Consider the following 248110-nt stretch of genomic DNA (forward strand, 5'->3'; position numbering starts at 1 on the left):
TGGTTGAAGACAATCTGCACACTTCAATGAGCAATGTTGCGGGTGCACAGTCACATAAGGGAAACTGCAGTCAAATATTGGAAACTGGCACACCAAAAAGTCCAAAAATGCAAAAAGTTTTATTTTAAGTTCAAGCTAAAAAGTTTCAAAGTCCATGCAGTGGGAAAAACAAGCAATTCAATGCAATACTTAACAGGATCCCCTGCAGGTCTGCCATGCTCGAGCAGGTGCTGCTAATCAGCCAGTGATTCCCAATACATCCTAGGAAAACTCGGGTTGGATCTTACATTACCCTCATATGGAAGTATGCTGTCCCTGCCACTTCCAGACTGTGAGAAAGAACAGTTGGACTCAGGTATCTCAGGCTTGATCCTAACAAAATAAAGGGACTCCATTCCACTAGATTTTTTTATCAACACTTTTTAGGTAATGCAGGTGTTAGCACTGATAAAAAAATAGGGTTCTCCACTTTATCTTTAGTTATCAACATTTTGTATTAGGCTTTCCATCATTGTTGACATATGACCACAGTCAAAGCCGAGACAATAATCAAGAATTTGATAATATACGTATCTAAGGTCAAATATTGAAAGTTTATATATGAATTTCTACTGCTTTATTGCAGTCAAATTTAAATCATGAACAAGAAATACCCCTGATGAAGTCTGTTAAAGACAAAATGCGTTGGTTTTCATCTACTTGTATGAATTGCATCTGGACAAGTTTTCATAATAAATCATCTGGAATTTGAACTTTGCACCTTATTTCTTGGGGTGAGATTTAATAGAGTGCGCTTTTTAGATTTTTGCTCAAAAAAATTGCTAAATTCGCACATTTTCCTAAAATTTCATAGGATGCAAATTGCCCTTAAAATCGCACTTATTGCCACGAAAATCGTACATTTTGACCTTTTTCATTTTTTTTCTCACACTTCAATTCGCATCCAGATGTTTTCCCATTATAAAGTATACAATGCTCAAATTTAATAGGATGAGATTTTTGGAAAACGATACCAAAAATCGCAAAAAAGAAACCTGGCGAATTTGACAGAACCATGCACAGATCATTGAGTCTTAAACAATGTGTAAAAGTTAAAATGAAAAATAAAAAATGGCGTGGGGTCCCCCCTCCTGAGAATAACCAGCCACGGGCTCAAAGAGCCAGTCTTGGTTCAAAAAAATCATGGGGTAAACCAAATAGGGGTCCCCTGGATTTTTTAAAACCAGCACCAGGCTCAAAGGTCAGTCCTGGTTCCCAAAATATGGGCACAAAACGAGAAGGGGTCCCCCATATTTAAAAAACCAGCACCAGGCCCAACTAGCCAGGAGGGTAATGCCAGGGTAATGCCACAGCCGTGGGGAAACTTTTTATACGAGTCCTTGGCCAAAGCATTTACATCCTGACCGGTCAGCCTGGGCAGGGATCCTGAGGAAGTGGGGAACCCCCCAATGAAGGGGTCCCCGCTCCACAATTTACCTGCCCTGCCCCTGTGAGAAATCTCCAGTTTTTTTAAAGCGGCAATCATTTACACTGCAAAACCAGTTTGATTTTGCATGTAAATGATTGCTGCTTTAAAAAAACTGGAGATTTCTCCCAAAATCTCTCACTTTCTGAATCTCTCATCCTATTAAATCTCACCCGTAGTTTCACGCAGTGGTGTAGCTACGTGCCACGGTGCCCGGAGCAAGGGCATGTCCCCCCCCCCCCCGATTTGTAGTAGGCGGGCTCTTGCGCATATAACCCCCCTCCCCCTCTGGGGATATAAATCATCTTGAAAGGGGCCCCCCACCCTCTCCCTTTTGGCATGACAGGTTAAAAAAAATACATATTGGTCCCTACATGAAAAAAAAAAACATACCCAGAACTGTAGACTATCAGCACCACATTGTAGTGCAGTGATCCGTAGAGTTATGTAGATATATATAGGGGCGGATCCAGGAAAAAATGACGGGGGGGGGCACCATTAAAGGGGAGTGCCGTAAGTGAGCAGATTTCTAGAAAAGCATGTAAGGCCTAATAAAACATAGTTGTGGCCTCAAAAAAGAAAGCTGTACCCAGTGGTGCAAATCTAAATTATTTTTTAGTGGTACTAATAGCACGCGCCTTAGGCGCGCACCAATTTTGCCCGTGACCATGCATTGTAAGGGGGCGTGGTCATATTAAAGTAGAGGAGTGGCTACATGACAATAGGGACATGGCCACATTATGCCACACACCGTAATGAATCTTACACATTATGCCACAAACCGTCATGTCCACTACACATTATGCCATACACAGTAATGCCCATTACACCACATACCATTATGCCCATTATACATTATGCCACATGCCGTAATGCCCACTAAACATTATGGGGCACGTAATAATAAAGTGGTCCTGAAGAGGTGGTGGAACAGGGGTGTGGTCACACAATAGTCACCCCCATATAAAGTACACCACATGTATAGCCCCTATTTCATATTACTACACAAAGTAGTGACCCATATTCCCAATATATCACACAGTATTGCCCCTTACACAAAATGCCCACAGTTGCAATGCCAGTTATACATAAAAATGCCAACAGTAGCAGTGCTGCTTATACTAATAATGCCAATATTAGCAGCTGTGATGTTAGGTAATACACAAAATAAATGTATTTAAATAAAAAATATAAATATAATATAAATGAAACTTGCCAAATGAACAACAAACAAAAAAGAGCAAAATTATGTAAGTGAGAGCTTTTAGGTGCAGAATACGCACTGAAGCCAGATGATGAACTGAGGATTGGCTGGATATGAGGTGAGGGCAGTGGGAAAGGTCGGGCAATGGATGGGAGCAAGGAGGCATGGTGACCAAGTTGAAAGACTGGAAGGATGAAAGAAGATAGCATGGGTGAGAAAATTAGTAAGTAAAAAGTGAAGGGTTACTAGGAGGGGCATATGGGGGTGGGACAGAATGAGAGAGAGAACTGGAGTACTAGGAGGGGGATATGGGGGTGGGACAGAATGAGAGAGAGAACTGGAGTACTAGGAGTGGGACAGAATGAGAGAGGGCTGGGGTACTAGGAGGGGGATATGGGGGTGGGACAGAATGAGAGAGAACTGGAGTACTAGGAGGGGGATATGGGGGTGGGACAGAATGAGAGAGAGAACTGGAGTACTAGGAGTGGGACAGAATGAGAGAGGGCTGGGGTACTAGGAGGGGGATATGGGGGTGGGACAGAATGAGAGAGAACTGGAGTACTAGGAGGGGGATATGGGGGTGGGACAGAATGAGAGAGAGAACTGGAGTACTAGGAGTGGGACAGAATGAGAGAGGGCTGGGGTACTAGGAGGGGGATATGGGGGTGGGACAGAATGAGAGAGAACTGGAGTACTAGGAGGGGGATATGGGGGTGGGACAGAATGAGAGAGTGCTGGGGTACTAGGAGGGGGATATGGGGGTGGGACAGAATGAGAGAGAACTGGAGTACTAGGAGGGGGATATGGGGGTTGGACAGAATTAGAGAGGGCTGGGATACCAGGAGAGAGAAGTAGATTCAGAATATAAACAGATGCTGGCCTGGATGTATTCAGTGTGGAGGCCGTGCGGGATGCCAGACAAACTCTGAGGTTTATTTTTATAAATGCCAATCAAGAATGATTTTTCCTTGTAAATGAGTACTACTTTTAAAAAAAAACCTCCAAGTTCGTCCGACATGCCGCATGGCCACCTGATTGGCCACCGCATTACGGGGGTTATTCTGGTTCACTCTTTCTGACAAAATCCTTCTTAGATGGACAAAACCAATTGCACTGTGGGTGGGGCAGATATAACATGTGCAGAGATAATTAGATTTGGGTGAGTTATTTTGTTTATGTGCAGGGAAAATACCAACTGCTTTATTTTTACACTGCAATATAGATCTCACTTTGAAGAAAAACCCCACCAAAATCTAATTATCTCTACATACGTAACATCTGCCCCACCTGCAGTGCACATGGTTTTGTCCATCTAAAAAAGAATTTGTCAGAAAGAGTGAACTAGAATAAGGGCCTTCATCCGGCACACAGACTGGAGAAACTGAAGAGCACAGCAGTAGCAGTCAGACCTAAAACAAAATATAGCAGTAAGAAAATGGTATTGTATTGGTAAATTGTAATTAATAAGTATATGAGTATAATGTTAGCAGCAACAAATAAAAAAATAAAAAAAAATTATATAAAACAAGATAAAAAAAGAATACAGGTTGAGTATCCCGTATCCGAATTATTCCAAAAACCGTGGTTTTTGGAATCATTCAAATTTTTATTTTATTTTTTTAACCCCCCTAACCCTCTTTTCATACTTACCAAGTCCCAGGGCGTCCACAGCAGGCCTCCGGCATCTTCTCCGGGTCTCCAGCGGTCCCAGGAATGCATTGCGCGAGTGTGCGCGCGCGCCGGTGACGTCACCAGTGCGCGCGCACACTCGCGCAATGCATTCCTGGGACCTCTGGAGACCCGGAGAAGATGCCGGAGGCCTGCTGTGGACGCCCGGGGACTGCGTGGATGCCGAGGGACCACCGGACACCATCAGGGGACAGGTAAGTATGGCTAAAACAATTTATTCCAAAAACCGGAAAATTCCCCTATCCGGAATGCTCGTGGTCCCGAGCATTTCGGATAGGGGATACTCAACCTGTATAATATAAACGGATTAAAATGAATAAGAATGGATATACTGTATAAAGCACTTTTGTAACAGGTGCTTGTTAAAGCTGTGAAATCCCCCCTACTCTCACCTAGATGTTGCAGTCTCCTTCTTTGTTCTCCGCAGCCTGGATTTACTTGCAGTGCAGGAAGGGGGGAGGTGGTTGGCAGAGGTGTCAGACGCACATTTCAATTCAAATGCTGTCAGTGGTGTTAGTTTCCCACTGGCTAAGCCTCATCACTCTTACTCACTGTGGAGGCTGGAGGCGGAACTCTATTCAACTCCCGGGGAGCATAGGTGCCGATTTATGTTTTTGCTGGTTGGTGCTCAAGCCAAAAATATAGAGTGGCTTCGTGGGGAAGGGGTGTGGCCACAAAATAATACCAATTTATATCATGGAGCACAGCTGTCTCCAATATTCAAATTACGGCAACAGAGTTCCACATACATAAATGCCCCCACAGTGCACGTAGATGAATGCCCCCACAGTGCAGGTACATAAATTTCTCCCACAGTGCAGGTACTCCGCGGACAGAATACACTCTTCCCGGCATACTGTTTCCCAGGTGGCGGGTCCGGCAATGTGGGTGCTGCAGCCGCAAATTAGCAAGTTAATATGGCGGCCCAGCAGCGGGACTCGGGCCCGTGGGTGCTCATCAATTTCTGTGGGTGCTCGGGCCCTTGAGCATCCAGAGAATCGGCACCTATGCCGGGGAGTCCTTGGTCACGCACAGCGGGGAAGGTGGGCTGGCACAACTGACGGAACGCTACCTGCCTGTATCTCCACCCGGCGGCTCTTCCCCCCACTTCAGACGCGCGGGCAGCGATGGTGCTATGACATCACCCGCACGGCGTCAAAACTGTGCACCCAGCAGCAGCATATTGGTCCTCGGCAGTGGCAGGCTGACAGCCGGCAGCTAGAGGTGGTTGCGCAAGCCCCCCAGAAGAGAGGGTCAGCACCAGGCACAGCAGGGAGGCAGGGAGTCGGGGGGGGGGGGGGTAGTGTCTGGGCAGGGAAGCTGGCGAGTAGGGCGGGGAAGCCGGCGGCTGAGAGCACGGCTCCGGCGCCAGGTGACATCTCTGCGTCTGGAGCGTGTACTCCACCAGCTCCACCCTAGCTACGCCTCTGGTTTTACAACATCTGGAGGGCCACAGCTTGAAGACCCATGGTTTAATCTATTTTTTACCACTTATCAGCCCGATGCCCACTGCCCATGGGGCATCGGGGACAGTCTGTGGGCGGAGCCACAGATGTAAACACAAGTCCCTTTTTGAGCCCAGGGCTGGTTATGCTCAGGAGGGGGGCCCCATACCATTTTTCTTAAAAAAAATTTTTTTTAACAAAAACGCACATTTCTCCAAAATCCTTAAATTCGCAAATATTCATGACTAAAATTCACTAATTTTCATGATTAAAAATTGCACCATGTTGCACCATATAACACTTTTTTCACCAGCAAATTCGCATCCCATTAAATAGTCGTTTTTGTTTTTTTTAATTCCCGATGACCGAAAATAAGGTGTGATTTCGGAACCTTACTAAAAATCACATCCCATTAAATATCACCCTTGGACTATTACCATAGGCGAATCTAGAAATATGGTAATGGGTGGTCCCAGATCCAAATACTGCAGGAAATGGGGGTGTGGTCTCATGGAAAGGAGGTGTGTCATCACAAAAAGGGGGCGTCATATTACACATTAGACCACACACCGTAATGCTCATTACGCCACACGCCATAATACCAATTACACCACATGTTGTAATGCCTATTACACACTATACCAAAAACCTTAATGCCCATTTCACTCTATACCAAACATCATAATGCACAAAACACGCTATTCCAAACCCGTAATGCCCATTACACATTATACCAAACTCTATACCAAACATTAATGCCCATTACACACTATACCAAACACAGTAATGCCCATTACACACTATACCAAACACAGTAATGCCCATTATATATAACACATGCCGTACTGCCTATTAAATATTAGGTGCTCTTTACCTAGAAGGGCGCCCGTCGCGGGCATCGCGGGTACATTTATGTATGGCCGCGACGCGACCGACGCGATGCCCGCGATTTCCCATTGAAACCCATGTTAAACATGGAAATCGTGTCGGTCGCGTCGCGGCCGGCCATAAATGTACCCGCGATGCCCGCGACGCGATGCTCCCGATTTCCCATAGGAATCAATGTTAAAAGGCGCGATGGACCCGATTTTACTGTTAAATGGCTCAATCCTCCCGATTTGGCCATAGGAATCAATGTTAAATGGGCCACAGAGCCCATTAACCCTTAAATGTCCCCCCAGATTTTTAACGCCACCCCACGATCCACGCCAACCCGAAGCGTGGCGAGCGCAGCGAGCCCGCGAGGGGCGGCGGTACGCGTCCTCCGACCTTTTCATGCCCTACTATCCACTAGGGCGTGGTGTGAGAATATAATAGTGTGGCGAGCGCAGCGAGCCACCGAGCCCGAAGCGTGGCGTGCGCAGCGAGCCCCGCGAGGGGACGCCGATACCTTCACAGTTATGCGCGTCCCCTCGCGGGCTTCACAGGTGTCCGTGGCGACGCGGACACCTGTGAAGCCCGCGAAGGGACGCGTCTACCTGTGAAGGTATCCGCGTCCCCTCGCGGGGCTCGCTGCGCTCGCCACGCTTCGGGCTCGGTGGCTCGCTGCGCTCGCCACACTATTATATTCTCACACCACGCCCTAGTGGATAGTAGGGCATGAAAAGGTCGGAGGACGCGTACCGCCGCCCCTCGCGGGCTCGCTGCGCTCGCCACGCTTCGGGTTGGCGTGGATCGTGGGGTGGCGTTAAAAATTTGGGGGGACATTTAAGGGTTAATTTGGCCTATTTGGCCCCAAATCGGGTCCATTGAGGCATTTAACAGTAAAATCGCGGTCAATCTGCCGTTTTAACATTGTTCCCTATGGGAAAATCGCGGTGATCGCGGTCATCGCGGTCATCGCGGCCATCCCGATTTACCCGCGATGCCCGCGATGACCGCGATCACCGCGATTTTTACCCCCGATCACCGCGATTTCAATCGCTGGCGCCCTTCTAGGTAAAGAGTACCCAAATATTATGCCACATAAATGCCACTTACCTACATGCTCGTTGCTATGGGTTTCATGCTCGATGCCTGGGGTTTCATGCTTTGACTGGGGTCTCTGTGACAGCCAGCCAGTGACACCTATGCTGTGTCAGTGTCACAACAGGCCGAGTAGGAGGGCCCTGCTAGGACAGGGCAGCAGGGGCCAGGGGGGCAATTTAGGGCTTCTCAGAGACAGCCACACAGTGGTAGCCACAGGACTCAAGAGGATGGTCCCACAAGCACAGGGCTGGAGCCTGGCTGGGCTTTGCTAGGTCAGCGTGAGCCCTTGGCAGCAGCAGGGGCCAGGGAGGCAAGGGCTCCACACAACCTACCAGTGCCACACTGTGATAACAGCTGAGCCACAGGGTATGCTGGGCCCCACACACGGCACTGAACTGTCTAATTTTTTTGTAACAAATTACACTGGCACTTACAATACATATATTGATTATGTGGAGGCACCGGGCAGCGGAGGCACTGGGACTTGTCTGGACGGGTGGCGTTTAATAGTCAGAACATTGGGCAGTCACACAGACCGGCAGCCCGCAGCCCAATCACCGGATTCTCCCCCGGCGCCGCTGCCAGCCTGTGTTTTTACGCACAGGCTGATTTATGGCTCCAGGGTGTGCATGCGCACAACGAAATGTGAGCGCCGCCGCCGGAGGAGAATTGAGTGATGGGGCTGCGGGCTGCCGGTCTGTGTAACTGCCCGATGTTCTGACTATTAAACCCATACGTCCGGACCACTGCTGGCCGCTCTGCTGCAGGCGGGGGGGGGCTTTGGCGGGCAGACACTGGTGCGGTGCTGCTCTTGAGGGGCAGAGGAGGAGTCAGGGCAGCGGCTCCACTGCCTGTGCTGCCGCTGCCCTGGAAAGGGGACACAAGTGTCACACCTTCAATGCTCGCGCTGCTCGCAGGGCAGCCAATCAGGAGCAGCATTAGTAGTATTGGTGGCCACTCCTGATTGGCTGCCGCGGTCCAGCGGGGGCATTGAAGATAATAGCCATAGGCTGCTGCTTTGTTTTGCTTACTGCTCCGACAGTGAGTATAATACAGCCGGGCAGCGCACAGATCTTGCTGCCCGGTTGTCATTTCTTTAAATAGGCCGGCGGTCTAATGGGTGGTCCGGTGCACCCCCGGACCACCCCCTAGATTCGCCTATGACTATTACTACTAAACAAGTTGTTCTCCAAAGGAGACATTGGTGCCATTTTACTATTATATTGCTTGTTTACCCAGGTGGTTATCTACCATCCGCAAACAGAAACAGAAGTGATTGAACAGCCTTGTATACAATATTGACATATCTAACAGTTGTTTTAAGCTAGAAAAAAAAGTATTGTTTGAATATATATATATATATATATATATATATATGTATATGTATATCGAGGGTAGAGGCACTCAGCTCCAATCAAATAGTGGAAACAGATGAATAAACCGACGGTGCCTTCCAATAAGCGGGAGCAGGTCCTGAGTCACTTATATGGTCTCGACGGCGGCACTCAGTCAGAAAAAGTTCCCAGTCAGGTATAGTATACCAATGTTTCAATGATTTATTATCATTTTCGTTAGGGTGCTGTAATATATATATATATATATATATATATATATATATATATATATATAGTGGTCGAAGTGGAAATTTTGAAGTGGGAGATAGCAATGTTTTCCAGAAAGGGGGGGGCCACACAAAAGGGGGAGTGGCTTTTAAACATAGAGGGGGACATTTACCAAAATGGATTCGTAGAAAAAAGGTGTATTCGTAGGGAGAAATACACCTTTTTTTTACGAATTTGTATTTTCGGGATTTACAATCCCAAAAATACAACAATTCGTAGTCCTAAAGATGGAACATTCGTATTTGTAGTTACAAATACGAATGCCCTACACCATCGATAGGATACGACAGAAATCACCATTCAAAAGAATGGTGGTTTCTGATTTACTAAGCAGCCGTACTGACAATACGGCTGCTTAGTGGTGTGAAACACCCACGCAAATACGACAGGAAAATAGAACACCATTTTCCTGTTCTATTTGCGTTTTAGCCTGCACGGATCAGTCAGATCCGTGCAGGCTGCAGTGTAAAAAAATAGAAAAAATAAATAATTTAAAAAAAAAAACGGCGTGGGGTCCCCCCCACAGCCATAACCAGCACCAGGCTGAAGGAGCCGGGGCCGGTAATTAAAAACCAGGGAACCCGACAAATAGGGGTTCCCCGATTTTTAACAACCAGCCCCAGGCTCCAGGTCCGGGGCTGGTTCCCAAAATACGGGGGACAAAATGACTAGGGGTCCCCCGTATTTTAAGAACCAGCCCCAGGCACAACCAGCCGGCAGGGTAATGTCACAGCCGGGGGACACTTATAATATAAGGTCCCGCGGCCAAAACATTCTCCCTACCGACCAGTCAGCCTGGCCAGGGGCCCTGGGGGAGTGGGGACCCCCCCAATGAAGGGGTCCCCCCCCTCCAGGACTTACCTGACCAGGCTGAAGCCTGGTGCTGTCCTCGATGCCCCTGGGCGGTGGGCATCGAGCTGATAAATGTTGTAAAAAATAGATAAACCATTGTTTTTTACTGTGGCACTACAAGTGCCAGCAAGCCTCCCCAGCAAGCTGGGACTTGGAGAACCACAAGTCCCAGCCTGCTGGGCATTAAAGGGCCCGCTGGCACTTGTAGTTCTACAGTTAAAAAAATAGTGCACAAAACACACTGACACACTTTTAAAATAAAACTTTATTACACACAAAGCCCACACATACTAATACTTACCTATCTTCTCTCCGTAGGTAGCCCTGATGTCCTGTGTCGGCGTCTTCTGGTCCTGTGTCGTCTTCTTCCTCCATGTCGACGTCGCTGTCGGCGATGGTGTCCCCGTCCGGATCCGAAGAAATCCATTTGGGAAGCTGTGGAAGGAAACCATACTCACCTGTCCCAGCGCGACGTAGTCCAGGTAAGGGTCTTTGCAAAAAAATAAACCGAAAACCCCGAAACCAAACCGGACACGACGGAGACGCACGGTGTGTTTGTTTACATCGTGCGGCTCCGCCTCCCGAATGCCGCTATTGGCCGCTAGGCCGCAAGGCGGCCAATAGCGGCATTCGGGAGGCGGAGCCGCACGATGTAAACAAACACACCGTGCGTCTCCGTCGTGTCCGGTTTGGTTTCGGGGTTTTCGGTTTATTTTTTTGCAAAGACCCTTACCTGGACTACGTCGCGCTGGGACAGGTGAGTATGGTTTCCTTCCACAGCTTCCCAAATGGATTTCTTCGGATCCGGACGGGGACACCATCGCCGACAGCGACGTCGACATGGAGGAAGAAGACGACACAGGACCAGAAGACGCCGACACAGGACATCAGGGCTACCTACGGAGAGAAGATAGGTAAGTATTAGTATGTGTGGGCTTTGTGTGTAATAAAGTTTTATTTTAAAAGTGTGTCAGTGTGTTTTGTGCACTATTTTTTTAACTGTAGAACTACAAGTGCCAGCGGGCCCTTTAATGCCCAGCAGGCTGGGACTTGTGGTTCTCCAAGTCCCAGCTTGCTGGGGAGGCTTGCTGGCACTTGTAGTGCCACAGTAAAAAACAATGGTTTATCTATTTTTTACAACATTTATCAGCTCGATGCCCACCGCCCAGGGGCATCGAGGACAGCACCAGGCTTCAGCCTGGTCAGGTAAGTCCTGGAGGGGGGGGACCCCTTCATTGGGGGGGTCCCCACTCCCCCAGGGCCCCTGGCCAGGCTGACTGGTCGGTAGGGAGAATGTTTTGGCCGCGGGACCTTATATTATAAGTGTCCCCCGGCTGTGACATTACCCTGCCGGCTGGTTGTGCCTGGGGCTGGTTCTTAAAATACGGGGGACCCCTAGTCATTTTGTCCCCCGTATTTTGGGAACCAGCCCCGGACCTGGAGCCTGGGGCTGGTTGTTAAAAATCGGGGAACCCCTATTTGTCGGGTTCCCTGGTTTTTAATTACCGGCCCCGGCTCCTTCAGCCTGGTGCTGGTTTCGGCTGTGGGGGGGACCCCACGCCGTTTTTTTTTAAAATTTATTTATTTTTCTATTTTTTTTTACACCTTGCAGCCTGCACGGATCTGACTTGATCCGTGCAGACTGCTAGAAATAATTCGTATTAGCGGCCGTATATACGGCCGCTAATACGAATCATTACACCATCAGAGGGTTACAAAGCAGTCGTATCTGACTGCTTTGTAAATCCCCCTCCGGAACACGACTTTGCATACGACTTAAACAGTCGTATGCAGTCGTAGGGAAACAACCAATACGAAAAACTAGGTTTTTCATATTGGTAAATTTCCCCCATAATGCCACCTGTAGTGCTGATTATTCATAATGCCCCATTTAGAAAGAATAAAATTACAAAACATAATCCATGCCACCTTCCACTACACTACATCCCCCTACACAACAGTATATTCAGCTACTCTACAATATATTACACTACACCCTCTATTTACCCAGCACCACCACTACCATTGCAAGTCGGACGCCAGGCACAGAGAACTACGGATGAGGGCAGGCGGGGGCTACCGCTCTGGGACCAGTGAAGGAGTGCACAGATGCTGGCCACAGAGCTGAGCGGACAGATGCCGGGCATAAAGGATGGCGGGTTGGGGACGGTGGGGGACACAGACGCCAGCCAGGTCGGATGGGAGAGCAGGGGGGGGGGGGGGAGTAAAGATACAACAACATCTGCCTGATGGAACCTTCTGCGGGCCTTCCAATCGCTTCTGACGAAGTCTCTGCTGAAACGCGTTAGGGCGTGGCTTGTGACACCCGTCTTGCCTGTGCCCCGGCATCTCTCCTGCTTACCGCCTCTCCGTCGGCTTGTGCGGTTGGTTCCTGCGTCGCAATCCAGCGTCTGCACCTACTCCCTGTCCTGAAGACGTCTTTGACGTGAGAGGAGCTGCTTTTCCTTGGGTATTGTTCTATATCATGTGGTAAACAGTCCACAGAGATTTTTTATATGGTACGAGCAATTGTCTGTACATACCTGGATCAAAATATGTATTATTAAAAAAACTCTTTTACCTGCACTATGAAGCACACCTCTCTTTTCTGTATATATATATATATATATATATATATATATATATATATATATATATATATATATATATATATATATATACAGAGAGAGAGAGTTCTGTGGCGACCCGGCACTCCCTGGTGCCCCTTTGTGAAGATGAAGATTAAAACCTCCAGTTTTTGCTTTCAGTAAGTAGAACCAAAGAAAACAACTGGAGATTTTAATCACTGCTGCAGCTGTAAGGGATCCAAACAGAATCACACAACAACGAAAACAATAATAACTTTTAACTCAAATATTGCAGGCAAGGAATACAAAATAAAACAAAAACTCAGCTGACAGAGGGAGTAATCTATTTACTAGAGTGCCCCTGCCATTTACAATATGTTGGTCAAACAAAACAAAAAGCAAAAATTAGAATAGCCGAGCACATTTACAACATAAAAAGAGGATTGACAACACACAGGCCCTTATTCTGATTGACGCGGACTTTACCGCATTCTTACGGATCGCGTCTTTTCGGCGTCTGCGCATGCGTGGAGAACGCAACGCGCATGTGCCACGCCTTGACTCCGTACCAGTTCGGCCAAATCCCGTACAAAACTGTTCCCCGCAATCAGTCGGGAAATATGGGCGTATTATGGGCGTCATGCGGAATGTCACATGGGCGTAGTTTCAAAGTGGGCAAAACGGGGCGGAAACATGGGCGGACACGGGGGAGTACACTTATGTTGGGGGGCGTACATTCGGATAGCACTCCGAATGCACGCGATCAAAAGGGGAAGAAATGTGCGGTGTCCACAAGTGTACTATTGCTTTGCGGACACCACTCGTTCATGCGGTAGGCGAACGTACGCCTAATGACTACAAGCACATTAAACAGTATATGTGTAGATTGTTTATAATCTTTTACACAGGGTCTAATACAAACCATTGCACTTAAATTGCTGTAAGGGTTAATGTGTGCAATGCATGTGTTAGGCATGCTTGTAAGGATATATTGGCATCTAATTGATTCCAATTCCAAATAAGCAGTTTTTTATGAGGATAGGTAATTGAATAAGTGGGTCATGTGATGTTTTGCTGAAGATACTTAATAGTGGGTTGTTTGGCGTAAATACTCCGCTTACGTGCGGTAGCACCGCTTGGCTCCCGTTCGGATGCGGTATTCCCGAGCATACTCTGTAATACTCTGTAATACCGTGCCGAATCGGAGTGTTTCTCCCGCACACGCATGGTTTGTATGTCGTCCGTAAACACGCCCTGTTCTTAAAGAGTGAGTCCGTCCGAATGCGGAGGACACGTGGGCGTTTCTACGGACGATGGCCGCATGCGGCAAAACACCGTAGCGTGCGGACCGCTCCGTAAGAATGCGGGAATATCCGCACCGATCAGAATAAGGGCCACAGTGTGTCAAATCACTTCCTGGAGAAATACAATAAAGACCCTAATGGACTGACATTCATCATAATACAAAAAGTCTCAAGAAATTGGAGAGGAGGAGACATAGTAAAGGATCTACTGAAGAATGAAACAAGATGGATCTTCGTATTAAAAACACTATCTCCAAGAGGCTTAAAAGTAGATATTGATTTAAATGCTTTTTTATAAACAAAAAAACAAATTCTCTTTGACCCCCTTGTTATTTTTTTATTTTTATTTTTATTTATCAAATGAAAGTGTTACCTAGTTTTAATGAAAAAGATAGGGAACATGTGGTTCCCACCAATTTTAGCTAAAATGGCCACTGAACTTCCTGTGGTACAATAAAGTTTTTTCAAATAAAAAGCTGTTTTTAAAAATCACTGCATCCTTGAAAAAGTGCCTTATAGGCACGAAATGCGTTGGAGCAGATTGGAGAAGCCCCCCGTCACCAACATTGTCCACATAGATCAGGGGTGGCCAAACCGGTCCTCGAGATCTACCAACGGTCCACGTTTTCCAGATCACCTAGCTGGTGCACAGATGTAGTCAATACTAACGGTCACATTTTCAAACCTGCTGCATTCATTCCTACTATAGATCCACAGGTTGCCTGGAAAACATACACCGTTGGTAGATCTTGAGGACAGGTTTGGCCACCCCTGACCTAGATAGACTGTACGCTAGGGACGTCGGCTCAGCCACTCTGCAAAGCACCACACTGAATTCCACTGCTAATAGGAGCCACTGTGCAACAACATCGCTGCAAGAAACAACCTCCGGCAGAAGATTCAGGCAATCCCCGCTGTCAATCTCCCGGCTTGGATAACAGAAGATGCGGCATAAGGTAACTCAGCCACAGAGCTTATAAAAGATCTAGCCGCTTAGCGGGGTGAGATAGGTGAAAGGCACCTAAAAAAAAATTTCTAACCAAATTCTTTTTTACAGGTCACACTCATTTGTATCATTTATTCCTATTTATACCCAATTACATTTTTATTGTTATTTTTACCATTATCGCTCCTTGCACAAAAAAAAAATTCCCAATGTTTGATAATTTACTGGAGCTACTTTTTTCAGAGTGCGGTACAAACTAACTTTATGAATAGAATAAAGTTAGAACCATCAATCAGAAATTCTTTGAGTTCTAGGGGAAGATTTTATAACCCCCAAAATGATGGATGCCTTACAATCATGATATACTGTAGAGTGAACTTACAGCAACTGTTACCAGTAGAGTCCCTTGTATATTTCAAGTGAGACTTAGGGGCAGATTTATTAAGCTTGGAGAAGAGATAAACTGGAGATAAAGCGGAGAAAAGGTAAAAGGAGATAAAGCACCAGCCAATCAGCTCCCAACTGTCTTTTTCAAACACAGCTGATTGGCTGGTGCTTTATCTCCTTTTACCTTTTCTCCGCTTTATCTCCAGTTTATCTCTTCTCCAAGCTTAATAAATCTGCCCCTAAATCATACTCACTAGGGGTTGAAGATAAAAGTCGATAAACTGGAACAGATTTGCCAGTATGGACTCCACCTATGATATGATACCTGGGGGCTTTTGAAATCCTTGTGTAAACGGTATTTTACCAGGATAATGGGACTATCATTAATAAATAAGGAATTTAGCCCTCTTATCCATGATAACACCTTTCTTTACTACTTTGTCAACTATCTGATGTAACTTTAATAGTGTTTGTGCAGTGTTTTTTTTGTTGTAAGTTTTGGAATTAAAGAGCTGTCTCAGGAATTCTGCTTAAAAATCCTTTCAATCCCTGAGGACAATGCCCACCCCCTTAACAGTCGGTTTGATGGTCACCTCTTTACTCTTCTGTAGACTGTTCGGTGCTTTTTTTCTCCTTCCCGGTAAGGCTCAAGTTTTTCAATCTCAATTTTATTCAGATCTTCTAATGCAAAGTAACTACGTTTCCAAATTGGACCTTTCAAATGTTGGGGAAAAAAATACTGATTTACAGTAGGAAGAAATGGGGTAAGTGACCTTATCTCTGCCTCTTCCACATCTGTTTCCTTTTGGTATGCAAAAAAAGTCTTAATGGTTAATTTGCACAAAACAAAATTTGAATATCAATAAAAATATCAAGCGTCAATATGATTGGTAGGGACATAGTTTAAAACTTTTTAAAGTAATATAGTCTCATCATGAGTTTAAATATGAGAACTTCATTCGAAGAATTTTATGGTTGGGTGTCTTTTGTTTCTCTTTCTACAGTATATTAGTCGCGGTGATGTTTGATCAAATTTTAATATAATTTCTCCTGTTCTTTATTTATTTTTTTATACCATTTTTTTCTAGATTTTTCTTACCCCTCCCCTTTTCGTTTTTGGAAGTAAAGGGTTTATTATTGATATCTCCTCTTCTTTAAAAGAGTTGGATATCTCCTATCTCTAGGCATTGGTACTGATGGTCTTTCATCCATCCATGATGTTTATCAGTTCTGTCTATTATAGACTATCAATTGAACTGCTACGTCTAAATGTTTTTCTGGGTGGAGGAATCCTCCATTCAGGTGTTATTTACCTACTATCATCCCTGAAGGGCGGATACACTTGCGCTGTTTGAATATGAATGATGATCTGTCTGTTCCCAGATAGATGTGGGTGAGTATTTCTCCACCAATAAGATAACCAAAGACAGGGCAGAGAAAAAGGTCTATTGAGTAATATGTCACCAACGGGGGTATTACCCCCTGCAACTGACCTCTCTGCCGTGCCCTATGGGCATATAAAGGTATCTTTCATCCAATACTGTATATCCAGCCTTTTAATTTCAATTAGATCAGAGCTCACTTTATGCAGGTGCCCTATGGGCATGGAAAGGTTTCTTTCACGTCCATCAATTTGGAAGTGTCCCAATCACCGCCAGTCCAAGGTCGATGAAAAAAGCACATTATTCCAATCACAAATATTCCACAAAAGGCAATAACAATAAAAAAATGTTAAAAAGTTAAAAAAGGCACTGATGGGGTCCAAAGGGGACTGAGTCCGACCACCTCTACCTCACCCGGGTTAGAGAAGAAGGTGGGTGTCCAAAGGGTGGAAAAAATTACACTGGAGCCCCAAAAGTACCTTGCTCAAGTTTCTCCTACCTATGGTACCTCACCCGGGTTAGAGAAGAAGGTGGGTGTCCACAGGATGGAAAAAATGACACTGGAGCCCCAAAAGTACCTTGCTCAGGTTCCGCCTACCAAGGTACTTTTGGGGCTCCAGTGTCATTTTTTCCATCCTGTGGACACCCACCTTCTTCTCTAATCCGGGTGAGGTATAGGTGGTCGGACTCAGTCCCCTTTGGACCCCATCAGTGCCTTTTTTAACTTTTTAACATTTTTTTTTTTTGTTATTGCCTTTTGTGGAATATTTGTGATTGCAATAAAGTGCTTTTTTCATCGACCTTGGACTGGTGGTGATTGAGACACTTCCGAATTGAGGGACGTGAAAGAAACCTTTCCATGCCCATAGGGCACCTGCATAAGGTGAGCTCTGATCTAATTGAAATCAAAAGGCTGGATATATTGGATGAAAGATACCTTTATATTCCCAAAGGGGACTGAGTCCGACCACCTCTACCTCACCCGGGTTAGAGAAGAAGGTGGGTGTCCACAGGGTGGAAAAAATTACACTGGAGCCCCAAAAGTACCTTGCTCAGGTTCCTCCTACCTATGGTACCTCACCCGGGTTAGAGAAGAAGGTGGGTGTCCACAGGATGGAAAAAATGACACTGGAGCCCCAAAAGTACCTTGCTCAGGTTCCTCCTACCAAGGTACTTTTGGGGCTCCAGTGTAATTTTTTCCATCCTGTGGACACCCACCTTCTTCTCTAATCCGGGTGAGGTAGAGGTGGTCGGACTCAGTCCCCTTTGGACCCCATCAGTGCCTTTTTTAACTTTTTAACATTTTTTTTATTGTTATTGCCTTTTGTGGAATATTTGTGATTGCAATAAAGTGCTTTTTTCATCGACCTTGGACTGGTGGTGATTGGGACACTTCCGAATTGAGGGACGTGAAAGAAACCTTTCCATGCCCATAGGGCACCTGCATAAGGTGAGCTCTGATCTAATTGAAATCAAAAGGCTGGATATATTGGATAAAAGATACCTTTATATTCCCATAGGGCACGGCAGAGAGGTCAGTTGCAGGGGGTGATACCCCCGTTGGTGACATATTACTCAATAGACCTTTTTCTCTGCCCTGTCTTTGGTTATCTTATTGGTGGAGAAATACTCACCCACATCTATCTGGGAACAGACAGATCATCATTCATATTCAGACAGCGCAAGTGTATCCGCAATTCTATGTATTTGGATCGTGTGTTTTGGGACTGGTAATCCCTGGTGTTTACAGTGCTGCAGTCTGTGGGCGCGGATCACCCTAACTTCTTTTTAGTGTGATACTATCATCCCTATTGAACCTCTTTTGTTGCAGGTATCTATAAAGAGTTTTTAACCTATCATGTGTCTGTAGGTTTATTGAAGGATTAAGTCCCGGTGTACAGTGGAACTGAATGTAACAGGGAGCATCAATGGGGTATAGCAGCAATATGCAGAGAAATTTCCAGTTATGCAAGAACAATGGTGATGGTATTACAGGTTCTCTTTGTAGGAGCTAAGTGCTACACATCCGTGTAGTATTGCAATACCCAGACACAGTGACAAGATGGAGCCGCGCATGTGCAGGAGCATCCTTGGCTGCCATCTTGGTAAAGGATGCTCAATAGCCTCACAACGGGAAGACAGAGCTATAGAATACTCCTCGCCAACACCATTCCTAGATACAGGATATCTTCAGTAACATTTACTTTTCAGTATAAGTATTAAAACTCCAGTAACCAAAAGTGGGGTTAAACACAAGATAAAAAGGCAATAAAACATATCAGCATATCAGATGTATTTCAGTCCACAATTCCCAAGAAAAATAACTAGCAATTGTGACACAATCCCTTTGTGAGCTTATCAGCAGGATTACTCTCACTAGCTACAAAGGTTACACTAATAGATCCACTCTCCACTAACTCACAGATGAAGTAAAGTCTAATAACGATGTGTTTAGACTGCCCATGGTGCATGCTGATGTAGTAGCTGCTTTATTGCCATACTCCATATTTGTAGTGCATTTCTGGTTAAAAATACTGTACTTCATACAAAGTCTCTTTAAGATGTAATGCCTTGCATGTTTCTATTAGTGCCATGTATTCCGCTATTTAGTGTTCTGGGGGAAACAATGTATTTTTCTCTTACTCAATATTACCCCACCCTTTCATGCTCCTGTGTCATATCACTACATTAATTAAGCATCTACCACTATACCACTATATATTTGCCTGTTGTATGGGGCAGAAGGGAGCTTGCATTAGGAAAAGATGCTTGTCCTGATATGCCATATAGAGTATAATAGGGTAGCTCTTATTTTGGATATATTTGAGTAAGGAGCCATTATCATGTGGCTCTTTGCTAGTTAATTATAGACCCAGATTGGGGTAACATGGGTGTGGGGTGTGGTGCCCCTGGATTGGTGTGGCTGGATGGCTCGGAGGTGGCACACTCTTACCTTCTCTCTAGCACGTACTAATCTTTTCACTAACACTATTTATTTAATATTTTATTACATTTATTATAATTGCATCAACAATGATGTACAGAAGAGCTTTTCATAAAATACAGAGAGCATTAATGATATTCTTGAGTAAACAGGAAAGTGTTGTCCATTTTTGAAGGATTCTGGGGTGGGGGCCTCTCGGACTGTGTAAGTAAGCGAGTTGGAACTGCATGGCTAAAAGCCCAACCCCCAAATGAATTCTAGGAGATGTTAGGTAACTGCCAAAAGGCCTCAACTACAGATTGCATTAATGGAGTGGGCAGTAAGGAATCAATAGCTGCTTCAGGTACCTTGGGCCCTGTTTGGAAGTCAGAAAGACAATCTTAGTAAGCCAGATATGTAACCTGCAGCACCGCTAATAGAACCATGCTGTGTAACTACAATTCTGTATGGATGGAGCACCTGTCAGCCAGGCTGAGGAATCGCGAGATCCCCTGAGCTGGCCTAGGCTGGCGGACAGGAGCTCCATATGACTGAAGGACGCATGAGTGTCTCACACGCTCGCGCGCATCCATCAGCACAGCAGCGGGGAGCGGATTCCCTGCCCATCTCCGCTTCAGGGAGATGGGCAGGGTTAGTGGGGGCTGCGGGTTAAACACACAAATAAAAGCATAATATACAGCCAAGCAACAAAGAAAGCCCCAGTTACAATAATTGGTGTATTCGCAAATAGCCGTTTCCAAGTCATTCATTTTCTAGTCATCACCCGTTATTTGCACCTGCCCTTGATTAAATGCAAATAATATGGCTTTCCCAGTCTTTGTGCATGGGCACACTGTACTCAACGTATGATTCAATGCCATTCCCTGACCTTTCCTCTTTCAGGCTCTGGCTGGCATAAGTTCTACCGTAGATACATTCAATTCTGGCATAGTCCCATAGGCCCATTAGTCCTTTATCCATCAGGCCTATTACCTGCAGGTGGTGCATATTTTACCATGTATTTTCCTCATATGTACAGTCATTGATTGGCTAACTCAAGCCCAGTTGAGTCCATGCAGTCCTTTTCACACTAGCCCAGTACATGGGATGCCCTGGCTCAGTGGGAAATAGTATAAGTAGATAAATATATTTTGTGTTCTGCTTCTCCTGATGGCGAAGAAATAATAATACATAATGAAAGCATGTTTATTATTTTGTAGCAAACAATGGATCAAGGAAGAAAATCATGTACTCATTATTCTACCTTGTAGCATCTAAGAGGATGCCATACAGGGAAGATATATTAATCATTTTATACAATGGAACAGAAGAAAATGAGATATTCTGTAAGTGAGATGATAATTGCATGCAACTAATTTGAAAGGTCCAAAGTGTGAACGCTCAGTCAGTAGTAGATGTGGTAAGATGAGGTAATGTGTGCACTGGGAGGGACTGCACTGCTCCTTCACATCACACAGGAAAGGGTTCAGCAGTTGACTTAGCAGAGACTTCCCGCTGAAGTACAGCACTTGCACCAGACTGCACTACACGGAGAGTAGAGTCACGACTCAGACCCACATAATAGCCCCAAGGTATGAGGCACAATCACACATATGATAGAATTATTTTGTATATAATGCTGGTCATGGAATAGAGTGTTTAAGGAATTCAGATTTTATTCATTTTATACTTAAATTAGCCTGTTTTGGTTGTGTGTGTTTATGATCAAAAAAATATAAAATTCTTGTATACATAGTATAAATACATTTTTGAAGAAATGCATTTGCATAAATGTGTTCTCATTATCTCTGCACTTTGGTAAAATACAAAAAAAATCAGAATTAAGAATTAATTCATGTCTACTGGTTTACCCATTGTGAGATTTTTCAAAATGCGAAGGCTCAAGGGATCAATAAATCCTATCACTGTGGTATAAAAATGTCACTGTCTGCTCCCACTGAAATCCAGGATGAAGGGGAAATGGAACATGCTGCAATTTCCACATGTTTCCATTTGAGTTGTGGTATGGTGGATTCAGAATGTGGTTTTCATACAATGGTGGGGTAAATCCCTGTAACCACATCAAACATTGTGACAAAGCTGCAGTGGCAATTGTTCCAGCAATTGTGTAGGATGTGAATGCACTCTCCTTAGAAACATGTTGTACATCTGACTACAGAGATGCAGCAAGTATGTGACTTTGGATCTAATATCACTCTAAACATTTATAACCAGCTATTCTTAATGGGGAGTCTCGCATTATTTTTGACTAAAATGGGAGCAGACTTGCAATATGTGTAGCTGATCCAGTAAAAGTTAGTTGGTCACTATATCCACAGGGAGAGTAAAGGTGCCCATACACTGTAAAATATTTCTGTGCATTTTGAACTAGATTGCATGCAAATCGCATGCGATTTGCGTGCGGTGCAATTAGATACAATCCGAAGCTAGTTCAAAAAAGCACGAGTTGCACAGACTTTATGTGCTATGCGTTGAAATGCCTGCGGGACCGCACATTGCATTGCACAGCACCCTCGCACCGTGTATGGGCACCTTTAGATTTAGGTGAGTTATTTTGTTTCTATGCAGGGTAAACATTGGCTGCTTTATTTTACACTGCAATATAAATTTCAGTTTGATCACACCCCAACCAAATCTAACTCTCTCTGCACATGTTACATTTGCCCCAACTGCAGTACACATGGTTTTTGCCCATTTTAAGAACAAATTTGTCCTGCGATGAAGTCTGAATTAGGCCCATAATGTAATAGAGATTTTATTGCTTTGCATTAGATAAAAAATATTTTATAAACTATTTTAGTGCAAAATTCTTTTAGGAAACTAGCAACTTTTACTTACTTAAGGCTAGAGTGAAGGTTAATTGAACTCTTTGTCGTTTTTCAGAAAGAGGCCTCAGATTTGTTAGCAAAGCAATAAAGCACGCAAATGAGCAAAGTAGTGTTGCACTGTAGATTGGGCAGATACAACGTGTAGAGAGATTTAGATTTGGGTGGGGTGTGTTCACACTGAAATCTAAATTGCAGTATACTGTAGCAATAAAGCTAAAATCTGTGGGCTACATACAAAAGCAGACGGTATTTACCCTGCAGAAAACCAATATAAATGTATTTGCATACCTTGCATAGCAATTTGGTTTGTTCCAGACACAAAATGACTTGCTTTTTATGCTTTACTGAATCAGGCCAAGTGTTCACAATCATTTGGAACAACACTCTGTTCTCTGTCATTCACTGTCATATAATAAACTTTACAAAATTTTGAGCACAAATAAGTTCCGTTGCTAGCCCATATTAGGTATAAAGCATATATTTATACGGTTTGTGGTATTTTTTTTTTTTTGTTACATGGAACAATTTAAAGCCAACAGCATTAACTTCTTTGAGAAAGTCCCAGACAAAGGTGCGCCAGGTTAATAATTAATGTAACTCAAAGACTTTACAGACAGAAACTTCTCCTGGCTGCTATCCCATTGCAATATACTTTTATACTCTTGTGCAAGTTCATATTCTTACTTATTCTTAGACACTGCTATTTCATTAACCATATCATGCAGATTTTACATTCATTTAGGGACTGTCCATCCCCATACATTTAGATTTTACTTTTTTTTTCTTACATTTGCCCAGTCTTTAGTCATTCATCAATAGAGGCACACGGCACAACAGACATAAAACATACTGTATTTCTTTTTACAATTTGAAACTTGGAAGTAAAGGTAATATTTAGTTCATTTGAAATAGTTTTGCACTGTTTTAGAACACATAGGCAATGAAGAAAATAATATCACGTGTGCTTTGACCGGTATTAAAATGTCAATTGCTAAGTAAAGGGTTAATAGCCAGGGTGTTCCAGGTAAATGATTGGTGCGCATTGAATCAGACTTCCTGTCTCTTTCAGTCTGCACAGAGTCCTGTAGCCAATCAGGTTAAATGCAGGGATAGGTTTTAAGTGCAGGGCATGACTCAATACCTTTAATGGACAAGGTCTTCCTAAGGTCATGTGCAGGGTTTCATGTGATTTTGAATATGCCTAAGTAACTGAAAGATAGCGTTATCATTGTACTAAGGGTTGAACCCTATGAGTTCCTGACAAAAGACATATACCTCCTAATATTTCACATGAACAATGTAGAACATATATTTTTAGAAGCTAATGAATCCTGAGTCTAAATTATCTATCTATCTATCTATCTATCTATCTATCTATCTATCTATCTATCTATCTATCCGGAAACTTGTGGGTACAGGTGTATGGAACCAGCACACCACTTATGCAAAACTTAAAGTCAGTTTATTCCAAATGAATGCTACACATTAGGGCAGCTTCATCAGTAAGGCATCTGTGTTAATGGCATTAGGGACACACCATATTCACCCATCCATGTTGCGGTTTAAATGACATGATGGTCAGTCAATGATACCGTTTCATCATAGAGCCTACAGCTAAGTACAACAAGGGGAGGGAGCCGCAACCAAGGGGTAGTGGCTGCAACTAAGAGGTGGGGATATGGAAAAATGAAAATCGAACAGTTGGTAGATTAGAATCTATACTACTAAGTACTATTTTTCGGGAAAAATAGGTCCAGGAAGTCTGGGTCTGGGGGTGGATCGATTAAATAAAAATAGAGAGAGAGAGAGAGAGAGAGAGAGAGAGGTATATATTGTATTTAGAAACAAAGGCATTCACAGGTGACTTTTTTTTTTTTTAATATATATTTATTGGGTTTTTAACAATGTAATCTTTCAAATAACATTAGAATACCACATAGTTAACAGTGCGCATTTTGAACAAGATGTTACATATTATGCGTATGGGATAAAAACAAATTTTCCATGACAGCAAAACAGAGAGGATTGACTAGCATAATCTATTGGTTGTCCGACTTCTCGAATCGTGAAAGAATTTACCAATTTATATGCTCACACATCGTCACGGCACCTCAAAAAGGGGAGCCGTGATTAGTGGGATAAAATTGGGGTGTTGCCACCCTCCATTCATGAGAGTCGAACAGAAGAGCCGTTTTTAAGTAGTGGGCTTCTGCCCCGTTATGTGTCAGTTGTTACACTGCGGCTTCAAAAATGGATTATCTCCTCTCCAAATGCTGTAATACTTAGAAAGAGCATTTCCCACCTATAATTTAACATACAATTGTAACATTTTTGACAGATAGTTAAATGAAAGAGAAAGAGAAAAAGAAATAAATGAGAAAAGGGAAGAGGTGAAGAAAGAATGAAGAAAGAAGAAGAAAAGGGAGGGGGGGAGGTAGATCTGAGGGGAGAGGGGGGAATGGGGAAGTAACCTCATAAACTAGTTTACAGTATATAAGCAACTCTCATTTTTAGAGCTCTATCTCTTCGTAGGCTGACCTTATCCTATGGAATAGTTGATGTGTTTGTACATTTCTTCTGAGCATCTACCCCGCTCTGGGGTTTCCGCCTGTTTTGGGGTCTCTAGCTTAGGCATTACTTGCATCTTCCATAAGAGGGCCCCATCTTTCATTGAGTTTTGTGGAGGAGATTGACTGCAGCTGGGCATCGTATACTTCATATCTCATCAGACGTTGTAGGTAACGTATAAGAGAGTTTAGGGTAGGTGAGGACTTAACAATCCAATGTTTCATGATGAGTTTCTTTGCAGCAGTGACCACCATGGTCAGGAAAGGGATGAGATGTGCGGTCTATGATGGTATTTCCCACATATCAAAATTAGCAAAGAGTAATGGAAACGGGTGTGGTGTGACCATGATGCCCAACGTGGCGGCGATGTAGTTAGTCACCTTGTTCCAAAATCTTTTTATATGGCCACATGACCAAACATTATGGAAGAAGGAGGCTGAGGACATGGCGCATTTCTTACAGGAACCTGTTTCGTCTGGGACAAAGTGTTTCCTTTGTGACGGAGAAAGATATGCCCGTTGAATTATCCTGACGTGAGTCTCCTGCAATACAGAGGATCTCACTATCTTCAGTGTTTTGTCGTAATATTTAAAGAGTGTCTCACATGAAGTCAATAAAGGCAAATCTCCAAGCCATTTCGTTCTCGTTTGTTCTGTTAATTTACTGGTAGTGGGGATTGTTAATTCATTGTACAGATTTTTAATTTTAAAATTTGTTTTTTCAAAGCATTCTACTATTGTGTACAATTTCTGCATCTGGGGGGTTGGCACTAGGTCTTCTTTAATGGATGAGGCAAAGTGTGACAGTTGTATTAATGGGAATATACAGAAGTCATTTAAATTAAATTGCGCCTTCAATTTAGACGCAGATAGCAACTGTCCCCCAGGGTCAAAAGTTTGGGAGGCTAGTTTAAGGCCTCTCCGAAAGAGGTATTTAAAGTTTGAGTTCTCCATGCCCGGGGTGAATCTGGGATTTCCCCATATGGGTATCCATTTGGTGCTCTGGGGTGAGGTTTTTAATTGTTTGCATAGTGTCCCCCAAGCTGCATATGTGTCCCTGAACATCAGATTTTGTAATATATTTTTCGGGATAAGGGCCTTGGGAGTGTGCAGCAGTGCTCCAGGTGAGTATGGGTATAAAGTGGCACAATCTAGAGGATATATTGTAAATTTACTGGACTCTAGCAACCAATCCATGGCGTACCTTGACAGAAGTGCAGTGGAATATCGGGATAAATCTGTTAGTCCCATCCCTCCCATACTTTTTGGGAGCTGCAGTTTGGCTAGTGCAATACGTGGCTTGCCAGATTTCCATATAAATTTAGTACATAGCCCCATCAGAAGTTTAACGTCTGGTTTTGTTACCCTCAATGGTAACAGTTGCAGGAGGTATAGTAATCTGGGTATTACAATGGTTTTTATCACCTCAATTCTGCCTAGCATTGATAATGGTAAATCTTGCCATTTTTCCATGGTTTGTTTTGCTTTCGCCATGGCTGGGGTGAAATTTAATTTATACAGCTGTTGTGGGTTGTTGGGTATTTGGACTCCCAGATATTTAATATGAGATGGCTGTTGCTTAATTGTGCTAAGATCTGGGTCCCTATCAAAAACGGGTTTTGGGCCTCTGAGAAGGAGGAGCTCTGACTTACTGACATTGACCTTGTAGCCAGAAAAGGTACCAAAGTTTTTTATTATCCCCATGGCTATAGGTAGTGAATGAGAAGGATGTGCTAGAAATAGTAACATATCATCCGCGAATAGTGCAACCCTCATGTCCACTCCCCTTATGTTTATCCCCTGGTATAGCGGCGATTCGCGGAGCGACACCGCCAGGGGTTCAAGTGCCAATGCGAATAGGAGAGGGGACATGGGGCAGCCCTGCCTGGTTCCTCTGAGAATACAGAACGGGTCAGAGATGGACCCATTACATAGGATCCTGGATGCGGACCCCCTGTATAGTGTGTCTAGCCAATTTATGAAAAGGGCTGGGAAACCGAAACGTCTCAACGTGTAGAAAAGGTGATCCCAGTGCACCATGTCGAAGGCCTTTTCTGCGTCTAATGATAAGATAGCTGTTGATGTGTTCGACATGGTACACTGGGAGTCACACACCACCGCCAGGACCCTCCTGATGTTCATGACCGACTGTCTCCCCATCACAAACCCCGTTTGGTCTTCGTGAACTATTGTAGGAACTATTTTTTTAAGGCGTTCTGCCAGAATTTTAGTTAACATTTTATAGTCTATATTAAGCAATGATATAGGCCTATACGATGCTGGATCTGTCAGGTCCCTACCCGGTTTGGGCAACACCCTAATGTTAGCCATGTTAAATCCTTCAGGGACTGAGGGGGAATTTAAGATTTTCTTAAAGACTGCCACTAAGCATGGCGTGATTGTGGGCTGTAACAGTTTATAAAATTCAGATGTATAGCCATCTGGGCCTGGGGCCTTACCCGGCTTCAAAGATGCTATTGCATCACTCACCTCCTCCTGCGTTATCTCTGTTATAAGCCTGGCTCTCATGTCTGGGTGTATCTGGGGAAGGGGTAGGTTATCCCAGAAGGCCTCTCTCTGAGGTACATTGGGTGAAGGTTGGGCATATAGTGACTCATAAAATTTATGTAGTTCTGCCGCTATTTCTTTATTATCCTTGGTCATTGAGGCGTCTTGTTTTTTGAGGGGATGGATGATCGAGGGGGGTCTCTGTCCCTGTAACAGGTTAGAGAGCAATTTACTGGATTTATTCCCGTATTTATGGAATCGGGAGTCCTTTCTAAATGAATACCACTCTTCCATTTGAGCCAGTAATGCCTCATAGGTGGATCTTGCAGTATTATATTTACCTCTTGATTCAGAGGAAGGATGGGATTTAAATTCATTGAATGAGTCCGTAAGAGCCCTTTGGGAATCTATATAATTTTTGGTTAATTTACGTTTATGTGACGCAGTGAATGAAATTATTTCTCCCCTTACCGTGGCTTTAGCAGCCTGCCAATACAGGACCGGATTCGATTCCAGAGTGGCATAGTTGTTCGCATGGTAGGATTCCCATGCTACTTTTACTTTCTCTTTGAGTTTTGTTGATGTGGCCAGTGAGGCGGGGCATCGCCATGATATATATGATGACCTCTCCTGGGATAACTTCATTTGGAACCAGATCACAGCATGATCTGATAATGTGATAGCCTCTATTTTGGTTTCTTCAACCTTAGGGAGGAGGGACTGGGACAGTAGTATATAATCAATTCTAGATAATTGGCCTGTTGCTGCGGAGAGACAAGTGAAGTCTCTGTCAGTGGGGTTTAATGTCCTCCATAAGTCTATTAGTTGCATGTTTGCTGCCAGTTCCCCAATTCCGAATTTGGGTAGTTTTTGCCTCTTTTTGTTTGGTATTTGCCTATCTAATGTCGGTGACGTGATCAGATTAAGGTCTCCACCTAGAATTATTGGAAGATGCATATGCGGTGTAAGTAATGTGATTATTTTTAATAGGAATGGCTTGGAGTATGCGTTAGGTGCGTACACTGTCATACACACGAATGTCTGTGAATCTACACTCATATGACACAACAGGTATCTGCCCTCTGGATCTGCCACCACGTTAGACACCGTCATAGTTAGCTGTGACCTAGCTAAAACAGCCAGGCCCCTAGCCTTTGAATTGTATGGGGCTGCCGCTACCACTTTCCATCCCATGGTGCCCAATTTAGCAGTTTCTATGGCCGTTAGATGCGTCTCTTGTAGAAGAGCCACGTCCAATTTCAGCTTTTTTAGATAAATCAAAATATTCTTACGTTTCTTGGGGGAGTTGATGCCCCCAACGTTCCAACTACCCAGTTTTAAGGACATCTTCTCTTCTTAATCGTGTGAGCAAGGCGCCAGCTGCAGTCAGATCTCTGCAAGGAAAACTCTATATAGGAAAACAATGTTGAGAAGTTAATGGCTTAATTTCTATCAGATGTTCACATTCAGTTACAACATGGATGGGGTGTGGGAGGTCAGAGGGAATAAAAGGGAGGGAAAAGGGGGGAAACTAAATTATTACTAGTATACCAGACTTCCGAAGTAACTCCATGAATCCTAGGTTCATGGTAACTAAATCTATACACGGGAGGGTGGGCTCCTAAGGCTCACCGCCCTAACTTATTTCAAAGCTGTAATTCGACATTTCGCGGTAGCATTGCCCGCAATGCTATAATGGCAAACTTAGCCCTGAACTTGATATGTATTATGACCCCACATGGGACCATCTAATATCTGTCCACCATAAGAGAGCAGCATTAATGTTGAAAACAATAGTTCTGTAATACTTTCACCGAGGATAATGGCAGAGGAGGATGTGTGGGGGGGAATAAGCATATTAAATATGATAAAGCTTGATAGTTATATCTCTAGCGTGGGATGGGCAAATGTTCTCGAGAGTGCAGTAGAGAAACGTCTACTATTGTGCCAAAGTTCCCTGAAAAGGTGTCAACAACAGATATCACATTCCATTCACATCATCTTCAGGTGAGGCTTCTTCTTACAGGCATAGAGTGCCCTCTGGTGGTGAAACGGGAAACTTTTTCTGTCATTCAACATTACTTTAATCGCAGTCAGACATATTTCTGGGGTCTCGGGTTGCCAGCTGGGATTCTTTAAGGTAGTTTTCTGCGTCTTGTACTCTGAGAAAATCCTTGTAGCTTGATCCCTCAAATATTCTGAGCCTAGCAGGATATAGCAGGGCAAATTTTTGGCCGTCTCTTATAAGGGCCGAGCACACGGGGGAAAAGTCTTTCCTTGCTTTTGTTAATTCTGCTGAATAGTCCTGAAATATCAGAATTTTATTGTCTTCCCATACTAGGTCTCTTTTCTTGCGGGATGCAGACCACAACAGCTCCTTATGCAAATAGTTCAGTGATTTAAATATGACTGCACGCGGCCTCGCTCCCTCCTGCGTTCTCTGGGGGCCCAGTCTGTGGGCGCGCTCAATCACCAAATCATTACATCTGTCCTGTACATTCAGCAGCTTGGGTAAAATGATTTTTATAAAGTCATAGAGTTCTTGGCCTTTTACAGTTTCAGGTAACCCTATGATGCGGAGGTTGTTCCTCCTAGACCTGTTCTCCAGGTCTTGGACCTTGTTTTGTAGCTGGTGAATTTGTTTTGTGTGATCAGCGGTTACCTGCTTTAATTCGCACACCTCCCCAAATGTTTCCCCCACTCTTTGATCTGTTTCTATCATCTGGCGTTGTAGTAGTGCTATCTGATTATTAATATGTTCCGTTTGAGTAGCCAGCAGTGGGCTAATGGCCGCCCTCACCGCTGCCACCAAGCCTCCATATAGCACTGGCGTGAGTGGGTCAGGGACCTCTAGTGCGGTTTCAGTCTGGGAAGCAGGGGGGATGTGTGCAGGGTTTACCTTTCTGCCCCTTGGCAGCTCATCGTCTGATGCGTTGTGGCTGCGAGTGGGAGACGCCGGCAGGGACACGCTGCTTGCTTCTTGCGCCGCCATCTTGGGAGCGCGGTCTTGTTTGCTCTTGTCACGCTGGGAGCGGGAGCGAGAGCCGGGCATCGCCGTGTAGCGTCGAGCCTTGTAGCGGGGCACTTGCTGCCTATGTTGCGGTGTCTGGTGCCGCGAATTGGAGGCTGAAAAGCCTAGTAATTGCTGTGTAGGGCGGTGGCTGGAGCGGAGCTCTCTCCCTCAGCTGCCTCTCATACAGCCGCCGGAACCGGAAGTCTCTTCACAGGTGACTTTAAAATAAATCTTATTTTATGGAAAGTACATTTTAGCCCAGAACAGGTTCAAGAACCCAGTTGCTGATGATGTCATATTTAATTAGAGGTTCATGCACTGAGTTCCTGCTGGTTCATGTTGAAAAATAGCACTGATATTATACATTTGCCCCATTATGTTAGTTATACCTATACATTTTATATTTCATTATACAGTATTACACAGTGGTTTTAGAAAATAAGAAGTAAAGTTATTATGTGTAATTTACTTTATTTGTCAGAAGTCGTCAGTGCTGTAGCAGGGTGATTTTACACCAGGACCCGGAAGTACTCAGAGCTTTCTAAGGATGCTCAGAGTAAGTATTAAGCACATGAATCCAGTGCTTCGATTCTGAGAGTACCGGCAACTTTTGCTGGAGCTACTCTATAGAAACATATGGGCTTCTTTCCACATTGTGCCCTGAGAGGTATCCAATTGGATACCTCCCAGTACCCCTGTGCATGCTAAGTCACTCTGTGTATACTAAGGGGGATATTCAATCTCCCGCCGCCATTCCCGACATGGGAAATGGCGGCGGGCCCTTATTTAATGCTGTCTTTCCCGACAGCATTGAACAGGGATCTCGGCAGAATGTGTCCAACTTCACAAGCAGTCGGGCACGTTCTGCTGTGAAAGGCCGGGAATTGTCGAGCTACCAGCCACAGCTCGCCGATTTGCAGCCGCTTTTCGCGGCCACGCCCCCTTCTCAGCACTCGGCAGGCGGGACTTTGAATCCCGCCTGCAAAATCACAGTCGAGTCAGCCAAAGGTGGAGAGACACAGGGGGATGAAGCTGAAGACACTGGGATGCAGAAGAGACACAGACAAGGATGAAGCTGGAGCGATACTGGTGAAGAATGAGGCTCGAGAGAAAGGGGTGAGACTGGAGAAATAAAGGCATGATGAGCCAAAGACTGACCAGCCTGTTCCTACTGGAGAGGGATAGGGAGTCCCCAAAAACAATAGTGCAACAATCTCTGTGCCACCACTCACGCTCTATCAGTTAAAGCCCTAGAAGGCACCATTGATGGATAACTTGTAAATTTAATCAGCAAAGTAGCCCACTCCCACTCATATACTGAGTCATGTGCATCTCAAGATACATCAAGCTCCTACAACTGTAAACTCTCAGAAAATACTGTTGGTTTGCCCTGTCTAATGACCTAACAGAAAGCAGGAACTTGAAGCTTTTTGTTATGTTTTTAGAAATTAGATTTCCACACCACTCCCCGTCTCCTACACTGCTGGAATCCCCATCTTGCCGTTCCCCTCCGCTGTTGTACTTAGAGCCGCCTGGGAGGCCCGACATGCCCCATTTGCTGCCTTTATGGCTGGATGCTGTACCTGTAGCAGTGGTTCTGGCTGCAGCAGGATAGGTGCCAAAGGATTGGCTCCTCCTCCACTCATAGTCCTCTCTGCAAGGGGGACATCAATCATTACACTAGACCAGGGGTGTCCAAACTTTTAGCGACGAGGGCCAGATTCGGTGAAGTGTAAATGTGTGGGGGCCGACCATTCAGCCTGACATTCTTTGAATCATTAATCACATCAAAATAGTCCCCCAGCCTGCCCCCATTCACTGTATTTCCCACAGCCTGCCCCCATTCACTGTATTTCCCATAGCCTGCCCCCATTTACTGTATGTCCCCCAGCCTGCCCCTCCTTCACTGTATGTTCCCCACTCTGCACCCATTCACTCTGTCCCCCAGCCTGCCCCCTTTCTCTAAATGTCCATCAGTGCCTACATTCATTGTATGTCCCCAAGCCTGACCCTCCTTCACTGTATGACCCCCTTTCACTATGTACCCCACTCTGCCTCCATTCACTGTATGCCCCCCAGCCTGACCCTCCTTCACTGTATGTCCCCCACTCTGCCCCCTCCCTTCTTTGTATGTTTTCCAGCCCCTTGTGTGAGCCAGAGGAAGGAGAGGCAAAGCAGGCACTGCAAGGACAGGAGATGCTTGGGCCCCCATTGCTGCCCTCCTCTGCTCTGCATGTTACGGGAGCAAGCTTCCCCCTTGCTGCACCCCCTCCCCACACACTGCTGTCACTGTGATTGTGGAGTAGGGTGATATAAGATTGCAGCAGCAGCAGGGGTAGGACGCCAAACACATCTGACTGGTTATGGATGAGTGACAGTTTGTCAGTTTTCCAGCATTTCCAAGCAAATGGTCAACTGTCATTTGTTCTCACCCATAACCATGTTTTTGTTCCAACCAGACAGATCTGTAGATCAATCTGCGTGTGTATGGCCACCTTAAAGGCACGCTCGCCAGGGCCCCACCTTTAGTGTCCTGTGCTGTGCTTCTCACATCTGATGCTCTGCCCGCTTCCAGCTGGAGGCTGCGGGCCACTTGAAATGACTGCACGGGCCGCAATTGGCCCCCGGGCCTGACTTTGGACATACCTGCACTAGACCAATCTGAGTGGAACGCATCCCAGGGGACCCAACCATTCTTAAAAAGTGAGTCCCTGGTCTTTATTTTGGAGTAAAATACGCATTATTGCGTGTATTTCCAATCCCTGGGGAACAACAGCCAATCGGCAGAACATCAGAGGTTGAGTCAATTGAAGTCCGTTTGCAAAGCAGGGAATATCCCTGTTATTATGCCCTGGATTCACCCAGTTATGTTTTGCATATTAATATCCTGCAAAATAAAATCTTATTATTATACTTCTCAGTAACAGTACACACACTCATGCACTAACCTACACAATTGACAATAAATGGCCTAAAAACTGCTCCACTTGGAGATGTGTCTATCTTGCACCCCAAATTCAACTCAATCTTGTGGACTGGCATAAATTTTGGTGCATGACATTACAAAAGAGCATTTGTGATAGTGATTGCAATTGGCCCTTACTGGCTACAGTAGTGGTTGGCAGACCCCTATTGCCAGCTGCCAGTGCTGTGGTGAAAATAACAAGCTAAAATGTCAGTGGTTTAAGAGGAGTATATGGTTTAACTTGTTCGCTCTTATACTACGTGGGGGATACAGTCACTAGGTCTACAAGCATTAGGTCTACAAGCATTAGGTCAAGATCACTAGGTCAACATGACTGAAGGTCGACATGCAGGAAGGTTGACATGACTGAAGGTCGACATGACTGAATGTCAACATGGGTTATGTCAACAGGGTCATTATATTGACAAGCATTAGGTCGACGTTGGGAAGGTAGACAGTCAAAAGGTCTTTTTCACTTTTTTTTTTTGAGCCGACATGTGCCGACAGGCGGTATTTCATGTCCTACCATGCACTAAGGAGTGGTGGGAGAATTAAATAGTGTGCCGAGTGTACTGTGCCTGAAGCATGGTGAGTGCAGCGAGCCATGCGAGGAGATGCGGGGCAACGTCTCAGTGTCCATGTTGACTCTGTCGACACTCGGCACAAAAGAAGTGAAAATTCCATGTCGACCTTTTGAATATCAACATTCCCCATGTCGACCTAATGCTTGTCGACCTAGTGACCATGTCTCCCTAACCCATGTTGACCTTCCTGCATGTTACTGTAACTTTCAGTCATGTTGACCTTCATGCATGTCAACCTAGTGGTGTCAACCTAATACTTGCCGACCTAGTTGCTGTCTATCCAATGATCCATACCCTGACATGGTATATATTGTGCCCTAAATGCTTTTACATATGTAATTTTCTTTCCTTGAAGTTTGAGATCAGTAAGTGAACAGCTACAAGTAAATACAGTAATGGCCAATCCACAACAACCATCATAATCAAATCATCAAATTCATTAAGCAGAATTGATACAGTAAAATGAACCAAGCTTAATAACACACTTCAGCCCAATGGAATAATAAGAATCAGTCAATCAGTTTTAGTGATGCAGTAAGGAGCTAATATAATACTGTGTATATATAAAACAAAATCATCACAACGCTGTGGCAATGGCACCTCGCACCCTTCGCAATGAATAGGATCGACCCCAATGAGTGCACACTTCTTGAACAAATCAAAAGCCATCATAACATATTGAAATGAATTGGCCGCATGTAAATGTGAAGCAGGTATGACACTTGCTCATATATATGTACAGAAATGTCAAAAGTATGTTGGAACTGCATGCTGGATATCTGAAGTGTCCTCTTCTGTAGCTCAGTCCCATGGTATAGTTCTAGGTGCCGCTGTCCAGGGATGAGGTTCTGAAAGCTGAAATGTAAATGAACTTTTTGGCCTTAAATAATTATTTCACTTATCTTAATTATATCCTAGCCACATCTACTCTCTCTGAATTAGCTAATTCAGTTCATAGAGAGAATAACCAGGGACTGTATAATACCACAAATAAGAATTAATATGAACATATACATTTGATTTACAACCTCTGTTACTTATTAGATTTATCTAATAAACATTGTCTTAAGGTGCCCATACACGTTAAAATTATTGTATACAATATTGTATACAATATCACATCTCAGCGCATCTCGGTTTTGGGATGAGATAAGATGAGATCTAGTACAAAAAGTATGTGCAGCACATACTTTTTTCACTAGATCTCATCTCATTGCAAAACCAAGATGCGATGAGATGCGATATTGTATAAAATAATTGTAACATGAATGGGCACCTTAGAAAATAAACTTAAAACAATATCTGGGAGTGCTCATAGTGGTAGTGCAGTGGTATGTTCAATTAGTTACAGGTTACATACACATCACAAATATTCATTTTGTCAGACGTGTCCTCTTGGGAGTGGTACTCTGAACACGTGGCCATGTTTTTTTGTTTGATTTCATATAAAGTATCAACATGAAGGAGTCTAATAGGTTGTTCCCCAGGGGATGGAGAGATTTTACTAAGAGGCCTGTAGTGTAAGGAAGAAGGTGGTGCAATTTCTAGGCAAGTGGAACTTCCAGCAAAGATTACATTAAAGGCCACAGACAGAACTCTCTGTAAAAGGTGCCAGTATTATTATGATTTATACGGTGCCATAGTGTCCAACTCCTCCTATGTTAAGTTTAGAAGAAAAATAGTATAAAAAAAAGTATGTAAAGCTCTAAATGATTTTATGTAAGGCAGGAATGGGGAACCTTTGGCCCACCAGCATGCCCTGCAACAGTCTTAGCAAGACCAAATGGCATAACTGTAGCAGGGCATGCTGGGATGCGTAGTTCAACAACAGCTGGACTCATGCCAAAGCTTCCCCATTCCTGATATAAGGAGATTTATACGTGTTTATTCCATGCACTTATGGCTCCCACCTTTATTATGTGGTACATTAAAGTTTATATTTGCTTTGCCTTACTATTTATGATCTGTAAAACGTATTAAGAGAGAACATTCTTTATTTGCATATTTATGTGGATTAGTTATACTGTATTTAACTAACAAATGCTCAATGATTATTTGACCAACATATAATTGTGCATTGACTCTGGCAGATAACATAATATAAATCTATGCATTTTATTTTATATGGATGCACATTACACATATGACGTATTCCTGTCTATAGACAAGGAAAAGGCATTGACTAATAGATCTGGAAATATTAATTTCATTTTGTTTCTTAGCATCAGTCTGTAAGAAGGACAAAACATAACAGATTCTCAGAAACAGCGTATAATGTAGAATACTAATAATTACTGGGGGACCTCCAATTACAGAGATAATTTTGCTAAGTATACAGTAGCTGTACTGCAGGTCCCTTCCTGCACCATCTCACTAGACTGTTACCTGCAGCTTATGCCATGCTGCTTGATAAAATTGTAATGTCCCATCACAGCGTGGAGTCATTTCACTGTACTGATCCCTGTGAGGGCTGTGGTACTGACTGACAGGCTGGATTGTCAGCGGACTAGTGAGAGTCTGAGGCAGGTCTCACTGCGTCTTGCTATAATCTCTCCTGTTTTGTGGAGTAGTTTCTATTCATATCACGTCCTCCCCCACAGCCACTGCTCTCCTCTCCCGTGCACAGTCTCTCACACACACTCTCCCTCCCTTGTTCTTGTCTCCGCAGATCAACCGGGTCTCTCTTGTTCCATCACTCTCCTAGTGCACCAGGATCCCAAAAATGGCTGGTCCCTTCACTAGACTCCTCTCATCTGGGAAATCCACTGGACTTCTGGCTATGGCTGGTGCAGGGTCATTAATGGCTGGATACTATGTGAATAGAGAAATAATCAGTGCTACAACAGACAGTAAGAGGAGACTCTACCCACCAAGGTAACTACAGATTAACTGGACATGTGATATGATACGATATGATGATATGATACGATACGATATGATATGATATATGCTTATATATTAGAAAGAGTAATTACTAATTGCACATGCATGCATTTGGGGATATGTTGTATACAGTTCCGAAATTACCATTGAAATGTTCAGTATACAGGCTTTTATTCATGTACATTCAGTTTTATTAGCTATTACTGTGATGTAACACCCCCTTCCCCCTATTAAACACTGGGGAGCCAGGAAGTGGGGGATGGTGTTTTTAATGTTGCACTAGGGGGTCAGCATTAAAATTCTAGCTTCTAAGCATAGAGTCCCACCCGCCTCATTAAACAATTTATTAACAGTTATGCCAATATAAATCCATTATTAAATGCTTTAGTTGAGCAATGCAGTCAGACTGTGAACCTCAGATGATGTTCTGCGTTATAATATCAGAATACAAAGTCATCCCCAGCACCAGTTTTGTGGTGTAGCCTGAAGAAGTACAGTGCAGGTGTAATGATATACTGTCCATTTATAAATCCCCTGTTATAGTTTTCATTGTAAATGATGATTTCTTATTTGCAGGCCTTTGCATTCCTTTAGACACATGACAAATAATATTGAAGTGTAGCTGGTACTAGCTGCAGGCTCAGGGGAAATGTGCTGACTTCATTAGGTGGCAGCTTGCAGGATCTGGTACCTCTGCAGGCTGAAGCCATCTATTTATTGTATAATGCACAGTGCTGTATCGCTGTCTAACCTAGCAGTGTATCAGGCTCAAGGACACAGTCTATCATATGCTGTTCTCAGAATCCAGCAAGAAATGGGTTAAATAGCTCCTTGCAGAACACAATGACTTGTGTGTTTTTAAATCTTACAATATTAGCTAATACAAGTACTTGCTGCTCAGCATTGGCCTAATACCGGCCTACGATTGACATAGAATACTGGGTGTTTTGTTGCACAAGTTAATCCCAATCAATGTATTAATATTTGAAAATTAAATGGATTCAAAAACGGTTCTTTCTGTTACCCTGGGAATAAAAATAGGAATGTGTGGTATAAACATTAGCGGAAAAGTGTGCAATACACACTGGGTTTTGAGAATTTAATTTCTAAAGTATATCATTAGGAAAACACAGACATGCCCGCATTACCACTTCACCTTTGCAAACAGTCCTTGTGCCTAGCAGCAGCGATATTCAATAAAGAATCGTTAGATGTATATTTATGGATTTATGGATTAGCTACTATGGATTAGCTACTATAAACATAGGTTGAACTAAATGGATGCAAGTCTTTATTCAGCCTCACCTACTATGTAACTATGTAACTGTAATATTTGGTTATGTGTCATCCTTATTGGTTCACTCACAAAGGCAAATTCCTTGTTAAATAAACAAAACCATGTGCACTGCAGGGGGGGGGGGATGTAACACGTGCAGAGAGAATTAGATTTGGGTTAAAGTTTTACTTCAAAGTGAGATCTATATTGCAGTGTAATAATAAAGCAGCCAGTATTTACTCTGCACAGAAACAAAATAACTCACCCAAATCTAACTCTCTCTGCTCATGTTACATCTGCCCCCCTGCAGTGCACATGGTTTTGTCCATTTGAGAAGGAATTTGCCTTTGCGAGTGAACCAGAATAACCCCCTAAATCGCACACACAGAAGTAGTGGCCAATTCAGAGTTGTAAGCAAGTGAGCCGCAATCACACTGGTAATGCCTGCACCGAACAGATTGTGGATACTGTATGCCATGCATCTATATGACCCCACTGCCCTACCCGTACAGTTTGATAATTAGCCGGCATCACTATCAGTGCACACTTACACAAAACTCGTGCAATTGCACCTGCACGTCCTCATTAGCCTATGTATGACAAGCCCATTTCCATGCAGTTATGCCTATTCAACCATTGCTGGAGATGCAATAGATTTCTTAAAGACTTACAAGGCCAAAGACATATACGTACACCTGCAGAGCATGCGCAATGCTAAAAAAAAATGCTTCCTACCAAATAGACTTGCATGCAGTTCTGCCATAAAGTTGCCATTACCCCATGTAGATTATTAATACTGTAATATTTGCCCAATGATTTTAACACGACCGTTGATGTCTTAATAGGAGGGTTAGGGCCAGCAAGGTTTAATCGCGCCATGCCCGCAAGCTGTTTTATGGTTTCTATGATATACAGTAAGCTCTTTTCCTGCCACATGGCGATGTCCCACAGGCCATACAATGGAGCAGCTTAAGTGATATTAACTGGTTATCTTCAGAATACACGGTGTGGTATTAGTGTTCCAAATTGGTTACTGTAAACATTGATGGAAATGCAAACTGACGTGTGGTGAGGAGATCATCTTAACACCATGCCATAAATACAGAATGTGCTCTCTTTCCGGGAAGTTCTACATTTTACCTAAATACGTCAAAGTATACTTATTGTAATCTATTAACAACCTAGTTTAATGTATGGTGTATTTGAATTGCATTAAAGTAATTTCACTCAAGGCTATATCACTTGGGGTGACAGTGGATCGTAATGTCGAACCAACTTAGGTCGTCAGTCATTAGGTCGACACCGTTGGGTCGACAGGCAGCAATGTCGACGGGGTTCTAGGTCGACATGGGTGAAGGTTGACAGGTGTCTAGGTTGACATGGGACAAGGTCCACATGGGTTTAGGTCGACAAATGCGTTAGGTCGACAGGTCACAAGGTCGACATGGGTTTTTTACACTGTTTTTTGACCTGAATGTCGTCACAGTCGACATGGACACAGTTGGAAGTCAACCGCAGCCTCTCGCAAAGCTCGCTTCGCTCGCATTGCTTCGGGCACGGTGCCTCGCAGAGCTCGGCACACTATTTTATTCTCCCACCATGCCCTAGTGAATGGTAGGGCATGAAATACCGCCTTTCGCACACGTCGGCTCAAAAAACCCATGTTGACCTTGTGAACTGTCGACCTAACCCATGTCGACCTAACGCATTTGTCGACCTAAAATCATGGCAACCTTGTCCCATGTCGACCTAGACACCTGTCGACCTTCATCGATGTTGACCTAGAACCCTGTCGACCTTGTTGCCTGTCGACCCAACAGTGTCGACCTAAGTCAGTTGACAATAGGACTGTATCCCATCGCTTGTCCACTTTGCCAATTTAGACAAATCACATTATTTTGCTTTCTGCTTTCTGCAGTTGGCCTTTGACCCAGGTTTAGTTGGTTTGATGTAAGTTATTTTAAGCATAGGTCTATGCAACAGAAGTCAACTTTGTGACAAGGAGTAAAGCCGGTTACACAATGAGACAACCTGATATGTTGTTTCTTGACGAATCAGAATGACATATAGGGCACTTCATTCAGTGTGTATGCCGGATTTGCAGGTGCCTGCAGTCCAATGCTGTACGGCGTTCCAGATGATATCTCATGCATCCTGGTGTGCAGTATACTAATGAAGGATGAAACAGTGATCTTTCCGCCCTTCATTACATTGTTCTGATGTGTACCCAGAATCCAATATGTCAGCCCATTGGGTACACATTGCATAGTATGCACCCAGCTTTTTAACAGTACCCATTGTTCCCATATTGGCAGTTATTTGGTTGTGACTAATCCAGTTACTAGGCTGGTAGGTCACTGCTATAGATACAGTACGGATGACTGTGGATAAGAATATTAAAATGGTCATTTTAATGGAGGGAAATCCCAACAGGGGAGATGTAAGTATACTTACCCCCCCCCCCTAACCCAAACCCTCCCTTCTAGCAGCTTAACCCTAACCCCACCACTCCTTGGTGCCTAAACATAACCCCCCTCCCTGCAGCCTAACCTTAACCTTTCTGTACCTGCAACCTTACCCTAAATCCCCCCACTAGCACCTAGACCTAATCCCTCCTTCCTAAGCCGCACACTAGCTAGCGCCGCATACTTACCAATCGGCATCCACATATAAGCAGAGTCTCTGCACCAGTCATGTGAGGGCAGTCGAGATGCCATCATCTGTATATTGAATGCCAGCATCCTGACCAGGGATGTTAAACGTTTCCCCATTGCTGGACTACTCTATTTGAATTAGTGCTTCTACTGTCTTTGTCTGGCTTTGTTTTTTGACCTACTGTACTACTTAATACTGTATATTCCACCTACTTTACAGCACTCTTCTAAAAGACCTGGTCTCAGCAACCTGCACACTTTCCAACTAATACCCCGTTCACACCAGTATAATTTCCCGTTGCCGGGATTTCAACCCTGCTATGGAGCAGTGTTGTTCCCGGGTTTAACCCGGGGACCTGGCCAGTGTGAATGGGGTAGGGGATACTGACCCGGGTTGCCGGTCCTCGGTGTGCTGTCCGGGAAGGGATCCACACAGGCGGCGGGTGCAAATGACGGGACAGGCGGCAGATAAGGATGACGCAGCTCTCCGGCGGCAGTGAGGGCACTGGAGAGCTGCGTCCTCTTCATCCGACGGCTGTCCTGTCATTTGCGCCGCCGCCTGTGTGGATCCCTGGCCTGCACAGAGGACCAGCGACCGAGGTGAGTATTCTACATCGCTCCTGCCTGCCTACACCGCCATCCTGCCGACTGCCCGCCTCCTCCCCACCTCCTGCCGGCCTCCTCCCCGCCTCCTTCCAGCCCCCTTCACACACCAGAAAATGCAGGAACTTTTCTGGTGTGAAAGGGGCCAACCCGGGAATGGCCCAGCATGATTCCTGGGCCATATTCCCGGGTGGGTCCCTGCATTTTCAAGTGTGAAAGTGGTATTATTTTTACTACAAAGGGATATTTTGTTGAACACATGGGATAATCTTCTTGTAATCTGCTTTATATGATATTTACTCATATTATTATATGATATTATTAACTCATATATTATTCATCTTGATGTTTATTGGATGTGCCCTGCGCATTATTATTACAAACATTATGGGCCAGATGTATCAAGCTTCAAAAAATAATAATGTGGGGAGTGATAAACAACCAGCCTGGCAAGCAGGTCTGAATCAGGCCCTCAATCAGATTCTGTCTATCATTTCTCATCACAGAAAATGCTAGACAGAATCTGATTGGTTGTTATTGGCAACTTCACCTCTTTTCATTTTTAGAAGCTTGAGTAAATTTGCCACTAAGAGTCAAGTCATTTCTATGGCAGGAAAAAGCCTTTTGTGACATCCACTAATCAGCCAACACCCCGTAACTCTGCTTCCACTTTAACGTAAATCTATTTTAGTCCTCATTAGGTGCCGGATGTACTAAGCTGCAAAAGGGACACAATGGAGAGTGATAAACAGCCAGCCAATCAGCTCCTGTCTGACATTTTTCAGCCTGAAACATGACAGTTGGGAGCTGACTGACTGGATGTTTATCGCTCTCCATTTCATCACTTTTTGAAGCTTAGTGCATCTGGCCCTATGTTTTTATAGTCTTTAGTGATGTTGGAGGGGGCCTTTAAAACCATGATACCTATCTCTCTGCATCTAATTAACTGCTGCAATGTCAAGTACTATACTCAGAGACCAGACCATGAAACACACTTGCTACAATGCTGTGCTGGATCATTGCATGAGCTTGCAGTGATTATCTAATCCTAGTGCATATAAACAAATTCAAATGCTGCCACAAGTAAGTCAGTTTCATAAGTGGCTAACCTGGCAATTTGTCAAAATAATATCATAATAACAAAGCTGTAGAAAGATGAATGTTTTTTTCCGACTTCTGTGCATCAGGGACAAATTTATTTAGAAGAACTAAAAACTTACATCAGGACCCCCCTAGCATCAAAGATGTTAATCACCTGGCACTTCCTGCGGACTCTGTAGGCCTCTACATCCTTTGCCCTGTGATGTTAGATATATATTACCTATGGATCAATATTAACACTTAATATTTGCAGTGTCATTCCTTTTATGTGTGAATATTGATTTGTGGAATGGAATAGTGCACATAGAGATATCTCCTGAAAGCCACAAGGAGATGGACGTGTCTAATGCAGCCCACACAAGCATCGATTTTAGAACGCGTTTTGTACTTTTAAAGTACAAAACGCATCGTGCGTACAATTATCGGGGTGTATTCGTGCGGCGTGTGCGACGCGATGCTGTGCTATGCGCGTTCCCGGGGGCCGATTTTAGATGTCCAAAAAAGTATGTGCAGCAGGTACTTTTTTGGACATTATCGCATAGCATCGGGCTCAGCATTATACAGGCATACGAGCCGATGCTATACGATGTTTTTTTTTTTTTTTTTGGGAAATAATTACATACAAATTGGTATCAACAACTTTATTGCAGGTTTAAAACATGTGAACTCGAACAAAATAAAGGTCAGAAAAAGCCAGTGAAAAAATGTGCTTAAATCGCACAGCATCGCATCGCAGACAGCAAAATAACCATCACATCGGGTCATGCTTAATTCTGGCAGAAAAATTGTAAAGAACCATTGTACAGTCAAAAACGCATAGCACTGAAATCGGTGTGTGTGTGGGCACCATAAGTAGTGTGTAATGTGCAGGTGACTATCAACCACTGTAACTAATGTCAGACAGCCTAAAGAAAACAATCATTTGTGGCGAATCCTTATATAACATTGGTAACTGTTCATATCCTACATCCCCACTTCTGTCACAATGAGGTCACACATTGCTCTAGTAGTAAGTAGATTAGGAAGGTAGGATTCTGTTTCTCTATAATACAATCATCTGGCCTCCCATTGTCTAGCCCAGTCTCCACTACCTTTCAGGGCTATTCATGATTATCTTTATTCTGCAGAACAATGTCAGACTGCTACAATATTCTGTGTGCTGTATACTGTGCTTATGGAGGCATTAATGTATATGTCGTATATATATATATATATATATATATATATATATATATATATATATATAGCCTATCATAGAATAGTACCAGTGGCGTAAGTTTGTCCCAGTTGCCCGGAGGCAAGATGAATATTGGTGCCCCCCCCCCCCCCCCCACACACACACACACGCACAACGTTATTTAAAATGTATATAGTCTGTTATGAAATGTATATTATATGCTGTATGTATATACAGAAAGAGAGAGAGAACACATATATATTTCAGAACTCAGCCACAGAAGCAATTTTGATGGCTTTCAATTAATGGATTTAAACTGGCAGTGGAGGAGAGGTGCCCCCTTGAGAGCAGGAGCCCGGCGGCAGATGACTCCATTGCCTCCCAGAGTTCTGCCTCTGAATAGTACACTATGCTTTCTACTTATACATATTCATTTGCCAAGATGTAAAATGTGGACGCAAAAGCACATGCACTTATTTTCCTATGATTACGTCCATTTATTTTAGTAGCCCAATACCTGCGCATATGTTAAGAGCCGGACTCAGGGGTGCAGCAGTTGCATGTGCAACTGCGATTTTACATGTAGGGTACAAATATGACAATGGCTCAGCCGCCATCTTGTGCACAGAGAGGCCGCCCACTGCCGGCGTCTCACATCTGCCGCATACATACATAAGCAGGTACATCAATAACATCATACACATGTCAGTTTTACCATAGGACCTATGCAGTTCTAAGATGACACTAGAGACTACAATATATTAGTTGAAAAAAAGATTGTTAGTAAATAAGGTTGAATTCCAAAAGTACTGTAGACCAGAATTTTTATTGCGGTATTTTTAACTTTTTCCATTTATAAAACTCCTATTTTGGACTGCAGTCCCAAGAGGAAAATGGGTATATACAAAATTTTCTTTATTTTTTTATTTTATATTCTGACTAATTTTTTTCAGTCACACAAGTTTAAGATAAATCAAAAACATACCAAAACTATGTGCATATCTACATTCAATAATAACACAGTCTTCCTACAAGTCCTTCGTGTGAAACTCCTGCCTAATTAGTTCTCTATGGTACTATGTTAAATGTCCATTGGTCTTAAAGCCCCATACACACTACACCACACGATTTTGTTTAGCTATCACTTCTGAGCGATATCTTTTTATAAAAAGTGTAGTGTGTACGCTCAATATCGTTTCCGATGCGCGCTCCCGCACATCATTAACGACCCTCCCCTTGTCGTCACTTGCGTATGCACAATATCGTTCACCTGTGGCTGCTAACAATATCTATCGAGGTGCGAGTCTTCAAGTGTGTATGGGGCTTGAGAGACTTTTCCCCAACCTCCCAGATACGGATTAGGAAGATCCCTTTCCATCTCTCTGCAGCTTGTACATGACCTAACCAATGGCTGTGCATGTGCTTTAGGGCTCCCGAGTGACTTCTGTTCAGGGACAGCTATAAATTTATTATTTTATTTATTACTGATTATTTACATAGTGTGCACATATTCCGCAGCGCATTATTGGGCCATTCACATCAGCCCATGCACCAATGCATTCACACTGGGATTACTTTTGTTGGGAGTGAATGAACCTACCAGTATATTTTTAGATTGTGAGTAAAAATTAGAGTTTCTGGAGGAAACTCACAAAAGCACAGGGAGAATATACAATCTCCACACAGATAGGGCAATGGTGGGAATCAAACCCATGACCACAGTGATGTGAGGCGGTAATGCTAACCATCACACTATTAATGAATTACATCCTGTTAGAAAAATTTCAGATATACATTCGAGTAGCAGCAGTCACAAAGAATTATTGATGATTTGTAGATTACTATGCTGGATAATTGAGGGAAGCAGCTGTCCCTGTTTCTTGTTATAAAGCGGCATTCCAGTTTACCAGATTTAACTGCAGATTTTATGCAATTGGGTCTAATCCATTGCCCAGTTTAAATTATGTGACATTACATTTTCAATGAGAGGTATGTGTAGATGCTACAATAGTATGGGGGTCAATGTAATCTGGTATTATGTGAACTGGAGGGTTTATATTCTCTGTAATGTGGAAGCCACTGTAATGTAACACAATAATAGCGGTGGCACTGTAATATGGCACAATATTAAATTGAAGCACTTGTGTGGCATTATATGAACTGGGGCACTGTAACATTCCATAATTTGAACTGGAGACCACTGATGTGGCACAGTATGAACAGGGGGCACTTGGACTGAGACACTGTATGTCATAATGTGATACTTTGGGCCTTATTCAGACCTGTTCGCTAGACTGCGTATGTTCGCAGCTTAACGAACAGGTAAGTGCCATCAGCCACCCCGCTGAACGCCCTGCCCCCGCTATCCGAATTTGTTCCCAAGCATTCCAGCAGATTTGTTCGCATGCGGCCGAACGGGAGAGAAATAAATTGATGGTCGATCACCATCGAATGATTTTTCTCCCCTTCAGTAATAAAAATCTACACTGACTTCTATTCTGTCTGCAGATGGATGTAATTGGGGTGGGTGCTGATGTCATGTGATGTCAGCTACCCGCCCCAAGCCGGCATCGACACACCTGCGTTCGCAGGGGTACACCCAGCGGGCATGCCCCTGACACTTGGTGTACCCCTGTGTGAACCACCTGCCCGTCCTCTGCTTGTCCCTTTTGGAGCGAACGACCCGGCGAGTGTGAAACTCGCGGAAGCCATTCGCTCTGTGGGTTTGCACATGCGCATATTCATGCATGCGTAAACTCCCAAAATCACCCATCGGAGCAAATTCATCCCACTAGGAGCGGGTCTGAATGACCCCCTTTGTTGCTTAATCTGTACTTCTAGCCTTACAATGTGACATCATGTAAATTAGGGAACTACAATGGTTTATAAGATAGACTAGGGCATTACAATTAGGCATAACCCTATAAAGGCACTACTATGGCCCATAAAAGTTCTGGGTACACCCCTGGTGTGTACGTGATGCACTAAACACAAAACTTGGGTAAACACTGAATGAACAAATATGTATAAAGAACAGATGAGATATTATTTTATAACAATTGGTAAATTTGCAAGTATCAATAAGTTTTCAAATTATTTTCATTGATACTTGCAAAGTCAGCAATTGTTGGCCACCATCTAAAAGGATATAAACAAGAAATGCTTTCTCCACCTCTTAAATGTCATTTAAATAATCTTGTCCCACAAAACAAAATATAATTTCTACAAGTGGGTGAGTTGCTAAATTCCTCATACACCTACATGCATTCAGCAGGAAAGACCACTTCCAGTACTCTTTCCGTTCCTCTTTCTCTTTCCCTCTCCTCTCCTCTTTCCACTGGGAGAGCACATGTTGCATATTGGAAATTACTTTCTTTGCCTGCATTAACATTTTATCAATTTAAAATACATGTGTTTTTTTATGAATTCACCAAGATTACGTGAAATAGATTTCTGAATCAGGTGAAACTGGATAGATTTGTATTGTTTGAATAGATATTCCGTACTATTTGTTTGTAAGATAACCATGCATGTAATACATCTGTATAAATGTCTCCAATTTTTCAAACAGTGCAGAATTTCCTGACCTCCGGAAACATAACAACTGTATGGCCAGCAACCTAACACCAGCCATATATGCCAAGCTCTGCAACAAGACCACCCCTTCCGGATTTACTATTGACCAATGCATTCAGACTGGTGTAGATAACCCAGGACACCCCTTTATTAAAACTGTGGGCATGGTAGCAGGAGATGAAGAATGCTATGAGGTAAGAGGGACGGATCATATGAGAAGGCAGCCAAAGCCTATTGGACAGTGACACTGTGTGAATGGCCTGTTTTTATTGTCTTATTTGACTCTATGTACTACAGAGGAAGGGCAAAGGTCTGTAGTTCGATGTCTTAGATTTCAATCATTTGATCAGACAGTGATTCAGACATGTACACAAAGGGCCTGGATCTGAGATGCATGAATGTTGTTGTCACACAGTTAAGTGATTTTTTTTTTTTAAGATGCAGCTATGATTGAGACACACAGTCTAGAAATGTAATGTTAATCTACTGGGCATCCTTGGCGGTGGCTGAGAGAGGTAGCTAAGAGGATCTGTTTTATGGATGTATCTCTGGTTTTTGAATTCATACACAATCACTTAGTTTGGATGCCATGCTCTGATGGATAATATGTGCTTACAGTAGCATGGGGCTGCTGCAAATGTTGATGGTGTGACCGATGGTTGCATCTATAGACTCACCAATCAGTATTTCAGTGTATAAAGATGTTTATAGTTCGCCCCACAGTCCTTGGACATCAGGAAAGTGCTTGTAGTCAAGGGCATATTGGGCCAGATGTACTAAGCTTAAAAAGAGATAAAATGGAGGGTGATAAACCAACATCCAATCAGCTCTTACCTGCTATGTCACAGGCTGTGTTTGTAAAACGACAGCTAGGATCTGATTGGTTGTGCAGTCGCCATCTAATTCCCTCCGCTATAGCCAGCAGTGCAGTAGACTCTGAGCACTAGGGTGATTAGGAGACCTTAGCACTGTGCCAGAGCCTAGTGTGCAGGTCTCCTGAGAAATGGTGGAGAGGCCATTTTCCCAGTGATTTCTTACATCGCATGTGGAAAATGCTGGGAAAATGTCCATTTTCACAGTGATTTGTCTCGAGAGGGCTAAGTATTGAAGAAATGGGTGCCCTGGACCCAGGGCTGTGAGTGCACTGCGCACCTTGCATCCAATATAGATATGTCACTGCTTGTAGTGGTATTTGTTTAAGGTTACAGAAACAACTCTGGCGTACACACAGACGGTGCAGCTACTACAACAGAAGAGAATGTATGCACTGTTCCTGCACTCTCATCTCTACCTAATAGTGACAAACATGTTATGAAGTTATGTCAAGTGTTGGGTCGGTGATTAGGCAGGACAGCGTTATCTTTCCCTAAAACCTCACTAGACTCACTATGAATGTGTGATCCTTTTGTACTCCACCAACTCCAGCCACCACATACACATATCAAGATGACTGACAGAAGGCATATGGAAGATTCTCACAGTTGAATCCCTCCGACATAAGTGACAGTTTTGTGTCTGTAGAGTTGTGACAGCTATGGGGTACAGATCTTTGTGATGGTGGATATACATATGAGTCTGACATATCTTCACTTTGTAGCCCTCAGTAAGATATAACTAACACTGTATGTAAACATCTTCTCACCATCAGTTCCAAACACTTGAAGGAATCTGAAACACTCTCTTTGATATTTCAGGAGTTTGCAGATATTTTTGATCCAGTTATAAAGGAGAGACACAACGGCTATGACCCAAGGACCATGAAGCACCCCACAGACTTAGATGCCAGCAAGGTACAGTAGGTTATAAATAGCATTGTGGCCATATTATTAATAATAAAGTCATTGTGTGTGGACCTGGATATAGATTTTTAAAAACAAAGTCTCTGTTTTTTTTTTTTTTTACCCTGACAGGTTAAATCTGGCAATTTTGATGATCGCTATGTTTTGTCATCACGTGTTCGCACTGGGAGAAGCATTCGAGGTCTGAGCCTGCCCCCAGCTTGTACCCGGGCTGAGAGGAGAGAAGTGGAGAGAGTGACAGCGGACGCCCTTAATGGCCTCAGTGGGGATCTGACCGGACGCTACTATAGGCTGAGCGATATGACAGAGCAAGAACAACAACAGTTAATTGATGTAAGATAACATTACTGTGTGGGGGTGGGTACAAGAGGTTCCATACATATAGATCTGATTAATGAGATTATAAAGAAAGGCAAATATCACATACTGTACATTAAGTTGATCTATAAATGCAGATGGCTAATACACTGTGAAAAAAAGAGAAATTCTAGAACTTGTTGGTTCCATGTCTGTAAATCAAAATGTGACCTACAGTTACTTATGGAAGACATGTGACTTTTGTTGCTAGTGTAAATGCGTACTTTATATATCATTGGTATCCCTTATAGACTGTAATTCTGAATCAAATACCAGGTGCTGTATATCCTTAGGCAGCTTGTCCTGCATAGACAGATGGATGGATACATAATAGGGGAGAGGTCATACAGTCTATACTATAGTGCTCAAAGATGACACTGACAAGCCTATATAGTACAGCATTTCTTACAGCATCATTCATAGCTGCAAACCCCATGTTCTCCACCATAACTAATACCCCTTTTCCACTACAATCCTGGGTTCCCTCAATGGGGGTTATCCTGGTTGAATTGCTTGGATGCAAATTCACACCCTTGTGAGTCAACCAGAACACATCCTGCGAATCGTGGTACGCCCACCCCGGCTTTGCACGGCGGGTTTGTACGCCCGGCATGCGAATGAATGTTTTACATAAACATCCATTCACAGGCCTGGGGGAACCTCCGACATCTTTCGATGGTTGGCAACCATCGAAAGATGTGGTGCGTACACACATATTAAATATGACTCTCAGTTCACTCAGATATGTGTGCACATTCGGGAGGAAATGTCAGCTGCTGGACCCCGGCGCCCATGTCACTGGACGATTACCATGGGAACACCCAGTGCTTTCATGGGAACACCCATGAAATGCTGGGGGTCCCATGGGCGAGTACCCCAGCCCGCCGCCCACCACCCGCAATGTTGGATGTGTGCACCTGGCAAAGCACCCAGCGTATGCACAAAATGTGGCTGCTCATGCACATACGCCAAAGATCGGTCCCCGTGCAAACAAACGGCCGATGTGAATGGACCTGTATAAGGTCCTATGTTTTTAAACTCGGTTCCAACCCAGGTTAGATCCCGTTTACACTGTACCTTCGACTTGGGATGTTCCTGGGTTGGCCCATTTCGCCCTAACCGGTTTGCAGTGTGTTTCTGATCTGCTGACGCTTGGAGATGATGTCATTTCCAAGTACCAGTAATCCTGCTCCCCCTGTGCTTAAACGGGACCCTAGATGAATGCTCTCGGTCACTTTTTTACACAGCCCCATTACCCAGGTAAGAGTCCCAGGAAACTGAACCCTATTTTTTAGGGACCCTTTTCCACTGCCGTAATAACCTGGGTAAAAAAGAGGTGTACTGTAAGCCATGGCGCTCTTTATGTAGAGCAAAAGCAAGGATCAGAGCACTGGGGATGGGAGCACCATCATTATCATTGGCTAGCCTGCACTATGGCCCTCATTCTAATCGGTCTGCGCATGTGCATAAGCGAATATAAGCATGTGCAGGTCTTCTCTACGGGCGTAGTACTTGCATAGTCTCCAAGGCGCTTGCAGCGGGGTGGGCGTACAGGAGGCAGGCAGGGGGTGTTCACATGAAATGCCCCACATTTCCTGGGCTTATATCCACGAAAACACAGGGTGCACCCAGGAAACCGCTGGGCATCCCCATGCTACCTGCCTATTCACGGCGCAGGGTGCCGCTAATCTAAATCACCAGAGAGTGACTTAGATTAGTGAGCACTTCAGAAATCATTTGATGGTTGGCGACCATTGAATTATTTTGGGCACCCACGCAAGGCTGCGAATGCGATGTATATGCAAATCATCCATTTGCAGCACTGCGGTGAAAATATGCCAATAGTGGGGGGCGAGTGTGCGGGTGAACGGCGGGCAGCGCTACAAGGCTTGCAAGCCAACCAGAATGAGGGCCTATGTTTTATTTTTTTTCTCAGCAGGGTTCCACATGTTGTGTTGTCCTCAGGCTGGTTTAAACAAAAAGGGTTCCATGGGAAATGGGGGGGGGGGGGGGTAGTGACTAGGTGAAGTAGAGAAGTAGAGAACTATAAAAAGTATATTTTGGACTTCAGTGGGAGGGGCTGAGTCAAATCTGTAGTAGTGCATGCAGGGGGATTTTCTAAGTACCCAGAAACCCCCCCCCCCCCCAATAGATAACAAAGAGCATACACAATATTACAAAGCATAACCCTCTCCTTGCAAATTGCCAGGATTTGTGGATCTGTTGGGAGGGGGCAGAGACAATATGATGACATTCCATTACAGTTGTGTCATTTCAGCTGCACACCCTCCTGATAGACAAGCAAATATTGGCATTTTGCATTGAAGGGGTGGAGCTTAGTAATATCATCCTAGGTATGACCATGTGTGGGTTTTATATAGATATATATTGGAGATTGGAAACACTTTGGAATAATCGTGCATTTGTCCCAGCAATCAGTCAGTTTTTGTAAGGATTTCCACTGATTTCTTCATGCCTGGACAGAAACCTAGAGCTAGGATCTCATTGAAAAATGTAGGGAAGAAAGTTCTTAGCAACAAATATCAATTTATCAAGGAAATATAAAACAGTAATGGATGTGTCATGTGCCATAAAATTGTACTGCATGAGAGAAGGTTCTTGCCGGGCTTCTTAGTTCAGGAATAAAAGAAGTAGGAAAGAGTATCCTCTGTAACATTTTAAGTACAGGCCAAAAAGTTACATGAAGGTCAAACCAATAAAAGAAGTGTGACCATCTAACTTTTCAAAGGTTTTTTTTATTCCTCAATTTCTACAAAAGTAGGTGGAAATTTACATTTACTGTAGACCTACTTTGCAGAAATTACCACCATTAGAAAGGTACTGTACTACAGGAACAATCATAGGTATCTCCTTTTCACCTTTCAGTACTGATGGTGACTTAAATTTGTCAGTCTCAACAATTTCAGAGCTTTACACTGGGAACCTCAGCCATCTTCAGATGGCGCTGATTCCCAGATCCCCAAGTTCATACGTGGGCACTGCACTGCACTGCTTCTAAAATAGCAGTGATGGGGATTGTGGGGACAGCAGATCTTCAGATCATCTGTCTATGCACTGGAGCAATGTTGAATTGCTCAAGTAATTTTGTATGCTTGCAGCAAGCTGAATACGTAATGTTTTGAGGCCACAGAACCCCAGGATAGTTAATAGGCCTCCAAATTTCATTGCAGACTGAACATACTGGAGATTTATATGAAATGTGAAAAAGTCATTTGATGTAATGTGCGATATAGAAGTTTGTCTCAATTCCTCAAAGGCCAGATTAGCAGCCAAGTTATCTGTTAACAAAAAAGATCTACATAAATTAGATAGACAGTTAATAGGAGGACCACATATAGTCGATACGCATTCGGTAAACGGTGTCAGTAGGTCAACAGGGTCAAAAGGTTGACATAGAAAAAAGTACACAGTAAAAAAGGTTGACAGGGTCGACACCAGTTTTTTAAGATGTTAACCACAATTAGTTTACATGAATTCTCTCACCACGCTTTGGGCAAGGTGCCCCACTCTGCTATCACTGCCCTTGCCACAGGTTACTTTTCCCAATCTTAGTCCACGTAGATGGAAAACAGTCAGAAGTTAAAAAGTATATGAAATCCTCCAATAAACTTGTGTCGACTACAGGTGGATTAACCATTAGCAATGCCAACCTTTTGACCCTGCTGTCCTTGAGCACTGTCTACCTTAACTGTTGACCTAATCTAGATCTGATCTAGAAACTGACTGTCTATCATCTGGATACCACACAAAATGGTAGGGAAGATTGTAAAAGAACTGCACTTGCTAAAGGAATTGAAGGATTGGGTACCCCAAACCAAGCTAACCTTTCTAGCATTGAGGAGATATTTCCAGGCTAAAACTTGTAACAAGGTGGTGAGGGGAAATACAGGAACGGAATTGGCTCTTGAATCAAATTGAAAGTTCAATAATAATTGATTTGCAATATTGTTTAATGCAAAGGATGTTGTAAACCATAAACATTTTCAAGCTCTTAGAAGGAAGGATAGAGATGTTTGTAGAAGATAGCTAGAGGGGAAGAGGAAAGAAATTGCCTGCGTGTGTGCGTGCGTGAGAGAGAGAGAGCTTTTATTGATGAATACTCCATGTCTCCTACTGCAATGCAGCCGATTTCTACAAGAACTCCACACACTACTAGGTATTTGATCATGCGACAGCTCAATCCATAAAGCCATCTGATGTTTATAATGTCTTATAAATCATCTGCTGCTCATTCTGTTAATCTAGTTTCATCGGTAGGATATGGACATTATTTATCTACCCCAACATACTGTATTAGTCATGAACTTCGGATTAATACAGTCCTACCTTTTCAGCGCTATGTAATTATCTGTCCTTGGAGTTCAGGACTGTGACAGGAGTCAGGACAGTAGTTAGGTGAGCAGGACAGGGAACAACCATGCAGACATTGAAAAACGAATCATTGTATTACAGCAGAGGAATCTGGGCGTTCAGTGTGGGCATTGTTTAATGTCTTAAAATGAAAGAAGATATTAATCAGAGGAATTTAATTAATTTACAAACTACTGTAAGTTTTGGTAAAAAGACAAGAACACACCTGTCAATTCTCTTTCTAAATATCCTTATCCTTTTGATGACCTTGTGCTGAGGTTCTTCAATGTCAGTGTGTAAATGAGCATGGTGTAAATCTTTGTACTCAAACCCAGGGCTGGATTATAATGGGGTCAGTACCCCTGGGCCCCCCTCTATCTAGGGGCCCCCTGTGGTTGGCATGTCATTTTTTTTTTTTAGCTAATGGTTTTGTGCATGGGAGTGGGGTAGTGCTGCAGCTTCGCCTATCTGCCAATGTGACAATGATTAATGGTGCTGAGCATCAGGAGTCAAGGCACACTGACTGCACAAGTGTGCAATGCATTACTGGGAGTTGACTAAGTCCCATAAGACTTTGCACTAGAGGTCAGATGCTGAGAAGCTTGTGTTGAGCTCTGCTTGGTGGAGCTCATCATATGCTTCTCAGGCCCATGAAGGATAGCAGCAGCAGCTGCCTTGTCATGGGAGGGTTTTTAATCAGAGGCAAGATACAGAGGAACAAACACAGGCTTTTCATGTGGTATTTTATATATTATATATGCAATTACTCTGTGTTTTGACAGTGTAATATTCTCCCGTGCAGTTTGTGGCCAGTAATGACAAGTAGGAGGGGCCCCCTTTCTAAAGTGCCCAGGGCCCCCTGAAGTCTTAATCCGGCTCTGCTCACACCATAAGTAGCTTTCAAATTATTTTCACAAACTTAAGATGTAATCATTGCTAAGCAGTGCAACTATAAGGTAAAAAGTCATGAGGAAAAGAAAAGTCACCATGAACATTATTTTCTATGCTGCACTGCTGCTGTTAAGGGGCATAGCGGTGCGGTGGCAGCAGGTATGTAGATGGGGGTAGTATTATTTTTGTCAGGCCCACATCTTAGTTTCCCCAGGGCCCCACAATCCTTAATCAGGCCCTGGCATTGTCCTTTTTCCTGATAGTTGGAGATTTACAACCATGAAAGCAATGAAATTGTAAATGAGTAAACTGTCATCCCCAGATAGACACAGCTATTAGGTTATCACCTATACAATACATGCAGAGTGACATACATATGTATCAGAAACTAGGGACCTTATTCTGGTCTGTCCGCAAGGCCCTGTGCATTCGCACAGGGCCGATGTTTTCACTTTGCGCATTTCTGCGCATGTGCATGCACTGGGTGTGTCCGTCCACAGCGATCAAACTGGTCACCCATGCGAATGGATCATCCTTGCGAACAAACTGGTCCATCTTTGCGAGCAGAGGGCCTGGGGGGGGAGGGCATCGGGTCGGACCATCACCAATTGCCCAGTGTTTTATGGGTGTTCCCATGAAAGCTTTCTCATGGTAATGGGCTGATGGTGCGGGGGGGGGGGGGGGGGGGGCGGTACAGCTGCCCGCCCACTTCCCTCCGAATATGCATGCAGACCTAAGGTTGCTCAGAGCAACCTTACATATGCATACACGTTCCACATCATTCGATGGTCGGCGACCATCGAATTATGTGGTGTTACCCTGCAGGCTGCGAATGGATGTTTATGTAAAACATACATTCACAACCAGTGCGAATGTATGCACATTGCGAATGGTGGGCCGGCGAACCACCATTCACAAGGCGGGATCTGGTTCACTCGGATGCGAATTCGCATCCGAGTGAATGAACCAGAAAAAGGTACTAGTACTATATATTGCTAGGCTAAATGCTGAGTACACACTGCACAATGTGTGTCCCAGCCGATGGTACAATGTGATATACTGATGCATCATGTCCAGGGCCGCCACCAGGAATTTTGGGGCACGGGACTGATTTTCAGTCCAGGCCCTCGGGCCCCCCCGCCGCCGCCCCCTCCCCCCTGCCTTCCCCTTCCTCAATTACTAACCCAGTGATGGTGGCAGCGATGCGGCGTCACCCTCCTTTATCCCCTCTGCATCTCCTCGGTCATGCATGCATAGTGAAGCCTGAAGAGCGGCGAGCCTGGGACATAGAGGGGTGCGCCCTGATGATAATGATGTGCGCTCCTCCTGTGTTCTGGGCTCAGTGCCTTGCGGGCTTCCCTGTGTGGTGTGAGTGCTTGCCTGCCTGGCTGGCGAGAGGCGGGGGGGGGGGGGGGGGGTGGCACCGAGGGCAAATTTAGCTGCTCGGGCTCTTCCAGAGGCCAGGGCCTGGGACAGTTGTACCCACATGTTGGCAGCCCTGATCATGTCACTGCACACACTGCATGATATATTGTACAGCATCACAATGTATTGTTACACCCAGTATATTACTGCATGTTAGCATCCGCAGGATTGTCCTTCCTGACTAGCAGCTCATTACTCAGGGAACGAGGCACATGTCATTGCGGGCACACACTATCTGATGTGTACCGTATAGTGTTCTGATCCATGTTGGTTTGATATATAATACTCAGTTTAATTTCATATTTGCCATCAATCCTTATGTGTGTGTTTGACATCAACCTTTATATAATATATGTGCATACGTTTAAAAAAAAATGATGTATTAATACCCATTTAATAAATAATGTATATTTTATTTATTTAGTTGTGTCTGCATTGTCATACTGCAAATGGTATATACTCAGTGTTCTATAGATTACTATACATTCATTGGACCTTAAACCCAGTGTTTTGCTATTCTAGGACCATTTCCTCTTTGACAAGCCTGTGTCACCATTACTGACATCAGCGGGCATGGCACGCGACTGGCCTGACGCACGTGGAATCTGGTAGGTGCAGACACTAGCATTGCACTCTGGCACATGTCCTCTTCTTTTTACTACTTGCTATTAGACTATAAGGGGGAAATTTACTAAGATGGAAGTTTTATTTCAGATGGGATGTTGTTATGGGCAACCAATCAGATACTATCTATTATCTTCTAAAAGGTGCTAAATAAATAAGTAGATTCTGATTGGTTGCCCATAGCAACATCCAATCTGAAATAGAACTCCCGTCTTAGTAAATTTCCCCTTAGACTATACCAGAAGTGAAAATCTTGCTACCTCCCACTAAAGCTGGCCATACTGTACATTAGAACGATATCAGGCCTGAACGCACGATTTCAATGGGTCGTGCGATTGATTACATGCACATCATGAGGTACAGTATATCGGTACGATGCACGGCCTCACGGGTTGAGAGGTCGATATGTGCTGCACATATGATCTGTCGGCTTTGCTTGTGGTCGTAAGCAGATCATACAGTATGTGCTTTTAAAGCAAATATGATCACTTGTTCGATCGCTCTTACGACCTGCATACAATCCGGTCATATACAGGTCGTTCTAGTGTATGGCCAGATTAACTCCTGTGTATGGCCAGATTAAGTCTACCAGGTATACCAAGTACATACCTAACAGAAGACCTCACACCAGCCCTCCTAAATGGAAAAACAGAATACAAGAACTGACTATGTTCCAGGACCTTTCCTTTATGATATTCTATTGTTCATAAAACTCCAGTAGACATAAATTATAGCCTGTCCTGTATGAAGTAAATACTAATGGTTATAACAAACAATCTCTCATGCTAAGCTGTACACATAGGTAAATGGTGTCAAGTGCTGTCACAGTACAGGAAATTTTATGCATATATTTGTGAATATAATTAGAGTCTTGATCTGCGTGCGCTGGAGAAATCATGTGATGGTCGACGCCCATCAAATAATTTCTCCCCATGGATGATTTTGCAGGTGTGATAGTGGGTGACCGGCACTGCAGGCGGCGGGCGGCATTTGGTCCACATGCAATGCTGCGAAATTTGTTGCATGTGGACCAGAATAAGGTCCAAAATGTCTTGCTTTCTGTTTTTAGGCACAACAATGAGAAGACCTTCCTTATCTGGGTGAATGAAGAGGATCACACCAGAGTCATCTCTATGGAGAAAGGAGGGAACATGAAGAGAGTGTTTGAGCGGTTTTGCAAAGGCCTTAAGGAGGTAAGGAAGAACATTAGACTTAATTAGAGATTAACATAATACGGCTCATTCCTAACACTGCTAAATTGCACAAATGAACTCTTGTGATGTAAGGCTGGATATATTTGGGAACATCCTTTAAGAGAAGCCTATGGAACAGCACATGGGGATGGAGAAAAAGTATGTGCAGCACATACTTTTTGTACTGTGTGATGAGGTGCCACGGGAGTGCGCACCTCAAAGCACACATCGCACCGCCGGGAATCGCAGCATGTATGGGCGGCTTACGAATAGACATACATGTTGCATTTCACCTACATACAATATACTAGTTCATTTTAGATTGAGATATAGGGTTACTTCATAGACCTCAGTTTTAGCTACGATCCCAGGAAAACCTGGAGGTTTAGCAGCTCGAGGGCCAGATGCACTAAGCTTCAAAAGTGATAAAACGGAGAGTGATAAACAGACAGCCAATCAGCTTCTACCTGCCATGTCATAAGGGCGGGATGTATTAATATACATTGCCGCCCTTCGCCGCCCGGCCACACCGATGCCAGAGCATATGTACTAACATATTCGGCTGGCATCGCGGTGCGGTGACAGAGGACCCCCGCGATACCTGTTATGTGGTGTGCGTGGGGTGATGTCACCTCCTGGTTGCCTCCTTCTCCCCTCACGTCGGGTACAGCTAAGCAGGCTGTCCCCGGCACCTCCTCCTCCCCCCTGCAGCCGGAAGGACGTCCGGCTGCTTTACTAGGGGGGGATGGGTTTACCTTCCAGGTCCAGGAGGACCTGCAGCAAGGTACGCCAGAGGGAGGGGGAGAGGGGGGTAGGCGGAGGCAGTGGGTTGGCGTTGGGTGGCGATAGAAGCCGGTTGGCTTCTATAGGGTATCGCCACCCAAAGGCGGCGATACCCTGCCCTGCGGTAACGTGGTGGCGGGGTTTTAGTAGATATGCAAATGCAGTAAAATGGGGGTTTTACCGCATTTTCCCCTTAGTACATACCACACAGACTGTGTTTGAAAAATGTCAGGCAGGAGCTGATTGGTTGATTGTTTATCACTCACCATTTTATCACTTTTGAAGCTTAGTGCATCTGGCCCATTGAATATAAGGAATAAATTAGACTGGATACACATGGTAGCATGTTAGAAGTATACAATAAATGAAGGAGCGGTCCTAGAATAATGTGTATTTCCAGCCAGACCACCAATCCCACAGCATATATGGGTTTATATAGACTGACCGCAGGGCTTTGAATTTGCAGGCCGGACGATAATTGAATGACTGCGCATGGGTTGTAGTACACATGCACAAGGCCATCCTGCGATAAAATCCTGCTACCTTTTTTAAATCGCTGGACCTATAGGAGTTGATTGACAGAAAACCGCCACTTGTGGGTGGTAACCGGCTATTTTCTGGGAGTGTCACAGAAAATGCAAGCGTGCCCGGGCATTTGAAGGGAAGTAGTGTGACGTCATCTCTGTCCCCGAACAGCCTGTTTTTATCACAGCCACCAAGTGAGTCCTGGGCTAAGCACAAACTGTACAAACTGAAAAAATCATTTGATGTCTTCTTGCATATGGATTTGCTGCTATTTGCCAATTGGAGTAATTTTCGCAAACAATTCACATGCTCAGCACATCGATATGCAGGCCTGTTCAGGTCACCCAACTGAGAATAGGAGGGGAAATGTTCAGTAGACTCAGCAGTGATGGCAATAGCCTTTGTTCTGATAGGAAAATGATCAATGCTTTCTTGAATCAGGTTGTTCTAATGTAAATATTATTTTCATATGGGATCCGACACCCTCTAGGTTGAACGATTAATCCAAGAGAAGGGCTGGGAGTTCATGTGGAATGATAGGCTTGGCTATATCCTCACTTGCCCTTCTAACCTGGGGACTGGCCTTAGAGCTGGAGTACACATTAAACTACCTCTACTGAGCAAGGTAAGCTGGATTCACATGGCTTCATTTATTCATTTACTCACTTCATATCATCTTAAGTGGAGGCGCAAGATGTAATGCTGTACTCACACTATAATGTTTGGCATTCATACTACAGAAGAATCTTACTTATAGACCTCACACTATAGCACTGGGCTGATGGTAGACCTCACACTATAGCACTGGGCTGATTGTAGACCTCACACTATAGCACTGGGCTGATGGTAGACCTCACACTATAGCACTGGGCTGATGGTAGACCTCACACTATAGCACTGGGCTGATTGTAGACCTCACACTATAGCACTGGGCTGATAGTAGACCTCACACTATAGTACTGGGATGATGGTAGACCTCACACTATAGTACTGGACTGATAGTAGACCTCACACCATAGTACTGGGCTGATGGTAGACCTCACACTATAGCACTGGGCTGATGGTAGACCTCACACTATAGCACTGGGCTGATTGTAGACCTCACACTATAGCACTGGGCTGATAGTAGACCTCACACTATAGTACTGGGATGATGGTAGACCTCACACTATAGTACTGGACTGATAGTAGACCTCACACCATAGTACTGGGATGATGGTAGACCTCACACTATAGTACTGGGATGATGGTAGACCTCACACTATAGTACTGGACTGATAGTAGACCTCACACCATAGTACTGGACTGATAGTAGACCTCACACCATAGTACTGGGATGATGGTAGACCTCACACTATAGTACTGGGATGATGGTCGACCTCACACTATAGTACTGGGATGATGGTAGACCTCACACTATAGTACTGGACTGATAGTAGACCTCACACCATAGTACTGGACTGATAGTAGACCTCACACCATAGTACTGGGATGATGGTAGACCTCACACTATAGTACTGGGATGATGGTCGACCTCACACTATAGTACTGGACTGATAGTAGACATCACACCATAGCACTGGGATGATGGTAGACCTCACACTATAGTACTGGGATGATGGTAGACCTCACACTTTAGCACTGGGCTGATAGTAGACCTCACACCATAGTACTGGGATGATGGTAGACCTCACACTATAGCACTGGGATGATGGTAGACCTCACACCATAGTACTGGGATGATGGTAGACCTCACACTATAGCACTGGGCTGATAGTAGATCTCACTATAGTACTGGGATGATGGTAGACCTCACACTATAGTACTGGGATGATGGTAGACCTCACACTATAGTACTGGGATGATGGTAGACCTCACACTATAGTACTGGGATGATGGTAGACCTCACACTATAGCACTGGGCTGATAGTAGAACTCACTATAGTACTGGGATGATGGTAGACCTCACACTATAGTACTGGGATGATGGTAGACCTCACACTATAGCACTGGGCTGATAGTAGAACTCACTATAGTACTGGGATGATGGTAGACCTCACACTATAGTACTGGGATGATGGTAGACTTCACCCTATAGTACTGGGATGATGGTAGACCTCACACTATACTTCTGGTCTATGGTAGACATCACATTATACTACTGGGAAGATGGTAGACCTCACACTGTAGCACTGATTTTTAGTTTACTTTAAATTCTAACATATAGCTTTTATTTGCATATGGGATAGGCAAATATGCATCAATTTATTGTAATCAACCCGTCGATAGTTTCTAAATGTAATTTTAGTGTTTAATGGATTCTGTAAAAAAACACCTGCACCCTTGATAGAATTGCTTAGAAAACTGTATACGTATGTAGCTGGTGGGGCATCTTCCCTTATATACACTGTGCTATTCTCAAAGCTGCCTTTTCATGTATTTAGGATCCACGCTTCCCCAAGATTCTTGAAAACCTCCGTCTACAGAGAAGAGGAACAGGAGGAGTAGACACTAAGGCTGTTGGCAGCACATTCGATATCTCAAATTTGGACCGTTTGGGAAAATCCGAGGTATAGTGTTGGTGACAAATTGCTTTACACAAACACACACAGACACACACATGCATAAGTATGGTAGACCTCACACTATAGTACTGGACTGATAGTAGACCTCACACCATAGTACTGGGATGGAGGATGGATGCAGTCAGCTGAACTTGCTCGTATTTGTGTAACGTACTGCGTGTTAGATGCCCACTTATGTAACTATCTAACCTAACTTTGCACAGCACCTGCTGAGAAAAAGGATTCTATGGCATCTGCAATTGAACAGGGTTGCCGACCCTCCCAGAATTTCCGGGAGTCTCCCGAAAATCGGGTCCCCCTCCCGGCCCCCCGAAAGGGTGGGCAACCCTCAACCCTCCCGGATTGAGGGGGGACTCCCGCTGTCCCCCGGATCGCGGCATTAAAATGCCGCAATCCTCGGGTCTCAGAGGAGGGGGCGGAGCTAATATGGCTTAATCGGAGAGGAGAATAATAAAGTCGGCAACCCTGAATTGAAGGCATAATTACATCCGCATTTTGAGGGGTGGAAGATCAATAAAGTTCTGCTAAGTGCTCCGAAAGTTCACACAAATGCAAGCCATGCAGACCAGCATGTAAGAGTATAGATACACAGTTACATTGTACATGTGTTTGCAACAATACTTTACTTTCATGGCATGTTTTGTTTAATATATTGTGTACAGGGAATTATACATCCACTTTGTATTTCTCAGAAGTTGATTACAAAAATAATAATACAAAAAAAATAACGTCCCCCCATACCCTTGTATACTTGTGTCAGAATATAGAAATTAAGGGGGAAATTTACTAAAGGAAATTTGTAAAAAATAGGTGTATTTGTATCCAGAAATGCACTTATTTTTTACATTTACTATCCCGAAAATACGGCAATTCGTATTCGTATTGATAGCACATCAATACGAATACGAATTGCCGTATTTTCGGGATAGTAAATGTCAAAAATAAGTGCATTTCTGGATACAAATACACCTATTTTTTTACAAATTTCCTTTAGTAAATTTCCCCCTAAGTAGCAGTCCCAACTATAATTTGGTATTCTAACTCATCTCTTTTCTTAAATTGTCAATAGGGTAATACTGTTTGCCCAGTTACCACAATGACATGTTTGAGGTCAACAATCAGGGCAAGATCCTGCATGTGGCCAAATCGGACAGCATGTGTAGCAATTCAGACGAATTTCAATACTGAACATTAAGATTACGGAACGTGTAACACTCTCACACCAGTAGCTTAATATTTGCTTTCAACAGCTGCAGGATACAAGCTCACAAGCTTTAGGATATAAAGATTGTTGCTTGGTAGACGCCTCTAACACTAGCTCTCAGCACACGTGTATATGTATTTAAATCATAACTTGTATTGAAATCATATCCCTCATCTCCTATTTCATAATTAAGAAGAGACTCTCGTTAGCAGTCATTGTTCAGTGTAAACCTGGTTTATAGTGCTCTGTGGCCTCACACCACACTAATCATGTGCGTACTTACAGTGTCACCTTCAGGTCACAATAAGCTTTGTTCAGAAAGCTGATTTGTGAGCCAAATGTATCTCACCAGTCCTCTTACTGCATTGGGGCCCTATCCTAATCCCCTTGTAATCCCTGCAGGTGGAGCTGGTACAGCTGGTCATTGATGGAGTGAACTATCTTATTGACTGTGAGAAGAGACTGGAGAGGGGGCAAGATATCCGTATTCCTTCACCCGTGGCTCAGTTCAAGCACTAATCCAAAGCCATACGTCATGTACAACAAACAGCGTGGTGTACAGTATGTGTATGCACTGTTCATTAATAATGCATTGGTTTATGAGCGAATGCATCATTAATACATTGTGATCTTACTCTACTGTATAGGGCGGTCTGGTGCAACATTCAGCCTCTATATTGTATAGCAGTTCCATCATGTTGTGTCCATGCTTATAAGCAGCATATTGTTACCATCTAAATAAAGCTCACTGCTCTCCTATTATGCCAGTCTTTTCTACGATACTTAAAGCATAGGTTACATATGAAAATAATGTGATCAGCCCAAGTTGTATAACATGTGTGCAGGTATAAGTACCATTGATCTGGGCTGATGATTGGATGATTGGAACGTGACAAACACTGAGCAGGCATTGTGCAGATTCGCGTTGTGTACGCTCTGACGACTGATTGGCCGACATTTCTGCGGGCATGAAGGCTACAGAGCTGTGCAAAGTTTACAGGGGCCTGATATTCCATCAGACCGTTAGGACAGATAATTGTGAGGATCTGATGGGACAATTATTTATTGTTCTTATATATACACCAAACCAGATCATCTCTGAAAGGTACCGTGCAAGGAAAATATATAGGAGTCTATAGCATCTAAAGTGAAATCCGAAAGTGTGTAGTTTGCAGAGATTTTACTTTGTGAAAGAAATGTACAGAGGTATACCATGGCCATGGCTGGTGAAGTATGTTTGATTTATCCTAAGTGCCAAGTGATTAAACAGTGGTAAACACGGGAGCAGACATACACGCACCTCATGGCTGAAAGGGTTGGGTACCAAATACCGGAAGTCGGGTCAGACTGCCGACGGTGGCATCCTGATGGTCAGAATCCCGACAGATAACGATAAGTACAATAATTTAACCCTTTCCTCAGTCCCCCACCACTGCAGCCTATCCCTTACCCTCCTCCTATTGCCTAACTCAAACCCCAACCCCAGTACTTTCCTCCAGGATCTGTCAGGATTCTGACTATTGGGATTCTGCTGTTGATATTTTGACTATCATGTATGTAATATGTGTTGGATCGATCCACCCCTGCAATACATGGTCTGCGCTGCACCCGCCACTGATTTCAACTACCAGGATACTGAGCACAACCTGGTTGAATTGGAGCAAGGTTGTTGCCTGTTTCAAAGTACATTATCAGGATCTGTGCTAGACTTGCCCACACAATGGATGGTTTGAACATCTAGATCTTTTCCTGCTCCTGCACTGGAAGTATGGAAGTCTCTAACCACCAATGTGATTCAACAAAGAAGAGTCCGGTACAGTATGTTGATTATTTTAATAAATACTTTTATGTGAGAAACACAGATTTAAAATCAAATGAGTACTTCAGTGATTCTTAACAAGGCTTGGACTAGTCAGAAGGCAGATAGTCAGAAACCATATGTACCTTCACCATATGGGCATTGTTTCTACAAAGTACATTTAATACATCACAGGCACTACCCAGATGTACTAAGAATCTGATATACTGTCTGAAATCTGCATTAATCTCTCTGGACAGGTCACTATACACTTGGCAAATGCATCATTGTGTGAATAAGATCAATTCTGACCTAAATAGTTGTGCAATCTGTGCCAGAGCTGTATTAATAAGGACCCGCAGATGTTTTCTAAAGAGTTCAATCGCCTTGGCTTGCCATTGTTCTGTGTAGGGCCGAGTTATACTGAAGAAGCCTCGGTCTGATGAATAGATGGAGCAGCGTTATTAAGGGTTACATGGTCAGAGAGGCTCCACATTAGTAAATCTCCATGTGAATAAGAAAATAAATACAACTTTTCCCACTAGAGGTAAATGGGTAAATGGCAGCTACTGTAATGTATGGACACATAATAAACAACTAATAGGCAGATGTATGAAGCAGTTATAAGGGAGAAGAACAGAGCCAGAGAAGAAGTAGCCAATGGCAATCAATCAGCTGCTCTGTATATTTTTATATTGTGCAAATTATAGATGTTACTTCAGTGCTGATTGGTCGCCATGGGCCACTCCTCCTCTGGCTCACTCCTCCTCCCTTATCGCTGCTTCATACATCTGCCCCTTGCTGGGGAAGCCTACTCAGCCATACTGGCACAAATACTCTGCCATTAATAAACATAAGGCCTGTTATTACAAAATGTATAAAGCAAATCCACATCTACTGGTTTGAAAAATGGTCTTTTGAGTTGAAAACAATATGCAAATAGAAGCATTGGTCCCAGGTAGAGTATAACAATATCTAAAAAAAAGTCTCCACAATCTCTATGCCGTCATTACTAAGCGTATACTGTAGGCAGCCATGGCAGTCAACATGTATGGACTCAAACAAATCAGTAACCCAGGGCTTACACAGCCTGGCTGCATATGTATTTATTCAGATAAGACACTGTGCTGGGCAGTTATGGAGGACAACAGTAAGACACATATAGGGGTACATGTACTAAAGCTTCTAGGAGTGAAGAGTGGGGATGTAGCTCATAGCAATCATTTTTCTATTGCATTCCAGAAACGAATAGACAGAATCTGATTGGTTGCTATGGGCAACATAACCACTTTTCCCTTTTAGAAGTCTTTGTAAATTTACCCCATACGGTCCTACAGACAAATGTGTCCGATTGGTAAAGGTGGTAATAATGGGTTGCACTTTTGTGTATTATTTAGGGGCCCATTTACCATACTGTATTCTCCATCACTTTCTCAGTGACCTACATTCAAACAGATAGAAGGGTCTAAAGATTGTGATAATAAGAACCAACCACACTACAGGAGTATGGGCAGTTCCCTAGGAATGAGCATATGTCTGCGGGTCACACACACACACAGAGCAATCCTGCTGCCCAAGCAACGGGATCAGTGTCCAATATCAGCTGTAGCTTGTCATATATCTGAACAGCTTGGCTTGGCTCTATTAGCTTTCTAAATACAGTCATATTGTAGATTATTGTGTACTCTAGTAATGTGTTAGTAACGAGTATCCTTACTCTGCATCATTAATACAGAGCATGAGTATCCTTATTCTGCATCATTAATACAGAGCATGAGTATCCTTATTCTGCATCATTAATACAGAGCATGAGTATCCTTATTCTGCATCATTGTAGGACATGAGTATCCTTTTTCTGCATCTTTGTAGGACATGAGTATCCTTATTCAGCATCATTGTAGGACATGAGTATCCTTATTCTGCATCATTAATACAGAGCATGAGTATCCTTATTCTGCATCATTGTAGGACATGAGTATCCTTTTTCTGCATCATTGTAGGACATGAGTATCCTTATTCTGCACCATTATTACAGAAAATGAGTATACTTCTTCTGTGTCATTATTTCATAGCATGCATATCCTTATTCTTTGCCAGACATCTTTCTTTTTCCTCCACATGGCTGCCCATCTTCCATCATCTGTTCCACTGACGTGCTGTAAGGGAGCATATGCATAACCCTTTCTTTTTCCAAACAATATACTTTGAGAATGACAAACTTTGAGAATGTTTATATTACATTACCAACAGAATTCAATAAAATAATCCATGTAGGATTTATAAGCTACAGTATGTTTTACAAAAACATTTCTTAAAGTGCCGACCAGCTAAGCTGGGGTACTGGCTGTCAGATTAGGAATAAAAGCAGTAGTAGTGCATACAGGGCAGGAATCCCGGCAGCCTGCGACCTTGCATTGTTATTTTCTCCTGCAAACAAAGGAAAACAAATCTGTCAAGACACCACTCAAGCACTCAAAGTGATTTATAGAAACACACTGTATACCTGGGATGCAGTTACAATCCCAGCGGTCGGGATCCCGGCGTTCAGAATCCCGACGCCGGAATCCCGACCGCCGAAATGCTGACACATTCTCCCTCCGTGGGTGTCCACGACACGCCTGGAGGGAGAATAAATTAGTGTGCCGAGCGCAGCGTAGCACCGGGCCCGCTGCGTAGCGAGCGCAGCGAGCCCGCAAGGGGGGGGGGCGATCCACGTCCCCCCCTTGTCGGCATTTCGGCTGTCGGGATTCCGGCGTCGGGATTCTGAACGCCGGGATTCAATACTGAATCCGTATACCTGAGCACACTAATGGTAATACATATGATGCTGATCTCTTTATAGAAATATAGAATGTTGATAGTAGTTAAAGAATAGGGTACTCTTTACCTAGATGGGCGCCCGCGATTGAAATCGCGGGCGTTGGGGGTAAAAATCGCGGGCAAATCGCGGGTACATAAAAATCTGCTACCCGCGATGACCGCGATTTTCCCATAGGGAACAATGTTAAAAAGGCTGATTGAGCGCGATTTTCATGTAAAATGCCTCAATGCCCGCGATTTGGCCATAGGAATCAATGTTAAATGGGCTACAGAGCCCAAATAGGCACAATTAACCCTTAAATGTCCCCCCAAATTTTTAACGCCACCCCACGATCCACGCCAACCCGAAGCGTGGCGAGCGCAGCGAGCCCGCGAGGGGCGGCGGTACGCGTCCTCCGACCTTTTCATGCCCTACTATCCACTAGGGCGTGGAGTGAGAATAGAATAGTGTGGCGAGCGCAGCGAGCCACCGAGCACGAAGCGTGGCGAGCGCAGCGAGCCCCGCGAGGGGACGCGGATACCTTCACAGGTAGACGCGTCCCCTCGCGGGCTTCACAGGTGTCCGCGTCGCCACGGACACCTGTGAAGCCCGCGAGGGGACGCGTATAACTGTGAAGGTATCCGCGGCCCCTCGCGGGGCTCGCTGCGCTCGCCACGCTTCGGGCTCAGTGGCTCGCTGCGCTCGCCACACTATTCTATTCTCACTCCACGCCCTAGTGGATAGTAGGGCATGAAAAGGTCGGAGGACGCGTACCGCCGCCCCTCGCGGGCTCGCTGCGTTCGCCACGCTTCGGGTTGGCGTGGATCGTGGGGTGGCGTTAAAAATTTGGGGGGACATTTAAGGGTTAATTGTGCTTATTTGGGCTCTGTGGCCCATTTAACATTGATTCCTATGGCCAAATCGGGTCCATTGAGGCATTTAACAGTAAAATCGTGTCCATCGGGCCTTTTAACATTGATTCCTATGGCAAATCGGGAGCATCGCGTCGCGGGCATCGCGGGTACATTTATGGCCGGCCGCGACGCGACCGACAAGATTTCCATGTTTAACATGGGTTTCAATGGGAAATCGCGGGCATCGCGTCGGTCGCGTCGCGGCCACACATAAATGTACCCGCGATCACCACGACGGGCGCCCATCTAGGTAAAGAGTACCAAGAATAGTTGCACCATGGGATCTGTCTGGTTTGCTCAATAATGTCTATTGCCAGGATAAATCAGTTTATGGCAACACTGTTCTTCCCAATCAAAATGACAGTATTTGGTGGAACAGTCCCATACTTCACATGTGAAGCTTTCAATATTTTGTATTTGAGACAGGACCCCCTCCCAATAAAGGACATCCAAATGGAGCGCCTCTCAGCCAGTGCTGGGAATCATCAGATACCCTTAGCTGGCGCAGGCTGGCGGAGAGGCGCTTCATCTGGCGGGGACACGTGAGCGTCTCACATGCACACGCGTCCCTGTCAGCACGGAGCAGTTTGTCGCAGGGAGTGGGCGAGCCGGCGGGGCTGCGGGTAGAAGCTGGGTACCGTCGGCTGCCGGAGGAGGGCTCCGACAAAGCGGGGCACTCGAGCGTCTCTTGCATGCATGCCCCTTCTGTCGGCTTGCGGGGGGTGGTGGTGGATGGCGGATGGTGATCCTATCACCAGGAGCAGTTCTGGCGGCAGCTGCTTCATCTGTAACGCCAGAAAATTGTGGGCATGGCTGCATCACATCATGTTCCCCAGGGGCATGATAATCAGTACTCAAGGCAATCATAACATGGACCATCCAATCGAACTTAGGACAGTATTTGATTCCTGATTTTGGGACTTCAAATGATATGTGATTGGATGATGTAAAATTTGGGGAAGTGGCCCAACCCATAGTCCTAATCCATTCTCCCAGTTAACAATAACTACAGCATGGGCAATCTTTCCACTTCCTAGCCTATAAGCCTATAGTATGTGGCATGCTAATATGGGCAGTAGGGGAGTTCAACCAAGAACTTAACTAGTACTTGAACATGTAAATATTGTCTTTAAGAAATTTTGGGAAATAAATTCATTTTTGAGAAAAATTTCTTGCATTAAAATGATATCTATATGCTTATATATATAAGATTTGTCCTTAAACAGCATTACATGACAAGCCGTAATATTTCACCAGTTACAATGACTTTGGACTTGCTACATACTGTATATACTGTAATAGGCACAACAATAAGACAAGGACTTTACCACGGGGATCCTGATGAACATCGCCTTCATACTGAGCACTGGAGATGGCCTGACGTTGCTGGTAGCTGAGATGCTCATACTGTTCCGGAGTGACTGCTGTAGCTTGGTCGCTGGTGAAGCAGGAAAGCTGAGCCGGGCTAAACACGACCTGACATGAAAAATATCCTGTCACTCTGTTACTGTGTGTGTGATATCATTTTTGGGTACTTGTGTAGTTTCACGGCGCCAGCATGGCGCTGTGCGTCTAAGTCCCCTTGCGGGGCCCACTTCGCTCACCCACGCTGCGGGCTTGGTGGCTCGCTACGCTCGCCACACTATCTAAAATCAACTCCATGCCAACATGGATAGTGTGGGTATGAACTATACATGTTGGCATGGAGTTAAGTTACTTTATTTTAGATAGTTGTGGCGAGCGGAGAAGCCGGGGGGGGGGGGGTTAAAATTTACTAACGGGAGTTCTATTTCAGATAGGATATTGCTATGGGCAACCAATCAGATACTTTATATTATCTTTTAGAAGGTGCTAAATAAATAATAAGTAAATTCTGATTGGTTACCTATAGCAACATCCCTTGTGAAAAAGAACTCCCACCTTAGTAAATTCCCCCCTGCCACTCAGTGGTATAATGCAAATTTAAAGACAGAAGTCTGGACTATCAAATTTTCTGATGGACGCCCAGTGGCATGTAGACAGCAGTCGCCCCCCCCCCTCCCTCCCTTTCTCTGCCTAGAGAATGGGAGCACCAATAGAAACCAGAGAAACGATAAATTCCCAATCCCATCACCTGTAATGGACTCCCATCTCATCCTGCAATACAGATTTTGCTGTAAGAGGAGTGTTTCTACAGCTAATAAGTATTACTGAGTTAAATCTTTATCAGAAATAGCTAATGTTTAAAGTTGCAGACCCTGAGGCACTAAGCCAGTGGTTACAAAGAAGTATTTGACAAATGGATGCGCAATAAAATCAAGTGCAGCTATACCCAAATTCACAGCGGTAGAAACACCAGAAACTACCAGAAAGATATAGACAATTTTGGAAAGGTTTGTGAATAAGATGGATAGCGCTCAGGATAGCTATATTCAGAGATCAATCAAACCTCAGGTAGTAATACCAAACCACATACACCTTGTTTACTCGATGATCATATGGCTGGTGCACACAGGTCCCTTTTTCCTCCCCTATTAAACAAGCAGGGGAGACACAATAGAACAGGACATAGTGCAGATCAATAATGTAAAAAGGGGTTTAATACAACAATTGCACTTACAATCAAGTGACTCATATAATAGCATGAGACAGGCAATCCTCGGGGCAAAACAGCATACAGATATTAAAGATAAAAGTCCTCTCAATCTGGGTTCACCGCTCCGGAATCGAATAGCCACAGTTCAAGGTCCAACTTCTGCCGTGATACGAAGACCTACCACAAACCGACTGACTTAAATACGTTTATACCTATAGACAGTCAGCATCACCGCCCATGGCTTAAGGGAGTTCCCAAAAGTCAGTTTCTGCGACTAAAGAGAAATTGCAGTGACCCAGAGACCCTATTACATCAAAACTCTAAACTCAAATCAGAGTTTTTAGCGAAAGGATATGAAGAAATGGAAGTTCTAAAATCTATGGAAGAAATTGGTAGGAAAGATAGAGAAATGATACCGAAGGGAAGCCATAAGGAGAATCCCCGTGGAAAAGAATATTCGAACTCCTTTCAGTTTGCTTTCTTTACTCAGTTCGATAGAAACCATAAGCAGGTTGAGAAAATTATTAACCGACATTGGCACCTGTTACAAGAAGATCCCGTACTAAAGAATTTAATCCCCGAAAAAACAAAATTTGTCTACCGCAAATCAAACAATTTGAAGAATCATTTAGTACGAAGTGTACTCCCAGAAGAGAGGAGAAATCTGGTACGCACAAAAGGGTTCCATCGGTGTGGGTCATGCATCGGATGCAAACAAGTTTCATCCAAAACATCAAAAATAACAGAAGTTTCTGTCAATAATATTATTTTAAAAATTAGAGACTTCATCACCTGCGAGACATCGAATGTGATTTATCTAATTGAGTGTCACTGTGGTTTGGCATATGTAGGAAGGACCACCCGACCTCTGAAGATCAGAATCTCTGAGCACTTTCGAAATATTAAAAAGGGACTTGTGACACACCATCTTTCAAAACATTTCTTGGAGACCCACCATTGTTCAGTAAATTCTATTAAAAGGATTGTGGGTTTACAAAAGATAATAGGGAGCTGGAGAAGTAGGAATGTTGAAGAAAATCTAGCGAGAGCAGAGATGAAACTTATTTATAAACTTAAAACGTTAGCTCCGCTTGGTCTTAATAATGATTTCGAACTGAAATGGTTTCTATAATTTGCATAAAATCTATATATTCCAAATACTTTTATTATTCAAGAGAATGTTTTTACTTGATGAATTTATATATATATTTAATGAATTTTATATATTTGAAAGGAATTTTTTATTTTATTTTTGAGATTCAGTATTTTATGTATATTTATGAAAAATGTATTTATGAAAATATTTTATCCCCTTGGAAAACTAATTTATATATCTTCCCCAGAGTCACCATTATTGACACTGGCCCTTTAATAAATTATATATGTAAAAAGGACAATTACAAATGGAAGAGTCCAGGATTAAAGAATAGAAGAACAGATAATGCCAATAGAGAGCCGAATATGTAAATTTGAATACATCTAAATAACCCTGAGAGTTAAGTATAAAAAAAGCGCGAACTTAGGGGACGCCGGGGGAAGCCGCTCATTAATGGACGTCAACTTCCGGCAAAAGAGCGCGAATTCAGGAGACGCCGGGGAAAGCCGCTCACAGACGGACGCCAAACTTCCGGTTAGCTACATGGATCGGAAGCAAGCCGCGGGTACCAGAAGTGACGGTATCGCGGCTACAGGAGGAATATAATGCTATACGCCACAGCTTTTCATTCTTTCTACCTATCCATTCGCCTTGTTATTTGCACATGAACAGAGTGGAAGTCCTTACTATCATTTTAGACGCTATTGAGGCATTTTTAACACCTTATGAGAATCGGGGAAGTTTTAAAGTATATGGAAAAGGCACTTCCGGTCACGGAAACCGGGAACCGGAAACCCTGAGGAGATGGGGTATATAAACAGAAGAGGAGCAATGCACTAGCCAGGAGCCTGAGGAAGAGACCCATGTCTCGAAACATGTTGTTCCTGGACTAGTGCTATAATTCCCAGAGAAGTAGGTAAGTATAAGATTGGAGGCCCACACAGGTTCCAGGTCCGGACCCTTGGATACCTGGGTGTTGACTCCGGTATTGACACTGCCCGCATCCTGGTTTTTATTATTACCACTTTATATTATCTTGTATTATGGAATAAAAATTGTCTGATCTGAAATCCTTGGAAAAGATACCTTTCTATGTGTTGCACAGCTGACCCCATCGTGAGTACAGGTATGCTACCCAAAATCTAAAGATACCTTGATAAGTGTATAAAGCTGTTTTTTCAAGTGAGTTGGGTACACATTTAAGGAAACCCACTACTGAGAAAACATAATTAATTTGCCCTAAATATTGTTGTAAACGGATCTATACATTGGGTCTTGTATATGCTTTTGTCTCCCCATTTTATATCAACTGAGGAGTTACACAAACGACCTCCCCTGAGGAAATAAAAGAAAGAAACCGAAATCGACTGAAAGGGGAGTATACTTATAAATTTAGTTTGATAATAAAAATCTATCAAACAGAACAATTCATCCATATATATATATATATATATATATATATATATATATATATATATATATATATATATATATATATACTATAAAAAAACTTCAGCAGAAGTCACCAAAGTCTGTGAGGAAAGCGCCTATACCCCGAGTACACTTTAAAAAAAATCTTACAAGTCTAGGATTCGGTTCTACTCCACTTCGGAACCCCAAAGCGATTCTGACCTGGGACTCGATTCAACTCAGAATTCCTAATTCAGGCATGTCCAAAATGTTGTAAAACTACACATCCCAGCATGCCTTGCCATAGTTTTAGCATTCCCTAATAGCAAAACTGTGGCAAGGCATGATGGGACTTGTAGTTTCACAACAGCTGGAGGGCCATAGTTTGGACATGTTAAGGCGTGTTCGTATTGCAGGAAAACCAAACAGCACACCTCTAATAGTAATGCAGACACACATTTACTTACAGCAAACTTTGGTGCAGAAATAAGGCTTATTGCATCAGGCGTCAATGCTTGAATCTGATCTCTTATCAAAGAAGACAGCACAATGTCCGGAAGGCCAGCTAATTCCAAAAGAAAAGGATAAAAGCTCAGAGCCACTTACAGAAAGGTCTATTATCTATTTCTGATGTGGAAGCCTGCCATGAATCATTGCTTAACCACATCTGATAAAATACATTTAATAGCCTTGGAAAGCTCCCATCTCACAGTGCTGTACTGATAAGTAGATTCTTTAAAAGTGAAATATAATTTTTATCTGCATTTATGGTATTGTTTAAAATGCAGAAAATCACTGATAAATCTGTAAAGGAAATAACTGTCATCTGTTAGAAGAAGGATGCATGCACATTAAGCCTAACTATGATAATAACTGACAACCGAAATGCTGCAATATATCACTTCTCTAATACCCCTTTCACATCGCTGCAAAAACATGGGCCCCAGCTCAGTATGAAAAGATTAACCTGGGTCCGGTGACCCAGGAATCCAACCCATTTTGACACTTGGGTTTCTCTGGGAAGGACCTAAGTTACAGGGCAGTGTGAATGGGTAACCAGGGTCATCCAACATGGGTTACTGTATGTTCACTGTATAGGAAGAACCGCAATGTCAGTGCTGAGCGATGATGTCATCTCTAAGCGCCGGCAGATGTCCAGTCTGCAGTTTGAATGGGTTTTAAGGCATACTGCAGTTGTGTTGCTCCCAACCACATCATCTTATAACTGATAGTCCTCACACTTTATAGAACATGGGCTGGAGAAGTCATCCTGTTACTGCTGGCTGTAATAAGCAATAGAAGTATGACCACATTATAAGGTTGTTTGCTATAATGTTCGTGAGAAGATTTATTGTCATAAAAGCTTATTCAGAACTTTTATATGGTCAGTTTCTCCTTAGTAAATGATCCTGGTTGAAGCCTAGGAGTAGCTGAAATTAAATGGAACATGAGACTCCATCAATATAACTCACCTGCAAGTGTACCAACCTCTGTGAAGATCTCTGGACCCCACCTGCTGACCACACCAAATGCTGAGTTGGATGTTAAGAAATTGGTCAAGACTTCCATCTGAGATTCGGTGCATTTCAGTTTTAGCGTACCCACAAACACAGCTGCCTGGCTGCAGGGGACAGATATGTTGTTCCAATAAGTAATATGGAAATGCTTACGTCATCTAATTAACTTGTGAAACTCTAAACAAACATAATGGAAGTCTTGGTGTAGTTCTTTATTTTTAGGTAACTAGGTAACTAGGTAACTACCAACTACATGTGTATGCAAAAAACATATAATCAGAGATCAATTACAGTTTTGTAAGGGAATTAAAGATGAGACAAGGGGCAAAAGGAGGGGGACTGAGGACAGTGAGCGGGTAGGTTAGGTGTGTTGGGTTATGGGTATCAGAGCTTTATATGACGGAGTAGTCTTATAGTCTATCCAAGTAAACCAGGTGGCAACATATGGTGTAGACCTTTTCATTGGGGTTTAACCAAGTACATAGAAACTACTTTTGAGATTTGAGGCAATGCCATAGTTAAGCCGCTAGGGTCCTGATCACACAAAAAACCTCAGATATGTTATCCAAACTCTCACCCCTCCTTGCAGCCTCAACTACAATAACAGAACACACATTACAAGATCATGTCTATCACTGTATTTATCACATGCCTGCAGTGTCTTGCCACTTCATCTCATGTCTATGGTATCTATCCAGATTGATTATTGTCAGACAACAATGACTCCTTTGTGAATTAACTGTATGCTCCCCTTGTCTTCTGCTCCTTATCCCATGACAGCCACCATATTTATTGATTGTTTAATCAATCACTTTTTCAATCTTGTCTTCATCACTCATGGTCTACCTCATCTCTTGTCTGCTTGCTCATTGCTCTCTTACATATCTTGTCTCCTTCATTATCTGTCCAGTCTAAGGACTGCAGGAATGGTATCCTTTATGTGGTACCAGCAGGGCCGGTGCAAGGTGCCGGAGCATCCCAGGCGGGGCTCGCAGTGGGCGGGGGTGCCGGGACTGTTGCGGAGCGGCTCGCAGGAGGGTGCCGGGACTGTTGCGTTGCGGCTCGCGGGGGTGGGCAATGCGATGCTCACCTCCATGCCACAGGACCCAGGCTGCTGCTGCCACTCCACAGGGGACTGGGGGGGGGGGGGGCTGGGCAAAGTGGAGGTGGCCATACCATCCATGGGGGGGGACGGGACCTGCTCCATCTTCCACCCTCCAGTGGCCCTGGGTACTAGGGATGTCTTTCCAACAATTATGGGTGGCTTTGTGATTCCCATAGAAGAATTATGTGATCAATAATCATGTCCTTAAATATTCTGATTATAGTTCCTGGGTGCAGGGGAAATTCCATCTAGAGAAGGGCCCCCACCACAATCCAGGTGTGTGTGACACTTGTACCTTCCAAGTATGACACACTACACCCCTGAATGTGTGAGAAACCCTGTAACCCCATACCCATCTCGCCATGTGACAAAGTGTAAACACCCTACCCATGTGTGTAAGTAACACCCTGTTCACCCTATCACTCCCATGTATGACACACTGTACACCCCCTACCTCAGTACCCACTATCCTTCATGTGACACCCTTTACCCACTACATCTCTGTGTGTGTGACACCCTGTACCTCCTACCCATGTGTGTTATTGTGACACTGTGTACCCCCACTCAACTACTGTCAGTCACCATGTACCTCCACTCTCGGTAAAAGGGGGGCCCTTTCTAAATTCTGCTCACTATAATCCGATTCTGCTCACTATCATTTGGGCAAGTGTAAGCTCACTTGTATATCTGCACTGTACTAGATTGTCTATAAATTGGGCAGCACTAAAGCCTCAGTGCCTAAGTGCTAGAATTCCTGGCCAAATATGTGGAGGGGTGCCTATGACCAAACTGTGAATGTTGGGTAGTCTGTACAAATTAAACTCTGGCCACTGATGACACGGACACATTATTCTGGGGGGGTATTTCCATGACTCTCAGCCCCACTCCCTTGGTGTCATTGCACCTGGTCTTAGCATATGAAGGCACCCGGAACATAATGTCACTTGGACAGAGTTTTACTGTAAGTACAAAAAAAAAAAGACATACAGTACACCATCCTTGCATAATTCAATATTCTCACTATTTCTAACCACCAAAGCCAAGTTATAACAAGAACATTCTTATTAACCAACCTGAATTCCTGAATGTTTATTTTCTTCAGTTCCTCTACTCCCAGACCACAGAGCAAGTGACCAAGTGCTGTAAGCTCCATCAGATCCAGACCTGATGCCCCTTTCCTGCTCTGACGAAGAATGTTGGACACTAACGTCCTCATCTGCAGAAAAAAAAATACATCCATAAGGATGGTCATCAAGGAAAGGGAAATTCTAATGACTGAGATAGAACTTTTTGAATTACGGTCCATTAGGTCTATTGTCAAAAAGCATCTGTTTATTGCTTAGGGCGGAAGTGCAGGCCCAGTAGCTTATTTGTGTGGCACCCATACTGTACTGACTGGGTTTATGAGAATAGAATTGAAATACAAGAATTTGACTTTATCTGTCCCCAATTATAGACGGAGAGCAACGTTTTCTGCCCCAATCTCTGGTCGGAGAGCAATGTTCTCTGCTCCCAATCTCAGGTGGAGAGCAACGTTCTCTGAACCCAATCTCAGAAGAAAGCAGTGTTCTCTGCCCCATCTCAAGCGGAGAGCAACGTTCCCTGCCCCCAATCTCAGATGGAGAGCAGCCCTCTCTGCCAATAATCTCAGACAGAGAGCAGCCTTCTCTGCCCCCAATCTCAGACAGAGAGCAGCCTTCTCTGCCACAATCTCAGACAGAGAGCAGCCTTCTCTGCCCCCATTCTCAGAAGGAGAGCAGCGATCTCTGCCCCCAATCTCAATAGGAGAGCAGCGATCTCTGCCCCCAATGTCAGACAGAAAGCAGCCTTCTCTGCCCCCAATCTCATTCAGAAAGCAGCCTTCTCTGCCCCTAATCTCAGAAGGAGAACAACGTTCTCTGCCCCCAATCTTAGGAGGAGAGCAGCGTTCTCTGCTCCCAATCTCAGGAGTAGAGCAGCGTTCTCTGCCCCCAATCTCAGGAGGAGAGCAGCGTTCTCTGCTCCCAATCTCAGGAGGAGAGCAGCGTTCTCTGCTCCCAATCTCAGGAGTAGAGCAGTGTTCTCTGCCCCCAATCTCAGGAGGAGAGCAGCGTTCTCTGCTCCCAATCTCAGGAGGAGAGCAGCGTTCTCTGCCCTGATCTTAGAGAATAGCATTCTCTGCCCCCAATCTCAGATGGGGAGAGCAATGTTATCTACATTTAATCTCAGATGGAAAGCAATGTTAAGCAGAACCTTATACTACAAAAAAACTAGGGAAAATACACAATAATCTTAACATTGAGGGTAATTTAGAGCAAATAAATAAATGAGGAAATGTAAACCTTGGCAAAACCATAAACATATTAGCTGCGTGTAAAATGTGTAGTAAACAGATCTATAGCTTGGAGGGAGGTATCCTAACTCAGTGTTTACTTTCAGTGAAGGCAGAATTTTTTCATCAAGCAAATGAAATAAATAGTTACATGTATTACCAACCCTTGCAGTGCAACATGGTTTGTCCATGAGCAGCTTTGCACTCTTTGAATATGTTCATAAATCTAAATGATACCTTTTGTTTCTATTTAGTGACAGATAATAAAACATAAAATCTTCAATATCTAAGCGTCGTCTTTAGATGCCAGACCTGTTTAGTAGTCCAGCCGTCCATCCTGCCCAGAAAAGACACAACACCCCAGTCCGATATATCCATCTCATGCAGGTCTTTGTCAGTCATGTGAGTTACAAGGTTTCCCAGCTGAAGAATCTGCACCATGTTCATACTCTTAACTGGACCAAACAACTGTTGAATAAACAGCAATATGTGACATGAACATTACTCTGGAAGTCACCTTAATAACTTTTCCCCCCACAGTACATCGGGATGGGTGATAGCTAACACGCATGGAATAAATAAGCCATTCATTTTATATCTCAGCTGTCACCTGCAGGACACCCCCAACCAGTCCTGGTGCCCTCAGCTGCAGCCTAATCATGTGTAAATAGATCAGGGTGGGGGTTCTTTAAGCAGGGCTGTGTAGCCAAGTAGCAGTTGGAAAAATTGGGGCGTTACTCAAACAACACAAGAAAAAACTGCGCTAAAAAGGTGCTATATCTCTAATATCTATAATTGTATAAGATTAAATTATATATATATATATACATATATATATATATATATATATATATATATATATATATATATATATATATATATATATATATATATATATATATATATACAGGTTGAGTATCCCATATCCGAGTATCCGTTATCCGAATTATTCCGAAAACCATACATTCCAGAAAGTGAAAAAAAAATATTTTTGCTAAAAACTAACTGGGGACATCTGTAACAGCACTACTGGTGACATGATATGTAACTGGCACTATATATGTGCAAGAAAATGATTGCTTGGCATTCAAATTCAATATCTGAGATAGTACACAAATTTTGTTTCATGTGTTGAAACCTTGTTTTTTGAACAAATAAAATATATTTGTGTGTATTTTATGTGGTAATAAAATATATTTGTGTGTATTTTATGTGTTTATGCAGCATACATGCAAGATACTTCAAAATACATAATTGAAATAATAAAATATTCCGAAATACGGAATAATCCGTTATCCAAAATTCTCCTGGTCCCAAGCATTTTGGATACGGGATACTCAACCTGTATATATATATATATATATATATATATATATATATATATATATATATATATATATATATATATATATATATATATATATATATATATATATATATATATATGCAATACATAAATATAAAAAATGAAAGAATATATATGAATAATAAAGTAATGGGCCCCATAAATCAGCAATCACAATTTATGGATTTTCAGATATAGGGATATTTTGGCCAGATAAATGGATTTTACAATCTATCTGACTTTGCCCACACATTACAGATTTATTACAGTGATTGGCAGATTTTTCCATCTAAAGATTGCATCTTCATATCTGGAAATTGCCCAATCGATTGTCATTTCAGCTGTTCATAATGTAAATAGATGAAGAAGATGAATTGGGAATGCCCACACATATAAAAAAGATCTGCAGATAATACCAGATTATTAAACATGTTTAAAAACCTGATTAAGCAATCGATTGGCGATTTTGATTGGGATTGCCAAAAGGGGGAGCCCACACATCTAAAATTAATTGTGGCAATCATCTCCATATCTGAAAATTGTCACAATTAATTGCTGATGTATAGGGCCCTTAAGTCATAAACAATACTGTAGGTACAGACAAAATAAGTAAAACGGTTGGTGACAAGAACAGCTGCAGTCCATACGATACTGTATATATATATATATAAATGTCCGTAAAGAGGTGCCTCGTTTAATACAAATGTCAGGGTGGGGTCTGGTTCTGATTCACAGGACCCTGAGTATAGGCTTAATGGCGGATGCTTAGCTTCTGCTTCTTGTAGCCTTTGTATGCAGGAAGGGTCCACTTATTGAAAAATAACAGTCTCCAAGTTGTGGTAGTTGTGGAGGCTGGTCCTGTCACTGGACAATTGGATGATGCTTTCAAAGAGGTTAAGCCCTAGTTGTCACATTACAGGAGCCAATAACGCGTCTTGCTGAATTTCCATCTTTATCAAGCCTAATAGGTAATCAGGCCCTGCTGCCTTGTACAATGATAAGATGCCTCACTGACATTTGCAAATAGAATTCTACGGCATTGCTCTCAGAGTACTGGACATGGCAGCCTTCTTGGACATAGCTTCACAAGACTCAACAGAGTGAATTTCCCAATCCTCTTGAGTAACCAGAAGACAAATGGTAACTGAGGATACAATGCTGCAACCTCGGACACAGCAGCTGATCCGAGAAGGTGACAGGAGGCGTCTACTTACACAGAACACCTACTGCAACATTAGCATATTATTGCACAGGTGCTGCTCTATAAAACATCTTTGAATAAAGCCCAATGCTACCATACTGAGGGTCCCAGGCTGACCAAAATTGTATCCCCAAATAACTTATCAATTTGGAAATGAAAGTGTTAACCCCTTCCTGACAGAGCCAGTTTTTGCGTTCCTGACAGAGCCCTTTTTTTCAAATCTGACATGTATCACTTAAGTGGGGATAACTTTTTTTTGCTTTTACTTATCCCAGTGATTTTGAGACTGTTTTTTCGTGACACATTGTACTTCAAATTAGTGGTAAATTTGGGTCGATACAGTCTGTGTTTTTTTGTGAAAAATACCAAAATGTCGTAAAAAAATGGAAAATTTAGCAATTTGCAAAATGTTAAATTTTCTGCTTGTGAGACAAATAATCATACCACTCAAAATAGTTAATAACTAACATAGACCATATGTCTACTTTATGTTTCCATCATTATTTCAACTTCCTTTTAATTTTTTTGGACACTAGGAGGCTTACAATATGAATAGCAAATTCTCAAATTTTCAAGAAAATTTCAAACACTGATTTTTTTAGGGACCAGTTCAGTTCTGATGTGACTTTGAGGGACTTGTATGTGAGACACCCCCATAAATGATGCCATTTCAAAAACTGCACCCCTCACAGTATTCAAAACAGCATTTTGGAAGTTTGTTAACCCTTTAGGTGTTTCACAGGAATTAAAACAAAGTGTAGGTGAAATTTCAAAATTTCATTTTTTTTGCAGATTTGCAATTTTAATACATTTTTCTAAGGAACACAGTACATTTTACTAGAGAAATGTGACTAAAAATTGATTCCCCCAATTCTTTTGTTTTCATAAATATCCTATATGTGGCCCTAGTGTGCACGTTGACCAAACCACAGGCTTCATAATAGAAGGAGCACCTACTTGATTTTGGAGCCTCCTTTTTATGAGATTATTTTTTAGGCACCATGTAGGTTTCTAGGCACCATAAGATGCTAAAATTTAGGAACCCCCCCACAAGTGACCCCATTTTGCAAACTACACCCCTCAGGGAATTCATCTAGGGGTATAGTGTACATTTCAAACCCCCAGGGGTTTCACCAATTGTGGTACAACTGGGCAGTGAAAAGGAAAAATTAAATTTTTTACACAAAAATGCAGTTCTGGCTCAAAATTTTTCATTTTCAGAAGGTATGAAGGAGAAAAAGCACCCCAAAATCTGTGCCCCAATTTCTCCCGAGTACGGCAATGCCTCACATGTGACCAAAAAATACCATTTGGGTGCATGGCAGGACTCAGAAAGGAAGGAGTGATTTTTGGATTTTGCAGCTCAGATTCTGGTGGAATGTTGGTGGGTGCTATGTTGCATTAAAAGGAAGAAAAGGGGGATTTGAGACCGCGCTCACTAAAAGATATGTGCAACAGGTATACTTAAAACATTTATTATGAAAATTGGGTACATATAAATATAAAAATGCAATAAAAAGATTGGGGGGTATCACAAGTAAAATGATAAGAGCAGGGATATTCACCCACAGTCCAGTCGTGGTAATGTCCTGTATCCGTTCCTATAGTACCTCCAGATGAATGTTTTAAAGAATGTCAATTGCAATAAGATAACTGTTGGTCTCCAAACCAGGGAGCTCCCGATGTTGGGGGGTGCTCTACCTGGTGGGCTTGGTGTTGTTGCCACTTGGTTTCCTTGATGGGAGTGATGTTAATCTCCTAACCAGGGAGCTCCTGATGGTGGGTGGTGCTCTACCTGGTGGGCCTGCTGGTATTGCCGCTTGATTCAAGGATGGAGACGATTCTGGAGGTTGGTCCGGTTTCAGGATAAGGATGAAGAGAATATCTGTAAGTAAGGGTGTCCCTGCTCCCCTTCACCAACGCGTTTCGCTATGAGCTTTATCAAGGTGATACCTGTGATGTGCACTAGTGGGGTTTATATACCCTCAATGGGAGGGAAAATCAGTTTACACCTGTTGCACAGTGATTAGAACATTCATGTGTTAAACCATTATACATTTCCTATTAGAAGAGACAGAATAGGAGACAAAACCATACCCCTTTGGGTATCCCAATTCAAAAAACGAGCAGTATAAAGCATAAAAATTAAGCAGAACACTTAACTTACTAGAGAGATCCGTTTCCGGATATCCGGTGCCATCATTTCCGGATTGGTGAACCGCATATGCGCTCCACTAGTGATAGAAATAGACTGTGGCTATACGGGCGGTTTATGCCCTTATTAAAGATGGCCGCGTCTGTACTTCCGGGATCGCGGCACCGCGAAAAGGCTGTTTCCCCGGGTGTTACTCACAATGCAGTACTTTTGTGACCAAGAGATTAGTGCCTATGGGGTCAGCGTTCCTATAGTAAATTGCGCTGTGCTATTCAGTAATTCTTCTTCATGGAGCGCATATGCAGTTTTACAATGGCACAAAATATGAACACATCAATTATGTCAGATATGTTGAGTAGATAGAAGCTATTTGGTGAGGACATTTTCATGTAAGTGAGAACAGAGATACAGAAAAAGATCATTCAGACCAGATAGCAATTTATCTGGATTAAAGGTAGACAATAGAAATCGTACATTCTTGGATAGTAACAGTAAACAGTATATAATGCATCATGAAGTATATTATTTAGAAGATACTGTTTGGTCCCTACTGTATATATATATAGAGATAGATTTCGGTTTCCATTATCTAGCAGAGAGGTACACGGATTTTTATTTAGAATGTTTATACACACATTGCTGTACCCACATTATTATTCAAATTTTGTGTAGTGACAGCTATGTTAGGATGTTTATGGAACTATGTACTCTGTCGTTTTATTTACATATGGACATTTTTCTCGGAGTGAGGAGTAAGATTACACCAAGATTCCTATGTTCTGAAATTTGTCAGAACAGAGGGAAGCAGAGGGGGGGGGGGGGGGGGAGTGATAGGGAAAGGGGGGGGGGAAAAGCCAGAGGTTTGATGCACAACAAGAGATCTATAGTTAATTGCATGGTATTTTTTTTTTTTTTTTTTTTTTTTTTATATATTGGAACATTATATATACACACTATTCTTCGCTGGTGCTTAGGGGGAACATTCATATGGGGGAGGAGGTACATCCACATGAGGGAGGGTCAATCTACACATAAGTTCTTCATAGCTTGTTTATATTTCCTAAATTACAGTGTTTAGTTCCACGGCTTCGTTAAGCCCCCCCGGGTGTATAGAATCCATTCTGTACATCCAGTACACCTCTTGTCGGCACAGAGTTTTGTACCTGTCTCCTCCACGTGCAGTTCGTGCAACGTGTTCTAGGCCTACCAGTCTGAGGCTCCTGGGGTCTCCTCCATGGACCTCATGGAAGTGACGGGAGACACTATGTGTTTGTACGTGCTTCATTATGTTCCTTCTATGTTCAAGGAAACGGATCTTGGTTTTCCTTGTAGTGCGTCCTATATATGTAAATTGACATTCGCAGGTTAGCATGTAAATAGTGTAGCTGGTGTTACAATTAATAAAGCTGTTGATCTTTATTTCCATGCCTGCTTTATCTTCTACGGAGTGACGAGTCCTGGATTCTATATGTTGACATGTTATACATCTTGTTGCACCACACCTGAAGAAACCTTTTGGTTGGCCTCCAAGCCAGGTGCTTGGGCCTGTTTCTTCAGGTGGGGTGGTTATCGATTTCAAAAAACTGGGGGCTAAGGAGTTTTTAATTGTTTTATTTTTCTTAAAGACAAACAGTGGTTTAGGAGGAATTACATCTACTAAAAGGTGGTCTTGTTTTAATATTTTATAGTTTTTACCTACTATTCGCTTAATTTCATTTGAGTGGCTGTTGTAGGTGGATATAAATGTAATGTGTTGATTCTTTTCTTGAGGCTGTTTAGGTTTGGTTTGGAGTAATGTTTCCCTATCTAGGGACAGTACTTCTTCATAGGCTTTTGTTGTTATTTCTTTCGGGTATCCTCTTTGGGAAAATGAATGGAGCATGTCCCCTGCTTGTTTTTCAAACGTTTCTCTATTTGTACAATTGCGATATAATCGCATTATTTGACCTTTCGGAATCCCTTTTTTCCAAGGTGGATAGTGGGCACTGTCATAGTGCAAGTAGGCATTAGTGCCCACTTCCTTAATGTAATTAGATGTAATTATTCTGGAGCCGTCTGCCTCAATGGTCAGATCCAGGAAGGTAGTCCGTTTCCTGTCTAGGTGATGAGTGAACTGTAAATTATAATTGTTGGAATTAAGGTGCTCAACAAATAAAAGTGCAGAGGTGTGATCCCCATCCCAAATAATAAATAGATCGTCAATGTAACGGCCATAGAGGACCAGGTTCGCCCCGAACTCGCCCCCCCAAATGTAATGCTCTTCTACCTCCCCCATATATAGGTTCGCGTAGCTGGGGGCGAACCTGGTCCCCATGGCCGTTCCCATTGTCTGTAAATAAAAAGTGTCCTGAAAAAGAAAATAATTGTGACGTAATATGTAAGAAATAGAATCCGTGATAAACCTCTGGTGTCTCTCCCCCAGGACACTTTTTATTTACAGACAATGGGAACGGCCATGGGGACCAGGTTCGCCCCCAGCTACGCGAACCTATATATGGGGGAGGTAGAAGAGCATTACATTTGGGGGGGCGAGTTCGGGGCGAACCTGGTCCTCTATGGCCGTTACATTGACGATCTATTTATTATTTGGGATGGGGATCACACCTCTGCACTTTTATTTGTTGAGCACCTTAATTCCAACAATTATAATTTACAGTTCACTCATCACCTAGACAGGAAACGGACTACCTTCCTGGATCTGACCATTGAGGCAGACGGCTCCAGAATAATTACATCTAATTACATTAAGGAAGTGGGCACTAATGCCTACTTGCACTATGACAGTGCCCACTATCCACCTTGGAAAAAAGGGATTCCGAAAGGTCAAATAATGCGATTATATCGCAATTGTACAAATAGAGAAACGTTTGAAAAACAAGCAGGGGACATGCTCCATTCATTTTCCCAAAGAGGATACCCGAAAGAAATAACAACAAAAGCCTATGAAGAAGTACTGTCCCTAGATAGGGAAACATTACTCCAAACCAAACCTAAACAGCCTCAAGAAAAGAATCAACACATTACATTTATATCCACCTACAACAGCCACTCAAATGAAATTAAGCGAATAGTAGGTAAAAACTATAAAATATTAAAACAAGACCACCTTTTAGTAGATGTAATTCCTCCTAAACCACTGTTTGTCTTTAAGAAAAATAAAACAATTAAAAACTCCTTAGCCCCCAGTTTTTTGAAATCGATAACCACCCCACCTGAAGAAACAGGCCCAAGCACCTGGCTTGGAGGCCAACCAAAAGGTTTCTTCAGGTGTGGTGCAACAAGATGTATAACATGTCAACATATAGAATCCAGGACTCGTCACTCCGTAGAAGATAAAGCAGGCATGGAAATAAAGATCAACAGCTTTATTAATTGTAACACCAGCTACACTATTTACATGCTAACCTGCGAATGTCAATTTACATATATAGGACGCACTACAAGGAAAACCAAGATCCGTTTCCTTGAACATAGAAGGAACATAATGAAGCACGTACAAACACATAGTGTCTCCCGTCACTTCCATGAGGTCCATGGAGGAGACCCCAGGAGCCTCAGACTGGTAGGCCTAGAACACGTTGCACGAACTGCACGTGGAGGAGACAGGTACAAAACTCTGTGCCGACAAGAGGTGTACTGGATGTACAGAATGGATTCTATACACCCGGGGGGGCTTAACGAAGCCGTGGAACTAAACACTGTAATTTAGGAAATATAAACAAGCTATGAAGAACTTATGTGTAGATTGACCCTCCCTCATGTGGATGTACCTCCTCCCCCATATGAATGTTCCCCCTAAGCACCAGCGAAGAATAGTGTGTATATATAATGTTCCAATATATAAAAAAAAAAAAAAAAAAAAAAATACCATGCAATTAACTATAGATCTCTTGTTGTGCATCAAACCTCTGGCTTTCCCCCCCCCCCTTTCCCTATCACTCCCCCCCCCCCCCCCCCCCCTCTGCTTCCCTCTGTTCTGACAAATTTCAGAACATAGGAATCTTGGTGTAATCTTACTCCTCACTCCGAGAAAAATGTCCATATGTAAATAAAACGACAGAGTACATAGTTCCATAAACATCCTAACATAGCTGTCACTACACAAAATTTGAATAATAATGTGGGTACAGCAATGTGTGTATAAACATTCTAAATAAAAATCCGTGTACCTCTCTGCTAGATAATGGAAACCGAAATCTATCTCTATATATATATACAGTAGGGACCAAACAGTATCTTCTAAATAATATACTTCATGATGCATTATATACTGTTTACTGTTACTATCCAAGAATGTACGATTTCTATTGTCTACCTTTAATCCAGATAAATTGCTATCTGGTCTGAATGATCTTTTTCTGTATCTCTGTTCTCACTTACATGAAAATGTCCTCACCAAATAGCTTCTATCTACTCAACATATCTGACATAATTGATGTGTTCATATTTTGTGCCATTGTAAAACTGCATATGCGCTCCATGAAGAAGAATTACTGAATAGCACAGCGCAATTTACTATAGGAACGCTGACCCCATAGGCACTAATCTCTTGGTCACAAAAGTACTGCATTGTGAGTAACACCCGGGGAAACAGCCTTTTCGCGGTGCCGCGATCCCGGAAGTACAGACGCGGCCATCTTTAATAAGGGCATAAACCGCCCGTATAGCCACAGTCTATTTCTATCACTAGTGGAGCGCATATGCGGTTCACCAATCCGGAAATGATGGCACCGGATATCCGGAAACGGATCTCTCTAGTAAGTTAAGTGTTCTGCTTAATTTTTATGCTTTATACTGCTCGTTTTTTGAATTGGGATACCCAAAGGGGTATGGTTTTGTCTCCTATTCTGTCTCTTCTAATAGGAAATGTATAATGGTTTAACACATGAATGTTCTAATCACTGTGCAACAGGTGTAAACTGATTTTCCCTCCCATTGAGGGTATATAAACCCCACTAGTGCACATCACAGGTATCACCTTGATAAAGCTCATAGCGAAACGCGTTGGTGAAGGGGAGCAGGGACACCCTTACTTACAGATATTCTCTTCATCCTTATCCTGAAACCGGACCAACCTCCAGAATCGTCTCCATCCTTGAATCAAGCGGCAATACCAGCAGGCCCACCAGGTAGAGCACCACCCACCATCAGGAGCTCCCTGGTTAGGAGATTAACATCACTCCCATCAAGGAAACCAAGTGGCAACAACACCAAGCCCACCAGGTAGAGCACCCCCCAACATCGGGAGCTCCCTGGTTTGGAGACCAACAGTTATCTTATTGCAATTGACATTCTTTAAAACATTCATCTGGAGGTACTATAGGAACGGATACAGGACATTACCACGACTGGACTGTGGGTGAATATCCCTGCTTTTATCATTTTACTTGTGATACCCCCCAATCTTTTTATTGCATTTTTATATTTATATGTACCCAATTTTCATAATAAATGTTTTAAGTATACCTGTTGCACATATCTTTTAGTGAGCGCGGTCTCAAATCCCCCTTTTCTTCCATGTATCTTTTTTGGGCCTGACTTCCCATATCCAGAGACCGCAGCTCCAGCAAAACAACTCCACTCAGGCGCCCCTGGGCCACTTTTGTGACCAACAACCTTTTTTTGCTATGTTGCATTAGCAAGACCCCCCAAGCACCAATACAGTGGAACCCCCCCACAAGTGACCCCATTTTGCAAACTACACCCCTCAGGGAATTCATCTAGGGGTATAGTGTACATTTCAAACCCCCAGGGGTTTCACCAATTTTGATACAACTGGGCAGTGAAAATGAAAAATTACATTTTTTTTACACAAAAATGCAGTTCTGGCTCAAAATTTTTCATTTTCATAAGGTATGAAGGATAAAAAGCATCCCAAAATCTGTGCCCCAATTTCTCCCGAGTATGGCAATGCCTCATATGTGACCAAAAAATACCAGTTGGGTGCATGGCAGGACTCAGAAGGGAAGGAGTGATTTTTGGTGGTGGAATGTTGGTGGGTGCTATGTCGCATTAGCAAGACCCCCGAAGCACCAATACAGTGGAACCCCCCCACAAGTGACCCCATTTTGCAAACTACACCCCTCAGGGAATTCATCTAGGGGTATAGTGTACATTTCAAACCCCCAGGGGTTTCACCAATTTTGATACAACTGGGCAGTGAAAATGAAAAATTACATTTTTTTACACAAAAATGCAGTTCTGGCTCAAAATTTTTCATTTTCAGAAGGTATGAAGGAGAAAAAGCACCCCAAAATCTGTGCCCCAATTTCTCCTGAGTACGGCAATGCCTCACATGTGACCAAAAATACCATTTGGGTGCATGGCAGGACTCAGAAGGGAAGGAGTGATTTTTGGATTTTGCAGCTCAGATTCTGGTGGAATTTTGGTGGGTGCTATGTCGCATTAGCAAGACCCCCCAAGCACCAATACAGTGGAACCCCCCCACAAGTGACCCCATTTTGCAAACTACACCCCTCAGGGAATTCATCAAGGGGTATAGTGTACATTTCAAACCCCCAGGGGTTTCACCAATTTTGATACAACTGGGCTGTGCAAATGCAAAATTACATTTTTTACACAAAAATGCAGTTCTGGCTCAAAATTTTTCATTTTCACAAGGAATGAAGGAGACAAAGCACCCCAAAATCTGTGCCCCAATTTCTCCCGAGTACGGCAATGCCTCACATGTGACCAAAAAGTACCATTTGGGTGCATGGCAGGACTCAGAAAGGAAGGAGTGATTTTTGGATTTTGCAGCTCAGATTCTGGTGGAATGTTGGTGGGTGCTATGTTGCATTAGCAAGACCCCCCAAGCACCAATACAGTGGAACCCCCCCACAAGTGACCCCATTTTGCAAACTACACCCCTCAGGGAATTCATCTAGGGGTATAGTGTACATTTCAAACCCCCAGGGGTTTCACCAATTTTGATACAACTGGGCAGTGAAAATGAAAAATTACATTTTTTTACACAAAAATGCAGTTCTGGCTCAAAAATTTTCATTTTCATAAGGTATGAAGGAGAAAAAGCACCCCAAAATCTGTGCCCCAATTTCTCCCGAGTATGGCAATGCCTCATATGTGACCAAAAAATACCAGTTGGGTGCATGGCAGGACTCAGAAGGGAAGGAGTGATTTTTGGTGGTGGAATGTTGGTGGGTGCTATGTCGCATTAGCAAGACCCCCAAAGCACCAATACAGTGGAACCCCCCCACAAGTGACCCCATTTTGCAAACTACACCCCTCAGGGAATTCATCTAGGGGTATAGTGTACATTTCAAACCCCCAGGGGTTTCACCAATTTTGATACAACTGGGCAGTGAAAATGAAAAATTACATTTTTTTACACAAAAATGCAGTTCTGGCTCAAAATTTTTCATTTTCAGAAGGTATGAAGGAGACAAAGCACCCCAAAATCTGTGCCCCAATTTCTCCCGAGTACGGCAATGCCTCACATGTGACCAAAAAATACCATTTGGGTGCATGGCAGGACTCAGAAAGGAAGGAGTGATTTTTGGATTTTGCAGCTCAGATTCTGGTGGAATGTTGGTGGGTGCTATGTTGCATTAGCAAGACCCCCCAAGCACCAATACAGTGGAACCCCCCCACAAGTGACCCCATTTTGCAAACTACACCCCTCAGGGAATTCATCTAGGGGTATAGTGTACATTTCAAACCCCCAGGGGTTTCACCAATTTTGATACAACTGGGCAGTGAAAATGAAAAATTACATTTTTTTACACAAAAATGCAGTTCTGGCTCAAAATTTTTCATTTTCATAAGGTATGAAGGAGAAAAAGCACCCCAAAATCTGTGCCCCAATTTCTCCCGAGTATGGCAATGCCTCATATGTGACCAAAAAATACCAGTTGGGTGCATGGCAGGACTCAGAAGGGAAGGAGTGATTTTTGGTGGTGGAATGTTGGTGGGTGCTATGTCGCATTAGCAAGACCCCCAAAGCACCAATACAGTGGAACCCCCCCACAAGTGACCCCATTTTGCAAACTACACCCCTCAGGGAATTTATCTAGGGGTATAGTGTACATTTCAAACCCCCAGGGGTTTCACCAATTTTGATACAACTGGGCAGTGAAAATGAAAAATTACATTTTTTTACACAAAAATGCAGTTCTGGCTCAAAATTTTTCATTTTCAGAAGGTATGAAGGAGAAAAAGCACCCCAAAATCTGTGCCCCAATTTCTCCCGAGTACGGCAATGCCTCATGTGTGACCAAAAAGTGGCAGGACTCAGAAGGGAAGGAGTGATATTTGGATTTTGCAGCACAAATTCTGGTGGAATGTTGGTGGGTGCTATGTCGCATTAGCAAGACCCCCAAAGCACCAATACAGTGGAACCACCCCACAAGTGACCCCATTTTGCAAACTACACTCCTCAGGGAATTCATCTAGGGGTATAGTGTACATTTCAAACCCCCAGGGGTTTCACCAATTTTGATACAACTGGGCAGTGAAAATGAAAAATTACATTTTTTTACACAAAAATGCAGTTCTGGCTCAAAATTTTTCATTTTCAGAAGGTATGAAGGAGAAAAAGCACCCCAAAATCTGTGCCCCAATTTCTCCCGAGTACGGCAATGCCTCATGTGTGACCAAAAAGTGGCAGGACTCAGAAGGGAAGGAGTGATATTTGGATTTTGCAGCACAAATTCTGGTGGAATGTTGGTGGGTGCTATGTCGCATTAGCAAGACCCCCAAAGCACCAACACAGTGGAACCCCCCCACAAGTGACCCCATTTTGCAAACTACACCCCTCAGGGAATTCATCTAGGGGTATAGTGTACATTTCAAACCCCCAGGGGTTTCACCAATTGTGGTACAACTGGGCAGTGAAAATGAAAAATTACATTTTTTTACACAAAAATGCAGTTCTGGCTCAAAATTTTTCATTTTCATAAGGTATGAAGGAGAAAAAGCACCCCAAAATCTGTGCCCCAATTTCTCCCGAGTATGGCAATGCCTCATATGTGACCAAAAAATACCAGTTGGGTGCATGGCAGGACTCAGAAGGGAAGGAGTGATTTTTGGATTTTGCAGCTCAGATTCTGGTGGAATGAATGGTGGGTGCTATGTGGCATTAGCAAGACCCCCGAAGCACGGTTAAATGATGAACCTAATAATCCATAGATGTGTGGTATATTTTAAAACACTCCTTTATACATAGGCCGGGTTTGTCGGGGCAAGTTTCACAGTGGAAAATAGTTTCCTTTCTTATTCCCTTTTTATAGCAAACTTTGCACCTTTTTTGTGTCCTGCCCTTTCTTGCAGTGGAGGGGATTTTGTTCGGAAAATGCTGCCCTGGTACAATACGGGGGCCAGTACTAGAAGTACTGGGGCCCTCTGCCTGCTGGTTCCCAAATACTAGGCCCTTTATGACTTCCTCTTGAAAGTGCATAAATGTCCCCCTCTGGCCGGTAGAACGGAATAGCACGTAAGCGTTATACAGTGCCATCTGGATGATATACACGGCCAGCTTCTTGTACCAGATTTTGTTTTCCGCAGGGCACTGTACGGCTTCAGTACCTGATCTGAAAGATCCACTCCGCCCATGTACCTATTGTAATCCAGGATACAATTAGGTTTTGAGGTGTGGGTACTGGTACCTCGTACAGGGACGGAGGTGGTACTGTCTCCGTGAATTGTTGTCAGTATAAGGACATCCCTCTTGTCCTTATATTTGACCAACAACATATTTTCGGTGCATATTCCCCTGCTTTCACCCCTTCTCATTACTTGGGCAATGTGCGTTTTTGGGAGGCCTCTTTGGTTCTTGCGCACAGTACCGCAAGCTGCTGTACCTCTTGAACCAAGGGCCTTAAACAGGGGGATGCTAGTGTAAAAGTTATCCACATAGAGGTGATAACCTTTATCCAGGAAGGGGTGCACTAAATCCCAGACAATTTTTCACCTACGAGGGAGGGGGGGCATTCTGGCGGTTCAATTCTTGAATCCTTCCCTTTATATACCCTAAACCTGTGAGTGTACCCTGAGGTGCTTTTACACAGCTTATACATTTTTATGCCATACCTTGCCCTCTTACTGGGAAGGTACTGGCGGAATTTAACCCTTCCTTTAAAATGTATAAGGGACTCGTCTATGCAAATGAATTTATCTGGGATGTACATCTCTTCAAATTTGGCACTGAAATGATCAATGACCGGCCTGACTTTGAATAGCCGGTCAAAGGTGGGATCATCTCTGGGTGGGCACTGTGCATTATCGTTGTAATGCAAAAATTTAAGGATCGTCTCAAATCGAGCCCGGGGCATGGCCATACGGTAAAATGGGGTGCTGTACAGAACATCTGTACTCCAATATTGCCTAATTTCTGGCTTTTTTACTATGCCCATATGAAACACCAGACCCCAAAACGTCATCATCTCTACTGCATCTACAGGGGTCCACCTAGCAAATGATGACGTGGGGTTTTGAGCAATAAACTGCTGGGCATATAAATTAATTTGGTCCACCATTAAATTTATAAAATCATCAGAGAAAAATAATTTAAAAAAGTCAATTTCTCTGAGACCTGTGGAATCAAATTGGATTCCTGGCATGGCCAAAAACTCAGGAACCTGGGGCTCAAAATTGTCTGGTGGTGGGGTCCATACGAGATCAATTATTGGGGGGTGGGTCTCAGCTGCTCTACGGGGGCGTCTTTGAGGGGGTCCCTCATCACCAGAGGAGGAAGAGGAGCTTAAGACGAATCCTTCAAATTCCCCGCTTGCATCACTGGCTGTGTCAGAGTCAGAGGCAAGCATGGCATATGCCTCCTCCGCTGAATACATTCTTCTGGATGACTGGGATGACATTTGGGATGACATTTGGGATGACATTTGGGATGCCATTTTTATTTTTGTGTTACTGGTAGTGAAATGTTTCAACACGTGTATAGTGTAGGGGGGGGTACAAACTTTATTTCAACCCGGGGGGTATGTAGTGTGTATGTAGTGCAGAAAAAAAAAAATACTTTATACAAAAAAAAAAATTGAAGGGGTTAAAAAAAAAAATAAATTGAAGGGGTTAAAAAAAAAAAATTGATGGGGTTAAAAAAAAAAAAAAAAAGGTCCTGCGCCAAAAATTGAGCACAGATGTTGGTCAGTAACGTCCGTCACTGAACAGCGCTCAAAGGCAACAGGAATTTGATCAAAAAAAAAAAAAATAGATCAACCCTGTGCCGAAAAAGATGATCAGTGATCAGGGGCAGCAGGTGCACAACCTTTGGTGCAACTGACAGTGCAACTGGCAGGTATATATATATATAAAAAAAAAAAAAACCTCTGCACCCCCAAAAAGTTGCTGATCACCTCAGATATAGTGATCAGCACAAAAGGCGGGGGCAGCAGACACAAAATTTAGCACTCTCTATCACTCTCTGTCACTATCTCTCTCTATCTCTCACTATCTATCACTATCTATCACTCTATGACACTGCAGCAGCAGCACTGACAGTTATATATATGAAAAATAACCCCTGCACGCCCAAAAAGTTGCTGGGGGTGCACAAAAGGGGGGCAGCAGACACAAAATATAGCAGTCTCTATCACTCTCTGTCACTATCTCTCTCTATCTCTCTATCTCTCACTATCTATCACTCTATGACACTGCAGCAGCAGCACTGACAGGTATATATATATATATATATATATATAAAAAAAACCTGCGCCCCCAAAAAGTTGCTGATCAGTTAATTTATACTGATCAGCACAAAAGGGGGGGCAGCAGTCAGTTATATAAAAAATATATAGCACAATCTGTCACTATCTCTCTATCTCTCTCTATCTCTCTCTCTCTATCTCTCTCTATCTCTCTCTATCTCTCTATCTATAACTCTTTTACACTGCAGCAGCACAAAATATAGCACTCTCTGTCACTAGGCCTCTCTATCTCTCTCTATCTCTCTCTCTCTATCTCTCTATCTAATAACTCGCAGCAGCACAACACAGCACAACACAGCACAGGATGTCACAAGAGGAAGCAAGATCCAGGCAGTGATCAGGTAAGTATTTAGCAAGGTTCTGGTCAGTAAATGGCGACAGCTGGGCACGGTGACCGCACTGCACGCTATTCCAGACCGGAATGGCGTCTGCAGTGCAGTCACCGTTAGTTTAAACCCCCCTCCATGGCTGTGATTGGTCCGTCGGTCCGACGAACCAATCACGGCCTTTGGGGGCGGGCGGGGTGAGGTGGGGTGACACCAGTGTCACCCTTACACCCCGCGGTGATTGGTGCTGTACTTTACAGCACCAATCACCTCCGATCCCGTGTCACCGGCGAACGTTATTCGCCGGTGACACAGAAAACGCTGTGAATGGCTGTTCACACTGAACAGCCAATCACAGCGATCGCCGACGGGGGGGCGGCATCGCAGCCCCCCCTGGGCATGCAGGGACATGTCTGCTGTCAGGGACAGCAGACATTGTCCCTCTGTCACTGCGTCTCTAGACGCAGTGACAGTTTGAAGTCATGACGTATATATATGTCATGTGTCGGGAAGTACTTCCCGGCCATGACGTATATATACGTCAAATGTCGGGAAGGGGTTAAAAGTTTGGTATATGAAATAACATAATATCAAATCAGAGATGTTTAAACTTGATGGCATTGTAGAACATGTTACCTGTTTAGTTTTTGCTAGCGCAGCTTTGGCCTGGTCAGCCAATAGATCCAGATCATCAGTGATTATGCTCAGGCAGCCTTCAAACTCCCACAGCAGCATCCCACCAATCTGAGCCGCGCTCCATGCAGAAGGGAAGGTTATTCTAAGGTCTGCACAACGAGGGATTGGCTCTGCGAAGACAAGAACACCACATCCATGTAGCCATTTCACCTGGTATCTGCTCTTCTCTATTTCTCAATCTAAGCTGTGCTGAAGTCATTGTGCGCCTGATTCAGCGATGGATGCAGCAGCAATGCTTAAATATTATAATGCGAATGGATGTTTTACATAAATATCCATTTGCAGCATGCAGGGGAACACCCACATCATTCGATGGTTGGCGACCATCGAATGATGCGGAATGTGCACACATATGTAAGGGTGTTCTGAGGCACCCTTACATATGCGTGCACATTCAGAAGGAAGTGGGCGGGCAGCTCATGTCAGCTGGCCACCCCCGGTGCCCACGTCGCAGCCTGATTAGCATGAGAAACCCCGCGTTATACTCATAGGAATGCCCATAAAATGCTGGGCATTAACTTATGCTAATGGAGCCGCCCGCCACCCCTCTGCACACACCCCACCCCCGGCCTGCTGTCCTGGGTGCATGCGCATGCGCAGCAGCAAAACATCAGTCCCCATGCCAACAAACGCCCTTTGCGAACGGACCTGAATAAGGTCCCAAGACCAGTAGGTGAGCAGTTCATGCTTTGAAGTCAAATTAAGGGAGCGGCCTGTTGAGATGTCCTACGCATATACGTTGTTCATAGACTTCAATAACTTCAACACAGGTTAGTATTATTGGAAAGCAGATTAGAACATAAAAGTGGGATGCATTTAAATAATGATATTGGTAACATGGCAGTGTTCCCATTTAATACATTACAAACGGACATACCATCATACTTATAGTTTTCTGGCATTATTTGGTTTCAAACTAAAGTTCTGCAAGAGCTATATTTGTCAGAAGCGTTAAAATAACTGTCATCCTCACAAAATCTCACCTCGATTGCCTCTAAAACCACTTGTGGTTATAGCAGATGCCAAGACTATCTTGTTCCTCCGTGTCCTGCTCTTCAGATGTAAGCTTTGTCTGGTGCAGATCTTCCCAATGTCACTGGCTTCCCATTCTCTCTGGCTCTCTAGCAGCCACTCCAAAATGTCTGGTGACAGCACATCCTTGCAACAAGCCAACAGATACAGGGATAAATGTAGGCCATCCAATTCCTTCCATAAGTTGTATGAAGAGCATATCACACAAGTATATAAAGGGGGTATGTGTGTTCCTGCAGGTTACTACTGTTGTGTGTATAGTGTGAACACATACAGTACATGCTGACCTCAGGGCAGAGGGAAGACATCTTCTACTAAGATCTACCAACAGTTCATGTGTTTCAGGCAACCTGTGGGTCTATAGTAGGAATGAATGCAGCAGGTTTGAAAAAGTGACAGTTAGTAATGACTACAGCTGTGCACCAGCTAGGTTTTTTGGAAAATGTGGACCGTTGGTAGATCTCGCGGACCGGTTTGACCACCCCAGGTATAGACAAATGATAGCTAGTTCGATTGCAATGGGCAACTTCTCCACTTTGGGCCTGATTAACAGGTGGATTCAGTACCAATGTTAGTGCAGGTGAATGATTATATTAAACAGCATTCAGTATGGGTGAAAAGTCTTGAAATCCCCTATATCATATGTGTTACCCTGTGTGCACAACTCCATATTCTATTGAATATGGGATCACTGGCATTAAAAGCAGTGAGGCAAAACCATGTGTGTTCTCTCTGCACATATTATATTTGCCCCACCTGCAGTGCAGCATGATTTTGCCCATTCTGACAACAAATTTGTCCTGCAATCAGGTCTGAATTAGGCCCTCTGTGTCTCCCATAGGCTGGTGCAAATGACAATTGTGAGCTTGTGCACGGTTGATGGTTTGGAACCACCAGTGGACTTACACCATCCATGGCTATTGGAACTTAGCATCTTAGATCTTGTACAGTATATTCCGGTGCTCGCAAGTACAAGTGGAAGGCTAAAACTAACAAAGTACAAGTGGAAGGCTGAAACTAACAAAGTACAAGTGGAAGGCTGAACCGAACAAAGTACAAGTGGAAGGCTGAAACTAACAAAGTACAAGTGGAAGGCTGAACCTAACAAAGTACAAGTGGAAGGCTGAAACTAACAAAGTACAAGTGGAGTGACTGAAACTAACATTTGCATATTACTGCAGCCACAAATCTACCTCTGAATCCAGCCTCTTATCTCTCTCAAAAGTTTGATACACCTCCATTTAGATAGCTCATCTCTCTAGAACAGGCTTTCCCAACCACGGTCCTCAAGGCACACCAACAGTGCAGGTTTTAGTGATATCCAGGCTTTAGCACAGGTGACTTAATCAGTACCTGAGTGATTCTGATAAATAGAGACAGGATTATATGCATATGCATTTGCATATTTTTCCCATTCTCACTGGTTATTGTACATTTGGCCTAAAATCTAGTGATGGTGCATATTTTAGGCCCTGCCTCCTTTCCACCAGCGAGTCACAGCACTGCTTTGCCCTGCTGCTGCTGGCCAGGTAGTGGTGGAGTGTGCAGGCTGGGGCAATATGTGCGCAGTGTGGGGAACCTTGGCTGTACGATATGTCTAACACTGCTCTAGGCTGCCAATCCATGTTGATAAAAGTCAGTCGGGCGGATGCCATTATGAAGCTCCTGAACCTTTGCCTGTCCCTGGCCTGGGACTTTACACCAAGAGACAGACTTCTGCAGCAGAGGAGGTGGGCAGAAGGGTTGTGACATCACGGGGCGTGGAGGAAATGCCGTGTCACAGTGAGTATGCGACACAGGGAGGAAGCCTTCCACTGCGCCGCCCTCACACGCTATGCTGACATTTGATCCATCGGCGCTGGAGATGAGGGTCCGTGTAGTTGATGCAACAAGAGCTTTGGACGCTGCAGTCTACTGTAGTAGCCAGGAAGAAAAAAAATCATGTGTACAGCACTAGACATCTGCAAATGCCGTGGGCCTATTTTTGAGCTTTATTTGCAACTAATTGTATGCTGATTTTTAAATTAATAAGTTAAAAATAAGTTTTTTTTTATTATTTAATGTAGCATATTTTAACACTTTTTATGCATATTTTAAGTATTTTTCATGCATATTTGCATGCATATTTCAAGCTTTTTATGTTGCATATAATCTTGTCTCTACTGATAAACCATCTGTTCTGAAGCCTGGATATCACTAAAACCTGCACTGTTGGTGTGCCTTGAGGACCGTGGTTGGGAAAGCCTGCTCTAGAAGGTAGCAAACCAATTAACATCTAGCACAGTCTATAAAATAACAGAAGTTGATCAGTTGCTATGGGCAACAATCGGTTCTGTATCTTCTCCCCTAACTGACCTATCAGAGAAGAATGTTTATAATATTATAATTAAATCTACAGTTGCTTATGATAAAAGACTTAAAGAAGAAAGAGAACCAAATAGCATGACAATGACAATGAATGTAGATAACTTCAGACTCTTACCCTGGGTACAACATTAATGTTTTCTGGTGTCAGAGAAAAGATCAGCCTTCCAATTTGTTCTATATGTCTTTGTGTCCATTGAGTGGGATGTCTGTAGAACATTGAGAGGTAATTTATTAATATTATGTTTTTAACAATGTAACCATTGGACAGAACATAGGAAATGACACAGACGAAAAATGCTGCCCCCTGTGGAGCGTGCTGGGCTGCGGCAATTATTAGTTTATTTAAATTATATTAATCTTAGAGGGAGTGGTCTTACCTTTGCCTGGCGTGGCTCTCTTCGCCCCTGGTGGTGTACAGTTGTGCTACTGATTGTCCACATGTTTTATGTTGGTAGCAACCAGCCTTGGTTTTGCCTATCACTTTGATCATAAATAATTTTATTTGGACTTGGACCACCAACCTAAGGCACACCTTGTGGCACCCCAGGGTGCATACAGTAGGCACACATTTGGAGAACCACTGGCATTGGGATTCATGCATGGGAACAATTCATTTGACAGGGCATGAGCAATTTCAGTTGACTTTAATGTGTCATGATGGAATAATTGTAATAGGGGGATTCAATTGAGGGTGGCAAATGTAAAAAGTGCCAAGGCGCAAAAATATTCATTACTTATTTGAGCAGGCACAATTTTATTATTAGCGTGGTACCCACAGCTAAGGGATAATAGGTAGGGTACCATTGGACTGGATATTACTGGCAGGCTAGTTAGCAGCGATTGCAACTATTTTGCATTTGACATCAAAACTACAACATTTGTCCAGCGATTTCTTTATGCCTTTATTCAGTTTTTAGACATTTTTGTAGCACAGGTATTATATATGGTACTTACAGTAGTATACATAAATTAAAAAGATAATATGGGACAATGATATGGTAATTCAGGTTTGCAAACTTGATTTTTTTTAGGTGACTCTTTTGCATAAGGCAATGCAACACTGACAGTGGCGGGCTGGGCCGGGGGGCAGGGTGCCACATGCCCCCCGGGCCGGTATACATTGCTGTGTCCGGGCCGGGCTTTGTGCGCCTGTCGGCTGGGTCATGCAGAAGATGGACAGTAGAGCTCGGCTTGCGGTGCCAGCCCTGAGAACCTCCGCAGCAGCAGCTAGTCAGGAGGCTGTCAGATACTGCTGCTGCTGGTAAAGACTGCGCGCCTCCTGACAGCCGAGCTCTGCTGTCCTTCTCCTGCATGACCTGACCGCCAGGCACGCAGCTCCTCCTTATAGCCGACGGGCTCTCCCGCACGATCAGCCAGGACCGAGAACAGGGGGGTTTAAAGGTGGACAGTATGACGCTCACCTCCCCCGCTCAGCCCTGCTCTTAGGTCCCCGGCCACATTGCTCATAGCTGGCTGCGGGAGGGAGACAGGCACAGAGGACGCTTGCTGCCCAGCCACTCTGCGCTGTACATGATGACGCTGAGAAGCTGGGAGGCTGAGCATGCTGTCCTCAGGGAGCATGCCACACTACAACAGGGAAAAGGTAAATTTGTGTGCGCTGGGGGGGTGAATTGGGGGGTGGGGGAATGTTTTATTGTGGAAATTGAATGGGGTGGGAAAACACTGTGTAGTGTGGACAGTGAGTGGATGGAGTAGCGATTTGCATACTTTTAGTCCCTTCCCCTCCCCGCGGACCCACAAAATTCAGGATTTCATACAGCGGAGAAGGGGGGGAGCAGGGACTGTAGCAGTGATTCGGGAGACCTTCCCACCATGGGGGGGGGGGGGGGTCGCGGGGCCATTTACTAGTGTTGGCCCCCTGGGCTGAAAGTTGCCAGCCAGCCCCTGAACACCGACAATGTACAAATCAATGCTTCACAAAATGATAGCAAGATCTTGTTCAGTGGAAGAACTGTAACTACCAAGAGGGATGTGACCGCTGTTTTGTCCCTTGCCAGCAATGTCAGGCCAGATATATGTGATTGGAGATATCTTGCCTGCCACAACACTGAACTCCGATTGTTGTGCACACCATCAGATAGAAAGACAGATTTGAATATGTGTACCCAAGCATGTCGTCTTCTATCAAGATCTGACTGAGATGTCTACTGAATTCCTCAGACAAACAATATGTTTTCAGCTCATCCAGGTGGAGCAGCAAATGCTTCCTGTTGATTCGGGAAATGCTTTCTTCTCCAATAAATCCAACCAAAGGTCCCAAGAGATCCAGGTGTTGTGTGGTTATTTCTCCGTATATTGGGAAATCCTGACAAAACAGAGACAGCCTTCATTTCACACAACTGAGGTGCAGGCTGATGAAGTGATAAAGTGGTCATAAAGCGGAAAGTACGAATGCACCAACCAATCAGCTCATAACTGTCATTTTTCAAACACAGATTGTGACGTGACAGTTAGGGGGTAATTGGCTGTTGCGTTATTACTGGCCACTTTATCACTTCACCAGCCTTAATACATCTTCCCCTATGTCCCCATTAGCCTTCTGAAATGTATAACTTACTTTAATATTACTATTACTTATGAAATGAAACTATCCTATATTTTATTTAATATAATATACATAATACACATGTGCAACATACAGGGAGTCAGTGTTATTTGTACATTCTTTATATAAGTGTAAGGAAACACTATGCTGCCAGCCTCAGCCTCACCTTATGACTTTTATGCCTCTACGTATGATAATAAATGCAGGGCAGCCAGAGGAATTGCCCAGTGATCCCCACACATGGAGGAGGGGACACACACACACATCGCTAGCATCGGGGAGGAACTGAGGCGTATGTAAACTGGGGTTTCTGCAAGGCATAATTTGTGGTGCTCGGAGAATTAAAACATAATACTTTTTTATAATATTGCCAGAAATTCATATTAACAATGTAAGGGTCCAAACAAGATAGTTATCCTAACGTCCCCCTAAAACATAATCCAGCACTGATGACAATAGCACCTAATAAACAAAGCAGTATTTCTGTCTGTGCATACCAACCAGTACATTCCATCATCTACATACATAGTACAGTATATACTGTATGTCTCGTGTCCATTTGTGTTTCTCTGAAACACTGCCATCTGTTGGCAATGAGCAAAACTACATCTCTTTATCTCTCACACATGCACAAACACAGAGGCAATCACAAGGTGGCAGACTAGCTTTTGAAGCATTTGCTCCGAGCGGGCTTACTAGATTGTATGATATGAAGGCTTAATGTTAGTGCAGATGAGCGATAAAATGAGGTTCCTCAGAGGACCAACAGAAATGTTTCTTACCAAGATGTGAAGAGCTCTTTCAGCCAAGATCGATTTTTTATAAGGTTGGAGCTCCATGAAACTCTTTGGATGTTTATGTGCATGTTCCAGGAACAGCTTTACTGAGTCGTTGGAAAGTCTGTCAATCAGCTTCACACTGGAGAAAGCAGAGAATCAGAGTGTTATCACACTACCACCAATACCCACTTTCAAGCCCCTTATGTGAATGTGAGGAGGTGGCGTCTTACAAATTCCACAGCCACCACCTGCATTAAGTACATGGATGTCTTCCTTCCTTAACTTTGTAATTGTCAGAATGTGATCCCCCCTTCCCCCCAGATCCCAGCGGCCTAGTTAGCTGCCTAATGGTAGAGCCGGCACTGGTTATCATATTGTCCTGGCTGTAAAGTGTTTACAATTGACCTAATATACCTTAACACTCAGAGTGGTCTATTTATTAAGCATGTGCTGAGATGTTCCATGTTATGGGTGTGTTGGTGAAGTGGTTGTGTACACAGATGCTGGATCACTCACACACAAGGCCATACACAGAAGGAGAAACTGCTCCTGCCACAGGCTGGTACACATTGTGATCGTGCGAGCCATGGTGGCATCTATTACTACATGTAAAGATGCTCAGAGTTGGTGTCTCAGGGCGGGATGTATCAACATACACCTCCGCCCTTCGCTCGGCAGCCGCCGCGATGCTACCGCATATGTACTAACATATGCGGCCAGCATCGGGCTGCGGTAACGGAGACCCCCGCGATACCTGTGATGTTGGCTGTGGGGGTCTCCGTCACCTCCCGGCGGCTGCCAGCGTCCCCCTGTGTCTCCTCCTCCCCCCTGAAGCCAGATGTCCTGCCGGCTGTGACACCAGGGGGAGGAGATGATCACAGGAGGACGGGAGGGGGTGGGCGCGCGGACGTCGGGCGGCGAAAGAAGCCCATAGGCTTCTATAGGGTATCGCCACCCAGAGGGTGGCGATACCCTGCCTAGCGAAAACGCTGCGGACGGGTATTGATACATAGGAAAATGCGGTAAAACGGGTGTTTTACCGCATTTTCCCGTTAGTACATCCCGCCCTTTGTCCTTGCACAGTGGAACATCAGGATTATTTTTATTACTTGCTTCTTCTTTCAGTCACAAATCATTTTTCCAAGATGGCTGAATGTCGGATGTTAATAATGTACTGATGGGATATTTTTTCCCCACATTTGGATGATGACAGGTCCTAATAGAAGAAGCACGTAGCCATGTAGTCACCGTTATTTCTCCTTTTTTTTTTTTTAGCCACGTGTAGGTTTGCCACCTTTTTTCTGGCAAAATATAGGAGAGGGTGTGACCAAATCCGGGAGGAGTGGCTACATCCCCCTTCCAAAAAATGTTTTAAAGAAAAAAAAAATACTACGCCTTGAACCGGCAGATAGCATTCTTAGCCACGTGTGATCCCATAACAATGCATTTGTAAATGATGTTAAAAAATGCATGGGATACCATTACGCAGTTTCTCGCCAGGAAGCTTAAATTAAATCTGATCACAAAAACTTACTTGTAGATTCTGTGGGGTAAAGTGGAGAAGTAGCCCATGGAAATCATTCAGCTGCTACCATGGGCAACTTCTGCACCGCTACAGTGTCGGACTGCAATATGAAGGGCCAACCGGGTGGATGCAGTGTCAGGGCCCATGGTTAGTGGTGTGAATGGTCACTGTATTGGTACCCTTAACAATTAGAGGGGGCATGGACTAGGACCCTTATTAAATACATTTTGGAAATATTGCTAGTGCATGCATGATAATGTATCAGATTTATATCAGCAATGCACTGTAGAGAATACACCAAAGTCCTGTGCAGTATAATGTAACATATGTATAATGTATAATTTAAGTGCACAGCCTGGAATCAGATACCTAAAGGAGGCAATGTAGCCCACCTGGGGTTTCACCCTATAACCCTGTCTGACCCTGTCCCTCTCTTGTTACATGTCTGTTGCTTACATTTCTATAGCATTAACATATACAAGTCATGCACATTGAAAAAAAAAGCACTTGCGGGAGATCTGTGATAAACTCAGGTCCCATCCAGCCTGTGTCTTCCCAAGAGAGTTCAAGACGCCTCTGAATTTCCTCCAAGATGCACTTCCTCTATAAAAAAAATAAACAAAGCGATCTTAACACATGAAACCTTACATGCTAAACGTACTTGTTTTTTATCCAACACTAGTTCTTACAAGACTTTTGCGAAGACCACTAGGGATCCCTTGAAGATACTTAACCACATCTCTAATTTCCGAAAGGGTGTTGAGTTGCTGCAGGTTGTCACATTCGATCCCATTAGCCAGAGTCCCTAGGGTGCTATTCATATGAAAAGTAAATGAAACAAAGTTACTGTCTTCCTACATCTATAGTTTGTAAATTACACAACAGAAATACAATGAACTTTCCGATCTCATGCCAAGAAAATGGAATGCTCAGTGCTCCACCTGGAGGTTGTCCTGTCACATTACACATGGACTTACAGGATTGTGTTCTTGGTCAGATTCGCTCCAGCCTGAATCTTCCTCCAGAGGAATTGGGTCTGTTAAAAATAAATATATAAAAATACAATGACATTGCACTTATCCCTTTTTGTATTTGTTTCAATGTACCCCTAAATGTAACCAAGATAGTATACACAGGTAAAATATAAGTAACAATGAATATGACTGCCTAAAGTGTCCATAAAATATAGGCAAAAAATATAATCATCATACATCTGAAATTATTATATACTGCAGTAAATTGGAAACTTTAATGACAAGAACCCCTCTATATTTTCCACATAATTATGCAATATGTGTGATAATTATGCAATGTACGGGCTGTTAGTATGTATATAAATATAAAATATTCATATTTATATGCATACTAACAGCGGGCCATACATTACATAATTATTTGGTGAATACAGGAGTGAGGGGGCTCCTGTAACTAACCTATTGGGACAGCATGACATCCATGGAGCTGTCGCAATTACGCCCTTGACTTGAAGTGTTACAAAATAAGTATTTTTTTGGCCATAATAATACTGTGCTTTGACACTTGCACCAAAATAACTGTGTACCTGCTGAGGCATCCAGGCCAGTTCTCCATACAGACTCATGTTCTTGAGCAGTATCTGTGTGTCCAGGTGCAACAGCTTCAATGGCGCAAAGGGCAGAAGACATGAGAACTGCTCAGGCCATAGTTCAACATCATGGATATAGTTCTACATGAACAGGGAAAAAAACAAAGCGGATGATGATATTTGCCAGTTTCTATTACAGCAAGAGAGGATATTAGATCCCGTTTGTTAAAATATGGATATGCTATCTGTATGTTATTAATGCTCCATATGTGTCTGTTTAATAAATCAAGCCTATTTTTGATAACACACTGCACCAAGGGTTTATCTGCTGTCCTCCCTTACTACATTTACCTCTGCGTGCAGGGAACACCCCAGCATATTGACCCCAGGCAGCAGCGAATTGGAGCACAACAATAAACCTCACATACCCCTTTTACATATACAGTCTCTATTACAGTCTCTACCACAGGTTGCCCCTTTGTGTGCGTGACACCTTTATTATTTTTCTCACAATGTTATTGGAAATACAGTCTTCTGCCACAATGCAGCTAAGATACCCAAAGTGGGTCCCATAGGTTGAGGCCTAAAGAACACCAGCTCTGAGCTGGAGCAGAACTCAAGTCCTAATGCAGAAAGCAAATGGCCATGTGTCTCTCTCTGCACAACTCTCCCCCCCATTAATTTTATTACAATAATATTGTACTGTAAAACATACTCTGGACTGCTCTGTGACACTAGGTCTACTGTAGTTCTCCTACTCCATGCTTTACAAGGAATGCTCCCCCTCTACCCAGCCAATCCCTACCACCCTCGCAAACTTCAGCTACTCTGAAACCACCTTCTTTCCCCATGAACCAATGCTCCGCCATGGAAATCTTGTTTTACATGCATTTATAGAGACACATAGAGAGGTATTCAATTGTTATGTCAAGCACAATCTCCTGTCTTAAGTGACGGGAGATTGTGAGGCGATATTCAATTGATCTATTTTTTTTTTCTACACACATCACGCTCATTAAGGTCACGTTTAGCCACACATTTGAGCATTTCAGCTCACCACGCCAGGGATAGTGACCTGAAATGCTGATGAAAAACAATTGAATACCCCCCATAGAGTGAGACTACACATGTTCTTGCACTGAAAAACAAATGTTTTGCACTTTGAACATGACCTTGAGCGTCTCACAACTCACATTATACACAATACAGAACCGGAAATAATAGTGACCAATAAGCCCCAATAGTAATGCTGCATTCACTACGTACTGATGAAGTATGGCCCTAGAATGTATTTATGAGGCTGGGATAATCAGCATACCCGTAATGCCTGCATTAGACCCGCCTTCTGAGCAGATGTCATCAGAGACAGAGAAGGCCTCAGACATTGGCAAACTCTGGTTAGTAGAGAGGTGGGGAGAGAACGCAGGTGCTCTGGGCTGAGTGCAGGAATTAGCGAGTGTAGTCCACAAATCACCCGCTCTGCAACCTATAACATAAATACATAGATAACATAACTGCATTACGTAAAAAGACAAAGGTTGTGAATTAGGGGGGGTACCAGATGGCATCCACTAACTCACCTACCTGGCGCTCCAATGAAAAATATATATATATAAAATATGGTGCTATATTTTATACACCTATTAAACAGTTACCCAGCTGCTGCACGTGTTGAATGAGCTCGCCAAGCTCATATAGATAGACAGAACATTTGGGGGGGGTTTCAACACAATTGCGCTGCTAGGTACATATAAAAAATATATGAACTCCAAGTCAAATGTGGGTATGACCAGAAAGGAATGACACTGGACACGCTTGTAAGGATTATTATTTTATGAATATTTTTATATTTTTATATTCATAAAATAATAATCCTTACAAGCGTGTCCAGTGTCATTCCTTTCTGGTCATACCCACATTTGACTTGGAGTTCATATATTTTTTATATGTACCTAGCAGCGCAATTGTGTTGAAACCCCCCCCCAAATAACTGCATTACGTCACCAATCATCACACCCTCTCATGTTGCCTTTAATTACTGTTTTACCCATCAGAACTATAAGAGCGCACACCCAGATTATGTATTAGTAGATCATCTATGAAACATACAGGGTGATTCAAAAACTTTGCATATGGACAAAGATTGATTGGCAGCCTGCACTCTATAAAACCGCAGCCTAGGATCCACACAGGGGTACCAAGCCCTATATTCCAAACACTCCACAAATAGTGAGACCCAAGAGGCACTGTCTTAGATAGATAGTTGCAATGTCAGGTGCTCTCTCTGGAACTTTCCTATGGGACCACAATGACCTTGATATAGGTCCCTATGTGCGTATCAAGGTTTCTTTTATATCCAAAAATGTATTTCCTCCACTCTCAACCACACTTTATGGTATGAACGGACCTGGGTGGAAGTGGAAGAAAGGAGTAAGCAACTATCAACCAGTGAGCCTTACATCAGTAGTGGGGAAATTGATGGAAACACTCTTAAAACAAAGAGTTGTAGAATATCTCAAAACCAGCAATTTACAGGATCCGAAACAGCATGGGTTTACAGGGGGAAGATCATGTCAAACAAATCTTATTGACTTTTTTGATTGGGTGACTAAAGTAATAGATCAAGGTGGGGCTGTAGATGTAGCTTATCTAGACTTTAGTAAGGCTTTTGACACTGTCCCACATCGCAGACTGTTAAATAAACTTGAAAGCTTGGGATTGGATTTTAAGATAGTTGAATGGATAAGAGGGTGGTTGCAGGACAGAAAACAGAGAGTTGTAGTAAATGGAGTACAGTCAAAGGAGGGAAAGGTTACAAGTGGGGTACCCAGGGATCTGTGCTTGGACCAGTGCTTTTTAATATCTTTATTGGTGATATTGCAAATGGAATTTAGGTTAAATGTGCCTTTTTGCAGATGACACAAAGGTATGCAACAGGGTAGACACACCAGGAGGGGTAAAACAAATGATTGATGATCTAGGTAGATTAGAGGAATGGTCAAGAGCATGGCAACTACAGTTTAATACCAAAAAATGCAAAATCATGCACTTGGGTCTCAGAAATCCAAAGACTAAATATAGTATAAATGGTACTATAATGGAAACTACTGAGGAAGAGAGGAATCTAGGTGTCACTATTTCAGGGGACTTAAATGCAGGTAGGCAATGTAACAAAGCAATGAGGAAGGCTAGTCAGATGCTTGGTTGCACAGGGAGAGGTATCAGCAGTAGAAAGAAAGAAGTAATAATGCCACTGTATAGGTCATTGGTACAACCTCATCTAGAGTACTGTGTTCAGTTCTGGAGGCCATATCTCCAGAAGGATATAAATACATTAGAGACTGTACAAAGAAGGGCAACTAAAATGGTGCATGGCCTACACCACAAAACGTACCAGGAAAGACTAAAAGATCTTAAAATGTATACTTTGGAACATAGAAAGGAAAGGGGGGACATGATAGAAACTTTCAAATATATCAAGGGCTTTAACAAGGTATAGGTGGGAGACATTCTTCACAGGAAGAGAAGCAACAGAGCACGAGGACATGCACTGAAACTAGAGGGAGGAAGATTCAGGGGAAATTTGAGGAAGAATTTTTCACAGAAAGAGTAGTAGAGGCAAATACAGTAGTACAATATAAACATGCTTGGCATAGGCATATTGATGTACTTACAAAAAAATAAGGATCAAATATGGTTTGAGGTCACATGTTTAAAAAAGGGGCAGACTAGATGGGCCAAGTGGTTCTTATCTGCCGTCAAATTCTATGTTTCTATGGGAATAAATCCCTACGTTCGCGTAAAGGTATCTTTATGCTTGAATCCTTATTCATATGTAGTAGTCGACACCTCCAATTCTCCGTAAAAAAATGGGGTATTTTATTCTTAACAGATATCCATAAAACAAAACACAGATACAATTCTTGAAACAGATAAACGGCTTCCACAAGTGGGACCAGTACACTGCTCAACAACATATATGTCAGAAAACCCTGATGGTAGGGGGTGAAATGTACTGGATATACTGGATCCTCCTGTGGTGTACCCATCCAAGCATCAAACAGCAAGCACCAACTTGTTTTAGTAAGGGTGAGAGAAAAACATGTTATTGAGCAGTGTACTGATCCCACTTGTGGAAGCCGTCCATCTGTTTTAAGAATTTTTTCTGTGTTTTGTTTTATGGAGATCTGTTAAGAATAAAATATCCCCTTTTTTAATTGGCGTGTCGACTACTTCATATAGATAAGGATTCAAGCTTAAAGATACCTTTACGAGAGTGGAGTAAATACATTTTTGGATATAAAAGAAACCTTGATATGTACATAGGGACCTATATCAAGGACAGTGTGGTCCCATAGGAAAGTTCCATAGAGAACACCTAACACTGACAACTATCTACAACTATCTACATATCTAAGACAGCGCTTCTTGTGTCTCACTGATTGTGGAGCACTTTGCATATATAGTCTCACTGCATCTGCTTCACTAATCAATCGCCACACATGTGCACTGTAGTACTGGTGCATCCTCAAAACAAAAAAGCTTAACTGCTCTATATCATCATTGTGTCCACCATAGAATAAGGCCCATGGACTCCAAACCTGTCATATGGGGCTCAGCTGAGGAGGTACTAAGGACATAGCAACTCTCCTTATGTATGGTGGTTATTACGGTGTGTTGGTTTATTGTATAGTGCAGTGTTTTTCAACAACTGTGCCGTGGCACACTTGTGTGCCTTGAGCACTTCTCAAGTTTGCCCCAAGATCTAGAGATGCCCAAACCAGTTTACAGCCACCACCAGTTCAATTTACTGGTCTCTTCTTTTCATGTAAAGGGCCAATGTATTTTATTTGTGTTACCTGTGTGGACCAGTGTGATTGTTTTTTTTATATAGGGGCCAATAGTTTTTTTTTCTGTGGGAGCCAATGTGTTTTGCCCCGTGGGGATCTCATGGTGTGCCTTGGCAATTCTAAAATCTTATTTAGTATGCTGCAAGGTGAAAAAGGTTGAAAATCACTGGTATAGTGTCTTTGGAGTTCCATTCCTTTTTAGTATCATTATTTTTCTTTATACTCCGGTAAAGCTAATAAATTTTGGGGTCTTTTATTGCAATTATCTCTTATAGATTGAATCAATCATTTTATATTAGATGGATTAGTGGATCCTCAATGACCATTATCTAGTATTTCTGGCATGGTTTTGTCTTGTAAGTGATTGCCCCTTTTAAAAAGGTCCAAGTTCGGCCAGCATATCATACTGCTTCCATATTTGGGTGGGATTACATCCTGCCCATAAAGTTTGAACATTGTATACTTACATTTGATGTTGTGGTGGTATAAGAGAGCAGTAACAAGGCCTGGAAAGAATAAGAATGAAAACAGATATTTCATTTTTGTGACATAGCAGATAACAACCAGCAAATAACAACCATGGTACCTCCAGTTTTTAACCTCTAAGAAGTAACCCCAGTGTAAATGTTTTGCTAGTTTACCTCTGGAAGTTTTGTACTTAGATCAGGGGCAGGGGTGAAACCAGAACTTTGTGGGACCCATAGCATATTAAAGTGGCCACTGTCTCAATGCTTCTAGAGACACATCGTGGCAGTATATATTAATTATATGTCCCATAATAGTGCCTTAGTTAATTTTCTGACCCAAACTAGTGCCTTGGTTAAAGTTATGCCCATAGTTGTGCCCAACATTATTTTATAAACCATCATAGTTCCCTAGTTTATATGATGTCACATTGCAGCCACACACTACATATATCTGCTCAGTTGCAATGCTGATCATTTTTTCATGAAGTACATGGTGAGCATCAAAGACCTATTGTGAAGTTCACGAATGTTGCATGGGTATAAGCAAAGAAAGGGGTAGAGGAAGGAGACAGGAGCATTTAGGAGATTCCAGGCTTCAAAAAGGAGGGAAGTTACAAGTGAAAGTAATTAAAACAAATAGTGCCTTAACAGCACCCCCTACCGTACAGCACTGTGTGCAACACCCAAGTTATGGCCATTTTACATTTGTATTGCCCCAGTTCATTATAGTGCTCTCCTGGTTACAATGAGCAGATCAGATTATGACACATTACAGTGCCCACCAGTTCATATTACACAACATTACAGTGGCCTCTAGTCCACTTGATACAACATGGCAGTGCCTCTTTACCATTCATTTCCGCAAGTAGTTGTGTGGATGGCACATGCAAATTTATGGGGATTAATAATGGTCTCTTTGTAAGGATCTGTCAAAGCAGCTTAAGTGGAGTTGTATTGTGGACTGAGTCCCAGAGTGCATTCATTGTAAGGGTAATGACTATTTAATAAGGATATGTGCAATTGTGCATAGTTTGACATTGCCTGTTTCCATACTGAAAATATGTTTTTTTGATGACAAAATAAGATAAAAGTTTTCTGAACATTTTACATTTTTTTAAATCTATAGAGCAGAACAATAACAGTGCTCACAAAATGGTGTAAATACAGCAGTCAGTAATACCAGTGGTGGGATTCAAATTAACAACAGGTTCTGGGCGGGATGTTCTAACATCCGCAGCCTAGCTCCGCTGCCCCTTTGCCGCCCATCGCCTACATAATTATCGCATATGCTCTAACATATGTGATAATTATGGCAAAGGACAGCTCTTGCGTTAAGATCTGTCCTTTGCGGTGAGTCAGCGGGTCCCGGCGCCTCCCCCCTCCCTCCCTTACCCGGCGCTGGTGCTGCTGAATGGGGGCTGGCTCTCCTCCTCCTCCCTGTACCCAGTGCTGTTCTGCCCGGATACAGGTGAGGGGGGGGGTCGGTGGGGGGCAACGGGGGTCGGTGCGGGGCGGCGGTGGGTCGCGGTAGAAGGCCATATGCTTCTAGGGGGATACCCCCTGTCACGGTAACCTGGCGGGGGATGTTTAGAGCATCCCAAAATTCGGTAAAAACCCAGATAACAGAGTTTTTACCGCATTTTTAGTTTAGAGAATCTCCCCCTCTATGTCATAATGACCATTTTAAGTATATACCCAAAGGTAGTTTAATAATTCATGCATTAAATACTCAATACCTCTATACCACCACTACATCACTAACCCCCTCCATGTTAAAACACTTCACCCCCCAAATGAACACGCTGACAAACACATATTAACATTATTCTAACAACCCTAATGCACATACCCATTGCCCACCTTTCAACTGAAACCTCTCACTCACACATCTATTCTCCCCCAACACACTGATCGCACATATCCCCCTCCCTCCCCGACACTTCTTACACATAACACTAGCAGCACCACTCCCAACTCTCACACACACATTTCTCAACACACATACACAAACACATTAATTTCCACTCATTTCCAGTCTATCCTGAACACCTCACAATGTTGTTTTTAGGCCAAAAAGGTTGCAGCGACGTAGCTGGATGACTATCCTAAGCAACACAAGTGGGTGGCACAAACAGGTGGCCCATCTAGGCATGGCAATGCAGCTGCAGACAGGATAGCTGTTTGAAAAACTAGGCCCCAAAGAGCACAGAATACCAAAAATAAGGAGGTATAAGTTGGAATTGTCCTTGGGCCCTCCCACCCACCTTGATGTTGCGTAAATAGGACATGCATACACATTTTAGCGACAGGGTCTGACACACGACTGTGACCGAAATGATTGGTTTGTTTGGGCCCTTACAAAAAAGAGGAAGCATTCAATCTCTCTTCCTTAACAAACTGGCTCTATAGAGGCAAGATGTCATCCTCATCCTCCGATTCCTCACCCCTTCAGTGTGTACTTCCTCATCCTCACAGATTATCATTTTGTTTCTGCAGGACTCCACAATCACAGGTCCCTCTGTAGACTCTGGTGGCAATTGCTGGTCTTTATTGAAGAACTGATAATTCATCTCCACATTTTGCGTAAGCAACCTCCTACGTCGCTTGCTGACCAGGTTCCCGGCTGCACTAAAAAAATCTTTCAGAGTACACACTGGAGGGAGGACAACTCAGGTAAAATAGAGGCTTCCAAATTGCCTCTTTTTCCTGCCAGTACAGGTATGGACTGTCTGACATGCCTACTTGGATGCTGTCACCAATGTAATCCTCCACCATTTTTTCAATGTGTACATATGCAGTGACAGTAGACATGTCAGCAATCGTTGGCAGGGCCTTCAGTCCAGACCAGATGTCCAAACTCGCTCCTGCCTGCCCTGCATCACTGCCAGTGGGTCGTATAGGAAATTTGAGCTGTTTCCTCGCAGCCACAAGTGTAGGAGAAAATTAAGGAGGAGATGTTGCCATGTCACAGTCTGCTTCAGATGACAATCTCCTGACCAGCAGGTCTTTGCACCACTATAGACTTGTGTCTGCCAGAGACAGAGACACAACATATGCTTTAAACAGAGGATCAAGCGCAGTGGCCCGAGATTATTCTTCTGACTTTAATAGACTGACCACCCTTCATGTCCTGGCAAAAGCGTATGTAGGGCTTCATCCACAAGAGCTACATGCTTTGTAGAATCACAATGCTTTAGCTCCTCCTTCACTTTCTCCAGCTGCTTCTGCAACAGCCTGATCAGGGGAATAACCTGACTAAAGCTGGCAGTGTCAGAACTGACTTTACTTGTGGCAAGTTCAAACTCCTGGAGAACCTTGCACAACATGGAAATCAGTCTCCACTGCGCTGGAGGCAGGTGCATCTCTGCTCCTTTGCCTATGTTGTAGGTGGCTGCCTCCATCCTGTGCAGCATATAGAGGGTGGAGTTCCAGCGCATCACAACCTTGTACCACTTGTTCACATGTCCGTGGTTAAGTGGACAGTGAGTACCACTGCATTTTTCAGGACACTGAGGATACTTTTTCAGATGTCTCTGTACATCCTGGGTACTGCCTGCCTAATGAAGTGGACTCTAGACGGGATTTGGTACCAGGAACACAATACCTCCATCAATCATCTAAATCCCACTCCACCAATGGTGGATACTGGACGCATGTCTAAACCAACATAGCTGTCAAGGCCTGAGTTATCCGCTTTGCCATAGGATGACTGCTGTCCTACTTTGTCCTCATCGCAAAAGACTGTTAGAAAGTCAAATGCTTAGTTAAAGAAGTAGTGGTGTTCCAACTTCCCCTCTGGGAAGATGAACAACTCCCATCAGCAACAGCAGCAGCGGCAGCAGTAGGCGTAGCACTGTAGGGTCCTCCGGAGGAATCCCGGATAGAAGAGGAGTCAGTCATGCATGTGACATGGCCTGCAGGACTACCTCCGATCTGGATCGAGGAGGAAATTGATGAGGAGTGACTTGCTTGTGTGATTTTCAGGTGCTTGGATATAACAGGACCAAGGGATTTAGGTGTCCCTGGCCTGTTTACGGTCATATCCACAGTTCCTGAACTAAACAGTGACTTATGAAGAAGCTTCAGGTGACACATAAGGGAAGATGTCCCTAGGTGGCCAACGTCCTTTCCCCTGCTTATTGCAGCTTTACATAAGCTACATATGGCTAGATAAGATAATTCCAGATCAAAAAGGGGGATTTTTTGGGTCTTTTGCCAAGGCATAGCGATGGCCTTTTGCATCTCATGGACAACAACTGTCTCACCCGATGCCTCATTTAAGCAAACCACATCACCGTCATCAGCATCCTCTTCTTCAACTTCCTCCTCAGCGCCAGCTACATCAAAATCCTCATCCGGGTGTACTTCAACAGTGACACCTTCAATATCAATATCAGGAATTGCACTGTGGGTACTCCTTCCAGCATATGCAGAGGGCGTGCAAATGGTGGAAGGAGCCCCATATTCCCATACAGTTATGGGAAGGTCAGGCATTGCAACCACCAATACCTTGGGGATTTGTGATACCATGTTTTTAAAATTCACAGTTGTTTGCTGTGTTTTTGATGACAGCTTAACTCTCTTAAAGTTTCTAGCGGGGGGAGGAGGAGGGCTTAGATCGCTGAAGCTGAACCACTAATCATGAACATAGGCCAGGATCTAAGCCGTTCCTTGTCATGCCATTTCGTAAATGGCATACAGGCAAGCTTACGTTTCTCCTCATCCGATTTACATTTATTTGTTTTCTTTGTGTTACAGAACTTTTTGGATTTTACATTCCTTCTACGATGACATTGGTCATTGGCCTTGGCAGACGACGTTGATGGCATTTCATCCTCTATGTCATGACTATTGGCATCAGTTTCAGCATTAGGAGGAAGTGGTTCTGGTTACTCTTTCTCTATTTTATCCTCCAAATTTTGGTTCTCCATTATCCTTCTGGAGTGGAATTATGCACCAGTATCACTGAACTGGAATTACGCAGCTGTATGACTGGACTGGAAATATGAACCAGTAATATAACTGGACTGGAATTATGCACCAGTAGTATTTCTGGAGTGGAATTATGCACCAGTAGAATAACTGGAGTGGAATTATGCACCAGCAGTATCACTGGACTGGACTTTAACTGCATTACCATTGGATTGAATTTATGCAACAGTAATAGGGTGGCCAATCCCGGGATCAGGATCTGCGGGATCCCAGGATTTGGCCCTAAAAAGTCCAGGATTTCAATCCCTGGATTGGAGTATCCAATCCCGGGATTTCGGTATTAGACTGCGCATGCGCAGTCTAATAACGGGCAGCGTCTGAGCACTTGCTCAAATGCTGCCCAGCTGTTCCTGACCCCTGCGTGCGGCCTGCACAGCGTGATGGTCACGCTGCGCAGGCCACACACGCTGCCCACACTGCTGTCAGTGTCACTCCTCCTGGCTGCCCGCCCCCCCACCTTTTCTCCTGCGCCGGCCCCCCCCTTCACCGACGCTGGTCTGCCCGCGTCTTCACTTGCGCCTTCCGCCCAGCTTCTTATCTAGCTGCAGTGCTGATGAGGAGGTGCACGAGCCCAAGGGCACAGTGCACCTCGGAACCCATTCCACTCCCGGCCGCCCACCTGCCAATGTAAGTAAATCTGTGGGTCGGCCGGTGTGGGGGTGGATATCGGGCACACGCCTGCAAACTAAGGATGCCAATTCCGGGATCCCGGGATTGAGCATTTTTCGATCCTGGGATTGAAAAAATGCCCTGGGATTGGCATCCCTAAACAGTATCACTGGACTGGACTTTTACTGCAGTACCACTGGACTGAACTTATGCAGCAGTATCACTGGACTGGACTTTAACGGCATTACCACTGGATTGAATTTATGCAGCAGTATCACTGGGCTAGACTTTTAATGCAGTTCCATTGGACTGAACTTATGCAGCAGTATCACTGGACTGGACTTTAACGGCATTACCACTGGATTGAATTTATGCAGCAGTATCACTGGGCTAGACTTTTAATGCAGTTCCATTGGACTGAACTTATGCAGCAGTATCACTGGACTGGACTTTAACGGTAGTACCACTGGACTTTAATGGCAGTACCACTGGACTGGACCTCTGCAGCAGTATCAATGGACTGGACCTCTGCAGCAGTATCACTGGACTGGACTTCTACAGCAGTTATTACTGGATTGGACTTTAATGGCAGTACCACTGGACTGGACCTCTGCAGCAGTATCACTGGACTGGACTTCTACAGCAGTTATTACTGGATTGGACTTTAATGGCAGTACCACTGGACTGGACCTCTGCAGCAGTATCACTGGACTGGACTTCTACAGCAGTTATTACTGGATTGGACTTTAATGGCAGTACCACTGGACTGGACCTCTGCAGCAGTATCACTGGACTGGATTTTAACTGCAGCAGTATCATTCAGAATCAGCACCAATGGAGAACCACAGGCCACCAGCAGCATTAGAAAGCACAGGACACCATCGGCGGCACTAGCACCAGGCAGCACAGGACATCAGCAGCACAGGACTGGACTCATATAGCAGGTCGCCACCCCCACAGACCACCACAGATCCCCACAGACCACCACAGCCCCAGAGCATGTCCACTCACTATCCTCTCCAATGTCAGAGTGAAGATGGCAGCACCAGCATGGGATTTATATCTCGCAAGATCTGATGGCGGGATGATGACATTTTGGTGCGAACTGATCACCAAGTCTGTGGGGAATCTTTGGACATTGTTTGAATCTGTGCTTGGATCGGGGTGCCCGGCAGTGTTCGGATTTTCAAAATCCGAACCCGCTCATCCCTACTACAAAACTGTTCTAACAGCCCTGAGGTAAGCAACATTAAATAAAAGCAATCTACAGGAGACTGTTGATGATGCTTGGAAAGATAAAACGCTACTTATTGTGTAAGATACAAATATTCTAATTAAAAATAAACATCACCAATTAAACAACCTGATTGCTCTAGAACTGGTTCTGGATTGACAACAAAAATGTAATGTAAGGCATATTCATTAATTCATATTGCACATTCTCAAAAAGAAATTTTAAAATCATGGTCTTGTTACTTTAACAAAAAGTTTTATATATTAAGAATTGTAGGTATATAAAACTTTAGGAAAGTATGTGTAATTTGTATGTCTTTGACGGTTGGTTCTACCATATTGCAGCTTAAATTATATGCACCTTGTTATGCTATCATTTTAGTTGTCGATTCTTTCATGAAGATACTTTTGTACAGTATATTCTTTCCAAAGTTCACCACTGCTGATGTCTACCCGATTTCTGCAAAACCTGTAAAGTACACCCCGTCCCTTTAGAATGGGCCCATACCCAAATACTGGATCACTGACTTACCTGGGCAGGTGAGAGATCAGAGGCTTGTAGCTGAGGAAGTAGATTAGTAACATAACTGTCTGGAAGTGACTGGAAGAACATGATTCCCATTTCAGAAAACAGGCTTCTCCAATTGACAAGCTCAGTAAAGCCCAGTGTATGTAAATTAGCACTTTTCAATAGATCCACTAATGAGTAAGCCAGCTGAAATACAAACACATGAATATACTAATCACACACAAAGTCGTTCTTGTATTAAACATAATGCACTTAAAAAAATTCAAAATAAGTTGTTTATCCAAATTTGATGACTTGAACATCTATAACAGAACATGAAACAGGTTTTCTGAGTAACAGATAATAAAGTTTTTGTCATCCAAATGTAGAACCTAGACTCAGCAAGTAACCAGAAATGTGTCTTCAGTTTCTCCTATAACATTCACAGTATCCTTAATACCAGGAGGGTGTTGTAATCATGTTATTTTAATGCCGTATAACCTTAGAAAGTATACAAGGTTGTGTTTATCATCGAGCACTGTCTGTAAAATCTGAGAACTTATCAGGTTATCAGAAGTTATATGCCAACAGCGCCAGCCCATTGTTCAAAATCCCAATGGATCCACTGAGTGTTTTAATGCTACCCCGAACACACCCCTTCTGCATGGAAAGAGAAAAAAAATCGGTACTTGTTTCCTAGCACGGCGCCTACGATATTCGGTCGTATGGCATTGTATACATTGTATAACATCACATGCCATATGCCCGCATGCGATGCGATTTTAAAATTGTATAAGCACCCCAATGGGTTTTTTCAATGTTAAATGGTCCCCCTATACGATTTTTTATTGTATAAGCACCCTAATGGGTTCTTACAATGTTAAATGCACCCCCACGACACCCCCACTATCAACGCCAACCCGAAGCGTGGCGAGTGCAGCGAGCCTGCGAGGGGCGGCGGTACGCATCCTCTGACCTTTTCATACCCCCACTATCCACGTCGGCGTGGAGTTGAATTTATATAGTGTGGCGAGCGCAGCGAGCCCCAGAGGGGACGCGTATTACTTTACATGTATTCCGCGGCCGCTCGCCACTTACAGTATTCATTTAACTTCACATACTGTAAGTGGGATTGATAGGGGGAATCTCCCCACCATACATTAAAATTTTGTTATAAGTGCCTTGTTAACAATATATAAGACCAAAATATTGTGTCAATATTACACGCTGTGTTTTTTCTTCTCTTTTCATATACACTCCATGAGAGATTTCAACGAAGACATAGCGAAGATCACACAAAATAGGAGAGTATTTCCTAGTGCTTCTAACATAGGTGGAGGGATATTTTCTCTTTCCACTTTCAAATGTAGAGAGGGTTGGTGTTACCATCTCTTTTCCTTCTACACCTTAAATTGAAGCGGCTTCCAGCGCAATCCTTTTTCTCACCTATTTTCTCTGTTTCACACCCCTTCTGCAGCCTAACCCACCAACTGACACAGCCTAACCCTAACCACCAACTGATGCAACCTATACCTACCCACCCCCCTCTCTGCAGCCTAACCCTAACACTCCGACCCCAGTAATTACCAAAATGTGCCTGTGTTTTGGTAATTACTGACTGTCTGGATACCTCTGTTATCATTCTGACTGTCAAGATCTCAGCCACCGGGATCTTGACCGGATCCCTGTTCCAAAGCTAACAATGAACACATAACATAATAAACACTTACTCGTCCACGATAGGATATAGTTTTCTGTGAAATACATTCAAGAAGCTTCTTCTCCAACTGTCCTAGTGGATAGCGGAAGGGCTGAAGGTGTTGCAGGTCCTCATATGTCAGGTAACAAATAAGACTGCCAAGCCTGCAATAATGAAACATAATAATATAAAGTAAGGTAAAAAGGTCAAATAAGGTTACAGGTTTAGTCCTAATGCATACTTCCAGCAGTATTTGTTATGGCTTGTCTGTATGAAGCAGGTGTAAATAATAGCGGAGCCTATTTTAGAACACAGGAAGAAGGACACAGATCAACGGAGGTGGGAAGCGGCAAGAAACTAAAATCCAGACCTGGACCCTCCATGTTCATCAGTATTCTAACTAAGGAGCTTATTTATCAGCGAGTAATGAAATTCGTGATCCAATGAACATGGTGATCCAATGTCACCGAGATGTTCTAGCCCTATCAGAATATATGAAAGACTGAACTAAATGGAGTATCTTGGATTATAACTATAGGTGAGTCAAGGATACCAGATTTTTAGGTTCCCAAACTGTGTACCTAGGCACTCTGGGATGCCTCAAGACACTTGCAGGGGTGCTTTGAGTTGGTTGTCCAGAACCAAAACAAATTATTTATGGTAAAAATGACCAAAACCAGTGCTAGTGCCTTCCAATCATAAAATATGTAGACAATTAAAACCACAACAATGTCTACTAACACATAACTATACCTAAGGCAGACTTAATTTCATATATATATTTTTAAAATTCATGAATAAGAAAATTTTGGACTTGGGGTGCCTTGAAAAAATACTGATACTCTAGGCATCATGATTCAAGAAGGCTTGGGAACCACTGATCTAGCAGAATACTTTGGATACTGTAAATATAAATAAGGACATGTTTCACATGTGCCATTCCGTTAAACTCAAAACCAGAACTTACAGTGTATAGTTAAGAGCTATTGGGTGTGTTTGTGCTATTTGCACTACTGGCCCAAAACTGTTGTTGATGGTCAAATAGGTAGCTAATATTAGGCACCATAATGCTTGAATTTTCTAATATAGTAAATTAATTTGTGGTCATATAAAATGCTACACAAGGGTGACTTTAATGAGGAGGCAGCCCACGTGCAATCTCCTTGAGAACCTCCATCTCTCAACGATGCAACTGCAGTGTAGATCTTAGCAGTGTGCCAGATTCAACTGTGCATGCTCTGGGAACATTGCAGCTAACGTAGATCAAGTTTTTGGTGATTTCTCTAGTATGCATTGGCAGCACCATTTTCCCTGTGACTTCTGTGACAGGTGCCGATACTGGAGAAGTATGTATGATATATGCTTTCAGAATGTGCAACCGACACCCTGCACCTTTTATAGACATGCCTATGATCCAGCAGCAGAATAAGATGGATGAAACATATTCTGACAAATATGAGCACCTCATAATATTTGTTATTTTCGTGTTCACGTGCATTTATACCTCAGCGCTCTGTCTCCATCTCGACTTCTGTTCATAAGGCTACGTGCCACATAGCGGCCCTGTATCATTCCCAGGTTCACATCTTTCCAGCCATCTGCCAGCAATTTAATCTAGTAGGGACAAGCAAGTTATTAGAATGACTGTCAGTACCTTAACAGAGTCTCTTATTCTGCATATTGACATACATAACCTCCCCTCGCCACCCGGCCGCCTCGATGCCAGTACATATGTACTAACATATGCGGCTGTCATCGCGGTGTGGTGACGGAGACCCCCCGCGATACCTGTATTATGGTTTGCGGATTGTCTCCGTCACCTCCTGGGCTCTGCGGAGTCCCCGGCATCTCCTCCTCCCCCCTGCAGCCGGAAGGACATCTCCGGCTGCAACATGCTGCTGGGGGAGGAGGAGCAGCACGGAGGACGGGGAGGGGTGTGCGGACGCCGGGCAGCAGGAGGCGATAGAAGCCCATAGGCTTCTATAGGGTATCGCCACCCAAAGGTGGCGATACCCTGCCCGCCGAAGACAGTGCGACCGGGTTTTAGTAAATTTGAAAATGCAGTAAAACCGTGGTTTTACCGCTTTTTCGTCATAGTACATCCCGTCATATCACAATAATTATCAGATGTATAATATTACTCAAATGTACAGTACTGGTCAGCTGAAATTGACAAATAATTTGCTCTAACCAAGGGTGTTTTAAGAGAGGTCCCCCCTCCTCTCTGCCGAGATTTACTTTGGTTCAGGCCCTACTACACATGTAATGAAACAATGCCAAGGGAGGAGGAGAAAAAAGAAAAACTCTGGGTGGAAAATAGTCAGTTCTCACAGATCTAAACCATCATCTCTTATTAATTCTTTCTCCATAAATACCAGTGCGGTCATACTCCCTATCCTTCCCCTCCCCCAAGCCCCTTTTCCTCTCCCCTTTTCTACTTACCTACTACACATGTGCAGATCTCCAGAAAAATGGTGCGGCAGCCATTTTACTGGCGTTTTCGACAGAAGTATGAGCAATAGAGCGCTCAGACTCCACTGCATATGCGAATATCTCCTTAAAAATAGAGCGGCTGCCATTTTTACAGCAATTTCCACAGTTCTGCTGCCACCGGGGCTTGACTCTGGAGTGTATTTAAAATGGGTGTGGTGTGGGCCCCCCGGGACCTCAGGGGCCTGTGTTCACCACACACAATACACCCATCATAAATATGCCACTGGCCCTATCCCCTTTGTGCTTATTTATATAATAACAATGTAAAGTCTCTGTAATCCTAAACCAACATTTAGGTTATGCTTAAATTGCATGTTTTATATATATAGTGGGTGACTACTTTAATAGAAACAATATTTATATTAGTTTAACAATGAGATTCATGACATGTTAGTAATACTGTATATATTTATATATAAATATATATATATATATATATAAATATATGCAGAAAGAGGTTCAGAGGGTGCTCTCCAATAAATCAACAGTTTTTTAAACATTAATTTAATAAAATATAATAAAATTCAGTGGATCAATGCAATGGAGTACTTTGTTCACAGTTGTCAGATGTCAAGGTCAACATAAGAACGTATGCGGCTCAACACGTTTCGTCACAAACGTGACTTCATCAGGGGCAATATAAACAGCAGACACTGCAAATTTGCGACGAAACGCATTGGGCCGCATGCGTTCTTATGTTGACCTTGACATCTGACAACTGTGAACAAAGTACTCCATTGCATTGATCCACAGAATAATATTTTCTGATCAATATTTTATTAATATTAAATTCATGTTTAAAAACTGTTTATTTATTGGAGAGTGCCCTCTGAACCTCTTTCTGCATCTCTAACCCTTTGGTCCCATCGAACAGGGGACCCCACAGAGGTGCTGCTCTATTTTAGTAGAGTGCGCAGTTTGGGGTACCCATTCTCTACATATATATTTTTTATATATATTTACATATATATATATATATATATATTTATATATATTGTCCTTTGGTGGCACTCCAAATTGAAAGGTAAATGGTTCCTAGTATAATGAGCTGGTTGGTGTGTGTGTGCTGTCTCAATGTAGAGTCCTGGGGATACGGCGGCACTGAGTGCCGCCGTATCCCCAGGACTCTATATATATATATATATATATATATATATATATATATATTATACACAAAGGTACACACAGACCTGATCAGAACTGAGCTATATATTATACACAAAGGTACACACAGACCTGATCAGAACTGAGCTATATACTATACACAAAGGTACACACAGACCTGATCAGAACTGAGCTGTACAAAGTGACAAATTGGCAGGTGAGGCAGCAGCGGCAGGATGGAGCGGAGGAAGTATGGAGGCCATGTTGCGATGTCACCGAAAATGTTATCATGCAGAAGACGTTTGGCAAATGCGCGCTTCTGAGCGATCTTCATGTCCGGGCTGTGGATTCTGATTGCATCTAATCTACAACAAATGATTCATTTTCAGAATAATAGCCAAGTATTTAGAACCGATGAGCACATGTAAGGTCATATTTTGTTGCAAAAAACATAGTGAATTTTCTGTTACTTCTTTTAATATTCAATAGAAACTGATTATACAAAAAAACCCATACCTGTGTGCATGATGAATTGCACATATCTCATGCAACATATAATACAAAAACAAGCATACATTAGGCCTTATAAATACTGCTTCACATTGTTAGTAGTAAATGAGAAAGTTGCATTTTCCACATAAAACAACCTTAAAAACCCTCCACATATACAGTATATATATATATATATATATATATATATATATATAAGTAACTCAAACAGAAGTTACACAAGTTATTCAAATAGATGGCCATCTGCTAATGAACAAGGCCCTATCAGACAATGAAGTCAATAAGCAAAGATACAATCAGAAATGACTACATAGAGCTGCTGGTTAAAATTTAGCAGTACACATGGGGCGAAATGTAATGAGGTGCGATTATTTAGAATGTGCAATTTTTTTTGTAAGCCGGTCAAAATCGTATGTTTAGCAAACATCGCACATTTAGTAGTGTGCATTCTGTGGTAAACATCGCACGTTTTGCAGTGACCAAAAAATTTCACATTCAGATGTTTTCTAATTGAAAACACCAAAATCGCACATGGTCTCAATTTATGCTTGCCCAACTCTTCATACGTACAGGGCTGCATTTATAGAAGATGCTTAAATCTATATACAAACACAGTTTGGTACACATGCACAGTACACAAAATCTATCTACATCTGCCCAGTAATAAGTAAATTTTACCTGATATACATACAGTGCTATTTTTTAGCAGGAACCAGAAGGAACTCAGTTCTGGGACTGGGTTCCTAAACCTGTTCTGGGCCAAAATGTACTTTCCAAAAGGTAAGTTTTATTTCAAACTCCCTGTGAGTGCCTATGCAAACACTCATTAGTCTTCCCTGGGTTAATAGACAGCTGCTACAAAACAAGCAGCAAAATACCCTCCCTGGTGCTAACGATTGACCAAAATATCGCCATTCACCCAACCTAATCTACAAATACAGATTTGATTAAGTATAAAAATAATGGATGAAATTTAATAGGATGAGTGATTCAGAAAGTGAGAGATTTGGTAAGAAATCTCCAATTTTTTAAAGTGGCAATCATTTACACTGCAAAATCACACTGGTTTAAAAACACTGGAGATTTCTTACCAAATCTCTCACTTTGGCCCTTATTGTGATTGAGTCGGACGGCTGCGTGTTTGGGTTGGACGGCCGATGTATTGTGTTTGCGCATGTGTAGAGGCGTTTCTGTGCATGTGCGAATGCTGCGCACGTCCGAATACAGTGTGAATTCCATACAGAAAACGATCGGTTGGAACAATCCGAGCAGGGGGTGGAGAGGGGTGTGAAGGGCTGTTTGGGCATACCATATGCGTATGCCCCGCGTTTCATGGGCGTTCCCACGAAAACGCTGGGCATACGTATGGTAACCCGGTTTTTCACATGCATCTTACCGCATTCGGACGGTGTGAGCGATCCGTACGGTAGGCTGGGCTAAGAACACTCAGTGGCCGTCTGAAAATACGCATCGTCCGAGTCAACTAGAATAAGGGCCCATCTGAATCTCTCATCCTATTAAGTTTCACCCAAAGACTTAAACCAAACATTTAAATATGCAAATAAGTGCCTGATACAACCTACTTTTTTTGTCCCACTTACACGCTCTGATTGGCCAATAAAGAGATTGGGAAGCTGACAATGTCAGATATGGACATAAATTGAATGAACTGGGAAAGATCCACAAATATTTGAGGTGTTAAGAGCGGAAATTTCTGCATGACCATGGAGGTCAGAGTCTCTAATCCTTTGTCATCTGGCCGAGACACCTGCAGAAAGGACATATACATTTTGTTAGGTAAATAAAACATTTTAGACATTCGTATAGATAATGATATTTTATTAATGTAGTCATTGGTGTAGCTATAATGGGTGCAGAATGGACCCACACCACACACCTGCACCCATAATCAGAACTTGCTGTATCTCTGCGGAGACCAGCATTAGTCGGCACTGCAGAACAGTAGAAATCACCTGAAAAATGGTGTGGTAGGCATTTTCCCAGTTTTGTGCATGTGCAATAGAGAAATCTCTAGGAACATGGCATAGGCTCCATGTTCCTGGAGACCTGCATGTACAGTAGCTGCACAAACCAGCACTTGGCTCAGACGGAGCCTGCATATGGGCCTCTGACTGTAAAGTACAGTATGCACAGTCAATATACCCATAGGCCCTTATTCAGATCTGATCGCACTACAAATGTGTTCTCAAAATGGGCAAAATCATGTGCACTGCAGGTGGGGCAGATGTAACAAGTGCAGGGAGAGTTACATTTGGGTGGGGTGTGTTGAAACTGAAATCTAAATTGCAGTGTAAAAATAATGCAGCCAGTGTTTACCCTGCACAGAAACAAAATAACTCACCTGAATGTAACTCTCTCTGCACATGTTACATCAGCCCCAACTGCAGTGCACATGGTTTTGCCCATTTTGAGAACAAATTTGTACTGCAATCAGATCTGAATAAGGGCCATATTGTATGCTTCATTACCATATATTATCTGTGTAGCTGTATTTCCTATTTACCTGAATTTTCGGCCAGGACCGATGCATCAGTGAGAGAAAACGTTCCACTGCATCATTTTCTGCAGACATCAGGACTTTCTGAAAACCTTCTCTAGGCATCTGTAGGTATTCCTGTCATTAAAAAAATGTGTCACTCATTCAGTTCCACCAAGATGAAACCAGAAACACCATAGACAGAGGTTAATTATGAAGTGTGAACATCACAAAACTGGACGTAATGAAAGTAGAAGATGACATGTGGCCAGTATACCATATACATTGATTCATTGTTTTTTTATTATGTTTTTATTCCTCAGTAATGTATAAAACCATTTGCTCAGACAATATGATGTTTCAAGCCGTGGATATAAATAAAGTACCAACCATTTTGGTTCTGCCATATTACAGACTGAATTTAGAAAATAACAGACTCTGATTGGTTGGTACTTTATTTCTCTTCAAGGTAAGATACTGTACATCCCACTCTAGATCTGACACAAATACATTATAGAAGCAAGTAACAAAAGAGCACAAATAAAAGAGAGAGCTAAATTAGGCAAAACTAATTTCAAAATGAGAAATAATAAATCGGAACGTGTCCTAGCATAATTCTAGATTTCAGTGGAAAAGACAAAGCTGTTAAAATAGAAAAATAAAACTTCTAGTCTGTAAATCAGTGTATATCCCTGTATTTCTTGTATTGACAGGCATGCTGCTTTACATCGATTAATGGAGTATCAGAACAAACAAAGAACATGACGTCTTTAAGTAGTGCACCCAACGATAACGTCCTGTTCTTTTTTTTGTTCTAAAAACAACAATTTATCAGATTTTGTTGGCTGCATCCACATGTAGTCAGTACTTTCCATACACATAAAAAAGTTAATGCACTTGCACCCCTTGCATAGCAACAGGGGGTCTAATTCAGATCGCAGGGCACATTTTGTTTGCAAATGGTCGAAACGGGGCAGATGTAACATGAGAGGCTACATATTTCACAGGAACACAGCTCACTATACTAAAGTAGGATTGTCTGAGCTCTGTAATACCCCTTTCACACCGCAAATGCCCGTTTGCACCCGGGATTAGGACAAGGGTTCAATTCGGGAGTGACCCAGCATTTGCAATGGATTAGACACCATAGTGACCTGGCAATAAGCTGGGTCACTGACGTCAGAAAGGGGGCGGGGTGGAACAGCGGCACATAATCGGGGGCAGGGGAGGAGGCAGTGATTGGAGTCTCCAAGCGCCGCCTCCTTTATATTGTGACCGAGACCCCAGTCCCTTGACCAGCGTTACTGGTTCACACTGCACAGCAACCTGTGTCAGAGCCAAGTTCAATCCTGGTTGTGACCAGGGTTGAAATGCTGGGTTGCTCGACCCGGGAATTTGGTCAATGGTGCTTTCACGCTACAGATCAACCTGGATTGACATGGCAGTCTGGTGGTCCTAAAAGGATAATATTCAGGCCAGCATAACTATACTTGGGAAGATAGGGGCAGTCCAGATATGAATAGGACCAGTGGATACGCGGTGAATAACTGATGTCAGTATATAACGTGCTAGCATCCGTTGTCAAGTGCCTATTGCCAATACTGTGAAGTCTGGTGTAATTTTGAACAAATGCAAATTTTCCCAATACTTGGACAACTATATTGTGCATGGCATTATGGGTATGCCGTTAGTATGTCTGTTAAACTCAAAATAGGATTTTTTTTCTTTATAATTAAAGAATAAAATACCTCTAACAATTAAGAATGATCACCTTCAAGAATATGTTTACAGTCATTAGCATGTAATCATTAAAGACTGGCAGCAGCAGGGGGACAATTTAAGAAACCCTGGCTCAATTCAAGACAGGCTTGTTCCATGAGCTACACACTACATGACACAATACCTGCAGAAGAATTTCAGAGGCAGATGCATTTTCCTCCTTCTGGATGAGCTCCCACAGTACAGGCTGTCAGACACAGGTGAACATAATCAGTCACATGTGCAAAGTTATTCAGCTTTTTTCTACATTTGATGACAGGGTGCTGAGATAGCATTAATATGTAGATGCAGTAATATAAACAGGGCAGCCAAGAGGGGGGGGGGGGGGTACTAATTACCCGGGAACTAATTAACCCCCCCACCTTCCCCCTCAGTCCCTCCCAGGCAGCAGCCCACACCTCTACAGCAGGCTCAGCATGAGCGTCTTACTGACAGCATGAGAGCTCATGCTGAGCCTGCTGTCAACACAGCACATGCTGTAGGTGTGTGCTGCTGAGCTTAGAGTTTTTTTCACCCCCCTCTAAACAATTTGGGAGCGTGGCCTAAGCGCGGGAGGTGACCACAACTCCCGCACTTAGGCCACTCCCCCAACATTTTTACCAGGGCCCGGCATACCTCTCGGCTGCCCTGAATATAAAATTTACATTAATATGTAGTTGTATTAATATAATATTTGCATTCACAAATAGATACATTGATATAATATTTGCATTAATCTATAATATATATATGTATTGGTATATATAAAAGGCGGGAACTCACACTAAAACAGCTGAGGAGATCTTCCTTGTCAGATTCACTACTCTCTTTCTCTAGGTAATCTTCCACAGTCTCCAGGATGCTCAATGACGAATTCATCTTGAAAGAAGCCCAGAAAGAGCTATTATCCAGCAGGCTAGAGAGGAGAATGGCTTCTCCCAGTCTATCCCTTGTTTCCTTACCTATCTGATCTGAATCGGAGAGAGAGAAGAGAAAACCAAGCATCTTAAGGAGATATTGTACATTTTGAGCCCAGCCATATGACTCGCTGTCACACTGGGAAAGATGGGAGACCAGGCCTAAGATGTAGGAGATAGGATTTCTGCACAGCTGAGAAGAATCAAAGCTTGAAGAGAGTGGTAGAACATCTGCCAGTCTCTGAAGAAAACATTTGCCATCTAAAGAAACGTTTTTCCAGCAGTGGTCCACAATCCAGGGATGGGCAGATTTCAGAGAGAAATATAGAGACGCATTTGTGCACACAAGGGCCTTAAAATCCTGAATATTTATCCCTTTGCAGTCTTCCACCAATGTTACGTTACTGAAGGCGTTTCGGTCCCAAGCCTTATAATTGCAAGAGGAACCAGTTCTATTGAGCATGTTAGCTTTTATCATTTGCTTGTGGCATAATGAGGACACCCAAGCTCGACTGTCTTCTGGCATGTCAGATAAGGAGACATTACTGCACAGTTTGTCCATCAAAAACGTTTTATTTTCAAAGAAACATGTTTTCAAAGCTTTGGGGTTCATAGACAACCCCTGCCAGGTGTCAGAGCACCGTATGTTGTTCCTTAGCTCCCTGACCATCTCTGAGTTGTTGTAAACATTAGTACATAGGTCACTCATTAATGCTGGGTCTAGGCTGTTCCTTGGAAATGATGTGTTTTTGCAGACAGTGACATTAAATTCCAGTGGGAAATATTCCCTACATACCCACACCCAAAAGGAGTCTTCTTCCATGGAAGAGAGGTACCAAGCTGCATCAGTACAGGCGCCCCGGAGGTCGTAAGTGGACCGAATGGAGTACCCGGTGGCATTGTACACATTGCAATACAGGAACACTGTGAAGTTAGAGACACCTGGCAGCCCAGGGATGGTGTCATTGCATACAGCTTCCAGTACTTCTGTATACGGCTGGGGATCCTCCCAAATATCAGTCTGCGATCTCTTGCTGATATTATGTGCTGTATCTTCCATTCTCCCAGCAGGCTTGCCACATGTCAGGATTGGAGGAGCTGATGGGAATTTTGTTGATGTAAAACCGAGAGTTTGTATATTCCAAGTTATATTATGCTTTATTCCCCTGTGTGAAAAGCAGAAATAAAACCTTTTTTTTTTCCCAATACATTTTCAAATTACAAGCCAGGGAACATAAATATTGTCTGCTCTAAAACATTTTGCACTGAATATTAATTACTTAATGAGCAGTATTGGAAAAAGGGGGTGAAAAGGTCGCACAGGGATATATAAAGTTTAAGTTTTGTTATTGGACCCTCATATATTATTTTCTGAAATATTTCTTTAGATGAGAGAGGGTGTGCTATCACTGGAAACCAAAAGACACAAATTTACAAAAAAGAGAGAAAGGTGTGTCGCTGGGTGATGCACCTGAAGAATGATTCATTTAAAATGTAACCTTTATTAGTTATATTGATAAAAAATGTAGAGAAGTATTAGACACGCAAATCACACAACACAAAGTGAATTAAAAGAGATAATTTACCCCAACTCTGTATTCTCCCCTTTCTGATCTCCCACTAATATCAGTATGGTGTTTTATTGTGTCATGCACCCACTGATATATAGGAAAAAACATTTTGTATCCCAATTGCACACTGAATGAGAAAATAATTACATATTAATCAGATAATACAGAGATCTTGGTTGCATATATCTGCAGATATAGGGCTAAGCCCCCAGGCCGGACGTCAAGGCCTCTCTGTCACTGGGGGTCCCTAATACTGGGTATGGGTCTGGGGTGTGGGCCCCCAACATGCCGACACAGGCTGAGTACTCCAGGGCAGCACACAAATGAAAATTAGTAAGGGTTAATAAGAAGCACATAAGTGCTATGTAGGGAAGTGAAGGTGGAATTAAAATACAAAATATATACAATGTGATAGGAAAAATAAGAGTTAATAAAGTGTTAGGGTGTGCTAACCTGGAGCAGACCAGCCCTACCAACACAGGGGGCACCACATTCCCAAACCCATCCCATAATCAATAACATATATGTCTGGGCTTAATAGCCCAGTGTAAGGCCACATGATAATGGCGTATAACGTCTGAGAGCCAGCTTACCTGGAGATACCCCTGGCTTCTCCAATGGCACTCAGGTGTCAGCAATCCCTCCTAATGCTGACCCATCTATGCCTCTCACCTGCACAACACTTTTGTTGGTAAGCTGCTCAATCAGAGGTGTGTCATTCAGGTGCCAAAAGGGAGGGGTAATTCTGTCTAGGAAAAAACATTTTGTATCCCAATTGCACACTGAATGAGAAAATAACTACATATTAATCAGATAATACAGAGATCTTGGTTGCATATATCTGCAGATATAGGGCTAAGCCCCCAGGCCGGACGTCAAGGCCTCTCTGTCACTGGGGGTCCCTAATACTGGGTATGGGTCTGGGGTGTGGGCCCCCAACATGCCGACACAGGCTGAGTACTCCAGGGCAGCACACAAATGAAAATTAGTAAGGGTTAATAAGAAGCACATAAGTGCTATGTAGGGAAGTGAAGGTGGAATTAAAATACAAAATATATACAATGTGATAGGAAAAATAAGAGTTAATAAAGTGTTAGGGTGTGCTAACCTGGAGCAGACCAGCCCTACCAACATGTGTGCCCCCTGTGTTGGTAGGGCTGGTCTGCTCCAGGTTAGCACACCCTAACACTTTATTAACTCTTATTTTTCCTATCACATTGTATATATTTTGTATTTTAATTCCACCTTCACTTCCCTACATAGCACTTATGTGCTTCTTATTAACCCTTACTAATTTTCATTTGTGTGCTGCCCTGGAGTACTCAGCCTGTGTCGGCATGTTGGGGGCCCACACCCCAGACCCATACCCAGTATTAGGGACCCCCAGTGACAGAGAGGCCTTGACGTCCGGCCTGGGGGCTTAGCCCTATATCTGCAGATATATGCAACCAAGATCTCTGTATTATCTGATTAATAATTAGTTATTTTCTCATTCAGTGTGCAATTGGGATACAAAATGTTTTTTCCTAGACAGAATTACCCCTCCCTTTTGGCACCTGAATGACACACCTCTGATTGAGCAGCTTACCAACAAAAGTGTTGTGCAGGTGAGAGGCATAGATGGGTCAGCATTAGGAGGGATTGCTGACACCTGAGTGCCATTGGAGAAGCCAGAGGTATCTCCAGGTAAGCTGGCTCTCAGACGTTTTACGCCATTATCATGTGGCCTTACACTGGGCTATTAAGCCCAGACATATATGTTATTGATTATGGGATGGGTTTGGGAATGTGGTGCCCCCTGTGTTGGTAGGGCTGGTCTGCTCCAGGTAAGCACACCCTAACACTTTATTAACTCTTATTTTTCCTATCACATTGTATATATTTTGTATTTTAATTCCACCTTCACTTCCCTACATAGCACTTATGTGCTTCTTATTAACCCTTACTAATTTTCATTTGTGTGCTGCCCTGGAGTACTCAGCCTGTGTCGGCATGTTGGGGGCCCACACCCCAGACCCATACCCAGTATTAGGGACCCCCAGTGACAGAGAGGCCTTGACGTCCGGCCTGGGGGCTTAGCCCTATATCTGCAGATATATGCAACCAAGATCTCTGTATTATCTGATTAATATGTAGTTATTTTCTCATTCAGTGTGCAATTGGGATACAAAATGTTTTTTCCTAGACAGAATTACCCCTCCCTTTTGGCACCTGAATGACACACCTCTGATTGAACAGCTTACCAACAAAAGTGTTGACCCACTGATATATGTAATAATAATTGTTAGTGACATGTGTGGGAGCAGACTCAGCTGTCAGCCTGGCCGTATATATCCAATGTAGGGATTATACCCTTATCGGTGAGGTATTGGATATTTTAATAATCCGCAAATATAACAATTGCGGGTAGCGGGTGGGTGCGCAGTTTGTATGACAGACTGGGGTGAGGCGCATGAGATGAGCGCCAGCAGTCTCAAATCTGTCACGAGGACCTGGTCCTGATGAAGCTCTCTAAGCGAAACGTACGCTGACCCTGTCAGCATCTGTTGTGACTCCCCACATACCAATGTGTAAATATAAGTAAAACTGTAATTCAGCCTGAGCCGCAGTACAACACGTGCGCCAGTCTCCACTGGGCACGCGTCAGAGGTCACGGTGTGTGGCATCCACACCGAGATACACTGATCCTCGTGACAGATTTGAGACTGCTGGCGCTCTTCTCATGCGCCTCACCCCAGTCTGTCATACAGACTGCGCACTCACCCGCTTCCCGCCATTGTTATATTTGTGGATTATAAAAATATCCAATACCCCACTGATAAGGGTATAATCCCTACATTGGATATATACGGCCAGGCTGACAGCTGAGTCTGCTCCCACACCTGTCACTAACAATTATTATTACATATACCAGCGGGTGCATGACACAATAAAACACCATACTGATATTAGTGGGAGATCAGAAAGGGGAGAATACAGAGTTTGGGTATATTATCCCTTTTAAATTCACTTTGTGTTGTGTGATTTGTGTGTCTAATACTTCGCTACATTTTTTAACAATATAACTAGTAAAGGTTACATTTTAAATGAATCATTCTTCAGGTGCATCACCCAGCGACACACCTTTCTCTCTTTTTTTGTAAATTGACTTAATGAGCAGGTTGGTGAGGCTAATGTAAGGCTTTGTTTGAGGTGCTAATTAAGTCACCTGTGGCCAAGCATGGATAAACTTAAATCCTGAACCATTGGTATGCCTTGAGGACCTCCTTTGAGAAACTCTGACCATTGACCAAACGGTTTGTTAATATTATCCCTAACTAGTATTAGCCAGAACATTTATTTGGCTTTTTATTTAATAAACAGACTATAGCAAACAATACTAGCTAATATCTTACATATTCATTTTGGTACAAACTATTTTAAAAGGAAATAATAGTTATAATCCCCACAGACATGATTTATTGTGTTCTTTCAGAACTTACCACAGGAGCAGCTGTTGTAGGTTACCTGAAAGAAATAAAACTTGTGCTGTGAGCTTACATCTAATAGTGGAACATAGAAATTCCCAGCTGTTTTTCTGTTGTAAATTACTTACCTACTGAGCATTTTCCATTTTGATCAGAGTAAGGTTCCCCAAGTACTGAGGTCACCCTATTCATCAGTGTCCCTGCCATGCGGGAGACTTTCCTGTTTAAGTTATCATACGCAGACCTCTCCATTTTTTTAATAAGACTTTGGCGCAGTTCTTCTAGTACTTCCCAAACAACTTCGTCTCCAGCCCCATCTGAATCAACAGCTTTGGTCTTCTTCTCCCTGGAGCGGTAAAAAATTTCAAGGACATTTTGTACTTCCTCCTGTGTTGGCCCAGAACCAAGTCTGCTGGAGTTGTCATGTTTGTCTTTTAAGGGTTCAGAAAGTATGCCAAGTGGCCTATATCTGCCATGTGACGCAACAGAACTTCCTGTCTGCATATTGATGACTGGCCTCCAGTTAATTGCCTCAAAGGGTAACATAAGCTTTAGAAAATGATCAGGACGGAAGTTACAGTTATTTTGGCCCATCAGGGAGCAAAATACCCCTTGGAGTGTTACACCAGTCTGTGTTAACGTTCCACTAAGGAAAGCTTGAAACAAAGTATCCAGTATTCCAATGAGCATCTCCCAGTTCTGCCCTAAAAGCTGGACGGCATTCTGGCTTTTGCTGATTGAGTTAAAGATGACCTGTATATAGCTTAAGAGAGTGCTCCAGTTCTGACTCCCTCTGAGAGCGACAAGGAAGTCCTGCATCTTCAGCAGTGGGATTGTCGGAGACCTCTCTTTTGGCACCTGGAGAAACTGATGAAGTAGCTTGTCCCAGTTCTCAGGTTCCGGCTCATGGGATTCTTGGTTTTGCAGGTACGTGGAAATATTGTGCAGGAATTCAGACAGACGATTTTGATTTGCTTTGTTTCTTTGACTATCGAAGAGCGATGGATTCTTTTTTGGTGTAATCCAAAGTGAATCAAAATTGATTGCTATTTGATCCAGCAGAGTGTGTATGTCAGTCGTATTTAGTTTTGCCTTGAAATTTGGCATTGCGGGAAGAGGATGATTAAGTTTTGATTTCAAGATTGAAAGAATTTTTTCAAAATGACTTGGCTTCCCTTCCTGGTTGCCTATATTAATCAAGATAATAACAAATATATTACTCAATGCATGCTAACATGATATATATGTTATGCTGGGTACACACTAGACATCATGCAAATGACACAATGTGCCTAATTCATATCTGACTGCAGGGCACATTTTATTTGCAAATGGACAAAACCATGTACACTGCAAGTGGGGCACATGTAACATTCGCAGAAAGAGTTAGATTTGGGTGGGATGTGTTCAAACTAATCTTGATTGCAGTGTAAAAGTAAAGCAGACAGTATTTACACTGCACAGAAACAAAATAACTCACCTAAATCTAACTTTCTCTATACATGTTACATCTGCCACGCCTGCAGTGCACATGGTTTTGTCCATTTGCAAACAAAATGTGCGATCAGGTCTGAATTATACATACTGAGCAACTTTACAAATGACCAAATGATATACCGGAGTCGTTTAACACTGGCAAATTGTTAGACTTCCGCATAATTTGAATAAGTGAAGACATACCATTTGTCATTGGTAATATACACACTGCACAATTTGTTCCTAGTAGTTAGTGACATTTATCAAAATTGAGTGTACAGACGACAGCGGACATTGCTAGCACATATATTGCATAACCACTGAATGATTTTGTCATAATGAATGCCATATACAGTACCTGTAGAGGTTGAATAGTGTGGCCAGTGCTGTAGACACGGGAGGTCTCACCAGACACACCCAGGGTTCAACAAGGGGGGGTGTCCTTGCCTATTTCATCAGTCCTAGGCCCCACAATTTTTGATGGCAGCCCTGGGGGCAGTGCCAGATCAGAGGGAGAGATTGAGGATGTGGGCAAGTTGGGAACAGGCAGAAGGAGAGAGGCTGCGGAGGAGGTGGGATGGTATAGGGTCGAGTGGTGAGGTGGAGGGGGGGGGGATTAAAATATTTTTTTTGCTAGAGCCTGTATTACTCCCAACTTTACTACTACTTTACATCCTCACTAAGGGCCTTATTTTGGTTCATTCTTTCTGACAAAATCCTTCTTAGATGGACAAAACCATGTGCACTGCAGGGGGGGCAGATGTAACATGTGCAGAGAGAATTAGATTTGGGTGAGTAATTTTGTTTCTGTGCAGGGAAAATACTGACTGCTTTATTTTTACACTGCAATATAGATCTCACTTTGAAGTAAAACCCCACCCAAATCTAATTCTCTCTGCACATGTAACATCTGCCCCACCTGCAGTGCACATGGTTTTACCCATCTAAGAAGGATTTTGTCAGAAAGAATGAACCAAAATAAGGCCCTAAACTCCCATTCTGAGATGCTACTATCGGCGCAACACTGGTCTTTCCCTACTACACTGTAAGCTCTCTCAAGCCCTTTGTTTTCACATCTGTCTATTTGCATGTACCTGTTTTACAGTATGTATGCCTTTTCCTTCTAGTGCCTTACAAAGCAAAAAAAATAATTGGTGAATATATGTTCTGAGATGGTTTTATTTGTTATATAGAGCTGGGACAGATGCAGTATATGTATATCTCAGTCAATTGATGGTCAATTGATTACATGGTTCAAAAAGCAATCATATAATCCCTTCTGCGGGGATGAGAGGAGAGGAGACCAGCCCTGGTCTTTCTGTATGCCCAAACTGGCTCATCAGCCCTTTTGGTATTTGCCAGGGATTGCAGATGGGCCCTGCACTGTACCTTCATACTAAGATAAATGATTGATATGATGGTATAACACAACAGGTAAAAGAGTGAACTGTGCTGACCTAATTCAAATGCTCTTTTTACTCAGATAATCATTTAGCAGTTGCTCTCTGCTAGCTTCCATATATTTGAGACATTCACTTCTTTAGTTACTGACCATTAATCAATTTTAAATATATAGTATAGTTAGTATATTTTTTTATACCTTGGCTTGCATGTGTTAAGAACACCAACAGCATCCACAGGAACAATTTTTGTATAGCCATATCCTGGTTGTGATACCAGACAGCCAATAAGGGATGAAGATTCCTATGTAACTTGGAGGATCATATCTCCGGGTATCCGTGGCTCTCCATTGCGATCCGTACGTTTGGAAACAGGAGCTGTAACATGACATGAAGGATCCGTCACCTGAGCATCAGAACAGTTTTCCTCACCTGAGCAGTTTCTGGAGGTACAACCATTATTTACACTCAGTCCTCACGTTACACTTTCCACTAACTAGATACATGAAACAGAAGCCAGAGAAAGCATGAACTTCTTACAATTAATAGAGCACAGCAGTGTCATTTCTTTTAATTAGAATTCAATTTGCAGAAGCTACAAAATTGAGTAATCTCTTGCGAAGGAATAAACCTATACTTTGTTCAAAGACGGATGAGAGAGGTTGTTATAGAGAATATTAGGTCCAGGGCAGTCATTAAAATGGTTAACTGTGGACACAAGTTAAATAAAGCTTTCAATAAAATAAAAATCTAATTTCTGCATAAAACATTTTTTTTTTCTGATTTAACAGGCGATAAGAAAAAAAAAGATAAAAAATAATATGTAGATTGTTATAAATAAAATACAATTAGTGGTATGCAAAATAATATTTAATCATCATGTATTAACAAAACTGGAATTATCACAATTAAATACATTTTTTTGCTAACCTATGAACGTGAAATATTAATTCTGGGGATCCCACTTGCTGATTTAATGGTCTGCGATTCGGGGAGTTTCATATGCAAGAGTTAAAAAACAGGCATTTTCATTAACAGTGCACCAGCTCTCAGTTTTGGAGTCTGGGCTTATAGCAAGCAACTCATTTTGTAAAACGAATAAAGTTGAACTTTTTTTAAATCCTATCCATAAAACATAGGGCGGAAGTATACGTAGGACTTTGACAAAAGACCAACAGTCTTCAATTATAGATTACTTAGTAATGACTTAAATCTGACCTTGATACGGTAAAAGTCCCTGTACAGACTGAAATGTAAGTTTTTACTTTTTACAATAGCGCTATATCCTGTATAAGATAATGATAGTGAGAATTGTCACAAAGACAAAATAAACAGTGTTAGATTAATCAGAGGTGAAATAGTCTGTTTACTGTACCAATAATATTTTACATAATATATGATTTTTCGATTTCAGGCAATTCAATGTAATAATCTAGTCACTCACCTTTTCTAGATGTACTGTTGCACAATCCAAGGCTTCTTTATGTAAATTTCTAATAGTGTATTAATTTAGAAGAAACCCAGTGTGAAATGACTGTCGTCTCTCCGCACCTCTCGTCCAGAAAGCACCCTCTCAGTCTGATCAGGTTACTAATGATCAGTAATATGTGAGGATATTAGCTCTATTCATACTGACCATCTCCCAGGGGACAGTCAAGCAATATGCTCTGCAGGAGGAGTTGGCTACAGACCTTACCTGTCACTCACACACTTTACTCACCTGCCCTGTGGGTCACATGTCCTCTCACTACCTGCTCTCTCACTGTGACAGTACTGGATAACATCTCCATCAGCTTTCCCACCTTTCACTTTCTTCCCATCTGCTTTCTATGCAAATGAAATCATCGCTTGCATTTAAGTAGCAGTACAGTGACCGGCAATATTAATCAACAGTAATTATATTTGTAGCAAATTCATTCTGATAATTAGTGGTTTTTTCTTTGAAGAAAGGTGCAAGTAACAAGTTAATGCAAGCTTTATACATAATTCACACTGAATTATGTATAAAGCCACGAATGCCGATATTTGACCAGCGGAGGGGGTGGGCTGCGTGGGTGAATGTGGGGTCCAGGGGCATGCAGAAAGCTTGCTAACCCTTCCAGGGGGCCAGGAGGGGGACCTGGTTTTTAGGAGTCTCCACACCAATCCAGGAGGGTAGGCAAGTATGAAGTACAGACTTATTGACCAACTGTGTAGGCTCTTTCTGTGAAAGAATGGGGCTCTCTGGAGGAGAAGTACTTTAAATAACCGTAATATGGGCCCCAACCACTGCATTCCGCCAGTGGCCCTTAATGCCCCATTCTCACACTGTACATATAAACATTGATGCATCAACAGCCATAATACCCAAATAAACTATAGGACAGAAAACTCCAATAGTATGTGCCATTGTAGGCAGTGGAAGGGGCAGATTATGGTATAAGTGAGAGAAGGAAAAGTAAGTTGAGGGAAGAGGGTCCTGCTTGTAAGCGCTGCAGCCTTCAGTACTGCCTGCTTTCACCAATCCCCATGAAATGCTTTATCCAAAGCAGGCCAGTATGCTTGTGACACAATATTCATTTGAGCATACTTGCACCATTCAGTGTTAATTACCCTCTCTTTGCAAACTCGATGTGCCCTACCAACTACTACCCTAGTTACAAACAATACTTTAATATTAATATTTTTGTATTCATTTTGTTGCACCATTAATACAGTACAAAACTAATTGAACACATTTTGTGCATTCTTTTAGGTTTTCCATATGCACTTTAGGAACCATAGTGGGGATGTAGTAAATATCATGGTGCTAAAGATCCCGATGGATCCCGTTGATTAGTAGTGGGGTGAGGGTTAGATACTTGGGGGAGTGTTAGGGTTTGGTTGTGGGGAAGGGGGCAGTTAGGGATAGGCTTTGGAAGCAGTCAATTAGGGTCAATTACGGTTAGGGTTAGAATACTTCCCAAAAACACGGCAAATTTGAATGGAAATTTGAATGTCCGCATGCGGATGTCGGGATGCTGAGCGCCAGGATATCAATGAAACCCCCCACCGTGATGTATGATTCCTTGTAAATTGGCAGGCTGTGGCGAATAATGTTTAAGCTTCCAAAAATGGCTGCCTACACTGTATATTCAGGGCAGTGATGCTTTAAGATGTTGTAAACAAAGTAAAACAAATGAATTAAAGAAAAAACTGAACCACTGGATATAAATGGTATTGCAGACTGCATAGAATTTGGATCGAATGTAAAATGTTAAAACCCTAAGTCTATTCATTATTCATCCGCAAAGCTACAGAGAAAGTGCACAGGCCAAACACAAACATTAACATAAATAACATACCCTGGGACTGATTCAGATCCGCTCGCTAAGCAGCGGTAATTCTCTGCTTAGCGAGCGGATAAAGGCCCATCAGAAGCATGCGAATGGATGTATACAGTGACACATCCATTGGCATGTGAGCGAGGAAAAAATCATTCAATGGTCGCCGACCATTGAGTTATTTTTGTCCCCGTTCGCAAATGAAAGTTAGTCTAGGCTGATTTTTATTTACGAAGACCTGTCTGAAGACGGGGCGGGCGCCAAGATCAAGCATCAGCCCCAGGGGAACTCCCAGTGTTTTCATGGGGATGCCCACAAAACGCTTCGGGTTCCTCTGTTGATACCCTATGCATGCCCCCTACCCCATACTTGCCTACTTTTGAAAACTAGTTTTAGGGAGATTATAGTTGGTAGTAGAATTTTGCAAAGCTCCCCATTGAGGGGGTGTGTCATGCTCCACCCAAAGGGCGTGTCTAGTTCCATATATGGAGAGATTGTGAACGTGGCACCTAGAAGCGTGGGTGTGTACTGCTACATCTGAGAGGAATCTTTTTAAATGACTTACAGTATATCCAAATGTAGACAAATCCCAAAGCAGTTAGTAAGAGCTACTATACTACAAAGTGCTGGGAAATGGTGCTGATGATTCAATGTAAATGTATCTGTCTCTCATTACTTTTTCTCCTAAAAATGTAACAGTGTAATGTGGGCTGAGTGAAATGAGGGAGATTGCTGGACTAATGAGGGAGAGAGGGAGATTGCTGCTATTTCAAGGAGTCTCCTGCAGAACGCAGGAGGGTAGGCAGCTATGCCCTACCCACGCGGACGCATAAGTGAGTGTGATACTAGCCGATGGCTTTCGTACAGGGGGGCTGCACATGCACATACGCAGTCCCCAAAACATCAGAATGGGGCCGAATTCGCAGAAATGAACATGAATCAGGCCCTTTGTGGAAATAAATGATGCCCATATTTGAATCATGTACAGTTTAGCAGAAACTTGCCTCTTGCCTTTCTGTGACAGCGTGTTGTTACTGTTTTGCTGTCAACATGCAATTTGTATAACTGCTATAAGATATACACTATGACAATTAATACAAATTTATCAGATATACTGCATATTTGGCAGAAGTATTACGCTACAACTCAGTAAGAAGGGTTCTATGTATTGTCTCTGTGACACTGATAGCTGTCATTTTTCCAGTGTCTATCTGTAACAAGTGATCTGTGTGCAGTGTCATTCCTCATGTTTGGAAGAAACTGAAGCCCTATGAAATCTCTTATCTTGTGGCCTCTCGCTGCCTGGAGAAGCTGTAGCCAACATTCATATTACACGCTTGATAGAGACAGCTTTGATGAGTGGATGATGGATGGCTTTGTGCTCTACATGGTAATTGGCTTCCTACTTCTGATATCACTGAACATAAGCAGACAGATAGATGCAGATAAAAGCAGACAATTGTGTATTCTAATTGGCAGATATTCAAGGCTTTTAACGATCTGCTGTAATTATGAAGCAATAGACAATGCTTCAACGCTTTGTGCTATCTATAACAAGGGACACTATTGTACGTGTAATACACCTGCGCTACGGTGGAGCGCGGCGCCGCCGGGGTATAACTAGTCCTACAAATAACAAGGGGGTCCCATTTTTCAAGATTTGCTAAATGTAACAAAAATAGTAGATACAATCTACAGTATTCTATTTAACACATCCATGAGTAGTCTCAGTGGTGGGAAAAGGAGTAAGAAAAGCCTTCAAAGGAAACAAAAAACAAAACAGTTCGAAACACTAACAACTATAAAGTACAGGAAATATCAAGTAGGCCAAGATAGACAATTGTACAAATATGGCATTAGTGGATGGAACACTGATGTAACAAGAGATCACAGATACCTTGAATATTTCTAGATATGTAGATATTACTTGCTTAGTATAGACTGAACATCATTGTTATCTTTCCCAGAAATACAGTACGTGTTCCCTCTGCCCATTGTCTGGCTGAGGAAATATTTGCACTGGAAATGAGTTATGCGTACTATAACTACAAAAGTGATGATGTTTTTATAACTTTCTCCAAAGTCTTCTTACTAATGGAACAACGCACTATACCATTTCATATAGAATAACAGAAGTAGCTGCGGTCATCGCTGTTGCGATATGGCTGCTTGTGCGTGTTTGGCGGGCCAAAGTCACAATTGCGGTGCAGAAATGCCACACTGCTACATCGCAACAGCGATGACCGCAGCTACTTCTGTTATTCTATATGAAATGGTATAGCGCGTTGGGTTGCGGTGACGGAGACCCCCGCGATACCTGTAATGAGGTTTCCGTCACCGCAACCCGATGCTAGCCGCATATGCGGTAGCATCGCAGCGGTTGTGCGGCAATGTATATTAATACATCCCGCCCTGTGTTTGAAAAATGTCAGGCAGGAGCTGATTGGGTGGCTGTTTATCACTCTCCATTTTATCACTTTTGAAGCTTAGAGAATCTGGCCCCCTGCCTGCCATGTCACAGACTGAGTTTGAAATATGTCAGGCAAGAGCTGATTGGCTGGTTGTTTATCTCTCTCTCCATTTTATAACTTTTCAAGCTTAGTGCATCTGGCCCTAAATGCTTTACACCAACATCCTGGTTTCTAACTAGCTAATGACCCGCCAATCTAGTTGACATACTGTTGGGGCTTTGAGAGACGTGTCCTTCATAAGGATGAAAAACAAAGACTAATTATACTTTTTGCTTAGTTACCATTGATATATGTAATTTTGCTATCTCATGTAGGGGGAGATTCTCTAAGCTAAAAATGCAGTAAAAACCCATTATCAGGGTTTTTATCGCATTTTGGGATGCACTAAGCATCCCCCTAGTCTATGGGCTTCTAACGCGACGCCCCGCACCGACTCACCGCCGCCCTGCACGGACCCCGCCGCCCCGCATCGCCCCCCCCCCCCCCCTTACCTGTGTCCGGACCTGTGACCTCCTCCTCCCTGCACTGATCCTCTTCCGGGTGCAGGGAGGAGGAGAGCAAGCCCCCCCCCCCCCCCCCCCCCGCAGCAGCAGCAACACCTGCGCCGGGTAAGGGAGGGAGGGGAGAGCCGTCGGGACCCGCTGACTCACTGCAAAGGACAGCTCTTAACGCAAGAGCTGTCCTTTGCCATAATTATCGCATATGTTAGTGCATATGCGATATTTATGAATGCGGCGGGCAGCGATAGGGGGCGGTAAGGGGGCGCGAATGTTAGAACATCCCCCCCGTAATCTGATACAAGTAATTTTGGTTTGTTTATTGATTGAACATTGTACTTTGTACTGATACTTCAGAGTTTGTGAATAACAACTTTTTAGTGAAAAAAAAAAAGCCCCATCATTGTTGGTATTTCCACCATTAAATGGTTTCAATTGTGTTTGTTCCTCTGGTTAGCCAGACCTGGAGCTGGGTGTTTTTAGATTGTTGATGTCATAAAATCTCCCACAATGCCCTTATTAATTATTATTAATTTTATTATTCTTTATTTATATGGCGCCACAAGGGTTCCACGGCGCCTAATTACAGAGCACACGTAATCAAAACAGGAGAACAGTGACTTACAGTTGAAGACAATACAGGACAAGTACAGGGTAAATGATTATAGGAACATCAGACGATTGCTGCAACATAAGTATCCAGGTGGCAGCATCCAGCATGCTTTGGTGCAGTCGAAGACTACTGAAGTATGAAAGGATAAGCACATGAGGTAGAGAGGTCCCTGCTGGTGAGAGCTTACATTCTAAAGAGGATGGGAAGACATACAGGGGTGACACAGGAGGGGTATGTATGTATGTATGTATGTATGTATGTTGTTACCTGTCCTATCCATAGTAAATCTATAAAATAAACTTTTTCTACAAACAATTCAAAAAAACAAAACACAGATAACTGCAAAATCAAAGCATTTCAGTCATAGTGCTAAACATAAAGTCATAAACAGTTATTGTGCATTAGAGGAGGCTGAGTATGTAAGCGCATTACAAGTTTCAGCTCACCACAAATAATGTCTCTATTTAATGGTAAATTGGATCATTTCAGTCTTTCACCTGACACCACAGCCCTGTCACAGCCCTGTCCCAGCATGTAACTGGAGACTTTGCACTCTCGGCCTTCTGCCATGACCAGCAGCGTCCAGGCTCATTCACACAATACAAAAGGACCGTCTGCATTATTGATAGACCAGGATGCAGGCTCTGCTCAGTGGCCAGGCTCCATTTGCTTTTCTGAATAACAGAGCCCCATGTGAAACCTATTGGCCTTATTTTTAATTTGTTTACTTTCAAGTTGTGCTGGCTGGTCTATGAGATGTGTCACCATGGAGATTGAGTGATGATTTTACCCACATCACTATTATACTGTAGCTCTACTCAAAAATATATGATTTTTTTTTGTAAATTGTACTTTATAAAATACATTGGTGAAATTGTTTCAATTATATATTAAAAAATATTCTAATAAAAAGTTTGCTCCCTGAGGTTTGATAGAGCAGAAACCATAAAAGGGAACAAGTGGTTTCTGTAAACTTATTGTAACAATGCCCTCTTGTGGCAGAAAGTGGAAACTGCAAATACTGTACTTTACTGTACATTGCAACATTTAGAAAATCATGGTTGGGTATCCAGACGGCTGACAGAACATGGATCTGATTCAGTCCTGAAGGCACAGCTGCTAATTTTCGGAGTCCAACGATCAGGTATAGGCTTCCCCCTGCCAGAGTGAAAGCCACTCACCATCTAATGATATTTCCAGTGTGTGCGGTCTGTACATAGCCCAGGACTTACTCGGTGTGTGCGATAGAAACAGGCTGATCAGGGCGGGAGCTGACATAACACGACTTCTCCGGAAACGCCTGGGAACACATTTGTTTTCCCTGACACTCCCAGAAAAGGGTGGTTATCACACACAAATGCCGGCTTTATGTCAATCACCTTGCAAACAGCCAATAATCAAAAGAAGTAGCAGGATTTTATCACAGGATGGTCTCATGCATGTGTACTACGGACCATACACATGCGCAGTCAATGGATAATCACCCGCCTGTGAATTTCTTAGCCATTCGATCAGGTCTGAGTCCCACCCAATGTCTCGGTCGACAGCCAATAGGTCAACACCATATGTTCGATGTACTTATGGTTCACATGGTCAAACGGTCAACACAAACAAAAGGTCGACATGGCTAGATTGACACACAAAAAAGTCGACATAATTTTTGGGGGATTTGTTTCTATACTTTACCATTCACGTGGATTCCGGTGTACCGAGCACAATGGTAACTGATTGAGGCACCAGGCCTGGAGATAATTTGCCATGCAATGGGATGTGGTTCACTAATTGGGGATCCAGATGTCAATATCGACACAAACATTTTTTGGAAAAACTAATGCCCACATTTTAATTTTTTGCCTTTGTCGACCTTTTTCGACATAATGCCCCTTAAACATTATGCCACATGCCGTAATGCCCCTTACAGATAATACCACACAACGTTATGCCCCTTACATCTTCTGAACCACACCGTAATGCCCTTTAGACCTTATGCACCACAACTTTATGCCCCTTACATTATCTGTCATTTTGTCCTCCTTACAGTAATGCCCCGTACCATAAATTCACAAAAACAGAACTAGTATTCCCATATGGAGGCACTCACAGACTATCTGTTCTTTTTAATGACATGAGGTCACTAATAACTGTAAAGATGACGATTGATTATAAAACTTAACATTTATTAGTTACTAAAAGCTTGCAAAATATCTATATGTAACATTATGAAAAAAATATATAATTAAAATACTAGCCACACTGTGTTGCGTGTGTATTAATCTGATTATAATAATCTTAAATAAGTAACTCCGAAAAAAAATAGCACAGTACATGTTTTATGCAAAAAAGTCAGGGTTTGGTAGAATATTCCTCCAGTAATCTGCCAGTAATGTATTTATTTGTAGCTTTGTATTTTATTTGAGCTTGTGCTTGTAGACCACTCAATCACATATATAATTTTCCTTACCCATGATCCATGCTACCTGTTTAGCATATCTCTACATCAGTGGTAGCCAACTCCAGTCCTCAAGAGCTACCAACAGTTCACGTTTTTTATGTCACCTGGCAGGGGCACAGGTGCACTAATTACTGACTGACACATTTTAAAAGATCCACAGGTGGAGCTAATTACTTCACTTGCAATTCTGTGAGGAGACCTGGAAAACGTTATGGGTGACATTCTATGGAATGCGATTTTTTTTTTGTGCGAATTTTTCTCCAAAAAACGGCTAAATCGCATTTTTCCTTGAATTCGCATATTTAATATGATGCGAAAATGTCCCTAAATCGCATATTTTTTGCGAGACGTCATGCGTACTGAAAGTGTGGGAAAAATTCGCACTTTTATCACATCCAGATGTTTTCCAATAGAAAACTATACAAATCGCTTATTTAATGGAATGGGATTTCGCAATTCGCACTTTTAAGGTGTCTAATAATGGACATTTTTTCAGACCAGGTTCTGTTGGGCGATTTGGCCCAAATCTCACTTTGGACAAGTGCACAAATAGTTCATTTCAACACAGGTGGCCTCCATTTCTCTCTGGGCCACCCCTATATATACCCAAACTGCATTAAGGACACCTTAATGTAAACATGAGTGCCAGAGCTTGCTGGAATATGTTGTTCCACAACTTTTGTGGGCCCAGATTTGCATGAAAACTATTTAACACCAATACCATGGCCATCGACCGTTATGCTATAGGTTAGTTTACACAACAAATATTACAATAACTAGGTGATTCATCGCGCCCTACGGGCGCTCTTCACACCGTCGTAAGGGGCTGCGCCCCCTTAATTTGTGAACGTTTGTATATGAGAAATATGGTTAGAATTGTATGAAAGATGCCCTGTATTGCAACTTAGGTGTCCGCGAATCGCGGGAGGGGGGGTCGCGGAGGGTGCCGCGAATTGCAGGAGGGGGGGTCGCGGGGGGTGCCGCGAATTGCAGGAGGGGGGGTTGTGGGGGGGTGGATGCTGCGAATCGCGGGAGGGGAGGGATTGCAGAGAATCGCGGGAGGGGGGTCGCGGGGTGGGTTGCCGCAAATCGCGGGAGATGGGTTACGGGGGCGGGGGTTGCGGCGAATCATGGTAGGGGGGGTCGCGGGGGATGTGCCGTGAATCACGGGAGGGGGGGTCACGGGGTGGGGTGCCGTGAATAGCGGGAGTGGGGGTTGCGGGGGGGGTGGGGGGGTGTGACGCGAATCGCCACAAGAAAAAATCAACACAGAAAGGTCAACACATGTAAATGTTGACATAAGTGTGGCACTTCATTGGTGTCCATGTTGACACATGAGAATGAATATGAAAACATTCAAAAAATGAAAAAAAAAACTTCAAAAACTCATGTCAACCTTTTTCATTGTCGACCATAGCCATGTCAGTGTTTTCCATGTGCAATTTAATTCTGGAGCTGCCGCGAATCACGGGGGGTGCCGCGAATTGCGGGGGGGGGGGGTCGCGGGGTTGGGTGCCGCGAATCGCGGGAGGGCGGGGTTCACAGGGGTTCCGGTGGGGGGTTGCCGCAAATTGCGGGAGGTGGGGGGTCACGGGGGGTGCCGCGAATCGCGGGAGGGGGGTTTGCGGGGGGTGTGACGCGAATCGCCACAAGAAAAAAATCAACACAGAAAGGTCAATACATGTAAATGTTGACATAACTGTGCCACTTCATTGGTGTCCATGTTGACACATGACAATGAATATGAAAACATTCAAAAAATGAAATAAATCTTCAAAAACTCATGTCAACCTTTTTCATTGTCGACCATAGCCGTGCCAGTGTTTTGCATGTGCCATTTAATCCTGGGGCTGCCGCGAATCGCGGGAGAGCGGGGTTCATGGGGGTTCCGGTGGGGGGTTGCCGCGAATTGCGGGAGGGGGGGGGGTCGCGGGGGGATGCCGGGGTGCCGCGAATCGCCGGAGGGGGGGTTGCGGGGGGTGTGACGCGAATCGCCACAAGAAAAAAATCAACACAGAAAGGTCAACACATGTAAATGTTGACATAAGTGTGGCACTTCATTGGTGTCCATGTCGACACATGAGAATGAATATGAAAATATTCAAAAAATGACAAAAAAAATTCAAAAACTCATGTCAACCTTTTTCATTGTCGACCATAGCCATGTCAGTGTTTTCCATGTGCAATTTAATTCTGGAGCTGCCGCGAATCACGGGGGGGTGCCGCGAATTGCGGGAGGGGGGGTCGCGGGGGTGGGTGCCGCGAATCGCGGGAGGGCGGGGTTCACAGGGGTTCCGGTGGGGGGTTGCCGCGATTTGCGGGAGGTGGGGGGTCACGGGGGTGCCGCGAATTGCGGGAGGGGGGGGTTGCGGGGGTGTGACGCGAATCGCCACAAAAAAAAATCAACACAGAAAGGTCAACACATGTAAATGTTGACATAAGTGTGCCACTTCATTGGAGTCCATGTCGACACATTACAATGAATATGAAAAAATTAAAAAAATTAAAAATAAATCTTCAAAAACTCATGTCAACCTTTTTCATTGTTGACCATAGCCATGTCAGTGTCTTGCATGTGCCATTTAATCCTGGGGCTGCTGCGAATTGCGGGGGGGTGTGCCGCGAATCGCGGGAGGGGGGTCGCAGGGGGGGTGCCGCCAATCGTGCAAGGGGGGGTCGCGGGGGGTCCTTTTTGCCGCGAATCGCGGGAGGGAGGTCGCGGGGGGGGGTGTTTTTTCTGCGAATCGGGGGGGGGGGGTCAGGGGGGAGGGTTTACAGCGATTCGCGGGAGGGGGGGGTCGCGGGGTGGTGGTTATGCCGCGAATTGCGGGAGGGGTCGTGGGGGGGTTCTTTTTGCAGCGAATCGCGGGAGGGGGGTCGCGGGGGTGTTTTTGCTGCGAATCGCGGTAGGGGGGGTCGCGGGGGAGCGGGTATTTTTGCCGCAAATCGCGGGAGGGGCGCGCGGGGGGGAGGTTTTGCCGCAAATCGCGGGAGGGGGGCGCTCACCTGGTGGCTGTGGAGTAGCAGTGCTGGGCAACATGGGAAGGCAGTGGGTGTCTGGCACTGTCTGTGGGCTCACTGGGCTGGTTCTCTGTCACATACCTCCCAACATGACCCTCTCCAGGAGGGACACAATGGTCTGTTTCTAGACTTCCCCTTAATGTATGATTGCCATCACCTGTTTTAAACAGGTTAATTTCTCAGAAAGGTGTTCAGCACAGATGAAGGCAATCACACATTAAGAGGAAAGTCCAGGAACAGAGCGTTATAGACACAGACACCCACTTTGAGTGACAGATGTAGCCAATGTAGCCAAATATATAGGAGATTATACACAGACAAAATGTTATGTAGTAAATATATTTTTACTACATTATATAATGTCCACACATAAACAATGGGAATGTGGTGAAATGTAACAACATTACTAGCATAGTAAATCCTAACAACAATGAAGTACTGTAAATATACTATTTTCGCCCAGCATCAGTATGCCCACTGCCACCTTTTGACCCTGCCCCCAGGCCACCCCGGGTCCTAACACTCAGACGGGGTTGGGAAGTGGGCGAGCCACTTACTGGTGTGCTAGACACACTACTCAGTGTAGAAGTAGGAGCACCTAGGACACGTGAGGTCTCCATTTGTTGTATTTGGGCCTGCATGGCCATCAACCAGGGCACCTGGAGGGCGGCAGTTCGCCCCTCACCCCCAGCATGGAGGGTTAGCGAACTGTGGTACCTGTGTAAAAAACTTGCGTCAAGGACAATCAACTGGAATTTATGGCCTCCCAAAGCCTGGAAATATCGAACATCTAGGGGTACATGCGTGACACCTTTCTGCAATTACGCAAAATGGCTAGACATGTGCGGGTTGGTGTAGGCACTTAGGTGCGCATAGCAAATAACATAGACACCCGTCTTTCAGAAATTGCTGCGGCTTTAAGGGAGCAGAACAGCCATATTGACACTCTTGCACAAAGTTTAGTAGCCCTAACCCATGCCAGTACTGTGCAGAGCAATGCGTTGATGGCAGGGCCGGTGCAAGGCACCGGAGCGCCCCAGGCGAGTCGGTGTGGGGGCGCCCCGGTGCGGGGGGGGGGGGGTGGGGGGTGGTACCTGTGTAAAAAACTTGCGTCCCCGGCGTCCCTGCAGTGCTGGTGCGTGCAGAAAATAACTAGCGCTATGCACGCGGCGGCGCCAGAAGTGCTAGTTATTTTCCATTCACTGTAGGGACTCCGCCGGCCGCGGCCAGCTTATACACAATAACAGCGCCGCAGGTTCCCCCGGCGGCACGGACACCCCTGCACGCACCAGTACTCAGCAGGGACGCCGGGGACGCAAGTTTTTTACACAGGTACCACCCCCCCCCGCACGGGGGCGCCCCCACCCCGACTCGCCTGGGGCGCTCCGGTGCCTTGCACCGGCCCTGCCATCAACGCATTGCTCTGCATAGTACTGGCATGGGTAAGGGCTACTAAACTTTGTGCTAGAGTGCCAATATGGCTGTTCTGCTCCCTTAAAGCCGCAGCAATTTCTGAAAGACGGGTGTCTATGTTATTTGCTATGCCACCTAAGTGCCTACACCAACCCGCACATGTCTAGCCATTTTGCGTAATTGCAGAAAGGTGTCACGCATGTACCCCTAGATGTTCGATATTTCCAGGCTTTGGGAGGCCATAAATTCCAGTTGCTTGTCCTTGAAATGTGCCAAGGAGGGGGTGTATTTGTGGGTGGGGGTGGGTTGGGAGCCACGCCACTTGGTGGTGCATCTCTCGGTGATGAGGACTGTGTTTCCTCCTCAGCCGCAAACGTGTCCAAGGGTTCCAGAATGATGTGGATGTCCTCCGGCATAATATCCACGGATTCTGTGGCTTGTGGTCCACCTTCAACATTACCTGTGGATACAGATGAAGATGTAAGTCCTGATGCATATATAGGCCAGTCTCTCAGCAGTACTATATTTGAAAGTGATTGAGATGCTGGTTGCACATCACTAGGGGTACTATTTACTAACATATGTACCCTGAAAATACATGTAGCCTTCACATGAGGATTTATTGTCATGTGTAGGTCACATTACAATCATGTACAATGTAATGTTGCATCAGCAGATGAATGTAATGTGAGAGATTGTGGATGTGACATGGGTGTGTGTACTTTATGTGTAATGGGAATTTGTTTTTTAGTTACCTGCTTCAACAGTTTCGGGTCCAACTGGCCTTCTTGTATGTGATGCTGTTGCACCTCGGGAAGGACATTCTGTTAAAGAAAACATGGCAAGGCATTATCTACCTTGCAATGATGAAAGTTATGCAAAAATTATGGCTACAATTTTCCAGAATGGAGAAAACTACCTTTGGTGAAGGACAACATCATTTACTTGACACATTTTTGGTTATATGTTTTGCACCTGTAGTTTGATGCAATAAATAAAACACTGTTTTGCACATGGCAACTAGAGTAAAATCTGTGGTATGTAGGCATGTCAGCACTAGCACCAGTACACCAGTTTGGGCACATACATGATAAGCAGCTTTACAGAATGTTACAGTGTGGAATAGTATGTGCAGTTGTGGAACTACAAGGCCCAGCATTCTGACCTATTTGAAAGTATGAGTAGACAATTTCAATTTCCAATACTGGCTGGCCTATGTAGTTCCACTGCAGCACTTTACTTAGTATAACAATACAACATATTACAGAAATTAAACTTACCAGCTCTGGGTGGCGTAGGAGGCACATCCGTATCTGCAATGTGGCTGCCTGGTAGGACCTCAGGGGGTATAATTCTTTGCAATTTGATCTCATAGGAAGTGTATGAAATAGGGGTTGCCACTCCTCCACCAGTCTGGGTGGCCTCCTCCAACTCAAGTGCCATTTTTCTTTTCAGCTGGCGCTTTATGTCGTTGAAACGTTTTTTTTACGTTTCTCACCAGCCGCTTGCGGTGACTTATCGCGTTGACCGCCTGGGTTATCTCCATCCATATAGACCTTTTACGGTGGGGAGTGGTCCGGTGGTGGGTTTTCCCCAGCAAGCGGTCATAGACTGGTATGATGGCCCTGGCAAGGGCTACATTTTCTTCATAACTGAAGCGGATCTTTCTTCCACTTTGCGTACGGTCAACTTCAGCCTCCTCCTCTGCAAAATCTTCACCTCCCATTTCATACTCCTCACCCATGCCAGTGTCCTCCTCCTCCTCCTCAACATATTCCTCCACCTCCGACATGTGGGCCTCCTGCAGCTGCTGTGGGGTATGGGAAAGGTCCTGGGTATCAGATGTGGATAGCTGCGGATCATCCACCTCCTCCTGCTGGTGCTGGTCTGCCAGGGCCTGTTGTGGGGCAGGCCTTGCTGTGGCCATGCTGTCTGGCACACTGCTGCCACTCCCTGTAATGGAGGACGCCCTCACCAGTCCTCTGCTGCCTCTCCCACTGGCTCCTCTTGGCTGCCTGCTGACACTGCTCCCTCTTCCTCTGCTCCCTCTTCCACTGCTCCCTCTGCCACTCATGACTCTGCCACCAACACCTCTTCCTCTGCTCACACTGACACTGCTCCTCTCCATGCTCCTTACTTCCTATCAAAGAGTCAAATTGCGCCAGTGCCCCTTTATATAGGGGGTGTGATGCATAATGGAGGGGACCTAGGTGGGCCAATAGGTTAGGGTGTTATTTGTCATGTGGAGACAGTCTTGAAAATCGCACTCCGTTTGGTCTAAAATGCGCACATGACCGGCGGAAGAAATCGCACTTTTTAGTGACATAATTTCGCTTCAATTCACCACAATTCGCACTACATCGCACATTTTACCCTCTAATGCGCATCCCATTAAATATGCGAATTATGACCAAAAAATGCGAATTCAGAAAGTGCGAAGTGCGGCGATGTGGAGTGCGATAAATATATGCGCTTTTCTCGCATTCCATAGAATGTCACCTTAACTGTTGGTAGCTCTCAAGGACTGGAGTTGGCTACCCCTACTCTACCTTGAAGAGGCAACTTGGAGGAGGCAAGAAAAGGAATTGCTATAAGTCTGAGTCACTTTATGCATGTTAAGGTTTTCCATAAGGATATTACTCACGCTAAATTTACTGAGTCCTATCACAGTTTTATATATATATATATATATATATATATATATAAAGTAGTTTGGCGGCCTGGCACTCACCCAACGGGGTACAACTGCCTGGGTGCCTTCCGGGTTCAGTGAATAGTCAAAATAACTCACAACAGCGGCACTCAGCAGGAACTTTTCAACAAGTGTATTCAAAACCAAAAACCAACGTTTCGGGGCCCGTGGTGCCCCTTTGTCAAGGTGTGGGTAACAATAACAATCATAACAGGTCTTACCTATATAGCAGGTAAAACATAGAGAAACGAGGATCAGCTGCACGATGGCCACTGCATCACCCAGATAACCCCGGCAGCTTGCGTATCAAGCAACCCGGATGGTTGCGTTCCACCCCGGCTTCCTGCCTTCTACACTTCCGTCCATGACCATTTCCGCCGGCGTAGGACGCGGCGCCATCGTGCAGCTGATCCTCGTTTCTCTATGTTTCACCTGCTATATAGGTAAGACCTGTTATGATTGTTATTGTTACCCACACCTTGACAAAGGGGCACCACGGGCCCCGAAACGTTGGTTTTTGGTTTTGAATACACTTGTTGAAAAGTTCCTGCTGAGTGCCGCTGTTGTGAGTTATTTTGACTATATATATATATATATATATATATATATATATATATATATATATATATTTACACACAAACACAAGACAATAGTGGTATGGTGCTAATATGTAGGTAATGCCCCTTTCCCACTGCAGCGCAATTTACCGTTTTAAGGCTGCAGTGGGAAAGTGCCAGAGTTGAAATACCGTTTAAAGTTAAATAACGTTTAAGAGGCAGTGGGAATGCCTCTAAATGTTATTTAGCCTCCAGGCAGTCCCAGTGCCTGATGAGACTTAGTAGTTCTCACTTTGTGCATGTGTAATGAGTGCACGTGCATAATAAAGAGCCGCTCATTACATATGCACATATGTAATGAGCAGCTCATTAGTATGCACGTGCACTCATTACATATGCGCAAAGTGAGAACTACTAGTTCTCATCAGGCACTGGGACTGCCTGTACCCCGCATGGACCCTGCATGGACCCCCGCTGCCTCCCCACTGCCCTGCATCCCCATGCAGGTAAGTACAAGGGGAGGTGGGGGCACAGGGCAGGTACGGGGGGTTAGGCGCTGTTTACCAGGGCCGGTGCAAGGCATCTCTAGGCAAACCTACAGGATACCGCCCCCCCCCCCCCCGCCACCCTACCAACTTCTCACATACACAATTGACTTTTAACATTTTTATTAGCTATATTTTTAGATTAACAACATAAATTATAGCAACAATAAATACCATGTAACAGTAACATCAATAACTGGCACATTTTACAGGAAATGTACTGGAAGAAGTGCAATAATAAATAATACTATAATAGTAGCAGCAATAACATTAACAATGTACAGGAAATGTACTGGAAGAAGTGCAACAATAAATAATACTATAATAGTAGCAGCAATAACATTAACAATGTACAGGAAATGTACTGGAAGAAGTGCAACAATAAACAATACTATAATAGTAGCAGCAATAACATTAACAATGTACTGGAAGAAGTGCAACAAATAAAAAAACAGTATAACAGCAGCAATAACATTAACACTTTGTACTGGAAGTGTACTGAAAAAAAAAACGCAGCCATAAATTAGATTTTTACTTTCCGTGCATTCAATTTAGCAAATTTAGAGACAAGCTCTTCGAGATCCGCTTTTAGACCAATCTCATGTTCTATTGACAAAAGAGAGAGACCAACAAGTCTTTCTTGCATCATGGAAGATCGAATATATGTTTTAATCAACTTCAGCTTTGAAAAGCTTCTCTCACCACTGGCCACAGACACAGGGAGGGTCAGAAGGATGCGAAGAGCGATAAATGTGTTTGGGACAATATCTGTCAGCTCACTTTTACACAAAAAGTTTAATACACCTTGTGGAGGTGTAAACTCTGGAACTCGTCTTGCAATACTTTGCAATTCACTACATAAATCAGATGCATCAATGTCTTTGGAGTCCCCATGTTGTAAAGCTTGCTCTAACTTGCAACAATCTTCCATAATTTCCATCGTTGTTCTATTCTGTAAACTATGAACATTATAAAGGAAGCCAAACACAGAACTGATTTGATTTATCTGTGTGAATCTTTCTTCAACTGATTGTATAGCTGTATCAAGCACAGCAAAATAAAACTCTACTTTGAATTTTTCCTTTGGGCTTCGGATAGGTGCATCCTCTGCATCCTCCTCTGCTTCATAGATGAACTGTTTCCTCTTTGTACTAATGCGAACAGGTTCTGCATCAAACTGCGCTGGTACCTCGAATGCTTCAGCAAGTTCGCCAGCCTCGTCCAGTGCTTTTCCAAACCCTTCATCACTCCTGCAGTCTACAAGAAATTTCTTTGTTTCATTCAATTGTTTAATGGCATTGTGTAGGTCATATTCCTTTGTCTGAAGCTGTTTGCTAGTCATATTGACCTCAAACAGTATACAATGCCAAACCACTAGAGAAACCATAAACGGAAAAACCGAAATGGCTTTTGAAAGACCTTCTGCCTGTATTCTCGTGGTGTTGCCATTTCAATTAGGGCATCATAAATCTCACCAAGCTGAAAGCGTAGAGGTTTCAAAGCATCAATTCGACTTTCCCATCTTGTGTCACTCAATGGCTTAACTGTTAGACTAGGCACATAGCGCATTAGAACTTCCCATCGACGTGGGGATGCGGAGAAGTACACATACACATATTGTACTAAATCAGAAGGCTGTGGCTGCCAAACAACACTTAGCAGCATCATTCACAACTAAATTTAAAGAATGTGAACTGCAAGGAACAAATAAGCTCTTGGGTTAACATCCATAATTCTTCGTTGCACACCATTTTCCTTCCCTTTCATATTGCTTCCATTATCGTAGCCTTGGCCACGTAAATTTCCAACAGGTAATGACATCTCTTCTAACTGGTGAAGGATCATTTCTGTCATACCAGCACCACTAGTTTCCTTTAGTGGCAGAAATCCTACGAAATGTTCTTTTATGCACACAGGTTCATGATCATCAGGTAATGAAGCTATGTTCACAAAGCGAAGGATCATGGTCATTTGTTCAACGTGGCTTACATCAGGTGTACAATCAACAATTATTGAAAAGTACTTGGCAACTTGGGCAGATTGAATAATTTCTTCTTTGATGGTCTTGGCTAAAAGCTGAATTAATTCATTCTGTATATCTTTCCCAAGGTAGTGTACATGGGTCTCTATCTTTTATTTTGCGAACATGTTCCCTCATTAAGGGGTCGAACAAAGCAAGGTATTCAATAAATTTCAGGAAGTTCTCATTTCCCGCTGTGTGCAATGTTTCATTTGTTCCACGAAAGGCCAGATTTTGCATACCGAGAACTCGCACTAAAGCAATCAGTCGTATAAGAATTTGCTGCCAGTAGTTTTCTTTTTCTTTGATAATGCGCATATTTTCTCCATCAATGGTTTTGTTGTTTCTCAGTCGTATTTCAAGCTCCTTCCAGTTTTGAGAATTTTCCAAATGTGCATTACTTCTCTCATGTTGAGACAGAATTGCAGTGATATTCTTCCAATCTTTTGAACCTTTGTCAGCGAGAGATGATAGTGGGTTGTTTGTGTAATTACCAAATAACTTGCAACAAAAGCAAAATACAGAGTTATTTGATATAGAATATTGTAGCCACTGAGTGTGCATTATGTCTCCATTAGGAAGTCTTCTTTTGTAATAATTTGTTAAAAATCTTCTCTGATTGGCATCTTTAGGAAATTCAAACTGCTGAACTTGTTCTGGTCCATGTTCTACCAAAATTTGACGCATATTATCATCACAGTTTATCCAAGTAGCAGGGTCACTATAGTTGAAGCTGCAGCTACTTTCATATTCTGACACCTCTTGAGTCAGCTGGACTTCATATGGTTCCACGTCAACATCTACAGTATGTTCATATACTATGTCAGTCTCTGAGACTGTAGACATGACAGTTGGCTCAGTTTGAGTCTCAGGTTGAACTTCTGAAGTAGGGCTACCGTCATCATCCTGGTGTTTTGGTCGAAGATACTTAACCCCTTCATGACAGAGCCAGTTTTTGCCTTCCTGACAGAGCCCTTTTTTTCAAATCTGGCATGTATCACTTAAGTGGGGATAACTTTTTTTTGCTTTTACTTATCCCAGTGATTTTGAGATTGTTTTCTCGTGACACATTGTACTTCAAGTTAGTGGTAAATTTTCGTCGATACAGTCTGTGTTTTTTTGTGAAAAATACCAAAATGTCGTAAAAAAATGGAAAATTTTGCGATTTGCAAAATGTTAAATTTTCTGCTTGTGAGACAAATAATCTTACCACTCAAAATAGTGAATAACTAACATAGACCATATGTCTACTTTATGTTGCCATCATTATTTCAACCTCATTTTCATTTTTTTGGACACTAGGAGGCTTAAAATATGAATAGCAAATTCTCAAATTTTCAAGAAAATTTCAAACTCTGATTTTTTTAGGGACCAGGTCAGTTATGATGTGACTTTGAGTGACTTGTATGTGAGACACCCCCATAAATGATGCCATTTCAAAAACTGCACCCCTCACAGTATTCAAAACAGCATTTTGGAAGTTTGTTAACCCTTTAGGTGTTTCACAGGAATTAAAAGAAAGTGTAGGTGAAATTTCAAAATTTCATTTTTTTTGCAGATTTGCAATTTTAATACATTTTTCTAAGGAACACAGTAGATTTTACTAGAGAAATGTGACTAAAAATTGATTCCCCCAATTCTTTGGTTTTCATAAATATCCTATATGTGGCCCTAGTGTGCACGGTGACCAAACCACAGGCTTCATAATAGAAGGAGCACCTACTTGATTTTGGAGCCTCCTTTTTATGAGATTATTTTTTAGGCACAATGTAGGTTTCTAGGCAGCATAAGATGCTAAAAGTTAGGAACCCCCCCCCACAAGTGACCCCATTTTGCAAACTACACCCCTCAGGGAATTCATCTAGGGGTATAGTGTACATTTCAAACCCCCAGGGGTTTCACCAATTGTGGTACAACTGGGCAGTGAAAATGAAAAAAAATTAATTTTTCATTTTCACAGCTCAGTTGTATCAAAATTGGTGAAACCCCGGGGGGTTTGAAATGTACACTATACCCCTTGATGAATTCCCTGAAGGGTGTAGTTTGCAAAATGGGGTCACTTGTGGGGGGGTTCCACTGTATGGGTGTTTCGGGGGTCATTCAACCAGAATCTGTGCTGCAAAATCCAAAAATCACTCCTTCCCTTCTGAGTCCTGCCATGCACCCAACTGGTATTTTTTGGTCACACATGAGGCATTGCCGTACTCGGGAGAAATTGGGGCACAGATTTTGGGGTGCTTTGTCTCCTTCATTCCTTGTGAAAATGAAAAATTTTGAGCCAGATCTGCATTTTTGTGTAAAAAAATGTAATTTTTTACAGAAAAATGCAGTTCTGGCTCAAAATTTTTTATTTTCACAAGGAATGAAGGAGACAAAGCACCCCAAAATCTGTGCCCCAATTTCTCCCGAGTACGGCAATGCCTCACGTGTGACCAAAAATACCAGTTGGGTGCATGGCAGGACTCAGAAGGGAAGGAGTGATTTTTGGTGGTGGAATGAATGGTGGGTGCTATGTCGCATTAGCAAGACCCCCGAAGCACCAATACAGTGGAACCCCCCCACAAGTGACCCCATTTTAGTCACCAGCTTTGGGAGGGGGGCTGGCGCTGCGGCTGGCGGGGGGGTGGGAGGGGTGCTGGTGCTGCGGCAGCCGGGTGGGTGGGAGGGAGGGGGGCTGCCGGGTGGGAGGGGGGGGGGGCTGGCGATCGGTGCGGTATATACACACACACACACACACACACACACACACATATATATATATATGTGTGTGTATATATATATATATATATATATATATACACACACATATATATATATATATATATATATATATGTGTGTGTATATATATATATCTATATATATATATATATATATATATATATATAGTTTTTCAGTGCATATATTTATTTTTTTTACTTTTTCTGCAGCTTGATGCTGCTGCTGCTGCTGCGGGGGGGAGGGGGGAGGAGGTCAGCGCTGCGTGCGCTTCAGACGCTCCGGGGGAGCCGGGGGAGCTGCTGCTGCTGCCGGGTGAGTGCCTGGCGGGTTGGAGGGGGGGCTGCACATCGGAGGTGATCGGTGCTGTACTTGACAGCACCGATCACCACCGATCCCTGTGTTACCGAGCGGCTTAGCCGCCGGTAACACAGGAAACGCTGTGAATGGCTGTTCAGATTTGAACAGCCAATCACAGCGATCGCCGACCGGGGGGGGGCACCCCTGCCCCCCCTGGGCGGCGAGGGGGGATGTCTGCTGTCAGGGACAGCAGACATCACCTAACTGTCACTGCGTCTCTAGACGCAGTGACAGTTAGAAGTCATGACGTATATATACGTCATGTGTCGGGAAGTACTTCCCGACCATGACGTATATATACGTCAAATGTCGTGAAGGGGTTAAGAAAAGATCCTTCTTGCTTGGCTTGTTCCTTTTCCTTTTCAGCCCTCCTTTTTCGAAACTGTGCTCCAGATAATTTTTTTTTATCTGCCATGGTAGAAATTCCACTGAAAAAGAAAATCCTTTTTGCTGTAATGTTTTCATAAAGATATACCTAAAAAACTAAATTTTATAGTATACCTAACCAGTTTAAAAAATACAGCATACAAATGGGAAAGTGACTATTAAAGTGATATATTTTCGGTCATAAAGAAATCATCAAAACATGAGCTCTTTCTTTGTTCTCATCTTACCTATTAAATCGCTATTTCAGTGTTTGTGTCTCTGATTCCACCTCCTGTTCCCATCCCTACCTCCATCAGTTGGAATACTGCAAGGCTCATTCTTACTTCCTCTGCTTTTCTCAATCTATACCACATCAGTAATCAGCCACAATTAAATCCTTATTATATCATCTAAGGAATATAGCCAGAATCAAGCACTTAATTCCCTCAGAAGATCTGCCTAAAGTCATACATGCATTTGTATCATCGCGCCGTGACCAATGCAATGCCCTCTACCTCGGTCTCCCAGCAAAAGAATAGCACCGCTTGCAGTTGGTACAAAATACAGCTGCCAGGCTATTAACCAATCAGCCACATAACACCCATTCTGCACTCCCTTCACTGGCTGCCTATAACATGGCGAATAATTTCCAAGATTAAATTACTGACTTGCAAAGCTCAACATGACCAGGGCCCAAGGTACCTGCAGCAGCTTCTGATCCATTATTGTCCCACTCAATTACTGTGATCGGTTGATGAAGAATTACTAACAGTACCCAGAACTTCCCTGAATTCATCTGGGGGGGGGGGGGGTCAAGCTTTCAGCGCTGTGGCTACAACTCTATGGAACTCACTTCCTCGCACAGTGCGAGATGCTTCCCCTCTGGAAACATTCAAAAATAGACTCAAGACTTTCCTGTTCAGCCAAACATTTCACTAATGTCCCTTGTTAAGTTGTTAATTTTTTTTTAAAATATTTTGTGCTGTAAAAGGCTGAGGGCTGTTTCACACAGTACGGTTCCTGCCGCACGGTGAAATCCCGTACGGTCAGGGAGCCGCGCCGCACTCAGAATTTTATAATGGCAGGGATGGCCACAGCCCGGCAGCCGTCCCTTCCAGTGGGGGGATCCGGCTGCAGCCGTGCGGCCGGGCCGTGGCCGTCCCGTGTGAATGGACACAATAGTGTCCATTCACAACTGCTGAGTGCGGCACGGCTCCCTGGCCGTACGGGATTTCACCGTGCGGCAGGAACCGTACTGTGTGAAACAGCCCTTATGCAAGCACTTTTTATAGTAGGAGAAAATATATTATATATAGTGTTTGTAGGCTGTCTGGTTAACACTCACATTTTGTAGTCCCTCACTGCGGTCTGACGTCCGGTCTGGAGCTCGCCTTCGTGTGCTGACCACTCTTTGCAGCGTCTCTCACTTGCCGGGTACTGTAGAGCGGGTCTACGCTGATTTTGCCGGTCACTCTGCTTCCAGCTGTAACGTCTGACCAAGACTCTTTTTTCTCCAGCGGGGTCTTGCTTCTTGTGCTGTTAGTAGGAAGCCGGGTTAAAGTGTGTGTGTTATTTGGTGTTTAAACCAATGCGTTTTGGCAGTTTCAGCCTTTTTCAAGGTTACTCTATGCTTCTTAATACATTATTATACATACACGAATTAGCCAAATTAGTTACAGGCGCCCCAGCCCCCATAATGCCTCTTACACATTACGCCACACTATACGTTGCATATTGTAATGCCCCTTACACTACATGTCACACTGCAGGTAAATAGACTTGTCGCAGCAGCAACTTCAGCATGGAGTTGAGCAGCATGTGAGGAGGAAAGCAGCTGCATCACTCATCCATGCCACCCGAAAGCAGCATTGGCTGAGTGACTGCGTGCCACTGCATTATATAGCCAGTCCCTGAATGCGCAGTGCTGGTGCTGCATATGCACATGTTACCGAACAGGCTGTCTGTGTCCGGAGAGTAGGAGCTAAAAATCACATTAAGTCCCACAGGAGACAAAAATCACATTACGACGCAAAGTAGGGGCTAAATATCACATTAAGCCACACAGTATGAACCAAACATCACATTAAGCCGCACAGTAGGGGCCAAACATCACATTACATCACACAGTAGGGACCAAAAATCACATTACATCACACAGTAGGGGCCAAAAATCACATTACATCACACAGTAGGGGCCAAAAATCACAATACATCACACAGTAGGGGCCAAAAATCACATTACATCACACAGTAGGGGCCAAAAATCACATTATGGCACACAGTAGGAGCCAAAAATCACATTATGGCACACAGTAGGAGCCAAAAATCACATTATGCCGCACAGTAGAAGCAAAAAATCTGTGGCAGGAGAAGTTAACATTAGGCTGCGGTGGGGAAGGTGACGGCTAGGCTGAGGAAATGTATGGACAGTCAGTAATTGGCTGAGAGCTCTCTCAGTCAGAGAGCTCTCAGCCAATCACTGGCTGTCCATTAATTTCTATGTGCAGGGTGGGTGCATTATTATACTGTACTGTGCAGTGCAGTGGGCACACACCTGCCTACTACAGACAGTGATTATTTATTAAGTATAGGCAGCAGGACAGTCCCACAGGCGGCACACTCAGACTCAGAGAAATGCTTCCTTGTAAATCTCCAGCGGGTGGCGGGATGCATAAATATTTCCTTATTAAACAAGTTACAAAAATACTGGTACTATTACTCTGTTTTCCCATAAGGTTGCATTATTTGGCAAGAACAGACTCTCCAATGAAAACGTAGGAACAGAATAGGTAACATTTCTGTTCATAGACTTGCAAACTGCATTTGAGGTGGTGGAATGAGCAGCACATTAGAAGCTGGGGGAAAAAAACCAACAGGTCTCAAGACAGGCCTGCTGAAACTGGTACAAATAGATTAAACACACTGCAACAGTAAATTCATGCCAGAAAAAAAACATGCATTAAGGATGAAGATCCTTGTACTACAGAATCAGAACATGGCTGGGCCACATTGCGTTTGAACAGTTTCAGAAGTCACATGGGCCCTTATTCTGGTTGGTGCGGTAATATCCGCGTGCGTTCGTGCCGCCGATGTTTTGTGTCTGCGCATGTGCAGAGGCGTCTCTGCGCATGTGCAAGCGGGGCGTACGGTCAAATCCCGCATGAAATGTGAACACTCCGAACATTGGGTGGAGAGGGGCGTGAAGGGCTATTTGGGCTCATTACCATATGCATACGTCCCGCGTTTCATGGGCGTTCCCATGCAAATGCTGGGCGTACGTATGGTAATGCGGCCATGACGCACGTGTAGGGGGCGGACATATGACATCGCCGGATGTCAGCTGCCTGCCCAGATCCCTGCTTTTGCACGGAAAAATGTCCGTGTGGTCTGAAGTTGCGGGAGCTGGTGGACCACTCGGTCCTGCATTCGATGGTTTGCGACCATCAAATGATGGGGGAGGTTCCCTGAGATGGAGGAGGCGTATTCCATGAAAAATACACGTGCGGTCCGTTCGGCCAGCTTCTTAACGCGTACGGACGGAGTTGGCGATCCGTATGGAAGGCGGGGTTTCGCACGCACGGTCCTGGCCGCATATTCGGATCCAGCCGCACCGATCAGAATAAGGGCCATGATTATGTTGCTTCATTTAAGGCCCCCATACGCTATGCGATTTTGGACCAATTCCACGCAATTTCGGCAATTGGTCCGATAAATCGCGTGAAATCGGACCAAAATCGCATATGTTTGACATTTGATCCAATCCCATGCGCGGTCCCGTGCACATCGGACCGGATCAGGAGGTCGGACGTACAGCATGTACGATCACGTCCGACCTCCTGCAGCGGGCGGGCAGCTGCTCTTTAATGAGTGAAGGGGGCACCCTAAGTACCTGTGAAGCAGTGCAGCCGCAGCAGGGATCATCAGCGTGCTGTCACTGTGTGCAGCGGGCAGGCAGCGGTGATCAGTGTCCGCAGCACCGCAGCGGGTGGGCAGCAGCGGCAATTACAACTTTAAAATAAAGTGTCAAATGATTGCCTGGCTATTGATTGGCTGAGATAGAGCAGCCAAAAACCAAACACAAACCTAAAGGTTTGCTGCAGCAGCAGCTGGGTAGGCAAATGCAGCATGATGGATTGCTGGTGCCAGCTCTGTAGTGTACAGTGGATAGGGAGACCAGGCTTCTGGTGAGGCTGGGATTAGTGCAGCACCGGTTAAGTGATATGGATCACATGTGCTCCAAGTGCAGGGTGGAGGTTTGTGGGGTTAAGGTGTAGCCATTAATTTGTTCTTTCTTTGCCATCTTTTTTTACACCACCTTGTAAAAAAAAATTACTGAGTGCCACCATCCTATAGGACTCCTATAGGATGGTGACAGTAACAGTGCGCTTAGACACCGACACAGCAGGCCTGCAAATCTCCGGCAGCCCGGGTGGAGGAGCCGCAGCCGCCGCCCGCCCCCTCCTATCCACCCAGCTTTTTTTTTTACAAGGTGTCACTTCCTCCCTTTATGGGGGGGGGGTCCATCTCCTATAATAGGAGATGGACCCCCCCCCCCCCCCCCCCTATAGAGGGAGGAAGCGACACCTTGTAAAAAAAAAAGCTGGGTGGGTAGGAGGGGGGAGGGGGCGGGCGGCGGGGGGGGGGGGGGCAGTGGATTCACGCTGTCTTGCCAGCGGGGGCAGGGGCTGCTGCCGCCCGCCGCCGAAGTTTCCCGCTGGCTGCTGTACTTAGTAGGCCTGATGACCGTCCGGGCGACTGACTGACTACTGTCTGTCAACGCTGGCGGCAGGCCGGCAGCCATGTACACGGGCGGGCTCCGCCGGGGGACGGGGACGGGGGGGACAGGGGTCCGATTCGAATTATACTCACAAGCAAGCTGCAGTTGTTGTTGCTGTGTGGGTGTGGAGTCTCTGCAGCCGCTGCCTTCGCCTTCTTGTTCCTCCTCTCTTCTCTGCGGTAGCGACGTGCGTTGCGTAGCAGCTTCCTCCTGCTGCTGCCTACCGCCCTCCAGTGGCCGGCGCCCTAGGCAAATGCCTAACCTTGCCTAGTGGTGGCGCCGGCCCTGCTCTTTACACTAGGGGGGGGGGGATTAGGCACTCTTTACACTGGGGGGGTTAGGCACTCTACATTTTACACGGTTCACTGCAATGGGAATGGTACTTAAATGGTATTTAAAACAGTAATCTGCTGCAGTGGGAATGCTAATACCGTTTTAAATACCATTTAAGATTACCAGTACTTTAAACTGGTCTGCAGTGGGAAAGCAGCATAAGTAATGTCTCAACCAGAGTAATATAATATAGTAAAGTCTAGTGTTCTGTGAAGCAGAAAGAAATGATGACGACATGTATTTATTGAAAAGGTTCTTCCACAGGCTATGGATTATTGGATAGACAGCAACTAGGTCAACAAGCATTAAGTCGACACCACTAGGTCAACATGACTGAAGGTCGACATGTAGGAAGGTCAACACCACTGAAGATCGACATGTGTTAGGTCGAAAGGTCATTAGGTCAACACAAGCATTAGGTTGACATGAGAAGGTCGCCAGCCAAAAGGTCAACATGGGGTTGTTCACTTTATATAGAGGGGGAAATTTACTAAAGGAAATTTGTAAAAAATAGGTGTATAGCACATCAATACGACTACGAATTGACGTATTTTCGGGATAGTAAATGTCAAAAATAAGTGTATTTCTGGATACAAACACACCTATTTTTTTACAAATTTTCTTTAGTAAATTTCCCCCAGAGTGTCAACCTAATGCTTGTAGACATAGTGACCGTGTCCCTTCCACAGACTGGCATAAAAAATACGTACCGTGTTTCCTAGCACGGCGTCGCCGATTTTAATTGTATGCAATCGGGTCAATCGCATGCGATGCGATGGACCCGACCGACCCGATTTTTTACATTGGAACGTTAAATGGTCCCTGAGACCCGATTTTACATTGGTCCCAATGTTAAATGCCTCTCAGACCCCATTTTTCATTGTATGCCCCCCCCCCCATTGTTAATGCCACGCCACGATCAACGTGAACCCGAAGTGTGGCGAGCGCAGCGGTACGCGTCCTCCGACCTTTTCATACCCCCACTATCCACATCGGCGTGGAGTTGATTTTGTATAGTGTGGCGAGCGTAGCGAGCCCGAAGTGTGGCGAGCCCAACGGGCGCCCTGCTAGGAAACAAGTACCAAAAATACAGCAGAAATTCTTCAATCAAGAATGCACCGCAGAGATAACACTATTATAATCTAACTCAATGACCAGTTGGATGGTAAAGTATGAACCAAGTCGGTCTAATACAAAAAAATAATTAAAAACTAATGCATGCATCTAACTTTCGTTACTGTCAACCTGGACATTGTTGACCGGATACGGTCTGAGATATAAACTTCAATTACTAGTTCTGAAATGTAATGCTTTATTAAGTACCGTACAATGAGTCTTTAATAAAAAAAAAAAACGTCAATAGCTTCAGCTTCTCATGATGACCATGTGATAAGTCCTTCGCTGACACATATGGTTATATAGAATGAAATGCTCATATTGTTTGCTTTGGCTCCCCCTCCCCCTGCTCTCAGCCAGAGAGACTGCTTGTAATGCCTTGATGTTTTTTGGCACAACTAAAACTACACGTCACATATAAAATTGCACATAAACAGTATATATTACTGCATGATGCTTTTATTACATGTAATATGTTGCTCATATGCTGTTGCAGTGCACTTGGTGTGTTTCATATTATCAAGGATACAAGGGACTTATTTATCATTACACAATTACTACTACTACTAATAATAATTTAATTTATATAGCACTTTTTCTACTAACAGGACTCAAGGCACTTTACAGACATCAAAAACATCCCCATAATACAGAAGATTTGAGTATTACAGTAATAGACAAGCCACATCAGTAGCAAACGCAGGATTTTTAGAGGGGGGTTTCCAAATGTAATCCACAATCTCCCACTCTGCAGCACATTGGAGTAAGTATGGGAGTCTGGGGGAGCGGCAACAGCCCTAAAAATTCCATTTAATAAAAATACACCATCTTCTAGAACCTCTATTTTTAGCACTTAAGTCAGAAGTCCACCAGTCACTTTACTCACCAGGCTCCTCGTTTACATACTGTATAGCTGTGACCTCTGCTAAAGATCTTCAGTACTGCTCAGGTCAGCTCAGTCGCCGGGGGTCAGGATGCGAGACCTCCCGCCTGGTGTCTTTATGGGGGCGGGCAGATGGATTGGGGCTGAGAATGAGAGACCGCCACATGGGGGGGGGGGGGATGGACAAAGTCACTGGGTGCCTGAGCAGGACAACAGAGACGGACAACGCCGCCGGGTGCCTGAGCAGGAGTGTGTGTGTGTGTGTATGTGGGGTCAGACAGCAGCACGCCTGTGTAATTAGCATATGCGGAGGTGAGGAGACTCGGGTGCGGGACAGCCACTTGGAGGGGGCGGATATGCTGACACACTTCAAGGACAGGAGCGCCTGCATTAGCCACTCTCCCCGCACTCAATTGGATTGGCTCACTCAATCCAATCCAGCCCAGGCATACTCTTCTAACCCTGGCTCCCACATGTCAGTTACTCCTTGGCTGTCATACTCCGGCTCCTATCCTGCCATGCACTGCCTCTGCTTGCTGTCAGCAGAATAGGCCCTAGTCCAGGCTTGGAAGACATCGCCCCTGACCATTCCAAATGCCCTAGGCATTTGCCTAGCTTGCCTATGCCTAGGGCCGGCTCTGATCATATATTATACCAGTACTATTGTTGTCCTAATTCAGCTTCTGTTTCCTGCTTTTTGGTTCCAAGCTCTTACCTGAAGTCTTCCAGTGCTGCACAGTATAATCAGTGTCCTGTGTCTCAGGTACTCACACCATTCCAGCATTATTCCTGTGTGTATCCAGCCTTCTGATTTACTGTTACCGACATGGTATCCCTGCGACCTGCAACTGCTTAATCCTTGTCTGCACTACGCTTCCTGATATCTGGTACTGACCTGGCTATTCCTGTGACAAAGAACCTGCTCAATCCTTGTGTACTTCCAGCTATCTGTTATTTGCTACCGACCTGGGTATATTTGTGACCTGCACCTGCTATAACCTTATCTGACTACTGCTCCTTCCAATGTAACCAGCACCTGTACGAGAAGCCTGGGAAGAGGGCAGCGACCGGCGTGCCGGGTGCCGCAAAAGCCCAAATCCTGCTTGGAGGGCTCACTGGCAGAAAACCCCCGGCTAAATTAGACTCCGCGCCTCTGCTCAGGTATAGTCAAAGTCTCACACATGTTGTTTCCTAGATCCATGACAAGATCCTGCTGCTGCAGAAAATTGCAGCCTTTGAAGATTATCAGGGGCTTGCCCCATTGCAGGATGCTGTATGGTAACACCACCACACCACAATAAAAATGCCTTTTTCGGAATATGAGCTTGGAGTGGTTCCTTTAGCATCATAAATTAAAAAAAGGGGGTCATTTACAGCACATCTTGTGGGCGCTGAATCTTGTAGCGCCTTTCAATTTTTCAATTGCACTAGATCTAACAAAGCAAACTACTGATTGGCAATTGAACCCATTAACTTAGTGCCGTGCAGTAGTAATGCTAACCATTACACCATCTGTGCTTGTAGAATTTATCTGTATTTAATTTTAACAGATGAAGACCAAGAGTGTGTATGTATCAGCGGCAAGGAGAGTCGCTGTTACTTTAAGAGGTGCAGCCTTGCTCATTAAATTATTCACTCATTATGATATTAGTATACACATTTATTAAAAATAATAGATAAAAGACATATAATAATCATATTTTAATAGAAGTGCACTTCATATATCAACAACTATAAGACAAACAAGACTAACAACATAAAACACATATAACTGGCATTAAATTTCAGTTATATAATTATTGAGATTTAGTATGGTGGCTCAAGGTTCTAGAGGCATCAAACTGGTTAACAGTTCCTTTAGAGGCAATATATGTAATATATCACAGTATAGTTACCAGTCCCGCATACTATTTGTAAACTCCAGTGGCTGCGGAAATATGACACTTTTCCTGAAACTTTATATCAGATGATGTCAGAATGTCAGTCTCTCCATGCATTACCAGAATTGCACTCCGGATGTAGAATAGAGCTGCTGGCACAATATGGGAGGACCGCACAGTGATATTGCAGTCAGCGGTATAACTTCTCGCCAGCGGGGTCCGGGTGTTAGTGCTCAAAAAAATAACGGATTATACTCACGATAATTCCTTTTCTTCGGAATACTTCATGGCAGCCTTACAGCCTTATCTCCCAGTACGTAGACCTCATATTCCATGCCTACTTTCATCTTCTGAAGTGTGAGTACCCTGGTGAGGGGTTTTCACCCTGTCAGAAAATTGATTTACAACTATTGTTCCAGCTATACCAGTAATCTGGGGATATGCAAATTTAACATTTCTACTGTGTGAGTGTTTTGTAGAGGGGGATACCCCCGCAGAAAACTCTATATATATGTTATAATATATATACATATATAACATTGTGGGATTATTCTGTTATCCGTACAAAGTCAAAACTGTATTACACGAGGGGATTTGCCCTTCTGTCTCCCCTTCTTGTCATTTCATACCTGAACGTCGAGCAGAAAGGGACAGGAGGACCCCGTGAAAATCAAAAACAGGGGAGTAAGAATTATTCCATTTATCAAGCGCCCATATTCATACTCTGAGGTTTCTTTTGTATAGGTAGTTTTTTCACACGTGATGCTAGGATCCTCCCCTTGCTCCTCCTCCATATGGTATTTCGCTCCCCCTGTTCCCCCTCAGTCTTTGAATGTCTCCGCTGGATCCTAGCCATGAAAAAACATATAGAGGGAGGGTAAATACGGGCTGCCATGAAGTATTCCGAAGAAAAGGAATTATCGTGAGTATAATCCATTATTTTCTCCTTCATACTTCATGGCAGCCTTACAATGGGACATACCAAAGCATAAAATGAGGGAGGGCAATACAATACCTTAAGACATGACTTTACTGAGAACCTGTCTCCTGAACTGTTCTCTAGTCACATCCAGTTCATAGTGTTTGGAAACGTATGAATAGAAGACCACGTCGCTGCTTCACAAATATCCTTCATGGATACTTTTGCTTCCTTAGCCCAAGATACAGACATTGCTCTTGCCGAGTGTGCCTTTACAATTGCTGGTAATTGTCTTCCAACCTTTGTATAACAGAATGTAATAGTTTCCTTGACCCATCTGGATAGGGTTTGCTTCGATGGCATGAATCCTTTTCTTATGCCTAACGGGATGACGAATAATGTCTCTGAATGCCTAAATGTTTTGACTCTGTTCAAATAAATTGATACTGCTCTCACAACATCCAAATGTATGAAGATCTTGTTCCTTTGTACTTGCTGGTTTTGGATAGAAGGAAGGAAGTATGATTTCTCTATTTATATTGAATGTTGACACTACCTTCGGTAAAAAGGATGGATTTGTTCTGAGTACTATACGGTCTTCAAACATCTTCAGGTAAGGTTCCTGCGCCCAAAGTGCCTGTATTTCTCCAATGCTTCGAGCTGAAGTGATTGAAATCAAAAATATAGTCTACCATGTTAAAATTTTAAATTTTGCTCTATCTAACGGCTCAAAGGGAGGCCGCATAAGTGCATTAAGGACCAAATTTAGATCCCACTGGGAAACAATTGATTTTATTCTTGGTCTTATCCTTCTCATAGCTTAAAAAATCTATTAATTAATTTTTCTTCTGCCAGTTTCTTATCCAACAAGATACTTAAGGCTGAAATCTGTACCTTTAGAGTTGAACTGGTCAAACCTTTTTTGTAGCCGTCACCTAAAAATTGTAGGACATCTGAAATTTTCAAATTGGTTGCATTGCATTTATTCTTGCACCATTCAAGGAAAGTTCTCCAAATTCTATAATAAATTTCTAAAGTTACCTTCTTTCTTGCTTGAAGGAGAAGTTCTATAACATATTCTGACAGACCTTTGCTTTTCAATAATTGCCTCTCAATTTCCATGCCGTCAAAGCCAGTTCTAGAGGTTCCTGGTAGTAGATAGGAACCTGACTCAACATGTAGGGGGATGTCAGTAAGGTCCAAGGTTCCTCCAGTGCCATGTCTAGAACCATCGGGAACCAAGACCTCCTGGGCCAATAAGGGAGAATCACTATAGCTTGTACTTTCTCCTCCCGTATTTTCTTTAATACCTTGGATATTAGAGGGAAATGTGGGAACACGTAAACCAGTCTGAATTCCCATTTCTGAGATAATGCATCTATCCCGGATGACCCCTGCATCCGGTTCCCTGGAGAAGTACAGACAGGGGCGGATCCAGGATAAAATGACAGGGGGGGCACCATGATAAAATAGGGTTTGGGTGGGGGGAGGGGCAGTGTTAGTGGTGCCAGTGTACATGCAAAGAGAGCGGCAGAGAGAGGGTGGGAATGGGGTTAAAAATAGGCCCTGGCATTTAAAGTACGCAGGCCCATCATGGCGATAAAAGTGAAGGATGCAGTTGTGCGCGCGCCGAAGGCGCGCTCTGGAAAAGGGGGTGTGGCCACTCAACAGGGGGCGTGTCCTTGAGTGTAGTGTACAACACCATATACAACTTCTACACATTATGCAGCAAAATACTAGACCCCATTATACTTTCCCCTTACACATGATGCCAAATTGAATGAGCCAAAATTCACATAATGCCACACGGATTGAGCCAAAATTCAAATAATGCCACATGGATTGAGCCAGAATTCACATAATGCCACATGGATTGAGCCAAAATTCACATAATGCCACAAGGATTGAGCCAAAATTTACATAATGCCAAATGGATTGAGCCAAAATTCACATAATGCCACACGGATTGAGCCAAAATTCACATAATGCCACACGGATTGTGTCAAAATTCACAATACGCTTCATAAACAGGGACATTGTCCACCAAAGGTGCGCATTAAACATTTACACCATAATGTCCATTACACGTTAAGTTACACGCCATTATGTCCATTATGTATTATGCCAAACACCATAATGCCTATTAAAAATTATGCTACATAAGTGCTGCTTATCTACATGCTCATTGCCAAGGGTTCCATGCTCATTGCTAGAGGTTCCATGCTCGTTGCCATGTGGGATTACATGCTCATTGCCAAGGGAGAATACATGCTCGCGGTAAATGGGGGACAGCCGCCGCCAGGCAGAAGTGACAGCCACTGACAGCGATATGGACCAGACTGGTATCATATTGAAGGCCCAGCGATTTGGAATTGAATGAGATCAACCACAAGCTTCTGTGATGCCAGGGGGGGAACTGGCAGCCGTCGGAACTAGGTGGGGGTCGGAATTGCCGGGTCCCATATTATCCTATGGGGAAAAAACGTTACAGCTTTGCCAGGCGATATCTTTGGTTCCCGAGGGGCTAGAGACACGGGGCTGGGCTCGTTGGAAAGCCCTGGTCCTCAGCACGTGCTCAGGTGCCCCCCCTGAATCCGCCACTGAGTACAGATTTACCTTCTTGTTCTTGTTGGTTGCCATAAGGTCGATTTCTGGTTCTCCATACCTCTGAACTATTAACTGGAACAAGGAATGCTGCAGTTCGCATTCTCCTGGACATATTACCGTTCTGCTCAGGAAATCCGCTTTCTGATTTTCCTTGCCTGGAATGTAGAAGGCCGATATTGATTGCAGATTTGTTTCTGCCCAATTCATAATTTTTGTCAACTCTTTCAACATATTTACACTTTTTGTGCCTCCTTGTTTGTTTATATATGTCACTGTGGTGATATTGTCTGACATAATTCTTACATGAGAACCTTGAATTTGATCCTTGAAAACACAAATTCCTCCCCATACCGCTCTTAATTCTCTTTGATTTGAGGAAAGTTCGCTTTCTTGAGGGGACCAAGTTCCTTGACAAGTCTCTTTCTGAGTATGAGCACCCCAACCTACTGCACTTGCATCTGTGGTGATGATGATAAATTGAGGATTTTCTAGAGATGAGAATCCTTCCTTTAGAAGATTTTGGTCCCACCAATTTAGAGAGTCTTTTGCCTCTATCGGAATGGTTATGAAATAACTTTGCGCTGTTTGATGCCTTGCATACTTCAAAAGACTCCACTGAAACACTCTCATCCTCCATCTGCCCCAGGGAATAATTTTGATAGCCGATGACATCATGCCCAGAAGGCTTACTGCTATCTTTAGCTGAATCTGTTTTCTTGTTTGAATGATATCTATTAGTTGTTGAATTTTTGAGCAACGTTCTTCCGACAGGGATACTGTGAACTCTGTTGTGTTTATTATTACTCCTAAAAATTGGATAATTTTTGATGGTTGAATTTGGCTTTTTTCCCCAATTTATCAACCACCCATGATTTTGGAGAATTACTAACACCATCACTGTGTCTGCCACTACCGATTCTCTTGAGGACCCTGCGATGAGGAGATCGTCGAGATATGCCCAAATTCTTATTCCTCTTCTTCTGAGATGAGCAATTAATGGTACTAATACTTTTGTGAATATTCTTGGTGAAGAAGTAAGACCGAACAGCAGACAAGTAAACTGATAATGTGTTCCTCTCACACAAAATCTTAGATACTTTCTGTCTGCTTTTTTTACTGGAACATGGAAATATGCATCCTTTAAATCTACTGAGATTAGATAGTCTTCTTTCCTTATCCCTGAAATAATGGAATCTAGAGTTTCCATATAGAATTTTTTCTTGATCATTCTTTCATTTAATTTTCTTAAGTCTATTATTGTCCGGAATCCTCTGGATGCTTTTTCTACTGTGAATATTCTTGAATAGAATCATGTTCTCATTTCTGAGGCCGGAACATCTTCCATTGCACCTGAAAGAACCAGTTCTTATATACTTTGACATAACACTGATCTTTCTATTTTTTGATATGGAAGACTGGATTCTATAAAGATGTCCCTTCTTGGCTTTGTGGCAAACTCCAATTGATATCCCCTGGTTACAATTTGTAAGACCCACTTGTCAGTTATTGTTTGTTCCAAAATTTCTGAGAACTGAGCGAGTCTTCCTGCCACTGACACTGTAACCACGGGATCTAAATAGTCACTGTTTGTGACCGCCTCTTCTTTTGGATTGACGAAAAATCTCATCGTGCCTGAAGCATATCTGTCCCTATAGGACCGACCAGGACGAAAAGATCTTGTCTGCTTGAATGTCTGTCTAGACGAAGAATCACCATATCTGCCACGTTTTATCCTGGGGTAATCTAACCGATTTTCCCCCTGACATCCGTTGAATCATAGCATCTAACTTAGGCCCTTATTCTGGTTGGTGCGGCCGGAGCCGCACACGGTGCTCCGGCCGCACAAACCAATCCCCGCCCACGAGACGGATCGCCACGGCCGTCCGTACACGGACGGCTGGCGATCCGCATAAAAATGGTGGGGCGTACGCCTCCACCATGGTGGGAGCTGCCCCCTGCATTCGATGGTCGTCGACCATCGAAGGCAGGGCCGCACGCCACAGCAGCTCCCGCAAGCTGAGACCACACGGACAATCGTCCGTGTGATAGCTTGTATGGGGGCTGAGAGCTGACATCCGGCGACGTCAGCTTTCCGCCCCCATCAGTGGCGTCATACCCTGATTAGCATGCATACGCCCCGCGTTTGCATGGGAACGCCCATGAAACGCGGGGCGTATACATAGGGAAATGAGGGTATGAAGCCCCTCACGCCCCCTTTGCGGCGGACGAAATACGTCTGCGGCGAATGGGGCTGCACATGCGCAGATTGACCTCTGCGCATGTGCAGACTAAAAACATCGGCGGTACGGCCGCACGCGGGCCGTACCGTCCGATTCAGAATAAGGGCCTTAGTGCCAAACAAACATGCGCCCTCAAAAGGTAAATTCGCAAACTTATTTTTAGAGTGCGAATCCGCGGCCCATGATCTGAGCCATAATGCTCTTCTGGCCACTACACCTGATGTAATGGATTTTGCTGAGAAATCTAGCGTGTCCAGTAACGCCTCGCAGTTATAATCTACTGCTGCTTGAATGGAAGACAATTTTTTTGCGATTTGTTCCCTAGGCACTCTATCATGTATTTGTTCTTGCAAAGAAGCACACCACAACCGTAATGCTCTAGATACTGAGGCCACCGCCACACCAGATTTTATAGACACCGCATTTGAAATGTGCAACCTTTTTAAAGCACTTTCCATTTTGCGATCCATTGCATCTCTCAAAGATGCCCCATCCTCTAGAGGAATAGTGTTTTTTGTGGTTAATTCTGCTACTGCAGCATCTACCTTTGGTACAGAACACCATTTTAAAAATTCTTCATCCTTAATAGGATACATTTTATCAACTCTCTTCATATTTCCAATACGTTTCTCAGCATTCTGCCATTCTTTAGTCAATATATCTTTGACTACTTTATGTATCGGAAAATGTCTGCCTTTTTTATCTCTGTCTTCAAAAAGCACATCACTTTCTTCTTTAGCAGTTTCTTTATAATTCAAGGTTTTGTACAGATTTTTTAGTACTAAATCCACAATATCCAAATTAAATGTACGGTCATCATCCACCACTTCTCCTGACTCTATAGAAGTGTCTAAGGAATCAGCATTATCTGACAAATAAGGGTTAGGATTTTCTGAATCCAGATCCAAACTTGTCTGTGATCTACTTCTTTTAGAAGTGGACAAATAATCCTCTTTGGACATAAAATTCTGTTTCATCCATTCCATAAGCTCAGAGTATTGAGCAGGGACATTATGTGTTTCTTGTGCAGGAGTTTTTGACTTAATGCACTGCTCACAAACTGTAGCTCCTATGCATCCCACAAATGTTAAATCACATGATAGACATTGCTTAGATGTGTATTTCTTCTTAGCAGTCTTCTTGTTCGGTGCCGGAAGCACACACGCTGTAAGCATACCTCTAACGCCGAGATGCTGTCACCGCTCCAGAGATGGGGAGAAACCTTTACTTGCGCACATGTCACTGCCGCCGGCCCGGACCAAGCGCTGGGATATCGGCACCGCCATCCCATTCTACTGCCCAGGAATCAGTTGCATAACCAGCACACCGATCAGGTAAAAATAACAAACCTATCTACCTGTACCTACTCCTAAGGAGACAGGAAAAAGACTGAGGGGGAACAGGGGGTGCGAACAGATATACCATAAGGAGGAGGAGCAAGGGGAGGATCCTAGCATCACGTGTGAAAAAACTACCTGTCTACATACTGGGAGATAAGGGATTAACCCATTGTAAGGCTTTGATTTAAATCGCAACTCTAACCATATGCACGCAGCCAACCCATTCTGAGCACTATAGTTAATTACATGATTTGGCTCATTTCATTGTGTTTATTGTAATTTACTAAATTACTGGCCAGTAATAATTAGCAAGGAAGCTTTTTTTACATGGATGATTAATGTGTTTTTTTATTTATTACTTTCGAAACTTCATCTAAATATATGTCTACTACAAAAGTGCTGTATATGAATGTGAAAAACTCATGAGTGCGTTTATTATATGAAATGTGTGTATATTTAAAAATAAGTGTGCTTTCTGATGTATACTGGCATGTTTTAATTGTTATGTATTGTGAATTGTTGCTCAAATAAATTTAAACCCCTGATGCATGAATGGCCTTGATCTTGTATTTGTTTAGTATGTCACGTTATCCGTTCACTGAGATGTATTCTGTTAAACATACTTGCACAGGGTTTGTGTTAATTGTGTGTCCCTGTACATGTGTGTACTTTTAAACATACCTAGTACAGGATTGAATATGACATTGCGATGTTTTATATAACATTTGTGGTCATGTGTCATTGTGTTGTGTTAACCTGTGTATGTCTGTATTAATTACAAGAAATCAATTACCACTATGCCCTTATTTGGGCACATCACACACTAAGCTACTAATATCTTGTAAGTAATTCTACACAATCACACTAAAAAAACATTCATGCATATACACTAATATGCATTTATGTGGCCCAAAAAAATAAAAGCCACAAACACACACATACCCTACACCAGTGGTAGACAACTCCAGTCCTCGAGAGCTAACAACAGTTCACGTTTTCTAGATCACCCGGCTGGGGCAAAGGTGCACTTATTACTGATACACATTATAAAAGATCCACAGGTGGAGCTAATTACTTCACTTGTGATTCTGTGAGGAGATCTGGAAAACATTAACTGTTTATAGCTCTTGAGGACTGGAGTTTGCTACCCCAGCCCTACACCAACATGTACTCATTAACAAGCACTTTCATGCACATACATAAATACTAACACACATGCATACACATAAACATTTATAACTAACCTACCACATTATGGCCCTTATTCAGATCTGATTGCAGTCCAAATTTGTTTTCAAAATGCGCAAAACCAAGTGTACTGCAGCATTCAGGAGGTGCTGCTGTAGATCCTCCAACACCATGGATGTTCTACTGCAGAACATCGCAGCTGTTTGCACTGATTTAAACGGGGTAAACCTATTTCAGATTTCTACTGCAGAACATCGCAGCTGTTTGCACTGATTTAAACGGGGTAAACCTATTTCAGATTTCTACTGCAGAACATCGCTTTAAATCTGTAAAAGCTGCTATTGTGGTTTTATCTGTGCTATGTGAAGAACTTAGAAATATTGGGATAGTGCTACTGCTCTTACATTGGTCTGCTCTTACATTGGTTTGGTCTGATTAGCACCTTTTGCTGGTGGGGGAGGTGTATTGGGAGGGGCAGCTAATTCAGGATGGACATATGTTTGTTTTAGGCTTATATATTGAGTATAGTTTGGGACGTCAGGGGTCTAGTATCTGAAGGGTCTAGTTATAAAGGGTCATCTTAAAATTAATAGCAGCGTTATACCCGCGTTAACCCGAAGGAAACCAGAAGGCAAAGAACAAACCATCATTACTGCTGAAGGACTGCATTATACCCAAAAAACTCAGGAATATCATGTGGCCTCAACTCACCTTTGCCATGAGTGGACCAGGCCCACCACCCCTACGGCTGAGAATACCTGGACTACCCCTCATGGTGAGCATGGAGCTGTGAGGGGAAGCAGCAGGGTCAGCCTATGCACCAACACTTCACCCATCAATCCCTTGTAAAAGTGTCAGTCCCCTGCAAATGTGTGTTCATGTCTTTTCTCTCCCCCCCCCTCCTCTCCTGCAGCACACATCAACCCCACCATGTGCTATTCCTGTATTGTGTACCTCCGCAGATTGCACACCCTGCCAGCGCTGACCTATGCAGTGCACCAAGCTGGTTGCCTCAGATGGTATCTCCGCGGACAGGATGTGGATCACGTGGATGTTTCTGTGCAGGGTTTATCATACTACTACAGAAGTATTTGCTTTCCAATATATGCATTGGGTCCTTGTATGGCTCGCCCCTTACAGTGTAACCTTCGTAGTGCGCCCTCCATGGCTGCCTCATCTGGGGCACTTGTGAATGGGATGAAAAATACATGGACCTGAGTATACATTGAAATCATCCATTTTGGGTAGTTTCTTTTAGGGGTAATCTATCTCACCCTGGGTAATCCTACGCAGAGCGCCTAAAATGGCTGCCGCACTTGGTACCTTGTCAGGGTGGAGTACACAACCCATGGAAGTTATTATCCAAAATGCTGCATCACTCCTGCATTATGCTTACTGTGTGCTCAGGGGCTTTTGTCTGTGACATGTCTGTTACTGTACCTCCAACATCCTCTGTATTATGTGCATTGTTTTTTTTAATGTCTGTAAGCGCCTTGAGTCCTGCTGGAGAAAGTGCGCTATATAAATTTTACTTACTTACTTACTTACATGGATGGCCTCCTCATGGGTATACAGAACTGGGAATGCTGTAGGGATAGCAATTGTTTGTTTTAATGTTTTTAAAACTACTGTGAAGAGCTGGAATGCTTGGGGCAGCGTGGAAGGGCTTGGAGGAGGGGGCCAGGATAGGGATGGGGATTGGGATGGTTGCTGGGTAAAAGGACTTGAAGGAGAGGGGCAGAATAGAGATGGTTGCTGGGTAAGGGGGCTTGAAGGGGGCCAGGATAAGGATGGGGATGGTTGCTGGGTAAGGGGGCTTGGAGGAGAGAATGGGGATTGGGAATGGTCCTATTGTAGGGAGGGGTGTTTGACAGGGGAGGGGAACTTCCTCCTCTTCAACACCGTGCTGCTGGCGGCTTTGACAGTGATGTTTGATTTGATTGTAGAAGGTAATTCAGAAATATAAACATAAATCTAACATTTACATTTATGAATTGTTAAATACATTGTCATGCAATAACAACATTGTTAACCTCTGAGGTCTACTCACATTTAAAGTCACCAATGTTACTAACAAACATTAACACCTTTGCAGGTATAAATTAGTCATATTCCCTTTATGTACACCATACATTATTAGATCACACATACATACACACACGTAAGCATGTCTGCTAATATTGAGATGCTATATGTTTTGCAACATCTGTGATGTTTTCATTTGCTACTTACCGCAACTGATATACCTTCTCAATCGTTGAAGGTGGTCTGGCGATCACCGACTGCGGAGGTCCCACCACCTCCTCTCTAATTGTAGGATGGTCCTCCTTATGCCAGTTATCTAGCGTATTTTGCATCTGGCCTCCGCATAAGCTGCACGTTGCGCGCTATTAGGAATATAGGGCACAACCCGCCTCAACTGTTGTGAGTGTGTATAGGTTTAAGATGTTTTCCACAATGATTGTCAGTCAGTAGAGTGATTTAGTAGTCATGTTTCAAAATAAACGTGTTCACCTGCACACAGCAGCAGTTTTTAAAGCAATCTATATTAAGGTGTGATGCTGTCATACTGATCCTATTAAGGTGTTACATATATGCAATATATATATTGGATATGAATCATGAAAGGGATAAATGTTTAAGCTACTAAACTGCTTACCGTGGCCCTGCATTAAGTAGACGTGGTTAGGTAATTGGTTAATGAGAAAAACTTGTATGGTACATGGGTATTGTGTGCAGGTGAATGTATTTTAGCTATTACGATTGCTTTTGCGAATGTTAGTCCGCTAAGCTGCAGCCCTGTGAGTCACTTAGATTTGCACATGTTTTATTCATTATTCTAAATGAATAAAACATGAAAAACTCATGTTGACAATGTCTATGTCAACTTTTTGCTTGTGTCAACCTTCTGTCAATGTCGACCATTTAAAAGTGGCTACCTACCCCCAATCAACTGTTAGTGGTCGATCTAATGACTGTTGCTGCTCGTGCCTCAGCTGTGCCCTCCTCCTATGATGGTGGAGGGTGACTAAATTCTTGTCTACCTTGTTTGCACCTGTTTTACATGTTTTTTTTTCTTCCCTACTGTCTGGCGCTACAATTCAATTAATTAATTCAGACCTGATCGCTGGGCTGCTAATGTTTGGAGCCATGTGATCAGTTATATGCCACCCCTCCAGATCCCGTCCCGGTACTTGTATAGTTTCACGGCGCCACCGCGCGCACAGTCTGTGTTTGAAACTTGGCAGCTTGCCAGACTCTGTGTTTACTGTGTGCGTGCCGCTCTAGCTGTTCTCAGCACAGCGCGTGGCTACTTTACATATGTAATCTACGTTATCAGCGTAGCGCTGGCAGCAGCAGTGTGCGCTGCCAAGCGCTGACAGGTCACTGTGGTACTTGTAGTTCCACAGTGAAATAGACAGTCCTGCACACCGCTGACAACGGGGGCATGTAAACTGGACACCCCGGCACACCGCTAACGTACGGGGCTTCTAAACTAGACACCCCAGCACACGCTGCACCCCTGCAAATCCAGACTCCCTGCACCCCGGCACACGCTAAAATTTAGATGCTAAAGCGTCTAAATCCAGACTCCCTGCACCCCAGCACACGCTAAAATTTAGACGCTAAAGCGTCTAAATCCAGACTCCCTGGAAACCGCTAAGAAGGTGGCATCTACATAGGGGTGCACTGTGCAAAACACTCTTAAACCTGTTCACAATGACACTAGTCGACGTAACAGCTGTCGACCTTGTTAATTCCACTATTCACACCACCCAGAAGCATGGCGAGCGCAGCGAGCCCCGCGTGGGGACGTGGTATGCGTCTGACCGACCTTTTCATACCCCCACTATCCATGTCAGCGTGGAGTTGATTTTATAAAGTGTGGCGGGCGCAGAGAGCCACCGAGCCCGAAGTGTGGCGAGCCCAGCGAGGGGACGCGGATTACTTCACAGGTATATGCGTCCGCTCGCCACACTTTATAAAATCAACTCCACGCCAACGTGGTTAGTGGGGGTATGAAAAGGTCAGTCGAACGCGTACCGCGTCCGCTCGCCACGCTTCGGGGTGGCGTGGATAGTGGAATTAACAAGGTCAACAGCTGTTACGTCGACTAGTGTCATTGTGAACAGGTTTAAGAGTGTTTTGCACAGTGCACCCCTATGTAGATGCCCCCTTCTTAGCGGTTTCCAGGGAGTCTGGATTTAGACGCTTTAGCGTCTAAATTCTTGCGTGTGCCGGGGTGTCTAGTTTAGAAGCCCCGTAAGTTAGCTGTGTGCCGGAGTGTCCAGTTTACATGCCCCCGTTGTCAGCGGTGTGCGGGACTGTCTATTTCACTGTGGAACTACAAGTACCAGTGACCTGTCAGTGCTGGGCAGCGCGCGCTGCTGCTGCCAGCGCTACGCTGATAACGTACATTACAAATGGAAAGCAGGCACGCGCTTCGCTGAGAACAGCTAGAGCGGCACACGCACAGTAAACACAGAGTCTGGCAAGCTGCCAAGTTTCAAACACAGACTGTGTGCGCGGTGGCGCTGTGAAACTACACAAGTACCCCCGTCCCTTTCAAGCTTGCAATTTGCTTAGCAGGGCTTGCAAAAATTAGCTGGATCGGCGATTAGCTGTAAATCCCTTCGCAAACCACTCAAAACTTAATGATTTTAGCCTGGGACTTAGGGGTAGATTTATTAAGCTCTGTGAAGTGATAAAGTGTCTGGTTTTTATCACCGGCCAATCAGCTCCTAACTGTCATTTTTCAAACCAAGCCTGTAACTTCACAGTTAAAAGCTGATCGGCCAGACACTTTATCACTTCGCCGAGTTTAATAAAACTGCCCCTTACTCGGCAGTCGGATCGGGGCTGGAGCTGATGTCACACACCCTCCCCTCAAAGACCTGGGCAAACCCATCTGAAGTGATTCCCTGACTTGATCACAACACATCTGTGAGACTATGGGGGTTATTCTGGTTGATTTGCAAGTCCACCAAACCCCACCTTGTGGTGTGGAAGGCACATGCACATCTAAGATTGAGCAACCTTAGATGTGTGTGTGTGCACTCTGAGGGAAGTGGGTGGGCAGTGGTCATCCGGTGATGTCAGCTGGGTGACATCTTATAGACAGATGATACAAAGATCAACTTGGATCAGAGTGATGGGAAGAGAAGAGTATGGAAAAGGAAAGGAACTACTCCTGATCCAAAACATACCACCTCAGTGAAGCATATTGGTGGTAGTGCCATGGCGTGGGCATGTATGGCTGCCAATGGAACTGGTTCCCTTTATTGATAATGTGACTGCTGACAAAAGCAGCAGGATGAATTATGAAGTGTTTTGGGCAATGTTATCTGCTCATATTCAGTCAAATGCTTCAGAGCTCATTGGATGGCGCTTCAATGCAAGCAACCAGTTTTTTAAGGCAAATAAGTGGAATGTTATGCAATGGCCGAGTCAATCACCTGACCTGAAACCGATTGAGCATGCATTTCACTTGATGAAGACAAAACTGAAGGGAAAATGCCCCAACAACAAGCAGGAACCGAAGACATTTGCAGTAGAGGCCTGGCAGAGCATCACCAGGGATGAAACCCAGCGTCTGGTGGTGTCTATGCGTTCCAGACTGTATTTCAAACAAGCAATATATATGGAAATAGCACTGGATCTGATTATCACAATTCTCAAAACAAATATATATAAATATATATTTAAAGTTGCTTGTTATTAGCAGTACAATAGCACACGTGGGGTAATCACAGTTTCTTTATGTATAGCACTTAATAGTCCCTCTATTGATGGCAATATATTTCAAAGAAATTAAATGAAAGATGGAGCACTTGATAATATATAGATCTCACCGGTGGAGGAGTTCTTGTATGGTCCTCACGATGGTGCGGATACTTTAGTTGATATTAGGTGATCTGCCGAAGTAGACCTCTTATAACACTCCGGGTAACCTCACAATGGTGCAGCTTAGAGCATGAGGGAGATGGATGCTGCTGGAAGATTAAGCATATGCCTGGATGTTGCCCGTGGGGAAGTCCTGCACCTAGGGTGCAGTGTTTTGATGAATTAGGGATCCGGTGCCGTCGATGCTGAACACCATAGTAGGTAGAAACTCAGGTGAACTGATGGGAAAATGATGGGAGGCAAAGGCAACACTAGGGTGTGTGAACTAGAATGGCTTGTGCCCTAGGTGATTGATGCTTGGGGTTGGGGGCTCCAAGGTACAAAGTACCGGCTGATTGACAGGAGTCTTTAAGCAGTATGGATGGACATTAAAAGCATTACAAAAAATTACTTCCAGGCATCCAACATCAAGTTCAGCGCTGGTTTTACTGTCACATGTATAGAAGGCAGCTTCACCGCACAGAAGCTGTTAGCAATCAGATGGGTATTGGAAAGCTGTATATATGATTGCTGGCAACTATTGAATACAGAGGAGGGCACTATGCGCAGGGAGCCGGTACCTTTTTATTCGGGCCCTGGTCTGAGGAAGGGGGCCTGCTACCCCCCTCCTTTACTGCAAAGACCCGGGAGTAGACAGGACAGGCTGCAGCACAGCTTCTCTTGAGCTGTGGAGAGAGGCAGCTGCAGTGGCAGCCTGTACATCATTAGTGCAGGTATATAGTTATCGCAAAACTTCAAACGGACCCCCCAAATATATCAGAGCTGGCATTTGTTTACAACTGGAGATTTTCCTACACTCTAGAGCAGGGCTGGGCAACACCGGCCATCCAGATGTTAATGAACTACACATCCCAGGATGCTTTGCATTAGTTTTGCTATGTGGCCATGCTGAAACTGATGCAAGGCATGCTGGGATGTGTAGTTCATCAACATCTGGAGGGCCGGTGTTGCCCAGCCCTGCTCTAGAGACCAAGGATGGACAATAAGGATCTGTACAGATGCTGTGGGACATCCCAGCATACCCAGTCATAGTTTTGTAATAAGGGCAAGCTAAAACTGTGGGAAGACATGTTGAAATGTGTAGTTCATCAGTAACTGGGCATAGACTTCAACTTGCTCATCTTCATTCAATGTCTAAAGGCCCCCATACATTAGTCCAACTTGTCCTAGGGACAAGTCGGACCTGATTTCACCCTGCAGCTCCCCGGGAGGGGGACACACGATTAGGCACTTGATGTGCCATGGTTTGCATATGATAAATCGCATGGATTTATCATAAGCAGTCCCCGGGGAGCTGCAGGAGGAGGGAGTCATGCAGGGGACATCAGCGGGCGGGGGATGCCGGCTAATAGAGAGCCGAGCAGGGGGAGGTTGCATAGGGAGCCGGGCAGGAGGAGGCTGTCGTGGTGGGGTGAAAGCGGGAGCAGGGCGCCGGGCAGGGAGGATGACGCACGCTGGCTGCCGGGCAGCGGCGGGAGCCGGGAGGAACAGATAACTTGGGGGAAAAAAAAGCCCATACAGATGACTAGCAAGCCATTGATTGGCTGAGAGAGGTCTCAGCCAATCAATGGCTTGCTAGTCATCTGTATGGGCTTTTTTTCCCCCCAAGTTATCTGTTCCTCCCGGCTCCCGCCGCTGCCCGGCAGCTAGCGTGCGTCATCCTCCCTGCCCGGCGCCCTGCTCCCGCTGTCACCCCACCACTACAGCCTCCTCCTGCCCGGTTCCCTATGCAACCTTCCCCTGCTCGGCTCTCTATTAGCCGTCATCCCCCGCCCGCTGTCATCCCCCGCACAGCTCCGGTGCTGGGCTGCACAGAAGATTTAGCAAATCTTCTGTGCAGCCCGTCCGAACTCCCGACCGGAGGGGGTGTCTGCAAGTGCGATTTGGGCCGATTTCATGGCCCGATTCATCCGAATCGGGTGAAATCGTGCCCAAATCGTATAGTGTATGGGGGCCTTTACAGTATTAACTGATCACTTAACACAAATAAAGCACAATCAGCTTATTTTATTGCAGAATAACACAGGGTCCAATCAGGAAACCAGTATTTACTAGCTCTGAGATAAAGGGATTTGCAAAGCCACTAGCAAATAAAGTTAACTGCTGATACAAAATGTTTTACTATTGCTTAAAAATGCAGACCAAGCCAGCAATAAAACATTTGTATTTGGGAACTCTATAAACATTGCCCAGTTAGAGGAACATTCCTGCAATGGCACTAACAACATAAAAATAACACAGGGTAAATCATAGATTTTTTTTTATTTTGTTTGCCTCCTTTTCCCGTTTTTAATTCTATATTTTTTTATACATATAATTTACTTTTCTAGTAAAACTAACACTAATAATTATGGCTTATGGCGCCCATGCATCTATAGGCCAATTCCCCATTCTGCTGATGCTAATCCAACAATCAAAAACGCAGATTGACATAAATTATTGGGTACTTGTGTATTAGCCGGGTGCCCAATTAGCATACGTACGCAGGCGTAGGCTAGCTACGCTGTCAGCATAGTCCAACGGCTGCCTAGCGTAGTCACTCCACAGCAGCCCGGCTCTGTCCCCGGCAAGTCTAGTGAGCGCCTCGCACACAGTGCCGGTAACCGCCAGATCCCCTGTGCTGGTGGAGAGGGGATCATGCGGGCGCCGGCGGAGAGGCACTCCAACTGTATGAGATGCAGGTGCACCTCAGACACTCCTGCGTCTGAGATGCTCCTACGTCTCAGTAATTATCAGCACGTGCGCCTCATGCATAAAGGGGCTATGCGGGCGCAAGTGCGTCCTATGCACAATAAAGGAGGCATTTTCAAACCCCCACTATCCACGGCAGCCCGAAGTATGGCGAGTGCAGCAAGCCCCGCAAGTGGACCCATCACGCGTCCTCCCGACCTGTTTATACCCGTTATATCCACGTCAGCGTGGAGTTGATTTTATAAAGTGTGGCGAATGCAGCGAGCCACCGAGCCCGAAGCGTGGCGAGGGTACGCGGAACACATGTGAAGTAATCCACGTCCGCTTACCACGCTTTGGGCTCGGTGGCTCTCCACACTTTTTAAAATCGACTCCACGCCGACGTGGATAGTGGGGGTATGAACAGGTCAGGAGGACGCGTGACGAGTACGCTCGCCACGCTTCGGGCAGGCGAGGATAGTGGGGGTGTTTCAGAAACATATTCACAACTGCCTTATGTGTTAACTGTTAACTGGATTTTAGTTAATAATAAAGGAGAAAATATCACATTAACAAATAACAATAAAATCAATTAATCATGAGAAAAGAAAATAATAAATTATTCTTCTGAATCTGCATTGGCAGAAACAGCATCAGAAGTGGATGCACTTGTCTCTGCATCTGCGCTGTCGCCTTTCTCAGCCTGGGGGAGCAGGGTTGGCGCATGGAGGAAAGTGTTTTCGGCGCCCACAGTTTTTCGTCATATGAACTTCTGCAAGTAGGAGTCAAGCTGATGGCGAGTAGTGCCCCTTTGGCGTTTGCAGGATCCCCAAAGGCACTCGATGTTCTGGGTGTGAACCCCGGTCTCCGGATCCACAAAGTTGTACCGGTGGTTCACCTGAGCATGGTGGTACCCTGCCAGCTCCAGCTGCTCTGTGTTGTAGGCACGCCATCAATCGGATTAGATGTGTGTCCCTGGTTCAATGTGCCTCTCGATGGCGGCCATCAGTGTACTGGCATCACGTCTTTGTACTGGTGTCACAAAGCACTCACCAGTCTCCCTTCATATGCCTCAGAATATCCACTGCTGAGGCAACATACGCCCAACATGGTTCTTCCTCTGCACGAACAGGCTCTCGTCGACTTCGACAATTTTCCCCGGACCGCCAATTTTGAGTTGGGGCTGCGTCATCAGGTCCACAGAGCAGGCCTCATGCATAAGGCGATTATACTGGACCACTGTTTTCTTGGACATGTTCAATTGACGCTCACAAAAATTTATAGTTGTGACCTCCTCCACCCAGGAATAAATAAAGCGTACCAGTGTCAAAAACGTTAAATGACAACCCGGGAACCAATGTACCGCACACAGGCTCACCTTCTTACGGCACAATTTGATATGGCAGCGCCACGTTGACTCCTTCACACTGAGGCGCATTGTGTGTCCATTTGTGCAAATTTTAGTCTGTGGCAGCAAATGGTGGTGCTGGAAGAATAACACTGCCTCCTCCTTTGTCTTTGGCATGCTGAACATTGTCACAGGCTCTGCAGCCATTACACTGTCACTTCACCTTCCACACTACGCTACTTCTGACTGACTACACTATGCGGGAACACTACGCTGATTCTGACAGAGACGCTGGCTATGTGGCCACGGGAACACTATGCTGATTCTGATAGGGACGCTCGCGGGAACACTACGCTACTTCTGACTGACTACGCTAACTACGCTGGCTCTGACTGACTACGCTAACTACGCTGGCCGCGGGAACACTACGCTGATTCTGACAGCGCAGCTACGCTAACTACATACGGGCCGCCCAGCTAATACACAAGTACCAATTATTGCCAATCCGTCTTGGAATTGGCAAAAAAAACAGCTAAAGATCTCTGACTTTGCCGAACCTGATTATTTTTGTTCAGAATTGGTGAATTGAGGCAGTGCGTAACTAGACATTGCCCTGTGCAAGAAAAGGAATCTGTGCCCCCTGCCTTTACTAAAAATAGGGACAGTGCATGATAAAAGTATGCATCAAATATGTAGGGGGTGTGGCTTCATGGGGGAATGGCGTGGTCACATAACAGTACCAATCCACATTACATCACACAGTAGTGTATGTTATTCACATTACACCACACAGTAGTGCCACTTGTACACATTGCACCAGGTAGAGGACATCTACACATTGTGCCAGGTAGAGTACTTCTACACAATGCGCCATGTACAGCTCCTTAGACACCCTTCCTCAGGTAGAGCCCCTTAGATACACTGTCCCAGGTAGAGCCCTATAGAAACACTGCACCCGGTAAAGATCCTTATATATATTATGCTAGGTAGAGTCTGAGTTACACACATTGGCCCTTATTCTGGTTGGTGCGGTCGAGCCGCATATGCGGCTCCGACCGCACCAGACGAATCCCCGCCCACCATACGGTTCGCCACGGCCGTCCGTACACGGACGGCTGGCGAACCGCACGAAAATGGTGGAGGCGTACGCCTCCACCATGCTGGGAGCTGCCCCCTGCATTCGATGGTCGACGACCATCGAAGGCAGGACCGCACGCCGCGGCAGCTCCCGCAAGCTGAGACCACACGGACAATCGTCCGTGTGGTAGCTTGTATGGGGGCTGAAAGCTGACATCCGGCGACGTCAGCTTTCCGCCCCCATGAGTGGCGTCATGCCCTCATTACCATGCGTACGCCCCGCGTTTGCATGGGAACGCCCATGAAACGCGGGGCGTACACATAGGGAAATGAGGGGATGAAGCCCCTCACGCCCCTATACGCCCCCTTTGCGGCGTCTAAATTTTTAACACGGAGAATTCCCCTGCACATGCGCAGAGTGACCTCTGCGCATGTGCAGAGAGAAAACATCGGCGGTACGGCCGCACGCGGGCCGTACCGAGCCGATTAGAATAAGGGCCATTATGACAGGCATAGCCCTGTTGGATGTTACACCAGGCAAAGCCACCGTTAGACGTTATGACAGACAGAGCCTTGTTACAGGTTACTCCAGGCAGCTGCACATTACCACAGGCAGAGCTCCCTTTACATATTATGCCAGAAAGAACTCTGTTATGCCAGGTAAGAGCCCTCTATACATATTAGGCCAGGCAAAGCCCCCGTTACACACATTAGGACAGATTGCGCATCCGTTCTGCTAGGCAGAGCAATTGTTACATGCTATGTCAAGCTGAACCCCCGTTACATGCTAGACAATCAGTGCTGTAGCCGTCGCTGGTCAAAATGTTAAGCACCTTAGCAAGGGATGTAAAATTGAAGGTACCTTTATGTCAAAGATATATCTAAGCAGAAATGCTGACATGATAGAATAGGATAATCCAAACTGATAATTGTGGGGAGAACAGGCTGTAACTAACTGAAAATTAAGATAATTGTTTTCTAGCTGTGTCCTTCAACACTTCAGGCCATTTCGCTTTTGGCGGCTTGACATTATGCTAACACTGGGTACATGTAATCAACTATATAAACTAACATTAAATGGCCTCCTCAGCAATTTTGTATCCAGGTGTTGGATTGTGGAGCATGCATAACTAATGTTTCCAGATAAGCCGATTAATACTGTATATTAAATACAAGTTGTAAATTGGTATATATCTCAGTCTACTATGGAATCATTATCTGCTCCTCGCATGGACTGTGTGGAAAAAATGTTTGTTGCTTCTTGCAGACAACACTTTTAAGACATTTAATTAAGCCTCATTTATTGCGACTAGTGTGCTTTAATTAGTGCCTCCCTTATTTTGATTTACCTATCGGTGTTGATGTTGAAGCCTTGTTATCACAAAACGTGCAGTTATTAGTGTGCCTTAAGGACCGAAGTAGCCTACTGCAGTGCTCCCTAAGTTAAAATGTAACACATTTCTGCAGCGTTCCAGTACAAAGTTGGAAAAGTCCTCTGGCTGAATCCCTGCAGTTATTATATGTGTATGTATCTTTATATCATAATGGCCTACTTCCCAGCAGCAGCAGACTGCACATTTCCCTTTCCACTCAGCCACATGATCTGGATCAAGTCAGTCACGTGATCCTTCAGGATTCAGGAACCATGGGTCACAGCCACTATAACGTGCTCGGTCGGAATGGATTTATAACGCCCCTGCAGCTAATCTTCTCCGACTGCTAGCTCCTCCCCTCAGCTAGGGCCGCGTTCTATCCCCGCCCCATAGCCTCCCGGTATGCAATCACAATGTCCTCCTCCAAAGCTGGGGGCGTGGATATGTTGGTTACTTTCTGGTCACGGTAGTGATCACTCACTCATATGATGATGATGCCCAGCAGTCACATAGGAACTCACTGTGTAGTAGTGCAAAGTAGTCCAGACCACTTACCGATCAGCAGTGTATTGTGTGGGATGGGGCGGTGTCAACCCTTGTAGTATATACCACAACATGTGCCTGATACAGGCTGAGAGCAGCTAACCTCTGACACCCGCCCTAGCTGCCCGGCGTGGTGGCGGTAAGATAAGCAGTCCCCCCAGTGTGCCCTGCTATTGCACAGCAGCATGGAGTACTTGCTTCAGGTAAAGCTGGGCTGTCTGTTTGGGCTGCTTCTTCTCACCCTCTTTTTTGGCTTGGTGCCATCCAGAGTAAAATGTTTCCAAGCCACAGCTGGAAGAGGTAAGTTATTCTCTTATTCTCCCCCCAAACCTATGTTGTGCTTTCTACATTAGTGATGTCCGTTCATTTCAGCCGGTAATATTGCTGGTAGCTTCCCTCTTCATTGGCTTCATGTGACTCCTATACATTAGCTTCTTGTGAATAGAATAGTATTTCGGAATAGTCCTCTGCTATGTTCCGTGTAACATTGCTTCATTACTCTTTTGCACAAACAAGCCTCGTTTTTGGCAACTACTGATTTTAAGTGGGTCATATATGTATAATATATAGAATCTCAGCATTTGTTGTACTCAAACCTAAGTAAAGGCCCATACACACTAGGCGATTTTAAGCTGAAAGCAGGTCAGTTTTTTTCCCACCAACCTGCGATTTCTGTAATTTGTTTCAGCGGGTACTGGGGAGGTGTGTATGTACTGAGCGATTTTCAGCGATGCGTTTTTTTTTTTGTGTGTATGCTGTGTATACACGCTGGGTAAAAACAGTCAGTGGGTAAGTACCTTTTATAGCCGTATACGCATGGAACTCAGCCCTGGCATTTCGGCTGAGCCCCGTGTGTATCAACATGTAGGCTAAGTACATCCTGCCAGCCCCAGGAGCTGCGGCCAAGAGGGGTATTCAATGCTCCTGACGGCGAGCAGTGCTGATAGCTCACCATCAGAGTATTGAAATCCCTCCCCTTCACTCACCGTTTCCACCTCGCTGGTTCCCTTCGTCGAGGTGGAAATGGCGAGTGTGGCCAGTAAACCTGTAGGGCTTGCCACAAAATGCAGCAAACCTCACCGTTTAAGGGGATACACGTGCTCCTCTCATGGGCCCTTATTCTGGTTGGTGCGGCCGGAGCCGCATATGCGGCTCCGACCGTGCAGGCGAATCCCCGCCTTCCATACGAATCGCCACGGCCGTCCGTACGCGGACATGTGGCGGTCCGCATGAAAATGGCGGGGGATACGCCTCCACCATCTTGGAGCAGCCCCCTGCATTCGATGGTCGCCGACCATCGAAGGCAGGGCCGCACGCTCCACCAGATCCCGCACCCATAGACCTCACGGACACTTGTCCGTGTGAAAGCATGTATGGGGGCGGGCAGCTGACATCCGGCGATGTCAGATGCCCGCCCCCAACACATGCGTCACAGCCTCATTACCATGTGTACGCCCCGCGTTTGCATGGGAACGCCCATGAAACGCGGGGCGTATGCATAGGGAAATGAGGCTAAGTAGCCCCTCACGCCCCTATCCACCCCCTTTGCGGCGGTAAAAAAAAATGTGCGGCGATTTCGCCTGCACATGCGCAGAGTGCCCTCTGCACATGCGCAGAGCGAAAACATCGGCGGAACGGCCGCAAGCGGCCGTTACCGCTTAGATCAGAATAAGGGCCATGGCGAGGATTTCTCTGTAACATTGACTACGGCGAGGGGGTTTGATGGCAAGGATAGCTTTTTCTCACCAAAAACAAGCCGTTCAAGCCTTACAAACCCCCCTCGCCGCAGTATTGAATACAGCCCCAAATGTACAGTGTAGCAAGCATATTCTTGCCTGCACTGACTATTTGGCATGGTGATAGGGACACTGCGGAGCCGCGCATCGCTATCGCCCGCTGTGTACACATGGAGCTATTTAGGCAAACTTACTAATCGATTTTGAAGATGTAGTCAAAATCTTAGAAGGATCGCCCCATGTGTACACCCCTTAAACCCATAATATATTCTAAGTACATGATAAATGTTTGCAGTATGGGTGTGGATCATTTGGTCGACAAGCATTGGGTCGACATGACATTAGGCCGACACAAGCATTAGGTTGACATGGACTAGGTCGACATGGGTTTTTTCACTGGTATTTGACCCGACTGTCTACACAGTCGACATGGACACAGTTTGAAGTGCACCGCATCGCTCGCAAAGCTTCAGGCACACTATTTTATTCTCCCACCACGCCCTAGTGGATGGTAGGGTATGAAATACCGCCTGTCGGCTAAAAAAACAGTGAAAAGCCCCATGTCGACCTAGCCCATGTCAACCTAATGCTTGTGTCGACCTAGATCCATGTCGATCTGGAGGTTATGGCATATGAGTCTAGTGGCAGCTAACAAGGAATGGTTAGTGCAGGCATGCAATACTTCTATCTCAAAAGCTGCCCATACGCTTATACGATTTGAGCAATCTTCACCCAATTCCGACGCATCCCATGTGGATCGGAGCCGGAGATGGCAAGGGCTGCACTAAGGATTTGTCAGATCCCGCGTTGGTATTGCATATGATAGATTGTATGCTATAGGACTGCATACATACTCTCCGGCAGGAAGTTGGCAGGATATTGCATGCGAGGGAGACATGCAATACCTTGTAGTAATATATGGGGGACAATTGGCTGTTGTACTGGACTTAATAATCTAATGTCCATACAGATCTAGGGGCAAACTTACAAATAGTCTGTCTCTATTAAATCAAGCTTGGATCGCCTGCTTTTTCTTTTCTACGTTTCGTGTTTGACTGTCTAAAATCAAGTATTTACTAAAAGTTTTTATTTTACTTTTTGGGCATTTTAAAAACTAATGGCTAGGTGTGTTAGATCTATAAATCTGAGTTCAATTGATTTTTATTAAACATTGGATAGGAGAGTCAACTCAAAATTGACTTGGTACCCAATTCGGTACTTCCTCATCTTTGCGGCCACAGCTCACGTCAGTTACATTAGCCGCTTTCAGAATATCACCATTGTCCCCTCATGGGCTTGCCACGCTCTGGGCTCCGTGTCTCACCTCGTTCACTACGACGTTACTAAAGGTAATAGATGGTGGCGTGGACACAGTAGTGCAGTAAGTTCCGTAGCATTAGCTGTGGCCGCAAAGATGAGGACGTACCCCAAATTCTGTTTCCTACAGCCTTCCTATTTGCCAAAATATGTCACACTAAGCAATTTTTGTTTAAAATAGATCACTCAGAAGGGACAAAATTAGCAAAATCTTTTCAAATATTGTCTAGAGTGTGTATATGGGGCTTAATTCTGTATGGTCCCACAGTGTCCAATAACACATAAATGACCAAAAACTAGGTACAGTATATCAGAGCTTCACAAATATCTAGGAGCCAGGATGAAAGTGTAGGAGCCAGACATAACATTTTTATTGGTAAGCTGCTCAATCAGAGGTCTGTCATTCAGGTGCCAACAGGGAGGGGTAAATCTGGTTAGGAAAGAAAAACAGTTTGTATCCCTATTGCACACTGAATGAGAAATATACATATAATAATCAGACAATACAGAGATCTTGGTTGCATATATCTGCAGATATAGGGTTAAGCCCCCAGGCCGTACGTCAAGGCGTCTCTGTCACTGGGGGTCCCTAACACTGGGTATGGGTCTGGGGTGTGGGCCCCCAACATGCCGACACAGGCTGACTACTCCAGGGCAGCACACAAATGAAAATTAGTAAGTGTTAAATAAGAAGCACATAAGTGCTATGTAGGGAGGTGAAGGTGTGATTAAAATAATACATACAATAGGGAAAAAACATAAATGTTTTTTCCCTATTGTATGTATTATTTTAATCACACCTTCACCTCCCTACATAGCACTTATGTGCTTCTTATTTAACACTTACTAATTTTCATTTGTGTGCTGCCCTGGAGTAGTCAGCCTGTGTCGGCATGTTGGGGGCCCACACCCCAGACCCATACCCAGTGTTAGGGACCCCCAGTGACAGAGACGCCTTGACGTACGGCCTGGGGGCTTAACCCTATATCTGCAGATATATGCAACCAAGATCTCTGTATTGTCTGATTATTATATGTATATTTCTCATTCAGTGTGCAATAGGGATACAAACTGTTTTTCTTTCCTAGGAGCCAGACATAGTTAAAGTGCCTCTACACATATTAACCTATTAATCTAGTAATACAATTCTAGTTAGCCAAGGGATTGTTCTGCATATGAATCCTAATTGCATAATGTATGTCTCCCACTGCCCACATTATCTCCTTGGCTGAATATAATTGTATTAATACTTGCCAACATTACTGATTACTTAAAATTATTTTAAACAGTCACTCAAACAGTGACATACTCCGACTGTGCCAGTGTCACTCACTGACAGTGTAGCAGTGTGTCCTTGATGCCCGCCTTCTGTCAGTCACTCTCAGGTCAGTGGTTCTGTGATTCCACAGTAGATGGAAGAGGCAATGGCCTGGACGAATGCCGAGCCTGTTGTCTTTTAACGCCGGTGTTGGCAGATACTGGGCTGGAGTCAGACCGGTGGGCCACCTTGCAATTCTGGCAGGCAGGCATCCGGGCTGCTCCTGTGGCCTGGGCACAGTGCGTGTGCTGGGCGGGCTGCCTGCAGTGCTGTTGGGACCTCTCCTCGGTGCCGTAGTGGTAAACTGCGGCACGCCGTCACGCGGTTCAGGAGGAGGGCACATCACGATGACGAATTTCCTCCCAGCGCGTGCCATGGCGGAGTGTCAGCCCTCTGGAAATGGGCTGTACCACGGGAGGGCAGAAGTCATGTAGGTCAGATGAGGATGATCTGAAGCTGCCAGTGCAGTATTCACAGAACAGGTCACAAATTTTGGTCAAAGATATCTGGGTGTTGGGTGCCTTTTAAATGGAGTAAGAAATAAATATCTTTTAATGCCCTGCCATACACTGGTGCGCCCTATCTCAACTGCTGAATGATACATCATATGCTGTCCTTCTGCATAGGATGAGTCATATGCGATCTCATTCAGCCCCGCGCTGAGAAGATCGCGATGGACAAGCTGCATCCCGGTCACAACCTGTTCAACATCCTACCACCCGGAAGACTGTTCAGGTCTGTCCCCGCCAAAACGCCCAGATCCGCAAGAAGCTTCTTTCCGCTAGCCGTCCATCACCTGAACAATCCTATTAAAGCGAATGCAATTCCAATATCAACAGCCAAACAACCTACTTGGTGACCTATCCACCATAGTCGTAGCTAGAAATGGAATTCCAGTAATATCTTAGTATAATGTATGTAATCCCCCCCCTTACCCCTGTTTGATGCTGCACTGTAATCCACAAAAATGGTCTAGTGTGCGCAAGCATACATGGCCAATAAAGTTGATTCTATTCTATTCATGGCTACCGGCTGCAATGAATATGCAATCCAATTAATGGCAGCATGTAAGATCGTAGTAGTGGAAAATGTATGCAATATGGTCACTTCTCATCCGATACCTCATTCTGGGCGGGATGTTGTAACATCCGCGCCCATTATCGCCGGCTACCGCATTATTAGTAACGGCATATGCTATAACATATGCCGTTATTCATGCAAGGGACAGCTCTTGCGGTAAGAGCTGTCCCTTGCGATGCGGTGCCGGCGCTGGACTTCCGGGTCTGTGACCCGGGAGTCCATCTGCGCATGCGCAGACCCCGGCGCCGGCCGCAGGGCACGCTGGGAGGGATCCGTGACGGATCCCTCAAACAGCGCTGCGGTAAGAAGCCCATAGGCTTCTGCAGGGATTCGCCAGCTTTAGCTGGCGATTCCCTCCGCAGCGCTGACACTGCGGAGGCGCCATATAGCATATAGAGATGCGGTAGAAACCCCGAAAACGGGGTTTTTACCGCATTTCTGCTATATAGCATCCCGCCCTCTATGAGCTCGGAATCAGATGAAGTGTTCAAATCACACTAGTGGATGGAGGCCTTAAGGGAAGAAAAAGCACATGAGGAGAGAGGGCCCTGCTCGTGAGAGAGACAGGATTGAAGTCTTTCTTTCAGTCCAGAAGTGGCAGTGTCTGCATTATGCAGCACGATGGCATAGTGCAGTGGTTCAAAACTGTGTGCCGTGGCACACTGGGGTGCCTTGGGGGACTTGCATGGGTGCCCTGGGTTGATGGTCCAGGACCAATTCAAGTTATTTATGTCCAATATAATAGTCTAAATTATGGACAAACAGAAGTAATTTTTGTCCATTATCACATAACTGATCCTAAGGATGAGATATAAACACAATTTATTTAACTTAATATTTGTTGCCGCAAAACAATTTCTGATGCTTTGGGGTGCCATGATTCAAAATGTTTGGGAACCCCTGGCATAGTGGTTAGCATTACTACCTCATGGCACTGTGGTCATTCGTTCAGTTCCTTACAAAGGTTGTATGGAGTCTCTATGTTTTTCTCATGTTTGTATAGGTTTCCCACAGTCTAGAAACGTGCTGGTAGGTTAAATGACTACTCACAAAATAACCCTAGCGGTGTATGTGTTTCTATAAGGAAGGGAATACTAAGTGTAGTCTCGACTGGTGTGAATAACAAATATTCTCTGTAAAGCAATGCAGAATATCTGTGCATTATATAAGTCAGGGCTCGACAAAACCCAGGGGCCAGGTCACCATGGTGACCAGATTCTGCTTCCTGGCGACCAGATTTGCCAGGAAGCAGAACCCCCGGCCAGAGTGGTGGCTTGATAGCAGCGGGCAGTGCTGTTCACCACTCTCCCGGGTCCCGGCTGCCGGGAGATGGACAGGGAGCTGGCAGCAGCGTCTCTGTAAGCAGCAGGTCCCCATGGCTTGCTATCCTATCAGCACTTACAGCAGCCTTGGGTGCCCGTTTCAGACACGTAAAAAGATGGCGGCAGAGCAGTGCAGAACTCTCCCGGCTGCCGCTGTATCAGAGCAGGTCCGCGGCGCGCCTATTACACAAGCTAATCGGGAGCTGTGCTTGAGCTTTGAAATATGCGCGCTGCTGACCTGCTCTGATACAGCGGCAGCCGGGAGAGTTCTGCACCACTCTGCTGTGCTGCCGCCGTGCTGGCTGTTATACTGAACATAAACCTACTGTGGCGCCATCTTTTTACGTGTCTGAAACGGGCACCCAAGGCTGCTGTAAGTGCTGATAGGATAGCCAGCCACGGGGACCCGCTGCTTACAGAGACGCTGCTGCCAGCTCCCTGCCTCTCCCTGTCCATCTCCCGTGTTTTACCGGGCTGCCACTCTGCTGACTGTTGTACTGAACATTATAACCCACCACGGGGACCCGCTGCTTATGCAGGGACTCCAGAGAACAGAGCTTTTTTTTCTCAGTCTGCCCCTGCCTGGCATCAAGCCACAAACCCATAGCAATGAGCATGTAGGTAAGCAGCACTGTGGCATAATATGCCATGGGCATTATATAGTTACATAGTTACATAGTAGGTAAGGCTGAAAAAAGACTTGCGTCCATCTAGTTTAACCTGGTATAGATATCCATTGCTGATTTGGTAGGTTCTGGTATTTTACAGACAAATTATATTTCTTATTTGTACCCATGGATGTTTTTCTCCAGTAAATGTTTGTCCAACTTTGCCTTGAACGCATTTAATGAGCCAGCCGTTACCACCTCTCTGGGAAGAGAGTTCCAGAGTTTGACTGTTCTGACCGTAAAGAAATTCTTTCTACTAGCTGAATGAAATCTTTTTTCTTCTAATCTATACTCATGCCCTCGCGTCCTAGATTCCTTTCTAGTAGAAAAGAGGGTACGTGACAGTTCCTTATATTGGCCCTTGATATACTTGTACATGTTGAGCATGTCCCCCCTTAAACGTCTCTTTTCTAATGTAAATAGTCCCAAATTGCTTAATCTCTCCCCGTAGCTTAAATTCTCCATTCCCCTAATAAGCTTTGTTGCTCGCCTTTGGACTTTTTCTAATTCTATGATGTCCTTTTTATAGTGTGGGGCCCAGAACTGTACTCCGTACTCCAGGTGAGGTCTCACCAATGCTTTATATAGTGGCATAATTACCCTTGAGTCCCTAGTTTCCATTCCCCTCTTAATACATGCCAGAATTTTGTTGGCCTTTTTTGTAGCTACATTACAATGGGCACTACATCCTAGTTTGCTGTCTATTTGGACTCCAAGATCCTTTTCAAGTATGGAATTACCCAGTTCCTCTCCGCTAAGGTTGTAACTTGCACACTGGTTGTGTCTCCCAAGGTGCATAACCTTACATTTATCTACATTGAACCTCATCTTCCATTTTTTTGCCCACTCATCTAGAATTGCAAGATCATTTTGAAGCATGGTGACATCTTCTGATGATTTGATGACTTTGCTAAGTTTTGTATCGTCCGCAAAGATGGATACATTGCTGAGTAACCCTATCCCAATATCGTTAATAAAAATGTTAAACAAAATGGGCCCCAAAACCGAACCCTGGGGCACTCCACTTAGTACCGGTATCATATCTGATACGGCACCATTCACAACCACTCTTTGTTCTCTATTACATAGCCAATTCCCTACCCATCTGCAGATATTTTCCCCCAATCCTAGGTTCTCCATTTTATTAATCAATCTCTTGTGTGGGACAGTATCAAATGCTTTAGCGAAATCTAGGAAAATCACATCTACAGCATTTCCATTATCGAGGTTTTTACTAACCTCTTCATAGAACCCTAGTAGATTAGTTTGGCATGAACGATTTTTCACGAACCCATGTTGGTTAGCACTGAGTAGACTGTGATGATCTAAATATTTCTGGATACCATCCCTTAAAAATCCTTCAAATAGTTTACCCACAATTGATGTTAAACTAACGGGTCTGTAATTAGCGGGATCTTCCTTTTTTCCTTTTTTGAATATTGGCACTACCTCTGCTATTCTCCAATCTTTTGGTACTACACCTGACGATAGTGACTTGCTAAAGATATAATGTAGGGGGGTAGCTAATTCATCCCTTAATTCCATTAATACCCTTGGATGAATCCCATCTGGCCCTGGTGATTTATTTGTTTTGAGTTTGCTTAGCCTCAGTATTATTTCCTTCGGCGTGAAATCCACAATGAGATCTGGCTTATTTGTCCCGTTTGTGGTAAATGCTTGTTCCACAGTCTGCTCTCCCTTAGTAAATACTGATGAGAAGAACTCATTTAACAGTTTTGCTTTTCCCTTGTCCTCAGTAACACTTTTTCCACTAGTATCAATTAGTGGGCCTATGTTTTCCTTAATTAAACGTTTACTATTTATGTATTTAAAAAACTTCTTTGGGTTGGTTTTGCTTTCAGTGGCTATGCACTCTTCATATAATATTTTAGCTGCTTTGATTACCCCTTTACAAGTTTTGTTTGATTCTTTGTATTTTGCGAACGCCTCCTTATTCAAGTTATTTTTATAGAATTTAAAGGCTCTGGTTTTATTGTTGATAGCTGACCTTACTTCTTTGTTCAACCATGGTGGCTTTTTTTTGTTGAATTTACCTTTAGTTACTTTAGGAATGTATTCAATAGTTAGTGAATCAAGCACCTTTTTTAGAGTATCCCACATTTCCTCTGCATTTTTTCCCTCCATAACCGTTTTCCACCCAATTCCTGTTAGGGCTTCCCTGAATAATTCAAAGTTCGCTTTTCTGAAGTTTAGTATTTTTGCAGATCCTTTTTGATGTAATTTACTGAAGTTGATTTCCAGTGAAACCATATTGTGGCGTGTGGTAATATATGCAATGGGCATTACGGTGTGTGGGGTATATGTAATGGGCATTATTGTGTGTGGTACAGTATGCACAAGGTTTTTCAGTGTGTGGCGTAATGGGCATTGTGGCATGTGGGTGTGTGACATGTGTAATGGGCATAATGGTGTTACTTTTTGGCGCACACTGTCACTATTTTTTTTCTGGCTCCTACATTTTCATCCTGGCTCCTAGATTTTAAAAAAATGTGTCAAGCCCTGATATAAGTAACTGTTCAGTAACCTCTTCTGTTCCTTTTCAGAGAGCCATCAAATGTGGCTGAGTTTTACCAGCTGCATAGCAGGGGGAGTGTTCCTGGCTGCCTGTCTGTTGGATATTCTTCCTGACTTCTTAAGTGACATGAATGAAACAATGCAGAAACTACAAATAACAGTATGTTACCTTGAGTACATTGTATGTATGGACATGGAGCAGTACTATGCAGTTGTGTCTAGGTTTTTTTTTAACCTGATGTTGGTTACATTTTTGCAATAAAAAAATGCAACATTATTGTTAATGTTCTCATGTAGATTTCTAAGCACTTTGGTGCCAATTGCAAAGTTGTGTGCAAATGAAAGAACCTGCAGACATCACACTAAAGGTGCAAACACACTAGAAAGATGCTAAGATTTCCCTTGAACTCCCCGTCAGTCCTGGGAAAAAGATTTTGTGCAAAGACTACACTTTGACAAAGATTTATCTTAAGATTTCAGAAAAATTCAAACCCTTTCGGTGGTGGTCACCGTTGCCGCTCCCCCCCCCCCGCACACACACACACGTCATCGTGTGTGTGCCCCCTCCGAAGTCTGAACACCCGAGTGTGTCCAAACTCAACCTGAGCACGTGAAGGCAGCCGAACGCGTCCGAACTCCCAAATACCCGACTGCTCAAATGTGACCGCACTCTACCGAGCATGCAAAGGCACCCAAACACTCGAGCACATGCACACACCTAAATCCCTGAGCACACCAACTTCCATATACCCGAACGTGTCCGAATATCTGTGCATTCCAACAAACCCAAATCCATAAACACGCCTCACCTTCCCCCGAGAGCGTGAACACAACTGAATCCTTGAGCACCCCGAAACACCTGATCATGGCCATCTGCACCCGAATGCCAGAGTGCACAAACACAAATGCTCAACTATGCCCAAGTACCCGAATATGCAAGCATCTGAACGCAGCCGGATGTGACTGAGTGCCCCAAATACCCGAACACACCTTTTTTAAGAATGTTTAGGACCGACTTCTGCATGAGAATGGGTGGGGGTTTAAGCTTTACGTTTCTGCATGGGAATGGAAAGAGGAGAATTTTTATTAAAGAAATAAAACCTTTCCCATTTTTGTGAATCCATCAGTGCATACTTCTCTGTGCAGGGTTAACTGTTTCATCCTTCAAAATGTCGCCATGTCTGCTTAATGATGATGTAAAGTGATTGAAATGTTAGTTTAAGAAATTCATATCATTGTATCTTTTATTTGTTTTAGACAGATTTTCCTCTACCAGAATTCGTCCTGGGGATTGGGGTCCTCCTTGTCCTCATTGTAGAGCGTATTGTCCTGGAATGCAGTCAAGGGATGTCTGAAGAGACCACTCCACTGTTGCCTGGCAGTGCCAATTCTCCAGCTGTTCAGGGGCATTCACCCGGGCACTCGCACAATAGCCTAGGTCATGATGTAGAACGCTCAAGGCGCCATTTTCACGTGGACTTCAATGCTCACTCTTCATTTCGCTGCTTCATCCTCATGATGTCACTCTCCCTGCATTCAGTGTTTGAAGGGATTGCCATTGGACTACAGAATGAGCAATCCAAGGTGCTACAGTTAGCTGTTGCTATTCTCATCCATAAGAGCATCATTGCTGTGAGCCTGTCCTTGCTGTTAATGCAGAGCAATGTGCGGGCACGATGGTTTGTGCTTTCTATAGTCACGTTTGCACTTATGTCGCCCCTTGGAATTGGCATAGGAATTGGGGTGATTCAGACAGAAACCAGTGGGAGCAGCTTGGTACAGTGTATACTGGAAGGATTGGCTGCTGGGACATTTATTTACATAACTTTTCTAGAGATCTTGCCACACGAGCTGAACTCTAACAAATGGCGTCTGCCTAAAGTCATTTTCATCTTGCTCGGCTTTTCTGCAATGGCAGGATTGAGATTTTTAGGTTGATTTTTTTTTTTTTTTTTTTTCATACCTGTGTTAAACTGAGACTCTGAGGAAGGTAACATCAATATTTTATTTTATAATTTTAAAATGGTATAATTGCTGTAGCTCCTGTGCTGTGTAATGTATTTCAAACTTCCACGTAAATCAATCTGAGGAACATGATCCACACGGGATCTATTATGTAAATATTTTCATATGTTGCAATCAGTAACACTAATTCTGGATTATTTTTATACCTGCTCATTTTTAAGTCCCGTCAAGGGAAAATAGTATCCCGATTGTATATTTTCTGCCTCACGGAATCAATCTTGCACTTCCAGAGATAACTGCTATAATAGTAACTAATAAAATGGAATTTAATTCTCTTCTATTGTTGCTAGTAAGCTCAACAGCTGGAGGGCCAAAGGCCCCATATGATGGTCTACATTGAAGTTAAAGGTTATGCATCCAATTTTGAAGTCTAGCCCTGCTAAAAAAAACTGCTCTTTTACAAGTTGGCTCCATTCCCAAATGTGGGTCCTAGCCTCTATGTAGTTTTTTACATACAATGAAATTGATACACTTCGAATATGTGTGCTAATCTGGTTGCTTAAAGAGAAAGGAGAAATGGATTCGTGTTACGTTCTGCAAAAATTTATATTAAGTAGCCTTACGCTATCCTCAATGTGTAACATTGGTGAGAACAGAACCTCATCTTATGAAAAATGGTCAGATTCCCAAGCATAATTGCTTAAAGGAGATTACACCAAAAATCAGTTTTAGGATTGACAGAAGAACCTTGTTTGTTTCAAACTTTGCACCTCTTATAATAGCAACAGAGTCTAGCGGCCGTGGGGGTTTCTGGCCAAACTCAGATTGTTTTTTAAAGGGGCAATCATTTTCAAGGCATGGTTTTGCCTTCTAAATAAACGCCCCTTCAAGAATATTTGAGTTTGGACAGCAATGGCCGTTGAACTTTGTTTCTATTACATCCGGTCTGTTGTGTCTTTTTATTTCTCATTGTTAACCCACACTGAAATATGTAAACTACATTACCTGATGTTTATTTACAGATTAAGGTGGGAAAAATATTCAATATTCTTTCTGATATCCCTTTCACACGATCAAGTCCTGCACCTACATCTGCTGGTCATACACAAGCTGATTGACATGTAGTGTGAGTGGGAACTGCCCGTTTCATGGGAGTGCAAAGAAAAATGCTGGATGTGCGGAAAGTGACAGGGAAAATATAGGCATGGCAAAGCCTGTCAGGGGGGGGTTTGTGATGTCGGCAGCAGCCTGGATGTGCCTGTTTTTCATTGCAGTGCTGAATAAGTCCTGGGCTACTCGGCCCCTGCTATGACTTGTGGTCCGGAACCTGTTTGAAGGATTTCATACATATTCGCACATGTGGGTACTTGTGTATTATCACAGCTCCCACGATTTCCATCTTATGGGATCTTATACAATTTAAAATTGTATACCATTGTATATGGCATACGATGAGATTTTAAATTGTATAAGCACCCTAATGGGTGCTTACAATGTTAAATGCACCCCCACTATCAACGCCAACCCGAAGCGTGGCGAGCGGCGCTACGCGTCCTCCGACCTTTTCATACCCCCACTATCCATGTCGGCGTGGAGTTGATTTTATATAGTGTGGCGAGAGCAGCGAGACACCGAGCCCGAAGCGTGGCGAGTGCACGCGTAATACTTTACATGTATTACGCGTCCCCTCGCGGGGCTCGCCACGCTTCGGGCTCGCTGCGCTCGCCACACTATATAAAATCAACTCCACGCCGACATGGATAGTGGGGGTATGAAAAGGTCGGAGGACGCGTACCGCCGCCCCTCGCGGGCTCGATGCGCTCTCCACGCTTCGGGTTGGCGTTGATAGTGGGGGTGCATTTAACATTGTAAGCACCCATTAGGCTGCTTATACAATTAAAAATCTTATAGGGGGGCCAATTGACCTTGAAAGCACCCATTAGTGTGCTTATACAATTTTAAATTGTATAAGATCGGGTCCCATCGCAGCACATCTCATCTCATTGCATACCATCTTAAAGGTGCCCACAGACGCTACAATTGTACTGTGCTATGCGTTTTTGACTGTACAATGGTTCTATACAATTTTTCTTCCAGCTTGCTATGAGATGTGCACTTGGATGCATGCGATGCGATGTGATGAGCCCATGTTTGTAATGTTAAATTTCAGATGTAGTCTAAAAAGTACGTGCAGCACGTACTTTTTAGACATACAATATCGGGCTCCAGGGAACATAAACACCATCCAATAATTGTACATAAGATGCAATTTGTGCTTAAAAAGTACAAAACGCATTCGATAATTGATGTGTCTGTGGGCACCTTATGGTATGCAATGAGATGGGAGCAGTGATCGTACACAAGTACCCAGATGTGCACCCATACACATCCATTTGCACAGTGAGCACATTCATTCACATGGTAGGATTTCAATGGGGGCTGCGGCTTAATGGATTGTGGCTGCTGCGAATTCATGGCCACGTGATCCGGTCTAAATTCGGCTGCTCATCCCGGGCCCATGACACTACTTCCAACTAGGGTCATGCAGCTGAGACTGTGGAATTTTTTGGCTTGCTATAATGGGCAAATTCCTGAGTCTGTAAGCGGCATTACTCGACGCCAAATTCTAGGGTCATCCCTCCATGAACCTGGTTAGGGGTCGATTCTAGATCACATGCAGTGATCTGAATTTGGCCCCTGCCCCGATGTTCAGGATTTGCGCATGTACAAACCCTGATTGCGAACAGCCTGCCGTGAATTTCTAACTTGCTGGGCAGTTCGCGGAGGGGAGGTGCCGTGGCAGGGCTGGGCCATGGGGACACAAGCCGGTACTTGTGTATTATAGCGGCGCCCATCGCATCGCATACCAAAAGGCATGCGATATCGCGCAATGTCATACAATTTTAAAATTGTATGACATTGTATATGGCATACAATGCGATGCAATTAAAAATTGTATAAGCACCCTAATGGGTGCTTACAATGTTAAATGCAGCCCCACGCCACCCCCCACTATAAACGTGAACCCGAAGCGTGGCCAGCGCAGCGGTATGCGTCCTACGACCTTTTCATGCCCCCACTATCCACGTCGGCGTGGAGTTGATTTTATAAAGTGTGGCGAGCGCAGCGGATACCTGTGAAGCCCGCGAGGGGACGCTGCGCTTGCCACGCTTCGGGCTCGGTGGCTCGCTGCGCTCGCCACACTCTATAAAATCAACTCCACGCCAACGTGGATAGTGGGGGTATGAAAAGGTCGTAGGACGCGTACCGCCGGCCCTCGCGGGTTCGCTGCGCTCGCCACGCTTCGGGTTCACGTTTATAGTGTGGGGGGGGGGGGGGGGTGGCGTGGGGGTGCATTTAACATTGTAAGCACCCATTTGGGTGCTTATACAATTTTTCATCGTATAGTGGGCAAAAATCGCGTTGCATCGCATGCCATCGGGTGTATGGCATGCGATAAAAACATCGCACAACCAACATCGGGGGTGCTGCTATAATACACCAGTACCCACAAACCTTTTATGGGTGTTCGCATGGGTACGGGGGTGGGCCGATGCCTGCCGGTGGCATGGAGCTGACGTCACATGACCTCAGCTGCCCGCCTTCTCTTCGTCCCGGCAGCCGCAAATATGTCAGTTGAGACTGACTGATTGCTCCTGCATTGGCAAACATTTAGATGTTTTTTATGTGCTGAGGGAGAAGGAATGCCCACACCTTTTAACTATTTCTTTTTGTCAAACAATAATAAAAAAAAAAATAATATATAGTGCCTGCACTTTGTGTTCCCTGCCCCCTAAATTAAGTCTCCCACATAAATATGAAACAAGGGGCCAGATGCAATACACAGAGTTTGGTGGCTGTATATGATGCTGGCAGAACTTGGGTTTTTTTTACTAAAAGGGCAATTATTTACAAGGCAGTCTGCATGCAAATTGTCAGGCTGATAATCTTCTCGCAGCCAGTGAGAGGTAAGGTGAACGTTGTGCCGCACCCCAGTGCAGACAAAAATAAAATGCAGCCAGTACAAGCAGAGTACTGTGGGGAGTGTATGGGACTAGACTTACCCTAGTCACCACTGCCTCCGCCTGTCACCCACTGCTTCCCCAGTCTCCTGTTATACACTGCCTTTGCCTTGCCACCCTGTTCCTGTTCGCCTGTCATATTTCCCCATTCACCCGCTGACCACACAAATGTATGGTGAAGATTCTGCGCTAAATTGCTTGGTTCCCGTATTTATTTTTATTGTGAAACTCCAGTTCCAGAGCAAGATAATTTGAGAACCCCTGCTCTATTTTGTCCTGGAAAATGTTAGAATCTGGACGGTTGTTATGGCAACACCACTTCTTGTCTGTTTTAGAAGCTGTAGTAAACGTACCACCCAGATGCTAGGTGATTATTCTTCTTTACAGATGCCATGGTCCCTAAAGGGGCCTACACACGGAGAGATTTGTGCCAGAGATTCAGCATGAGAAATTTCAAATCTCTCACAAAAAGTGTTTAGGCAACTTCAGGGAAATACATTTTTTTTTTTTAATAATGATTTGGAATTAGGAAGTGTCAACTTAATTTGTCTATAATAGAAAAATAAATAAATAATGTGTAAAAACGTCCTGGTTTCTCGAACACCCAGGTTCCCAAAATACGGGGGACAAAATGAGTAGGGGTCTCCTGTAATTTGGGTACCAACACCAGGCTCCACTAGCAGGGGGTGTAATGCCATAGCCAGGGGACACGCTTGATGGGGTCCCGTGGCCAAAGGATTACCCACTCTAACTTGTCAACCCAGGCCAGGAGTTATGGGGGAGGTGGGGACCCCCCTCCTCAAATAAAGGGGTCCCCCCTCTCTGAAGCCCGGGTAGGCTACACACACACACACAAGTCATTTTCTGAGTGATTTAGTAAAATTGCCCAGAAAATGCCTGAATGTTGCCCCCCTGTGTGGGGCCCATTACTCTGCTGTATATTAACTGCTTTATCTGCACCAGCCCTGTAATGATTACTCTGAAGCTGTCTAACAAGGTAGCAGCTTACATGTCATCTAGTTGCTCACTGTTATTGTTATATAATTCAAATAAAAAGTCTAAAATATGATTCTTCGTTTCTACATGACAACATGTAGGGAAACGCAACAATAGTACAGTAATTCCTGCCTGAATAATATGGCATATATCAAGAAATAATGTAATCTAAACAACCTTCTATTGGGGAAGCTACTTAACCCTTTCACTACATGAGTTATGGAAGGTATAACAATTTCAGGTTGAGCAGCCCTTATCCAAATATCCGTTATCCAAATTTTTCCGAAAACCATAGTTTCCAGAATTATTTTTTATTTTTTTGCTAAAAGCACTACTGGGGACATGGTATGTACCTGGCACTACTGGGGACATGGTATGTACCTTACTGGGGACATGGTATGTACCTTACTGGGGACATGGTATGTACCTGGCACTACTGGGGACATGGTATGTACCTGGCACTACTGGGGACATGGTATGTACCTTACTGGGGACATGGTATGTACCTTACTGGGGACATGGTATGTACCTGGCACTACTGGGGACATGGTATGTACCTGGCACTACTGGGGACATGGTATGTACCTGGCACTACTGGGGACATGGTATGTACCTGGCACTACTGGGGATATGGTATTTAACTAGCACTAAATATACTATGCAACAGAATGATTGCTTGGTATTCAAGTTCAGTGTCTGAGATAGTACACAAACTTTGTCTAATGTTTTAAAACCTTACATATTGTACAAATACAATGGGTCATTTTTTAAAGTGGCAATCATTTCCATTGCAAAACCTGGTTGATTTAGCCATGTAATTGATTGCTGCTTTAAAAAAATGGGAAACTCTCCCAAGATCTCTCGTTCTGAAACTCTCACCCTATTACATTTGGCCCAATATATCTGTGTATTTCATGTGTTTGATGTGTTTCACGGTTATGGTATACGACATAGACCATGTTTAGGTTGACAATACCATGATTGACCACTAGAGGCTGACCGCGTCTAGTTCAGGGCTGGGCAACGCCGGCCCTCCAGATGTTGATCCGTTTCATCATGGCCACATAGCAAAACTAATGCAAAGCATCCTGGGATGTGTAGTTCATCAACATCTGGAGGGCCGGTGTTGCCCAGTCCTGGTCTAGTTAGACTGTACTTGGTTGTCTGCATTTAGATAGACAATGACGGGAGATCGACAGAAGGTAAGCTATAACAGTAGCAAGGTCGACACAGGTTTTTTTCAGTGAGGTGCCCATGGACGCTGTGTATGTGCACAGTGTCCACCGTGCTTCAGGCACGGTTCCTCGCTTTGCTCGTCACACTGTTATATTCCTACTCTATGTCCAATTGGATAGTAGAGCTGGAACCAAACGGACCGGCACCAAAAAAAAGACAAAAAGCCTGTGTCAACCTTGCTATTGTAGACCAGGATCCCATCGGTGTCTATCTAAACGCAGACGACCAAGTATAGCAGGAGTGGCCAACCCGTGGCTCAAATTGCCCCAGTGCAGCAGGGACATGGCAGTGGGAGCACAAAAAGTTGCCCGTGGCTGGCGCATGCGCTGTTGCGCTAGGAAGAAGTCTTTCATTAGCCTCTAAATGGTGCTGAAAGACGCTGATGCCAGCATCCTCCTAGCGCGACAGCTCATGTGCCGGCCACCGGGTCACTCATTGTGCTCCGCCTCCCACTGCCGTGTCCTGGCGGCATTGGGACAATTTGAACACCTGCATCTCATATAATATAGATAGGAATAATAAACTAAATATTACATTCCAAATACACAAAAGCATCCAAATACCGACTGTGACAGCAAGCATGTATATGTCACTATATCATTGCCTATATGGAACTGCTTGGCAGTACAAAGATTTCCACTTACTGTATAAGGTGCACCCCTGATGTCTCTGTGTAGGCCACAATTGTGTTTCTTTTCTGATAGATTCTTGTCATCAATGTGTACAAACACCTTTGCATAGAGGGGCAATTGCAGAGGTGCCACGGGCTGGTGGTCTAGAACCAAATCAATGAAAGTGATTGGCAGCTACTAGCACTGTTAGTTATACAAACCAGAGCTACTAGCACTGGCTTTGCCTGTGATATTCTGCATATGGGATACAACTGCTGAATGCCTGGTGGGGTGCATCTACCTCCAGGGGTGATCAAGTGTATCCCCGCTAGATTCTAAATTGGAGCCCTGCAGGGGGCATTATATGATTCATCTGGACATGCACCCCACCAGGCATTCAGCAGTTGTATCCCATATGCAGAATATCACTGGACCAGATTTTGAGGAGGGCAGGGCCAATATTTTAAACGTTTATTATTTTTCTCACATGCGGACACTATCACTGTTTGCACAGTCTCACTTAGAATAGAATAGAATAGAATCAACTTTATTGGCCATGTGTGCTTGCGCACACTAGGAATTTTTTGTGGATTACAGCGCAGCATCAAGCAGGGATGAAAAGGGGGGGGGAGGGAGACATTACATATATTACATAAAGACATTACAAGCATTTAATTTCTAGCTACGACTATGGTGGTCAGGTCGCCAAGTAGGGACAAGTTGTTTGGCTGTTGATATTGGGATTGCATTCACTTTGATTGGATTGTTCAGGTGATGGACGGCTAATGGAAAGAAGCTTCTTGCGGATCTGGACGTTTTGACGGGGATGGACCTGAACCGTCTTTTGGATGGTAGGATGTCGAACAGGTTGTGACCAGGATGCAGCTTGTCGTTTGCGATCTTCTCAGCTCGTTACCATTCCGGCTAGACCGGTCTTTCAGATTACTAGAACATTTTTTGTATATTTTGCTTCACAACTATGTACTTTGTTTCACCATTTATGTGTAAATTGACATGTCCCCACTTTATTTATTTTTCAGCGTCACGAGCGCGCCGCGTCTCCACTGCCATCCCCTCACTATGGCAACCCCGGCAGCTTGCGTACCAAGCAACCCGGATGTTTGCGTTCCACACTGTCTTCCTCCCATAGCACTTCCGGCTATGACCACTTCCGCCAGGGCTGGACGCGGCGCCACCGTGCAGCTGATTTCTGTTTGTCACTCATTTCACCTGCTATATAGGTAAGACCTGTTTTGTATTTAATTGTTACCCACACCTTGACAAAGGGGCACCACGGGCCCCGAAACGTTGGATTTTGGTTTTTGAAAATACACGCTGAAAAGTTCCTGTTGAGTGCCGCTGTTGTGAGTTCTTTCTGTTATATATGTATATATATATATATATATATATATATATATATATATTTCTAGTGTCTGTGAGACTCTTAAACATTGCCATCAGCTGGAAGAAAGTGAAACTACATATGCTTCTCACACATGCAAAAACACAGAAGGTAGGCTTACTAGTTTTCTATATTTTCCCAAGTTTATCAATAAAAATATTTTATTCTAGGGTGGCTATGAAAAAATTTCTGATGCTCTAAGACAGTGGTTGTGGACCAGTCGGGGATACTTGAAAATAATATTGATAATGGTGGAACAAATTTCCCATTGCCGTTCACCTGCCCCACGCTGACACGAGTGGAGGAAGCACCAGCATTAATCCTTCAGGCATTACTGATGTTAACTCAAGAGACCGTACAGTCAGTGGCCAGACAGAAGGACCCTGATTACTGACCACACAATACCCCTAATAGGTTTAATATAAGGACAGGCATACTGCTCACTGGAAGGATGGATGGGGGGTGTTAATGATAGGAGGGGGTATTTATAAATTAAAAGCCTAATAAAGGGGTACAGGAGAGAAAAAAAGTTGGAAACCGCTGCTCTTGGGTGCTGTAAGTCAATAAAGTTTGGGAACCACTGTCCTAGTCTGTTGCTTATCTATTGAGCCTCTAGATGGCACTGTTCCTTTTAGAGTTACAACTGTGGCTCATTATTTTACTCATGAATACTAAAAAAGTTCTGTGTGGAAAAATATGTTTCTCAAACCGAGTTGTTCTTACTTCGCCATCCATGTCGTAAAGGGAGAATATAATAGTGCCAGGCGTAAAGAGGGCACGTGGTACACTAATTGGGGGTCAATGACGATACAGACGCAAAAATGTGAAAAACTCATGTCGACCTTTTGCTTGTGTCAACCTACAGCGCATTGACCTTTCCATCTGTCGATCAATAGTAGGATGGCACTTTTATGGGATGGTCAATCTCCTTATCTCAAGTGTACACCAACTTCTCCAATCTACAATAGTAAATTATAGAAGAACCTCCTAGAGCAATGAATTATAAACACCACCTGTGTGTACAAAAACAAATAAGAGGACCCATACCAAACAGTACATTTTCGATAGCTTATCTCAAATCTTTGAATGATACACATGAAGTCTACAACCATATGGAATTTTTAAAAAATTCGGAATATGTATCCATTAATATATTAAAGCAAACAATGTAATACGTTTAAAACATAAAAACAGGGACATAAATGTTTGCCCCTACATTTTTTCAGACGGTTGAGGGTTAAGACGTGGTACCCCCCCCCCAGGCAAAACCCGTTGCAAAGTCAGATGGCTAAGACGTGGAACTCCTGATAATCAGATTAGCTTTCGTCTTTTTAAAAAAATGTTCATGCCATCACTTCTGTCCCTGTGTTTTAACTGTAATACACTATGGGGGTCATTCTGGTAAGCTCGCTATGCAGCAGTAGTTTGCTGCTTAGCGAGCCTTCTAACACCGCCCACCAGGCAAGCGAATGTCCGCCTCTGCCGAACAATGAATATCCCTGCTGCACTGCAAATGGATGTTTTGCATAAACATCCATTTGCAGTCCCCCCCCCCCCCCCCCCTCGTGCGAGTGCCAGAGAGAATATACAAGTCTCTGAAGATGCCCGGCACATGCGCATAATCGAATGTGTGCATGAGCAGTGCTTCAACATCAGTCTCCGGTGTGAATATGCCAGGGGCCGAAGGGACTTGAATCATTCCCTATGTTTGCTTTTTTCCTTCTATATATTAATGGTTACATATTAAAACCTTTGAAAAATTCCATATGGTTGGAGCCTTGGGGGGGTTATTCTGGTCCATTCGCATGGACCAGGGACCGATGGTGGGCATATGCGCAGGGTCATTTCTGCGCATGTACATACTGTATGCCAGATGTGTGCAGCCACCCAAGGCTGCAGGCTTGGGTCGGCGTGGAGATGGGAATGCCCACCGTTTCATGGCTGTTCCCATGTAAACGTTGGGTGTTCCCATGATAATCGGGCCATGACATCGGTGCCCGGGAACGTCCCCAAAAACCGGGATGTTCCTGTGGTAAACTGGACAGTTGGGAGGCATGAATAATCAGCAGAATCCTCCGCAGAAACCTCCACAGAATGCTTTGAGAAACATTCCAGAGTGACTGCCCCAAACACCCACAAGGACTGAATCTCTCCTCTCATGGTGGGCACAAAGCCTATTGACATGTTAGAAAAATGTACCATCTTCTTAAATAAATGTATTTGGTCAGTATTTCTATTGAAATTACAACAGTATTAATAGGACAAAATTTCACAAGAGTATAAAAAGCTATACATTTCAAATAAAGAGTAGACCTCTCAATCCAACCACAGAAAGACGCTCATAATACAGTATGTGTAATGAGGTCAAATGAGTGTATACATGGCTACTGTACAGTATATACAGTATATTGGACAGGAATCAGTTACCTGCACATTTAGGAGGTGACGTGAATTATGCCATTGTGGACATTTATTACACTGTCTATATAGAAAAGCAAGCTCTTATTTGAAATCAGAGAATCACTGATACATATTATAACAGAGCACTTCCAGTACTTACACAAATGTCCTATATGTCGAGAGAGGTAACACTGGACAGGGAAACGAAAACCTCCAAGAGGGATACGAGTACCATCAGTAACAATATATGACCAGTAGAGTAAAGCAGTAACGTTGTGATGTTGTGTATACTTTGGTACCGCAACAGGGTAAATGGGTTATAGGTGCTGTACGCCCAAGGCCCTAATGGTTGATCAGGTGCTGACTGAATGGCCCTTAACAAAAGGGCCCAGGACATGTTTTCCCTGTGCCGCTATGCTCATCCTCTTAAGACTGTTCTGCACTCTGTAGGGGTTACTCTGGTTCACTCGTAAAGGCAGGGCCGCCAACAGGGGGGTGCTGGAAGGGCCCGGGCAGCTAATTTTCGCCACCGCAACCCCTTCGCTGTGCTGCTGCTGTGAGGAGACCCAGTTGATTGACAGCGCAGAAGTGCAAAGGAGTGTGTCGGCCCGGAAGAGGACGGGCAGCGTGGTGAGGTGAATAGGGAGCCTGTGTGCAGCTATAGGGGAGGTCCGGCACCTGTGAGCAGTGGAAGAGGGAAGATGACCCCGGGAGAAGAGAAGCGCTGCAGGAGAGCCGCGTGTACCAGTGTGAGCTGCGGGGAATCTGCAGCCACCAACACAGGCGGGACGACACCAGGGAGCAGTTGAGACTAGGCTGATCCCACTAGGTCCCTGCATGCGGTTGGCACCTGACTTCCTGCACGTGCGGCACTAGAGACACCAGGTCAGACACTGAATGGCTGAAGTCAGACACAGCACATAATGTGACCGGCAGATGTGGCGGCATCGCGAGTGGTGAGTACAAGGGGTGGGGGCTTGCAGTGCAGGGGGGGGGGGGGGGGGCGGGCGGCTCCCCGCACTGGAAATCAGTCCTGGGCCCCAAATTTTCTAGTGGCAGCCCTTCGTAAAGGCACAATCACTCTCTTATAGACAAAACCATGGCATGTGCACTGCAGCTGGCGTTGATGTAACATGTGCAGAGAGAGTTAGATTTGGGTGGGGTGTACTTCAAACTATATTGCAGTGTAAAAATAAAGCAGCCAGTATTTACCCTGCACAGAAACAATAAAACACCCAAATCTAACTCTCTCTGCACATGTTACATCTGCCCCACCTGCAGTGCATATGGTTTTGTCCATTAGAGAGTTATTGTGCCTTTGCGAGTGATCCAGAATAACCCCCTGTTTCCACTGGTTCTTTGGGATGGATATCCTGGGTGAAATGTAATAGGATGAGAGATTCAGAAAGAGAGAGATTTGGTAATAAATCTCCCGATCTTTAATTGTATAGTCACCCATGGGTGATTTCATACCCCCACTATCCAACTACGCATAGAGTTGATTTTATATAGTGTGGTGAGCGCAGCGAGCCACCGAGTCCGAAGCGTGGCAAGCCCCGCAGAATACTCGCTGCGCTCGCCACGCTTCGGGCTCGGTGGCTCGCTTCGCTCGCCACACTATATAAGATCAACTCCATGCGTAGTTGGATAGTGGGGCATGCAATGAAAAAATCGGGCGCCCAGATAATACACAAGTACCCATAAATACAAATTCAGCCTAGTCAATTAACTGAAGTTTCGCTAAATATTGCAACCAAAAAGTCGCTGTGAGCGGCGCTGGCATTTTTAGCGGATATTTTAAGGATCTCTCACAGCAACATTGGCACTGAAAGGCCACACATATTTAAACATATACAGTATATATATAATATTGAAAGATCTGCACTCTCGGCCAGCCCCTAAGGTAACATCAAACGTGTTCCATAATAATATGGGTGTAGAACTTAAACAAGTCCACAAGGAGCACTCACCAACTTGAGATCAAGATGTGTTTTTTTTTAATGGTACTTCAGAAGATCAATATACATCTTACTTTAATTCAGCAGTTGCAGTCAATGTTTCAGCCACTAGAGGGCCTTTGTCAAGACAGATAATATCCCACGTCCTCACAGCACAGAAGATCCCAGTACACTGATCTTGTGTCCAGTGCTCCCTTATATAGCACATAACTTAACTAAATAACTACAGCTGTGTGGTAATTGTACTGGTGCCTGCAAGGTTCATACTATGCAGGTCACCTGACACAAGAGCCGCTTTTTCATTGGCTCAGAATGTCAGTACTCGGCTTTCCAATATGGCCGTGCGTTCCACGGCGGCCGAGATGCATTCCAGCGTCAAAAACAAGTTATATTATCATAATATGGCAACAAAAAAGTATGGAAAGGTGCTCCAATGCATGTTATAGTATCACTGGGTCTCTACTAATGACTCTCTTGATGGGGTTTGTAGCCCCTTAAGGATGAGACAGTGAAAGGCTCAGTTTAGTATCCATTACCAAGAAGCGGAGAAAAGCTGGGACTGAGTAGATTGCTCTCTGTTCCAGGGGAGGACCACCCTGTACGGAGAGACAGCAAAAAGCCCAGCTTAGTACCTTAACCTTGGGATGCGAGAAACACTGAGACTGAGTAGATTGCTCTACCGAGGGGACTTCATCCCCTAACGGAGTCATTCGAAAAGCCCAGTGGAGTATCCATTCCCGTGCCAAGGGCTGGAAAGTGCCCTAGATGGGAGCAGAGAAACACTTGGTCGGACGCTGACTGGCTAGCTGCCTGGAGTCGGAGGCTGCACTGTGCCCCCGGGGAAACTCGGGGGTGCCGAACCTGCACGGGTGATCCAAAAATCACCATGCACTAGTATGGCACTAGCACTGCGCACTTTCCCTCTAGGTTAGGCTTCACGTCCTTACCCCGGCCTTTTGGATGGGGTAGGACAATTTTCACACCCCCAAACCCGCCTTCTGGCTGGGGTCTCTCTATTTATTTATTTATATTCCTTCTCACGTTCGTCACTTTTCACGTTTTCTGTTTTTTTTGTAGTTTGTCATGTTTTTTTGGGCCGTGTGTTTGACCCTTATGGGCCATCCACTCCCCAATGTACTGGAGAGATTCGGTCCCTTGAGGGCGACCCCGAGCTGCAAGGCGGAGGGAATCCTATTGCGGGTCGCTCCAAACTTTCGGGTGCGGATGACCCACCGTCCTAACCCTTCCGGGGTTGAGGAAAGAGGGTCTCTCTAAGCTTCGGCGAAGAGGACCCACCGATCCCTTTTTCCCCCCTCTTCAGCCTTATGGCTGAAAGGAGTTAGGGGAGCAACAGGGCCCTTCTTCTTTGCAAGAGGGTCCATCGAATGCACGGCCCCCTATGCACAACTTAGTCACTGCACTAGTGGTGGGAGCACACCTCGGGCTCCCTGAGTTTCTTCAAACTCATCTGTCTTGACAAAGGCCCTCTAGTGTCCGAAACGTCGACTGCAACTGCTGAATTAAACTAAGATTTGTATTGATCTTCTGAAGTACCATTAAAAACACATCTTGATCTCAAGTTGGTGAGTGCTCCCTGTGGACTTGTTTAAGTTCTACACCCATATTATATATAGATAAATATCTATATCTATATATATATATATATATATATATATATATACAGTATATATATCTATATATATATATATATATATATATATATATATATAGATGGATATCTTTATATATATGTATCTATATATATATATAGATAGATAGATAGATAGATAGATAGAGATCTATATATATATATATGTATATATGTATTTGTGGAAATAGAAAGGTTCAGAGTGCTCTCAAGGGAGGACACTACGTCATTTCCGCCCCCATAACCTCCGGCACTGAGTTCTGGACCCCACTACGTATGTTATCGGTGGCAGGCGGACATCGTCCCGCTTAGGAATAGTTTAGGACATTGGCAGGCCATCTCTGGAGCCGTCTCTATTAACACTAAAGGCCTCCGTTTCGTCCTTAAAAGGTGGAACGCAGAATGCAGATGCGTTCCACCGCAGTAAAAATATGGCCCCCATTTGGAACGCACGGAGGGATCGCCCTGTGTTCCAAAGCTCAATTAAGAGATTTAAGAATAACCATTTACTGTTAGGGTGCCAGTTCCTCTGCGTTATATAGCCTATACTCAGAGCATCCACACATCTAAGTGGTGTTTCATAGTTTAAATATATAAGTAAATATATAAAGTTTTCAAACTTTATAAAGTCCTTAGTGAATTAGCGTGACAGGAAGTGACATCATTTCTGATCCCTATATATAGCCTTCAGAGCCTCCTGGCACTCATTCAGCTTTTTGATTCTTGTGAGCACACATCCGGTGGTCCTGATATGTGTAAATTCTTGTCTATCTTCATTCTGCTTTTTAATCATTGTCACATATCAGATTATAAAGGTGTACTCTGTGTATATATTGAATGCGTACCTCTTTGGTTTGTTTTGTAGATGAGCTGTCATTTTAATTGTGATAATATACTAGTTTTGGGATATTTTTCAAACACAGCCTGTGACATGGCAGGTAGGAGCTGATTGGCTGGCTGTTTATCACTCAGCCAGCCAATCCACTTTCAAAGCTTAGTGCATCTGACCCCAGGTCTGTGTACAACAGCTAATACATTGCACCTGTTATTTATCTTATCTATGGGCATATTCATAAAAGAGGCAAACAAGTGAGCCACATTGGCACACTCCAATTTATAATGCGGCCATGCCAGGCAAATAAAATAACACATTCTTTATAAACCTTTTAGGATTCAATTTAATATTTGAAAAAAGTCATAGTTATATTACACTTCTCACCAATATACAGCAATGGCAGCGGTTTGTGGGTTGGATCAATACTGGTTTGGGTCACAAAATGGCTGCATTATGTAAGAAGTAAGTACCTTAATAATGTTAATAATAGTTCATGAGGCTTCCAGGTGGAGGTACATAACTCGAAAATGCTGCTTCTGGGAGCTAAAACACCAAGTTCTGGGTGTTACAGATGGAACCAGCAAACTAAATCTCCATCTCAGCTGTTTTTATCCATTGGCGCCACTTCCAGCAAGAGCTGCAGATGGAGCGTGACGGATTGGAACCATCTTGGAGACCATTTGTAGCGGACCACAGGAATGTAAACAATAATTCCACTGAGGGTGAAGAGGGTGACATAGAGATATTCCAGCTGCGGGCTGCCGATGATCGGGGCCAGTACCAGGAACACAGAAGCAATAAGCACAATGATCGGGACAATTATTGGAACCTGCAAGGATAAAAACTACAATTAGTGGTTGCGGGCCCCATAGCAAATGTTTGTAAGGGACCCTACGTACCACCCAATGGTGAAAAATGTATATATACTGTAACTCATGTAACTGTGACAGGGAAGGTTGTCCGATAGCAGGTGCACTTTCTGCACCTATGGTAGTTACACCCTTGTGTATAACATATGCAACTGTGACAGGGAAGGTGGTCCCTCTCAGCACTGGGCCTCATAGCATCTGCACTTCCTGCACCTATGGTAGCTATATCCTTGTATATAATACATGTAACTGTGACAGGGAAAGTGGCCCCACCCAGCTCTGGGCCCCATAGCAGCTGCACCCTCTGCACCTATGGGAGCTACACCCTTGTATATAACACATGTATCTGTGATAAGTGCCATTGAGAGGGTGGGGGGAATGGGTACTTTTACCTAGGCCCAGGTCTACCGGAGGGGCCCAGGTCCTGCTCCCCCCCTGCCTCGTTTCAAGGAGCCAGGCAGTGGGGAGTAGGGAGGACAGACTGCTGCTGCCTCTCTCCCCAGCTCAGTACACGTGGCTCAGTGCTTTTTTTGGTACTTGTGTATTATCACAGCGCCCATCGCATCGCAGACCATAATGCATGCGATGATATGCGATGCGATGTTCCACGATGTCCACCGATGTCATACAATGTTAAAATTGTATGGCATTGTATATGGCATACAATGCCATACAATGCGATGCAATGCGATTATACATTGTATAAGCACCCTAATGGGGGCTTACAATGTTAAATGGACCCCCACGCCACCCCCACTATGAACATTAACCCGAAGCGTGGCGAGCGCAGCGAGCCCGCGAGGGGCGGCGGTACGTGTCCTGCGACCTTTTCATACCCCCACTATCCACGTCAGCATGGAGTTGATTTTATATAGTGTGGCGAGCCCGATGCGTGGCGAGCGGACGTGGAATACAAGTAAAGTAATACGCGTCCGCTCGCCACGCTTCGGGCGCGGTGGCTCGCTGCGCTCGCCACACTATATAAAATCAACTCCACGCCGACGTGGATAGTGGGGGTATGAAAAGATTTGGAGGACGCGTCCTGCCACCCCTCGCGGGCTCGCTGCGCTCGCCACGCTTCGGGTTCACGTTCATACTGGGGGTGGCGTGGGGGTGCATTTAACATTGTAAGCACCCATTAGGGTGCTTAAAAACACTCATTAGGGTGCTTATACAATTTAACATCGTATAGGGGGCTTAAATCGCATCGCATTGCTGTGCATCGGGTGCAGTGGCGTAACTCTGGGAGGCAATGGAGTCATCTGCCGCCGGGCTCCTGCTCCTAAGGGGGCACCTTTCCTCCCCTGCGAGTTTAAATCAGCTAATAGAATGCCATCAATATTGCTTCTGTGGCTGACTCCCCCTCCTAACATCATGTTTGCAAGTGTCACACATTGTTATAGAACCCATGACCTTTTTTTACTGGAGACAGACACCTTACTGATTGAGCTATTTGGACTCGGAGGGCACCAATATTTAACTTGCCTCCAGGCAACTGGGACGAACTTACGCCACTGATCGGGTGTATGGCATGCGATGGCATGCGATGCGATGCTATGAAAAATCTGGCTCTGCTATGCGATGGGCGCCGTGATAATACACAAGTACCCTTTTTTTTTTTTTTTTAAACAAGGGTGTGGCCGCACCCTTCCCCATTGACCATGCCCCTTTTGTCACCGGGGCCCGGTCGTGCTGCACGTCCTGCACCTATGGTAGTTACGCCATTGTGTATAACACATGTAACTGTGACAGGAAAGGTGGCCCCTCTCAGCTCTGGGTCCCATAGCAGCTGCACTCCCTGCATCTATGGCAGGGTTGCCGACTCTCCCGGAATTTCCGGGAGTCTCCCGAAAATCGGGGCTCCCTCCCGGCCCCCCGGAAGGGTGGGCAACCCTCCCGGATTCAGGGGGGACCCCCGCTGTCCCCCGGATCGCGGCATTAAAATGCCGCAATCCTCGGGTCTCAGAGGAGGGGGCGGAGCTAAAACGACACAATCGCGTCATTTTAGCCCCGCCCCCCCACAGAGATCACTGAGTTAGCTGGTTTAACAGCATGGGGGCGGGGCTTAGTGATGTCACGCTTAAGCCCCGCCCCCTGAGCGGCTACTGTGCCGAAATCGGATGAAATCGTCCCAAAATCGGATAGTGTATGGGGGCCTTTACTTTAGCATATCCTGTGATCTGCATTGCTTCAGCTCAGCATGCAACCTGCAATCTGTGTTGCTTGGTTCTGATTAGCATATTTGCGCATGCGCAGATATCCACCATCGAAAATGGAGCCGAATACAGCCCTATCCAATGGGGTCTGAATTAGGCCCACTGTATTTTACAGCAGCATAAATCACAATGATCATTGGAATATAAAGTAACCACTATTAAATAAGGTCACAAGACCCTCATACATAGGAGGTACAAACTTGAAAAAAAAAAACAATATTTTAAAATAAGATTTTGGTTTAGATCATCTTTTGCTTGCTTTTGTTACTATGGGACAGATCTATTAATTAATTGTTTTTTATCACCGGCCAAACAGCTCCTAACTGTGAAGTTACAGGCTTGGTTTAAAAAATGACAGGTAGGAGTTGATTGGCCGATGATAAAAACCAAACACTTTCTTACTTCCCCACGCTTAATAAATCTACCCCTATGTTGTGTACAAGGGTGTAACTACCATAGGTGCATGGGGTGCAGCTGTTATGGGGCCCAGAACTGAAGGGGGGCCATCTTTACTGTCTAAGTCTGGGGTAGCCAACTCCAGTCCTTGAGAGCTACCAACAGTTAATGTTTTCCAGATCTTCATACAGAATCACAAGTGAAGTAATTAGCTCCACCTGTGGCTCTTTTAAAATGTGTCAGAGAGCAATGAGTGCACCTGTGTACCTTCTAGGTTGTTGGTAACTGATGGTAGCTCTCGAGGACTGGAGTTGGCTAGCACTGCTCTAAAGGTGCCCATACACGTTACAATTATTGTATACAATATTGTATACAATATTGTATACAATATCGCATTTCATCTCGGTTTTGAGATGTTTTGAGATGAGATCTAGTACAAAAAGTATGTGAGCCTACAAATACATACCTCTCCAGGAGGGATACATTGCTCTGGACTTTCCTCTTAATGTATGATTGCTATTACCTGTGTGGAAACACCTTTCTTAACCATTTACCTGTTTAAAACATTGTTTAAAACAAGGTGGACATTACCAGGGAAGTCCAGAAACAGAGCATTGTGTCGCTCCTGGAGAGGGTCATGTTGGGAGGTATGCAAATATATCTAGTTACGCCCCGTGTGTATGTCAATGTTAGTAGTATCTATTTATTTGAAAACCCGTATCACCGTGCAGACTATGGCATATTGATGTTTGATACATAAATTAGGAGATATCTAGTTCTGTAGAAAAAAACTCGGCACTTGTTTCCTAGCACGGCGCCCGTCGGGTCCCATCGCATACCTTAACTTAAGGTATGCAATGGGACCCGACCGACCCGATTTTTGGGCTTTAAAGACGTTTTTAACACACTTTAAAAATCGGTCGCATCGCATGCCATTATAATGGCATGAGATGCGACGCGACCGACCCGATTTTTACATTGGACCCAATGTAAAAATGGTCCCTGAGACCCGATTTTACATTGGACCCAATGTTAAATGCCCCCAAACCTGATTTTTAATTGTAAACCCACCCTGATGGTTAATTTTGTCAAATGCCCCCCCATTGTTAACGCAACGCCACGATCAACGTCAACCCGAAGCGCGGCGAGCGGCAGCGGTACGCGTCCTCCGACCTTTTCATACCCTCATTATCCACGTCGGCGTGGAGTTGATTTTATATAGTGTGGCGAGCGCAGCGAGCCACCGAGCCCGAAGCATGGCGAGCGGCCGTGTAATACGTCTGAAGTAATGCGCGTCCCCTCGGGGGCTCGCTGCGCTCGCCACACTATCTAAAATCAACTCCATGCCGACGTGGATAGTGGGGGTATGAAAAGGTCGGAGGACGCATACCTCCACGTTGATTGTGGCGAGGCGTTAATAATGGGGGGGCATTTCACATAGTAATTACCCATCTGGGTGGGTATACAATGAAAAATGGGGTCTGGGGGGCATTTAACATTGGCGCCAATGTAAAATCGGGTCTCAGGGACCATTTAACATTGGTTCCAATGTAAAAATCGGGTCGGTGGCGTCGCATCGCATGCGATTTGGTCGCATACGATGCGACCAATTTTTCAGACCCGATGGCATACAATTAGAATCGGTGGCGCCGTTCTAGGAAACAAGTACCAAAAACTCTGATCTCATGTTTCTGTTGAAAGCCACAAAATAATTTGAAAACCAATTTAAAACAGTCGCACTGTGTATATAGCTTGAAAATAGTTTAGTTTAGCAGGAAATAAGGATGTAATGTAATAGTTACAATTTACCTGTTTCCTGTTAGTGGATACAAACAATGAGAACGCTTTGTTACTTACCTTATATGGTCTGGGAATATCTGGCTTTTTAATCTTTATGTACAAGAGGCCAGAAATGGTTATACCATAGAAAAACCAGGCTATGAAGCTGAATGAGATAAGAAAAAACACTATAATTAGTAATTACAGGTTACAAAAGGGTTGCCTACCTGACCCTCTCCTTCAGGGAGAAAATGCTCTGTTTCTGGTCTTCCCTGGTAATGTATGATTGCCATCACCTGTGGTGAAACACCTTTCTTATCAATTACCTAGCTCCACACAGGTGATGGCAATCATACATTCCCAGGGAAGTCCAGGAACAGAGCATTTTCTCCCTGAAGGAGAGGGTCAGGTAGGCAACCACGGGGTTACAAATAATTAATAAATATTCAGCAGGTAGAGCCAAAATACACCCCACTGGCAGAGTGGGTGACCTGGTGCTGAGGTACTGCCTTGCCTCAGCCATGATACAAACCTCCCAACTGTCCTGATTACATACCTCCCAACATGACCCTTGTATCATGGCTGAGGCAAGGCAGTACCTCAGCACCAGGTCACCCACTCTGCCAGTGGGGTGTATTTTGGCTCTACCTGCTGAATATTTATTAATTATTTGTAACCCCGTGGTTGCCTACCTGACCCTCTCCTTCAGGGAGAAAATGCTCTGTTCCTGGACTTCCCTGGGAATGTATGATTGCCATCACCTGTGGTGAAACACCTTTCTTATCAATTACCTAGCTCCACACAGGTGATGGCAATCATACATTCCCAGGGAAGTCCAGGAACAGAGCATTTTCTCCCTGAAGGAGAGGGTCAGGTAGGCAACCACGGGGTTACAAATAATTAATAAATATTCAGCAGGTAGAGCCAAAATACACCCCACTGGCAGAGTGGGTGACCTGGTGCTGAGGTACTGCCTTGCCTCAGCCATGATACAAACCTCCCAACTGTCCTGATTACATACCTCCCAACATGACCCTCTCCAGGAGGGACAACATGCTCTGCTTCTGGATTTTCTTCTGAATGCATGATTACCTTGATCTGTGTTGAACAGGATAATTAATAAGAAAGGTGTTTCAACACAGGTGATGTCAATCATAAATTAAGACAGAAGGGCAGAAGCAGAGCAATGTGTCCCTCCTGGAGAGGGTCATGTTGGGAGATATGTGATTACAGCGGGAGTCCTGCTATTTGGACACTGAGCCCGATTCAGACCTGATCACATGGCTGAGAATTAGCAGCACGGGCGTGCTAAATAGCAGAGTTTACTATAATTGGCCTGATTGCAAGTGTTCTTAGTGCTTAGAGTGTGTACCTGCATTTTATTTATTCTGTGTAACAGTATGTACTTCAGGTGGAGGCCAAGGACGGTCGCATCCACCTGAGCTACGATCCTCCATCCTCAGAGTTCCCATCCTCAGCTCCCCCAGAAGGGGTGCTTTGGCGCGTGGACGGGAGGAAGACATAGGAGGATAGAGGAGGATAGAGGAGGATGGAGGAAGGAGGGGGAGACAGATAGTGCAGAGTGTGGAGAAGTGCTGAGTGTCACCGTCGCAGGATGCTGCGACCTCTGGCCGGGGACAGGCAGCGCCGCGTCCCTAGGCACGACCCCTCCAGACGCGGTGACACCATCGGCCTGAGGAGCCTGGGTAGATCCTGGCTAGCAGGATCCCCGGCCATGGCCATTACACCCAGCTGCTACACCCACTGGCAGATGCTGGCATCAGTGGAGGAACTCCCGACTTGCGCAGCAGAGGAGACTCCTGGCCTACAGGCCCCGGCTGAAGACCTCAGATGAGGTCCCATCCGATGTCCCAGCTCCGGGTGAACCCAGCGGCGTCTCTCCCCTATTGCGTCCTTATCTGTACTGTTTACTTGTTTTTACCTATCTGGTTGTTGCCGCAACCAAGTGGCGCAGCGGATGGTTGCTTAGGTGCTGCGCAGCTCAGCAAATATATGTTCCCTGTGTCTTCCCATGTCCTGTACGTGTTTTATATATATACATATATATATATATATATATACAATACCCAATAATCCACCACGCGCTGAAATTATAGGTCAATTATTATCAAATGAAATTGGCTGCCTCACCACAGTGTCCCCCGAGGGTTAAGGGACCAAAACAGATAGTATACAACACAATTGTGGTGTGGCGCCTAAATGTCCATACAGTGAATGATCCGCTGTCAAGTGAAGCAAGAGGAGACGAAAAGTCCAATTTCTTATTTTATTGTAGTTGATCTTGTTGTCACAGATAACATATGTACATGAGCCCCGCTCATGTACATATGTTATCATGTCACCATCCAATGCATACCTCCCAACTTTTCATGTGAAGAAATAGGGACACTCGCGCGGCGAAGCCACGTGAGCGCCCGAAAAGGGGCGTGGCGTATGCAAATGAGGGCGCGGCTTATGCTAATTAGCCGCGACCTCATTTTCATACGAGAATAGACGCTGTGCGCATGCGCACAGCGTCTATTCTACTACATTTGGGGGTCTCCCAACTGCCACCCCCCCGCAGCGGGACAATGCCTGCCGCGGGTGGGACGTCGGGACAGGACCCGAAAATCGGGACTGTCCCGACGGAATCGTGACAGTTGGGAGGTATGCAATGTATTCTTTGGTTTATCCAAAATGCCAAAATGGGATATGTGAAGTGTACTGGCTGCGTAACATGCAGATATATGTGGACAGGTGAGTCTATTAAACATCCATGTACAAATCAGATATATAGGATTAAACATCGCTTGACATGCTCCGCACAATTTGTTGTTTAGGTACTGTATGTCCTTGCTATAAGTATTATGTTGGCAAAACTGACTGCCAACTCAAAGTCAGAATGGCGCAGCACAGACAGGCCATTTGGGCAGCATTTCTAAAAGGCACTAGCGAACAACCCGTGGCACGCCGCTACGCTACCATGGGGCATTCGCCAACGGCTATATGACTCAATGAAACCTTAGGGTTAAATTGCTTCCTGTGATCCGCATTTTTTAATTATGACTGGTGTAGTATATTGTTATAATTTTTATCCTGACAACTTGTTTGTGCAATAAGTAATGTGATTCCCTGCTAATATTATTGTTATTTTTGACAGTCAGCTGTTTTCATGTAACTGGTGATGGGTGCACGGTGGTGACGTCATCAGTGGGTGCCGCAGCGGGAGGACGACCGCGCGGCTCACACAGACTTTTGGTGAAGGAGGGTGAGCAGATATATGGGTGAGTTCTGCAATGTATTTTTATGTCCTGATACTTAAGGCTGGTCTCCGTGTCTGTTTGTCTTGAGTGCCGTCGCAGCATCTGGTATTGAGGGGTAGATTTATTAAGCTCGGTGAAGTGATAAAGTGTCTGGTTTTTATCACCGGCCAATCAGCTCCTACCTTTCATTTTTCAAACCAAGCCTGTAACTTCACAGGTAGGAGCTGATTGGCCGGTGATAAAAATCAGACACTTTATCACTTTACCGAGCTTAATAAATCTGCCCTCAGGGGTAGATTTATTATTAGGTGATCAGGAGAATATGCGCTATCCCCAGGCCTTATGGCAGGGGATAGCGCTTCCCCTGATCTATGACACCCGCCGAGAGGGTGTCTAGCGTGCGGCGCTGTGGGGCAGGAGGCATAGTGCGGCTATGATATTTCGTAGTGCGTGCCTGCCTCCTGCCCAATTGATGAACGGTCAGCTTCGATGGCTGCAGGCGGCGATGCCCTATGCCCACAGCAGGGACAGTGCTGGCTCTGAGCTGCGCTAGGGATATCGCGTGAGCAGCGAGATCCCGCGCATGACCAGTCCAGCCGGCCGGGGAGAAGCAGACAGCGCGTCAGTGTTAACTGATGCGCTGTCTCCAGGAGGGGACATCGCCGGAGGGGGGAGTTAGCGCTCCCCCGCTTCGGCCGGCAAGATCTTAGTAGATCTTGTCGGTGTCCCCTCCTGCTTCGCCTCGCTACTGAGGCGAAGCAGGAAGTGTTATAGCGGAGCTTTTAGCGCCGCTATAATAAATCTACCCCTCAGTTACAGAGTTTTTGCTCTGTTTGTTTACGGAAGGCAACAAGGACAGTTATTACTTATTGTGAGTGCCGGTATCCATGCTATATATATAATATATCTGTACTGTCACTGTTACTTGTTACCTACCTGACTGTTGCACAGCAATCCAAATCTAATTCCTAGTATACGCAAGTATATCTGGCCAATAAAGCTGATTCCGATTCTGATTACCTACCTGCAGAAGTTTACGATGCTGCTAAAGTCTGACGGTATTACCATTATAATAGAGATGGCAGTTGTGAAGATGAGGGCAGGAGACGGGGTCAGCCGCTTCACGTGAGCCATTGATAGGGCATCTGGCTGTAAAATAATAATATATATCTGTAACTGTAGAATCTACTGTACTTAGATGGTGACAGAACAATCAAAGTTCTAGTCGGTGCTTGTTATGAATAGGCCTCCTGGACAGAGACAGAGAACGATGGTTACCAAATGCCCCTCTCTGGCGGCCACATAGCACACACGTCCTCCGCTGAAGAAGGATCCATTTGCCGCCCCAAAAGTGGAAAGAGCGACACCCAGAGAGATTATCCACGTCCAGGTCCCCAGCACTTTCACTCTACAGTAATAAGATTCATGGAGAGTGAATGATATTTTGTACCATCAGTGTGGCCAAAATAATGCAAAATATTACTTGCAAGGTGCAAGGTTTCTTGTTGCCCTACGCACCAATTGCGCATGCTCCCTGCCATTCACAATATGCCACACATCATTGTTCTCAATTTCTAATATGCCACATAGCAGTATCTTTACTTCATAATACAATATATCAAAAATGCCCCAACTAATATGAAACACAAACACACCCTGCCAGCACTCAATAATATGCACACACACACACACACACACACACACACACACACACACACACACACACACACACACATAAACACACACGCATACTGTACATGCACACTGTCAGTGCTCATTAACATTTAGGTTGGGTACTGATGTTGAGTGAGGAATGCTGGCCTGACAGTTGGAATTATACCTACATCAGAATGCTGACCGCCAGTACTCCAACAGGGGAGCGAGTCTAAAGAAGCCCCTTGTGGACTGCACTAGCCATGGGTTCTATTCTCCATCTATGTGGGGCGTGGACCCCCATGAGGGAGAATAGCCCCTGTAAGTCAGGATACCGACTGTTGGGCATTTAAACAGTCGGGATTCCAATGTCGGAATACTGACCTTTGGAATCCAGACTTTCGGACTGTCATCCGGTACCCCTGATGTGTTACCGGACAATATTCTGGTCCAGGGACAGAGCATATTTGGTCCCTCTGCGAATGGGCTATGTTGGGGGGTATGACTGAAAGTGTTGAAACTGATATCTAAATTGCAGTGTAAAAATAAAGCAGCCAGTATTTATCCTGCACAGAAACAACACACCCCACCCAAATCTAGCACTTTTTTTGGTACTCTTTACCTATCACGGCGCCCATCACGGGCATCGCGGGTACATTTATGTCTGGCCGCGACGCGACCGACGCGATGCCCGCGATTTCCCATTGAAACCCATGTTAAACATGGAAATCGCGTCGGTCGCGTCGCAGCCGGCCATAAATGTACCCGCGATGCCCGCGACGCGATGCACCCGATTTCCCATAGCAATCAATGTTAAATGGCCCGACCGACGCGATTTTACTGTTAAATGCCTCAATGGACCCGATGTGGCCATAGGAAACAATGTTAAATGGGCCACAGAGGCCAAATAGGCAACCTTGACTGGGAAATGGCCCCCCCAATTGTTACCGCCACCCCACGATCAACGTGAACCCGAAGCGTGGCGAGCGCAGCGAGCCCGCGAGGGGCGGCGGTACGCGTCCTCCGACCTTTTCATACCCCCACTATCCACGTCGGCGTGGAGTTGAGAATAGAATAGTGTGGCGAGCGCAGCGAGCCACCGAGCCCGAAGCGTGGCGAGCGCAGCGAGCCCCGCGAGGGGACGCGGATACCTTCACAGCTATACGCGTCCCCTCGCGGGCTTCACAGGTATCCGCGTCCCCTCGCGGGGCTCGCTGCGCTCGCCACGCTTCGGGTTCGGTGGCTCGCTGCGCTCGCCACACTATTCTATTCTCAACTCCACGCCGACGTGGATAGTGGGGGTATGAAAAGGTCGGAGGACGCGTACCGCCGCCCCTCGCGGGCTCGCTGCGCTCGCCACGCTTCGGGTTGACGTTGTACGTGGGGTGGCGTAAACAATTGGGGGGGCCATTTCAGAGTTCAGGGTAAGTATTTGGGCTCTAAGGCCCATTTAACATTGTTTCCTATGGTAAAATCGGGTCCATTCAGCCATTTAACATGAAAATCGTGTCCATCGGGCCTTTTAACATTGATTCCTATGGCAAATCGTGGGCATTTATGGCCGGCCGCGACGCGACCGACGCGATGTCCATGTTTAACATGGTTTTCAATGGGAAATCGTGGACATCGCGTCGGTCGCGTCGCGTCCGGGCATCTTTAGCCCGCATACGACGCGACCGACGCGATTTTTTACCTCACGATGCCCACGATCAAGATCGTGGGCGCCGTGCTAGGTAAAGAGTACCCTTTTTTTAAATATATGGGCAAAGGGAAATTTGGTAGCGCTCAGTAGGTTGTCGCACAGGGAGGTGCTAGTAGACCTGTTGCTGGTCCTGTAAGTAGTAAATGCTCCAGTATACAATACATACACAATGCAATACATGGCTGTATCACAGTGTTAGGACACCCTAAGAAATTTGCATTCACTAAATTAAATGAAATTATGCCAAGTAGGTTCAAATATAGCCACGGAACCCAGCCTTCACCTTCCATGCCATTACTAGATGCTCTATTACTGCGGAACGCATGGTGATCTCACTGTTCACAGCATCACCATTAATACAGTATTAGCATGAGTGGGAGGGGATGCGGTCACTAGGTCGACCCTATTTAGGTCAACATGCCTAAGGTAGACAGTATTGGCAAGGTTGACACAAGCATTAGGAAGATTGACAGTCAAAAGGTTGAAATGTTTTGTTTTGTTTTAATGTAGCCGACGTGACTACAGGCGGCATTTCATGCCCTACCATCCACTACGGCAGATGGTATGGTGGGAGAATAAAATAGCTTGCCAATCACAGCGAGGCACTGTGCCCAAAGCATTGAGAGCAGGCGTGGTACACTGAGACGATGTCTTTGTTGACTATTTTCGACATTTGGGACTAAAAAAACGTGGAAAATTCATATCGAACTTTTGACTGTCGAACTAATGCTTGCGTCAACCTTCCAACCCTGTCGACCATAGCCATGTTGACCTATTTCCCGTGTCGACCTAAGCCCTAACGACCTTCAGTGGTTGACCCAACGCATGTTCACCTAAATTGGCAGTGTCCCAGACCCAGTGGGTGAGGGTGTGGATCAGTTGGTCACCAGCAAATTGTTAGACAGTCATTAGGTCTACACCATTAGGACGACATGCATGTGTCTAGGTCGACATGCAGGAAGGTCGACATGACTCTAGGTCGAAAAGGGGTTTGGTCGACAGAGTCATTAGGTCAACAGGGTCATTAGGTTGACATGGGTTAAGTCGACATGGGGTTTTTCACAGTTTTTTCACCCGAATGTCGACACAGTCACATGTTAAAGTGCATTGCGTCCCCTGTCATGGCTCGCTGCGCTTGCCGTGCTTTGGGCTCGGTAGCTCGCTACGGTCGGAACACTTTTATTCTCCCATGGCGCCCTAGTGGATGGTAGGGCATGAAATACCACCTGTCGGCACATGTCAGCTCAAAAATCAGTGAAAAAAAACATTTCGACCTTTTGACTAACCCATGTTGACCTAATGACCCTGTTGACCTAACCCCTGTTGACCTAGACTCATGTCAACCTTCCTGCATGTCAACCTAGACACATGTCGACCTAAATGCATGTTGACCTAATGGTGTAGACCTAATGACTGTCTAACAACTTGCTGGTGACCCAATGACCGTATACCGTGGGAGAGACTCGCCCACATTCAGTCTATCAGTGTCTTGCACCAGGGGTAGTGCCCAGGAGGCATCTGTTCTTTCTTGTAGTCAGCATGGCATGTCATTTTACATGGTCATGCCCATGATGTACTTTGCTGCACTTAATGATGGGTGTTGTAAGTGTGCAATGCACTGTCAGAATGATACAGATGGATAAGATATTTTGTGGGAATGTGCAATTGATGAAATTGCATTTTGTGGGGAAAGAATATAAATGACTTTTGTGTCCAACTCTGCACGTGTCTTATGGAAAATGAGGAGCCCAACATGAAAACTTATGATCATCATATTGATAATATATATGAATCAGAGACTGACCCCCAGCTGATAGCTACTGCATCTGAGGAGAGCATCTCCTGAGGTGTCATTGCTGCAAAATAGCTGACGTTCACTAGGATATAGATGCCGGTGACAAGTGGGATGGCGATCATCGCAGCACGCGGAAGGTTCACCTGTAATACCGCAGAATACACACAGTAATATTATCGGTCTACTAAATAAAGATAAAGGATAAATACTGAGGCTATAGGGTTAATGAAGAATGTGTGGCATAGCATGCTTGAGTACTAACGTCAAAGGGCTACATTTACTGCACTGCAGGATTGCAGTGGGATCTGTTGTGCAGTCCTTGTGAGCCACAGTGGAACTTCAGGGGAGATCATGGAATTTGGGCGGGAGGAGGTGTACCGGGGGCAGGTGGCTGATGTCACATGACGTCCCCTTGTTTGCAGGCGGCTGATGCCACATGACGTCCCCCTGTTTCATTAAACGCTCACTAACCTCAGGGTTCTTCAGCTCCTCTGTGACGTAGTTGAGGTTGTTCCATCCATCGTAAGACCAGAGTCCTTGATAAAAGGCCACTCCTATCGGACCAAAATCAGTGACTGTGTTTTCAAAGGCATTTTGTAAAACCTGAGTGTTTCCCTTGACCAAAAGGACCACACCACCTATTATTATGGCCAACAACACTATCAGCTTAGCAGCAGTAAAAAAGTTCATGACAAAAGCAGAGAGCCGGACGTTGAGGCAATTAATGATGCCCAGAACCAGGATGCAGGCAGCGGCTGTGCTCTTCACCACTACCTGTGGGGCCGAGCAGTCTTGATAGAAAGAAGCCACCACATATTCTGCAAAACTCAGAGAGACTGCAGCGATGGAGGCTGGTCTCACCAAAGTGACAGAGGTGTAGGCCAGGAGGAAGGCAGGAAATGAGCCAATGTTCCTTAAAATATATATGAATTCCCCACCAGATTCCTTAATAATGGTTCCAAGTTCTGCATAGGAAAGGGCTCCCAGCATAGCCAGGAGACCACATGCAGCCCAAATTAATAGACTGGCCCCAGGGCTCCCCATATGGTACAGAACAAACTGAGGAGACATGAAGATCCCAGAACCAATCATGGTACCAGCTATCAGCGACACGGCACTAGTAAGCCCAAGCTCACGTTTCAGGTGGAATTTCTCTGTCCTGTTTTCCATTATCCCGTTACCAGGAGGCGAGGAACCTGCACTCACACCTTCCGTCATGAGTGAACGTACGACAAGCTCAAAGCTCAGATCCTTTTGAAAAAAAAAGATATTGCAGTATCATTCTTCGACACTAAACCAGGGGTATTCATCAAAGTGCATTGTGCAAATAATTTAGTTGGTTTAAACACATTTTTTATGATACTGTATATACAGAAATAAGTAATGCAGATTTATGATAGTGGTCGGTGATGTTAGAACAGCAGTTGCCAAACTATTTTCTCTCCCGTACCCCTTGATTATGCTATTAATTTATGAGTACACCCTCCACTCAATTTGAAATATCTACAGTACTTACAAGTGGAGAGGAAGTGAGCAGTATGCTTATCCTTATATTAAGGAGTAGTGGAGGTGTAGTATGCGGTCAGGACCGGGGCCCTCTGTGTCTTGCCACTGACTGTGTACTGTCTCCAGGGTTCCTGCTAACGCCTGTAGGATTAATGCCGCTGCTTCCTCCACCCGGGTCAGCGCGGGGCAGGTGAACGCTGATGTCTGAGGGTAGCACGGTAGCTCCCAGTGGATTGCTGGTCAGGCAAAAGCACGAGGAGATACTGGTGACACTGCAGATGGAACCAGAAGTGACTCAACGTGGTTGGGAACTGCTGCGTTAGAAGGACCAGGAACACTGCAGCTAGATTTGCAATCTCATTCTTTTTAATTAAGTAGAATGGCATATGGGGGTTCCCCATGCATTACAAAACTAAAACATTCTAAAGAGAAGTTGCCCATAGCAACCAATTAGATTCTTGCTATCATTTCTCTAGCACATTTTATAAATGTTACATAAAATGTTATTGGTTGCTGTGGGCTACTTCTTTATTCTTGAGAAGCTTTGCTCTATCCTCCCTTATGGTTCCGGTTGATAGATCTACAGGAGGGAATTTACTAAGGAGGCCGATTATGGGCAATCCCGGCCAATCCCGTGTACAAACAGGTACGGACATAATCGGCTGACAATTCGAACGGAGAATACAGCTAATTTACAAATTTGCCATGTTCTCCGGATTCCTATTTTATGAAGGTGGAGTGGTTTGTATTTGGCTGCTGAGTTTCCCGGCAGCCAAATATGGACAAGCATGAAGCCTGTTTGAATCGGTCAGATCCGTGCGATGCTTCACTGTGTAAAAAATAGAAAAATAATTAAATCATTTAAAAATGGCGTGGACTCACCCCTTCCCACGAGCATACTCAGTGCCAGGCTCATTGAGCCAGTCCTGGTTGCAGAAATACAGGGAGGGAAATTAAATTGAGCCCCCCTGTATTTCTATAACCAGCACCAGGCTCTTGGCTTGGTCCTGGTTCCCAAATACGGGGGGACAAAAGGGGTAGGGGTACCCAGTATTTCGGAAACCAGCACTGTACTCAAACAGCCATCTGGGTAATGCAACAGCCAGGGAACAGTTATTATATAAGGTCCTATGCAGTGGTCGAAGTGGGCCGGTATGCAGCGGTATGGAATACGGGCACTTCTTTTAGGAACCCAGAAGTGTTGTGGTTTTTTTTAATTGCAAAATTGTGCAGAGGCAGGGCAGCGCTGTGCAGCAACAGGCAGGAAGAGTGCTCGATGCTGCTTTTCTCTGGAATGCCTCCCATTCAGTCCTGCTGCCGCTGAAGTCCTCCTGCTGGGTGGCACCATGAGGTGCAGCCGGCTCTAAGTTCTGCCACCGCTGGACCTCCCCCTCTGGCCACAAACATGGAGAGACCCCAGCTCACAGCACTGCTGCCGCTGGAGTCCCCCCACAGGGCGGTCACATGGAGAGCATCTGACTCCCAGTAATGCCACCGCTGGAGCCCCTGTGCCAGGCGTGCAAGTAGGGTGCAACCAGCTCCCATCCTCACTGCCTCTGGAGACCTGCCTGGCATCACCACTGGTCCCCAGGTAGGTCTCTTCCTTGCATCCCCCCTGTCTCTGCATCCCCCTGGTCCCTGTATCGTCACGGTCCCTATATCCCCCCGGTCCCTGCGTCCCGCAATCTCGGTCTCTGCATCCCCCCTGTCTCTGCTTCCACGGTCCCTGTGCCCCCCTGTCCTGGTCCTTACCTCACCTCTGCCCCTGCCTCCCCATGGTCCCTGTCCCTGCCTCCCGACAGTACCTGCCTCCCTGTGGTCCCTGTGGTTTCTGTACCTTTGTCCCCAAATTTGGCTCAATCTGTGTGGCTTTATGTAAAGTTTGGCTCAATCCATGTGGCAATACGTGAATTTTTTTCTCAATCCATGTTGCATGACATGAATTTTATCTGAATCCATGTGGCATGACATTAATTTTATCTGAATCCAGATGGCATGATGTGAATTTTGGCTCAATCTGGGTGGCGTGACATGAATTTTGGCTCAATCTGGGTGGTATGATGTGAATTTTGCCTCAATCTTGGTAGTATGATGTGAATTTTGGCTCAATCTGGGTGGCATGATGTGAATTTTGGCTCAATCCGGGTGGCATGATGTGAATTTTGGCTCAATGCGTTTTGCATAATGTGAATTTTGGCTCAGTCTGGGTGGAATCATGTGAATTTGGGCTCAGTCCGAGTACCAGGATGTGAATTTTGTCTCAGTCCAGGTGGCGTGACATGAATTTTGGCATAAAGGTGCCCATACACAGAGTGATCCTGTTTTGCGAGGCGATGGGCAGTCCCCCGCATCGCACATCGCAAAGCACAAAAAGTACGTGCTCCATGTACTTTATGAACTAGATCGCATCACATCTAGTTAAAAAAACACACTGCTTTACCACATCGCATATGTTTTTAACTAGATGGGATGCGATCTAGTTCAAAAAGCGCAGAGCACATCTCTCCATGTATGGGCACCTTAATGTGAATTTTTGCTCCATCCGGTTGGTATAATGGGATTTTTGGCTCATTCCATTTCAATTTTGGCTCATTGTATGTTGCATAAGGTGAATTCGGCTCATTCCTTGTGGAATAATGTTTAAGGGGCATGTATAAGGCAGTATGCTGTTGTGTTGCATAATGTATATATGATGTATATGGCATGGCACACTACACTCAAATACATGCCCCATTTTAAGTGGCCATGCCCCCTTTTTATGGAGCCTTTGCCATGCACATAACCACAACTTTCACTTTTCCATACCCCCACTTTGAAATTTCCACTTCGAATAGTGGTCCTACGACCAAAGCATTACTCCTGTGGCTGTCCCCTCCACCCATGGGCTGTGGATGGTGGGCTGGTGTTGAAAAAAGTATACATTTTTTTTTGTTAAAAATAGATATTGGGTTCTGTAGTAGAACTACTGGGTCCAGCATATCCACATGCTGGGACTTGGAGAAACACAAGACCCAGCATGTGGGGCATTTAGGAGCCTACTGGGACATGTAGTCCTACTACAGAACCAAAACCCCAATAACATACACACACACACACCTGTAAAAATAAAACTTTATTACATACAACATACATACTTACCTATAGGGTCCAACATAGGCCTGTCCTCTCGTCCCGTAGAATCCACATCGGTACCTGTGAATAAAAATCATACTCACCATCCCATCCAGTGAAGATCGGGTCCTCTTCGGTCAAAGTACAGTATGTTGGACCCTATACGTAAGTATTTATGAATGTATGTAGTATGTATTAAAGTTTTATTTTTACAGGTGTGTGTGTGTGTGTGTGTGTGTGTGTGTGTGTGTTCTTGAGGTCAGTGGTGTAAGTTCATCCCAGTTGCCCAGAGGCAAGATCAATTTTGGTGCCCCCCAATAGCTCAATCAGTAAGGTGTCTGTCTCCAGTAAGACAGGTCATGGGTTCTAATACAGGGTGTGACACCTGCAAAAATTATGCTAGGAGGAGGAGTCAGCTACAGAAGTGATAACAACGGCTTTCAATTAACTGATTCAAACTAGCAGGGGATGAGAGGGGCCCCCTTGGGAGCAGGAGCCCGGCGGCAGATGACTCCATTGCCTCCCAGAGTTCTACCTCTGCTTGAGGTATTGGTTCTGTAGTAGGACTTCAAGTCCTATGGGCCCATTATTGCCCATTAATGCCCCATATGCTGGGACTTGTGATTCTAATTTACCAACCGTATTTGACATTGAATGGGTATGAATACGTGTGTACCCATTTGATCTTTGTAAATTTCCCTCACAATGTCTAGAAAGACAGTCAATAGGTCTACCCCAAAAGGTCGACCTGCAATATGTCAACATGGTCAAAATGTTGACAGGGTCAAAATGTTGACATGGTAGACACATGACATGGACGACATGATTCTTTGTTTCTTTTAAACCAGCTTGTTTTTACCTCACCATACTTATTGGCATAGAGGGAGAACATAATAGCCCAAGCCCAAGACCTATTGCATTTTGGGATGAACCTATTGTCTGTCTTTCTAGACACTGTCTATCTAATAACCCACACCCCTCCCCAGCAAACTCTGACATGTAAAACCTGCCATAGTAAACAGAGACTACAGTATTAGTTCATAGAGCTGTAGTGCCACTGGTTTACCAAGACTGGTTTGGCCTATTCTACTATACTGTATATTAGTCATTATATCATTGCATTATGCTTTATTCCTAACTCACCTGTACAGATCTTGTTGCTGGAAGGTTCCGTGGCAGCACATTAGCAACTCAAAGCTTCTGATGTATGTCATGTGTAATCAGCGGCAGTGATGGGTACTTTAGACCTAAGCTGTGGTGCCAACTTGCTGCCTTAGGGCTCGGGCAGGTGTATCCAAGCACATCTGCGTGTGTAATTATAATATTAATCTATAACTCAGAGGAGTTTGTACTACTAGTAATCAGTACCAGAAATATGATTGCAAAATCTTTGGACTTGGTCCTGATAATTAGAAAATATTGTCACCATTTATTGTGACAATAAGAAATCACGTATCGCGGGGATATAACATTATTACATGCTTGCCTACTTTTTAATAATCTCTATGAGAAGCCAGAAGAAGAGACATAGCAGGTCACTTGAGGACAATGACAGTTGGCATGTCATCAGGCCCCACCTCCAAGACAGGAAAATGCCCATGACTCGCTGGTATGTTGGGTAGTGGGCGGGGCTAAATTTTGTCACTCCAGTCCTTTAGCTCCGTTCTGTCTTGCATTTAATCTTATCCTGACAGCTTCACTAAAGCAGGAAGGATGGATGCAGAAGAGCTACATACCCTTCAAGGACTACCCTAAAATTCATGATTCTCCCGCAGCTTCCATGAAGATAGGCAAGTATGCATTATTCACATCCAGGAACAGGGGTTTCAATAGCTACACAATGGACAATATTTTAAACGATCCGCAGGATAACAACCCATAATAATAAGAACATTTTCGTATTTATCATAGATATGCGCGCACTGTGGAGGTTATTCTGTTCCATACGCAACACTGTGGATTTTGCAGCGTTGCATGTGGATTAAACGCTGCCTGCCACTCCACCCCCCCCCCCCCCTCACTCACTAAGTTCCCCACATGGCTGCAAATGGATGTTTTTCATAAACATCCATTTGCAGCCTTGGATGCGGGGGCTAAATCATTTGATAGTTGCCGACCATTAAACGATTTGGAAAGTATACGAAAAACTAAGATCCAGTTTGGCGTGTTCCCTGTACAGGAAGAGGGCGGGTAGCCGCGTTACTGCCTAATTTCCATGGGAATGCCCAGCGTTTTCAGGGGAACGCCCATACATCCAGCATATGCACATGCGCAGAAATAGACATGCGCATAAAGAAAACATCACTCCCCCAAACAAACGTGCTGGGGAGCATAGCAATCAGAATTAGAGATGAGCGGGTCCGGATCCCCGAGATCCGACAGATCCGAATATCGGGGATCCGGGCCAGATCCGAGCCGGCTCGGGTGTTCCCGCCTGAATTCCGGACCAATAACGAGGCCGAACGTCATCATCGCGCTGTCGGATTCTCGCGGGAGCGGGATCTTATAAAAGACGCACGCGCGCCCGCCATCTTCACTCCAATCTTGGAGAGGGAAGAGGGTGGTTGGGAAGCTCCGTGTGCTCCGTGCTGTGCTCTGTGCCATGTGCTCCGTGACCTGACCTGTGCCCTCACTGCCCTGTGCTGTGCTCCGTGCCATGTGCTCCGTGCTGTGCTCCGTGACCTGCCCTCACTGCCCTGTGCTGTGCTCCGTGCCATGTGCTCCATGCTGTGCTGTGCCCTGTGTTGTAGACTTGTGGCCTGAGCCCTGTAGTGTGATTTAACTAACTAGGTGCTGCAGTGCTCACACGCAGGGGCTGCAGTGTCCACTGTCCAGGGGCTGTCCTGTGGCCCGTGCCCTGATGTGATTTATTTAGCCCTAAGCCCTGTGTTGTGATTTATTTTATTTAGCCCTGAACCCTGTGTTTTTTTTTGTGATTTAACTAACTCAGTGCTGCAGTGCTCACACACAGGGGCTGCAGTGCTGCTGAGTAGTACACTGTGTACAGGGGCAGCATTAATACAAGGGGCTGTGTCCAGTGTAACGGCCTATATCTTATCCATTGTCCAGTGTCACAAGTCACTCACGACATATATCCTGTGTCCTGTCCTGTGTGACGACTGACGACATATCCTGTGTCCAGTGTGACGACATATATCCTGTGTCCACTGTGACGACATATATCCATTGTCCAGTGTGACGACATATATCCTGTGTCCAGTGTGACGACATATATCCTGTGTCCAGTGTGACGACATATATCCTGTGTCCAGTGTAAATTTTTAAATCTTTGATGGATGAATGGTGGGGAGATGGGTGGTGTCTTTCTCCACATCATCTATTATGGATGAAAATATGTCCTCATGGACATCCATGGTCTTATCCCTTCCTATCGTACTTCTTTTTGGATAGGATGTCCCGGATGGATGGATGGCTGGGTGGCAGGGCCCCAGCAAATCTTTTTCTTGCACCTCTTTCTGCGTCATTTGTTGGCTCTTTGTAGCGTCATAAATTTTTAAATCTTTGATGGATGAATGGTGGGGAGATGGGTGGTGTCTTTCTCCACATCATCTATTATGGATGAAAATATGTCCTCATGGACATCCATGGTCTTATCCCTTCCTATCGTACTTTTTGGATAGGATGTCCCGGATGGATGGATGGCTGGGTGGCAGGGCCCCAGCAAATCTTTTTCTTGCACCTCTTTCTGCGTCATTTGTTGGCTCTTTGTAGCGTCATAAATTTTTAAATCTTTGATGGATGAATGGTGGGGAGATGGGTGATTCGCTCTCCACCCCATCCGTAATGGATGAAAACATGTCCTCAGGGACATCCATGGTCTTATTCATTCCTAGACCGAGTGCGTGGCTTCGGGAGGAACACACGTGATTTGGTGAAGTGGTGAGGGAGGTAAGGGAAAACACACCTAGCCAGCCAGCTCAAACAAATTAACCTTAGCGGTGAATTGGGTGACAGATGTAGCAGACTAATTGACCCTACTACATAGATAGCGGTCTATAAGGGTAGACCTATATAGGGATCTCCTAACCTGGGGTCCTAGAGAGGTGGAGGCCACCAATTACCCCACCCCTGCCACCAATTACCCCACCCCCCTCCACCCATTAGGTGATGGATGAGGAGGCAACTGGTAATGCTCCCAGCATTCAGAAACCACGTGACCTCACGCCAGATAGGGGTCTTGTTAGATATTAAACTGATATAATCAGATACTACCTTGCAGACTAAATAAGTGCTGCACGAAACGCCCACTGCTCCTTGGCTGAACATGAGGAAGAGTGCTCAATCAAGCCAAACAGGGGTTTTGGTACTTGATTGGATCTTCTACCAGAGGAGCGCAGCTACTAGTATAGCTTTGAACGAAGATCGGTCCTTCTCTATTGGGGAAGAATAGATGTCATCAGTGACATCCAGAGTATATCGTCCTTTTGGGATAGTATGGATGGATTGATAAATGTTTGGGAAGAAGTAGTCCCAACAGCTGCTGATGGTCAGTGTACTAGACCAAGTGCGTGCCTTCGGGAGGAACACATGTAATGTGGTGAAGTGGTGAGGGAGGAAATGGAAAACGTACGCCTAGCCTGTCTGATCAAGTTTGATAAGGAGGTATCTTCACAAACCACGTGACCTCACGCCAGATAGGGGTCTTGTTAGATATTAAACTGATATAATCAGATACTACCTTGCAGACTAAATAAGTGCTGCACGAAACGCCCACTGCTCCTTGGCTGAACATGAGGAAGAGTGCTCAATCAAGCCAAACAGGGGTTTTGGTACTTGATTGGATCTTCTACCAGAGGAGCGCAGCTACTAGTATAGCTTTGAACGAAGATCGGTCCTTCTCTATTGGGGAAGAATAGATGTCATTAGTGACATCCAGAGTATATCCTCCTTTTGGGATAGTATGGATGGATTGATAAATGTTTGGGAAGAAGTAGTCCCAACAGCTGCTGATGGTCAGTGTACTAGACCAAGTGCGTGCCTTCGGGAGGAACACATGTAATGTGGTGAAGTGGTGAGGGAGGAAATGGAAAACGTACGCCTAGCCTGTCTGATCAAGTTTGATAAGGAGGTATCTTCACAAACCACGTGACCTCACGCCAGATAGGGGTCTTGTTAGATATTAAACTAATCAAATGTTCTCTTCTCTTGCTAATGGTGTGGAGGTTCTAAAAGAGGAGTGCAGCTACAAGGGGGGGGGGGGGTTATTAAACTGCCACAATGTCTGCCCCTGTAGTGCTGCTCTGCTTCCGACATGTGCCAGGTTGGAAGTGTAAGGTCCACATGTATGTGATGCCCACTGCTGTCGCCTAGCTTAGTCATCCAGCTACATCGGGATAACCTTATGGCCCTACTACAGTAAATGAAAACGATTTTGTGAGCTGTGAAGTGATCAAAATTGTCTAGAAATGAGTGGAAACTAATGTTATTGAGCTCAATAACACTTTAGGGGCAAAAACAGGCCTGAAAACTATTATTTTAGCAATTTTTAGCATTTTTCCAAATAAATCCAGATCCAAAACCAAAACCCGCAAGGGTGGTTTTGCCAAAACCAATCCAGATCCAAAACACGAAGGGAGATCCAGATCCAAAACCAAAACCCGAAAAAGTGGCCGCCGCACATCTCTAATCAGAATAACCTCCTATATCATTAATGATGTGTGCTCCCGTGGGTCATGATTGATGTTGTCTGTACATGCAGCTCAATCTGAGGATATTGCCAATGACAGCATAATGTAGGGTACACACCAGTGTCTCGTCCGACCCGCTCACGGTGACGCGGGGGGGCACGACCCGCTCACGATGTGTACCGTGAGTGGGTCCGATCCGATGGCGACCCGCACCCGGCTGTATGGTCGTCATTCAGATCCTACCTGCAGCAGGTAGAGCCTGCCCAAAGCATAGGCAAACTAGACAAATGCCTTGGGGCATGCATGCTACATCTAGGACTGTCTCAGCTTGATAGCAGGCAGCAGCAGGATCTGGGTGGTAATGCTTGACAAAGCTTCCTCTCCCCCCCACAGGCTTCCCTCTCCTCTCTTCCGTAATTGTTCTAAGCTCCACCCACTATTTGCTTCACTCCACCCCTTTCTCCTGCACAGGTTTCCCCCTCTACTCTGTCTCCCCACACTGCTCAAAGCTCTCAGCACCCCCAACCTTCCCCCAGCACAGACTCCCCTCTCCTCTTTTCCCTAACTTCTCAAACTCCACTCCTCCCAATAACAGTACTCCAGATTCCCTTTACCCCAGTACTGCTTTTCCTCTCCTCTGTCTCCTCTTACTACTCTAAACTCCCTGCCCCCATTTTGCGGCACCACCGACCCCCTCATCACCAACAGAGGCTCACAACTACTCTGTTTCTTCACTGCTCCATCCAAATTTTGCCTAGGGCATTAAATTGGTTAGGGCCAGCTCTGCCCATAGGCTACAGTGGCTAACGATATCTGAAGATAGTCTTGTTCCATATATGGAGAGATTGTGAAAAGAGATTGTGAACATGGCACCTAGAAGCGTGGCTGTGTACTGCTACATTTGAGAGGAATCTTTTAAAATGACTTAGATCCAAATGTAGATGAGCCCCAAAGCAGTTAGTAAGAGATACTATACTTGGTAAAGTGCTGGGAAATGGTGCTGATGATGATTCAATGTAACTGTATCTATCTCTCATTTCTTTTTTCCCCCAAAATGTAACAGTGTAATGTGGGCTAGGGGAAATGAGGGAGATTGCTAGACTAATGAGGGAGAGAGGGAGATTGATGTTATTTCAGTGAGTCTCCTGCAGAATGCAGAAGGGTAGGCAACTCTGTGCTTAATATATGTGGGAAACCCCCTAAAACTGGTGTTTTGGAGGATGTACCGCAAATATTTATTTGATAAACAAGTCCCATAGGGTGTCCATAACTGCTATAGTTGGTATATCATTCCCAATAGGTTGGAAAGAAAAAAAAACATATTTTCTCTTTTTATGTCCAACTTTCTTATCCAACTCGGGGAATAGGAACTTCGGCTGATTTTAGTGAAACCTCAGGGCTGATCAATAAAACATAAAAAAACTCAATTCAACTTTAGAGTATGACGGGGTTGCCGACTTTTTAACTCTCCTCTCTGGGAGAAGCGCAGAGAGGAGAATTTCAGCTGGAGTTCAGGGGTGGGGCTTGAGTGTGACGACATTAAGCCCCGCCCCCATGATGAAAATGACCCGATTTGTCAATCGCCGCCGAGGGGGCAGGGCTAAAATGCAGCAATTCTGACACTTTAGTCCCGCCCCCTCATTGGAAATTGGCCAATCCGGTTATTTAAAGGATGCAGGCAAGGGTGAGGTAGCCGGGAACAGGGGGTAGGGGGAGCCGGGGCCCCCCAGAAACCGGGAGGGTTTCCCACCTTTCCGGGAGGGTAGGAAACCCTGGAGTATGATATAGTATGCTTTATCGGTTACATTACACCATATAAGAATATGGCCCGAAGAAGCAATAAACAAATCTTACAGACAGTAATGGAAATGTCTATTGTGGACGAGTCTGCCATCTATTGGGTGTATAGCAAAACTGAATTTAATAGAGATTTTTTTTTATCCCAACAGAATTTGGAACATTAATATGAAATTAGTCGCATTGGCTGTGGTGGGCTGTGTATTTGCATCTCTAGGAAGACATCAGCCAGACTGAAAAGGCATTCCTGTAAGCACTACACTGACTTCATGCTTAAAATAACAATGATTTGCAGTTAAAATTAATCTCTCACCTTGCCTTTAAGTCACATGAAAAAGGCCTGATATAGACTAAATAGACAGCAGGCAAATGTAAAAAATACAAAAGAAGCAGCGCTTATACCACAATGAATATTACTAGACCAATTTGGAAAATAAAATCGTTTATGTTTAAAATGAAAACAATGGAAGTATACATATAGTTACATAGTTACATAGTTACATAGTAGATAAGGCTGAATAAAGACTTGCGTCCATCGAGTTCAACCTATGTTTTAATAGCTTATCCCTTGTAAAAGACAGAATATGATTCTTAATTGTACCCTTTGATGTTTTTATCCAATAAATGTTTGTCCAACCTTATGTTAAACGTATTTATTGTCTCTGCTGACACCACTTCTCCAGGAAGAGAGTTCCACAGTTTGACTGCTCTGACCAAAAAAAAAAATTTCTTTTGAGGGAACGAAATTTTCTTTCTTCTAATCTAAACTCGTGCCCTCGTGTCCTAGATTCCTTTCTTGCAGTAAAAAGGGTGCTTGAGAGTTCCTTATATTGGCCCCTGATATAATTGTACATGTTGAGCATGTCCCCCCTTAAACGTCTCTTCTCTAGTGTAAAAGTCCCAAACTGCTCAATCTCTCCTCGTAGCTTAAATTCTCCATTCCCCTGATTAGCTTGGTAGCTCTTCTTATATACACATATCAATAATAAAAACTGATCGATGAAACTCACTCACAGGACAGAAATTAGACCATAAAGTCACTGGCTCAATGGTAAACAGATTTGAAGTAAGTGCACATTACCAATTTGGGCTGGTGTAAATGTCACTGTTACGACCGCAGGACAGTTTTTATTATTGAAATGTGTATATGTATACTTCCATTGTTTTCATTTTAAACATCTGTAGATGTAGATGGTGGTATAGTGGCCAAGAAGTACAAAAATGATTAATGTCCCACCTGGTAGAATGCTGTAGACATAGAGGTCTAGCTAGAAAGAAACCATTAAGTAATCTTATTCTCTGAGGCCTGGGATAAGGAGAGCTAGAGTCGAGCCATATGAGCATATCTTGGCAGAAGCCAAGCCAAACCTGTTTCAAGCTTAGTGGCAAGGAAGTCCAAAGGTAAGCTAGGCTCAGAAAAAGGTGGCCTGAAGAAGGTGGGTTAGAGGACTGCAAGGCCAGAAATTCATCAATTATGGATTGATATCTGGATCTTATTCTAGGCCTAAATAGGCAAGGCCGTGGCAGAGGCCGAGAGGTTGGGAATGGTCTGCAACCTAGTAATGTTGTCCACATGCAATGTGGAAGATGTTTCAGTAGGTCTGTGCTCCCATGGAAGCAGACTGTAAATGAACCTAGAGGAAGCCTGGAACCTTGTGAAAAAGGTTGATCAAAGGGAACAATACTCTGGAGGGCCAGACAGAATATGGCAGAAATATTTGGGTAATTTGGACTCGTTTGTTTTGATTTTGTGGAGGACCCACAACAGCAGAGCCAGAGGCAAAAGGCATATGGAAGGGGAATTGTCAGCCCATGAAAAGAACATGGCGTCCATGTGGAGATTACCTTCCTTGAGTCCAAATTTGGATCTGAATGTCAGAACTTGTACGTTTGATGGTGTTGCAAACGTATCCAACTGTTGGTGACCCAAGGTCTTTGTAATTCTGATAAAGATCTCTGGTGTGTTATAGCAAGAATTGGGATCTGAACCTACACCGCCAAAGGAATTGGAGAGACGCTCAATCCACAGTATGACTGTTTATTTATAAGGACTTGGCTAGATTGTTTATCTCTACTTGTATGTATGCAGCAAACAGGAGTATGGACCGCTTTACTGCCCATTTCCAGGCATATATTGCCTCCTGAAAGAGAATGCAAGATCAAGTGCCTCTCATTCTGTTGAGGTAGGTAAACAGTGGTTTTGTTGTCCAGACAGAGCTGAACTGAGTTTTCCCATGAGTCTGAGGGAAATATAGAGGATATAGCCAATCTGGCAGCTCTTAGCTCTAAGAGATTGATATAAACTTTAAAATCTCAAGCAGTCCACTTTCTTCCTACTGTATTGTACTGGGTGAATTCCCCCCAGCCCATGAGGGATGCATCTGATGTGATGACTATGTCTGGGGTAGGAGGTAGGGCATATCTGGAAGAGGAAATGTTGTCCAAATGTAAATCTCCCTATGGACTGTGGGAGATAGTATAATTTTGTCTGTCCAGTACAAATCCTATCAATGAAGGAATGAAAGGAGGTTCTGGAATTGTCTGCATATGAGAGGAAAGTGGAGAAAACCCAGGATCTGAGGCTCTCATTTTCCTTATCACCCTAGCCAAGTCTCTCAGTGAAAACTAATCTGAGCACCTGAGAGACATAGACTTGTATGGCGTTCCACTTGTCTGAGGGAACTGCTATTGATAAAGAAGAAGAAATTATCAAAGACCCCAGAAAGACAACTGATTGGGACGATACTAAAACAAATTTCTCCAGGTTCTTATAAAAACCTAGATGCCGGAGGAACGACAGGATAAAATAAATGGGAGAAAAAAGGGGGACACCTGTTCTGCCTGCACTACCAGGAGATTACCTAGGTAGAGAATAACAGTGAACCCTTTACTGTCTGAGGTGTGTAATTGCTGCCTTCATGATGCATGTGGGTGTGTAAGGGGCACTGGATAGTCCAAAATCCATAACAGTCTAGTAGTATGGAACGTCTCTCCACAGGGAACTTAGCAGCCTCCTATGATTTGGATGTTCCAGTATCATGCTAAAGGACTCCTTCAGGTCTGTTTAGATACAATGTTCAGCTTGGGCCACCCTAAAGGGTAGTAACTGCTAAACCCTCCATATGGAAAGAACAAGGTTTCATATATATTCAGTACTGGCCTATATGAACTGTCCTGTTTCCTTACAGGGAAATGGTAGCTGACCCAACCTATTTGCAATTGTCTGCCGACTCTATCTAGCCCTGTTAAAGGTCCAGGGACATTATTCATCCAGCATCCAGAACTAGTGTTCCCTGGACTTAAAGCATATCTGGTTAGGAAAAGGAACAAGAGGAATATGCCCCCTCCCCCACCTGTACATGGTAGTCTGCCTACAGGAGGCCCATGCTCTGGAAAGTGGTATAAATCACCGACAGTCGGGATTCCAACAGTCATTACTCGGATGTCGGAATCCCGACTGCACAGCGGGGGGGAGCGCAATGAAGCCCCTTGCGGGCTCGCTACGCTCGCCATGCCGTTTTATTCTCCCTCTATGGGGGTCGTGGACCCCCACGAGGGAGCAGTCGGGATTCCGACATCGGAGTATTGACTGTCGGAATCCCGACTGTCGTGGAACCGTCCGGCACTCCTGGAAAGACATGGAGGAATCATCTATCTTTATTAGGATGGTATGCACTTCACCTCTCATGACCTGTGTCTGGGAGAAACCTCATCTGAGGACTCTGTGGCTGTCACATTGCTCTAGGTTCAAACTGCTGGCTCCTACAGAATGACCCTCCTAGCAAACAGGCCCTTTGAAGGGCTGGGGGCCTTTAGCAGAATTTAACCTTGTGTATAAAGTCAGGGCTGAAAGATCAGAATTAGGTTTGGGACATCCACTGATGCAGGAGCTACTTTATTTAGATCTGCACTTGCTTGCTGGCAGTTCTCCAGGCATTTGAAATTAAATTAAAGACCTGGCCAATCATCAAGGCAGCTCTATTAACAACTTTCAATAAGGCCATTTGGAAGCAGGGAATATAGGGAGTCTGCTGTGACCCCTTCTTTCTCTGCCTTATCCAGGGCAAATAATACTGGCCTGCAGCGTCAGTTACTTTGAACTTGATTCTTTTTTTTGTCAACACTTTTTCCCCCACTTGTGCTGAGAAAGCAGGGTCAATCTCTGGGGCAAAAGGGCCAGGGATTTCAGGAATGCCCATGTGTTACAGAGAACAATCTGTCCTCCTTAATGTGGGGCTGCAAAAGCCAGCTGGGTGAATTTATACACCTGAAAGACTCATTCAGGGCAGAATGTGCTGTGTATAGCATAAAAGGGGCATTTCACTTGCCAATGCCACTCAGGTCATTTGCAAATCACTATTTTCACCCCTATGAGAGGATTCACTGGATGTTGTTACATCCTCCAACTCCCAAGCCACTCCCTGTATGAGTTAGCTGGGGACTGTGTACTGTGGTGACTAGTCCCTTTTCTGAGCACTAGTCCCTGTTATGAGCGCATTGTTGC

General features: G+C 44.3%; 4 protein-coding genes across 4 annotated transcripts; 2 read left to right on the plus strand and 2 right to left on the minus strand.

Moving 5' to 3' along the window:
- The first annotated feature begins 36762 nt into the window (after positions 1-36762).
- Positions 36763-64050, plus strand: CKMT1A (creatine kinase, mitochondrial 1A). Its single transcript, XM_083184091.1, has 9 exons — positions 36763-37135; positions 47527-47725; positions 49226-49321; positions 49442-49663; positions 56897-56982; positions 58068-58191; positions 59990-60124; positions 61944-62069; positions 63691-64050. Exons 1-9 carry the CDS (start codon positions 36984-36986, stop codon positions 63805-63807), a joined length of 1257 nt encoding a protein of 418 aa, XP_083040217.1. The 5' UTR covers positions 36763-36983; the 3' UTR covers positions 63808-64050.
- A 1076-nt stretch (positions 64051-65126) lies between these two features.
- Positions 65127-153295, minus strand: STRC (stereocilin). Its single transcript, XM_083180221.1, has 31 exons — positions 152867-153295; positions 152124-152192; positions 139320-139426; positions 137963-138042; positions 134852-135910; positions 134739-134763; positions 129552-130851; positions 128914-128976; positions 127038-127148; positions 126115-126281; positions 124182-124368; positions 121911-122020; positions 120438-120570; positions 118732-118914; positions 111366-111404; positions 107367-107534; positions 106046-106189; positions 105462-105520; positions 105174-105297; positions 104996-105087; positions 102963-103098; positions 101741-101940; positions 99730-99820; positions 97199-97373; positions 96156-96325; positions 79127-79282; positions 77577-77719; positions 75354-75502; positions 74349-74446; positions 70129-70276; positions 65127-67513 (listed from the first exon to the last, which is right to left on the minus strand). The coding sequence occupies exons 1-31, from the start codon at positions 153293-153295 to the stop codon at positions 67434-67436; spliced, it is 6195 nt and encodes a 2064-aa protein (XP_083036347.1). The 3' UTR covers positions 65127-67433.
- Positions 153296-190570: 37275 nt separating this feature from the next.
- Positions 190571-203098, plus strand: LOC146075145 (zinc transporter ZIP1-like). The gene is made up of 3 exons (XM_083184092.1): positions 190571-191122; positions 200828-200958; positions 202056-203098. The coding sequence occupies exons 1-3, from the start codon at positions 191008-191010 to the stop codon at positions 202734-202736; spliced, it is 927 nt and encodes a 308-aa protein (XP_083040218.1). The 5' UTR covers positions 190571-191007; the 3' UTR covers positions 202737-203098.
- A 15163-nt stretch (positions 203099-218261) lies between these two features.
- On the minus strand, positions 218262-232762 carry LOC146073045 (b(0,+)-type amino acid transporter 1-like). The gene is made up of 6 exons (XM_083180222.1): positions 232016-232762; positions 231554-231687; positions 227673-227802; positions 227419-227543; positions 223210-223297; positions 218262-218700 (listed from the first exon to the last, which is right to left on the minus strand). Exons 1-6 carry the CDS (start codon positions 232760-232762, stop codon positions 218470-218472), a joined length of 1455 nt encoding a protein of 484 aa, XP_083036348.1. The 3' UTR covers positions 218262-218469.
- Positions 232763-248110: the final 15348 nt, after the last annotated feature.

This window comes from Crinia signifera, chromosome 4, assembly GCF_055691185.1.
Source record: "Crinia signifera chromosome 4, ASM5569118v1, whole genome shotgun sequence".
Lineage (NCBI taxonomy): Eukaryota > Metazoa > Chordata > Amphibia > Anura > Myobatrachidae > Crinia > Crinia signifera.

Coding starts and splice junctions, on each gene's coding strand:
- CKMT1A (XM_083184091.1), top strand. CDS start 36,984: ATGGCTGGTCCCTTCACTAGACTCCTCTCATCTGGGAAATCCACTGGA. Junction 58,192..59,989: donor TTTGCAAAGGCCTTAAGGAG/GTAAGGAAGAAC, acceptor GACACCCTCTAG/GTTGAACGATTAATCCAAGA. Junction 62,070..63,690: donor ACCGTTTGGGAAAATCCGAG/GTATAGTGTTGG, acceptor TAATCCCTGCAG/GTGGAGCTGGTACAGCTGGT.
- LOC146073045 (XM_083180222.1), bottom strand. CDS start 232,762: ATGACGGAAGGTGTGAGTGCAGGTTCCTCGCCTCCTGGTAACGGGATA. Junction 227,803..231,553: donor GCAGTAGCTATCAGCTGGGG/GTCAGTCTCTGA, acceptor TTATTACTGTAG/AGTGAAAGTGCTGGGGACCT. Junction 218,701..223,209: donor ATATTCCCAGACCATATAAG/GTAAGTAACAAA, acceptor TTATCCTTGCAG/GTTCCAATAATTGTCCCGAT.
- LOC146075145 (XM_083184092.1), top strand. CDS start 191,008: ATGGAGTACTTGCTTCAGGTAAAGCTGGGCTGTCTGTTTGGGCTGCTT. Junction 191,123..200,827: donor CCAAGCCACAGCTGGAAGAG/GTAAGTTATTCT, acceptor GTTCCTTTTCAG/AGAGCCATCAAATGTGGCTG. Junction 200,959..202,055: donor TGCAGAAACTACAAATAACA/GTATGTTACCTT, acceptor TATTTGTTTTAG/ACAGATTTTCCTCTACCAGA.
- STRC (XM_083180221.1), bottom strand. CDS start 153,295: ATGGCCACAGCAAGGCCTGCCCCACAACAGGCCCTGGCAGACCAGCAC. Junction 107,535..111,365: donor ATACCACCACAACATCAAAT/GTAAGTATACAA, acceptor TTTATGTTATAG/GTTGCAGAGCGGGTGATTTG. Junction 99,821..101,740: donor ATAGAAGACGACATGCTTGG/GTACACATATTC, acceptor AATGTTCTACAG/ACATCCCACTCAATGGACAC.